At 36.8% G+C, this 223,199-nt stretch overlaps 4 protein-coding genes across 8 annotated transcripts; 3 read left to right on the top strand and 1 right to left on the bottom strand.

Moving 5' to 3' along the window:
* Nucleotides 1–8,230: 8,230 nt before the first annotated feature.
* Nucleotides 8,231–9,287, top strand: LOC5565720 (elongation of very long chain fatty acids protein 4). Its single transcript, XM_001650049.2, has 3 exons — nucleotides 8,231–8,384; nucleotides 8,449–8,642; nucleotides 8,710–9,287. Exons 1-3 carry the CDS (start codon nucleotides 8,324–8,326, stop codon nucleotides 9,280–9,282), a joined length of 828 nt encoding a protein of 275 aa, XP_001650099.2. The 5' UTR covers nucleotides 8,231–8,323; the 3' UTR covers nucleotides 9,283–9,287.
* A 22,498-nt stretch (nucleotides 9,288–31,785) lies between these two features.
* On the top strand, nucleotides 31,786–33,181 carry LOC5565724 (elongation of very long chain fatty acids protein AAEL008004-like). The gene is made up of 3 exons (XM_001650048.2): nucleotides 31,786–32,051; nucleotides 32,207–32,644; nucleotides 32,707–33,181. Exons 1-3 carry the CDS (start codon nucleotides 31,991–31,993, stop codon nucleotides 33,009–33,011), a joined length of 804 nt encoding a protein of 267 aa, XP_001650098.1. The 5' UTR covers nucleotides 31,786–31,990; the 3' UTR covers nucleotides 33,012–33,181.
* A 59,034-nt stretch (nucleotides 33,182–92,215) lies between these two features.
* LOC5565723 (elongation of very long chain fatty acids protein 4) lies at nucleotides 92,216–126,499 on the top strand. Its single transcript, XM_001650047.2, has 4 exons — nucleotides 92,216–92,621; nucleotides 92,872–93,065; nucleotides 125,617–125,860; nucleotides 125,921–126,499. The coding sequence occupies exons 1-4, from the start codon at nucleotides 92,561–92,563 to the stop codon at nucleotides 126,220–126,222; spliced, it is 801 nt and encodes a 266-aa protein (XP_001650097.1). The 5' UTR covers nucleotides 92,216–92,560; the 3' UTR covers nucleotides 126,223–126,499.
* Nucleotides 126,500–127,241: 742 nt separating this feature from the next.
* Nucleotides 127,242–202,300, bottom strand: LOC5565721. Of its 5 annotated transcripts, none has more exons than XM_021849472.1 (6): nucleotides 202,172–202,300; nucleotides 180,287–180,818; nucleotides 156,729–156,931; nucleotides 156,387–156,664; nucleotides 127,976–128,148; nucleotides 127,242–127,912 (listed from the first exon to the last, which is right to left on the bottom strand). In XM_021849472.1, exons 2-6 carry the CDS (start codon nucleotides 180,363–180,365, stop codon nucleotides 127,824–127,826), a joined length of 822 nt encoding a protein of 273 aa, XP_021705164.1. In that variant the 5' UTR covers nucleotides 180,366–180,818; nucleotides 202,172–202,300; the 3' UTR covers nucleotides 127,242–127,823. The 5 variants fall into 5 exon arrangements, with proteins under 5 accessions (XP_021705164.1, XP_021705162.1, XP_021705160.1 ...); XM_021849470.1 differs by having other exon boundaries at nucleotides 202,068–202,295; XM_021849468.1 differs by having other exon boundaries at nucleotides 202,072–202,295.
* Nucleotides 202,301–223,199: the final 20,899 nt, after the last annotated feature.

The raw sequence follows: 223,199 nt of genomic DNA, 5'->3' as shown, positions 1-223,199 counted from the left end.
TTTGTGAAATGTTGAGCACTCACCCCGACGGCACAGCAGCAGCGTCCAAGAATAATCTCACATTGTCGTGCCATCAATTATTCATGACAAATTAAATTTTGTACGAATCTGTGAGATTGATTGAGGAATATAAGATGTAATAAGGTCGGAAATATTATTCTTTCAACTCTTTTCCACAAATTTGATGGCCCTGACAAGGGCCGATGGCTTTCTTAGCCTCGATGCGGTCACAGATAAATAGCACTGCGGGATTGATCAGTTGATTGCCATGGTCCGTGGATGGCGCACAACAGCAACGGGTAGTGGATCACCGGGCACAAGGCGAAATCTGGAAACGATGCTCACTCTTGAAATCTTGAGCGATTTCCACCGATCACCAGACGCTGGATCGCTAGCTTCAAATTAGCAGGTGCGGACGTCGCTGCGCAGGATCGCAGCAGCTCTTGCCAGCTCGGAAGTCGAAACGGAATGAAACCGAATCCAACAAAGGAAGCATGCTATATACCCTTAGATTAGCAGATTATGCTCCTCCCTTTCGTGCTCTTCTCTTTCTAATCGACCAATCTGGAAAATGGGTATGTGCCAATAATGTGTTGGGCGAAGAATTACTTGAAAATTGCGGAAAATGATAATGCGTGAGAAATTGATCGAACATGAATTGTTGAAAGGGTTGACATTTACTAAATATTCTATAGTTAGCTATTGATAATCAATAGTTTTCTTTAGTATGAAGGTGAATTTCTGATTAATGCGTGCCAAAATGATGAAAATTGTTCTATCAAAATTTCTGTTCAAAACCATTCTAAACATGTCGCAATTTTGTTACATGTGGTAATTTTTATAATCGAAGTGCTCCCATAAAATATGGCAAATCAAAGACACTGTTGGATGTGCCACTCTAGTTTAAATTCGTTGTGAAATGTTGAGCACTCACCCCGACGGCACTGCAGCAGCGTCCACGAATAGTCTCAAATTGTCGAGCCATCAATTATTCATGACAAATTAAATTTTGTGCGAAATTGTGAGATTGATTGAGGAATATAAGATGTAATAAGGTCGGAAATATTATTCTTTCAACTCTTTTCCACAAATTTGATGGCCCTGACAAGGGCCGATAAAATTCTTAGCCTCGATGCGGTCACAGATAAATAGCACTGCGGGATTGATCAGTTGATTGCCATGGTCCGTGGATGGCGCACAACAGCAACGGGTAGTGGATCACCGGGCACAAGGCGAAATCTGGAAACGATGCTCACTCTTGAAATCTTGAGCGATTTCCACCGATCACCAGACGCTGGATCGCTAGCTTCAAATTAGCAGGTGCGGACGTCGCTGCGCAGGATCGCAGCAGCTCTTGCCAGCTCGGAAGTCGAAACGGAATGAAACCGAATCCAACAAAGGAAGCATGCTATATACCCTTAGATTAGCAGATTATGCTCCTCCCTTTCGTGCTCTTCTCTTTCTAATCGACCAATCTGGAAAATGGGTATGTGCCAATAATGTGTTGGGCGAAGAATTACTTGAAAATTGCGGAAAATGATAATGCGTGAGAAATTGATCGAACATGAATTGTTGAAAGGGTTGACATTTACTAAATATTCTATAGTTAGCTATTGATAATCAATAGTTTTCTTTAGTATGAAGGTGAATTTCTGATTAATGCGTGCCAAAATGATGAAAATTGTTCTATCAAAATTTCTGTTCAAAACCATTCTAAACATGTCGCAATTTTGTTACATGTGGTAATTTTCATAATCGAAGTGCTCCCATAAAATATGGCAAATCAAAGACACTGTTGGATGTGCCACTCTAGTTTAAATTCGTTGTGAAATGTTGAGCACTCACCCCGACGGCACTGCAGCAGCGTCCACGAATAGTTAATTATTCATAACAAATTAAATTTTGTATGAAGCTGCTAGATTGATTGAGAAATATAAGATCTAATAAGGTCGGAAATATTATTCCTTCAACTCTTTTCCACAAATTTGATGGTCCTGACAAGGTCCGATGGCAGATAAATAGCACTGCGGGAAGTTATCACTTGATTGCCACGGTCAAACGGGAAATCCTCAACGCAAACAGCCACAGCAACGGGTAGTGGATCCACGGGCACATGTCGAAATCTGGAAACGATGCTCACTTTTGGAATCTCGAGCGATTCCGACGCTCGATTAGCAGCAACTCTGGGGGCTTCTAGTAATTGGCTCTTCCTAACGGGCTTGCTTCTTGACCGCCGATGCTGAATTTATCACGGGTTGAAATCTGGGAGCGCGGATAAATTTGCGGCGGCGACGACGATGGCTTGGACGCTTCTCCGAGCAGCAGTAGTTTGCCGCTCGGAGAAGCGCCCAAGCCATCGTCATCGCCACCGCAAATCAATCTTGCGTCTTCCTCTTCCGACGGCACAAATTGGACTGTGACGCGGGTGCAAAAGCAAAGCGAGAATGACTCGCCCGACCGTGTTCACAGTCCGACCGCAAAAAGAAGACTGAGGGAAGAAGCAGGGACCCGTTTGCTTTTATAGTGGGAAGCGACACCGTCGAAAAGTGCTCGAACGTGATTGGTTGGATAAGAAAGGGGTCAACATTTATCAAATTTTCAATAGTTTAACAACAAAATTCATTTATCGGATATATTACTAACGATGCGTAGATACATTTCTGATCAAATGATACTAAAATCGTAATAATTGGTTCATAAACAACTGAGTTATTAACGTTCAAAATCTCCCCTAATTTCGTTACATGTCTCATTTTCCGTACTTTTAAAGTGCACCCCAATATAGAAAACAAAGACGTAGTCCTACGTCAAAAAATGGAATTTCTGTGGTGCCAACGAAACTTTTAGCATCCTTGGGAGTTTGTTGGTACCGATCTGATCAAATTCGCTCCAATGATCAATTTACCCCCAGATTACGTTAGCTCAAAAAGTAAATAACTCGTAAGAGTTTGGTCTTTATACTCGGTTTCAGGGGCTATGATTTAAGGTAAGTAACGACATTTTCAATATTGCCGAACATGGTTTACTTGGGTGAATGTTACTCCATGTCAGCTTAATAAAAAAATCACTTAAAACATGTAGTTAAACATGCTTAAATCTTCTGAAAAACAAAATAAAGTAAATAGTTACGAGTGGTGGGTGCCAGTACTTATTCTAAAAATATAAAATTTATAACATTTGTATTGTGAAATGAAAAAAATGTAGATATACCTAGAAAAATGATCAATGATACTCCGGATTACGGTAAAAATTGTTGCAAAATATGAGCCCTGTAGCGTTCAAGAAATCTTCAGAAAGATAAGATATTTTCAGAAATTAAAGGTTGTCTCGTGATTCACAAGATTGTCTGAAAAGTTTCACAAGATTTAACCAAGGACTTCATCAGAAACTAAGAAAAAACTCATAAAACATGGTATCTATTGATGTTTTAAGAGATTTTCTGATTGGCTTCTCATTATCTCATTTGCCGTGTGATGAAATTGTTGAAAATTTCTCCAAGAACTGTCTGAAAACATTGTCACATATTCGACAAGCAACTTCGCAGAAATCTTCCAATTATCACTATTACAAATATCAGTTGAATCAAGTTTGAATGGAAACAGTGTCGTTTTTTTTTTAATGGTGTCGATAACCACGGAACAATGCAAATTTTCGAAGATCTCACCAGTAAACTTGCAAAATCGTAATTGATAAGGAATAAGCAGCAAATATTTCAAAAATTTCTATAAAAAACTTTAACCACGATCTCACACGCTATGTCTGAACCAAGAGAATTTAAAAATCAAATGTGCATCGGATTTTTTCTCGTTAGAGATTAGTATTTGACCCATAGTTTCGTACTTAGTAAGTTTCAAAATATTCTATCGGTGAAATTATGATTGTTCTCACTTTTAGCTAGGGTTCATTCATAAATTTCAGAACGTTGAAAATGGCCATTTTCGATACCCACCCACCCCCTCGTAACACTTTTTGTATGAAGTTCTACAAATGTTCTATGAACCGTAACACCAGCAGGACACCCACCCACCCCCTTCAGCGTTATGAAATTTGTGAAGCCCCAATTGAGCATACTAAAAATTTTTTGAAATCCTGTTTTTGTCTCAAGCACCAAAATACCGCTATTCACTCAATTAAGGGTTGCTGAATCCATTGCTGTTTTCAAAAATATCATAGCACATCTAGTTTTTGAGATATTTACTGTTGAAAATGCAAAAATTGACTATTTTAGCCAACTTGCATGCAAGTTTGCCAGCTTGTAAGGCAATTTATTTGCTTAAGGACTTTTGGTGCGTCATCACAAAATGGCTTCTTCCAAAATCATTAACATATTGTTATGATAGTATTGGTATTTGCAGCATCGATGAAATATAACTGCTTATCACCTGATTTAATGGATAATTTATGCGAAGAAAAATGCTTCAGGTGGTATTTCAATATATAAACAACACTTTCAGATACAGCATTATCAATTTAGCGACAATATACATGAGATTTATATTCTCGAAAAAAATCTCCGATTTTATGCCGCATTTCATTGCCTCACACAACTACACTTGTAAATAGAAGGTGCTTACCTTTTCCATTGTAATTCTGCAGCAAACATTTGTATTTTGGATTTTATTCACTTTCCTTAAAGGATTCATTCACTTTCCTTAAAGGAACACATTTCAAACGGGAATCAAATATTTATAAAGTTTTATCAACCGCAACACTCAAAACTATTATGGCGGTTGTTTTCACTTGCTGCGAATCGACGCCGCCACCGCACACTGAGGCATGCCTGTGTTTATAGTCTAAAATATTCAACTTTTTTCCTGTTGTATTAATTTTCAGTACGGAAAGGTTGGGCAAAGCATAGAAACTTGAAACTCATACGTTGTTTGTTTTTCGATTCTCTCAAATTACGGAAACCATCTCTACGAAGCATAAAATCATACCAAGAGTTTATCAATTTGGACCACCCAAAATAATTGAAAAGCTCCACAGTGCGATGCGTCGGGATGCGTCGGGACGCGTCTTTCGTGTGTGCACAATCATCGCGATCGTTGAGCGCAGTGATGTCAGAGTTGCTATCTGTAAAATCATAGCATTTAATGTGAATTGATCACAAAAATCATTGAAATTTTATTAAATCAGTGATATTGTGATGGAAAACTATTTGCAAAATGATAAGTTTTTATAATATGCAGCAAATGTTCCGAAAACAAGCATATAACAATTGCTAGAAAAATCTGTCACCAATCACCTGGCAACACCGTCATCCCTTGCAAACATAAACCGAACCGATGCATAACAAAAATATGTGATAAATTCAATTAAAAACAGAGAAATTCCGTTGCCCTTCATTAAATTGTAATGTTTTCTTTTGATATGTACGATTGAAGAGTTGATTTTGATTTCCAATACTCGTCAATCTACTAAATTTACCATGTGTTTACATAAAAATATGCTAAACACAAATGTTATATTTTTTGTTTGTTTGTTTTGAAAATGTACTTGGAAAGGCGACACTACTACTATTACATCAATGATGATTCTAATGATTCTTTGAGTTACACGCCGCTTCACCTTAATTTGCCACAGAATTCAAACTTTATATGTATAACAATACTTATTGGCAAAGTTTATAATACTTTCGATGCGGAAAATTCATTTTTTATGGTTTTAAAAAGTATTGTATTTTCCCATATAAGAGAAACGAAAAATTTTGTATGGAGACAGCCAACATGTTGAAAAAATCGGTTTAATTTAAATTTAATCACGCAATTTCAACCAAATTAACCCATGGATTAGATCACAAAAAAAATTGATAAATTATACTTTAAATTTCATGTAAACATCAATAAAACCAATGTTTTATACAACTTTGGCGACCTGTAGCCAAAAATTGTGACGTGCTGGAACATTTCTGAAAACGCAAAAATGTCATTTTTGTTACGCTGTGTTATGGAAACTGTACATTGAATTTCAATAATCTCTTGGTTCAGACATATTGTGTCCCATTTTCACTTTGAAGATCGAACTGCAGAAACATTGTGCAACGTCGATTATAACGACTGCATGCAGAATAATAAATTCTCGTGTGCAATCTTTTATTTAGAGAATGACATCAAAAAGCGTAATGATTACAAAACCTTTCATGTAACAAACTTAGTATGAGATATCTTACATTTATTCATCAATCAAGAAAAATGGCACTTATTCTAAATGGCATCGCGGACGCCCTGAAAAGTCATCACCGGTGTCCGCGGACACTGGTTAGAAAACCCTGCTCTAAGACATCATTACAAAGAGTATCGAGAGTGAATCTCTGCTAGGGTCCATTAGTAACAACAGAACCATTCCTTTAGCAAACAAATGGATGATAAATATTGTCTTCAAATGATTCCTGAAGAAGCCAAAAATAATTTGCAGAAACATTCTGGCGTTGATTCCTAGCTGACACTTAGAAGGAATGCATGAACAGGTTATATGAATAATATTAAAATAATTCCTAGAGGGGGCATTCACGGAATTCTTTGAAAATACTTGATGGAATCCTTGAAGATACTAATAAACGTTTGAGTAACCTTAACAAAATCCGAGAACAATTTATAAAATAATTCCTTGTGGTTCATGAATTTTTGATAAAATTTTGAATGATAAAAATTCTTGGAGGGTTCAATAAATTATTTTCTGGAAGAGCTCTAAAATGTATTCCCGAAAAAAAAATCTGAAAGAAACACTGAGAGCGCTATATTGAAACAAGATTTACATCTCTGAAGTAATTATTGGGGTGTTTCCTAGAAAAATCTTAGAATTCTCCTAAAGGAATACTTGGGGAAATTTCCTGAACGAATCATTAGATGAATTCCTGGATCGATTAATTTGGAAATAGTCAGTAGTTGGCTGAAATCTTTGAAGTTGATAAACGGATTATGATTCCTTGCAAGATCCGTAGCAAATCTATTAAATCATTCCTGGTAAGATTTTTATCTAAGAAGTTCATTATGATGCCATTTTCTGTTAATACTGGAAACATCTTTAAAAATACAATTATAATGTTATTTTTCGTAACAGAGCAGTAGATTTTGATCAACACGGGGAAGGTGGCAAAAGTCTTCCTGACCCGTCTGGCTATGCTCAGGACAAGAATCGTTTTGAAAAACAGTATCACGTGGTTTTCTGTTGTATCAAAAACTCATGATTTCATGGAAATTCCAGATTTTTAATGATATTATTATATCTTCTGCGAATCCATCCTGCGCCATTCATCCCATTGCAAATGGTCAAACACTAACTCCATCTGGGAAAACACATACTTAATATCAAACAAGATTGACAACAACAGGTGTGTTTATCACATTTGCTCTCACCTACGAGTAATATAAGAAGAATTTCGCGACCCCCATTCATGGATATTATCGAAAACCACCAAAGCCATTTAAAGCAAAGCGGCAATTTTAGCAAATCAATGACTAATTACTGCATTGGATACTAGTTAGAATGATTCTCACTGTGGAAAGAGAAAAAGACGTAAATTGTTTTGTTCGTTACCCCCCAAGGTGTAACTTTTTCGACATGCAGTCAGGTTTCCTGTTAGACGCTGCCACCCACTTTGACCCACCGCAATTTGTCAGCATTTTCTGTTGGATTGAAAAAGGTTGTTATTTGTGACTGCCACAATTTAACTTTTTAGGCACGAAAAATCGAAAGACATTAGGTTAAAAATTCGAACATAACTTGCTCAGAGAGATATTTTTGCTTCTCTGAAAAAAGGATTGGGTGACAAAACGTCGAAAGGAGATAATTGGAAGAGAACAAACATTTCTTGGAGGAACAAATCTCTTCCGAAAAAAATAAATAATTCGACATTTTGTCCTTTCGACGTTTTATCCCTTTCGTTTTCCGACGTTTTGTTTTTCGACCTTCTGTTCTTTCGACTTTTTGTCATAGATTTGGTAAACGTAAAGTGGGTGGCAGCATATTACAGGATACCTGAATGTATAGAGCAAACACGCTGCCCGTCGTCTAGAATTGGGTACTTTTTTTCATCACACGAAATTGCACGCGCCAAATTGCCACGCTAAACTGCACGCTTTTAGAGGTACTGCCTACCTACTTACCCACATGTCCAGTCCATTCACCGGGAAAAAATCACGAGACGTAAACATGCTGACGACAAACGCGGGACACACCGGTTAAAATTACGATCTTGGGGATTCCACAAATTCGGCATATAAAAATGAGGAAGTTCAGTGCGTTCGGGTTACATTAGCGTGAGTTGTTTGTTGGCAAAGTTTGGATAACATATTCCCGCTGTAAAGGCTGTAAGGCAGAAATCATGGAGATCGTCCTGGCGAAAATGGTCGGCAGTTACAATCAGTTTATGTGGAAGAATAGAGGTTTGGTTCGAAGTGAAATGTGATTTAGTGAGACCATTATGAAAGTGAAAATTGAAATTTTCAGATCTTCGAAGTGCCGATTTCCCGTTGTTGAGCTCGAACTGGCAGGTTCCGGCAATAATTGTGGTGTATATGCTAACGGTTCTCAAGTTTGGACCCAGATTTATGGCTACACGAAAGGCTTACGATTTAACTAAATACATTCGGATGTACAATATAGTTCAAATTGTGACTAATGGTGTGCTCTTCTCGTTTCTGGTAAGTTACGACGTGAGAAAATAATATAATCTGTGATTTTGATCAAATTAACTTGTTAAACTTGCAGGTCTATCATCTTCTGAAGCGACCCACCATGTCCTACGTCTGTCAGTCGGTTGACTTTTCCAAAACAACCTCGGGCTACGAAGAGCTTTACATCTTATACGCCTATTTCGTCCTGAAGATCTTGGATCTCTCCGACACGGTATTTTTCGTGCTCCGCAAGAAGCAATCACAGGTGACATTCCTTCACGTGTATCATCATTCGATAATGGTGTTGATCAGCTACTATGGAACGCTATTCGTGCCAGGAGGTCACAACTTCGTGCTAGTGCTGTGGAACTCCATCGGACATTCGTTGCTCTACTTGTACTACAACCTTACCACGTACAAATCTCCGTTGGCGGCTCGGTACAAAATATACCTTACAAGGATGCAGTTGGCGCAGTTCGTATATCTAGTGGTGCACTATGGAAGGCCAGCTTTGACCGGGATGGATTGCGGTTTTCCGAAACTGTGGCACTGGACCGGATTTACGCAGACGCTTTTCTTTTTGGGCATGTTTCTGGATTTCTACGTCAAATCGTACATTAAGAGAAATGTAGAAAAGGATGGAAAAATAGATCGCAAAGCGGACTGAATATATTTTGCTTCAAATGTTTATCTCTACATTAGAGATGTATTGGGTAAACTTGACCTTGTGTACATGAAGCTGTTGTACGATTTTTTTTTTAATAAGCTGACATATGTGTTTGATTTCCCCGTTTCGTTGATCTACTTGTCCGCCTTGTATCTTTTCGAAAACCGTCTTGTTATGTCGTTACAGATACGTACGACTAGCAGCAAAGCAAACATAATGCAACTGAATGCTGCTGAACGTCAACGGAAAGATCCTATTATCCTAACTCTACCTTCAAAAATATTGTTACCCCCAACCTCGACTAAACCGCGAGTTTAACGGTTCGCCATAGCTAACATAGTATATTAAGAAGACATTATGAATGTTGAAGCAATCAAAAGAAATCGGCTGCGTAACGCCTAATGGCTCATGAGCCTTATAAATAAATGATTAGGTAAAAAAATAAATGTTTATCTGCATCTAATGCAGAAGAAAATGATGAATGGTGTTTCATAGGAAAATTTGTAAATTCAATGTAAGGGGCCGTCCATTAATTAGTTAAGGGATTACGGAGGGAGAGGCTCTGAGGTTTCTTATGCGCCATACAATTTATTTTTGATTTTCATACAAAAAATCTTACCATGGGAAGTAGCATGGTAGTCCAAATAGTGTTATTGAAAATTTTGAACTTAAAGTATAGAGTAAGACGGGGAAAAAGATTTATTATTTAAGATTTCATGCTCAAAACAAATTTTATAAATGTCATAATAAGGGACAATGGAAAATCGCGGCAAAATTTTTAAAATTCCGCGGATGTCAATCCGCAAAATTAGAAATTTCGCGGCAATTTTGCGGCACCATATTTTTATTGGAAAATCCCCAATAAAACAATATTTATGCAGCTTTAAAACAAAATCAACGATTTATTAAAACAGATCCTGTTACTCGATCGTATAGTTTACGATTTCCTAGCATTACTGGTCAAAATTACTTGATTCGATAAATTTTGTGCCGTAAAATTCTGACGCTGATGAGTGTTAACCAAGTTGTATTGGCTTACGCTACGCTCTGCGTCAACTGAGTTTCCAGGAACAGAAAGATGTTTCACCGCAATTTTGTACAGCTGAGGTAAACGGCTACGGTTTGCAAACCAAAACGTCAATGGATCCACGTTGTCTGGTACCGTTTTGAATCATATTACGGACAGCTTCAAATTCCGGACACTCTAGTTTGTATGGGAAACATTTCAGACGAAATGTTTCAATTTTTGCTGTGCAAAAGTTCTCACATTCAAGGCTTGTTTCAATAAGCTTTTTCCATAGAAAGCTTTTTCCAAATCTATGCAAACTGATAGTATCTGACTGCCTTAGACGTCTCTTTAGCGGCTTGACGACTTAAACTGATGGCTTGACTTTTCTAATACCGTAATCCGGGGTAACATTGATCATTTTTTTTAGTTTTTCTTAAATTTTTCATTTCACAATACAAATGTTACAAGTTTCACATTTTTAAAACAAGTACTGGCACCCACCGCACCTAGCTTTGTACTTTATTTTGTTTTTCGAAAGATATAAACATGATTAAATAAATGTTTTAAGTGATTTTTTGATTCAGCTGATATGGGGTAACATTGATCACCCAAGTAAACAACGTTCGCTAATATTGGAAATGTCGTTACTTACTAAAATCAGGGACCCTGAAGCCGAATATGAAGAACAAACTCTTACAAGTCATTTACTTTTTGAGTTATTTCAAAATTAAAAACACCTTGAACCGCGTAATACGCCTAAAAGTAGGCAATTTCCTCAGGAAATTCTACATTCGTAATAGTATTTAGTTAATGTTGCCTAAATGAATAAACTTATGAAAGATTTGACAACGGAATCGTTTTCGGCGATGCCATTTTTAGTAACACCCGCATTTTCCTTGATCACATCGTCTGCAGAACTCATGTGAGACATGAATTTTCGGTAGTGACAGTGAAGATGATAGAAATCATTGTTTCAAAAAGTTGACAAATTTGCGCATGAACTAAACGCAATTTTGGCAAAAACCTTAATTATCATTAGCTTATGAATATACGAAAGAGAGGCACCATTCATGGTTCGAAAATGCTTCATCAATAAATCTTTATTTGAACGTTTAACAAGATGAGTCATCCCGATCAATGTTACCCCGCTGATCAATGTTACCCCGGATTACGGTAATGATTTCCATGAGCTGTCCGGAATTCGAATCAAAGTGTCCGGAATATGATGCAAAAGTGAGGAAGCGTCCGGAATAAGAATCACGAGAAAGCCACACATTTAGATTTATTTAAAATTATTGAAGTTGCAGAAGCGTATTCTTTACCCACCATTCGGAAGTTAAAGGTTTCCGACGCTCGATAGCGCTGAGAAATCATACAGAATGATTTATTTTGTATGCTCTATGCTGAGTTATACTTCATTAAGGCCTTAAGTGTCCGTATTATGAATCAAAACGGTACTTCCGAAACAGCATGTTTGAAAGCCGATAGTTCGTCTTGTAACGTCGATCTATTCATTGCGCATTCCGGAATACCATCAAAAAGGTCATCAACAGACCAAAACTTTGCTTGTTGGGGATCCAGTAAACGAACCGATTGTAGAAATATCAGACCAGGTTGACAAAAACGCGTAGTCGGAGAGGTGTAGTATTGTTTCATCTTATTCGACGCATCTTCGAAGGCTTCCCGTTTCCATCTGGGCAGTTCGTTTCCCTTGGATTTGTCTGAAAATACTGTTTTTGATACATTGAAAAATAAGCCTAATTTCGAACTAACCCATACTACATCTGCAAGCAAATCCATTATCTTGTTGTACGCCAAATAAATCCTTACATGACGACTTTCAAACCAAGTAAAAAGCTCGATGAGCTTAGCTGTACTTTCAGTGATAAACTGTATTTTGTCCTTAAGCCTCTCGTCCTGAAGCAAATCTTTAAACGTTCTAAAAGTGAAAAATCAAGTTGAGTATGAGCGGAACGTGTGGAGTTTCGTCTGCGAAACACGTAGGATCGATAAAGTAAGTTTGTTCTATTTTCTGACTTGAGACTATTTGAATAAGTTTTCGAGAATTGATTGTTTACATTTTTGTAATTATCAAAATTAACTATTAGGGTAGATTGCCAATTATTGCATTCCACCCAATTGTTGCACACTTGTCAATATTCGGAAAATATTACACTGATGGAAATGAATTAAAACTCTAATATTTATGCTACATAATAATGAGTATTGCACTCCAGCTACCAGCAATTTGTTTCTCATTGAAAAGTTTAAAATCATGCACTTAAGGCTCAAGAATCCATCATTCAATCATCAGCAATCATCAAAAATGATAAGCCAGTTTTTTCGTTCAAATTTAAAGAAATCCTTATGGAAATCTATCATTGCATTACAGATAGCCAGTACAATCCAATGATAGATTTTCTTGAACATTGCTTCAACTTTGAGCGAAAAAACTGGTTTTGAAAATTTGTAAAACGATGATGGTTATTTTCCTCTCAATTAAACCATCGTGTGCAGCGCTATTCAATTGGCACCCAAATTGTTACGTATTGAATCAAATATTTCCCGCAAAGATATAGCTTCTACCGAAGTCAAACCTAAATGAATTTCTTTTAAATTTCAACGAGAATTGAGATTAATGTTATGGTTACATAATGCGAGGAGAACTAATTAGAAAAACAATGTTTTTCTTCGTAAAAATTAAAGCGTTCAATAATTGGCACACCGCCAGCAGCTGTAGCCTAATTTATTGGCTATGAACTAATTTATAATGACGTCACGCTGCTTCTTCCACCGGGAAGAAAACCTTTTACTGCGGGCCGTGTTTACAAAAAATGAACGATTTCGTTGTGCATTCATCCACTTCATGTTCATCCGGTGAACATTCGTTGTCCGGATGTTGGTCCGGATGTCATTTTATGTAAACATTGCCCGCATTTAGAGCAGAAAAGAAAAAGAAAGTTGAGGATAAAAGAAGACCGTGGATAAGTCCATGGAGTAAACGCCGCGAGGTATGCAATGAGCTTCTGTACTTGCCATAAATTATTTTGTTCTCATGACTTTTACTGTGCGCCGTGTATTGGTGTTGTCTTGCTCGGGCAACTTGAAAACAGGGCGCACAGTAAAAGTCTAACGTTTTATAGCATGCATAGGCTCATGCCCATTGTTACAGAATATAAACAAAACTGACAGAAAAAAATGCAGTTTTGCACTCCTACGGGCTTTTTCTTTGATAGAATCATTATTTCATCGAATTATCATGCAAACTCATCGTAATTCGTTAAATTTATTGTTTAGAATGTTAAATAACGCCGTCTTCAATTGCACTAGCGAGTCAACTCCACGCAAAAAGCAAAATTTAAGATGTGTGCAATAATTGGACTCAAAGTGTGCAACAATAGGACGCGGATGTTTTCGAAGTGTGCAACAATTGGGTTTTGGCAAGGTTTTGAGAATGTGGAAAAAAGTCAATCAAATCAATTAAAGAGTATAAAATGTGAGATGAAATCTGATTGCCGAATATGTTTTCTGGTTTTGAGCGAAATTCAGTTTAAGTTTAAGGGATTCTCGGTTCACCTCGGGTCAGCTCTGACCCTACACGGAGAAAATGAAGTACTCAAAAGTGAGTTCATTCCCCTCAACTCGAGGGTCTCGTGCGTTAACTTAATTTTGAGTTGATTGGGTAGAAGCTGTTTTCATTTGCAGCCATGCAAAAATACCTACTGGCCAAGTTCTTTTCACTCAACCGACAGAGCAAATAACTTAACTTCCAGTACTAGGCCACTTATTCAAATTTAAGGTAACGCACAATGGTTCGATTTTTTTTTGCTTTTTGCTCTCTGACTTTTTCTTAAATGTTTAGAAATCATATTTTGAATTTTATGCAAATAGCAAGGTAACCAGTGTTTTATACAACTTTGGCGACCTCTAGCTAAAAATTGTGACGTTCTGGAATATTTTTATTTCAGATTCACCAACCCCAAATCTGCTAGAGACACATTATTTGTTCCTTGAGGCACGCAAAAATTTTATTTTTGCAATTCCGTTGCAAATCAGTCTACTTTTTGTAAAGAGAATGGATTGCATAACTGCCTACTTTGCCTACCGATAAAACAGTGCTATCCGTATGTCGAACCGAATTGAGTTAGATTCTAATTGTAGATTCAGATTTAGAATCAGAAGCTGAGGGGCATTTTGTGTTGAAATAGGATGTAGGGGAAGTGGTGGCAAAATGAACACCGTGACTTTTACCGAGAAAAAAATAAATTTCAATGAATATTTATCACGCACGGACGATTTAGCGCATAAATTGGATTGTTCGAGTTGATGCGGAGGTCAATTACAGTGAAAATATCAAAGAAAACTAAGATTTTAGAAACCCACGTTTGAAAATTAGATCTGACTTAATTTTTAGCTCGGAGGTCTTGAGGATTTTCAGTGAGGTGAATCGTTATGATATGATATCAATTTTGAAAGCTTTAGATTTCTTTTTGAATGCATTACAATCATTAATAGATATATGTGTAAATGCAGTGAATTTTTTTTAAATATTTGTTTTGCTCACGTTTTTTGCAATAGTCATTTTACCTCGCACAGCTGTTCATTTTACCCACATAGTGCAGGTAAAATGAACATTTGCATCCTTTTTTACTAGCGATAAAAATATGTGATAATTTTCCTATTTTTGATATTGTGCGAAAGAACTATACAAATTCCTTGTTTTTCTATTAGAAACAAGATGATATCCTTAAGGTGTTCATTTTACCACCCGTTCCCTAACCTATAGGAGGCAGTACAATCAAGGTTTGTTTAAAGACAGATTTACCGATCTAAGCAGTCAATGGGTGCGCGGTGTGGTTGGCTGCGGGGAAGATGGAAGTGACAGCTGGCGAGTTGGCTAGCTGGCGGGTTTGTGTACACTGCTTTTCTCTCTACCGTTTCTATGGGGTTGTTAGGGAATGTTTACTCCAACAAACATAAATACAGTGAAGTGAAAATTCTCGCGTATCAAATTTTCGTCGCTGATGTGGTATTCCGGTGTTCTGAATCGCAGAAAAGTGGATTACAAACTTAAAAACTTGGTTAATAGTTGAAATACGCATCTATTGAAGAAATTCCAAATAGTTCTTCGGGTGAGAGCCACCCAACACCGACGGTCCACCGATGAAAGAGAGGATGTGCCACGGTGTTGCCGTCTGATGGTGACGGTTGTATTCGACGATGATGATATGAAATGATGAAATGAAATTAAATTCAGGTACTTTGCCGCGTATACTACACATATACGGGTGTGAAAGAAACATTTTATACTTCTATACCTACTTTGTCACGCCATGCACCTGATATCCAAACAACATAAACAAACTAGCCAGCTGTCACTTGGCATTTCAAAATGGCGGAATGGGAAATCTGATATATTGGACTACCTCCTTTCTAAATACCTTGAGTACAATATTTAAATTCTCTACAAGAAACACGAAACAAGAAACAAGAAAGACGGCAACTCTATGGGGCGATTCTTCAAGTGAACGTAGGGCAGTAGTAGTGAGTAGTTGCATGAAATATGCAGCGCCTTACCTTGTCCGTTCACGAATTTAGAATATAAGTAGATTTGATTTCGGATGATGCGTAAAAATTTGTGGCTGCCATGTCTATGATCATACTACTGCATCACGGCCTACCTGATTGAAAAATATCGAGTCACTTCAACGGATGGATGCCAAGTGAATGCTCTTGAAATAAGATTGTGTTTCTAAAAATGATCTAACTCATCCGGCATTTTTTGTAATTGCAAAAAAGGTTGTACGTAATGCCTTGCAAAACTGTATTTTTTCTGCACTTGTCGTATTTATCCAACTCGGCTAGCCTCGTCGGATACGGATGTCGGAATGTACGACTCGTGCTGAAAAAATCATCATTTTGCAACTTGTTGCATAAATAACTGCTTTGTTACGCTGTGTAATTCAAAAAACTATGATATTTTTTTTAATTATTATAATAGGAAAATATAATGCGCCACCATCATAGAGGGTTCTGGGGAAGAATGAAATAAATTTCACTGAAAATGTTTGTTTACGTCCAAAATTCAAATTTTCAACCCAAAAATTAGGACATATTAAATCGATTATTGAACTATTTTCCATTGGCATAAATATTTGGAATCATTATTCTTGCAATACGCGTGATTTCACAACAAATTTAATCACTAACAAAGAATTCGAAAGTTTATAACCTATGTTGCCAAACACCAATTTTCCAAATTTATCTCACTAATCATACATCAGCATGGACCGGATCTGTACATTTTCGAGGGAAAAATAATAAACTATGTTTTTCAATGCGCTATGATCGTCTACAAAATAACTATTCCGAAAAGAAGTGTAAATTGTGTGTTACTTCCTATGCGGACACGGACACCATCTTTAGCTGCATAGACTGTAAGTTAACACTAGACAACAGACAAGGATGCTTCAATGGCACAGCCGAGGAACACTCCTGTCGAAAAGTTTCGATGGCTGCTGCGGGAATCAAACTAACACCCCATGACACCATTCACTCCACTATCTGACGATACTAATAGGCAAATATAATGCACCACCGTTATAGAGTTCGCTAGGGGAGAACGAGAGAAATGTCACTGAAAATGTTTGTTTACGTTCGAAATTAAATTTTTCAACCCAATCTTTCCAATTTTTCCATTGGCATAATCATTTTGAACCATTATTCTTGCGATACACATGATCTCACAACAGATTTAACCACTAACAAAAAATCCGAAAAAATAATTTAAAAAAATTGCAGGAGGACACTCAGAATTTTATTTAGAATTTAGTGATTTTTTGTACCACCCTCACAGCTAAAAATATGTTGTAAATTTCAGATTATTTTCATGCATATATTAGGAGCATCAAAATAAACCGAAATATCAACGACAAATAGTTTATTTTTCAATCGATTACACTTTAAATTTACACGATCATGTAACATTCAAGCATCTTCAGTTGAAAATTAAACGTAATGCTGTAACATTTAGTTTACTTTTACTATCTTCTTCTGTTTACGCTACATTGAAATTTAAATATTTTTATCTATATACTACTTATATCTCTCAGTTATTTTTGAGGGACAGACCTACGTAAGCACGAATCGAAACAAAACACTACTTGCGCTGATCGTCGTAAGTAAAACGGTGTACACCCGATTCTGTTTTTGCACGGATTTTTTTTACACGGCCGTGCAAAAAAAGTTTGCATATATTTTTTTACCGCCCAAACCTTATTTTTGCATGAAACGTCGAGAAATGGTGTTACTTTTTTTGCACGGTTTTCGAAATTTTGAACTGAAAACTTTTTTTGCACGGTACGCATCCCCCGTGCAAAAACAGAATCGGGTGTATCATTTTGTCATCAAATTTTCAATGTAAAAAAATGGAAAACCCGAATGTTTGATCGTGAACTGATTGCACGCGAGGTCAAAATGAAGTACACAACGAAAAAATGTTTGTTGACGCATAGTATGAAAACGATAAGTTCGAGTTTGTTAAAACTTACTGTTATGATATCTTATCCACAATGGCTATACCCTCATGCACTCAATATTACGCACCACACTTGGCGCCAAATTGTATGGGCGCACTAAGAGTAGCAGAAGATTGTTAAGAACAATTATTCTTTTGTCAGTGCGCATCGTACCTTCGTGCTGTGCGTACACGAATTCTCTCTGCTCTTGGAAGTTTTCTTAAAAACTACCTAAAGCAATAAAACAGTACTTTTCAGTGCTAGACAAACAGTACTTTTCAGTGCTAAAATTAAAAACGGTACTTTTCAGTGCTACTTAAACAGTACTTTTCAGTACTATTTTTTCTACTATTGATCCCTTTACGATCCTTGTTTGGACCCGTGCCTTCGATTTTTCGTTGGACCCGTTGGTGAAAGCTAGCGGTGGTAATCCTTCTTGGACACCGTCTAGGGAAAAAACCTCTCGAAGGTCACGTCTTTCTCGTTTATTAACTAAACATGGTATCAACAACTAACAAAAGGAAGGGTGAATCTCTGAATTCACTACTTCCTTCCAAAAAAGTGGGTTTTAAAACTGTCACTACACGTGGCAAGAATGGAAGAAAGGACGCTTCCCCGGAATGCGAAGTTTCTTCCAAGGGTGAAATGAATAATTGTATTGAAATGAGCAATCAGTTCGATGCTCTAGACAAATTTTCCGAACACCAAATCGAAGCAGCCTCTAGCCCAGGCTCTTTGATTCAAGTGAGGAAGCAAAGAGTGCCGCCTATCGTGGTCAGTTGTTCCGAATTTGGGGGATTTAGGCAGGAGATCTTGAACTCCATTAGGGGAATCAAGGTTTCCTTCCAAATCGCAAAGAAAGGAGACTGTCGCGTTTTGCCGGAAACTCTTAAAGATCGCGAACTTCTTCTCAGATATCTTGAAGAGAAGAAGCACAAATTTTTTACTTATGACGACAAAACTGAACGTTTGTTCAAAGTCGTCTTGAAAGGTCTCTCAAGTGACTATAAGTCACCTGAAGAGATCAAAAATGGAATAAATGATTTACTTGGATTTTCACCAGTCCAAGTAATCATTATGAAAAAGAGAACCCAATCTGGCATTGTTCGGAAAGGGCTTTCTCAAGAATATTATTTAGTTCACTTTAACAAAAAAGAACTAAATAATATTAAAGCTTTAGAAAAAGCTAAACTTATGTTCGATGTCCGTGTGACGTGGGAACATTTCCAGAAACCTGGAGGAAATTACCAGAACCCCACTCAGTGCCGTCGGTGCCAAAAGTGGGGTCATGGTACAAAAAATTGTCGCATGGATGCTAAATGCATGATTTGCGGAGGTTCTTCTCACGCTAAGGACGACTGTCCTGTAAAAGAAGATACCAGAAAATTTCAATGCGCCAATTGCAAGGGCCCTCACAAAGCTAACTTTTGGGAATGCATTTCACGCAAAAGAGTCGTTGAGGCTCGTGCCAAGCAGATGAAGGATAATATCCGTTACGATAACGGTCGTTTCCGGAATTTGCCTGGTAGAGTATCGAACAATGCTCATTTTTCAGTTAACGATCGCTTGATTAGGAATCATACCCACCAGGAAGATCATAATCATGCTCATTCACAAACAAATTTTAATCCGTCGGGTAGCCGTTCGAATCTTTCAATTTCGAATGTATCTACCCACGGTAAATCCTTTGCCGATATCCTAGCAGGTAATTTGAACTCTTCCCCTGTTCGTTCCATGAGTACCCATTCTACTTGTTTCAAATCAAATGGAAAAAACCCTACCGCCACAGGTAACTCCTACCCCGCTTCTTCGTCTACCGAAAATTCCAATGGGAAATCATCAGATGATATGCCTCTGATTTTAATTTTCTAACTGAACAATTGAATCTAATGATTGATGCAATGTTCAAAGCCACCACTATGACTGAAGCAGTCCAAGTAGGTGTAAAATTTACAAATAAAATTGTTATTGGATTACGTTTTTCTAATGGATCCAAATAATAATTTAAATATTTTAAATTGGAATGCTCGTTCTCTGAATGGTAAAGAGGACGAGCTGTTTAATTTTCTTACAGCTAATAAAGTGCATATAGCAGTTATTACCGAAACTCATTTAAAACCTGGATCCAAATTTAAAAAAGATCCTAACTTTTTTGTTTATCGTAATGATCGACTTGATGGGGCATGTGGGGGAGTTGCAATCATCATTCATAGGCGTATAAAACATCAACTGTTTTCGTCATTTGAAACTAAAGTTTTTGAAACTTTAGGTGTTTCTGTTGAAACACAGTTTGGTAAATATACTTTCATAGCTGCCTATTTGCCTTTTCAATGCTCTGGACAGCAAGTTAATTGGCTTCAAACTGACTTGCGAAAATTGACTCGCAATAAGTCAAAATTTTTTGTCATTGGTGACTTTAATGCCAAACATCGGTCATGGAATAATTCTCAAAGTAATTCCAACGGCAGAATTTTATTTGATGAGTGCTCTTCAGGATATTTCTCAATTCAATACCCTGATAGCCCTACATGTTTTTCCTCTTCTAGAAATCCATCTACGATTGACTTGGTCTTAACCGACTCTAGTCATCTTTGTAGCCAATTAGTTACTCATGCTGATTTTGATTCTGATCATGTCCCTGTTACATTTCAAATATCGCATGAAGCGATTCTCAATCCTATCAGCTCCACTTTCAATTATTTACGAGCCGACTGGAATATATATGAAACGTATGTTGACTCTAATCTTGATGTTAACATTTCTTTAGAAACTAAAATTGATATTGACAATGCTCTTGAAACTTTAACAAATTCCATTGTTGAAGCCAGGAACATTGCAATTCCAAAATGTGAAGTAAAATTTGAATCCGTGATTATAGACGATGATCTTAAACTCTTGATCCGTCTTAAAAACGTGAGGAGAAGGCAATTTCAACGCACTCGTGATCCTGCTATGAAAATTATATGGCAGGATTTGCAGAAAGAAATCAAGAAACGTTTTGCAGATTTAAGAAACAAAAATTTTGAAAATAAAATTTCTCAATTGGACCCCGGCTCTAAGCCCTTTTGGAAATTATCTAAAATCTTGAAAAAACCTCAGAAGCCTATACCGGCATTGAAAGAGGAAAACAAATTATTACTAACTAATTGCGAAAAAGCTCAGAAACTTGCTATGCAGTTTGAAAGTGCTCACAATTTTAATTTAGGACTTACTAGTCCAATTGGAAATTGAAGTTACTCAGGAGTTCGAAAATATTCTCAATCAAGAGAACGTTTTCGAAAATGCCTGGGAGACTGATTTGGAAGAAGTGAGAACTATTATTAAAAAATTCAAAAATATGAAAGCTCCTGGTGATGATGGAATTTTCTACATCCTCATCAAGAAACTTCCAGAAAGTAGCTTATCATTTTTAGTTGATATATTTAACAAATGTTTTCAATTAGCATATTTTCCTGACAAATGGAAAAATGCTAAGGTTGTTCCAATTTTAAAACCAGACAAAAATCCTGCAGAAGCTTCTAGCTATCGTCCAATCAGTTTGCTTTCCTCCATCAGTAAACTTTTTGAAAAGGTTATTTTGAACAGAATGATGGCCCACATCAACGAAAATTCAATTTTTGCCAATGAACAGTTCGGATTCCGCCATGGACATTCGACCACTCATCAACTTTTACGTGTAACAAATTTGATCCGTTCCAACAAATCTGAAGGCTATTCTACTGGTCTTGCTCTTCTAGACATAGAAAAAGCATTCGACAGTGTTTGGCATGAAGGTTTGATTGTAAAATTGAAAAACTTTAATTTTCCAACATACATTGTTAGAATAATTCAAAGTTATCTGTCAAATCGTACACTTCAGGTTAATTATCAGAACTCCAGATCTGAAAGACTTCCTGTAAGAGCTGGTGTTCCCCAAGGCAGCATCTTGGGACCAATATTATACAATATTTTCACATCTGACTTACCTGAGTTACCTCAGGGATGTCAAAAATCTTTGTTTGCGGATGACACAGGCCTCTCCGCCAAAGGACGAAGCCTGCGTGTCATCTGTAGTCGATTGCAAAAAAGTTTGGATATTTTTTCTTCATACTTGCAAAAATGGAAGATTTCTCCTAATGCTTCCAAAACTCAACTAATAATATTCCCACATAAACCAAAAGCTCTTTATTTGAAACCTTCAAGTAGACATGTTGTCACGATGAGAGGGGTTCCAATAAATTGGTCAGATGAAGTTAAGTATCTAGGACTCATGCTAGATAAGAATTTAACTTTCAAAAATCACATTGAGGGCATTCAAGCCAAATGTAATAAATATGTAAAATGTCTCTATCCCCTTATTAATAGAAAATCAAAACTTTGTCTTAAGAACAAGCTTTTGATATTCAAACAAATTTTCAGGCCAGCCATGTTGTATGCTGTACCAATATGGACTAGCTGTTGTAATACCAGGAAGAAAGCTCTGCAGAGAATTCAAAATAAAATTTTGAAAATGATTCTGAGGCTTCCTCCCTGGTATAGTACCAATGAGTTACATAGGATATCCAATGTTGAAACATTGGAACAAATGTCAAATAAAATAATCAATAATTTCAGGCAAAAATCGTTACAATCTTCTATTGCCACGATTAATGCGTTATATGATTAGGTTAAGTTAGGTTAAGTATATTAAAAACTTTTTTTTCTCTTATAAGCAGGTGAAATCAACTCACCTGTAAAAAATCTGAACTGCTACGGCAAATGAAATGTAATATGTTGTTAACAAAATGTTAATAAAATCTTAGATTTGTTTTACCAAATTAGGATGATAGTGTTGTCTAATAACACAGAACACCTAGATATAAGAAATAATGAATGTAATGTTTGGAATGATACTAATAAAGAAATTAAAAAAAAAAAAAAAAAAAAAAAAAAAAAAAAAAAAAAAAAAAAAAAAAAAAAATATTCTTTTGAAAAGACCGCTGTTCGGATTTACCTTAGAAATACACCACTTTCTTTGAGCAGCCTATTGTAGCAGCTAAAACTGTAATTAAATATTTTGTTCGTATTAGTGTTTCACAATAAGTTTAATGAATTTCACTTACAATAGATAGTTTGACTCTAGGACCTCGTGCTACGAAGTGGTCAGCAGGGCTTGCTAGATACCTGTTCAGTCTGTACATAATTCGTATTTAGGATTTTACAAATGTTGTTTAGATGTATAATTTATGTTTACTTACGTAGATTATGTATAAACCAAGTTTTAACTTTAGTTTTAATCTTCTAGGTGAATTCACTGGATTTTAACCAAAACCTAGTCCCTATGATAAGTAGATAGATAACATGTTATTTCCAATTTAAATATATAATTCAATAGCCAGTTTACCACAATTTCACTTTAGGACTTAAGAAAACTTTAAATTTCAATTTTAGATAATAATTTTCAATTAGTTAGCGTGCTTTGGGAATTTCCGAATACTTTAGCGATCGTATGCATGACATACTCTATCCTTGTTTTTGTTTTTATCTCTCCTATTCCTTATCCACTGTCACCTTAATCAACGATCTGTAATACAGACTAGACCGTTAAATGATTGCCCTGTGGTTTTCTGTACACCCCAGCCCGTAACTCCGGTTCCGGTTTCCTATCGGAGTCTCCGGATTTACCAGGAATTTCAATAACGGCTAGGTTGGCAACAGCTCTTTTAGTTACACCTTTTGTTGTCCGAACATTTACCTGGCGAACACGACCATCATTACCTTTGAACACTTCTTCGATGATACCGCGGGTCCAGGTCTTACGCTGTCCATCGTTAACGATAAAAACTAGATCTCCTACAGATACTTGCCTATGATCTTCAACCCATTTGGATCTCATGTTTATTGTCGGCAGATACTCCTTGCACCAACGTTGCCACATTTGATCAGCTAAGTATTGTGACCGTTTGTAGGTGTCCCTCAAAGCCTTCGCGAAGTCTGCAGTATTGTCGACCGTTAGATCAGCATTTCTAACTGTCCCACGGAGAAAATGATTTGGTGTAATTGCCTCCGTTGTCGCTGAATCCTGAGGAAGATAGACCAACGGGCGGGTGTTGATAGCATCCTCTGCTTCTGATAACGTAGTGAGCAGAATTTCATCCGTAAGTTTTCGGCCGTCATTAAGTGCTTTCAGTGCTTCCTTTACCGCTCGAACCATACGTTCCCAGATGCCACCCATGTGCGGTGTACCTGGGGGTATGAAAGTCCACTTTAGAGTGGTACCCGTCACGCTCTCGGCACATTCTTGGTTGAGCTGTTTCAGCCTAGCCAACTCGCCACATGCACCCTTGAAATTAGTCCCATTGTCAGAAAAAAACTCTTCGGGTGCTCCGCGTTTGCACATGAACCGTCGAATTGCCATTAAACATGCCTGAGTGGTCAAGCCGTGTACAACTTCTAGGTGTATTGCTCGTACTGCTAAGCAGGTAAAGAGTGCTACCCATCTTTTCTCCTTCTTTCTGCCAACCAACACTTCGATAGGACCCAAGTAGTCTACGCCTACAGAGCTGAACGGGCGAAGCTGTGGAGTTACTCGTTGTACCGGTAGAGGCGCCATCATCGGAGTTTGTGGCAGGCAGCGATTGACTCGACACCACATACAATCCTTCACAGCTTGTCGAATCGCTTGTCGTAATTTGGGGATATGGAATCGTTGGCGAAGTTCATTACAAACTGTTTCTCTATTTGCATGAGCAAATTTTTCGTGGTACTGGAGAATCAACATTTTGGTTATCGCATGTTCTTTGGGTAGAATAATGGGATGCTTCATATCGAAAGGAGCAAACTCGGCTTGTTGTAACCTTCCTCTTACGCGCATTACTCCTTCGGTGTCCATAACAGGGGTCATCTTGTACAGGGTGCTTGACTTTTTGATTCGCTCCTTAGATGCATTACGCCTCAGATTTTTCTCCAATATTCTGACTTCTTCCGGGAATCCCTCACGTTGAGCTTGCCTCCACAGGACTAATTCGGCTGCACGTAATTCTTCCTGCTGCAGGGGTTGCTGGATTGATATTGTTTCTGCTTTCAGTAGACGTATTTGACCAGCAGTAGCCCTAGACACTACTATTGGATTGCCTGCGACCTTGCGGCGACAATTGGCAATGAACCGGATCACATTAGCAGTACTTCGGAGCAAACATCCTAAGCGATTCGTCGAGTCAAAATTAATTACTGACACGGACTGTATTGCTTCATGATGTAGAACGCAAGCACGCATCTCTTCGCTTGTATCAACGGCCGGAAAAGGTCCTATTGGCCATTGATCTTCGGGGTTCGAAAGAAATTGTGGTCCGCTGAACCACTCGCTACTAGACTCTAGAGGAGGCCCTTGACCCCATTTGGTTAAAACGTCAGCGATGTTCGTTTTCGTTGGAATCCAACGCCAGTCAGAAATGTTTGTGTGTTCTCGAATTTCACCGATGCGGAATGCCACAAATTGTTTATACTTCAGCTGATCGGAGCGGATCCAGCTGAGAACCGTCTGCGAGTCTGACCAGAGGAAATATTTATTAATTGGAAGGGAATGTTGAGATTGAACAGTGCGTAGCATTCGAGACCCTAATACCGCAGCCATCAATTCTAGACGAGGAATCGATTGCCGTTTCAACGGCGCCACCTTTGTGCGAGATGTGACTAGAGATGTCTTCACCTGGTCATTTACAACTGCCCTGAAGTAAGCGACGCAGCCATACGCATGCTCACTCGCATCCATGAAAATATGCAGCTGAAGAGAATCGATTTCAGACGAGTGGGAATCGCCAAAATAACAGCGTGGGATTCGGATGGCAGCCACCTGTTTCAACAAACTTGTCCAGCGAGTCCATTTCTGCAGTGCTTCGTCGTCGATTTCTTCATCCCAATCGCATCCGGAGCGCCACAGATCTTGGACAAGTGTTTTACCGTGGATCGTGAATGGCGCCAAGAGACCAAGTGGGTCGAAAAACCCCATTACGCAGCTTAACACCAACCGTTTCGTTGGTCGTTGAATACCGTCAACGAAAGGCTGCAAATCCGGCCGATGATCGGTGGCGAAAGAAAATGAGTCTTGGTTTGGGCTCCAAATTATTCCAAGAACTCGTTCATTTTCCGTTGTCTTATCAATGTTGAAGTGGACGTCTTTAGTCGGATTTGATTCTCCTAGGCTGTGCAGCACTTCAGCAGAATTTGAAACCCAGTTTCTTATCTCGAACCCTGCTTTGGAGTGTATGAAACGTACTTCTTTGGCACGACGAATAGCTTCCTCGATGGTGTCGACGCTATCGTAATAGTCGTCGACATAATGCTTCTGAACGATAGCGGCCGCTGCCTCTGGATAAGTTGCTGAATACTCCGATGCATTGCGGTTTTTCACGTACTGCGCTGAACACGGTGAGCTGGCGGATCCAAATGTGGCTACGTCCATTACATACACGCTCGGTTCAACGTCTCCGGGGTTCTGCCTGAATAAGAACCGTTGTGCGTGCTTATCCGCCTCTCTAATGCGTAGTTGGTGATACATCTCGCGTATGTCCCCTCCAAAGGCGACACGGCGCTCACGAAATAGACTAAGCACGGATGTCAACGGTGTGAGCATGTCAGGGCCTTTGAGCAATTGGCTGTTGAGTGACACACCTCTTACCGTAGCTGCAGCGTCCCAAACCAGACGAAGTTTAGAGGGCTTCTTCGGGTTCTGAACGTAATTTAGCGGAAGATACCATGTTTTATGCGGAACGGTTTCCGCTAGCTCCTTTTCCGTTGCCAAATGAGCATAGCCTTTAAATTGATAATCTTTGATTTGTTGTCTAATCTTCTCGTACAGTTCGGGATACCTTTCCAGTCTCTGTTCTAACTGCTTCAACCTTCGACGGGCCATCGGGAGGCTGTCTGGAAAAATCCAATCATCCGTTTTCCACAACAAACCGGTTTCGAAGTGGCTGCCGACACGGATGGTAGTTCGTTCTAAGATTTCTCTTGCCCTTTTTTCATCCTTCGTTTCATGAACTACTTTTACAACGGACTCTTCTAAGGCGTAATGCTCTTTCAGCAAATTGTACAGGTCGTTATTGCTAATGGCGTCGTGATGACCAACAATGACAGTGTCATTGGTTTTTCGTGAGGTAGGACCGTAAACTGACCAACCTAGTTTCGACCGTACAGCTATCGGTTCTCCAATTTTCCGGACCTTGGCATCAATTGGTGCGATGGTATGCAGATTATTCAAACCAATAAGCAGGCCAGGATGTTGGTCCGAATACGAAGTTAAAGGCAGATCTCGTAGATGGCTATACTCAGCAGCAAGTGTACCGGCGTTGAGCGATTGTTTCGGGAGAAGCAGCTTTTCCACCGTTTGCGCTGCCTGTAGCGGCAACCTCTCTTCATTACCCAGAGCGGAGATCCATAAATTCATCATTTTGGAATTAGGTTCTTCTCTGGTAATATCAGCAGTCCATTTGATAGTTAGTGGCCATTTAACCCCTTCGACGCTTAATCGATCCGTGAGCGAGCGTTCGACCAAGGTGATCGACGAACCCTCATCAAGGAATGCTAGCGTCGTGACTTGCTTCTCTCCGTAGTGCAATGTTACGGGAATCATGCGGAACATAATAGAACTAGATGAGCGGATATGCGTGTTGATTACAACCAAATTATCAACTGGATGGAGCAACGAATGATGCCTATCCCGATCTCGACAATCTTCAACATTGCATCGAATTTTAAACTTACATGGAGCATTACCATGGTCGTTCAGGCAAATTTTGCAGAGTTTGCCTTTCTCTACAATTTTCATGCGGTCGACGAAATTCATTGCTTTAAAATCCTGGCAAAAACGAAGACGATGGTCTGTTCTCTTACAGGCTCTGCATGGTTTTAATTTCTGCTCTTCGCCGGCCGCGAAAGCTTCATTCGCACCGTGCATGTAAACTGCACCTTTATCCATACCTCTTCCTTTTCCAGCGGGCGCAGGTTTAGTTTTGAATTCTTGTTGGTTTTCGAGATTTACATTTGCTGCACATGCCTCCGCAACGATTTTGGAGAGAAATTTAGAAAAGGTTCTCAAAGTGACTGTTTTCTTCTTGCTGCGAAATCGAACCCACTCTCGCTTATCACCGGCCGGAAGTTTGTCTACCAGATCCTGTATGAGGATCGGATTGATTAAATGTTCTTTCAATCCGGCAGCCTCCAAGTGGTCACACATTTGTTCCACAACGTTTCCAAAAGGTACATAAGACTCTAGTTTGTCTGCCTTTGGGGGATCTAGGCGCTTTACCCTTTCTAGATGGCAGTATAATAACTGCTCCGGACGACCGTAAAGTTGACGTAATTTGTTTATGACTTTCGGCACGGACTTGGGTAATAATAATTGTCCCCGAACACTCTCTAGAGCATTACCTTTTAAACTTTCTTGCAAACGAACCAGGTTTTCTACATCGTTGAACCCACAGGCTGTATTAGAAGCTTCGTAGCTGCCAATAAAAAGCGGCCATTCCTCGGGCTTTCCAGTGAAAATAGGGAGTTTCTTGGAGAGTCCATTACGCGCGGCTAACTGCGCCTTTGATGGTCCTGCCAGTTGCCGCCCCAGCCCGTGTGATACTGGCTTCTTCTTTTTATGTTGGTATCCGAGTGACTTTGGGACCTCTATCTCGCACTCCGATGCCTCTTCCCGTTCTTCTGATGATATCTCCGAGTTGCTGCAGTCTTCCTCAGATTCTTCGTCACTGGTTTCGTTAACCGAATCGTTATCGTCCTCTGAACTGTTCTCGAACTCTGTTTTCTGTGCGTATTTATCAACAGACTTCCGTTGCTTTTCCGGAATCGTTCGTTGCGAAACGTTTGGATTACGCAACGGCGTATCCAACATTTTCTTGTGGTGCCATGAAGAACCTTCGCCTTCGCGTGGGATGGTTTCTTCCACAATTCCCTTCTCAAACTTGGTGTCAGGGTCGACGGAGTTGCGTGACTTCATCGCCATATTTTTCACGCCCATGATCGCATTTTGGTATGACTCTCGCATCCGTTGCATACGATCGGCGTGAGCTTTCTCATCACGGAGCGCTTTCTCCAGCATCTCCTTTTCAACCTGCATTTCCTTCTCTCTTAGCTCGTTCTCAATTTTCAGTTGCTTCTCTTTCAGGACTCGATCCATTTCGATCCGCTTTTCCCTTAAGATTCGCTCAATCTCCATCTCTTGTTCCTTGGCCTTTTGCTCTCTCTCTAACGCTTGGAGTCTTTTCTCCAATGACGAGCCTGACTGGTTATCGGATTTTACGCTAGACTTATCCGATTCTTCGGTAGCCAGCGTCTTTGCTCCTTTCGACTTGCCTTTTTTCTTACGGTCATCTGGTTTTCTGAGCATTCCCTCTGCAACCTTTTGGCAAAGCTCAGATGGGCAGAACCATTTCTCCAGGCCGTCAAGAGATTCTTCCGTCACTTCCACGCATCGAAAGTGGAACCAAAGATCACATGCGTCACATCCAACCATGCCCTCATTGGTTTCCGACGTCTCCGAGCAAACACCACAGGGGGTTAATGTGAAGTTTCCTGCCTTCACCATCGTGTTTGAGGTTAGCTCCGATTATCTATTTTTTAGATTGTTCGGATTTACCTTAGAAATACACCACTTTCTTTGAGCAGCCTATTGTAGCAGCTAAAACTGTAATTAAATATTTTGTTCGTATTAGTGTTTCACAATAAGTTTAATGAATTTCACTTACAATAGATAGTTTGACTCTAGGACCTCGTGCTACGAAGTGGTCAGCAGGGCTTGCTAGATACCTGTTCAGTCTGTACATAATTCGTATTTAGGATTTTACAAATGTTGTTTAGATGTATAATTTATGTTTACTTACGTAGATTATGTATAAACCAAGTTTTAACTTTAGTTTTAATCTTCTAGGTGAATTCACTGGATTTTAACCAAAACCTAGTCCCTATGATAAGTAGATAGATAACATGTTATTTCCAATTTAAATATATAATTCAATAGCCAGTTTACCACAATTTCACTTTAGGACTTAAGAAAACTTTAAATTTCAATTTTAGATAATAATTTTCAATTAGTTAGCGTGCTTTGGGAATTTCCGAATACTTTAGCGATCGTATGCATGACATACTCTATCCTTGTTTTTGTTTTTATCTCTCCTATTCCTTATCCACTGTCACCTTAATCAACGATCTGTAATACAGACTAGACCGTTAAATGATTGCCCTGTGGTTTTCTGTACAACCGCTATATAATACATGGCTGTTCAATGCTACGAATAATATACGATAAGATATTAATGTAACTAGTTCGTATTCTGTTTAGGTGTCCAGTTTCCACAGTCCATTCGTCATTCAGTTGAGTTCAAGTTCAATTTGTGTAGTAAAATAAACGTTTTGTACAAGTTCACAAGTGCCGTAATAAAGAATAGTTTGTGTCTCAAAAATTACTAAAATTATGGAACAACATCACCAAAGAAACTCCAGGGAGGCGTAAACAATGTTAAAAACAGTTTTGGACGCAAGATTTGTATCGTTATCAATTTATTATGTCAACCCTGTACGCAAGTTACTTACGTCAATATGAAAAAGTAATCAAAAATTGTTAAGAAAGTCATCGATTTGTCCAACTCTTACTATCAGTTTCAGTAATGCACCTTATTACTTTTCAGATTATTTTTTTATTGTAAGGTTGAAAGTCTCGTAAATTAACTAAATATAATTATTATTCTTACCATAATTATCATATGTCTGATATAAGATGATGACAGCGATTAACTGTTGAAAAAATAAAAATAAATCACTTTGCTTTACATTCACGACTATCGCAATCACTCTTAAGACTGCTATTCCTTCAAAGTTGAGACATCGTGAGACATCAAGAAATGTAATGCATCTAACCGACATAGCTCGTTCCAGTCTTGAATAAGAGGAGATTTAATACATTACCAGCAAAGCAATTGTCTCACCTCACTTATTAACTTTTTGTCACAAATACAACACCAATATTAACTAAATCTCACAAAAGTGTAGAAATAAGAACTTTTCTATAAGGCAACGTCCATTTATTACGTAACGCTAAAATTGGAAAACTTCAAATCCCCACCTCTCCAACCGCTACATTTTTTGAATGAGAAATTTAAAATTTGTGTAATAGCCATAAAAATTTGACTAACCAACTCCCCTCCCTTTGAACGTTAAGTACTTTGCGCCCGACGCCCTAAAGTCTCATGAGAGATGCAAACCGCAAAGGAAAATAACCACATCTGAAGCGAGAGAGCTAAATCTACAATTCCAATTATTGCGCAATGCATCGGATGGGAAGAGTTTTAATTCTTTTAATACAATGGGAAAGATTTTCGAATGAACATGATCTTTATAGTCGCCATCACAAAAGGACTGCTTTTACTTCTTCTTCTTCTTCTTCTTCTTCTTCCTTTTTCTTGGCATTACGTTCCTACTGGGACAGACCCTACTTCCCAATTCAGCAGAGCACTTACACAGTTATCAACTGAGAATTCGTATATCGTGCAGCAGGTCCGAAAATGCCTTATGCCCAGCAAAGTCAATACAATTTCCATTACAAAAAGATTCTTAACTGATCGGGAATTGAACCCAGATACCATCAGCATGGCTTTGCTCTGTAGTCACGTTCATTACCATCAAGCTAAGGAAGATCCACATCTTAAATCACCACTGTTCAATACAAAGCATTAATGTGATACCTAGAGCACCATCTTAGAGCCTTGTTGAACAGTAATTTTCTCGACTAAAAACGATATTGATAGTATCTGGTTTAAAATTCCGAATGGAAATAATCTCTACTTATACGTTATGAAAATGGTAGGTAGTGATAAGTTCTTCCTTCAGACCAAGAAGAAGGGAATCATCGCATTATGGGGAATCAACTGTTACAGTTCGGGTTTTCATGATTTAATTTTTGACCACCTAAAATGCCACTGTGCACTATTGCCACCAACTTACCGCAGATCATGAGACACGCGTACAAATCGATTCTTATTCAGTTCAACCACAGAGTGAGTTTGACTAAAAAAAACGGTTTATAAGCTACTGTTCATCGTGGACTCTGGCTCACTAGTTTACCGGTCATCCGTCCAATCGGTCCCGTCGCGGTTTTTTCGGAGTTTTTACCTTTTGTTTTGAAACGCCACAAACCGCCAATTGTGATTCGTGCTACCCGGTCATAATGGCCTACGTGCTCCAGAAGTGGATCGATGGATACAATGGGTTTCTTCAGGACCACAGAGGTGCGTTTGGATATGTTTTCTGAATACCAAATTCAAGGACATATTGTGCGGTGTAGTTTTGCCCTTGTGACACAGTGAAAGTGATCGTGATAATAATGCGAAATAATTGAATGTGATTATACAATACATAATTTTATGGAATTGATTACTTACAGATGATCGCAGTGCTGACCTTCCCCTGCTCAACACTAACTGGCAGGTGCCGTTGATAGTCGGAGTATACTTGCTGATAGTTCTCCAGATTGGACCGCGGATGATGGCGAATCGGAAACCGTTTGAGCTGAAAGGTCTGATCCGGGCATACAACCTTTTGCAAGTTGCCATCAACTGGATGCTGTTCATGGTCATCGGCTTCATACTCTTCAACCGACCTGATTTCTCTTATGTGTGCCAACCAGTTGACTTCTCCCGAACTACACGAGGATACGAAGAATTGTTCGTTTCGTATGCGTATTTTGTACTGAAAGTACTGGATTTGGCAGATACCCTGCTATTCATATTACGAAAAAAGCAATCCCAAGTGTCATTCTTACATGTGTACCATCACTCAATGATGGTTCTCGTTTCCTATTACGGAGTTCTATTCGTACCAGGTTAGTGTCCATATTAGTCTACTCAAAAATGCTTTTTAATTCAGCCAATGCACAACTTTCAGGAGGTCACAACTTCATCCTGGGCGTATGGAACACATTAGGACACGCAGGCATCTATCTCTACTACTTTTTCGCCACTTACAACTCTAAAGTAGCCGCACGATGCAAGATACACCTAACTAGGTTGCAACTGGTGCAGTTTGTCTACTTGACGGTTCACTTCGGGCGACCAGCTTTGACGGGAATGCAGTGCGGTTTTTCTCAACTCTGGCACTGGATCGGGCTCGTCCAGACGGTGTTCTTCTTGGGAATGTTCCTGGATTTTTATATCAAATCCTACGTTAAGAAACCAAAAAAGGTGGAATAGTAGTTAGTAGCTTTAGGAGATTTTTTTAGTAGCATTTGTAGAAAACAATGCAAAGAAATGAAATGGTTTAAAATATGATTACCAAAGAACTATGATTCAAACACATTTTGGTGTGTGAAAAGTACAAAACTTTAATAAACCCGTAATACTCCTAGAGTTGTGAGAATAGAGACAATTTGCACCGTCATCATACACCGTCTTGAACATTCCATAGATCTACATTTACGAATAGTTCGCGTTGGATGATGCCTCCATGAATGCAACGCTGAACATGAACATGATTCGGAAAAGTGAGAAAAGGAGTTCTATCTGTGAATTTTTAGCGTTAGCGTTAGCGTAGTTACGGTATACTTCGTAGATTGGATACTAGCAACATTCATGTTTTTTTCTTTTGATAATCTCATCTAGAATGCCTTCAAGACCAAAGCTAGGGAATAAGCCTTGATCCAATCTTAAATAAGAATACCAAAACCATGAATATTGCTATTCCCGGCCACGCCCATCTTTACCGTAACTTGGAATTGGGGAAGGAAATGTTGATGTAGCATTTACTTAATGAGAGGCCTCCGACTCAACGACACCCTCTACTGCGTTGGGGGTTGAGAGGGGTCATCAGGATTCGCCTGAAAAGCTAGCGATAGACCCAAAGTAGTTTCTGTTTAATTGTTTTTAATTTAATCTCTTGAATGCCGGCAATCAAAAGAGGACAAATGTTTGATTTACAGTATAAAGAATGTTGTTTCACGTCAAAATAGTCGATCACGCGTTCAACGGTAATAACGATCCGCTTTCTACCTAGTAATAAGCAGAATAGATCCCTCCAGGGTCATCTAAATAAGAAAAAAACTTAGTTATGATTCACATGGAACTGTCATTTACATGAACATACAACCGACCAAAATGCACTCACAATGCATAGCCTATTCCACGATAAGCGACCGGTTGAAACGAGTAAATTGCCGCACTTCAAATAAGCGAGAGAAAAAAAAAACACCCGGGACAACCGCAGAAACATGCTGCACTTCGAATCGCGAAAATCTGATCACGAAACCGTTACATCTAACACAAATTCGGGTATTCTGTTTAAAAGGAACGGACTCACCAAATACTTGCAGTCTCCGGAAAAAAGTTACTTATTCCCCCGCCGCGGCGCCGTTCAACGTCCACCCTTCTCTTAATCCAGGTTGAAAGTATTTGTTTTCCCAGGTTCAGAAACTGAATGCACTTGATTTTTTTTTCAACGCGAAACTGAACAACATTTAAAACGCGGAAGAGCAACAATTTCACACCGAAAGAAGATTTCCACTTTTTCACTGTCACGAAGAACAATTCGACAAATTTGAAACGATTGCGGCCAAAAAATGTCAAATGTCAAAAAATGAAAACGTCTTGAACGTAACGTCTCACATGAAACCAATCAAAACAAAATTTCTCTCCCCATAACCTCACACTCTCCTCTCCCCCCTACTATATTCATTTTCATCACATTCTTACAGCTAGTCTCTGTTCGTATCACATCTCTCTTGTATGTTGTTGTTGATATGCTGTGGCTCACGCGTTGTTGTCAACCCACCGGGATTTGATCCTGCCACCCTTAGCTTGTTGAGCGCATCGCGCTGCAGTATAGTCTAAAGATGGATTCTTAAAGTGAATTGATTGTTTGCTCTATTTAAACTTTGCTTCTACAGGATTTGTGTTTTGATGAGTAAATTAAATAGAACATAGAAAAGGCATTGACTCTGGCAGCATCTCTCTCGTGTTGGTGTAATGCATCCAAAGTACATTGCCCATTGCACGATGACGTCATCAGAAAATCGTTCTCATTGCTTCCTTCGGGAATTCTGAAAACAATAGTGCCAGTACCTGTCAAAGTTGACAGGTACTGGCACTATTGTTTTCAAGTTTTTTTGAAGAGAGAAAGATAGAATTTCGCCGTGGAATGCCTAATGGTTGGAAAAGTGAGAAGGAATTTGTCGTCGTTGGCGTTGAGTATGAACGTGACCCTAGTGTAGATCACTGGCATATCCTTTCCTGGCATTCAACATAATCGTAAACATTGAACATGGTTATATTATTTTGCACGCTTTAGGCACAATGTTTAACTAATTACTCGCTAGGGTTTCAATGTGATTTTACTGTCTTGGTCTCGTGTTTGTTGTCCCAGTGTTCTTATTTTCTACTCCCATGGTTCCTCTTATGTCATTACAAAACAATGAAAACAGTATCGACAATTTCATCACCGTTCATGTAATCACATCTATCACATTAAAACTGGATCCTGTGTTTCAGTTTTATTTGTTACTAAAACAGTACTGATTGGTTATACTACTAAAATTATGCCTTGGTGATACCTTTTGGAAGACAGGGATACCCTCTTGGAAGGCAGTAAGTGTCCTGCAGGTAAGTGAGAAATTTTACATTTTGGTAGCTTACGAAAATATTCGCTTCTCTTAGCGGTTTCGGGGCAGTATAAAGGCAGTTGAGATGGTCTGGAACCAAAACAAGTTGCGCATTTGAAATGCTGAATAACAGTTGAAAACATTTGAATAGCAGTTCTTTTGCTAGTTTGAGGCACCTAAGTTATCAGTATGCTACATTAGGGCAGTGTGCATATGAAATGCACTTAGAAGACTGATTTACGGCTTATTCATATGCTTATTGGTTATCTGGGTGGTTGTGAAGAACGACAAATTAGCTGTTGCACCCATTCCTGGATGCCAGAGGAAGCATTGCCATCAAAGCCTTTGCATGATGACAACGCTTTTCTGCATAATGGACCCATGCTCGAGTTCACTAATTTGACGTTTGAGCGGTGCCGAATTCACTCGTTGCCATGGTCACGTAAATAACACGGCACCGCTCAAACGTCAGATAGTGAATCCGTGCATAGGTCCATGGAACGATGCATGAATTCACTATAAGACGTTTGAGCGGTGCCGTCTTATTTATGTGACCATGGCAACGGGTGAATTTGGCACCGCTCAAACGTCAAATTAGTGAACTCTTGCTTTGGTCCATGGACCAATTGTCTATGGTCTATGGCTACAAAGCAAAGCCATGCTGAAGGTGTGTGGGATCGATTCCCGGTCGATCCAGTATATTTTCGATATGGAAATTTCCTTGACTTCCCTGAGCATAGAGTACCGTAATTTCGGGTGAAATTGATCACTTTTCACTGTTTTCCATGTCTGTTTTCTATGATGATCCCAATTCCAAACAACTTAATGCAGGAAAACAAGTACGACAGTGAGCCTCATTGATTTATAAACTCAAATTTTCATACAGTTGTGATTTTAGTGCTGAAAATCGTCTCTAAAATAAAAAATCAAGGAATTCCATTTCGGGGTGAAATTGATCACCTGTCAAAACCATTATTGTTAGTTTTGAAAACAACTTTACTTATTTAATTTGAGCCTCCTGAATCCAAATATGCTTGCCAAATTCTTAACAATGCATAATTTATGGAAATAATAAACAATTAATTTTCAACAATACCGCAGAAAACGCCTAAATGTAGGCAATTTCTGAAGGAATCTTCTGATATCAATAAAAAAATCAATTATTACAAGAAAATGAACAAATTGGTACGAATTTTGATGATAAAATTCGTTTTGGGGATATATTTCAAGCATCCTTACAAATTTTCAAGTTGACACCATGTCCAAGTCCTTGTTTAAAACTATAAGTTTATTGATGTCTGCTAATACCACACAGAACACGATTATGGAATTTTCAATTATTTTCATAGAAATAAATATTCCTTAACACAAAAAGCTTCACAACATGCAATTCGACCATAGTTAAGACAAACAACGTTCATTTACATAGGCTGCATTGATTTCTGTGCTCTATTAGAGGGAAATAAAATCGTGTGACACAGTGATCAATTTCACCCTACTGATCAATTTCACCCGAATTTACGGTATCATTGTACCTGCCAAGCGAAATGCAAAAATAGCAATTTTGTCAAAGAATGCTCTCAGTTAATAACTGTGACAGTGCTTATAAGAACACTACATATGCTGAGAAGCAGGCTCTGTCCCAGTGAGGACGTTATGCCAAGAAGAATAAGCTGTTCGGCAACGAAAGGTCTTTTCGCAGAAACTCGAATACGAGGAAAAGGACTATGTCTATAAAATCACGCGAGAGGAGATCCTCCACTATGATCCCAAGAGAATATGATACTTGCCCTAGGGGATAGTTGTGCAACCCAAGAAACCCGGGAAAATGCGAATTGTATGGGACGCTGCTGCGGTAGTACGGGGCCAGTCACTTAACTCTGCTCTGTTGCCCGGATCGGAACTTCTGACATCGCTCCCGTCGGTTCTCTCCAGGTATCAACAACGCCAAGTTGCGATCAGTGGTTATATACGGGAAACGTTTCGGCGGTACAACCAGGTCCGTCCCACTCGGGCTCAGATTGGGTACCACTTCTAGTACTGCATTTGGTCCCTCGGTAGTGCAAAAGGTACCCAAGTTTGAAAGATCGCAGTACTCCTTCACGGCATTCAGATTACTTTATCAGCCATAAAATGTTGGGCAACTGCAAGGGACATGGAGGTTTTTAATATGTCTTTGGTACAACCACGTACAACCATTGCAATGAAGAGACAGCGGTGAACGAAAAGCGGTAGAGATTCCATTTTTCGGAGATGAGAGACGCTTTTCAGATGATTTTTTTTTCTGGTGCCGGGTTTACAAGGCAAATCTATCCGTTCCAAGAATGACGCCGCTACCGGAAGCACGGGTAGCACCTTATGTAAAGCCGTTCACTTTCGTAGGGTTGGATTACTTAGGTCCCCTTCTGATCATCCAGGGTCGACACGAAGTAACTTGTTTAACCATCAGGGCAATCCATCTCAAGCTAGCGTCCAGCCTATCTACGGAGTGCTGCAAGATGGCTATAAGACGCTTCATAGCACGGAGGGGGGCACCTTCTGAGATCTACTTTGTCGGAGTCAGCGGCGAATTGTGAGAGCAGATAAAAGGCATCAACAGTGATCTGGCTTCCACGTTTACAAATACTATCACCCAATGGCGCTTAAACCCACCAGCTTCACCACATATGGGGGGAGGCTTGGCATCGTATGGTTCGTTCGGTGAAGTGGTGATTCTTCTTGTTGAAGCAGAGTCTGTGATAATTTCGAGGCCGTTGACCTACATGGCGCTAGAAATGGCAGAGCACGAGGCGCTTACGCCAAACTGTTTTCTGCTGCTGAGCACTATACCAACGTCTACTGGACCAATTCTGGGTTCGCTGGGTGAAAGAATACCTGCCCACCATCACTAAGCGAACCAAATGGTTTGTTGAGAGCAAACCAGTCTCGGTCGGTGACCTAGTTATGATTGTAGAAGACCGACTGCGGAATATATGGATCAGGGAACGAGTTCTGCGTGTGTTCCCTGGACGAATGGGAGATGTCGTACACAGCAAAAAAAATCTTAGATTTACATGTCACGTATTTTTGGATTCAACCATGTAAAGCCATTTGTAATGTATTATTCAATGGTGAATCCTACAAACACCGCTATCGAACATTGCTAGCAAAATTCTAAAAATTGTACGCAAAACAACTTCTCTCAAAGAATGTTGCAAACCAAACCGCTCGGTTTACATGATTTAACGATTAAAAATTAAATCGTAAATAATGCACATGGAATGACCAAGCCGCCGATCCATTCATGTGCATTATTTTTGACAGATTGTTCAGCGTATAATCATGTGAACCGAGCATTCTCGTTTGCAATTTCACTTTCAAGATGCAAGAAAGCATGCAATATTGGCGAATGTTGGATATAATATCGTGAAATGTTTCATTTTCACTCAAGATTGCAAGCATTCCTGAATGCAATGAGGCAGTCTACATTATTTATCGTTGAACATTCAGTTATAACTTGTTTTACAAAACAATCATAAAAGTTTACGTGTAATGTAAATTTGAGATTTTATTGCTGTGTAGCGCAAATGCCCAAACTGCAACGCCATCCAGTAGCCAAGTTAGCCTTTTTCGAAGTGGCAGATACCAAGGGTAGAGGGCGGCTGTCAACTGGGAGTAAGATTGAAAAGCCACCAACCTAAGTCCAGAACTAGTTTAAAGGCTTAACGCGGAAAAGTAAAAATAATTAATCGCAAAATTACAGATAATCAATGCGCTTGAAAGGTATTGCATGCAAGCAGCTATTTGCTGCTTACTACTGCAGTGCGCTGTTGGAAATTTTATCAGCAAATTCTGCTAAATTCCCAAAATAGATGTTTTCGAAAAAAAATGATTACGCCTTAACTATTGTTTGATCGTAAGGGGTCGTCCATTAAATAGGTAAGGGTTTATGGGGGGAGGGGGGGTTTGAGATTTCTTACGCGCCGTACAAATTATTTTTAATTTTAATACAAAAAATCTTACTATGGGGGGAGGGGGGGTCTAAAAACCGCCAAAATTATCTTACGTAATTAATGGATCGCCCCTAAGTTTGTATGGTTGTTTACTTTTTAGAACCAGCGACACGTTGGGGTAGCAGTAAAGAGCCGCCAGTACCTCCCTTGGCGGATACTGCTCGTGATGACACGGACCAATACGGGTCGGGGGATATTCAGGATGGCACCCAGTCGTCCAACGAAAGCAACAGATTCTGCACATCACACCTATCACACTCAGTATAATTCGAGACAGCACAGCTATCCCACACACGCTAGTTGGACGAGAATACAAGTCAAACATAAATTAAAAATTCTTAGACAGAAGTTGTACACGAAAAGGACTGAAAATGTTAGACAAAACAATCATGCAAATACCGTGGTGCATCGAATTGCCGGACGCTTCGAAAGCTGGACACTGGCTAAACTAAACCCACCAAATGTAAACTTGAATCTAATTACAGTTAACTCGTTAGAGAACCATAGTATAGTATAGGTTTTCATGGCTACCTCGATGGTCCCTTGGATCACAGTTGCACTGGTTTAGTGTTCTGTAACTCGATACCTCCTTAACTCGATGGTCCCTTGAATATCGAGTTATGGAGAGTTAACTGTAATTTAAATGAAAATTCGGCTAAAAGCGAGCTCTACAACAAAATCCGAGTTTTACTCAACGGATGGTCTGAAATCCCATCACTCGTGCCAACACTACGGCTTTTGATTATTTTGTTGTCATCTAAATAAGCCACACGCAAACAAATTTTGTTGTATAATCCACCGAATCCATGGTAGAATTAAGAACTGCACCAACGATTTTCAACCGACTACAAAAATCTGTTAAATTTACTATAATCTGGTGAAAATCACTGAGCAGTGCAGTAAATTTGACTATGTCCATAGTAGCATCCACTATAAAGCATTGTATTTCAAACCGTGACACCCACCGAACAACACAGTGTGGTCAAAAGTATGATGCTAAACTTCTCAAATCAAGAATGTTTCTAGTCAAAAATACTACAACTCTGGTTAAATCAACCGAAGAAATTTTCTTGTATAGTGATGTTGACTATGTTTCGGTAGAGTTAACAGATTAATGTAGTCGGTTGAAAATCGTTGGTGCAGTTCTTAATTTTACCATGGATTCAGTAGTTTCTACAATAAAATTAATTTCAGTGCAGGAGAAGTGGATGAACTTGTTATTGATTTTCCTGTCAATTTTCATACAAAATCTACTTTTTCTCTGCTATAAAGTCACTCTAGGTGAACCACTCCCCTGGCCTATTGAGGTGAATGCATTCTTTAGTGGAAATCTTCTTTTATAAAATTAATAAATGAATTAATATTGTTGGCATAATTATAATGATTATGTCTTCCGTTCTCTATGTCTGAAATATTTACTAGAAATATAAAATAACATCACTAGAAAACGAAGAACAAGAACATCTGAATAACAACTTTTAGAAAATATGCTCAGGAAAACAGGGTACAATAGAATCATTAGTTGCCGCAGCCGTTCCCTATTTCTTATAAAAAAAACTATACTCTTTAATAATAATATAATAATAATAAACTATGAAAATTCCCTGTCCATAGGTGATGGGATTGACGGTGATTCATCAAGTGATTACATATTGTTGATATTGTGAAAAATTACTCTAATGCTAATATATTGATCGCGAAAATTTATCGTAACTATAACTTATAAAATGTAAGCTAGTCTAATAGTTTTAAGTTAAATAATGACATGTGTTTCAATGTTTAAATATATTTTACACTTGATTTATCACATCTTCAGCATGAGTTTAGTTACTGTCGCATGATCTAACACCAGATAACTACGCGTAATGCTGGAGGGACCGGCAGGGCCTACTACCAGTCTCTACTAACACTCAAATCACTAACAAGACTGGGAAACCAACGATCACCTTCATCAGTAGCACTATTTCTAATAGTAGTATTAGTTCAATATACATAGATCTTTTTCAGTAGACCACGGGGCGCAAGAGTGGGTGCGGGTGGTCTCTGCGTCTCACAGGTCATTGAAAATAGACATTTATGTTAGGTTTACTAACAATGTAGTAATTATTACCTTAGTAATACCGTAAGGTGCCGTAATTCAGCGCATCGCCTAAATCCGCGTAATTGGTCCAAAATTTGCCGAAATTTAAGAAAAATTTTGAAATTTGCCCATACTGCTATTTGTATATGCTGGTAATGCATCATAATTCCAATTATAATTATCATTAACAATAATTTACGATTTTTGAGAAATATTCCAAAATGTTCTGAATTACGGCATTTTACGGTATTGCGTTATTTAGTAAGGTAGGTTATAGCGGTATTTGAGATGGTTTAGTGGGGTTGCTAAGCATTTTTGCACTACTTTGTATTTATCACACCAACACTGACGACATTAGCGTTCTTTGAGTGGTATTTCTGTTATGTAGTAGTGACCTCTATCGTTTTTATTCTAACCTTCATAACATAATTACCGTGAGCGTAGTATTGGAAATAACATAGAAGTAGCTTTTGTATTTGTAGTTAAGGTATCATGGTATTGGTTCCCCGCCCTTTGGTTCAGAAAGGGGTATGGGCGCGTTCTGCCATCTCGGTCGAGGCAGATTTCTTGTGTGAACAGGTTACAGCATGGACGTTCTAGGGTTCCAGAATGAAGTGTTGTGCATTTGAAGATGGGATGGGTTCGCGTTCGTGCTTTACTTCTGCTTATCTATAAAGTTATATACAATAACCGACTCTTAGCTTAACTATTTGAATTAACAGTTGCAAATACAATAATCGTTTTGAGCTTACTAACATGTCAACGCGTTAATTTTATCATAATGATCTTTTATTTGCATCCATCGAACCATTCTGAATGGCCGCTGTGAGAATATCACCAAGAACTTCTCACATGCAATAGGGCTGGATTGTCATACATTGAAACATCAAGGTTCTCGCTCTTTCGGATTCATTTTTTGTTGTTTGTCATTAGTTTCAGGGATTGTTATCGTGGGAATCCAAAGAGCGAATTTTGTATGACTTCAATGTACGCCAATGCTGCCATAAGGCATGTAGCAATCACTAACGTTCCTTCTCTCTTTATCCTTGTTTTCATATCTAACCCGCTTCGAGGATTAATTCATCGAAGAGGAAAGGCATCTCTTATCATGGCAGCGTAATGGCCGAGAAAACGTCGGTTTGCGGTCGCATCTCTGCATCCTCGGTTCTGCCCCACGCTCGCCAAATCGATACGCACTTGATTCGCCCACCTAGCTTGCTGCACACGACGCCTTTATTAAGTATAAAGTTTCTGTAATCATTGAATACTAATTGAAAGGTAAATCAAATGAACTTATTATTTAACTAATAACAAATTTGTTCCACAGAGCGATTTACAAAATACCACACAAAATCCATGCTTTCACATATCCTTAGGCAAAACACTTCACTACCGTTATATGTATGACTGATTCATGTTCTTTCGACCTTGCATCATTCATACGTGTAGGGGAAGTCTAGAGTAAAAGCAAAACTTAAAGAACCTTCTGGTCAAAGATGTTGCGTTGCCTACTTCCAAAACTCCAAATCCCCCGGTGTATTATGGACGGTATGAGTTTTCAAACTTATGCTGGAGACTTGGCCCCTGACCCCCTTGTACATCAATAAAATAAAAAAAAAATAATAATAATAAACTATGAAAATTAAAAAAAAAGAGAGAAAATCGAGTAGTTGTCCAGTGCCTGTAATTTTCAGTATTTCTGTGTCCAATTGTATAGAAATTGATGAAAACTGTTTGCTTGACGATTTTTACAGACAATGTAAGTATTTTTCTAACCCTTGGAAAAGATGGCATAGCCCACTGAATCAATTTATAATTCGTTTACATCGAGACTCACCGTCAATCTACTACTGCACTGAACTAATGGACATCTGAACTTTCCATTAATTAAGCTCCGCTTCTAAAGCTTGACGCTCTAGTACTACTTCACACTGCTGTTCGGCGTGAATGTATCGAAGCGTCAACGCTGACTCATGACGATTATGAATATGGAACCGAACAACTAAACAAGTGTTAGCGAAATGTAATGAAATGACAAAAAAACAGAAACATTTTAAAACAAATCTTTGAACTGTTTAGTAGTTAGTACCATATCATTTAATTCCAACTTGAATGTGTATACTTTGATAGTTATGCGTTTTTCAACTTCAAATGTAGTCTTTTAGTGCCAAAAGCTGTATAATGTAGAACCGGTATCCGGGGTTCAAAGGATCCGTTTCAGGAGTCAATATTTGTAGATGGGCCTGCCTTATCCGAGTGGTTCGTCCGCGACTGCTGAAGATGTCTGGCTTCGATTCCCGGTCTATCCAGGATCTTTTCGTAATGTAAATTTCCTTGACTTCCCTGGGCATAGAGTATCATCGATGATGAATTCGATATATGAATTCGATAATGAAAAAAAAAATGGCAAAAGAAGCCCTTAGGAAGCGCTCATTGTTAGGAATTCTAAATTACATTTGGTGGCAGTGTTGTATAATCTAGATTCCATCTGACCACATTGAAATCGATATCAAGATTTATATGGATCTATTTCGGGATCACTTTTAGTAGATTCTAAGACATATCCACGAATTAAATTACCCCGAATGTCACTAGTCCGAATTCCATTTCCCCCCACAGACCCAATTACCCGAATCCCATCACCCCAAATAACCCATTATCCCGAATAACATTACCCTCAATGATTCATTACCCAAAAATAGTCGTCACTTCGGGTCACCGGAGAAACAAAAGCGTGTACAGAAGCGTTAAAACATCGTTGAATATAGTTACAGTATCACTCTGAAAAGCCGCTTGAGATAAAATAACCATCTATGTCTATAACATCGTGATTCTTATGTTGTTTTCGAATGCCGACGTTTTCCATCGTCGATACTGATATGTTTGCAAGCAACCTTCGATAAAAATGTAAACAAAATAAACTCCCAGGCCAATCGCAATTACATATCCGAAACTGCTCTTACTTAAATCGCACGATAATGAATATGCTGAGTAAAACAAAAAGAAACTAAAACTCTGAATTCAAAACCAACACTTCGCACCCCAGCCCAACCATGATTCAGCATGATCCGCGCCTTCAAAAGTTATGATTTCTGCGCATCATTTCTGTGGGTCAGTTACAATCGCTGGGGTCAATGTGACCAAGCAGAAACCATCGATCGGTGGAACGTTTCTTCAAGCATGCTCGAATCGTTGTTGTGAGGTTTTCCCTCAACTCCACCTCTCAATAATTAGGCGAATGATTCGCTGTAATGTGCACGTGCCGACTTACACCATGCCCACATATTTATGGATTACTTGAGTGTTTCAACCCGAATACCATGCTGAAAACATATACATTTGGTATAAAACGTCTATTTGTCTAATCCAATTTGTCATTCACGAGACGCGACGGAGACAAGACATAACACTTATCGTTCTTACGAATCGTCAAAAAGTTTTAAAAATTACCTTTTCGTCGACCGGTTTCGGGCGCGATATAGCCCATCATCAAATGTCGAAGAACCGGTCGACGAAAAGGTTATTTTTAAAAAATTTTGACAATTTGTAAGAATGATAATTGTTATGTCTTGTCTCCGTCGCGTCTCGTGAATGTACCCAGACAACCAGAAGTCGCATAACAATTTACGAACAAAGTCGTTTACTCCTACAAATTGCATCACATCCGCACTAAATCGTTTCATCGATGAGTTTTCTCGCATGAATTGCAATTTTATGAGTTCACTAGTTGTCCCGGCAAACTTCGTCTTGCCATCAAGTAGGCTGTTCAAACATGTCATGGAACCTCCTATACAAAATTACTCATTAGTACTCTCCCGTTTAACAAAATTTTCCGAAAACTTCCCAAAACTTTTTGCATCCTTTTCATAGACTTTTATTTTATTATATATTTTTTTTGCTGAAATTGTGTTTATTCCATAAGAATGTAACTATTGATCACAATTTCGGGACTTAACCACAATTTAGCGAAAACTTGAGCGTTAACGGGTTAAACAAACATGAATAGTGGAAAAGTACAAGGTATATCGCAAACCAGTTCACAAAAGCAACTTCCAAAGAACATAAAAGCGGAGTAGCAACTTATTTTGAGATCATGAAATAAAATATACTTGAATACAAAGATCATTCTCAACAAACGGTTGAAGCAGGTTTTCTAGAAGGGGCCGTCCAAAAATCACTTAGTCTTATAAGGGGGGAGGGTCTGGCCAATGCCCACAATCCATTCAAATTTAAAAATCGATTTTTAAATAAGAGTTTAATTTCAGAAACAACAAACTACATCGTTTAGTGCTACACGTTAGCGTAACTTATTTAAAAACTAGTATCAGAAATTATGTATTGATCCATTCCTAATTCCTTTCTCGACACATTCATAAAAGGTGAGTTATCCCTTTAAGGTGAAGATAAATCGAAGCCAAAGTACATATTTTCAAGAGCACGGATCTGGAGAACCAAACATCCATTTGAGCTGAAAACCTAATCGATTGGTCACCACCAGCTGGTGACCAATCGATTCAGTTTTCAGCTTAAACGGTTGTTTGGTTATTCAGATCGGTGCTCTTGAAAATTTGAACTTTGGCTTCGATTCATCTTCACCTTAATCTGCAGTGATCGATTGCTCTTCGTAGATTTTGTTTTTGACTTTGTGCACTTAATCTATTTTCTGAACATTTAACAATGCTTCATGAAGAAGGACGGTGACTTCTTTCAACTTTGACGAAAATAGCACTCGATAACAATCGCCCGGCCAGGCAATTTGAAAAAGATCACTGCAGATACGCTCTTATAAAACCGAACGCCAGAAATTACTACACTTAAAAATTCTTGATTTTGCCCACTGATCCGTACTATGTCACAATTCGATCCATGATGTGAAAAGTGATCAACAATAGTGATTTCAGCAACTGTTATAATTTTCAATTGTTGTGCATTCCTGGGTAAATATTATGCATAAGGTACCCCGGGGCAAGTGAGAATCCGGGGTAAGTGGAGCGTTTCGTCATCGCTCACTTGGGAAAAGTTTTTCATAGGGGTATTCTTCTAGAAAGTTGAAAATACAATGACAAGGAATGTATTAAGTACAAAACATTTTGTTATTTTGATTACCATGTGGTTCATGTAACAGTTGTCAATTCAGCACCATTTTCAACTTGCATGATAAATTGCGACACGTGTCACGTCTAGCAAAAAATAAATGTGTTATAAATCAAATTTCCATCAAGTATTATTACAAGCTGCTAACGATAAACCGGTATTTTGATTTCATTTCATATAACATTTTCGATGGTCTAGCTTACCCCAAAATATCTTTGTCCCCGGGGTAAGTGGGACCTATCAAAACAAAAACCAGAATCAAAACTTTCATACATTTTCCTAGAGAGTAGCACTAAAACGTTCAAACAAATGATTTTTATCAAAAAAGACCAATCTCAAATTACGTAATTGCATAAGAGGGAGAAGAAATGTGTAATTATTCTATATTTTTTTTTATTTCTTATTTTTGAAATACGACTTCAAAATTGAACAAACACAGCTATGAAATTTTAAATGCATCGTGAAAACAATTACTTTTATGTTTTATTTGAACTGTATTTGTTATTTCTACCAAATTTAGTAATGACGGAAAATAATTCCACCCCATTAAGTGGTTTTCTGCCATGCATATAGAAAATAACAAAACATATTTATAATTTCGTCAATTATTGATTGTTTATGAGCTACTTTTAAATCAACAACTAATAAATGATATATTTTAAACATGTTTAATTTCTCTACGTTTTTTTTTTAGAAATTTTCAGTTAATATTCAATGCCAGGTAACATACTATTAAATAAACGTTTTCTTCCTAAAACGTTGCGTATTTTATGGTTGATCCCTTATGTATTGCTGTGTGCATTTGAAATGCAAATATCAAATGCGGGAACACCAAATGCGGTTAGATTTTTCACAAGAAATGCGATGTCAAAGATAGATTTTTCTTGCTAGGGCGGCGGTGATTTACGTAATCGTTGCTAGGTGTCCTTTGATTATTTTGTGTTACCGCATTTGGAGGAGATTTACTTAACATTTGCATCTCAAATGCAAACAGCAATACATCGAATATGTACTTAAAATTAAAAATCTATGATTTATCATCCCTATTATTGAATGGTTGACTTACTGATATAGATTAACGCATGAAACTGGATGTGTCCCACTTGCCCCGTTTAGTGAGGTAACTGCGTATAATAACTCATTCTAAAACTTTCTTCCAAGGTTTTCACAATTTCGAAATAATCCGATCAGTTTCATGCACTCACCAGCAAATATGTTGCTAAAATGTGATTGTGTTGTAGGATTTGAAAAATATTGACATTTGAAAATTTTATTGAACAATTTGTTTGTTTTGTTTTTTAGTTCCCACTTGCCCCTTGTACCTTATTTAATGAAACGAAGTATATAATTTGTAGCAAAATTTGATGTTTTTTATACTATTTTAAACTTAATATTTGACACTATTTGATCCATAACTGTGGGGTAACGTGTACTGCTAGCTAAAAAGTGAATTAGCTGCAAGCCATAGACCGAAAACCCGATCGACTGTGGTTTATGGATAGGTAGGTAAATGCCTCAGCTGATCGTATCACGCTCATCACTTTTCTGGGTCTAGTTCAACGATCGAGCTGAACCTACACCAACAACGTGTCGTCATCTCTGCTGCTATGACCCAGTCAACTAATGGCCTGCGTTTAATTGAATGTGCCCCGGTATCGATCACTCGAATTGAGCTTTTCGGTTCTGAATTCTAGAATCTCCCTTCATCACCGGAAGGGAAATCATCACGTTCTAGGTTGTGGCATTCTTCGACAACTGCATGGTGGACAGCACGTGACAAAAAACCGGTCCCAACTAAATCCAAAATAAAAACAATCGAAATGCTTAAAGGCTCTCCTCAAGGCTTCGAATGGTAACTGCAAGCACTCCAGGAAACTATTTTGTACAGTTTATGTGACATGCGATAACAAATGAAATAATTTGAACCATTAACATAATATTGAAAGCAAATTGCTGTATTATATTGACAGTTCTCGTAGCTTTCAATAGATTTCACACCCATTAAAGGTATAGAACTCTGTAATTATCCATATTTTTCCACTATGCATTCAATGATCACCCACCGAGAATACTGTAATATTCTACCATGGCAGACAAGATCAACTGTTTGTCAGAACAACTTCAGCAGCATCAAGACTTGCACTTCCTGCTTGGGGGTAAGGGTATGCGATATTACGAAACATTTGGTTTGCGGAAATCCTCAGAATGTAATGGGGTTCATTTTTTTTCGTTTATATTTTACGGAAACAAACGAAATATTACGAAATGTTTTAATAAAAGTTAAGAAAATGTCAATACATTCTTTCAATTCTTGAACAGAATTTAAAAAAAAATGTAATTGCGAGATTGAGTTACCTGCAATAATTTTATGACAAGAGGTAAATGTTCTATCAGTGAGTTTTTGTTCCGTGTTTTAAACAATTGAAAAAATCCATCGATTTCAAACCATTTTAGATATTTTATGATGATAATTAAAATGAATAATTTTCCTTAATGTATCAAATGAATTGAGAAAAAACTTAAATTAAAATTTGGAAGGTGTTTTAAAACACCTAAACAGATAATTATCTATATAAATAAAAATGGAATGGTGTTTGTATGTCACAAAATAGCTTACGAACGGGTCAGCGGATTTGGATGATTCTTTCTCCATTTTGTTCGTCAAGGGTTCCGACGTGTTTGTGTGTATAAAAGTTCCATGATATTCACCGGGAATGTCGAAAAAACGAGAGTGAACGGAACTGTCATTTTGTATGGAACGATTCGTAGCGGTTTTCAACAGCCTACTTGATGGCAAGACGAAGTTTGCCGGGACTACTAGTTTAAAATAATATTCTTCTACCAAAGACACCTTCTATCAAGGGACTGGATTGTGTGTTAAGTTCAAGAATGAAGTTCTCACAACAAAAATTTTAATAATCTTTTCTTGTATTTCCAGCGGTTTTGAGTGATTTCCAATTTTTTTTGGATAGAGCCTTTCTCATGGGGCAGGACACTAGATCCAGTATTAAAATATTAATATTTATCAATGATATTAATATTGATATTGAGAAGATTATCAAGTATGCATGGAGTTTTGCTGTTTGCCTGTTGCCGGAGTTGCCAAGGCAAATTGATTATTTATATGAAAAAACAAGTTGTGATTATCGTCAGATCGTCTGAGTAAAATATATGAGAAATCCGTCCGATGCAACAGAGTGATTCCAAGCAACAGCACCAAAATTTGGTAAATTTTTTAATTCATTTTTTTCTATTGAGCTGAAACTTTGCACAGTTTTCCAGTTCCATCTAAATCGTGATTTTCCGATATCAAATCTTCAAGTTGAGTCACGACTAACTTTTCAAAAGGGTGTATGTAAAAATGGTTCAAAAATATTCAAAAAGCTGCACAGCAAAAACGGTTCGTTCGATTGTTAGACAACTAAAGAAACAAAGTTAGACAACTAAATAAAGATTCTAAAAAAAATACACACAGTAAATTTTTTTTTTTTTTTGCATTAAATAACATTATTTTTGACACAAAAACTCAAACATCTCAAAACCCTATCGGAATACCAACGTAATTTTTTTAGGGAAAACGGTCCATTATATTAGCTATCTACCATAAAAATTTGGTGATGGTAAACCAATAAACAAAAAAGTTATGACATTTCAAACATGTCACAATTTTCACATTTATTAGAAAAAAAAAATTTTTTTCGGTGTAAATTATTACGGGAACCGCAGTTTGTTGCTGATTTTATTGTTAAGGGCCTTGCGTGAATTAAACAAGTCGTTTTCATGTATTCATTAGTATTATGTATATTATATGTATAAATATTATGTATATGTATAATTATTATATGTATATGTATATATGTATAAATTAAAATGAATTAACAGATTACACGAAAATATTTTTTTTTTTACCAGGATATTTTTTTTAGAGTATGATCGATGAGTTTCTTAATGTTATATATAAACTTTAAAAGTTTTGGATTTGGGTATGCGTTATGAGATCATGAAAACATTTTATTAATACTTATTTATTTATTTATTGTTATTCAATTTTTTTACAATATAGAACACATTTGCATCTTTATCAGTACAGTTCGAGTATAGTTTTGCTTTAATTTTATTTTCTGACAATGGAATGAAACAGTGAAATTGTTGGGTTCCTTGGATCGTTTTCGCGTTATTATATTGCTCGCTGAGCTCTGATGCCGTTAATTCGTACTCTTCAGTAGTAGTAAAACAAAATGATAATTTTCTTAAATCTTCTTCTTTTCTGCGATTCGCCCAATCAAATAGTTCTTTTGCAATTTTAATTGGATGCTCACGTTCTTTGGCTAAACTTGCTCTTGTGGCCATGCGCTTTATGGTTCCTCCAATAGCATCACAAGGACCTTTGCCATTTGACGTAGCAAAGAAATGCCATTCTGCATCAATTCCGTACTTTGATTTAAATTGACATAGGCTCGAAAAATTCTTACGGTTTTTGTACTGCGATGCTGCTCCATCAGACATGAAATATATCTTTCTGATTTCTTTATCCTTATCAACGCGTAAAAAGTTAATCATTTTGGCAATGAACAAATTTACAGATACTGAGTCGTGTCTTAAATCTTCGGAAATTACAATAAAACTAAAATGTTCAATTTGCGTACTTCCATTGAAATAAATAACGAATGGATGAATTGTAGCTTGTTGTACGTTCCAGTGATGGGACTGCACTTCATCTTGCAATACAAAGCTATAGTTTTCAGAAAAATCACAAATCACTAAAAATTCACCATCTTGTAATGTATTTTTCGTATTTTTTAAAAAGCGGGATTGCTCTGTTTTAATAAAGTCGTGAGGAATTAAACTTTCTAATTTCAAGCAAAAAAATGACACAAACTCATCTACAGGTTTTACAATAGTTTCTAGGTCACACCTATCCGTGGTCACCCATTGCTCAAATGATAACTGATCAATATAATTTTCTTCAAACTCAGCGAATAAAGTATTTTCCAATGATGAAGAATCTGGACAATCCGAACAAGATCGTAGATAGCAATTTGATGTTGTATTTTCACACAAAAGACTACCAGTTAACATTTTAATATCCTTTGATAAATTGATTCTTTTCAAACTATGTAAGATTAGGTTAATATTTTTGTGTGTTGTGCACACACAAACATTATGTGTTCCTGAATTGGATAGAAGCTTGCATTGCCTTGGACGAAAGCTTGCAAATGAGGAAAAACCTACCTCAATATTTTCGTTAATTTCCTTGAAGCGTGTATACGCTTCTTTCAAAGTAGTCATCATTAATCGTTTTTGGATTGCTTGACGCTTTCCATCTTTTTTTACAGATACCGTCAAACGGGGCTTCTTTTGACATTAGTTCCACATTCTTCAACTTTGAGGATTTGTAACTCTTAGAATTTTGGATAGATATTGATAATTCTTGCATATATTTAAGTTGTATATGTACGTAACAAATATGCAAAATATGAGGCAAATCCATCAAGAAATAACAAAAATGCTTGAATAGCGAAAAAAGTGTGTCCTTCAAGACAAAAAAGGGGCTACTTTGGACATTTGATAATGAAATGTTTTTTTTTCTTATAAATTTCAAACTGATTCTGTAGATTATGGTCCATTGTAATGTTTTTGAACGTTTTTCATTGATACACATAATTTAAAAAATTGCAAAGCTCGAAACAATTACTCATATATAACAAATTTCTGCGAAACATGCTATTCACTATTTTTAGTTTGTGGTATGAAACTTAAACTTTCAATCTCCTCTTAAATGGAACTATCAGTTACGAATGCTTGATTTTCAAGTTGACATAAACGAACGATGTAACTACTAGGTACTGCTATGATAAATGAGCTTTGTACAAAAACTGTCTTTTCTATTCTTACTGTTATATGACCGATTTATAGAAGTATCACATTAATACTTGTAACTAAAAAGTAATTTTCATCAACAACGCAATCTATGAAGTAAAGTTTTGCAAGGTCATACAGAAGTAAAAGTTTGCTTTTGTAATATGGTTTTAGCTTCTTAGCAGTTTAGAGCTGGCTTAAGAGTAGTTTATTTTAGGAATTATAGGATGCAATTGTTTTGTACTGCAAATTCATGTAAAATATGACGGATAATTTTTTTTAGAGATGATTTTGTGAACTTGTCATTGATACGTACTGATACATGTGTGTTTCATGTCTATTCACTATCCCAAATATTTATTTCAATTTTTTTATGTTCTAAAATATACAAACCAAAACATTATAATAAAATAAAAGTCTTAAAAATAAGACATTTGATCAATTATTTTAATAAAACAACAATTTTAAGCAAAACAAACCACAAAATTTTTATGAAACTTGGCCATTTGATAGTTTTGTGATGCTCCCAATAACTTTCCACGACATGGGAAAAATTCCAACAATGTTTGCATAGCCAATGTTTTATACCTTGAGAATATTTATTCTGACTTTCTTGAAATATTTTCTTGTTTATCTTGTTATTGTTGATATTGTTCCAAAAACAAATACTGCCTAGTAGTAGAGCATACATTGGTTAATAAAAGTGCTGAAGACACAAAATTGCTCAGATTAATATTTACGCTGCAAATAAATACCAAAGGTGAGTGTCCAAAGTAGCCCCCGGAATCAAAAGTAGCCCCGTCTGACGGTACATAATCTTTTTGGCCAGGCATAGCTCTACTTACTTCATCGTCTTCAAAATATTGAATTATTTTTTCTTTTGTCTCATCTGTTAATGAAGTACTCGACCTAGCATTTTTGGTTGCAAGACAGTTATTTTTGAATTGTTTTGCCTCTTTTGCTGTATTTCTATTGGTTTTGAACTCATCAATGGCGTCTTGAATAGACCACGAGCTTGGCAGCATCGACAAAATCAATAATTTTTCTTTCCTTGTCGTGGCTAGATTCGAGAACCTTTCCTTCATATTCATAATTACCTCATTGTAGTCTGTATTTTCCACATCCTCAGGTCCTAATTTGAAGAGGTTTCTTCGTACAGCTTCGTTGATTTCACGGTATTTTTTCTCGGGATAATTGACGGAACCCATCTTCGTCCATTTAATCGGAGTCACTTTTATTCCAGCTATCCCTTCGTTGAAGCGTTCGATGTTGACCTTCTGGATGCACTCATCTTCTGATTGATTTGTTGAAACAGAGGTCGCTGATGGTACTGTGGCAAGACTATCTGCACTTGGTACTTCTGGTAACTCCTCAGTTGTTGTCGGTGCATCTAGTAATTCCTCAGTTGTTGTTGTTTTCGAACTTCCTGCAACCTGATCCACCGATGATGTACAGATTGCCCGTTTGTCAACGTTTAAACGGCAGGACGTACAAATGCGTAAATTTGTATTCAATGTAGACATTGGAGCATAACCAGCCGCTTTCAGTTTATCTATGGTGCTTTCGGTGAGATTTCGTAGCTCTTTCGAACACTTTTTTCTGCAAACGGCCTGCAACAGTTGAGAAAGCGACTACTCATGTTGCTCGTTAGATTTTAATAAACAAAATCACTTTTAAGTTTTTACTGACTAGTTTGGTGTCGTTTGCTTGACTGAAGAAAAATTTCACAATTAAATCTTTTATAACCATAGTGGTAGTATATTTTTAGCTTTTTCGTGAGTATGTTCATGGTATGTACCTATCATGTTTTTGATGTTGTTGAAGTTACTTGCTTTCTCCCAAATATGATTAACAAAGTCTATTCTCTACCAAGGCGGGTCTATACCCAGGTGTAATCAGATTTTAACTTTCTGGAGAAAACCAGCGCCGAGAAAACCGACCTGCTTTACGTATACTAGATCACCTGGGTATAGACCCGCCTTGTTCTCTACGAGGTAAACTTTTTGCAGGTAAACTAGTCGTATACCTGTATAGAAAACTTTTTTTGTAGCTTTTGTCTTCAATATTAGATTTCTTATAGGATTCTTTTATCAAAAGGTTTCAACACTATTGAGAGAATTTTTCTTCAGTTACGTACAATAAAAAATATGACACTATCAAGACTTTAGATCACAACACTGGATCGCGTCTAACTTTCTAATAGATGCTATAATAGTTATGAATAATTAAATAAAATATCATGAAAACAACTTGTTAACCTCATGTGGTACCCTTAATAAAAAATTCAGCAACAAACTGCGGTCCTAAAAAAAATTAACAATGAAAAAAAAAATTTTTTTTTTCACTAAGTGTCAAATTTGTGAAATATTTGAAATGTCATAACTTTTTTGTTTATTGGCTTACCATCACCAAATTTTTATGGTAGATAGCTAATATAATGGACCGTTTTCCCTCAAAAAATTACGCTGGTATTCCGATAGGGTTTTGAGATTTTGTGACAAAAATGATGTTTTTTAATGCAAAAAAAAAATTTTTACTGTGTGTATTTTTTTTGGAATCTTTATTTAGTTGTCTAACTTTGTTTCTTTAGTTGTCTAACAATCGAACGAACCGTTTTTGCTGTGCAGCTTTTTGAATATTTTTGAACCATTTTCACATACACCCTTTTGAAAAGTTAGTCGTGACTCAACTTGAAGATTTGATATCGGAAAATGACGATTTAGATGGAACTGAAAAACTGTGCAAAGTTTCAGATATTTTTGAAATGGTCGATCAGAATCGACTTGCATGCCTCCGTGAAATCCCTCAACATAGACCACACTGTTTTATGGCAACATCCATCTGGTAGTCTGGCTAGAAGGAGACTGGCACCTGTACGAAGCATCACATTCAGTGAAGCTCCATTGTCATAAATGCCCCACATCTTTCTTGGATTTCCGGGCCATTCCGCAACTCGATTCCGATGCAATTTGTCTCCTATGGTATGTCAGATCGGCAAGACATACAATCCACAATCCCTTACTTTTTTTGTTGATTTAAATATTACTGTGGTCACAATGCTGCCCACCGATTCAAGCACTCTCTACCTGTCATATTTGATTTGCTCCAATCCGATTGGCTCCGATAGTTCTATCCGCCAAACTGTGAATAGTGATGTCAAAAAATATTCTAATGCGGTGTCAAAAATTATTCTAATGCGTTCGCATCTGCGCGTAGTGTACTCTACTTTTATCTCTCTTTTTAACTATTTCGTCCGCACTATTGTCAGCACGGATAGTTTCAGTTTCATCATTATCCAGGCCAGGCAGTAATGATTGTAATCAAAACGGCCAGCAAGTTTTAGATGACCTCCTGGTCATTTTCGCCAAGTGATGATATCACCTTACTCTGGCTACAAGTACAATGAACACACCATGGTATATACTACTTTTTGGTGTATACGTCAAGTTTTCCACTTAGTATTGTCCTCAGCAGTTTACTTGAAAATGATCATATTTTATATTCACAGCCACAAAAACATGTCAACTTCGCAGGAAACATGATTGTCACATGTCACAAGTGCTCCAAGATTAACAAAGGCTTCAAGAACTTCAAACAAATCCCCAATGGACCAATGCACGAGTTCACTTTTTGACGTTTGAGCGGTGCCGTGTTATTTATGTCACCATGGAAACTAGTGAATTCGGCACCGCTAAAACGTCAAATTAGTGAACCCGTGCATAAGTCCATGGACCAATGCACGAGTTCACTATCTGACGTTTGAGCGGTGCCGTGTTATTTACGTGACCATGGCAACGAGTGAATTCGGCACCGCTCAAACGTCAAATTAGTGAACTCGTGGATTGGTCCATAAGTACTATCCATTTTTCAACATCACTAGGACTACCACTCTCTATGCTTGCTATCATGAACTTTGTTTGTTGACTTCATCGGCCCTTCCATTCGTTAATAAATAACTTCGCCATAATAAAAACCTCCGAAATGCTTCCATCTTACAACATCGCGATCCTTAATCGTACAGAACGGGAGCGAAGACAATTAGCGGTCATGCGAATGCAAATATCGGTGGAGGTCAGCGGCCTTGAGGAAGACCTTCGCGTATGTTCATTCTGATATTGATGTGAGCGTATCAGAGCAACCAAATCATCCAATTTGAATTGATTTGAAACAAACGGTTGATACGTGTTGTAATTGACTATAACAGTAATCACATGCTTTATCTTCTAACTATTATTGTGCTACATTTACTCTCATATGCTTCATCAAAAAAAAATACAACACTAACAATAAGTTGATTTTTGTTTCCTTATTTGTAATCGGTTCGGCATAAAAAACTACATTAAGTACAACTTGAACCAGTATAATATACAAAAACCATACTAAAGCCACTCTAGTAAGTTAAGTCAGTTCAAAATGTTGTACCGAGTTGCACTAAACAATTAAGTACAGGGACTCAATTTCATTATCGTACGGGGCATTGTTTTCATATCAAGTTGGTATAAAATTATTAAATGATGCATGGACTTCGATATACTTTATCAATAACGAAGGTCATAGGTGTCATCTATTGTTTGGAAATGACACACTGTATTCATTTGCTTAAGTCGTTGGAATAATGAAAAAGTATTAAGTTTATGTCTATAATTGACCCAATTCCATATTCTTACACCTAACAAAAAAGAAATATACAACATTAAAAACTAATTTTTAATGGTCTAGATGATTGCTAATTTCTACATGGTGTTGTTTAGATGTAGTAGCGTACATTTGAAAAATATATAGAGTAAAGTGGGGCAAAAGTTCGAGTGGGGTAAGAGTTTCTTTTTAAGATTTCTAGCTCAATTCAAAACAAATCTTATAAATGTCATGGTGGTTCGAATGCTATTCAAGTAAGAGACTTTCACTCCAAATATCATAAAAATCGATTGAGATTTGGAAAAGTTATGGCTATTTGTTGCTTTTCGACGTGAATATTGTAATTTTTGGTCAAACTTTCGTTGCATGGAACCAATTGAAGATAAAATCTTTTTCAATATTTTATGTAAGGGCGTTTCTAGGCCTATCATAAGGTTGCTTTGAGGTGTATTTGTTTTTGTATAAATGCTTGAAAACAATTTTTGGCCCATAGTGGGGCAAAAGTTCGAATCAGCGGGGTAAAAGTTCGACCCATGTATAAAATTATGGAAAAATTTGCAAATTGCCTAAAATCCACATATTATCTTCAAATTTAGTTAAATTTGTCTCATCGTGTGAAAATTGTCACCAAAATTTACATTTCCACTTAGTTTTGCGAAAAACCGCTATTTTTGAGTATATTACAATCAACTCGGTTTTGGGCAATTTTTTGATGAAAATTTGGTGTGTATTTTTCGTTAAACTTAAGTTTACGACTGGTTTAAGGCATGCCTGCCATAAAAGGATCGATATTTTTTGTTTTAGCCAGCGAACTTTCGCCCCACACTAGATTCGAACTCTTGCCCCACCGGTGGGGCAAAAGTTCGAATAAGACAATCAATTTTGAAACTTTTATAACTAAAAATGGGTAAATATTTTGACACAAGTTTTTTCAGCAAAATTATAGCCAATATGTTGAAGGTTCACTGTATGGTATTTGTTTTGTTTTAACTGCTATTGTTTTCCTGGAAACTTTGATTATACCACTAAGGTCGAACTTTTGCCCCACCTTACTCTAAGCGGACATATTTCAAACTTAAGAAAAAAATACGACTTTTCCTATGTTTTTTTCGAGTAGTCGAACAATAGCTTACATTTTTTTCAACATCATTTACTTAAAAATGATTACTGCGAATATCGCACAAGATTCAAAAGAATATAATAAGTTTAAAACAACATATACTTTTGGATCTTAGGTAATATAACATTTATAACAAATCCAAAACCAAAAATTTTAGTCGATTTCTCTCGGTTTGGCTCCTAGTGGGCCTCGTGGCCGTGTGGTTAGTGTCACCAAGCATTTAAGCGCATCGTGTCATGAGGTGTGGGTTCGATTCCCGCTGCAGCCATTGAATCTTTTCGTTAGGAATGTTTCTCTGCTGTGCCACTGGAGCATGCTTGTCCGTTGTCTAGTGTTAAGTTAGAGTCTGTGCAGCTAAATGGCTGAAGACGGTGTCCGTGTCTTTTTTTAAATGGATAAACATACCATTCGTATCAAAATATTATTTTTAATTTACATTTTACTACCAACCATGTATATAGAGATTTATAAAATAAATATTATGGCCGTAACCGCAACACAAACGTTTTTTTAAAATGATGAAAACAATAGGATACATTCTAGAAAAAAGTATATCAATTCTCCCTGCTCATTCAAGTTATTTTGTATTTTTCTTATAAAATCAATAAATTGCAAAATAGGGTGCTATTTTGAATTTTTATTTGAATGTTAATTCAAAGATAATTGAATATTGTGATAACATCAATTATGTGGAGATATGTACAGCGTAGTTTAGGATACTTTATTATAAAACGAAGTTTTTTTTTAAGGCACTCCGTGCTCGTGGCCACTACTGTGCCGGAATCAGGTGATCTGTAGCTTCTTTACCGATACAGATCTATTTTTAACTTATTTATATTTACATCATCTTTCACTCTCTCCTACTCTTTTTACTCTCACACCGAGCAGGTAGGAGAGAGCTCTGTTGTTAGTGAGGCTAGCTGCCTGCGAAGAGGGTCAGTTTGTCTCAGTCACCATCTGATACTGACGGAGGATGGATGTGCTCCCCAAAGCACGGTCCTCCGTGAGGCGTCTTCTGGTGGCTGGACGGGTTTTTTGTGGAGGGGCTGGGAATCGAACCCATGACCTTCCGCTTATGAAGCGAAAGCGTAACCTCAAGGCTACAGACCCCCCTATAAAACGAAGTTCGAAGTTAAATTTTTTTCCGCGGACAAGTTCAAAAGGAACTTTTACCTGTTGTTAAGAATGAAAATTTGGCTCACATTGATTAAAAATATAATTTTAGAGGAGTTTTGACACCTATTACCTTCAAAACGTGGATGAAGTATTTCAAGCTCAATGCATCATTTAATAGTTTTTTTACTAACTTGATGTGAGAACAGTATCCTGTATGAATATGAAATAGGGCCACTGTATTTCGTTTTGTTTAGTCATTGTCAATACTATGGATTGCGTGTATCGGAAAAAATGCATATCGCACACCCTTAGCTTGTAGTAGACCCCAATAAAACCCAAAAGTCGACAGTTGCTGCACTTCTCACATCGGCACAACGTAAAGTGCATTGCACCTTATTTTCTTACGCGCGCTGCTCGATACGATCATGCGTCGACCTTGGCAATGTACAGGTAAACTACCAAGGCACCTACCACCAGTCGTCTGGTGTAGTCGATCATGAATGGAAACGCTTGTGACAAACGCTGATTTGCTTGTTTCCAGTACCTACCGATATAAACTTCAGCGAGGCATTTCTGTTTGTTTTGATAGATCGGTCACCGAACGATTTGGTAAATAAACATTGAAAGCCAATTTATTGGGGATTGCTCCACGCGTTAGAACTCGAACTGGTTCCATGAAAGTGAGTTTTTCCATAAGTTGAAGTGTTGCTTTCTTCCACCTTAGAGTGATCTCACTGGCGCCAATTCTGCGCCAATTCACCACCAATTGGCTCGGGTTTCAAACAGTTAGGTGTTATGAATTCCAATCCTACTGTTGATTTCCAGTCCATTAAAAACCACGTGGCTGTCTGTTTGCACGTTATCGGTAATTTGCGGTCGGTTTGATTCGAGGCAAATATTTGTAAAGCTCCGGCAGTTAGGCAGAAGCTTTAACTGAAGGATATCATTGTGGATAAGCCTGGCAGATAATGATCTATTTTTTTTTATTCTAGAATAATCATTTTCAATTGCCAGTTCATATTAGAAACTCTACCAGAAAACGAACATTAGACTAGCCTTCAATAGAGTAAGAGAGTCTGAATGGATTCGTTCATTCTTTGTTATCTTTAAAATACCAGCCAGTCCTTGTTGGAAAGGTTGGTTTATCTCTCAACCAACACGTGCGATAGATTAATTTCTGAGTGGACACAAAACACAAATATAACGCTTCAAACTATTTCCTGTATACTTGAACAGCACAATTTTACTTATTGTCTACTCAAATTTCACAAGGAATCTTCCTTGAATCCAAAGCACGTTGAATTATGCGATATTTTTAATGCATGTATTACTTGTCCCCCAGCCAGGCTTGCCGGTTTTGATAATTAAGGCCTTTTTTAACCTAGTGGTAACGCACGCGGTTACAAAGCTAAGCAGCCCATGCTTAAGTTGACTAAGTTTGACTCTTGATCAGTCCAGAACCTAACTTAAGGACTGTTCATTTTATAAAGTGGACACTTTGGACATGCAATATCTTTTTAATTTATCAATGAAATCGAAATCGGTTTTCTGTACATCGTTCGACTAATATTGTACAATGCTGTGGTAATAAAAAAGTTACCAAAATAATATGATTTCACACTAATAAGGCACAACGTTTAGAACGGTCGATTTTTGGAGGTTATCAAAATCAAGGATTATTAAAAATCGTCAGGAAAATTCGACAATTTATATTTTTTATTTTCAAAAAATGGTTGTACTTAGAAAGCATCATCAATTAGAAGCTTGCTAAAAAATATCAAGTTATTTTTGGAGAAGCAATTTTGCAGATATCATAAAATCATTTTTTATCAATTTTTTTTAAAGAAAAATATCTTAAATTTAAATGGAACTGATATGAGTAGAATTTTAAGGTTTAAAGTACGTCCAGACGGAAGTAATAATATAGTATTTATAATAAAAATAACTTACGCCTTCATAGAGTTGCTGATTTAGTCCCCACGTCATATTTTAAGCACAATAGAAAAACAAATAATTTATTTTCAGAAGACCACTCAAAGCACAATGACAATCATCAAGATTGGGAACACTGCTTGAATTAAATCAAATTTATTTTGCATGTATTATTTTCAGAATATGTTATTCTGAGACTACCTATCAAAATATTTTCAAATATTACAGTTTGCTCTAGATCGATAAACATGCGTATATAATTTTAAAAGTATGGGATTTTTCAATAAAACGACCATAAAGAGTAAATTTGGTACCCAAGAATGTGGTTAAAACTCAAGATTTTGCTTTTTTTATACATATATAGTTTCTTTAGTAATCTAAACCAGTTTTGAACACGCTTATTACTTTACTTTTTTGCTGGTAGTAAAAAGATGGTGTATCAGCAAATTTGACCATAAGGAATAGATCACTAAAGTGACTCAGCGTCAGGAACTGATGGAATATTATTGATGTTTTTAAAAGCTCTACCTTAAGTTGAACAGTAAAGGATACCAACATACAATTTGTTCATTAAATTTAGGATTTTTTTCATGCGAAAAATAATGCTTAAACTTGACGAACAGTTTTTCTTAGGAGTTTTTGCAAAAACTATTTAGTTCTTCAACCGAAAGCGTTTTGTAAGTTTCTGTATTTTCATAACATTGTAGAATAATAGTTGAACGATACACAGAAAACCGTTTACGATTTCAACAATAAATAAAAAATATATAGCATAAACAAAGTGTCCACTTTATAAAATGAACAGTCCTTACGTCGAAAAAAAAACATTCCAAAAAGATCCTCAACCAGGTCGAGATTTGAACTCACCACCCTCAGAATCGTCACGTTGAACAGCTGCACATTTGTTCCTTTAAGGTTTTAAGCAACGTCCAAACCTAAAAATTATCCGTCATTAATATTTTCTGTATCTGTTGTTCTGTATTACCAAATACAAAATGCTGAATGATAGCAGACAATGTGAACGCATTTATTTTTTTTGACGATGAGCTTACGCTCGAGTTCATTTAGTTAGCAAAAACAATGAACGTAGCTAGAAACTGGAACTATGAAGATAAAGTTCAAAACGAGACAAATAGAAAACCGACTTCGGGAGTGTTGTTCCATATGTATACTAATTAGTTAATATCTTCGATACACATCGAGGTGCTCATGAGTATTTTATACACAAAAATTTCTGACACATCAAGATAACAACGTGAATTGGTAGTTTTTTATCTGTTTCTCAAGTTTTGATGTTCTACTGTGACCTTATACAATATATTTATTTAAAGAGTAGCGCATCGAAGATTTCTTGGCGTTCGAAAATTTCTGTGATAAAACTCTGGGCTCTGGATATATTGGATAATTGATATGACTATTTGAACACCAAGCATATACCTTACTAAATTTCTGGTAAACTTGGTGAACCAGGCAAATTGCAAAAATAAAATGAGAATTAAACAACTTCTCATCTTTCCTATAATTGCAAACGTGTGACCTTTGATCAATTTTGTGACGATTTGCAAAGTTTCAAAACTAGATTCAATACCCCGAAGATGCAAGCAAAGTTTGAAATCGTGCAAAGCACAATCATACACAACAAATCACATCATGTCTGCCTCTGATAAGGCAAATATTTTTTTTTTTCATCTCATGTCACAAGGGTGACGCCAGATTATGATCCGGGACCGGGACCGGTTCAAGACTGAGACCGAAGCTGCAGATTGATTTCTTCTGCGCAATATCGATAATAGTTTAGGAAGGAGAACGACCGCAAGACGATGATACTTACAGAGCGTATAACTCGACATTGAGGTGAAGATGAATCGAAGCCAAACCTCCAAATCCATAGTTAAATTTCAATAGCACAAATCTGAAGAACCACATAACCATTCATGCTGAAAATTTGATCGATGGGTGACACCAGCAAGTTACCAATCGATCAAGCCTCTAGATTTGTGCTCTTGAAGATTTGAAGTTTGGGTTCGATTTATCTTCACCTTAAGTGTGGCATTTTTCTACCACATACTTTTATACAGTCAACTCTCCACATCTCGAAATTAACGTTCAACGCTCCGTCATCGTAATCATCGTCATCATTGAAATTTCAAAAGCAGTTTTTCTGTTCGAAACCAAAAATTATTCGATGAAAATGTGTTCACTGTGTTTTTGTTGCAGAATAAAATACAGTGAACACATTTTCCTGTTAATTTTCTTGCTTTTTGACAAAAAACTGCTTTTGAAAATTCCGAAATCGATTAGGGATCCTGCCCCCTTAAAAGGATCATCGAGATAGGGGAAGATCGAGACAAAGAACGCACTTTTAATGAATACTAGATTAAAACCATACCAGTAAAATAATAAACAAGCAGACGTCACTACGTGTTTTCGAACTGTTTTGAATAAATGAAATCGGGTTTAGTAACCTTTGATAATTGGCATATCGACATACAGAGAGGAAATAGGGAACGAAAATCAATAAGAAATACATCGAGATAGAGGATGGCGAGATATAGAGGATATCGAGATATGGAGAGTGAAAATGTATGCAGAATCGAAGATTTAAATCATCGACATAGGGAGAGATATCGATGTATAGAACATCGAGATGTGGAGAGTCGACTGCATATGCGATCAATAATTGGGTAACATCAACTACACGACTCCAAGAGCCATAAAATAATACGTTTCCCCATTCTACGTAACTTGCCCAGTTACAGGGTGTCCGCAAATTATCCGAACAGCAAAATATTGGAAAGATGATCTCGCATTGAAAACAATGAAAAATCAATGTCCATGTACCTTTTACAATACATCTATATGTTAACACAAAATACAACTTTAAAAAATTTTGAAATGTTTGCTTGTTACTGGGATAAGCAAATTAATTTTTTTCGGAGACGTTTTTCCTGAGGGCCGCTAGTCATACTGGAGATGTTTTATCCCTAAAACCTAGAAGAGATGAATCCATATGTCCAATTATTATTTGAAGTAACTTACAGGTTAATGGCTTCAAGTTAAACTGGAAATAGCAAATTGTACGGTTCAAATCCAGTGAGCTCTATGGACATTTCTCTTCCGTCATAAAGCTCGGAAAACAGCTCCCTTTAAGACACCTCAATACATTTGGATTGGTCTTGCAATTATTTGAAATCAGAAATGAGTCAAACTTACTTCTTAAGAATATAATAAGCCAATGTTTAAAACCATGCAAGAATATTGAATTTATTATGCTTGATTGTATAGAGCCATGTCTACAAAGTTTGTACGGATAATTTGCGGACACCCTGTACATACAGTATGCAATTTTACAATTATTTGCAACATTTTCAATTTTCCATTCAAAATTATCAATTTTGATAGGCTAGATCCCCACGAAATTTTGGCGGAAAAATCTAGAAAGTATTCAAAATCAATGAAACAGTCAGTCAAGTTATCGTGCAAAAGTTTGGGTTCACCCCTCAGTATGATGCAAATCGTGCAAAAGTTTGGGTTCACCTGAGCTGCACGCACATCATTTTTGTCAATATCTCTGCCATTTTCCAACCGATTTTAATAGTTTGAAGCTTTTTTGAGCGCAAAAAACGGCGCGTACATGATTGGTTTGAGATTTCACAGATTTAAGTAAGTTCAGGTGAACCCAAACTTTTGCACGATGACTTGACTGACTGTATCATTGATTTTGAATACTTTTCAGATTCTTCCGCAAAAATTTCATGAGTACTCTTCAAAGAATATAAGATTACGATTCTAATGACACCTTGTTTTAAAATTTTGGTCGATCCAATGCTGAGGAAATTAGCTCTGTTTTTTCAGTGTGTTTTTTGAAAAATGTCACAACTTTAAGAATAAATTTAGTATACAAAGTTCAAAGAATGTTTTTGGAAAAATACATACGAAGTGAGAATAACTCTTTGCCTTTCGAATGCGGCTTAGAGAGTTTCAATTTGACGTGTATTCACAGAGATATGGACTGAACACTTTTGCATGTTTTTTAAGGGGTGAACCCAAACTTATGCACGGGAGTGTACATCACCTAAATAGGGAAGGTATACCGGTATTCACCATGTATCAGTTATTCGCCACCCCGGATTATATACTTTTAACGACGGTTTCCAATTGTTTAGTGTTCGCAAAATTGCTTTAGGATAATTCGGGAACATTCTTAAAAATCTCAAAATTTGCTTTGAAAATAATAGAAAAAAATCATTTTCGTTGAAATTTTTACTCCTTAGCATCCTGTTTCGCCAAGGCGTTCCTCACCACCCCCCATAAGAAATCAACGTTGGTGGTAATTCAGGAACCGTAATTAAAAACTTGGCGAATACTGGTGCAAGTGGTCCAGCATTCGTCACCCCAATTTTCAATGCAAAACCCAAGTTTCTGATTAGCTTTTATATTTTTCCTGCTGAGCATGGATTGAAAGCTTTTGTTGACAGTAATCAAAAGTCTTTTGATTAATGTATAAACAATATTTTTCCTTAGGGTGCCCAAAAACTGGAACACCTCCCCTACATGGTTATAAAATCTCGATTATTATCGAACCCTCATGTACCTCCGATATTTTACGAAAACGTTTAGCATTTCGACTAAGAATTTGTAATTGAAATGTTGAAAAATGTTCAGACGGCGAAAATTTCTTCACATCTTTTAGTATTTTTCCCCGACAGAATATTTTTTAAACTTTTAGAATATGATTTTTTGTCGGGATAGTGAACCAACCGAACAATGGAAAAAAAAATTACGTTCTCAATTAGATGCGGTCATTAAGAGATTTTTTTTTAAATTTCGTAAATTGTAGGAGTTTTCCAAGATGAAATTGTAATCAAATCCTTCAGTGAAGATGTACGAAGGTTTCCCATAGTGTAAATAAGTGCCCGGTGAAGTTAATAACACAGAGGGGCGTGAAGAAACATGTATCAGATTTCACTCGGTACGTCTTCGTCAATGCGATTTCGATAGAAAAGTCAAAGCGGATAATTGAACTGAAGTTATTTATCGAAATACAGTACTTGTACAGTGGACGAACCATTACAGCTTCCAAAAAAATATTCATAGAAAATGAATCTATATTTTAGTTTAAGTTTGTATATCCGCCATATTGAAACATTTAAAGGTTGATACGACGAATATTAGCGCTTGCAACGAAGTAGATCAAATCCCAGCAATCATTTTGAAATAATTACAAAATATACTTTCTGTTAGCATAGAGATGAATTAAAAAAAGATACATTGACATTGATTTTGTTTTTGTTTTAATGAGTGAGATAGTCCTTCGCATTCGGGTGTTCGAAAAATTTGCCAGCTCCTTTTTCAAAACGTTTTTCAGCTCTCCTTCAAAAACGAACTTTAACTGGATTTAATTAGATTTGGAGAAAATTTGATAATGAAACCACATACAAACAGAATAACAGCTAAAACAATTATCAATTAAAAACAAAGTCACGTGACCATTTACGCCCAATGCTAAAAATACTTCATTTCTCGCATAACTTATGATCTCGCCCTAAAAGCCATTGGTAACCATGTGTGTAGTTCGTTGTTTCTGATAATTTTAATGGATTTGCACGTTATTTAACAACTCTATGGTAAAGAAAGGATCGTTCCCTACCTGCCAGTGGTATTTGTTTGTATGCTTATTCATTCAATTGCTCAGAAACAACGAGCTACACACATGGTTACCAATGGCTTTTAGGGCGTTATCTCAGATTATGCGAGATTTGGTCAACTGCGAACTAGGTGGTGGCAGTGAGCAAACGTCAAACTCGAACAAAAGCTATGTAAGTGCCACGAGTGGCCCGTCGGCCAACTACCAAATATTATAATTGGGCGCAATTCTGTTGTGCGATGAAAATAAAATGTCACGGGGTGTGGGTTCGATTCCCGCTCCGGTCGGTGGGAATTTTTGGTCAAACGAAAAATTCATCACTGGGCTACTGGGTGTTCCGTGTTGTCCGTTGCCTAAGGACTGTTCATTTTATAAAGTGGGCACTTTGTTTATGCTATATCTTTTTTATTTATTGATAAAATCGTAATCGGTTTTCTGTGTATCGTTGACCTATTATTCTAAAATGCTATGAAAATATAAAATCTTTGAAAATGCTTTTGGTTGAAGAGCTAAATAGTTTTTCCAAAAACTCTTAAAAAAAGCTGTCCGTCAAAGTTTAACATTATTTTTCGCAAAACAAAAATCCTCATTTTTATGAACAAATTGTATGTTTGTATCCTTTCACCATCCTTTCACTCCCAGCAAAAGAGAAAAGTAAAAAGCGTGTTCAAAACTAGTTTGGATTACTAAAGAAACTATATTAGTATAAACGAAAGCTAAATCGTGAGATTGAACTACAGTCTTAAGTATAAATTTTACTGTTTATGGTAGTTTTACTAAAAAGTCTCATACTTTGAAAAACATGTACGCATATTTATCGACCTACAGCAAATTGTAAACAGTTTACTCCGAATTTTTCAATTGGTAATCTCAGAATAACATATTATGAAAATAATATATGGAAAATAAAATCGATTTTATTACAGCAGTGTTGCCAATTTTGATGATTGTCAATGTACTTTGATAGGTCTTCTAAGAATAAAACAATTGTGTTTCTGTTGTGCTTTTAATGTGACGTGGGGACTTACTAAGTAACTCTATGAAGGCGTAAGTTATTTTTCATATTAATACTATATTAGGACTTCCGTCAGGACGTACTTTTACACAAAAAATTCTACTCATATCAATTCCCATCAAATTTAAAAAAAATTTCTTTAAAAATATACGGGAAAATTGATTTTATTATATCTGTAAAATTGTTGCTCCAAAAATAACTTGATTTTTTCCATCAGGCTTCTGATTGATGATGCTTTCGAAAAACAAGCCATTTTTGAAAATAGAAAATATAAATTATCGAATTTTCCAGCCAATTTTGATAACCTCAAAAAATCGACCGATCTAATCGTTGTTCCATATTCGTGTGAAATTTAATTATTTTGGAGAATTTTTATTATCACAACATTGTACAATACTAGTCGAACGATGTGCAAAAAAAACGATTGAAATTTCATTGATTAATAAGAAAGATACAGCATGCACAAGGTGTCCACTTTATAAAACGAACAGTCCTTAATGTTAGTGATCGTTCAGTCTGTGGCTTCCTCGATGGTCCCTTGGAACGCATTTGTATTGGTTTGGTGCCCTGTAACTCGATACCTTTCTAATCCGATGCTCCCTTCAATATCGAGTTATGGAGAGTTGATTGTATTTTCTTGGGATTGTTGAATAGAGCATCATTGAGATTCGTACCAATTAATGCCAAAATAAGTCTGATGTCGTTAGTGGCATTCAAAAGACGCTTTTACGTTTCTTTAAGAAATCCTTGGTTTCAGACTCATTATGCCAAACGACTATTATGCCAATCGACCGTTATGTCAAATGACATAACTTTATACTTTATACCCAACGGCTTCATGCCAAATGACCTACCACCGCTTAACACAATGTTTCAGAGCATCGAATATCCCACGAAATAACGTCTGTTAAAGCCAACATATACCAAACAAATCTTTGCACACTGTAGCCGTCGCTGAAAAAACGTGATCGAAATTGTTTTGACCTTGAAAACATGATTTTAGTACTATAGTGTCTTCGGGAAAGTTTTTCCATAAAATAATCGCTATTTTTTGAAAGTGTCAGTTTGGTGATTAGTCCACCTATAAGTGAGAACGAAATTTTATTTTTCGTATTTATGAATTTAAAAATAAACTTTATTCGGGAAAGTTGTAGGTAATATTAGAAGAAACAACTTTGCTGAAGACACCGTATGCATATTTTTTTGATTTTCATGTACATTTGTGGATTTTTTGTGGAACGCCCCTAAAAATCACTTTTTTCATCATAATTTGGTTGGATGATTTTGTACAATTTTCAATTGTTCTAGTGTTATTTGTTACTTGCAAAAACACATAACTTTCTCCAAAAAAGCATATTTTTATCTCTCATACTTTTCGAGTTATTGAAGGTTTTATATAAAATTTTGCACCTTTTTGACACTAAAAATCATTTGGACGCGCACATTTCCGCAGTCTGAAACATGTTCATCCAATGGTTTGAAACTAATACTATGAAATGCAGAGAATGCCGCTTTTAGCCTGCTTTAGCCTGACGGTCAAAAGAAAGTCTGAAAAAATGTTTACTTACATGCAGATATAATTTACACTTATTCACTACACCCTATATTGGCTTAACTTGAATATCTGGCATCACTGTATCGAATTTTATGCAATAAAGTCAACAATATAATCAATCAACAAATGGTCGGAATAATCTATTCAGACAAGTTTATCACAGACAAACAGGCAACATATCCAACACACTTTTCGTCGTTCACCTTTCCAACGTTAGCTGTTTATTTTGTGCAGAAAAACACTTATTGCTATTTTTTCTGCAGGAAGTCTCAGTCCTTTCTTGAGAATTTTTCGGAGCTCGCAGCAAAAACTAAAATGTATAATATAACTATGAAACATTTATTTTTTCCTTTAAAATTCATATGCAATCCATAAATCAGTAAATATTGATGTTTAAGATTATCATCATTATTTTTAGCTCCGCTATCACTGGTTTGTTCGTTATCTTTTTTAACCAAAAGATTTTCCCATCCTGATAAGGAAACGGGAATGCTCTAATAGATGTAATCACAGGATTTGATGTCGCCAACAAACAGTGTAATAATTCTTAGTCAGTATCAATTCTGGAGTACCTCCCTGCAATTCTTAATATCCTTGTTACATCCTCTTGAGCCTCTACGGTCAACTGTCTGTCATGTCCACCTATCTCAAGCAATATTAATTATTTTACCTTTCGAGTCTGGTACCTTTTATTGGTTCGTACCTACGGTATTTCTGAGCTATAAATACCAGCTGCTGTAGGATCATTGGGGAGAGACTTCCCGGACTGTGGACTAGATTAACATATTATTTTATTCTTTATTTACAGGATATAAAACTGTCCAATAGAGACCAAGAAAGAAATTACCTCACTAGTATTAAAGGGACGAATGACCTTCGGGTTAAAGTCCCTATCAAACAACAACAATTACCTCACATCCTCGTATAAGGATTCAGTGTGCAAAGCGTTGAGCAAATTTCTCCATAGCATCGATGTTACTGAATCGGTTCACATTTGAACTGTCGAATCTATTTATCGATTTAATCGAATCCTTTGCATCTATATATTTGAATTGAAATTTATGAAGTTTGGGATGGGATCAAATGAATTAGCAGTCGACACCAACATCTTTCAATAAAATCAGTTTTCATATTCGATACAACAAATTCACTAATTAAAAATTTGGTTTCTCTCCCATCAATTCATTAAGAAACATTTATCGATTTCTACAAAATAAATCGAATCAAAAACTCGAATTAAGAAAATCAATTCATTCGATTCTAGATGCTCCAAACATCGATTCAAAATATCGATTAATCGTAATGACTTAAATATTCGAAATATCAATTTAAACTCAGCCAAAGCTAGTACGGATGCTGATATTGGGTGCCACTCATATAAAGCAAAAAGCAATTAAACAGTTTGAAATGCATACTTACCGATTTTCTCGCATTAAAACAGATTTACACAATTATGAAGAAACAATTCACAATCGCCTTCGTGTACTGCCGTTCTACGCATATTTGGCTCGCAGCTCATAAGGTTTACATAGAAAATGGGACAAGTAGGTGTAGATGAGCAGTGTAAGTGTAAGCAGGTTGTAATTTATTAATGGTCCCTTTTATACATGAGTTCGATCACCACAAGTGAACAAATTCAACAAAATGTTATCATAGAAAAATTTATGAACAAATTTTGTTACATGATCTTTAATATGATCATCTTAAGATTTCAGTAATTCCGCTGTTTTATTTTGTATGATGCTGATAAATAACCTTCGCCAATCGTATCATCAATCAAGCGGTTCTGGTGATCGCAAATCACATGACACGATAACTATTACTAATATTCTAAAATATTTCAACAAATGTATATTTTTTCATTCTCCACAAATTATCAACTATTTATTGTAAAATGCATAAATGTTATAATTGTGAATAAAACTAAAATATAGGGATTTCTTATGAACAAACGAAAACTATAACATTTTTTATTGGTTTAGTGGGAAAAAATTTCATTATCGGTATTTTACTAGTACTACCGATGAATCTATGACAAAAGGTCGAAAGACAAAAGGTCGAAAGGACAAAAGGTCAAAGAACAAAAAAGAAGGGACAAAAGGTCGAAAATCTTTTTTCAAAGAAGGAAAAATTTCTCATCAAGCAAATCATTTTCGACCTTTTGTCCTTTCGACTTTTTGTCTTTCGACCTTTTGTCCTTTCGACGTTTTGTCTTTCGACCTTTTGTCCATGAACCCTACCGATTCTGATCGATGTAGTACCGTTGAATCGATATTCAGCAAAAGTAGTCGGAGCCGGAATCCCTAATTGACCACCTACTTCATAAATGAAACTAACGTTAGAAAAGTGAACGATGAAAAGAGTGTATGATATTTAGTCTGTTTGTCTGTGGTAAACCTGTCTGAACAGATTATTCCGATCTGTTGTTGATTGATGTCATTGTTGATTTGATTGCATAAAATTCGATATAGTGATGCCAGATATTCAAGTAAAGCCAATAAGGTACAGTGGGGGAAGTGTATCAGTGGGGTAAGTGGATCATTTGTCAATATAAAGCCTAAATACTTTGATATGTTGAATGTTTTCGCACCATTGCTTCGTTTTAGGTTATATTCTTACGCCCACACTGATACTATTGCAAAACTGCTACTACACGTACACTAACACAAGCAAACTTGTTAGCTGCAAAAAGTAATTAATTTGAAAATTGTTTTCCATCAATCAAAAATCCATTGTATCTCTGTCTAAAATCAAATTCTATTATTTTTTTCGACACATGGTGAGCATTTCAGTTCTAATTGAATGAATCACAATGAAAAATATGTCATTTTTATGAATAAATACAAATATATTGGACATGGTACACTTACCCCTACTTTTTAGTGGGGTGGGGTAAGTGGATCAAGAATAATTATCATTTATTGGCAGACTGCTTAGGAGAATTTTAATAAGCTTCAATACCCGCAAATGTTGTTTTCCTTTATTTTGTTCCATTCCCAGCTTGAATTTGTTAAATTGACCAAAGAAAATTTGAATTAATCCACCTAAAAGTTTTTTTTAACCTTTCTGGTATAAAAAAATATATAAAAAGAATAATAATTTCAAAATTAACACGAAACTTTTCGTGGTTTATCTAAGCTGAGTTGCAAAAGAGCAAAATATACTAATTTTCCAATCGAAAGCATAGTCTCGTACATGATTTGACCATATAAATTGTTCTAGACAGATGATACACATATATTCATAAATAAAACAGAAGGATTTCAGTTTGTTATTCAAATGTAAATGTTACTAATATTTTTAAACAAAGAGTGCTTTTCGAAAATATCATTAGGAATAATCCTACAATACTTCTGTATAACTTATGCGTATAAATGGATGAATTTTCTCCAATTTTTTCAAGTTACAATGTTTTTTTTGTTCTAATTAGTATGAACTAATATATACATACTTATTATTATATTTTGATTAAATAAAGATACTTTTTAATTTTAAAGTAATAAAATGTAACATTACTAGCAATAATAACAAGTGCGAGGGTAATATCATTCTTATTAAACATAATCATACTACATATGTTTCGAGAACAGATTTTTTTTAATGGTGATCCACTTACCCCACCATGGTGCGGCAAGTGGATCATTTGGCGCAAATTTTCAAGTCTCTCATTCTCAATACATAACAATCAGAAAAACCGAAATAAATGACGATTTAAAGTATAATAGTCCCTCATTTGTTATCCACAGAAAAAAGTTTGAATTACATTATTCACGTTAGCTATACATAACAATGAAGTTAACTATTGATTTTTCTGTATCCACTTACCCCACGGTACCTTATAGGGTGTAGTGAATAAGTGTAAATTATATCTGCATGTAAGTAAACATTTTTTCAGACTTTCTTTTGACCGTCAGGCTAAAGCAGGCTAAAAACGGCATTCTCTGCATTTCATAGTATTAGTTTCAAACCATTGGATGAACATGTTTCAGACTGCGGAAATGTGCGCGTCCAAATGATTATTAGTGTCAAAAAGGTGCAAAATTTTATATAAAACCTTCAATAACTCGAAAAGTATGAGCGATAAAAATATGATCTTTTGGAGAAAGTTATGCGTTTTTGCAAGTAACAAATAACACTAGAACAATTGAAAATTGTACAAAATCATCCAACCAAGTTATGATGAAAAAAGTGATTTTTAGGGGTGTTCCACAAAAAACTCCACAAATGTACATGAAAATCAAAAAATATGCATACGGTGTCTTCAGCAAAGTTGTTTCTTCTAATATTACCTAAAACTTTCCCGAATAAAGTTTATTTTTAAATTCATAAATACGAAAAATAAAATTTCGTTCTCACTTATAGGTGGATTAATCACCAAACTGACACTTTCAAAAAATAGCGATTATTTTATGGAAAAACTTTCCCGAAGACACTATAGTACTAAAATCATGTTTTCAAGGTCAAAACAATTTCGATCACGTTTTTTCAGCGACGGCTACAGTGTGCTTTGGGGAAAATAGTTTACGTTTATTGAGACCAGTGAATAAAATAACTTAAATAACACTTTCTAGATAGAAGAGCTTTATAGAAAATCATGCTTTAAGACGAATGATTACTATTTCAAAGTCTCACGTTCAAGTCCATATTATATATTGTTGATTTTAGGAATTATCAACTTTAAATAGAAAAAGATCAATCAACCAAATAAAAGGCAATTCGGTTTTCATACACATATTACATAGACGAATTCAAACATCAAATTGGCCAGTCACCAGGGCTGGAAAGCGTCAATGTAAATACAGGGTGTCGTACGACTTTTACATAGTTGCTTACATCACTGTCATCGGACGGCGAGACAATGACAGAGATTTTCTCTAAATTCTCTTTCATATTTCCGTCACTACGGCCTGTGACGGAATCGCAAACTTGACTAATTTTAGTTAATTATCTGGTATATTTGATGTTTATAGCGTTGGAATCAAGGAAGGTATCAGGTATCAGAAGGCCGGCTCCAAAGGCACGTTCCCCACCAGTTGGGAGATTTGTGCCATCGCCATATTTGAGCCTATTTCATCATCTACCCGATGGGAGAGGAAAGGGAAGGGAAAGATGGGAGGAAATAGGAGTGGGGTCCCTTGAAGAGGGAAGATCGCATAAGCGAAATGAGAGCATGTAGCTCCATACCACAATGGGTTCGAACAGCGCCCTAAAAAGGGCACTGCAAAACGCATGAGCGTAAAGAGAGCCTATAGCTCATTACCACAGCGGGTTAAGAATAACAGGATGTCCTGAAGATTCAGGCTTCTGTATTCAGTTTCACTTAATAAGTGTTTACCAAGTAATTGGAATCGCATTTGCGCAAAAACTGGACAGTTACATATCAGGTGATACGAAGTTCCATAATCGGAGTCACAACTATCACACACAAATGAGTCAGCACGCTGAATATTTGCCATGTGATAGTTGAGTCGGCAGTGGCCTGTCAACGCTCTGACCAAGAGACTGCAATTCTGCTTTGACAGATTTGTTAAATACTTCGCCACCTTTGGAGATGGCTCAGTAATATACAATTTTGTTTGACGACACGACTCCAAACTATTCCAATGTTGCTTGTGCTGAGTTGCCGCCCAAGAGTTTATCTGAAGCTTCACCCAGCACTTCGAAATTGGAATAGCCGGCTCAGGGCCAATGAAGTCATGCGATGCTCCATCGCGAGCTAGCTCATCAGCCAATTCATTTCCAGCGATGGAAGAATGGCCAGGTACCCATACAAGGTTTACAGAGTTGACTGAATTCAGTTCCTCAATTTGAGTTCGACATGCGATAACAAGCTTCGACCTTGAGTTGGCCGAAGCGAGAGCTTTTATAGCAGCCTGACTATCTGAACAGAAGTATATGACTTTACCCATTACGCGCTGTTGAAGTGCTGATTGCACTCCACACATAAGAGCAAATATTTCCGCCTGAAAAACGGTGCAGTTTCTACCAAGTGAGTAAAACTGATTCAGCCTTAGCTCACGAGAATATACTCCTGCACCAGCTCTACCTTCAAGAAGGGAGCCATCAGTGTAACATACTATATTGTTTGATATACTTCTTTCCAAATAGCCAGACGTCCACTCTTCCCGTGAAGGGAATTGTGTGATAAATGTCCTGTAAGGAAAGTTACAAGCAATTGTGAGATCACTTGGAGCAAGGACAATTTTGTCCCAATTCACCAAAAGTGGAAACAACGAAGTGTGTGTAGATCTACGATTCACTGGATTTTTCTCCAGTAGATCCAGTACCCATAAACGGTAAGAGCAAGAAAGTGCTTCTTGTTTAAGATATATGTGTAGTGGCGCAACGTCGAAAAGGGCCTCGAGCGCTGCTGTGGGAGTTGTAGAGAACGCACCAGACATCGCCATCAAGCACATCCTTTGGAGATGGCCCAATTTTGATTGGATTGTTCTCACTTCGCCCTTTTGCCACCACACAAGACATCCATATGCCAATATTGGTCGAACAACTGTTGTGTAAATCCATTTGATATATTTGGGTTTGAGGCCCCAAGTTTTACCAAAGGTTCGCCGGCATTGACCGAAGGCCATGCAAGCTTTTTTGACTCTGAAATCAATGTGAGGTGTCCATGAAAGTTTGGAATCTAGAATGACTCCGACATACTTTACTTGATCAGTCACATTAATCTCAGTGCCAAAAAGACGTAAAGGTCGAATTCCATCGCGGTTTCGTCTTTCCGTAAAAAGAACAATAGATGTTTTATTCGGGTTAACCGAAAGGCCATATTGGCGACACCAACTCTCGACTACCTGAAGAGCACTTTGCATCAGGTCGAATAGGGTGCTTATGCACATACCAACTATCAGAGCTAGATAGTCGTCGGCAAATCCATAAGTTGGAAAACCGCAATTATTGAGTTGCCTCAATAGCGTATCTGCTACGAGATTCCACAAAAGTGGTGACAAGACTCCCCCTTGGGGGCATCCGCAAACACTCAATTTTCGAATCGCTGCTTGACGCAATGTTGAGAAGAGATGTCGGTTTTTGAGCATTTGATGAATCCAATTGGTAATCATTGTAGGTAGCCCATGGTTTCGTGCGGCTTCCAATATGGCATCGAAAGACACGTTATCAAAGGCACCCTCAATATCCAAGAAAACACCCAAGCACGATTGCTTCTGAGCGAATGCTTTCTCGATATCGTATACAACTTTGTGTAAAAGAGTCACAGTGGACTTTCCAGATTGGTAAGCATGTTGATTCACATGAAGAGGCATGTTTGCCAAATAAACATCACGGATGTGATGATCGATAATCCGTTCCAGACATTTCAGAAGAAAAGAGGTCAGACTGATTGGTCTAAAACTCTTCGCTTCCTCATACGACGCACGTCCTCCTTTTGGGATAAACTTTACAGTAATATCACGCCAGGATTTGGGAATGTACCCGGTAGCAAAACTGCTTACAAGTAGCTTTTTCAAAACATGTTTGATAAACTCAAATCCCTTTTGGAGCAGAACAGGATAAATCCCATCCGCTCCTGGAGATTTGAAAGGAGCAAAACTATTAAGTGCCCATTGAATCGATTCAGTAGTTACGATACTGCGAGCCGAGGCCAGAGACTCGTAACTACATGAAAAGACATTTGGTTCATCCGTAGATGCTATGTCCACACATCCGGGGAAGTGTGTATTGAATAAACATTCTAAAACTTCTTCATCGGAAGAAGTAAAGTCACCATTAGGTAAGCGAATTTCGTTCACTTGGAAATCCTTAGATTTTGCAAGAATTTTGTTCAACCGACTGACTTCACTCAAACTGGAAACATTTGTACAAAGGTTTTTCCAGCCGGATCGTTCAGCAGAACGAAGAGCCTTCTTGTAAGCCTTGCGAGCCGACTTGAACGACTCCGATCCAGCTGAACGGCGTCTGTTCCAACTCTTTCTACATTGTTTCCTGAGTCTAGTCAGATCGGAATTCCACCATGGGGTCCCTCTTGTAGTCTTTACAGACCGCAGAGGACATGCTTCTTCAAAAGCTTCCATAATGTAGGATGTTGTAGTATCAACGGCATCATCCAGATCACTTGGATTTTCAATGGACGGAGAATATCCATGAAATTTGGTCGCAACCAATTCAATGTAGAGTTCCCAGTTTGTTGACCGGGGATTCCTAAAACGCAAAGTCTGCGCAGTTACATTTGAATGTTCAAAGAAGATGTAGCGATGATCAGATAATGATTCCTCATCTGATACATGCCAATTCGTCAACTCGTGACTGATTCTATTCGAGCAGAGCGTTATGTCTAACACTTCTTCTCTATTAGAAACCATGAAGGTTGGGCGATTGCCTATGTTAAGTAATCCAAGGTCTGTACTACTTAAGTATTCCATCAGACTGGAGCCTCTCAAATTGATATCCGAGCTGCCCCAGATGATGTGATGAGCATTGGCATCACTGCCCACAATCAGCGGAAGGCCTTTTGTTACGCAGTGTACGACAACTCGTTTGAAGTCATCCGTTGGGGATGGTTCATCATGTGGTAAATATACCGAACAATAGACGTATTTCCTGTTGAGGTCACCAACAGAAACATCGATTGTGACAGCACATACATCTCTGGTAGTTAACTCAGAAATGAGTGTAGCAACGATTGCTTTATTAACGAGCACGCATGCGCGGGGCATGGAGCGCGAGTTTGCCATTTCAAGCTTGCTAAAAGTAGCAAAAACTGGGTCCACAAGGTTACCTAGATAGAAGTTCCCTCTACGAAAGTAGGGTTCTTGAACTAGCGCCACTTGGGCTGCACCATTTTGCATGAGTCTGCAAAGATTGATCGTTGCTGTTCTTTTATGCTGAAGATTGATCTGAGCTAACCTAACCGTAGCCACTACCCAAACTAGGCAGGATTAAGCTTTTTGCAATCTCAGCACGAAAAAGACCAGCAACGAAAAAACCAGATCGGTATCTATTTAAAGTCGCCAAAGGCGAAAGAGCACAGAATACACTGTGTAAAACGCATAATGCGAATCCATATAGGTGATAATTTAAATTAAATGTCAACATATTCATAATCCCACCCTTATTAAGCCTCAAGATAGAGACTGAAGAAGGGCAGCCGATTATCTCGGAGAAACACAAGGTCACCTGCACCATTGCTCCGGGTAGCACAGGAAGGACTCAATACTGTGGAGGGCGCCCTGGTACCCCACAGGCTCCGTTAGCGGTTAGGTTTTATTTAGACCCCCCTAACCATTCATTCTTAGGCACGGTACGCATCACACCATAAATTAGGGGTCACCTGTGAGGTGGACTTTTACCACCGGAACAGGCACTCCGTAGTGTTAATTCTTAGCCAGTTGAAACAACCGCTACCGACACTACGCGGCTATCTAGGCTGCTCGGGAAAAGGAGGTTAATATTGATGATTAACTCCTGACGGCCTGTGACGGAATCGCAAACTTGACTAATTTTAGTTAATTATCTGGTATATTTGATGTTTATAGCGTTGGAATCAAGGAAGGATATCCACTTAACGTTTCAAACACATTTACTTCCCGAAATTCTTCAAATTGAGGTACAAATTTTAATAGTAAAACAACATTAAAATTGCTCTCGTGAGAGCTCTGTCATTGCGACTTGACGAAGTGAGCACATGAAATATAGTTCCGACTTGCGACAGTGAGAAGACTCGTTTCGTCAGTGTCGCAAGCCGGTCATGATACCTAACAGCCCTGGTCACAGAACTCGACCGCCTTCGATTTTCTGTAAATTTTGTACATGTTTTCAAAATGGTAGAATACGTGTTATCCATAGACAAATCGATCACTTTCGCCCAAGAATAACTTCTAAAAATAACCTATGAGCTTTTTTATGCCATTTATTCGAAGAATCCTAGCTCCGAAACAGTTGATTTTAGCGGAAAACGTTCTATGGAGAATTTACAGGGATCCGTTTGAACTTTAAAAAATAATACATTGTAAAAATATTTTATTCGCTATCATGATTAATTCAGAAATAAAACTTACATTTTAAATGACTAAAAACCCCAATTTTTATCAGATTTTAATTTTTTTAATAGAATCTTGATAGGAAACAGATATTGAAGATCATGATCTTTGACTTTTAAAGAAGAGTGGACACTTTAAGAGTTATTACAAGGTTAATGCAAAAATGCATTAACTAAATAATAAAATATGCAATTTTAATTAGTCATTCGTGAATCGTGTTTCGTCAAAAACAATAAGTTTTCGAGAGTAAAGGTAATATTTCCATCTACAGACTTCTTATTCTTGATGAAGATTCGCGATTATCGTTTGGAAATGAAATGTTTTATTGGTCAAATAATAAATGTTTGCATCAAACTTGCAATAACTTAAAAATGTCTAATTATAGAGAAACAGTTATAATGATAATATTGATTGAGAATAATTTCAATATTCATATTGTATCATCAAAACGTATTTATTTTAACGAATAAAAAAAAAAACAAAAATTTAAAAATCAATCAGTTGTTTTTAAAAAAACAGCCTCACGGAAACACGGAATTTTGTCCCAAACATCTAAATCTATCAACATTTTTAAAAATTGAAAAATAATGTAAAATAAGGTTTTTGTGTAATTTAAAATTTAGGTTTCATTTTTTAACTTTTCAAAGTAATGAATAATTTATTTCTTCAGTACATATTTTCCATTAAATTAAACAAATTTTTAACCATATTTCAACTTTTACAAATTTATAATCTTCCGTTCTACTCAAACGTGACAGATTATTTCAAATTGAATCGCGATAGCTGTCCTACAATGAACTTGGACATATATGACAATATCAACTTTGACGATGGTCGTAATTCATCAAATGTCTTGTGTTGGTTTATTCAACAAAATAGTGGTGTTCTCATTCGCATGGTCATTTCTTCCTACGATTTTCTCCATCTTCATTTTGTACTGTCGCGTCATCAAGTTTTGCGTAGAAGATGATTCAAAACTAGACTTTAGCCTTCCTTGATGGTATTGAAGTTAATGTTATGCATCGTTGCCAGCTAAAAATGGAATCAAACATTTTTGAGGAAAACTAGTTTCAAGCATGAGTTGATAGAGATGATTCTATTTTTTGCTGATCCTAACACGTTAACTAGGTACGCTAGCGTTTTTGCTTTCTCACCAAGGTTGCAGCGTGAGATATGGACGTTTTTATCGTTTCGACGTTTTTCGGTGATTTTATGCTCTTGGGGTATTGCAATATTGAAAATTGATTTTGCAACACTCGAATATGCGATTCCACACTTCAGGCGGGTAGAGAGAGTCATCGAATGGTCCTCATTGAGTACCTTTAAAACTTACTGAAAACACATTGTCCAACGTTCAAATAATTAAAAAAACGCGGATATTCTTTGCACAATAAAACTCTAGGAAATTTTTGAAAATCTAAAGGTGGTAATGATTAGAACTTGAATGCAAATGAACTAAAGCTATTCTGAATGATGCTATAAATGAACCTTAAGTGAGTATTATAAGGTAAAGGGACATCTCTGTTGTGAGACGAAAAAATCCCCTTCAACAATTAACAACTCATGTGGGAACGAACATACCACAACACATTCCTCATCATAATAAACGTAAACATGACGGCGATCTAGACCCGGCAGTAGTGGATTTTTTCGCTGTTTGCAGTGCATCGACATCTGGTGTAAATGAAAACGACCAAAAAACAGTCTAATTTTATCACCTACTTTTGCCCATCCGCATGACCTTCATGTTTCATTACGAAAACGATTCTACGACAGCCTATGAATGAGCCACCGATGACGATGACAGTAATGTGATAATGATTAGCATGGTCGGGTGTTTTGCTTTCCAGCACATATCCGACCGACTAACCAGCACCCAACGATTGTGCGGCATTTCTCCGAAAACCGTTTCCTCGACTGAACTACTTCCCAGAAATTTATTTACTCGAATGTACCTAAGAAAATCGTAATGTATCAAGTTATTCATTCATATAATAATTATGCTGCCAAAAAGTGTTCAACGTGCTAACTGGTGTACATTTTCATTAAATTGGTTAAATTAATTACAATATCCGTGAGTACAGAGTAGTTGATATTAAATAAGATGTTCCAAGTGCTCTAAACTCGAAACTCAGAGTGTCGTATTTCTCATGTATACCTGAATGAGCTAGTGTGCCATGCGATATTCCATATCGCAGCTCACAGGTTATTTGAGACACGAGATGCAGATACGTACAAAATATATCCTAGTGAGCGAGTCTCATGAGACATCTCGTGAGGCTCGTCACATGCGCTTACTAGGAGTACTTTCATGCAGTTATGTTTGCCTAGTACAATGACCCCACGGAAGCATACGAATTCGGTCTATGCCTATGCTTCTTCGGTGGCCAGCCCAAGTTTTTCAATTCAGATTCTAGAATCTTAACCGCGTTAAATCACGTCAGTCCTTTGAAACTGCCTACGGGCAGTTTGATCCATAGTTTAATCCCTTTTCCTTGCTTCTGAAACCTTCTCCTGCGAGGCTCAAATGCACTGTCACATTGAGATTTTCTCATGAGACGGCGCATGAGCCAGTGCAGATGTGATCGTTTGACCTAGTACATTGCTACATGAGATCTAAAAAAATGTGTCTCACCATAGCACGTGCTCAAGCGCGCGGTTATTTTTGTGCGCTCATGGCAAGCTGATCTCAAGCTCTCGATGTGAAGCGCGTATACATGATGTCTGCTCGAAACAGCTTAAGAACCGTTTAACGTGAAACAGTTTGGATTCAACTTCTAAGATTGCACTAAAACTTCAAAGGCGCAAATCTCGCGAAAAAAGCATCCAACAACAGCGCATTTTTTATTTTGGCTTTTTACACTAGCAGAAAGCTTAAAATAAGAAGATCAGGAACATTTGCCAACTATTCCTCCAGTTTAGTGCCTTTGAAAACGTGAATAGGGGCACAAGTCGGTTATTGTGGCGGCCATCTTTAGATTCCGAGGTGTTTCACTTTAAGCTTGATATGAAAAAGTGGTCTGCAGATAAATATCTTTTCGCTAAGAACCCGTTTTAACGAACATCTATCAACTAAATGGATTATCTAGACGGAAAAGTCAAATAAAGTGAGCATGTCAGTAAAAAGTACAAAAGTAAAATTCATTCAAGGAAACACTTTTCGGGCAATTGTCGAACGACAATCGCACCCAACAACTCAATCGTTCTCGTTCGCACCCATGTCTTGAATGCTCGGGTGCGACATAGTTTTGAAGGCTTGCTTTCTACTAAATATTTCCCTGCTTAGCTACAGCCGGTAGAAGAGTGCGAGCAAAAGTGTTCCGGATTAGGCAAGCGACGACCGACTTTGGTTTACAAATTCCAAGAACTTTTGCCACAGGTTCTGACCAAAGTTCGCTATCACCAAAAAGTGCTAATTAACCTTTCAATCTGCTAATGACCGTGCAAATTTCTGTCGATCAAACCTTGAACCATCGGTGGTGATCATTGCGAGCTATAAAGCGAACTATCGATCACCGAAATGATCTATCGTAAAACGTTTCACAATTTTCCGTCACGTATCCAGTGTCGGGCTCCCAAATTCGATCGCAACCCAATATGACCAATTTCCGGAACAACGCCCAAGGATGCCTAGTGCAGATGTCCCACAGACAGATCGGCTTACAATGGCTAAGGTGCGATTACTATTTTTACAACAACACCTCCCGCTAGGAGGTCAAACTTTTATCGCCTCTTTCCACCGTCTGCGTTTGATCGATCGCGTGTTTGTGGAGCTTAGGGGCAGAGGTCCTTCTAGCTTGTTGCACGTAGCGTTCGAAGCTGAAAAAGTAAGTTTAACAACTTTAACAATTTCTCGCACATGGAATAGATGTTAGTCGTACTTCAGAATATGATTTGAAAATATGTAGACCGTGGTAAGCAAGGATCGCAACTCCCAACACAAGCTCTTCGAAATATGGTACCGAAATCCGGGGTAACATTCATCAGTTTTTTTTAATATATCTTAAATGTTTCATTTCAAAATGCAAATGCTGCAAGTTTTATACTCCACTGCACTGTGACGTCACGCATCAATTTTGACAGGTACTGGCCCTGTTGTTTACAGTTTGGACTTAGTACTTTTTTCGAATCATTCTTAATTTCGTGAAAGTTTGCTGCGAGGAGAGGTCAAATCCACTGCAGATACCCACGGATCGTATTATTCTATCTTCCTACCGTGGAAAATCGTCACCATCAGCATGCTGGGCGTAAATAGCAATCAGTCTTGAGGGGGGCCACGGCCCCTTCTCATTAAAGGTAATTGATCATATAGGACTTACATAACTTTACAATGGTTGTTTCAATAATAGTTATGAACCGATTATTGTGGCGTACTTTCATACCTTTCCAATTCGGTTCAAATTAGAATTTAGCAGAATCGTGAAATAGAAACCAGTTTTAAATTTTGGATAAAGGCTCAAAATGAATGTGAATTTCTAACTTCTTGAAGCTAAAACGGATAAATTCACGTTTGAAATTTAGGATTTTCTGTTGTTCAGCTTTTGGGCAGCGAGTGATTAATTGCTCCAAACTTCAACAGGACAAATAAAATTTTGAAATTTCCTGATTTTCTAACATAAAATTGAATAAAGGCTCCCCCAGATCTAAGCGACTTTTAACGGCGACAGCAACAGAAAATCGCCGCGGTTTCGCAGATATTTCGCTGCATGCACTGTTTGATGAGCGCGTCTAAGCCACAGCGATCAATGCATTGGTAAAGCCATTGCAATGACTGTTTCATCGAACTTGGTAAAATATACAATGTAAATCAAGTGAAATTTAAAGAATATTTCTAGTTAGTCTTTCAAGATTTTCTCGAACTTGTTTTAGAACACAGATAATAAACAAGCGCTTGCTTGCTTGCACAGATAAGGAGCAGCGTTGTCATCACAACTTGAGGTATTTAAAAATAATTCCATATTGTTACGAAGCTATACATCATCGATTTATAGGGTTTCCAGAAAGTATGGGCACGACTTTACCATACTGCCATTTCGAGACTAATGCAGATAAAAATCTGATTTTCACACATCTTACTTTTTTAGTTATCAAGAGTAGATATAGAATTTTAAACGATTTTTTTTCACTTCCTGTTTGTTGATGGTGCTACATTTCTGGAAACACTTCTTATCAGCTTAATGAAAATCGCCAAGAACATCGCAAACTTGATTGCGCATGTTGCTATGGTAAGTATGGTAACTATAGAATTCTCCATAAACAATTATTTTCATACTGTATAATAGCTCCGCAGCTAACGCATCAGGATTTGATTTTCATTCGTAAAGTAACCTTCGAAGATGGACGACCAAATTAAGAAGCTCATCGCGGATTGGAGCAGCTCGGTTGGACTGCCAGGACGAGGACGGTAAGTGTTGTAAAAGCATTGCAAAGAAACCATTCGAAATAATAAAAACAACGGAACGGAACAAAATTGAAGACATGAAGACAGAGTAAGATGCAAACAATAAGATTGATGACGATTTGTAGAAAAATATAGAGGATATTCCAGAAGAAGAAGTTACCGGTGGTTTAATTGAGAACGCTGCGAAATCCACCACTGAAGCCCACCATGAAGTGGTGCATTCCATACAGGGAAGACCAATGATGATGTTTGGCGGCTACGTTTATCACCTGAACAAGAAGGTAAGCTGTCCAAATATTGTATAAGTAAATCTATATACACTTATTATTTGTCATGTTTTTAGATGGAAGATGTCCACTATTGGAGCTGTGTAAAGAAAAGGTGCACGGATAAGCAGAGTCGGTGTGGCGCAACACTGATTTCGCGGTTTTCGGCAGGACAGCATCAATTAGAGGCGCCAAGTGATCATACCCACCCTCCTAATGTATTGGAAAATCATTGTCTGCGCTACAAGCAATCCCTGAAAAGGCGATCAAAGGAAATTTATGAAGCTCCTGTCGTCACGATCAGTGCTTGTGCTTCGAGTGCACCGCTTGAGGTAAGTTAACCTATTTTTTTAAGTCAGTAAACGTGTCATTATTCTAATTAAATCACATAGGTCCAGACGATGCTTTCAAAACCTGCTCAGAAGAAAATATGCCAGAGAAGCCGAGAAAAAAAAGAAATATTTCCCCCAGCTCCGAAGACACCAGATGATTACTTCAAAATCGACGACAAGTATGTTAAAACCTTGGACGGCACACCGTTTTTAGTAGGTCAGAAGACAATAGAAAGTGGTGTGATATTGATGTTTTGCACGGCAGGTGCAGTATTCCATCAAATTAAATAATTGAGAAAACATATTAATGAAAAATAAAATTTTAGACAACGTCAATCGTTTGGCTTCGTCTAAACTTTGGATGCTTGATGGTACTTTTGCCACAGCGCCGCAAAACTTTCGGCAAATGTATTCCATCCTGGCACACATCGGCAACGGAGAGTCTGCAAGATTTCTTCCCCTGGTTTTTTTCCTAATTAAATCAAAATCTGAAGAAACATATACCGAAGCGCTCCAGATGCTAAGCGATTTCGCAGCACAGCATGGTATCGAGCTGGATCCGGATGTAATAGTTACGGATTTCGATAGAGCAGCCATAAACGCGGCGCAAGCAATATTTCCGGACAGCCGAATGCATGGGTGTTTCTTCCATTTGACCCAGAATTTCTACAAGAGAATTCAATGTAATGGCCTGGTGTCATCATACGCACGAAATAAGGATGTTTTTATGGCATTCAAAATGACAGAAGCTCTTGCGTTCGTACCTCCAGAGTATGTGCCCGAAGCATTTCAAGTTTTGCGGAAGTATGCGCCAGCCGAAATGCATAGTTTTTTCCAGTAAGTACAAAACTAAATTCTTATATGCAATATACTTTTATAAACTTTCATTACATAGATATGTGGAAAATAACTACGTTCTTGGTTGTGTGAGGCGAACGAAACAGGACGGTAGCGTTGTTAGAAGCAAACCGTGTTTTGATCCAAAAATTTGGAATATGCGTCAAAATGTATTGGATGATCTACCGCGTACTGCCAACCGGTTAGAAGGATGGCACAACCGGTGGCGTATACTGTCCAAACCTAACCCTAGCTTCTATGAAACAATTGTAAATTTGCAGAAAGAGCAAAATATTACCGACCAAATGTCATTCGACGAAATGTCATTCGACCAAATGTCATAGATTCGCACAATTTGGCTCTCAGTGAAAGTTTCAAAAATTTAGTTATTTATCGACCTAAAAAATGTCCTTGAAAATCGCACAAAATACCAATGAAAACAGCAAAAGACGTTTTTATATGTTTTAACGATTTTTTTGAGAGAAGCATTTTTATCCATTTTATATGATCTTGGGTGAAAATTCATTCTAAAACGCATTGTTCGTCCAAATCGAGGGTGGCACGTTTTGCCCCCTATGGGCAAATTACCCCCAGTTCCCCTACAGTTTATTTTATTTCTCTTCCATGATGTTACATGACATGTTTTTTGCATACTATAATATAGCTCGTACATAACGCAAGATGTTATATATTACACAATTTAAGCTTCAATATAACAAAATCGGCCCAGATAGCCGTAGCGGTAAACGCGCAGCTATTCAGCATGACCATGCTGAGGGTCGTGGGCTCGAATCCAACCGGTCGAGGATCTTTTCGGGTTGGAAATTTTCTCGACACGACATACGCATGCAAAAAATGGTCATTGGCTTAGTAAGCTCTCAGTTAATAACTGTGGAAGTGCTCATAAGAACACTAAGCTGAGAAGTTTTTGTGTCGATATGTTCTCTAACTCGATTATTCTATAATTCGATGGTTTCTCGAATATCGTGTTATGGACTGTAATCTCTGTTACATATATTAATTCAAGTTTTCCTACAGCTTAGCTTAGCTTAGCTTAGACTGACTGCACATATCAATGGTTGCTATTCCGTGATTGACCGAAGTCAGTGAAAATGCACAAAGAATCAACTAGAAGTTCGGCTGGGATTGGCCATAATCTTCTTTAGTGTGCATAATTCAGTGCCTCTATTTATACATGGTCAATAACGGCGCCGGTCACGTCCTTACAGTCAGGTGGGATTGGGGGAAGGACTGTTAGTGTGTAATCTTTGCTATTTGGAGACCGTGTTTGCCTCTGCATCTCCACAAAGGTTACTGGGAGGGATGTTTGTTAATGGGAAGGATCGTTGGGTCACAGGATTCACTTTGATAAGCGATTAGACCATGATAAATAATTATTTGTGAGATATAAACATGCTTATATGTAAATATAATATTTTCATTTGATATGAACAATATCTATGTAGAGAAAAAATATGCCGACACTTGAGGTGACGAACCTTTCAAAGTTTGTTGAATAAAGTGAACCTTTTGGAAGTCTACACTTGAAGTGTCGAACCATTCAAAGTTTGTTTTGATTACAAAAATAAAAGTAAAAAGAAGAAGGTGTTTTTAATAAACAAAAAATTAGGCAGAAATAATTTGTGAATCAGAGTTTATGTCGACACTCACAGTGACGAACCATTCATATATTTTGAAAAATCATATTTACGTCTCACCGTTTTAACGATTAAAGGTGCAGTCATACATATTTTATAGATTAGAAACAATAGCATGAAACGAGCTCACCAATTGATCCGTCATCCTTGAGCAGCAACAATCCTCTTTCAGCTTCACTCGTTTGCTCAGCTATATAAAAGCACTCAGAGAAAATAGGCGCGCAACCCGTGAGGGAAAACAACTGACGACTGCTGGGGCTTTCTTGACGCACTCCCAGGAGCAAGCGTCAACGTCGGAAGATCAAAAAGAACTAATCGAAAGCGGCACTTTTTCACTTTACTCGATCGACGCGCGACATGTTTGATCCTGTCCTCATCGCCGGCCACCGTAGGAGCAAGCGTCAAGGTCGAAGGATGAAACACAACTAACGGATCACGCCACTTTTTCACTCTCACTCGACCGACGCGCGACATGTTTGATCCTGCCCTCATCGCCGGCCCTCGCAAGAGCAAGCGTCAAGGTCGGAAGATCAAACACAACTCCACTTTTTTTTTACGTGCACTCCTTTTCATTAACATTTTAAATAATCTATATTAATTCAAGTTTTCCTACACAATTAAAACAAAATATTGTTATAAGCATTTTTTATGAGTCGGTGCGAGTGGCTCACACTGCGAGTACATACGAAAAAAATGAGTAATGATTAAATACACGTCAATCATTTGAGTAAGTTTCTTAACTCTTTCAAAACGTTATTTTTATTTTTCCTCTTCTTCTTTACATCAAATTTTTGAAATATTTGGTTGTTTTGTTTTCCTTTTCTATTTGTTTTTTTTTTTTTTTTTACTTTCGACCAAACGTCATTCGACTAAATGTCATTCGACCAGATGTCTTTCGACCAGATGTCTTTCGACCAAATGTCATTGATTCCTTTACAGGCGTGGACGACTTTGTTGCACCCTTTTGCTCATATCTTTTAACTTAATAGACCAACTCCCAACATTTTATCGCTTTTGTGCAGGGGATTGGTTGCACATCTCCTATTCCACGAGAGATTCTTTGTAAAATTTCAATATATTTCGAATGTATTTATGTGAAGGTATATGAATATAGTATTTATTTATTACGTCTAACGAACTTATGTGGAACATTTCGGAAGCACAATAATCACTTGATATTTGATATGGAAGCTTGTGATTCCTGATGATAATCCTGGAAGGATTTCGATGAGACTCTTGGAAGAATGCTGATGAGAATTCTTGAAGAATTTGGATGAAAACCCTGGAAAGAATGCTGGTGATAATTCTTAAGGGATTCTGATTCTGACAATTTTGGAAGGATTCTGAGGAGAAACTAGAATTTACTCTAAGGAAAATCCTGAATGCTCTCTGAGGATTTACCGAAGAGAAATTTGTTGAGAATTCCGAGAGTACGCTGTTGAGAGTTTTGCATGTTAATCCGGAAATGAGTCTGTGAAATATTCCTAGGACAGAATTGTTGAAAATCCTGGTGAGATTCTGTTGAGAAATTTAAAATGATTCCGATGAGAATACTGGGACGATTCTATTGGGAATTCCAGGAGAATTCAGATGAGAAATCTGAAGAAAAATTCAAATGAGAATTTAAAGAAGTTTTGATGAGAATTGTGTAGTGAAGAGAACACCGAAAAAATTCTGACAAGAATACCGAGAGGATTTTTATGTGTACCGTGCTGAATCAAAATCCAGACGGTATCAATATCCGGACACTTATTTAATTATAATTAATTAGAATCTAAACTTATTGTTAAAATGTTTCAATTCATAACTTCTACTAATAATCTACTAATAATTATTATTTATTTATAATCTAGTAACAATTACCGAATAAATCAATAACAACGAAAACAAGAAAAGTTGCTTCTTCGTGGCACTGGCGAATTTGTTAATAACATTATCGAATGTTCATACAGTGTTTAGTGATCTATAATGCATTAAAACTATACTATTCGTGTAGTATTCCTGAAACATATTTACGAAGTTCAATGACACTATATTAAAAAAATGGAATAAAAGTAAGTTTTAAACAATGAAAAGAACAATGCAGTGCATCGATTGATGTAGATAAATAGAACGAATCACTGATTATTGCAGATCAGGTAATCAAATCAAAATCATACATTTTAAAGCTAAAATTATTATATGGCATGTGCATTGCACAAGTTCTTGAATGTGTTTTAATTTCCATTAGTTTCAAAACATTAAAAAGTTTTATTTTCTTCTGATTTATATTTATATTGTCAATAAATTACCATAATTTTCATCGGTAAATTCATCATTTTCACAAAGTTTCACCATAAAACTGTTGGTTACCTAAAACACTTCAAACAATTCAGAAAGAAATTTAATTAAAACTGGCTAAACATTCGTGACTGCTGAAGTATCAGGTTTTTAGTTTAAGAATCTGCTTCTGATAAGCAAGCCTCAGGGTGAATGAAGCCTGTTTTTTACTTTTATACTTATTTCAAAAACTTTTACCGGAAGACCTTTTAAACTTTTTTCTGCTCGGAACATAAGCAACTGCGACCAATATTTGATCTATTATCCTTTGTATAGTGCATGTCGTGTTACTTTATCACTATTGAGACTATTCTTACAGTTATAATTTCTAACTTGATTGCAGGAAAGGATTCTAATTCAAAGGCTCCGCTATTTATACCCTTCGAAGAGTGTGGTGGGAACACTCCCCAAAGGCGCGCCCTTCATCGATCATAATCGGATCCCATAATAAAGTCAATAAATGACTCCGATAGTGTCCATGCATCAGAATCCTACTCCTCACTCCTTGGAACTTCTTCTTCTTCTTCTTGGCATTAACGTCCTCACTAGGACAGAGCCCGCTTCTCAGCGTAGTGTTCTTATGAGCACTTCCACAGTTATTAACTGAGAGCTTTCCTTGCCAAAGTTGCCATTTTCGCATTCGTATATCGTGTGGCAGGTACGACTATATGCTATGCCCAGAGAAGTCAAGGAAAGTTCCATTACGAAAAGATCATGGGCAGGAATCGAACCCAGGTACCTTCAGCATGGCGTAGCCGCGGACTCTAACCACTCGACTAAGGAAGGCCCCATAACAGCAAATCCTGTGCCATGAATGAACAAACTTTCCGATAATTATGCAATTCCTTATAGAGATTCAGTGGACTCCACTGTCTGCAGTGGACAAGGTTCAATGCAACCTCAATTTCTCCCCCTTCCCCTCATTGGTTTGCATTTTGATGTGGCAGGCGCCATTGTTGGCTAAATATAGTTGAGCACTAGCACTTATACACTGAGGGCCCCAAGCAATCGTCTGGTTGGTTCATTGTGTTAGTATAGCTGATCTGGTGATACTAGCGTATCAACAACGGGAGGTCAGTTAAGCTCAAAGACCAACGGCATCACTTCCCTTTGGAAAAAAGACGTCAGTATAACCCTTAAATCATGAGTGTCAATTACGGGGATGGGATTCGATCCCAGCCCTCAGCGTGAGAGGCGAGTGTTCTCTTCACTACACCAGATTCACACCCTATATTTCTTTGCTAGTTGAAATTCTGCTAGTTTCTAAACCAAGAATTCTGCCAAAATTACCACAAAAGTTTTAGCAGAAAAAAAAATAACTAATTATCCAAGAATTTTCTTAAAGGGTACTTCTGGTTATTTTTGTAGATGTAGATTCCACTACATTCTACGAAAATACCTTTACGAAATGTCCAAGAATACTTACACAACTTCAAGATAAAGACAAGTCTGAGTCTACAAACCCGTGTAAAATTGGATAACAACTACACTTTAAAAGTAATAAGAACCAAGTTAAGCATGATAATTATGATTATATTTCGTATACAAGCATATTTTGGGGCGCCAGATTGACAATTCAATTGTGATTGAATCAAGTCAGATGTTTGTGATCATTAATTTATAATATTATCTGATTTATAACATACAGAGTCGAACATGAACACGTGGTCCTATAGTGGGAAGAGGGTGCGTTAAATCTACATTGTGGTGCATTTCAGTCATCTCCTTATCAATCACCGAATCATATCCCACACGCAATGCATGCATTACTATTTTCTCACTCTCTCTCTATCTTCCGAATTGCGGAAGGTTAGTCCATCCAGTGTGCACCGTCACGCATGGAGTGATCGAACCCCTAGCTCTCTTGCCTACAAAGTCTGCATCGGAAAGCCGCGCGCGCAATAGTCGCGAAGCGCCACGCGAAAGGAACTTGATAATCATGTTCTTCTTCCGCCGATCGATATAAGCTATGGGTGTGCAGCGAGCCTGACTTAGTACCACTTCGGTAGCCTAGCCGTTCTGTTCTGAACAGTTCAGTTCTCCTCGTTGGGAGTATCCCAGTCGAAAGTCTCTGGAAAATCACATCCACTACCTGGATAGTTTCTGCCAGAAGATAGTGCGCGCCCTGCGTTTACGCCTCGCGGAAAGTGAATAAACTTGCAAACAGAGGTTCAATATTTATCGAATCGGGATTCAAGTGTCTCAGTGCAAATAGTTAAACATACTTAATCGTTTCTGGTTAGGCGTGATTATCGGACGGTTGGTGACAGTTTCGCACAAAAATGTCTTTCATATTGGAGAAATTGTTCAACAGCTACAATCAGTTCATTCTGGAAAATCGAGGTATGGCGAATCGATACAATCGGATAAAAGCCTAGTTCAAGAACAGTCCAGCTCAAGAGCGTTGCCCTTTTCTGAACTCAAGTTCAAAGTCATTGGCTGCATTCAACTAGAGTGTAATCCAATCAAGGAGTGAAGACCAGAAAAGTGAATGTAGTTCTGTTGGTTACCTTCGGGGCCATTACAACGCTCCCAGACTCCCCTAGCTTTGTGCAGAGTGTGTGATGTTTTGTGCTTGTTTGCCTGATTGCAGATGATCGGAGTAGTCACCTACCGCTGATGGATGGTACCTGGCAGGTGCCGACGATCATTGCGGTATACCTGATGGCAGTACTCAAGTTCGGACCCCGCTTCATGGAGAACCGCAAGCCGTACGATCTCAAGAACTGGATCCGGCTGTACAACGTGGTGCAGATCGCCGCCAACAGTGCTTTCTTCCTGTATGAGGTGAGTGGGGGGTAATCAGTGTTTATGTTAAGTAGATCATGATTTGAAGATCTATGTTTTAAATTCAAGCTTGGAATGTAATACTTGCTCAATTAGATTTATTTGAAAATTGAACGTTTCAGCATATTTCAATTTGTTGATGTAGCTCTTTACGTTATGTTTGAAAAATTGTGATTTCAAGTCAGATTAGTATCAAAAATGAGATTCGAAAATTCTGGACATTTTTTGTTGACAGTGCACAAAAATATAACAATTTCTTTTCTACAATACATTCATGAAATTCAGATCCAACATTTCCTAGAAACGAAACCAACATGTTTTTCAAAATCAGACTGTTCATTTCCTGCCTGTCTATTGCATACAACTTTCTCAATTATTAATGGACTTCCGCAGTTTAAAGGATTAAATGGAAACAGATACTATGCTCACACAGTTACGAATTACACACAGTTATGGATTACTTTGTCGATCAACACCGAATAACTCGCTTAAAACATACACGTCGACGTTGAACATATTTTTGCAAACTCATACTTTTTGTCTTCTATAATTTGTGGAACTTATCGAAAATCCGATCTGAAGAAGCAGAGAGATAGAAAGACTAGAGCAAACAGAAAAGTAGAAATTCTCACTTTTTATTCTGTGTGCGGTGATTATTATTTGATTTTTCAATCCAATTTTATATTAAAAGCCTGTTGTTTGTGAATTATTTGTTACAATTGTTTGTTGACCGTCTGTTACGCGTATTACTTAATCCATCGGACTGGGTTAGAATCCGGAAAAGTGAAATTTTTGTCGCGACTTTCATCCTCTGCATCCATCATCTTTTACCTACCAAAATCATCAGTGGTTTCGAGCTAAAAGGGGAAAAAAGCATTAGATTATCGAGTTTGCCATTAGCAGAGTACAAAATGAGTTTCTTGTTAAAAGTATAATTCTTCATTTTAAAACAAATGCCTTAAGTCCAAACAATTATCTTGAAATGGGTTAAACCTGAACGAAAATTACAAATTATACATGTTTTTGGGTCACAACAAAACATTAGGTCAATGTAAAGAGTTCCAGATTTTTCGATATATACCAACTTTCTTCCATTGCAGAATTTACAAACTTTCCCGATCACGCTTTTTCAAACGCAGTTTCAAACGAGTTTGATTAAATCATTAATTCACTTGTTCCATCACTATAAAACCACATTTTTCTTCCTTCCCAAAATACATCAACAAACTGATTCATCTTTTCCTTTCGAAAACCTGTGTCTACTTTGATTTTATTTTCAGTATTGCCTAAACTGATCGTTGGCTCACAAATATATTTTGTTTCCACTACAGTTGACTCCTCCTAACTCGATGATATATGCGATCCATTCAATCTAGCCCTCCATAAGTTCGTATAGGGTGGCCCACAAAGTATAGGGGGCACGACTTTGATAACGAAAAATCAACAAATAAATATTCTTATATTTTTGTATTTTTTCTTGGGGCATTTCAAACGCTTCCTGTGAAAATTTTGTTTTATAAAATAACCTTTAACAATGAAATCTTTGAATATTTTCCCTTGTAATTTGTAATTTATTCATTCATTCAACAAAATCCTGTTAGTTAAAAACTTTTGATCAGGTCAAGGAAAAGAAAAAAATAAATTAAAATAAAAAAAAATCGTTTCTTATCCAGGCATCACAGACCCTACTTTTGTGTTTCGTTGGAACTTAACTAGTAATGAATGTTTTTATCAAAATTCTTCGATGTGGTGGGTTCAAGTACATTGTATCTAAGATTTTCCACAAGAATTTTTGTTTGAATTTTTGATTTATTTACTTTGCTATAAAACATGTAACAAAATAGCAAAATTCTGAAAAATAACTAGTTTCTTTATCCACATAAGATAGCTTCACGAAATCATAGCTCTAGGTACTTTCAATATAAATAAAAATAATTCATTTCAGATTTACATATCTCTATTTTTTAGAAAGGATACACAAATTTTAGATTTTTGTATGTGTTAACGTAAATATATGGACTTGGTTTTGACTCTTCCAGAAATCAACCACAGCTGAAATCGGATTTTCAAATACTTGAAGCTATCTGTTTCAGTTTCCTATGCCAGTTTACCTTTCCAACTCGATATTTTCATGAATTTCTTAAAATTAAGTATTGAGCTAAGCATGCTGTTCCGCTCAAGAAAAGTAAAAATTTATTTGCAAGAAATGGCCAAGAAATGTTATAATAAATTTTCCTGCTGCATTTGAAATGACATTTATTTTCAACTGCGTTCTGCGAACGAAGAAAAGTGCTTTATTTTTATGTTGAAGTGCATAATTCCCATTACAACCCACTTGAGGGTGATACAATTTAAAATTTTGAAGACTGTGACGTAGGATGTGTTAAAATGTTACTATTTTTCTCGTTAAAATTAATATTTTGAATGTATTTCGACGAAATAATATCTCATCACTCAAACTCGATGGTCCCTTCAATATCGAGTTAGGAAGAGTCGACTTATACTCTGCTTCTATGGCTTTTCATAATCCTATATGGAAATATAGGAATATTGCTGAATTAGTAGTATATTTTTTACTCTGCCTATCTGTATCAAGTAGGCATTGAGAAAATGGGTTGAGAAGTTTGCAAACTCGATTTCCATAAGAATATTTTAAAAAGTTGCAGAAGATTTAAACATGTTTCAATCCAAAATATCTGACCAATAGGGGAATTCCGGCGAACAATTTGTTTGAAGAGAAACAAGAACTTTTTTTTTCGTATAAAATACGCGCCGGAACTCGCCTTCTTATATTTTTTTCCTGCCAAACATGGATTGACAGATTTCTTTTGTCAAATTGACAGTATGTATTCAAAAGTATTTTAATTATAAAAAACAAAGTTATTCTAGGGTTGCGAATACTCGTACATCTACCCTAAAGTTGGAGAAAGTGGGCATGATTATTAATGATATTTAACTATTCCAGTTTTCTTCATTTTGACAGTTTACCTTTAACAGTCCTTATAAAGTGGACACTTTCTTTATGCTAAATCTTTTTTATTTATTGGTAGAATCGTAATCGGTTTTCAATGCGAGTGTTTGATCCTTCAACCTTGTTGCTTGCTCCTGCGGGGGCGGGCGATGAGGGCAGGATCGAACATGCCGCGCGTCGTTCGCGTAGGGAAATGAAAAAGCGCCGCGGATCGTTAGTAGTGTTTGATCTATTGATCGTGTCGCTTGCTCTTGCGGGGGCGAGTGATGAACACTTGTTTGGCGTATATGCGAATTGCGAGTATCGAATAATATCGCGAATCCGGTTAGACGTGATTATATCATGGATCGCATCACCACACATTGGTGACTCCCAAATCTCTACCTTATCCCAGATTGTACCCCGTTTGGCATAAAGTCGTTTGGCATAAGGTCGTTTGGCATAAAGCCGTTTGGCATAAAGTCGTTTGGCATAATGGTCGTTTGGCATAATGGCCGTTTGGCATAATGGTCATTTGGCATAATGGCCGTTTGGCATAATGATTGACTTGAAATAAATATCGGCATTTTTTAAGCTTTTACCAAGATCAACACCACCGAGCCCACAGCAAAAAATTTTGGTAGGTTCTAAACAAGCGTGGTGTTCGTTCAGAGATTATCCGAGCTAAGAATTTCAAAAATTGTTGTGAAATTATAGAGCATTACTAAATAAAACTCGTGACGGGTCTCTACATCTCAGAACATAGAGTACCCTTGAGCTTGTTGCGATATACATATTTGAAAACAGTAAATTGGCAAGGAAAGTTCGCAGTTATTCATCAAGGGAACGCTCATAGAATATTTCGCTGCATATCAAGCTCTGTCCCAGTTTGGACGTAACACTCGCTGAAAATTACTTGATAAAAGAATGATTTTTTTTGCAAAATATCAAAAGCTCTAATCAAAAGATCTATTAATGCGACTTTATGCAAAAATAGCCTTTATACGAGAGCAGATTATTTTTCGTTTAAAATGTTTCAGACTCTAACGCAAAAAAAATCTTTTCACAGCACAGCTCAAATGAACAACACATCTTTAAAAGAAAATATTTGGGACAAAACTTTTCAACGGTTCAATATAAATTCTAATTTTAAAAGTGTACATCAAAAACACCGTCTATTATCGAGAAAAGGGAACAATTGTGATTGAAATAATATATTTTCCAGCATATCTCTTAAGGAGATCACGCGTTTGCCCCAAAATAAGTATATATTGAATATTGGTAGGTTCTGAAATAATTATAATTCTAACAACACATCTGGCAACAATTGATAACAAAAATGGTTCACAATTAGCTTAACTAAATAATAAAATTTATAACAGTATAAACATAAAGAACAGCCTATTTTTAAAAGAAGGCAAAATTTACAATTAAACCAATACAAGAATTGACGCCAAAAATTATTGCGGCAATGACTGGTTCCCCCGAAAAGTGGTGACGAGAAAGAACGATAAACAGTCAAAAGAAGGAAGTATTCTGTCATTCTTGGCTATACACATGTTGGCAAAAATGCTGAAGACGGTAAAACTCGAAAGAACCACCAATTAAATAAAGAAGGGTGCATATTAGATGGTCAGTTCGTTCACCCCCCTGAAATGTATATAGTTACGACAATTATGGGTGCTAAAAATTTTCCGGGGGAGTGGGCTAGTCGAGGAAACGGGATATTCGGGAAATGGCATTCGGGGAAACAACATTCGGGGAAAAGTAGCACAACCCATCAAAGTAACTGCAGTAATCGATTTCTCTTTTCGCTGATAATTTGAGCAGATCAATGTTCCGCCTTTTGTCAGTTGTATACAAAAATACTTAAAAAATATAGCTCCAAAGGACAGCCTATGCATAAAAGAAGGAGAAATTTATTGAAATTTAAAATCAACAGTTTTCATACCTATAATAATGGTTACATCATTATTAGGAAAAAAATAGAACAATTAATAGAAGGATAAATTTGTGCTAAATATATACAAATCTTCAGTGCAAAAATTTGTTCAAATAGCGAAACTCAAAAGAAGAACTAATATATGAAAGAAGGGTAATTTCTGGATAAATAATAAAATACTATTGGCAATAACTTTCCTAATATGCTTAAATTTATTCAAGAGTGAATGATTGTTGAATAGAGTGCCACTTTGTATCAATTGACTCCAAAACAAGCCTTGTGTCATCAGAAAGATTCAATAGAAACGTAAAAATGAAAATTGAGAAATTCTTGGTTTCAGACTCATTATGCCAAATGACCATTATGCCAAACGACTTTATGCCAAACGGCTTTATGCCAAACGACTTTATGCCAAATGACCATTATGCCAAACGACTTTATGCCAAACGGCTTTATGCCAAACGACTTTATGCCAAACGACTTTATGCCAAATGACCTACCACCCTTATCCCACTAAACCAATATCCTTTCCATGACAACCGTGGAGATGCAGAGGTGATCTCGGTCTCTAGTAACAACGGTAGCCACACTAACATTCCTTCCCATCCCCGATCACCGTAAGGACGTGGCCGGTGCCGTTATTGACTTTTAAATTTCTCGATTTGTGCACATTGAGAGTGGTAAGCTAATCCCGAGCCCCATTCACTAAATCTCTGTTCAACTTCGATTGCTCTGGTCAATCACGGAGTAGCAACTACGAATTGTACGGTCATCTATGCTCATGCTCATGCTCATGCTCATGCTCTATAATTTGTGGAACTTATCATGTTGAATGTTAATCAGTGAAATTATGGTGTTTTTGTTGACAAATGTTGAGTTAAAGTAGAGGGTGGATTGTCATCAGCATCGATGAGCTACCACAGATAATATTTTTCGAATATTATGATATAGAAATTGCTCATTCGCTTAGATTCAATAAAAATTTATCTATGAACAACATTTTTCGCGATTTTTGAATCGAAATAGTGAATATTATCAATTCAACTAGTAAACTTATTGTTAGCCACAATTATGAATCACCATGAAAACAAATTTCTGTTAATTTCGGCATTGGATTGGACATTTTCAGGCAAAAGCACTAAGTATAGAATACTTCGAACATCAAGAGCTTTGAAAATCACTTTTAAACAAACACAATGGTTGAAACAATGCAAGTCTCAATCAATACAGTGCAATATCACAAAATAACATTTAAAACTCAAAGCAGCAACTTAGATTTTTTGTTCTAGAACATTCATCTAGAACAGGTGATCTCAAAATAGTTACCATTAATGCTATTTTGTTTTATTTGTGTGGCATAAATATGTACTTCATAGCTTTTTTCAGAGTGGACCGTGGTTTTATGGGCGTCTATTTATAGCAGCCTGGAAGTAATTCGTAAAACTGAAATTGTTACTTGGGATGCTTGAAACAAGGACTATTCTCATGACCGAATGGTCGAAACGGTGTTTTCTGTAAGTGTACACTATTAGAAAAGCGCTTCGAGGGATTGTTCATTTATTAGGAATTAGGAATGATTCCTTTCCTAACTGTTCATAAAATGACGATTTGTCCTGGTTTAAAGTTCCGACTCTGTTATTCTTTGCTAACGCATGATTAATTTTCGCCAAATCACTGCAATACAAGTGATTTGGGTTGAAATGTATTTTTTCTTTAATTTCTTCCTATGTCATTCCATAATTTGAATTGAAAGCCTTCATTTGGCGTATTTGCAGTACATGTCGGGCTTTCCATATATTATAAAAAACATGTTTTCACTTTGGCTGGCCAAAACCGGTGCTTCTACTATATATGTTTTCTATGTCGTTTTATTGAAACTAATAGGTTGTATTCGACACTAATTAGTTGATAACTATGCGGTAATGGATACCTGGATGTAAAATAAGTTTGATATTCAAATCATTTTTTCTGTTTTTTTTTTTCATAATTAACCCTATTAGTTTAATAATCATATTAGGCTCTTTTAGTGGAGGTAGCGCCAATAGTGAGAGGTAGTGTGCTTTGACACTTAAAAAAACGACTATTTGATATGTTTTATTATGTACGATGCAAAAATGATTCAAGCAACTGAATATTATGCTTTAAATTCAATCTTAACCCTCTAATATCCAAATTTTTATTTTCGATCTAAATATCATTTTCAGTTATCTAAAATCGTTTTAAACACGTTTTGGGCAACGATTTATTTTTATTCGCAAACCTATGAATTTTGGTTTATGATTTTTATAATTTTTATTTTTGAACATCCCTATCTTTTTTATTTTTTCTTGAAGCTTCTTCTAGTTACTGATTTTTAGCAATAATAACAATTCAAGTTTTAACGGTACTTTAAAAATTATAAAATATATATATATATTTTTTTAATTTTCCGTGTAATTATCGGAAAAACAGGTTTGAAATTATTTTAATGCCACCAAGCTCTTTTTCTGTGATAGGTTGATCGTAGAAAAATATAAAAGGTACGATTTTTTGTATAACACGTTAAATGAACCCCAGGCATTTGTAGGTTATATAAGAATACAATTTTTCAAACAATTTTCAAATATACAAAAAGTTTCAAAAGTCATAAAAAACTTTTCTTATATGCGTGTTATGAGTTAAAGTTTAGGCCAAAAATAAAACCATTTTGATTTCCGAGCTACGAAAATTTACACAAAATTCCAAAGTGTACCCCGTCTAAAGGCGGGGTTGGGTATTAGAGGGTTAAAGCTTTTAAAGAACTAGGATAGAAGGTCCAATTTTAGCTATAGTACCAATTATGGCAATAGTGGGAACGAAACCAGAGTTTTTTTTGTTCCTCTAGAATTTAACGGCTAATATACACAGGAATGATAAATCGATTTGTTTTTGATGATAACTAAACTAAAGCTTCGAAAAATGAAAAAAAAAATCACCTCTCACATATGTCACCTTGTTAGCGTTTTGCTTAAGGACACCCGTTACGAAATTGATGTTTTCATCCGGTAAAATTACTTCAACCGATAAATGTGAGTTCCTTAGTGAGAACAAATTAACAAATTTATCTGATGAGCAATGAAATTTATCGTTTCAAGTTTAAGTTGGAAATCGTGTCGTTTTTATTATGGCGATAATTGGTACAAAGAGTGTATGAGAGTCCAATTATGGCAATACTCTGGATCAGGGACGAAAATACCTAATCTACCCTCGCCTATATTGACACTTGCTGGGTAGAATCTTCGTTGATTTTTATTTGTTTTTATCCTCACTGTGACAACACAACAAAGATCGGCAAAGCGCTTACTGCAAGATTGTCAGTTTCCTTTTAACCTGCTGATACTCAACCATTCTGTGATAATCAGAAACAAAAAATGATTTTCATTCGAACCAGCTTGACTTTTTTACATGAATTTGATTAATTTTCAACGCGAACTGTTGTCAGATTCTCCAGTCTTATGCACTTGAAAATTCAAAATTTGGCTTCGTTTTAATTAGTGAAATAACAGAAGTAAAGCTGTTCTACGGGTGACTTCCACAACGGCACGGATCGGTAATGCGTTATCTTAAAGTTTTGTGCTCAATCACTAGGATTTTTCAATCACACGTTCGAAAACGTTCGCAAGCGGCAGTCGCTAATTTCATGGTAGAGAGGGTTGTTTGAGTGTTATTCGATTTTTGAGTTTTCGCTCTTTTTACCCCAAAATAGGGCACTCGAATGAAAATGTGAGTTAATTTATCATCATATTTAGAATTCGCTACAGTTCGACTCCTTTAAGGAAAATTCATTTGCTACCATGAACACAATGCGATTAATTGATTTAATGTACATATAACACTATTGTGTTGCTGTAAAATTTCATTAGCAATCACTTCATTACTAATTAACGTTACATTATTATTAGCTCTGGATGGCATTTGAGTCCATTTCGTGCAAATGTTCGGTAGTCCATAATTGGAACACCTTTATGTCAAATTCTAGGAACACTATTGCTCTAATTGACACAAAGACAACGCTTTTTAGAACCAGATTTAGAAGCTTTAAGTTCATTTAGTACTGAAACTGCTAAATCCAACTGTTTTGCAAGGCTTCAAACTAATAATAAACATCAACAAGTCATGCTTACGATATAGAAACGCGGTAGAAATCTGATTTTTACTCATACTGTTGACCTATTGTATTCATAATTGGTACACATACCCTATTCTCATTAAATAAAATGTTCCTTCGCACCTACACTAGTGCATCAGTACATTTAAACGATAGAAGGATTTGAAATCTACCGCCTAATATGGTTGAATCCCATATTTTATGATTTTATCAGCATATCTTAGCTGTTTGCCCAAGGTGCTCCACTAATGAGACATTTACCCTCCTCTGGTTCCTGTATAATAGTATTCTTCATTTACGGAATAAACGCATTGAGTCAATGCTAACGCCTCGCATATCAAAAATATTTATCATCATTTCATTATTTGAAATTTCTGATCGATAGTGTATCGAAATAAGATGGACACTTCAAAATGCCTAAAAATGTCAGATCGACATCGACAACGATTCGACAAAAATAAGATTCAATTTACCAACGACTATGAAATAGTTCAAAAGTTTCTGTCAAATCATAAACTTCAGGTTTTCAGAGCTTCAAATCTGATTACTGACTTCCTGTAAGAGCTGGTGTTTCACAAAGCAGGATGTGTCAAATAATGTAGAATATGTTCATATCTGACTTGCCCGAACTTCAGGGGATAGGCAAAATGATTCAGATAGGCAAAATTTTGCCGAAATTCAAATGCTTATAACTTTATAAAAAACTAATAAAATTGCATACGGAAGCAGTGGACAGCAAATTTGGTCTAGTTTCAGAAACTTGCTTGGCCATGCATATTGGCCACCGGACACCGGAAATGTTCCGAATATTCCGAGGTCATGTCCAAATGGCATTTTTTTTTCTGTCGCTTGTATTTTTGTGCGGTGTGAAGTTATATACCTAGATGTTAAAATTTTTCCAATAAACATGAACTAATAGGAAGTTGAATGCCGGCGGACACATTAAGATTCGTTGAAAATCTTCAGAAATATGACCATTTCCGTAAAACTAATTCCGGAAAATATGAAAGCCTTGACTTTAATGTGATTGGAGATATTTGAATTCATATCGGTGCTCCTATTCATGATCCTAAAAGTAGCTCAACAAATGTCAACAAATACATTTTTTATGTGAAATTTCCTTACAGTTTACTTTCAGATCAGAACTACATAAACATGCTCATTTTGTTGCGGCTTATTTTTCGAAAGTTCTCTAAACCAAAAATTCGTACGCTATTCTGAATTCATATCATATAGAAAACCTCAAAGTTTGAGCCAAAAATCTAGAGATTGAGGCGGGGGCGCAAGCGTAATTTGCCTAACAGTTTCTCACTTTACCAAACTAAATCATCTATGTTTGATCATACCTTTGTTAATACTAAACCTATTCTAAATCTATTTACATGTTTTGAATACAATTAAGATGTTTTCAAACTGTGTATACAACACATTTAATTAAAAATTGTTTTGACTTAGTTGTTCAATAAAATTTAAGTTAGTTAATCAATAAAATTTAAACATAACATGACAGTTGTAGTAAAAAAAAAAAATTCGACTTTATATGCTATTTATACTTCAGAAAAAATAACCAAATTATCTTTACAGGTATGTAAGGGGCCTTCCTCAGCCGCGTGGTTAGAGTCCGCTGCTTTAAAGCAAAGCCATGCTGAAGGTGACTGGGTTCGATTCCCGGTCGTTCCACGATCTTTTCGTAATGGATATTTCCTCGACTTACCCGGGCATAGAGTATTTTTTATTTGAAACCGGTTAAAGATTCATCAAATAAAATTAAATTTTGTTACAAAATATATAAAAAAAACCTCTCTAAATCTTAATTTTGTGACTCAAATTTTGAGGTTTCTCTTTTTATATGATTAAGATTCAGAAGAGCACTTTTATGTTTAGATTAGAGAACTTTTAAAAAAATAAGCCGTTCCCTAATGCATACCCAATTATATTTGATAAAGTTAAAAGTGTCCATCCCGGGATTTGAGAAATTTCTGGATTTCCCGTTTCCTGAGATACCAATTATGCCGTCCCGAGAGTTCCGAGATTCCCAAGATGACTATAACTTTGATGAAAACCAGTAAATTAAAATGCAAATCAATTCTCAGAATCTTAGAACTTTACTCGATAAAATCGAGACACATAATAAAGAAAAGAGAATAAATGGGTAATTGTTTTCATAAAAAGGCCAAATTATGAAAAAAAAGTACCAATTGTTTTATTAATCTAGTTACAACGATCTTTTATGGCGTTTCTTTACAACATCAGCCGCTTTCATAATCCAAGACTGAGAAAGCTAATGTGAAAGTACACCTGAATTCCTAATTTTAAATAATCAACTTTTACTATGATCCACTGCAGTACATTGAATGGTTTCATATAATTCTCTTTTACTAAGAAAGTGATTATGACTAATTTTCAAATTCTCTGGATCAAATTGTCTTCATATTATGATTAAAATGATTAAAATTGTTTCATTCATAACTGAGAATGTTCAAACATCCTCAACATAGCCGTAATTTGTCGAAGTAAGCTTCGATTTTTGTTCAGTAAGAAATGCCTCATCAAAATAAATTCGCTGTAATTGATTTATTTATTTCAACTGTTTATATTAAAACAAAAACCATGTAAAAACATTGTTAAATTGAAATTTCACTTCCATTTTAATGAATATACTAGTTTTGTTGAAAATCCTGAAAATCCCGGGAGCCCGGGATTTCCCGGGGTAAGCATCAATGTTTGTCCCGAATACCGGGACGAGCAAAATTGACGGGAAATGGACACTCTAATAAAATTATTATAAAACGAATTAAAAATGAACCATAGGCGCCAAATACGTCAGCCTCATGGATGTCTGACATCTTTATTTGCGAATGGTATAGGCTTCTTAAGCAAGGGACGAAATTTGCGAATCATCCGTACCGCTCATAAAAACATAACGGTGCTATATGGGTTTTCAAACCAACACCTTTTTTCTTCGCAACATGTACCATCGTGATGAATCAATACCCGGCCGCTTAGGTAGAGGCACATCTTCGAGCACAATTTTTAGCAAGTATTTTCGAATAAAATTGAAGTGCGATATTGTCACAACTAATTATATGTTGGATCTTGCTATAAACGATAAATCGTTTGTTAAAAGTTATGGAAATATCAAGAAAAACATTGAAACATTTAAGCGTGTCTTGTCCTCAAATCCGGACAGCTGACGCAGACCTTGGTTTTAAATCCGGACGAAATGAAAATCCGGACATCTGTATTGTAACATGAATTATTGGCATTAAAGTGTATTAAAATTCACTATTACGCCAATTTATGATCATTTGATCAAAGATTTAGTGCATGCGCTTGGTTTTGGTTCTAATTACCTCTACTGGCTCAGGACTCATGCAATTGGGCTCTTGGTGTTTATTCAGTATACAAAATAAGTCACACTGATTTTATTAGCACTTGTAATCTCTCGATACATTTCAATGATAGTATTTGCTGCTTTTATAATTAATTTGCTCTTCAATTATTGGTTTACAAAAATAAAACACAACACTTTCAAATGATGTCCGAATTTGAAGGCACTGGTTTCTTATCCCGGACAGTCTCTTCTTCACAATTTATAGATTATTTTCACGTTCTACCACAAGTGTAGTGCTTCACAATATCTAAACGTATGTTTCGTACACTGTTCTTACTAAAACACTTCGAAAAAATGTAATTTAACCATAGAACTGTTAACTTTATATTGTGGTGTGTTTGTCGAGATTCTTTCAAAATTATATTAAATTAAGAATCAAATCAAAATTATATTACCGTTTTGATTCAAATTCCGGACAGCTTCTAATTCCGGACACTCTACTTTGTATGGGAAAGGTTTCAATTGAAATGTTTCAAAATTTCCTGTTTGAAAGTTCCCAAAGTTCAGGCGCATTTTAATATGAATTTCAAATAGCAATCCATGAAAATTTATAATGCGCAACTTGTTTTGACGTTGCTTTTACGAATGCGAGAGTTTATTTATAATTTAACTATTGAAGTTCTTCTTTCCGTGAGTTGTCCGGAATTTGAAACAAGGTGTCCGTAAAATGAAGCAAAAGTGAGGTTGTGTCCGGAATAAGAATCATGGAAAGATCATTAATTTTTATTTATTTTAGGTAATTCAAGCTTTGGAATCCGAATCTTCGCCCATCGTTCGGAAGTTGAGTGTTTCAAAAGTCTGATAACGCACAGGTATCATACAATATGTTTCAATTTATATGCTTTTCAATCGGTTATACTTCACAGGGGCCTTAAGTGTCCGTAATATGAATCAAAACGGTAAATCACGTGGAACTGGAGCATCGATTTTATTTTTATTTTTATGATTTAAAAGGCAATGCTAACTAGATTACGAATGAATCTAAAACTATTAGAAGCATTAAAAGAAGAAATTATGTATGAAATTTTATTAATTATTTTATAATTTTTACATTTGATTACTGATAATAATCAGAGTGTCCGGATATTGATACCGTTTGGATTTCGATTCACCATGTTCAATATATACTTTACTATCCTTCTATTCGCTAATGAAAACCATCAACCATTTTATCAAAAATCTTAAAACTCTTCTTAGTACAGCAAACTGTCACAGCTTTCTGTAAAGATACTATCAAAATTACAGTGCTTTATGTACAAGGATGATCTTGAAAAGACGAAGATACTCTTCTTCCGGTCGCGATAGGATCATTTTTTGTAACAATAAATTAGATAAATAGATATCCGATAACTGCAGAATTTGGCTCTTGCTATGAGCGTGCTGCAAACAATTTTGCTAAAGTCTTGAGTTAATGAAATAAGTTTATCGTTTCCACTTTATTGGTATTTTTCGGTGACGGGTAATGATTTCCGATAAAGAAATTTTACGTTTCAACCTACTTTTTTATTTCGGTCATCTTCAGAAAAAAAAATACGCCGGCCGTTCGTCCGTCTCGGCGGTATACTTAATTCTATAATAATACCGCCGAGACGGACGAACGGCCGGCGGATTTTTTTCTAGAGATGACCGAAATAAAAAAGTAGATTGAAACGTAAAATTTCTATATCGGAAATCATTACCCATCACCGAAAAATACCAATAAAGTGGAAACGATTAAGGGAACGGTGATCAAAAACCACAGCAAGATGAAATAAGATTATAATTGAAATATTTCCGAAATATGTCCTGTAGTGTATCAGTATTGGAACGTCTTTCAAAAAATATAATCACCATTGATGTCAGTTAGACAAGTTCGATTGGGTAGAAGCACCGGGTTTGGCCAACCTAAGAGAAAATGTAAAAATATATACACTCCCGTACATAAGTTTGGGTTCACCCCCTAAAAAACATACAAAAGTGTTCAGTCCATATCTCTGGGATTACACGTCTAATTGAAACTCTATAAGCCGCATTTGAAAGGAAAAGAGTGATTCTTACTTCGTATGTATTTTTCCAAAAACATTTTTTGAATTTTGTATACTAAATTTTTACTTAAAATTGTGACATTTTTCAAAAAACACACTGAAAAAACATAGTTAATTTCTTCAGCATTGGATCGACCAAAATTTTTAAACAAGGTGTCATTAGAATCGTAATCTTATATTCTTTAACGGGCGCTCACGATATTTTTGCGGAAAAATCTGAAAACTACTCAAAATCAATGAAACGGTCATTCAAGTCATCGTGCAAAAGTTTGGATTCACCCCTCAGTATGATGCAAATCGTGCAAAAGTTTGGGTTCACCTGAGCCGCACGCAAATCATTTTTGTCTATACCTCTGCCATTTTTCAACCGATTTTAATAATTCATAGCTTTTTCAAACGCAAATAATGGCGCGTACATGATTGATTTGAGATTTCACAGATTTTTCGTGTTTCAAGTAAGTTCAGGTGAATTCAAACTTTTGCACGATGACTTGAATGACTGTTCCATTGATTTTGAATAGTTTTCAGATTTTTCCACAAAAATTTCGTGTGCGTCCTTCAAAGAAAATAAGATTACGATTCTAATGACACCTTGTTTTAGAATTTTGGTCAACCCAATGCTGAGGAAATTAGCTATGTTTTTTCAGCGTATTTTTTGAAAAATGTCACAACATTAATATAAAAAATTCAAAAAATGTCTTTCGAAAACTACATACGAAGTAAGAATAACTCTTTGCCTTTCGAATGCGGCTTACAGAGTTTCAATTGGACGTGTAATCCCAGAGATATTGACTGAACACTTTTGTATGTTTTCAGGGGGTGAACCCAAACTTATGCACGGGAATGTACATGGGTAGCCATGTATGTATTACAAATACGTCGAATGAAAGATTTTAATCTATATTATGTATGAAATATATTGCATTGTTCAATTTAGGCTACCACCCTAGTAGCACACATATTATAATTGAGGCAGATCATTTCCAGGTAATAATGCATTGATAGTTTTCAAATAGAATTGATAATTATGAATTGATTTAGCAGTTAAAATAAAACGGTTCGTGTTTGCAGGAGTTCCAAGTTCAATAATATTGATGTATAATCTGATTAAGGTTGAACATAACTTATGAAATTGAATGAATGCATCAAAGAGATTATTGTTTGTTGCTAGCAAAATATGGTTTAATTTACGAAACTCAAATTCCTTAATACCCCATTTTGCATTTCCGTCAAAAATCACACATTTTCATGATTATCTCAGAAATATGTTATAGGATCCTCATAATTGTATTTGGCTTATGATATACACGACGAGACAATGGTAGGGCTGTCCTTTGGTCAATTATTGACATACTAGAAGTTGCTTGAAATTCGAGTCGTTTTTTTTCATCCCATTTTACGGTAATGCCAGGAAAAAGAGGAAGTAGTAAATTATGAGACTGAGAAGCGTCTTTTATGCATTTGAAATGTGGCAACGAAAAAAAATATTTGAACTTTAAACGGGTAAGGTCATACAGGAAGTCAATACAATGTTCATACATTGTTTAGTAAGGGTATAAAAATGGTCAAACATACAATTCAAGCATGATCCAGGCCATCAAAAACACGACTCGCAGTCATCATTGGGACAATCAAACGTCATGGAATTCTTAAAAGATGCAAAACTACTGATTTCTCTTGAGCCCGCAGCAGCGCAATGTATACAAATACATATTTTTTGTCAACTTGTTCTTCCACAATTTGCCTAACGGCATCAAGCTATGCTTTCGTCAGATAAATCTGAGTATACTAGAGATGCACCAGAATTAAAGATGCACATCTTTGATTTCGCAACACCCTTGAGATTTTTAGTGAAGCCAGGGCTAAGATTATTAGCGTTTGTGGATAAAACGAATGTTCAACATACAGGAAGACAAGTTTTTTTTTTTCTAGCATCAGTCGATAAGTACGAGATAAGCTTCATACACATACAGAAGTATAATGGAAAATTTCAAAGAATAGATAGAACTAACAACGATCAATTGGTCACATTGCTTATGTGCGGTTCTAATCATATTGAAAAATCAAGCCATTTAACTGCAACAGACTTGGGGCTTTCCTTAGCCGAGTGGTTAGAGTCCGCGACTACAAAGCAAAGCCATGCTGAAGGTGTCTGGGTTCGATTCCCGGTCGGTCAAGGATCTTTTCGTAATGTAAATTTCCTTGACTTCCCTGGGCATAAAGTATCATCATACCTGCCACACAATATACGTATGCGAGAATGGCAACGTTGGCAAAGAAAGCTCTCAGATAATAATTGTGCAAGTGCGCATAAGAACACTAAGCTGAGCTTTGTCCCAGTGAGGACGTGATGCCATGAAAAAGACTTGTCAATATAAAATATGGAGATAGACAATAAAAGCTAACTAGTTTTCCTCTTTATCATTGTCCCATGACAAGACACCCTTTACAAAACAAACACTGCTTTCCAATGTTCACCAAAACACCGACAAAACAAGACTTTTTCTAATACAGGTTCTTAGTTCCGGTTGAGACAAGCCCCCAAAATATATTTTCTTTTGTTCTGACCTGCTCAGCGATGATTTATCTTTTGCCGATCAACGAATTCCATGTTGTTCCCTAAATTGCCCACCCGATACCTAACTTGATTCCCACATTATCAGCGCTTCTTCTTTGGCGTTCCTATTCACAACAAATCATTCCCGAAAACGTTTCGATGCTTCTATCAGGAAAATTAACGAGGATTCATCAATTTGATGAGTCTTATTAATGTCTGGCAATTGTATTCCCAATTTGGTATCGGTATTCAGCATTTACCTTTATATAAGAGGGCGTAAATCTGTAGAAAAAAAGCAATGTCACGTTCATTTAGCCACTCCGACGCATTGAATATCCAAATTAATCCGCTTTGAGAAGAGTTCCCAGGAATCACATGCTCATAAATATTTTGAGATTCTCCTGAGATATGACAATGGGTCGTCCACGTGCGTCCTATGACATTTCGGAATATAGACAACAAACTGACAATGACTTAGCGCATATGGTTCCAATAGAAAAGGATAGGCTTCGACCCGATCGCAAAACATTTAGCGCGGTTTGACCGTTCGGTTCAAATTTATTCATGCATTCATGAACAAATCCAACCGGTCAGTCAGCCTTAGCACGATATCGTAGCCTCTAGCGTTGACTTAATTTATTTTTGTGTTTTGAATATCAGACATTAGGTAGCTTCTTTTTTCGCAATATGGAACTTTCGTCGCGATCGATGACCCTGTCATACACGATGGAAGTAACTGGGCTCTGCAATGGTGCCATTGTTGATTGCATCATCGGGTGAATTCTTTTTCCTACGCTTACCGAAATCGAAAGGAAGATTTTCCCTTATCGTTGAAGATGATTATCACAAAATTCTTCTAATGACCCTAACTCCAAATCTGAAAAAAAAGAAAAGAAGCTGTTATGTTTCTCAATCCATTCAGAAGTTACAGTATTTAATGTCATAATTCATTGTAATCAATCCTTCTGAATGTGAGCTACCATTTCACAGTGAATCTCAATATATCGATCAATACTTGCAAGACAGTGAACACCAAACTCCCCTGGAGAACATTATGAGCAACACGCGAACGGATTATGAATAGTAATGTTTTGTAGCCCAATGTAGACTACTGCTTTCTGCCTAGGAATGCTATTGTTGTAACCTAGAAGGGAGGCACTGATACTACACACGAAATATGCAACATATTTTTTCCAAACTACAAGTTAGCTTTAGCTCGTCAACTACAATCAAGGCAGACTTTGCGAAATCACTACAGTCAAATCTACATAACTCGACATTGAAAGAACCACCGAGTTAAGGAGGTATCGAGTTACAGAACACAAAACCAATAAAAATGCTACCAAGGGATCATCGGGGTAGCCATGCAAATCAACTTTTACTATAGAACATCGAGTAAAGAAGATTTGACTGTAGTTTTTTTGTGAAAATTCGATCTTTCCGGACAAACTTTGAAAAAGGCCGTATTTCTCTATACATTTACTTAATTTTAATTTTTGTCTAAAAAGAGTGAAAAATGCATATTTCACTGCTGTTCTTTAAACTAAATCAAAAGTTCTATTGTGACATTGTTTAGGGATGTATAGAAACTTAATCTTATCTGTTTTTTATCATTTTTAATAAAACGCGAAAATATGATTTAGTCAATTACGCGCTTTTATCATGTAAGTCGATTATATTACAGGGTGGCTCGCACTGACAGTTCATGACAGCAAAATCTTGGCTTGCCTTGACGTACACAAATTTCGTATCGGTTTCTCCCTTTTTTGGTCACAGGTTGCGATCGTTCATGCGACCCACATTTAGTTTGCCACGATGTGTCAGTTTGAGTACATACCGGGTCTAAGTGTCAACAAAATTTTGATAATCAAAATAAATAACTCCCTGTAACATGACGCCAACAATGAAAAATAATAGTTAAAAGAAATAATATAATAAGGCCGGAATACAGCTGAATTTTCTTCTTTGTCACACCTCATCAGAATGTGTAGAGGAAGGAGGAGACCATAGAAAAAACTGAAATTTAGTTTCATTTTTTCATTTTTGTTCAAAGTTTAGTTCAATATTTCGTGTTTGACAAAAATACCGTAGAATTTATTTACCAATGCTTCATTGAGATCGGTTTGTATGTCTTAATTTGAGCTTTGATGAGGAACAATTTGAATCCATATTTATATTATAACACTCAAATTTTTCTCACCGGTATTGCACTTCCGAAGTTTGGAAGGATTTCACATTTAACACATTTTAACAAAGAATATACTATGAATACAAGATATACTTGTCTAAACATTTTAATGCATTTTAAGCACATGAATTTTAGTGATAATAAATTATTTTTATTTTTTCAAAGGATTTCACAACTCTTTTCAGTGAAATTGTTAAACTCACTAGGGATAATTCACACTATTAATCATTGTTTCTTGTTTTTTCGGAAACGAACTATAAAACTAGTCAAAATACATTAAAAACTAAACTGAAAATAAGGCGCCGTCCACAAGTTACGTAATGCTTGAACGAAAAAGGGTTAGGCTAAAGCAGTGATCCTCAGCCTAACTGATTACACGGGCCATCTCAACGCATTCAAAATAAGTCACGGGTCGCAAGATTTATAAGGATTAATTTTAACAGCTTTCAATGGGATTGTAAAAAATGGCCATTTCTGAAAACGGATAATACATTTCTGGGAACTTTATGATCAAAGCAGAGGGATTTGGAAGCAAAGATATAAGTGACAGATAACAAACAAAGTTCAAAATTTACACAAACCAAAAAAATGACGAAATAGATTGATAGTATCCTCAGCGAAGTTGTACATTTAGATAAGATTAACAATTATGCTGAAGATACTTTTGTAGGTCTCCTATATTTTGAGATAAATCGTTTAAAATTTGTTCGCGAAATTCACTTCAATCGGATCGATATTATATTTGATCTCTTTATATTCAATTGATGAATACTTAAAAATATATGTGGACACTTAAATAATGTCCGACATGCTGCATAAATTTAAATCATCGGGCTATAAATAACTGAGATTTACCCCCAAAAGTTGACCATTTTTTATGGAAGATCCAAAAAGTTGCAAATGAATTGTCCAATACTGTACATATCTTTGCGTTTGGGCTCCTCAACCATTCAAAAAGCAATCCAAATTCAAATATTTCGATTAACACAACTTTCAAAGATTTACAGATATATGAGATATTTTTTAAGTCATAATAAAAAAACAGCATTCTGCGAACACTTCTGCAGGACCAAGATGCTGGTTCAATTTTGTAAACCAAAATATGATTAGCAGAGAGATTTTTAGAGATTTGAAGATTTTTAGTAGGCCCTTAGCCTTTTTTTTAAGATTCTAAAAAAATCAGGTTTTTCAGAAACTTTGAACCTTTGAATGAGTTTTGAAAAATGACGATGATTCTATACTACATTTTAATGACTGACTTTTCAAGAACATAGTTGCAAGAGCAAAAGATTAAACACCAGCATGAATAAAAATTATAACATGCGGACCGCATCACATTAATATTCAAAATTCATTCGCGGGCCGCACAAAACCTTCTCAAGGGCCGCATGCGGCCCGCGGGTCGCACTTTGATGACCACTGGACTAAAGCGTTACGGTTCATACAAATATTTATTTTTTTCATTCAAAAGGCGTTGCGAAGGGAGGAGGAGATCGAAATTTTTGAATTCTAGCGTTACGTACTCAATGGACAGACACTTTCTTTATTTTTAAACAAATTTTAGAAACATAGTCTGGACCAGTGCACACTGGTCCGGAAAGCCGTTTTACATGGAAAAATAAGCTTAAGAATGGAACATTACACGAAAACGGTCGTCTACAAAGTGCTTTGTATTAGTTAGGCATTAGTTTGTTTGGTGTTAGAAAAAATCAGGGTGATCCCCATTTTCTTAGAAATGGTATAACTAACTTTCTCATTTGTAGAAGTTATACCGTACATGCTTCAGCAAAGTTGTAGACAGAACATTCAATTTCCAGAAACTTTGCCAAAAAAAGTTTTTTTGTAGGTCCCAAATTGACTGATTTAGAGCTTATTTGTTTCAACATCCAACGAATCTGATTTTCTGGCTCCAACGTTTTCAATTCTAACATCTCAGTCTGTGCAACACTTTTAGAGCATTGAAAAATGCGTAATTTGATGAGCTCGCTATCTCTTTCCGTTTGGGAGTTATTGTTGTAAAACACGCCTACTTTGATTGTGGATTTCTGTAATTGGGGCAAACATAAAAAAATATCTTTTGATGGAATTTCAAAAAGAAAATTTTATATTAGTTTTGTAAGTAACATAAAAATCCTTGACAATCAAAGGATTTTTATCAGAAAAACTTCAAGAACTTTTGAGCTGAAACAGATATCATAATTCTTTTTGCCTGAAAATTTGCGTTTTTTCAAGTTAGAAGAGTCGTTCATAGACTGCTTTGACAAGAAGTTAATACAGTAATATATCGGTATAACGTAACTCGATTTTTATTATCGTTACGTTATATCGAAGCACAAAAAATGTTTTCTAAATACTGTTTAAAATGTATTGTTTGATGAGAAAATTGATCTAAATTGGTGAAAAAATGGATCTAAATTGGTGTAATGGCAGGCATTTTCAGTCGTTTTTACATTGTTTTGTGTTTATTTGTTTATATATTTCTTTTTATTATATATTTTTTTCTTTTCACGTCTCTATTGCAGTAATTTTTAAAAATGTATTTCGGCATTTTTTTTTTAGCTGATGGAGAAATTTAAAATCTTTGAAACAGAATTCCTTGGAAACAGTTCTTGGACACATTCTGGAGAAATTCCTGAATTAATATTTGAACCATTCTTTGGTGAAATTCAATGAGAATTTTATGATGAAATTCCCCAAGAAATCCTTTGGAAAAAATCCCTGGAATCATATCTGAAGAAAATCTCAAAAATGGTTTTACATAAATATCAGAAGGGTCAACTAGTGAAATTTCTGGGAGATCCCTGTGGGAAGTATTTACATAATATGATTATCAGTTTTATACATGAACATCAGGAAAGCTGAGGATAAATTAGAGAAATTAATGGAATAATTTTAGTTAAAATCCATAGAGAAATTTCAGGAGAAATATGAAATTCTTGTCAAAATCATTTGAAGAATAACAGTAGGAATTGGAGTAATAGCATTTCCGTTAGCATTTTTATTAAAAAAAAATTGAATATACGTCAAATGGATCGGCGATGGCAGCGTGGCCCGGTGACTCACAAGTCTCATATGAGATTGATTTAGTTTTTTTAATGCAAAGTCTGAATCAATAATTATTAAGGCTTTCATAGGAATTCAAAATCTCCTACCTCAATCCTCCAAATTCGGAACAACTGACCACGATAGGTGGCAATCTTTGTTTCCTAACTTGATTCAAAGAGCTTGGAATAGAGGCTGCTTCGATTTGGTCGGCGTTAAGTCAGAGGGGACCAAGTGCAAAACTTAGGAAAATTGGATTATTCTCTCATTAGATGCGAAATTACCTTACCTTCGTTTAACTTTGACCATATTTAATGCATGCTGTATACTGCGAGGGATATGGAACAAATTTACTTTGGATGATCAATATAAATCGATAAAAGTGTGCAGTCAGAGTGGACCAAGTGCTTATTTCCATGATAGCGAAAATGATCAGCGCGCTGAGGAATGCGAGGAAATGAAAAACATTTCAAGAGATTTGTCAACTAACTGAACGGTGGTCTTTAGTTCAGTCAGACTGTCAGAGTTGTTCTATACGAGGTTTGGATTATGATCTTTCATGATTATCACTTATAACTTGATGTGTATTATTTAAAAGTAACACAAAGACGTGTAGAAATATTGAACCAAAATTTTTACTTTTAGTTTAAAATTACAGAGCGTTAGACTTTAAACCCATTTTTTTTCAAAATATGAAAAATGTCACTTGGTCCATCCTGACTTAAGGCCGACCATTTCTTCTCAACTACGTACTGAGATCAGAAAAATGGGATTTTCTAGATCATTTCTGCGCAAAAAATTTCCACGCATTGAGATAGGCGATTTTTTTTTCTTGTCAGTAGCACATCAGCCATTAGAATTGATTGGTGTTTGAATCTTGAAGAAAGTTTATTGTAGTTCATAAAACATGTTTTTAATAAAAATTAGATAAATGAATGGAAGCCAAAAACAAATTTTCGTTATATCGAGGAAAAAAATGCGTTATTTCGAGGTAACGTTATAAGGAAGTATGACTGTATTAGAAAAACTAAAGTTAAAAAATACAGAAAAACTTTTTTTGTATAGATAAGTAAAATTTGACATTTCACAACTATGCATAAGAGTATGTATCATTATTTTTGCAAATAATTAAATTGATTATATAATTTATGTAAAATTGGGGACTACCCTACACAGCTAAAAATATGTTGTAAATTTAAGTTTATTTTCATGCACATATTTGGAGCATCAAAATAAGCGTAAACTTCACCGACCAATCTATTATTTTTCAATTGAATTCACTTTAAATATACACCATCATGAAACATTCAAGTATTCTGAGTTGAAAACTAAATGTTTATGCATATCGGTTTACATAATGCTGTAACAATATATGGATTTGGTTTATTTCTACAGTACTCTCTAGTTTACACTACATTGACATTTAAATATTTATATCTGTGTAGTTTTTCTATATCTTTATTAACGAGATTTTTAGCCCTGGGCTAGATTATCTCGGGACCAGCGGCATTACTTCCCTTCCGAAGAAAGTCGTCACTATAACCTTTGCGTCATATGCCACGTCAGATCCTCAGGCGTATGTTCTAACCACTACACCGGGTCCGCCCCCCCACCCTAATTTAAGATAACACTGAATAAAAGACTTCATTTCAAAAAACAATTTTGTAGAAAATTGTTCTTGTCTAAAATTTTGTTTTCATGGAAAATAACACTGCGTAACAAAAATAACATTTTTGCGTGTCTCAAGGATCAAAATATGTGTCTCGAGTAGATTTGAGGTTGCTGAATCTGATGCCATTTTCAGAAATGTTCCAGCACGTCACAATTTTTAGCTACAGGTCGCCAAAGTTGTATAAAACATTGATTTTATTGATGTTTATATGAAATATAAAGTATAATATATCGTAAATTTTTGTGATCAAATCCACTGAGCATGCTATTTTGCACTTAAACTTTCATTTTGGAATAAATTTGCTTGAAATTGCGCGATTAAATTTAAATTAAACCGATTTTTTCAACATGTTGGCTGTCTCCATATAAAAACCTTTGTTCTTCTTATATTGAAAAATACAATACTTTACAAAACCATCAAAAAATATTTTTTCCGCATCGAACGTATTATAAAGTTTGCCGATAAGTATTGTTATAAAGATAAAGTTTGAATTCTATGGCAAATTAAGCGAATAAATTGCCATACAAGCTGGCAAACTTGCATGCAAGTTGGCTAAAATAGTCATTTTTTGCATTTTCAACAGACAATATCTCAAAAACTAGACCTGCTATAATATTTCTGGAAACGGCAATGGATTCAACAACCCTTAATTGAGTGAATAGCGGTATTTTGGTGCTTGAGACAAAAATGTGTTCCGCAAAGTAATAGAAAATACATGCAATAATAATCTTCTATATAGTTTTCTTGTCATATCTCATTTATTCCAGATTTTTCAGTCTATCAGTCTATGAAAGACTTTCCGAAATTGAGAAAACGCAAATTTCCATGCAAAAGGATTGTTGATATCTATTTCCATTTAGAAGTTCTTGAAGTTTTTCTGATGAAAACCCTTTGTTTTTCAATGCATTTAATTTCAGTTACAAAAATAAAACATCTAATTTTTTTGCTATAAAATATAATTTAATTTTTCATCTCTTGAATGCCGTCAAAAGATATTTTTTTATGTTTGCCCAATCAGAGATATCCACAATCAAAGTAGGCGTGTTTTTACAATAAAAACAACAATAACTCCCAAACGGAGAGAGATAGCAAGTTCCTCCTCACAAAAATACGAATTTTAAAATTTTCTAAAAGCGCTTCATAGACTACTTTGATGAGATATATGAATTGAAAACGCTGGAATCAGAAAATCGTTTGTCGTCGGAACACTCTATGTCACTATAGGAAAAAAAAGCTCTAAATCGGTTAATTTAAGAGCTACAAAATTTTGTTTTTGCCAGAATTGCTAATAATAAGAACAACGTAACAAGTTAAATGTCTACACTTCCAAAAATTTAATAAGGAGTCGTCCATAGATTACGTATGGAATTAGGAGGGGGGTCTTAGACTTAGTAGCTCTAGTTTTTACGTAATAAATGGACAGCCCCTAAACATGTGCATATATGTAAGATCACCGTAGTATTTTCATTTTTTTTCCTTTACAAATCAAGACACTTGAACACCAAATATTGTAAACGTGTTATTAAATTAAGAAGATGTGTGTGTGTGTTTTGTGTGTTAATCTTATATCGCACAGTAGCCAAAATCTATACAAATGCTGGTCAAATTTACAATTCTCACTCAAAACATTAAAAATGTTAATTAATAATGCATTCCAGACACTTCAGGAGAGAAAAGTTGAATTGGTCCAAAACTCTTTGCAGCTTCAAACAACACAAGTATTTTTTTCGGGATAAGCTTTACAGTGATATCACGCCAAGATCTGGGAATATATATATTATATATATATATATATATATATATATATATATATATATATATATATATATATATATATATATATATATATATATATATATATATATATAGTATATATAGTATACTCCGCAGCGTTGTTCAGGCAGACCGTTAAGCAGACTGAAGAGCCTTATTGTATGTTTTAGTCGAATAAACGACTCTGATCCATCGGAATGCCACCATGGGGTTCCTCTTGTAGTGTTCACAGACCGCAAAGAACAAGCTTCGTCAACAGCATCCATAATGAAGGTTGTTGAACAGCATCATCTAAATATTATGGAATATCCATGAAATTTGGTTTAAATCAATTCAATATACATCTCACAGTTTATCAAATGGGGATTCCTAAAACGCAAAGTATGCGAAGTTACAATCAAGTGTTTAAAGAAGATGTAGCAATGATCAGCTAAAGTTCTTCATCTGACATGCCAATTTGTTTGTTTTGGATTAATTCTGTTAGAACAGACTCTCTCGTAGTTAACTCAGAAATTAGTGTAGAAACGATTGCATAATTAACGAGCACGCATGCACGAGGCATAGCTAAGTAACTAAAACAGGCTCCTCGTGATTATCTAGATAGAATATCCCTTTATAAAAGCTTAAACGTAACGCCAGAAGAAGAGGGGTAGAACCAAATAAATCATCAAATTAATGTTGATTGAGGATTTCTGCATTTCTGGTTTTAGACCCATAAATCATCAGAAAAAGTCGCTGGTCATTCACATACTTTTCATAATTATTATCCTGTCCTTGTATGGAATGCTGATGCCAATTGATTCGTCATTACTAAACAATCAACTCATCAGTCAAATTTCCCTCTGCCCATTCAGTTTGGTAAAAACCCAGTTTAAAGCTGATACCGGCGGAACCTGTCCAAGCATTTCATCACACATCAGTCCTTACTGGGAAATAACAATTTTGTTATTCCGATAATTTTCGCAACTGGCATCGCGCGTCCCGTACAAAAAATAATAACAAATCCGATACCATAAACATATCATTCGGTACGATTGTGGGTCACTAAAGCGATGACAGAGTGCGAAAGTCGACAAAACCAGCGGCGACTGCGTGTTTGGTATCCGTTTTATGGGAATCGAATGGGTACGCGTGTTTGCGATTTATTCTAGTGACCGTGCATTTTTGATTTGGGTGGCGGTTAAGCTGAGCTTGCGCCTACGGGACTTGGGGTATGTATTGCCAGGAAAAAAAATGTAAACAAATATTTTTTCTTTGAGAAATGACTTGACAATGTTTCTTATGCATGGGTAGTAGGGTGGCGCGATTTTGCTGAAATCCTCACTCGCCGTCAGGACCAGGTTCTTTCAGCTTGTATATGGAGTATTCAATAAACACTGTCACCGTTTATTTCGTGAATCAATTGAAAATTTGAATCTGCCATACATGTTCCAGAATTCGATAAACGATTATTCCATCGAGGAGGAATTTCTTTAGCAATTCTTCATAAAAAACATCCAAATATTTTTTCAAATGTTCTCTCGTTTTTTTTTTTCGATATCTTGGTGAAAAATTGAAAAATTCTCCTGATATTTCTCAGAAATTCTTCTAGCATACTTTCTTTGATTCTTTCAAAACTAACCCAAACAATTACTCCAAAATTCAAGAAATACTATCAAATTACCAAAGTTCCTACAAGGATTCTCTGCGGATATCTTTAGAAACTGCAAACAGTTATTTTCTCAGGAGCTCTCCTTAGCACCATAGTTTAGAAGATTCTTCCAGAATTTTATCTAGAGATCCAAACAGAAGTTTCTTCAGGAATTTCTTCTAAAAATACTTCAGAAATTCTTTCAGGAAGCCTTCCACGGATCTTCCCAATGTTTTTTTTTTTCTAAAGATATGCTTTGAAATCTTAAGAAATTTGCTTTTGATCTACAGATTATAATGTTTGGTAATGTTTATAGAGATATTCATAGATAATTTATAGATAATCATAATCATAAATAATTTCCGAAAAAAAAATCCTGAAGGGTTTGACCCATTTCACATTAAGACGTTTCGCATAATGGCGTTTCGCATGATGCAGTTTGATACAAGCACAGGTAGTATTTTAAACAAGGCATATAATTCTCTTTATTCCAAACGTCCATTACGAGAAACGTCTACCCATATAATTATGCGAAACGTCTTTATCTCACCTCCATTCCTGAAGCATTAAATAAATTAATTTAAAAATATCTGAACCAGCGTAGCTTGCTATCGTTACAAACGCTTGGAATTTGCCAATTTGTACAAGCTGATAAAGATACAATTAGAGTGTCCATTTCCCAGCCATTTTGCTTGTCCCGGGATCTCGGGATTTCTCGAATTTACAGTAAAACCAGTATTTTGATTGAAATGGAAGTACAAATTCAACAACGCAATGTTTTTTCAAAGAAGTAAAGAGATAATGTAACTTCCCAAGATAATATTTTAGTTAAACAAATCACATTTCATATATCGTCCCCTTAATGCTACAACTAAATAACTCGAAAATTAAAATTTTGAGATCTGCAACTTTGAAAATATGATCGTTTTACAAGGTGATGGTTAATTGCAGAGAATATGATTGAAGAATAAACTTTAACGTATGTATTTTGAATCATGCCTTTGTGGGCTATGGATATATTGAAGATCTAATTGAGAATAATGCTTTGATATATTGAACTCAAACATTTCAAATTTCGTGTTATCTAGTTGTAGAATCAATCTTATTCTCATGAAGTAACTTACAAAAATCAAAACTTAGCTTAACTATTTACGGGTTCGCTAGGGTTTTTTATTTCAAATTCTCTATAACACTTATGAATGAAAGTATGGTGAAAAAATTAAGTCACAATATTAAAGCCATTTGCTTCAGACACTTGAGAAGTCATCAAAACCTTAGAACAAAAGAAACGATTAGAAATCGCAGTCTAGGCTTATAAAAACGGCTAATGTTGAAAAAAGAAAAGCATACAAAGATTGAGTTTCCTACTTGGTAAATGGGTCTTTTTATGAAAATGATTACTCTTTATTCTCTATTTCATGATGCTTTTCTAATTTATCAAATGAGGTTTGATAGTGAGGAAAAATGTCATTGTTTTTCATTGAAATTTATTGGTTTTCATCAAATTCTATGTACATTTTGGAAATCCCGGGATTCTCGGGATGTCAAAACTAATATCCCGGGAAACGGGAAATCCCGAAATTTGTCAAATCCCGGGATTTTTTGTCCCGGGATGTCCCGGGATGGACACTCTAATTTTAACACATGGTTTCCGCCTAGTTGCGTGATTACAAGCTAGGTATTGGGCACTTTATTTTGGTAGTGACCTGAAGATGAGGAACATCTAGTTTGGAAGTGCCATAGAAAGAATACTATCTGTGTTGTGCAACACACCAAAATGTTGTGGTATTCCTGTCAAAAACTGCTCAATTATCGAAATGTATGTAGTTCACTGATTTACAGATTAATTGAAAGATTTTTGTTGGCAGCCCGAGAGAGATTGTTGCAGTAGGGGAAAAGCACTAACTTTCGACCTGCAAGAATTATGTGCCATTTTTCGAATTTACATACAAAGTACGCCGAATGAGTCGAAAACTGGTGCTCTTCTTCTAGTTCTTTCAAGGTGAAGATACATCGAAGCCAAACCTCAAATTTTCAAGAGCACAAATCTAGAGAACCAGACAGCGGTTTGAGCTGAAAACTTAATCGATTGGTCATACGCTGGTGGTGACCAATCGATTAAGTTTTCAGCTTGAACGGATGTTTAGTTGTGCTTTTGAAAATTTGAGTTTTGGCTTCGGTACATCTTCACGTTAAGATCTTTTTATGTGCTACCAGGCGTAATTCCTTGAACAATTCGAAGAGGGATAATTGCAAAATTCAACAGGAAAAATCCTACTTAAATTTCAATTATCTGAAGAACTCTGCAATCTTCTTTAAAGAAGTCCAATCAGCATTCTTGTAAAAATTTCTAAGATAATTAAAACATAATCTAGGATAATAAAAATTACTGGAAAAACTTTGAAGCAATTTCTGGAAATCCCTTTCTAAGGCAATGCTTGAAGATGTTCTCAGTGAAATTCCGAGTTAGGTGTAAATTCTCTCGGATTCCAGATGGGAAATTAAATTTCTGGAAGAATAATTAATGCAGGAGTTCTCAGAAGTTTCTATGAACAAATTATGATTAATCGCAGGTTGCATTCCATCAAGGATTTAAAGAGAAATTTTTAAGATAATTGATTGAATATATGGAGTCATTTAAGGCAAAATTCCTAAAGAGTTATATTTTTTTTTTACGGAACAAAAGAAAATATTCTTGAAGTGATTCTTAAAAAATAATTCCTAAAGCGTAATAATAGATGTCATTTCAAATCAAGTTCAAGAAACAAAACGTGAAAGAATTCCTGAAAAATATTTTAAAGATTATCCAAACATGGCCTTTTAGACTAACACTAAGAGGAATTTAAACAAACTTTCCAGTTCATTAATTGAAAGAATAACTGATACAATTCATGACGCAAACCTTGTACATCGATACAATTTTTTAACAAAGTTCCATAGAAGGAATTCACCAAAAAATCTCTTGGTCGTGTCTTGAGAGAAACTCTTTGTAAAATTTTTATAGCGGTTTCATAGAAATTTTCGTACGAAATCATTACCGTAATTTCGGGTGAAATTGATCGATTTTCACTATTTTTAATGGCTGTTTATATAATGTTGCCAACTGAATGCAGAAAACCAAGTACGGCGATTAGCCTCATTGACTCATGTACCAAAACGTTCATAAAGGTTTGATTTTAAAGCTGAAAAACGTCTCTGAAATAAGAAATCAAGGGATCCCATTTCGGGATGAAATCACTTGCCAAATCCCCTATTGTTAGTTTTGAAAACAACTTTACTTATATAGTTTAGGCTCCCTAAAATCGAATATGTTTGCTAAATTCTTAACAATTCAAGATTTATGGAAATAATAAGCAGTTAAATTTCAGGAATACCATTGAAAACGCCTAAATGTAGCCAGAAATTTTCTGATATCTAGCAAATTAGTACGAATTTCGATAATAAAATCTGTATTTGGGATACATTTTAAGGAAACTAACAAACGTTTAGGTTGACACCATGTCCAAATCTTTGTCAAAAGCAAGAAGTTTGTAGACGTCTGCCATAGCACACCGAACACGATTATGGAATTTCACATTATTTTCATAATAATAAACATTATTTAACACAAAAAACTTCACAACATACAATTCGACAATAGTTTAGACAAACGATGTTCATTTACTATAGGTGGCCTTGATATTTGTGTAAGTAAGAAATAAAACCGTATGACACTGTGATCAATTTCACCCGAATTTACGGTATTAACTTCATAAAAAAAAATGAGAAGCAGATTAGTATCTTGAGGACTGATGGAGAGATTCGAACTACTCCCATAGTGGGGGTTCTTCTTCTTTCTGGTGTTACGTCCCAACTGGGACAAAGCCTGCTTCTCAGCTTAGTGTTCTTATAAGCACTTCCACAGTTATTAACTAAGAGCTTTCTATGCCAATTGACCATTTTTGCATGTGTATATCGTGTGGCAGGTACGAAGATACTCTATGCCCTGGGGAGTCGAGAAAATTTCCAACCCGAAAAGTTCCTCGACCGGTGGGATTCGAACCCACGACCCTCAGCTTGGTCTTGCTGAATAGCTGCGCGTTTACCGCTACGGCTATCTGGGCCCATAGTGGGGGTTACATTACTGGTTAAAATACAGATGTTTCCTGAATGAATTCCTGGTGAATATGTGGTGAATTATTCCTGTCGGATTCCTTGGCGAACTCTTAGAAGAGTTCCTGTATGAATTCATTTCAATGTAACATAAAATATGCTTGGCATAACTTTTTAGTGTTCCATAACAGATTTTTTGATGTATTCAGGGGGTGGCACATATCGCAATATCTCTGCGGTCACTAGAATTGATTCTAGTGATTTTTGGTAGGTAATAAGCTCTTAGTACGCCTCAGTCGCAAACGAGAAATCAGATACATCAGATTAAAAACAGGTGAGAAATTGCGGTGGGAAGAAAGTGGGTGATAGTGTCTTATTGGAGACCTGACTGTATCATTATTTTCTTTACAAGACTTTCAGCCCACGACTTACGGTGCGGTAGAGAAATAATCTTTGAGTTAATTTCAAAGTGTCAAAACAAATCTAGAAAAAGGGCTCTCAAAAGGCTTTGAAAATTTAGCCCTAAGTCAAGGACACTAACACTATATACAATTTTGGCATGACGACGCTGTTAGTCTAGTATTCCTTCAAAATCTAATTTGAGGATTTTGTCGTGTGGTCAGATCTTCTAGTTATTATAGGGTAGGTGTACCAGTTATGGACATAGTGGTTCCCTATTTCGTCATACGTGATTACTTGAATGCACATTTTAAAATATTTTGTGTGTTGTAGTAGTGAGATTTAAGATATTTCTAGATGGCTAAACATTCAAAAAGATTAAAAATGTGAAAGTTATCAAAATTTCACATATGTCCAAATGGGGAGCCACTATAGCCATAATTGGTATACTTTCCCAATTCCGATTCTGAATGATTTCTTTTTTTATACGGTTTGAGTCAATATTATACTTATCATATCAGATAAAATCAGACAAGAGTATACGTCAATGCAAACAGTCTTAAATTTAGAGATGGCTGTAATTAATGTATAATTTACAAACAACGTTCTTGTTTAACTGGGTTCGCTATAAAAAGTTCTATGCCATTTCACCTATAGCAATGAATTATAAACACATAATCGCAGAGTTCCGTGAAATCGTCTCTAAATCGTAATTTTCTTTGGTAACATAAAACACTGACATACTTCGTCACTCTTCACCAGATCTACCTACTCGCCAAACGACCCAACTTCTCCTACGTATGTCAACCGGTGGACTTCTCCCGAACGACCAGTGGCTACGAAGAACTATACATCTCCTATGCGTACTTCCTGCTCAAGGTGTTGGACCTGGCGGACACCATGTTCTTCGTGTTGCGCAAGAAGCAATCGCACGTGTCCTTCCTGCACGTCTATCATCACGCCATCATGGTCACCATGACCTACCTCGGAGTGCTTTTCGTGCCTGGTAAGTTATAGCGATCCAGAAATGGTAAAAGTTAGGCTGATTCGATAACTGTCTTCGCAGGTGGCCACATCTATCTGCTGGGACTGTGGAACACGCTGGTGCACGCTATCATGTACGCTTACTACTACTTGGCCTCGTACGGATCTCCGCTGGCCGCTCGATTCAAGAAGTACATGACTCGTATGCAGCTGGTGCAGTTCATCCATCTGGGAATTCACTTCGGGCGCCCGGCCTTGACCATGTTGGACTGTGGGTTCCCTCAGCTGTGGCACTGGATCGGGTTCGGACAGGCCATCTTCATTCTGGGTATGTTCATGGACTTCTACATCAAATCGTACGTGAAGAAACCGAAGATGCAGTGAGAGGTGCATTCTCTGCACCAATTAGGAGCTAATGATGGGATATACAAATTCGGAAACCGTGCTTGGGTTGTTCGTGTGATATCGAAAAATTTCGGCAATGCACTGGTGGTTTCCGATGGTGATTCAACGAAGTTGATAATCGATCGGTTCTGTGAACCGGTCTCCGCTTATATTACGTAGTACTGGGGTAAGTCATATTGTGATGTGAGTACTCGCTAGACTTAAGACAACGAAATGTGTGTGAAACAGTAATAAATCTTAACGAATAGTGAAAATATTTGGGGGAGTTTTCTGGAGATGGAATTGAGAATGATCCGTCCGCGAAGAGCAGTGTTTGTCAGACTTTTTGACTTTTGACTTTACTTTCTAATTTTCGATTTGGACCTGTTTAAAACTTTATGGCAATTGTATAAAAAAGTTAAATCAAACAGAAGTTTAAAATTCTCGTTAATCTTAGTCTCCGCCAAAATGACGTGTCATTCAGAGCCCCTCCTTATCCATAATTCGCATCTCCGACCAAAGGTAACACCCAGATGTTATTCATCCCTCGCTAATCAACGCCCTTCCCGTGGTGATTGTGGAGATGCAGAGGTATTCTCGTTCTCTAGAAGCAACAATCATAACACACTAACACTCCTTCCATATTCCTAATTACTGTAAAAACTTGGCCGGCTCGCTCATTGATCAATAATAAGAGATCTGCTAAAATGTGCACTTCGAGAATAAGCGGAAAGTCGCATCCGTCATTCATTTTGATCGAAGTGCATTTCTTACCAGTTCCGATTCAATCACAAAGAAGCAACCATTGTCATGTACAGTCAGTCTATGCTGTATTAAAATTTATCTCTAACTAGCAAATTCGCTCCCACTAAAGGTTTTCGAATCCCAATTCAAATTTTACAAATCTTTGACCCCTGAGAAGTAAAAATCATCCCCAAATCGTAGAGGAATGTTATGTTAACTATATGTTCATTTTTCATACATGGAATTGTCATCAAACAATAAATGAAACCCAACTGTTCCGATCTTCGTACGAAATATGTTTTACCTAATATAATAGTAATCGTATCTGCTTTGGCGTACACTTTGTTGGTTAATAAACTTTGTTATAAATAGACAGCGATGAGATTTACTGCGCTTGGACTAAAAAAAACTGAAGAAATAGTGCAGGAAGTTGTCAGGTAAATGGGAAATGTACAAATAACTATTTACATCAATTTATTTAATAAATTAACAGCTTATAACACATCTTAAAACAAAGCACAAAATATTTCATATGTGCAAGTGAAATAGTGGTTTCATTAACTTGTGATATTACTTGTCCGACGTAAATAACTCATTACCTTGCGAATTAACAGTTCAACAGTTGGAAGACTCGAAATAAAGCTTAACACAACTAAGTCGATTTAGGCTACAAGCATACAAGCGCGTCAATTTTTGGTTCGATTTCCTAAGCCTAAAAAATCGTTGTTTGGTGTGGTGAAATCTTCGACAGCAGTATTAACACGAAAATGTAGCTAATAAGACACTGTTACAAGGTGTGATGCGATCACTCTTCGATTTCATCGAATACCGGCTCCACTGACCGCCTTTTCTTCGCGTTACAATCTAAACGTGCTGGAGAATACTGCTGCGGCCAGTGCGAAGAGTAGCGCCTGCAGGGTTGATATGTTTGCTCGGACAGCCGCTCCTGAAGGTTTGAGGAAAATTTGATGAATGATCGGTGTTAACGTGAAAATAATTCTGTACTCACCATGGTACATCTTTTCGCGTCGCTTAGTATAATTGGTCCCAGGTATCGACAGCTGACAGCTGATTGCAGCATCCTTGGAGTCATCGCTGAGAATGTGCTGTAACGTTACATCGTACGTGCCTTGCAGTTGCTCCTCGGATAGGACTACTTCTTTGGTCTGAGATTCATCGATGCTATTGAAAAAAGGTAAGATTCATGAATTTATTGGTCACCATTTTATTTTCAATTTTATTGATCACATTTATAAGCATATAAGATTCACAGTAGTAGTTCCCTAGTGAACTTTACTATAAACAGTGTTCAGAACCAAGGGCGTAGTTAGATTTTCCATAAGGGGCTGTCCATTAATTACGTAAGACTATTTTTGGGCTTTTTCAACCCCCCCTCCCCCTATGATAAGATTTTTTGTATGAAAACCAAAACTAATTTGTATGGCGCGTAAGTTATCTCAAATACCCCTCCCATAAGCCCTCATGTAATTAATGGACGGCCCCTAAGGAGGAAGCAAGGAGTATTGAACGGCCTCAAAGGAATTGTTCACAATTTTCAAATGACTATTTTTAAAAGCATTCGCAACAACCAACCAAAAGAAAAGTTGTATGATTATATCAAATTCTTGTAGAAAGTTCAAATAGGTTAAATTGTTTGTCTTGGCTAAGATCATGTATGTTTGTATCTCTATGTAGATGTCGAGATCAATCTGAGTTCCTTGAAGTATACATATCAGAAAATCGTCATTACAGAGATCGTTGCGCGTCCCCAGAGCAATTCATGTCCAGCTGTATCGTTCACAGCAAACACGAAAATTCTACGAGTAGCTCAAATGCATTCCAAATAGTCTTCCTTCAATGAGCCGAAATGTGTAGGGATGAAGATGGAAGCAACTTAATGGACCTGAACTCTAGCTGGTGCAGTAGCGTAGCTAGGGGGGTGCGGTGGGTGCGGTCCGCACCGGGCCCCGAGCTCTTAGGGGCCCCCAAATCAGGGTAAGGATTTTCCATAGCTTTACAAGTTCAACATAGATCGCATAAAACTGACAATTTGTAAGACCCCAATATGAATATGAACTTGACAAGAATAAGTTACTGGAGTAGACATAAGTCAGCGATGTATAGGGGCCCCTAGATTATCCCTAATTTATGATTATTCAATGTCAAATCTGAAGTGGGCCATGGTTAAGGCTCCCAAATTCTATGGTCTTTCACAAAACATAGTTTTGTACGTTTTTCTCATTTAAACGGTTTTGTTCATTCAACTTTAAGCACCCAACAAACATTTATGCCGAATAAGAGTTGTACAAATCGCTCTACAGTAAATTTCAACTGAATAAACTTAAACAGCTACTGATGTTACTTGGGCATGATATGGTCCTAAGCCTTCTTATAGCTTAATGCGGCCCTGAGGTACATACTTAAGTAGACTCAGGTTCATATTGAAAAAAAAAAACACAGAATTGGAATAACGACTTTTGATTCATAAATGTTTTAGCTTAGCTTAGCTTAGCTTAGACTGACTACACATATCAATGGTTGCTATTCCGTGATTGACCGAAGTCAGTGAAAATGCACAAAGAATCAACTAGAAGTTCGGCTGGGATTGGCCATAATATTCTTCAGTGTGCATTATTCAGTTCTATTTATACATGGTCAATAATGGCGCCGGCCACGTCCTTGCAGTCAGGTGGGATTGGGGGAAGGAATGTTAGTGTGTAACCTTTGCTATTTGGAGACCGTGTTTGCCTCTGCATCTCCACAAAGGTTACTGGGAGGGATGTTTGTTAATGGGGAGGATCGTTGGGTCACAGGATTCACTTTGATAAGCGATTAGACCATGATAAATAATTATTTGTGAGATATAAACATGCTCATATGTAGATATAATATTTTCATTTGATATGAACAATATCTATGTAGCGAAAAATTATGCCGACACTTGAGGTGACGAACCTTTCAAAGTTTGTTGAATAAAGTGAACCTTTGGCAAGTCTACACTTGTAGTGTCGAACCATTCAAAGCTTTTTTTTTAATTACAAAAATAAAGGTAAAAAGAAAAAGGAGTTTTGTAAAAATAAATTAGATATAAATAATTTATGAATCAGAGTTTATGTCGACACTCACAGTGACGAACCTTTCAAAGTTTTTTGAAAAATCATATTTACGTCTCACCGTTGTAACGATTAAAGGTGCAGTCATACATATTTTATAGATTAGAAATAGTAGCATGAAACGAGCTCACCAATATATCCATCATCATTGAGCAGCAACAATCCACTTTCAGCTTCACTCGTTTGCTCGGGTATATTAAAGCACTCAGAGAAAATAGGCGCGCGACCCGAGAGGGAAAACAACTGACGACTGCTCGGGCTTTCTTGACGCACTGCCCAGGAGCAAGCGTCAACGTCGAATGATCAAAAAGGATTAATCGAACGCGGCGCTTTTTCACTTTACTCGACCGATGCGCGACATGTTTGATCCTGCCCTCATCGCCAGCCCCCGTTGGAGCAAGCGTCAAGGTCGAAGGATCAAACACAACTCGACTTGTGATTCATAAATGTTTTCCTCAAAAATTATTCTCAACAATTTGCTCGAGTTTGTACGACATAAAAAATTGTCGGATGTGGGGGCTTCGATCCATTTTTACGATCTAAATCAAGCAGGTCTCACTCATGTTAGTAACCTTCGAGCAGTTGAAGCATAGGTATGATTTTGTACAAATCATTCCCGAATATAACTGAGATATTTTCAAAACTGTGAATTTTGACAAAATACTAAGTCAAAGATTTTGGTTATTTGTTTAACATTTATCTTAATATTGATCCTTAATCCTGCGTTTCTGCTATTGTAACAATGATTCCTACAGGTACTTCTCCTAATAAATTACACTGCAGAGCACGTTTTTGTCTCTAGCACCAAAATACCGCTATTTACTAAATGAAGGGTTGCTGCATCCATTATCGTTTGCTAAAATATCATAGCACGTCTAGTTTTTGACAGATCAGATATATTGAAAATGCAAAATTCGACTATTTCAACCAACTTGCATGCAAGTTTACCAGCTTGTATGTCAATTTATTTGCTTAATTTGCTATAGAATTCAAATTTCATGTGTATAACAATTATTATCGACAAAGTTCATAATACTTTCGATGCTCAAAAGTTGTTTTTTGATGGTTTCGGAAAGCGTTGTATTTTGCCATATAAGAGAAACGAAGAATTTCGTTTGGAGACTGCAAGCATATTGAAAAAATCGATTTGATCTAAGTTTTATCGTGCAATTTCATCAAAATTATATCTGATATGAATGTTAAAATCGTATCCTGCATGCTTGATGGACTAGATCACAGAAAAATATGAAAAACCATACTTTAAATTTCATGTAAACATTAATAAAACAGTTTTTTATACAATTTGGCGACCTGTAGCTAAATACTGTGACGTGCTGGAACATTTCTGAGAACGGCATCAAATTCAGCAACCCCAAATCTACTAGAGACACATAATTGGATCCTTGAGACACGCACCATGCTGAAGGTGTCTGGGTTCGATTCCCGGTCAGTCCAAGATCTTTTCGTAAAGGAAATTTCCATGATTTCCCTGGGCATAGAGTATTATCCTGAGAGAGAGGAGACAGCTCACTGACAACTGGCTTGTTTTCTCGGCTTCTTTGATTTCTTCTTCTCATGTTTGGGTTGTGCACAATGGTTCAGAGAGTACAAGCTAGGTCAAAACTATTTTCACATCCCATTTGTTATCAAAAAGATCACAAAATTCATAAATATTAATAGCAATTTGAGTCCAATTAACAATAATTAAATAATCATCGATTTTGTATACGAGAGCACAGGAAAACAACCTGAATTTTCAATCTCATCCACCTTTAATTTGGCCAAATTTTGACGGTTTTCACGCTCTGCTCTTCGAATGTGCGGTTTTCCAGTGACAGTTGATGACAGGTTCCCTTGACTTTTGGGAGCTCGCAATCTAAGCCAGCTGTCTCCTCTCTCTCAGGTATTATCGTACCTGTCACACGATATACGAATGCGGAAATGGCAACATTGGCTAAGAAAGCTCGCAGTTAATAACTGTGGAAGCGCCAACACGGTGCTAGGCAACCATGTTTTCGTGGTCAGCATCAAACTCAAGAGCAACAACGTACATTGGCCTAATCATATAAGGCAATTTTTCCTCCAATACTAAAATATGTTCCAAGCTAATCTCATCAACCCTAATTGACTTGTTGTACTACAGTCCAATAGTTTGCAACCGTTTATTTGTCCGAATAACTGTTTTTAAGGCCGCACGGGACGTCATCATAATCACCCTATCCATTTCAAAAAGCAAATCTCAAGAACCACTTCATATATCGATGCGAAAAATGTATCACTATGATTCTACATATGTAGTGCACAACCCAATAAATTTTCAGCTTCATCGGTTCACTAAAACTCGAGATTTGCTTCCACAAAGTTTTGATGATAATTGTTAGAGTGAGACGAAAGATACGAAAAATAACACGGTCTCCCGTGCCCCCTTAAGCTGAGATGCAGGTTTTGTCCCAGTGGGGACGATATGCCAAGAAGAAAAAGAACGCTGCAGAATATTCTGAGATATGTCATCGATATTTTTCCTAGTTATTCTTGAAAGTCATGCTTTTGGTTGGAAATCACTCCAATATAGTTAGTAGGCGTTCCTATACAAACATCTCTACCATTAAATGAGGTGTTTTTTTTTCAAGAATTTGCAGATTTCGGAAAAATCGGCAAAACTTCACCCAGATGTTTCAACAAATCGTATAGGAATTATTCTAGAATTTTTTATTCAATCAAGATTTTTTCTGAGGACACCTTTAATAATGGTACTGAGGAAACCTTTAAGCAGTTTTCCCCAAAAGTACGCCGAGAAATTTCTCAAGTGTTCCTTTGCTAATAGTTTGAGGATTTCTTAAACAACCTATTTTAGATAATTTAAGTATTCGGCATGAGATTTCTCTGAATATTTCTTTCTGGTATTCATCTTAGAAGTTCTCGAAAATTCCTTAGATAAATGGCAATCTTTTTGGAACCATCATTGAGTTTTTTCAGGCAGTCCTTTTTGGGCTCGTCCAGGACTTACTCCAAGAACTACTGCAATGAGTTTTTCAAGCGGCACATTTCTCTAGACACTTCTCAGCGATTCCACTAGATTTTTTTAAGTTTCTAAGAAGCATTACAAGGAGTTTCTCTAGAAAATCTTCCAAGAATTTTAGGAATATCAACAGAATAATTTAACTTCTCGGCAAGTTTTTTTTTTAAATTTGTCTTGAAACTTAAGAAAAAATTGACTAAAACGCTGATAATATCTCTCAAGATTTTTTTAGTGATTCGCGCAACTAGAATTTCTGGACTTTGTCCAGCAATTCACCACATATTTTTGTAGATTTATTTTACGAGTCTTCAAAGAGTAACTGAATGTTTTCGACAAAATATTGAAGTTACATGAAAAATCGTTAAAAATAGGCATACTTCTATTTATAAGTTCTGCCACTTCATTATTAGTTTGACAAAAATCTAGTTGATCCTATTATGTAGCTAATTTTTACGTAGCGGTGCAAACTGCTGTTTTGGGGGCCTCCAAATTCGCCTCCGCACCGGGCCTCGAAAACTCTAGCTACGCCACTGAGCTGGTGGTGACCTATCGATTAGGTTTTCAGCTCAAACGGGTGTTTGATTCTCCAGATCCGTGCTCTTGAAAATTTGAACTTTGGCTTCGATTCATCCTCACCTTAAAGGTGTCATGCGGAGAGGCGGACTTAACTGTCGAGGTGCGATTTTTACGAGACACGGACAATTTGTTTGCTTCGCGGACGACATGGATATTATTGGGTTCGATTCATCTTCATCTTAAGCGCAATATTGAACAACAGGCACGAAAGTTCACGCAGTTTTGCACACCGTCCATCGTTGCTCTAAGCAATCTTGTGAACTTCCCGGAAAAGATGTTCTCGTCCATGATCTTCCCTGATTCTACACGGTCAATACTGTTATATGCTGCCTTGAAATCGATGAACAGATGGTGCGTAGGGGCCCGGTACTCACGGAATTTCTGGAGGATTTGCCACACGGAAAAGATATGGTTCGTTGTCGAGCGGCCGTCGATGAAACCTACTTGATAACTTCCCACGATCTCGTTTGCTATAGGTGATAGACGAAGGAAGATAATCTGATTCCCAGACTATCAGCCGATGCAGACAAGCGGTCAACCTTTCCGGGCCCATCTTGATGAGTTCGGCTTCATTACTATCGTTGCCAGCAGCCTTGTTGTTCTTGAGCTGCTGAACGGCATCCTTGACTTCCCCTGTCGTGGGAGCTGGTGGTTTTCCACTGTTCGGTGTGCTTCGACTTCGCTTCGCTGTCCTGATCTTCTGTGCCTGTGTTCTCTGCGCCATTCAGTTGTTCGTCGTAGTGCTGCTTCTACCTTTCGATCACCTCGCGTACGTCCACCAAGATGCTCCCATTCTTATCCTTGCACATTTCGGCTCGCGGCACGAAGCCGTTGCGGGATGCGTTGAGGTTTTGATAGAACTTCTGCGTTTCTTGAGCCGGGTACAGCAACTCCATCTCTTGGTAAAACGACTCTTCCAGATGACGCTTTTTGTCCCGGAATAGGCGGGTTTGCTATTTCCGCTTCAGTCTGTATTGCTCCATGTTCTCCATGCTGCAGCTTTGCTGCCCGCGCTGCATTCTTCTCCTCCAAAACCTCCTGGTAGTCTTCGTCGAACCAATCGATTCTTGAACTTTGTTCCACATATCCGACAATGCTTTAAGCAGCGTCGTTAATGGCTGCTTTGACTGTCCTCTAGCAGTCCTCAGAGGCGCTCCATCGAGCTCGCCCTCATCCGGCAACGCTGCTTTAAGATGCTGCGCGTACGCATTGGCGACGTCTGGTTGTTTCAGCCACGCTATATTGTACTGGGGCGGGCGTCGGTACCATACATCGTTGATGACGGTAGTGGTCAGAATCAATGTTAGCACCACGATAGGTTCTGAAGTCAGTTGAGTTGATCTCCAGGTGTACCGATACGGGAGACTGTGCTGGAAATAGGTGCTACGATTGGCCATATTCTTAGAGGCGGCGAAATCTATCATTCGTAGCCCGTTCTCGTTCGTCAGCGCTGAACTTTCCAATCGTCGGTCTGAACTTCTCATCCAGACCAACCTGAGCGTTCAAAACTCATATGCTGATCTTGACGTCGTGGCTTTGGCATCGGTCGTACTCGCGTTCGAGCGTTCCTTGGGGAACACCTACGTTAGTTCTTCCAGAAATTTGCACACAGAATGGTATCAAAAATCTTTCGGATTATACTTTTTGTTAATTTTTACCTTGTTCCTAAGTAAGTTCCATTTCTATTACTGCAATTGGTCCCTTGGTACTTCAAAAGGTACCCAAGTTTGACAGATCGTACTAGCCTTATGTGCCATAAAATTTTCAACAAATGCAAACAAAATGGAGGTCTTTATTTAGTCTCCAGGAAATCTTTCAAATATTCCTACAGAAGTTCCACTATAAAAACACACAAAGGATTCTTCCTGGGTTTTTGAAGATTTTTTTTTGTCAAGTATTTCTTTGGAAGTTCCACCAGGGATCCTACATTGAACTTCTAAGGGGGCTAAGGGGGATTCTCCTGTAATAAATCTAGAAAGTTCAATTAGAATTCCTTCGGGATTTTAGCTAAAAATAACTTTAGCAGTTCCTGGCAGGTTTTTTTTAATGATTCTTCCAGCTTTTTCTATAAAACTCCCGAAAGGACATTTTCGAATGATTCTTTCGATATTTCTTCACCACGATTGTTCGAATCAGCGAGAATACTGAACCGACGATCTCTACAATTGACAGCAACAAAAGGGAGTACAATGTACCTCTGCTAATTTGCACGATATCTGCATACTATCAGGGTTCATTTTTAATATGAACGTCAAGTAACAAGAATTCCCACGAAATTTTTTAACGGTACCTCGAAAGTTCTTAATTGAGCACTCTTTGATTTTTTTTAAAGAAATTACATAAGGAGCTTTTACGGCTATACCTTCAATAAATAGTAAGAGGATTCCTTCAGAGATTCCTCCAATGGTTTCTCCATAATCTTCTATTGAGTTTCCTTATGACATTTACCTCCACAGATTTAAAAATTGATAGCAGAGATGAACCAGCCTCTGGGCTTCATCAATCTCTTCAATAAAGATGAATATATAATAAACAAAATAATTCCTTCAAAATTTTCTCTGTTTATTTTTCCTGGGATTCATTTAGAAATTATGTCAGCAGTTCCTAGGGATTAGTCGAGTAAACCTACCACTAGCTAATGCAGGGTTTACTCGAGGAAATTATTTAATAGAGGAAAAGCACTAATTTTCGACCTACAATAATTCTGTGCTAATTTTCGGATTCTCATACTAAAGCTAAGTATGCTGTTCCGCTCAAGAAAAGTAAAAATTTCTGCCCAAGAAATGGTCAAGAAATTTCGTACAGTGAGCTCCATTTGAATTGACATTTCTTTTCAACTGCGTACTGCGATCAAAGAAAAATGCTTTTCTTGAGCATTTCTTGCAAGAAATTTCCCACGCATCGAGATAGGCGATTACTTTTCTGTTGAAGTGCATACTTCGCTTAAGTAGGCCAAAATCGTATGAATGGGTCGAAAACTAGTGCTGGGTCGAAAATTGGTGCTATTCCCCTATGTTTAACGATTCCTCAAGAAATTACTCCAATTATAAATTTAAGGTTTCCTGCCCAAATTGAGCTTGAGCGTGAGTCGACTGATTGTCCGTGGTAGCTGCTCCAGTATTGCCAGATCAGCTGTACTTACACAAGGAACCAACCAGATGATTCGGAACTAACATACCGTTTTGATTCATATTACGGACAGCTTCAAATTCCGGACACTCTCGTTTGTATGGGAAACATTTCACACGAAATGTTTCAATTTTCGCCGTCCAAAAGTTCTCGTTTTCGAGGCTCGATTTATCAGGTTTTTTCCATAAATATCATTGCAAATTTATAATGCCCAACTACCTTAGACGTCTCTTAGGTGGTTGAACGATTTCAATTGATGATTTGACTGTTGCATTAATGATTATCATGAGCTGTCCGTAATTCGAATCAAAGCGTCCGGAAAATGAGGCAAAAATGAGGGAGCGTCCGGAATAAGAATCATGAAAAGGCCACACGTTTTGATTTATTTAAAAATATTCAAGTTGCGGACGCGTATTCTTTACCCACCATTCGAAAGTTAAGGGCTTCCGACGCTCGATAACGCTAAAAAATCATACAGAATGAATTATTTTGTATGGTCCAAGCTGGGTTATACTTCACTGAGGCCTTAAGTGTCCGTAATATAAATCAAAACGGTACACTCTCAATGTATAAGCGCTCATAATATTCTATGATTAGGCAACAATGGCGTCTGCGGTTTAGGGACAAAATGTCGATACCGTAATCCGGGGTATCATTGATCAGCGGGGTAACATTGATCGGAATGGCTCATCTCGTAAAAAGTTCGTATCATCATTTATTGATGGAACATATCCAAACCATGAATGGCGCTTCTCTTTCTCATATTAATTAGCTAATGAAAGTGAGGGTTTTTGCGAAAATTGCGTTTACCTTATGTGTAAATTTGTCAACTTTTCGAAACAATGTTTTCAATGGGTAAGGATGACACTACCAAAGATTCATGTCTCACATAAGCTCTGCAAACGATATGAGTAAGGAAAATGCGATTCTTACTAAAAATGGCATCGCCAAAAACGATTCCGTTGTCAAAATTTTCATAAATATTCTCAATCAGGAAACATTAACGAATTACTGTTAAGAATATAGAATTTCTTTAGGTAATTGCCTACCTTTAGGCGTTTTCCGTGGTTCCAAGTGTTTTTAATTTTAAAATAACTCAAAAAGTAAATGACTTGTAAGCGTTTAGCCTTCATATTCGGCTTCGGGGGCTATGATTTAAGTAAGTAACGACATTTTCAATATTACCGAACGTTGTTTACATAGGTGACCAATGTTACCCCATATCAGCTAAATCAACAAATTGCTTTAAACATTTTTTTAAACATTCTTAAATCTTTCAAAAAAACAAATTACAGTACATAGGCACGAGCTATGGGTGGCAGTACTTGTTTTAAAAATATAAAATTTGCAACATTTGCATTTTCAAACTAAATATTAAAGAAATATTAAAAAAAAATGATCAATGTTACCCCGGATTACGGTACTCAAAATGTTGATTGACAAAACGTCGAATTCCAAAACGTCGGAAGGGAAAAAACGTCGTAAACAGTCTTTTTCAAGCAAAGGTTGTCAAGAAAAAGAATGGTTGCGATGCGAATGGCAATGGACCGATGCAGGTGTCCACCAATTTGACGTTTGAGGGTGCCGAATTCACTGGTTTCCATGATTACATAAATAACACGGCACCGCGAAAACGTCAAATAGTGAACCCGTGCAAAGGTCCATGGAAACAGCCAAATTTACAATTTTCATCAAAGTAAGTACAGAATTTTTTTTCAGAAAAATGTCAATCTTCCTTCCATTTCTGACCAGAAAAGAACCTCTTCGAAACTTCAAAGAGAAGATTGAAAATGAATCCTGAGGTTATTGAAAAAATATAAAAGTACCGTAACCCGGGGTAACATTGATCAGTTTTTAGGATATTTCTTAAATATTTAATTCAAAAATGCAAATGTTCTGAGTTTTATATTTTTAAAACAAGTACTGCCACCCATAGCTCGTGACTACATACTGTATTTTGTTTTTTGAAAGATTTAAGCATGTTTACAAAAATGTTTTATGTGATTTTTTCATTTAGCTGATATGGGGTAACATTGATCATCCATGTAAACAACGTTCGGTAATATTGAAAATGTCGTTACTTACTTAAGTCATGGCCCCTGAAGCCGAATATGATGTCCAAACGCTTACATCTCATTTACTTTTTGAGTTAATTTAAAATTAAAAACACCTCAAACTGCGAAATACGCCTAAAGGTAGGCAATTTCCTAAGGGAATTTTACATTCTTAAAAGTAATTCGTTGATGTTGCCTAATTGAACACACTTATAAATGTTTTGACACCGGAATTGTTTTGGGCGATGCCATGTTTAGTGAGAACCGCATTTTCCTTGCTCATATCGCTTGCAGAACCTATGTGAGACATGAATCTTCGGTAGTGTCATCCTTAACCATTGAAATCATTGTTTCGCAAACTTGACAAATTTACGCATAAAGTTAACGCAATTTTTGCAAAAATCTCAATTTTTAATAGCTCATTAATATAAGAAAGAGAAGCAAAATTCATGCTTTGGAAATGTTTCATCAATAAATGATGATACCAACTTTTTACGAGATGAGTCATTCCGATCAATGTTACCCCGCTGATCAATGATACCCCGGATTACGGTATGAAAAAGACGTTTAGCTTCATTTCGCCGCACTTCTGGACTTACATAATGGCATGTGTGTTTTCTATTCTTCGTGGGCGAACAAAATCTTTTTTTTTTTTCACCAGATGCATAAAAATGTGGGAACTCCAACAATTTTGTATTTATAGAGCTTTTTTCATTTTAAAAAAGATGGTTTTATCTGAAGAAACTTAAATCAACAATGTTTCAATTTGAAATGAGAATTCAATCGATGCAACAATCGTTTAAGGCTAAGTAGCCTGTCATTCGTTTTGGCAGTCTTGATTGCTTTGCAGCTTGCAATTTCGAAGTGATAAAACTCAGTCTTCATAGTTTATATTGACTTGAAAAAAGTATCACAGTATGCGCTAACATGCATTAAAAATATGCTGATACTTTTTCAGCTGTGTTGGTGCTAAACCAACTGATTATCTTTGATTCGACAACAACGCGTACAAATTGCAACGACGGCCTACTTCACCTTAAAGGTGAATTGGATTTCTATTTGTTGATAAATAGTGTATTATTTATTCTTTTAAAACATACTCATTCTTTCAACAAATTAGTGACATAACTGGATTTTTGACAACTAGTAAATTCTACAATCTTAAAAAAAAATCATACTTCTATCGAATAGCATCAATTGAATCATTTTTTTTTATTTTGCTATTCGGAAACAGAAACCCTTCATAAGCTGGATATACAATACTCAATTAATATGTACAATTGAATAGACTTCTATTCTCTTGACAGCATTCTTTTTTTGGTTTGAAGATAATTTCATAATGTATAAACACCAAATAGTATGAAGAATACAATCCCAATTGATAGTTTTATTTCTAAACATGCCCCTCGCATCCCTCTTACAATGTTTTACTAAAAGTGGCATTTTGATGGGAGACTCCAATTATTATTTTAAAATACAAAAAGTATTTAAAAAGAACTTAAGCAATTTCGACAAGGTTTTGTTCTTCCAGGAGCAGCCAAAAATTTGCAATATCACGATGGTAACATTGAAAACGAAGCAGAAGTACTGATCAGAATAAAGTACGCAATGACCATTTTCAACATAGATGCTCAGATTGATCTCAAATTTTCACCGCAGATTAAAAGCAACTACAAATTTGCTAAACAAGAAATTTAGAGCTTTTCATAAACAAGCTTTCAAGTTATCGCAAATTCGCATTTTTTAAGGCCGCAATGAAGTATAACGCATCAGGAAGCATATAAAATAAAATAAATCAATCTGTTTAAATCCTCAGTGCTATAGAGCCTTCAAAACACTTAACTTTTGAATGGTGGATGAAGATTTTGTTTCTGATACATGAATAATTTTAAATAAATGGAAATGTGTGGACTTTTCATGGTTCTTATTCCAGACGCTTCCTTACTTTTGCCCCATATTCCGGACACTTTGATAAAATCATAAAACGACAAGTCAAATCATTATTTGAAATTGACGAACCACTAAAGAGGCATCTAAGGCAATTGAGTACAGTGAAACCTCCATGAGTCGATATTGAAGAAACCATCGGCTCATGGAAATATCGAGTCATGTAACAGCAATCCATTGGAAACCTGCTTCTAGGGACCATCATAGTAACCATGAAATTTTGTTTTTAGTATGGTTCCATGAGTCGATATCGAGTCATGGAACATCGACTCATGGAGGTATCACTGTATTATAAATTTTCATAAATATCTATAGATAATTTTGATTAAAATGGGCCTGGAAAGTGTGAACTTTTGAACGACAAAAATTGAAATGTGTAATGTTTCCCATACAAAGTAGAGTGTCCGGAATAAGAAGCTGCCCGTAATATGAATCAACACGGTATACCCTTCTCCAAAAATGTTTTATTTAATAAGGCACACAATTTTGTCGAATTATTTTTTAGTAAAACGTATTGTTTTAAAAATATTTCCAAAATAAATTAATGTAAGATTATTGATTATTCAGAATTTTGTGTTTCAAATGTTGTAATTTTGTAAGTAATGTTATTTCTGAAAATTTCAAGCCAAACGGACTACTAGAAACCGAGAACCAGACCTCCAAGCTAGACTATTTTGTATGAAAAACGGCCAATGAGTACTTAATTCTGTCCCATACTGTATTTTCATTGTTCTAACTGCTTAAAACATTGTTTAGTATTTGGCTGCTATTTTACATTTTTATCGATTTTATTCGTGTTCCTTATCAATCAAATGAGTCGACGTAATGTATAGTAATGTCTACGAAAACATTGCTTGTATTTTTTTTCTTTTCAATTTTGTGTCCCATCGGTGATTTGGTGTTTCGACGTTTTGTTGATACGACGTTTTGTTCTTTCGACGTTTTGACATTCGACGTTTTGACATTCGACATTTTGGTATTCGGCATATTGTGTTTCGACATTTTGTCTTTCGACATTCTGTCCTATCCATGTTTTGTCCCTTCGACGTTTTGTCCTTTTGACGTTTTGGCATTCGACATTTTGTTTTTCGACGATTTGTCTCCCAACCAACTAAGTGATAGATAGATACTGTTAGGATTAATCATCAGAATAGACCCCTCGATCGTTCGTCTAACGGATGGATCGCAGGCAGCTTCACACTAGGCTAAAAAAAAACCCAATACACATACAACATGAAATAGAGCTCATCGTCATTGTTTACAATCATGTCGGATACAATTAATATCAGCTAAAGTAGTAAAAGACAGAATCTGTTTCCAATTGTTAAAATCTATTTTCTACACCATTAGTTTCCTTAAGCTAACTTACCTAGAAGCATATTTGTTCGCTGAAAAATACTTAATGAGGAGATTAAATCTTCGAGCTAACTTTCGAGCAAAAATCGAGTTTGCTTCGGAGAATCCGAATACTTCAGCAACAAATTCTCGAAGATTTATCCTTGAGGAGTCATGTCCAGGAGGTCAAACGTTCGCCAAACGAGATCCCAGGCCAAAGCTTTGCAAGACCAGCAAGCTAACCTCCATGATGACATTGAACGAGCGGTACTTTCATCTATAGATAATCGCAATATGGCTCCATCCACTGAGCGCGCAGAAGCTTGCGACTGCGGTGGATGTGAACGGCCAAACAATGCCGAGCCAATGGTATTATGTCGCGATTGCCAGTGCTATTATCACTATTCGTGTGCCAGTGTAACGTCTGAGACGGTACGTACGAAACCATTCGTTTGCTCTTCTTGTGTCCGGCTAACTCGTCTCCCCCCGGCACGCTCCACGTCTGGTCGTTTGAGTACGTCCAGTTCACGACAAGCACAAATAGCACGAGAGCTACAGCGACTAGAGGAGGAAAGACAACTGGAGGAAGAATTCCATCGGGAACAGATAGAGCAGGAGAGATTGCTGCAAGAAAGATCTAGACGGGAAAAGCTAGAACGGCAGCGAAAATACGAGCTTCTGAGCCAGGGGGACTTAGAAGAAGATGATGCTAGTAACAACGCCAGCGACAATAACCGAGTCGAGAACTGGATCCGCGAGCAGCAAGTGGCTACCAGCGCTGTTCCTTCCGATGCCGTGATACACGGAGTAAAGACCCCAGAACAGGCTCCAACCGGGGACCGCCACACGCCTTCGCGGGAAATATTCCCAAATGTGCAATCGACACCGCTAACCCCAAAGGAAACGACCGGTGTTGAATCGAACCGTATGCCATGTTTAGCGGAACAGCTTGCTTTGGCAGTCGATATCGACACCACTGGCAGCATTACTATTGGGGATACAGCCGACGATGAAGATGAACGTGGCGCTATAGGTACAGAAGTGAGATCATCCCAACGCTTCACCTCTATATCACCAGTAGATGTACGGATATATAGCCAGTTCTTGAAGGAACCCAACATCACCAAGCCGATCACTGGGACAGTGCCAAAAATATTGAAGAACACAACGTTATTCGAGAAGTGGCGCTCTGAAACCGAAAACCTCAGAAAGTGCAAGGAATTGGAATCGGAGCGTAAGAAGGAGAACGAAATACGACGAAAACGGGAACTGCAGCTGGCGAACCAATTAAAGCAGCTAGAGATCCAGAACCGTGACGATTTGCAAGTTCAACGAGCACGAGAAGCAGATTTGAAAGCACAACTTCAACAACTGGAGCGTAACCAAGCACTAATCGAAGAGCAGAAGCATCAAGAGTTGACTGCGCTTCAGGACGAACTACAGCGGCTCCGAGCAGTGGAACAGCAGTTTCTGAAGTATTCTCAACAGCAGCATACTGGTGGATATATCGGTGTGCTTAAATCCGACCCGATCGAACTGCTTCAGGGAAATCACCAACAACCTACGAGCGACGAGCAACCAGAGCGAACGGTCTACGAGCAACTAGCGCAGATGATCCACGAGCAGCCAACGTCGCAACATGCAGCAAATGTAAGTAACTACCCCGCCCCCCATTGTACCATCATGCCACCTATGAGTTTCATAAATGTAATTCCCAATAATTTACAAAACGCATCAATAAATACTAGCCCCTCGTATCCGCGCTACAGTTTTAATGAAAATTATTCCCCATCGCCGATCCCTGTGGGTGGTCGAAGTCATTACAATGTACCACCAATAGTTCCCCCCCATGTTGTGTCTGGTGTACAAAGCCAACGTCCGATTCCAAATCCGTTTGTGATGAACACAGCAGTGCCAAACATTGGATTCCAGTCAGCTGAACTTGGTCCATCACCCCAGCAGTTGGCTACTAGGCAAGTAGTGTCAAAAGATTTGCCTGTTTTTTCGGGGGATCCAGTGGATTGGCCACTATTCTGCAGCAGCTATCAACACTCGACTCAAGCGTGTGGTTATTCCAATTCGGAGAATTTGCTTCGTTTACAACGAAGTCTCAAGGGTCGAGCTAGGGAAGCAGTCAGCAGCTTTTTGCTTCATCCCTCTACGGTTCCACAGGTGTTGTCTACGTTGCAAATTTTGTTTGGGAGGCCAGAACACATCATCCACAATATGATTTCCAAAATCCGCGAAATTCCAGCACCAAGGGCGGACAAACTGGAAACACTTGTGGGTTTCGGTCTTGCAGTGCAGAACCTTTGTGGACATCTCAAGGCGATTGGGTTGGAGCAGCACCTTTCAAACCCTATGCTACTGCAAGAACTCGTCGACAAGTTGCCGGCCAACGTCAAGCTTAGTTGGGCACTTCACCAACAGCTATTACCAGCGGTAAACCTCACTGAGCTCGGAGAATACATGGGCAACATCGTATCCGCCACCAGCAGCGTGACCTGTTTCAACGCACTTCCGCCCAAATCATCGAAGGAACCTCGGTCCAAGGAGAAGGTATATGTGAACGCACACACAACGTCGAACGAAGGTAGAAGCGAAGGCTATAGAAATACGTCTGGCGAATGGAGAGGTTCGAACAATCGAGCCAAGTCACCCGATAAGCAAATCGCTGTCAGCAAAATGTGTCCAGCATGTGGAGCTAGAAGTCATCAAACAGCCGCATGTCCGTCTTTCAAGAGACTATCCATCGACGATCGGTGGAAGCTAGTGAAGGAAAATAAACTATGCCGTCGCTGTCTAACACCGCACACACGGTGGCCTTGCAAGGGAGAAGTCTGCGGGATAGACGGTTGCCAAAAGAAACACCATCGGCTGCTACACTCCAACAATTCGTCGTCAGAAGTATCAACTCAAAATCCAACTAATGCAACAGTAGCAGTTCACCGTCAAATCAGCTCGTCAACGTTGTTTAGAGTCCTTCCGGTAACCCTCTATGGTAAAAACGGTCAGGTGAACTCACCGGCATTCCTCGATGACGGTTCGTCAGTCACTTTGGTTGAACGGTCATTGATTGATGGACTTGGAGTAAACGGTTCTGCAGAATCCCTATGCATCCACTGGACAGGAGGTGTGAAGAAACAAATTACCGACACAAATCTCGTGCAGCTACAAATATCAGCATTGGGCAGTAATCAGCGGTTCAAACTAAACGAGGTCTACACAGTAGAACACCTCGGATTACCAGAGCAGTCGCTGAATTTCAACGAGATGTCTGCACGTTTTCAGCACTTGGAAGGTTTACCTGTACAGAGTTATGATGCTGCAGTACCAGGACTGCTAATAGGACTAACCAATATTTACTTGTTGGCTACCTTGAAACTTCGAGAAGGTCGACAAAATGAGCCGATTGCGACAAAAACCCGTATCGGTTGGTCAATCTACGGATGTCAGCGAGGAAATGTAGAAGTTATGCCACACCGACAACTGCATATCTGTGCGAAACCAGCCGACGAAGATCTGCATGATTACGTACAGAGCTTCTTTTCCATAGAAAGCCTTGGAATTGCGATGGTTCCCCAGGTCGAAGGTGCCGACGATCGACGAGCACGCAAGATTCTGCAAGAAACAACTATACGGACAAATAGTGGGATATTCCAAACTGGTCTCTTATGGAAACACGACGGGATAGAGTTTCCGGATAGCCGTCCGTTGGCAGAAAAGCGGTTGAGGTGTCTAGAGAAACGGCTGTCGAAAGACCCGCAACTTTACGATAACGTTCGACGACAAATGCTGAACTTCTTAGAGAAGGGCTATGCACACAAAGCTACCGCAGAAGAGTTGCGCAGTTTCGATCCACGTCGAACCTGGTATCTTCCTCTCGGTGTAGTTCTCAACCCCAGAAAACCGGGTAAAGTGAGAATTATCTGGGACGCTGCCGCAAAAGTTGAAGGCGTTTCACTCAATTCGATGCTGTTAAAAGGACCAGATCAGTTGACTTCACTTTTATCCGTGCTGTTCAAGTATCGCGAGCGGGAGGTGGCTATTTCAGGAGACATCAGAGAAATGTTCCACCAGCTTTTGATACAAGAGGAAGACCGTAGTGCACTACTTTTTCTATGGAGAAACTGCCCAAACAGCCCGATCGACATAATGGTGATGAACGTTGCAACATTTGGTGCATCGTGCTCCCCAGCGCAATCGCTATTTGCCATGAACTTGAACGCTACTGAGAACGAAGCTGATTATCCGAGAGCGGCCGCTGCAATCAAACATCGGCACTATGTAGACGACTATTTGGACAGTGTCGACACAGAGGAAGAAGCAGCGGAATTAGCACTGGAAGTAGCAGAGGTCCATTCCAAAGCCGGGTTTGAAATAAGGAATTGGCTGTCAAATAGAACAACGGTACTTGATAAAATCGGTGAAGTAAAACCCGGTTCCGTTAAATGTTTCGGTGCAGACAAAGAAACAGGCACGGAGAGGCTTCTCGGGATGGTTTGGAGGCCAGACGAAGACTTCTTTTCATTTTCATTGAGCTTCCGTGAAGATCTGCAACAGCTAATCGAAGGAGAAATAGTTCCGAGCAAGAGGGAAATGTTGAAGATTACAATGAGTATCTATGATCCTCTGGGTATCGTGGCAGCCTTCGTTATTCATGGGAAGGTTCTTGTTCAGGAAGTCTGGAGGGCCAAAATCGATTGGGACGAAAAGATTCCCTGGGAAATTTTCTGCCGTTGGCAACAGTGGCTTGCCGTACTCCGTAAGATGAATACGGTGAAAGTCTCTCGTTGTTACTTCCCGGGATACAGCATCCAATGTTACAACTCCTTAGATTTGCACATCTTCGTTGATGCAAGCGAGGAAGCCTACGCAGCAGTCGCTTATTTTCGCGTAGTCGACAATGGTCGTGTTAGATGTTCTTTGGTTTCTTCGAAGACGAAGGTAGCTCCAATCCAGCCCCTTTCGATACCGCGCCTCGAACTTTTGGCAGCGGTACTTGGCGCTCGTCTGCGGCAGACAATCGAAGAAAAACATTCTTTGGAAATACGCCGAACATTTTTCTGGAGCGACTCATCCACTGTTATCGCCTGGATAAGTTCGGATTCTCGGCGGTATCGGCAATTTGTAGCATTCCAAGTCAATGAAATCCTTAACCTATCATCGATTAACGAATGGCGATGGGTGCCCACAAAACTCAATGTGGCTGACGAAGCCACAAAGTGGGGGAAAGGCCCTTTCTTTGACTCAAAAAGCCATGAACCTGGTTTTCTGTACGACAACGAAGAAGAATGGCCGAAAGACTGTCGATACGAAGTCAACAATACAGTGGAAGAACTTCGACCAGCCTTTGTCTGTAATCACCACGTTACCGAACCGGCAGTTGACTTAGAACGATTCTCTCGGTGGGAGCGATTGCTTCGGAGCGTAGCGTACGTTTTGCGGTTCATCGACAACAGAATGTGGCAGCACAGGAAAACTTCCTCAAAGATAGGCGCGCTGTCCAGAGATGAACTACAAAAAGCAGAAAGGTGCTTGTGGCGAATAGCACAATTCGACGGTTTTCCGGACGAGGTGACGGTGTTCAAATACAATCTGCGGTCAAATTCCTCGCATCGTCGGAGACTAGAACGAAACAGCCCCCTTATCAAGTTAACTCCAGCGATCGACGAGTACAACGTATTGCGCATAGACGTACCAATTTCGTTGGTGCGAGCGGAGAATTGGCCTCAGAAATACGGATGATCAATAGAGAAATCAGTAGCACGTTCACTGACATCCAGACACAGTGGCAGTTCAACCCTCCATCGGCACCACACATGGGGGGATGCTGGGAAAGGATGGTGCGTTCCTTCAAAACTGCTTTAGGAGCCCTTCCGACCGTTCGTCTGTTAGATGAAGAAGCGTTCGCTACGGTACTCGTCGAGGCGGAATCTATGATCAATTCCAGACCATTGACCTTCATCCCACTAGAGACCGCTGCACACGAGTCTTTGACGCCAAACCATTTCCTTCTCCTCAGTTCTACTGGTGTACGACAACCTATCAAAACCCCTGTAGACGATAAGGCTGCAATACGTAATAGCTGGAATATGATTCAAAACACACTTGATGAATTTTGGCGGCGATGGGTTGAAGAATACCTTCCGACCTTAACCCGGAGAACAAAATGGTTCGAAGACGTCCAGCCGATACGAGAGGGTGCGCTAGTAGTGGTAGTTGATGGGAATGTTAGGAATCGGTGGCAAAGGGGGCGAGTAGTACGAACATATCCGGGTAAAGATGGCACTGTACGTAGGGCCGATGTGCAGACATCCTGCGGCATCCTACGACGACCAGTCGTCAAACTAGCTTTGATCGATGTGGATAAGGAAAGTGACACCGAAGCAACAGTTCTGGTGACACGAAGGGCGGAATGTTAGGATTAATCATCAGAATAGACCCCTCGATCGTTCGTCTAACGGATGGATCGCAGGCAGCTTCACACTAGGCTAAAAAAAACCCCAATACACATACAACATGAAATAGAGCTCATCGTCATTGTTTACCATCATGTCGGATACAATTAATATCAGCTAAAGTAGTAAAAGACAGAATCTGTTTCCAATTGTTAAAATCTATTTTCTACACCATTAGTTTCCTTAAGCTAACTTACCTAGAAGCATATTTGTTCGCTGAAAAATACTTAATGAGGAGATTAAATCTTCGAGCTAACTTTCGAGCAAAAATCGAGTTTGCTTCGGAGAATCCGAATACTTCAGCAACAGATACAGTATCGGACGAATCTATGACATTTGGTCGAATGACATTTAGTCGAATGACGTTTGGTCGAAAGTACATTTGGTCGAACGGATATTTCGTCGAATGTACATTTGGTCGAAAAGGTTTAGTTGAAACAGAAAGCAAATGAAATTTGGTCGAACCGACATTTTGTGGAAAGAATAGTGCTTGAGTCTAAATAGTATGTAGCATTTTGTCGCTAATGCAAGAGTGATTGAATAATTGAAAAATTATCAGCCATTTTACAAACAATCTATATGATTAGTAAAACTTTGATAACCAATTTGAAGGATCCAATCCAAGGTATCAATCTACCTCTTGCGGTTTTTTATGTTTCATGCTGCTTTTTCGCTCAGGCATGTTCTGAGATTCGAGATAAGCTGATCTTAAATGGGAACAAGCCAACTTTTTTCATCTTAAGGTGACTAAGTAGTCAACTCGTCTTCTCTTACCCGATACATAGAATTAGCACAGTTTTCATTTTTAATAATCCAAACTTCTACTGCAAACAACTGTTATTCACCCGAAATCATCAACACTGTCAGCAAGGCCATATATTTGCTTGAGGATTATTATTAAGCTGGAAGTCACAATAAGCCAACTGGCCATAAGTAGAGTTCTGATTTCCGCATTCAAAATTATTACCCACAACCGTGATCTGCAATTCAAAGAGAGATCCCGAGCACTCTCTCCGACTGCTTCCATCAGATGAGCTAATCTTCATTACGAAGAACGATGATAATTCGAAAGAATAATAAATAAAGAAAACATTATGTTCACATCGTTGAGTAATAACATAACTTGTTGAGCAGTATTTCAAAGAATGATGATATTTGAAAAGAATAATAAATTCACTAGAGCAAAATATTTCAGTCAATGTACAAAAAAACTACTAAAATACATAACTTCAAATTTCAAATAAAAAGGTGTATTGAATTTTAAAATAAGACTACATAAAATGTCCCATTATTTATTCAACAACAGTTAATGATTCAGATTATTCAAAGCAATACGTTATCCCATCAACTTTGCAAAACTTAGGAAACAATAATCACTTTTACCAAATAATTCCGTTCAACTAATCATCATTCGATCGAAGCCATTCGACCAAATGCCCATTCGACAAAATGTCATTTCGACCAAATGTACTTTCGACCAAATGTCATTCGACCAAACGTCATTCGACCAAATTTCATTCGACGAAATGTCCTAAAGCCGTATCGGACATATAAACTGCACCAAAGCCGTTTTCCCATACAAAATGGTCAACTTCAGACAGCTCTATCTCCGCCGTTTCTCAACCGATTCTTTTCATTTTTTCCTATGACGAACTACAAATTTCCTCAATTCTCGAAAACTACAGTATCTTACCGATTTTGGCAAATCTATGACATTTGGTCGAATGACATTTGGTCGAATGACGTTTGGTCGAATGACATTTAGTCGAAAGTACATTTGGTCGAATGTACATTTCGTCGAATGAACATTTGGTCGAACAGAATTTAATTCCTTTAAGAAGAATATGACATTTGGTCGAACGGACATTTAGTCGAATATTTTGTCGAATAGGAATTTGTCAGATTACTTTACAGAGTGATATTTTGATTTGAAACACAGCGTGTTTTAAATTGAAAGCGTGTATGGTAGGTGCTATTACTGGGATTTGTATATGCTAGAACAACATGATAAAGTGCAAGGAATCTACATTGGTATACTGGTATTTCTTGAAGAAATTTCAAGCCTTCAGTAAGTGACGAGCAATATTTCGGGATTCAGTTGATCACCCATTCTCACCCACAAAAACGATTGACCCCTTGCGTTGTAGACGTTACATGACGTCATTTATTTTATTCCAGCTGATTCTACGAATTGGATGAATCGCAATAAACAGATCTGAAATGGAAGCAAGTCAAGTTTTGTCACCTAAGACTTAAATATAATATAAACATAATTCGTCTTTGATTTATTTCGATTGAAATAATTATCAACTTATTATCCATCGGAATCATCGATTATGCCATCAAAGCTACATATTTTCTCAAAGAATTTCATTTGGCTTGAAGTCACAATCACTACAATAATTCATCATGAGTAGGAAAACGTTTCCTACATACAAAGCTTTTGATGCACTTCGTCAAAATCTTTATTTAAAGCCATTCTAATTTGCCTCTTTATTCTACGTGTAAAAGTGAATTATTTGCAGACCAGGTGACCAATTTATTCTTTGCCTATCAGGTTTGTTCTGACGAATGGTCGTAGGCAGCAAAACTTTATACCTAATAAAGAATCCGAGCACTCACACTGGAAGTTGTTATAGGATAAAGATCAACAGTATTATATGAAGAACGATGGCATTTTGAAAGAATAATAAACTCAACAATGTTTAAAATTCCAATAACTGAGCGACAAAAATATTTTGGGAGATTTCTTCAAAAGAATGATGATATTCTGAAAGAATAATAAATTCGACAGTCCTTGATTATCTTTACCTTCGACCCGCTTTCAAATAAAAAATATTGATGAATTAGAAAATTTACAAGAATAATGTATCCTATATAGACACTAGAACATATATTAATCACGTTGTAGAGCGTAGGTACTAATAATCATGTAAATAAATTCGTTTTTGTAAAAAATAATGTTTGCCCAAAATAACCGTAAAATAAATCATTGCGCAACAAATCTAGTTCGGTTAAATATCAGTTGAACCAAACGATGTTTCGATCAATCATTTCTAAATAATCTTTCGACAAAAAAGTTTTAAAGCCATTCGACCAAATGTTCATTCGACCAAATGTCCTTTCGACCAAATGTACTTTCGACCAAATGTCATTCGACCAAACGTCATTCGACCAAATGTCTTTCGACCAAATGTCCTAAAGCCGATTTTGGCAACAAGGCGTGATTTTTATGTTGCCAAATTGGGGATGTTGCCAAAATCGGGAAATTTGAATTGCTTATGTTTTTATCATTTTAATTTTTAAGGTATCAGAAAAGGCATGGAAACTATTACGAATGATGTGAACAATGTATAGGAGCCTTCTTCAGTTTAGCTGTTGACCTAAAATCATAGACATCATCCACTAATTATATGCATCATCTGAAAAGCACATTTGTAGTACACAGTACAAGCGTGGTATTACTTTCAGTGACCATATGCGACTGTTCTAAAGTGCAAATGTGCAACTTTAAAGCAAGACCATATCGAAAGTAGTGAATACAGGATCCTTTTGAGTGAACAAAGAGTGCAATTTTGGTTACCACACGTTTTATGTAGTGAACAAGGTTCTAAGTTGAAAAAAGTAGAAGTGCATATAAATAAAAATGTTAAAATCAATGTTATCAAAGTTGAAATGTAATGTCAGGAATGAAAAGAATTTGAAAAAAAAACCGAGAGATATCCATCAAATATTTACAGTAGCAAGGCCCGTAGAAAACTACACGCCTTTTTTGGATCATGTCAACGTCACCTTTTCAATGCTTTTTATCGAATCCGCAATGCGCCCAGAAAAGATTAACGGCGAGATCTCATCTAGCGTTATGTTCGTTTGCTGATACCGTTTTGATTCATATTACGGACAGCTTCAAATTCCGGACACAGTACTTTGTATGGGAAACATTTTACACGAAATGTTTCAATTTTCGCCGTTCAAAAGTTCCCACTTTCGAGACTCGTTTTAATCAGCATTTTCGATAGATAGCACTGAAAATTTATAATGCTCAGCTGCCTTAGACGCCTCTTTAGTGGTTTGCCGATCTCAATCAATTCAATGTCTTTTCTATCTATGATTTGCATAAGCTATCCGGAATTCGAATCAAAATGTCCGGAAAATGAGACAAAAGTAAGGAAGCGTCCGGAATAAAAATCATGAAAAGTTCACACATTTCTAATTATTTAAAATTATTCATGTTGCGGAATCAAAATCTTCATCCACCATTCAAAAGTTCATTGTTTTGAAGGCTCGATAACACGGAAGAATAATACAGAATGATTAATTTTCTATGCTTTCTGATGAGTTATACTACTGAGGCCTTAAATGTCCGTAATATGAATCAAAACAATACATGTTGGACTCGATTATCCGGAGTGTCGATTTTTTTAATGATGCGGTGGTATAGCCAGAAATTATTTCTAGAAACAGTAGGGGTCTTTACAAGAAAAAAAAATGACCAGCATACACAAAAAAACACTTTTCCAAATCCCCGCTTTTCTTAAATATTTTCAAAACTGCAAAACCATTCATGTTGTATATTGCAATACCAAATTATCTCAGATTTATGCATAAGAATTGAAAAACAAGAACATCAAAAAACAAATTCCGGATAATCGAGTCTCAAATTCCGGAAAATCGAATCCCGGAAAATCGAGTCTCAAATTCCGGATAATCGAATCCCGGATAATCGAGTCCCCGAAAATTTATTGTTTATTTTATCTTTATTAAGGAGACTTTCAGCCATTGGCTGGTTCGTCTCCGGAGTCCCCGAATAATCGAGTCTCCGGATAATCGAATCCGACCTGTATTCAAGAAATTGTTTGCCGATAGTAGCAAAATGAATGATCAGAGGATTGGACCCCTTGAAAAAAAATCATATTAGAGAAATAATTTATGCTAACATTTTTGAAGCAACATGAGTAGTAATTTTCAAATTAAATATTAGGAACATTGTTGAATGTTGCTGCTGAAATTTCAAATTTAGTTCATTCTATGGAGTTTCTTTTTTAACCAAATTACCATTAGATTTTTTTGAACGAAATCTCTTTGGCACATATGAATTTTCTCAAAGATTGCACCAATTGATGCTTCTGATAAAAATACAATACAATTTTCTTTTTTTTCTATTAGATATCTGTAATATCCGTAACAGAAAAATTGATGATGGAAAAAATGTAGCTTGAATTTTGCGGAATCAATGGAAAAAATTGTAATAATCATTACTTCTGTCTTCTTCTTGCTGAATAATGTGTGAAATTGAACGTTTATTTTTGACAACTGTATTTTTTATGATATTTTTTAAATGTAGAGGCGCCTGCAAATGTCTACAGTAAGCATCCAAATATTCTCCTATACTACCTTCAAGCTGTCACTAGAATGTGGTCAGAAAAACTCTTGACTGTTGAAGAAGCGTAGAAGATAATTTCCAAATGTTTAATCGTGTGACGGGCAGAAGGAAATAACATTTTTTTTAGGATTGCGAAGATTAAATTTTTTTTAAGATTTACATCCAAAGAATTTTGAACATGGGCTCTTCTTTTTTTTTCGCTCTTTTTCAATGACTACGTCAAAGGCCATGCTTATCATTTAGAGTATGAACAATGGTTCTCAATGTTTTCCTTAACAATTGTTATTGAAATGCTGACACAAATACCTAAAACAGATCACTCACCAATTATGCAATAAATTTGTTTACGTATTAACTAATCAATAATCACGAGATAACTTGAAAACAATTTCAGGCTCATCGGACCGCCACATCCGATTGATATGTTAACCCGTATAGGCTTGAGAGAAAGAAAAATTACTAAAACTCTCACCGTTCAGCGAATACTTAACGGATTTCAATCATTTTTTATCAGTATACTCGTACACATATCTAGTTTCTAAAAGTGGACAAAGAATCGCGGGAATGTTCCTGTGGCCGGAGTTATTGTGGTGGATCACTGGGTCAGGCAAATTTCAAGTCACAGATAATTTCCAGAATTGGCTATAATGTGGCCACTATATTAAAGAGTTTTAAGAAAAACGCATTAGCTTAAACCTTCTGATAATCGATTAAATTGAATAATTATGTCAACTGCACTTGATTGGTCCTACAAATGACCATTTTCGGGTCCCCAGGATGCCTCAAATTTATGATAAAGTGCACAATATGTATCTTAACATCTGTGTCAAGCTTATGGAAATGCATTTTAGTGAACTATTATGCTCGATCTATACTTTTAAAGATTTGAAACGGTTTAATACCTAACAAATATATAGCCGATTCTTCAGGACATCAAGCCCGAGTGACCGCATCTGGTACACTCTAAATGGTGCTAAACTATTCATTTATAATGTTAAATATCGGATCTTAATGATTTATGAAAATTAAAGTGAATGCCATTGGAAATAAATAAAGATAACTTGGCATGTCCCGAAAAATCGCCTTTTTCTCTCCGACTTGACCCAGTGACCCACTGCAATATCTCCGGGTACAGGAGTATTCCCGAGTTCCTCCGGCCATTTCTAGAAACTAGATATGTGGGCCAGTATACTGACAAAAAAATATTTCAATCCTTAAAGTATTCGCTGAGAGGTAAAGGTTTTAGTATTTTTTCTTTCACTCAGGCCTACACGGGTTAAAAAATACAAGCGCAATAACAACAAAACATTTGCGATCAAACAGTATAGCTTGTCATCTTAACATTTCGTTGCTTTTATTATACTAACATTTGAAGCTTTTATTATACTTTCTTTTACTGTCGATTACTATACTATTCCACCAATTTATGATGCTTATTGAACTATGTAGCAATAATTTGAACAGCTTGCCTATTTTATAAGACTTCTCCTATGCGTACAATAATATTAAATTATGCGAGTCCTACTCATAAGTACGTTCCACATTACGTTTATTAGCTCGCAATTGTCACCACCATTTTCATTTTGACTTACTTCCACTTTGTTTACCCCAAAATGTTAGGTTTCAGTACTTAATAATACATTGAAAATAATTTTTAATGTGTTGCCAAATTCGGGAAGAAATTGTTGCCAAAAACGGGTGTTGCCAAAATCGGGGGTAGACAAAAGCGGGTGTTGCCAAAATCGGGAAGGCACTGTATTGTAAAATTTTTGTGAACACTATTGATTCAAAAGTTAATTCTTCTTCTTTCTGGCGTTACGTCCCTACTGGGACAGAGCCTGCTTCTCAGCTTAGTGTTCTTATGAGCACTTCCACAGTTATTAACTGAGAGCTTACTATGCCAATGACCATTTTTGCATGTGTGTATCGTTTGGCAGGTACGAAGATACTCTATGCCCTGGGAAGTCGAGAAAATTTCCAACCCGAAAAGATCCTCGACCGGTGGGATTCGAACCCACGACCCTCAGCTTGGTCTTGCTGAATAGCTGCGCGTTTACCGCTACGGCTATCTGGGCCCCAAAAAAGTTAAAGGAATTATGACTTTTCATCTAGTTTAAATTTTAAATGTGGCGCAGGTACATGAATCACAAGCTATAACAATGAGCTGGGCACTTAGAGCAAATGTCGGAAGAAATAATTGTAACAATAATGTTCTATTCAACAAGGAACCTGAACGATCAGCGACTCCGTGGAAGGCCACGAATACGCGAGATGTACACAGTCTGGAAACTTCGTAGCAACTTCTCCAGTTGCCTCAACAACCTACATTAACCCGTAAGATTGCCTGTTGCTGCTGTAGCTCACGAGCTACGAACTAGTTAGATATCAAATAGGTATACTCACAACAACGCCAGCTCCGGCTTTGGATAAATATCGCTCACTCCACAGGACACCACCACGCTCCCGTTGTTCCCCCGCGTATACGTCAGGTTGAAATCCACCTCCGGCACGATGACCTGCAGATGTCCCGTCTTGGTTTCATTCTCCTCGAACGTCTGCACCGAGCAACTGTAGTTGCCGGTAAAGTTTGCCGCCGGATTGATCAACTTTAAGGCACGGTACTTCTGAAACCGATCGTCCGACACCTGGTAGTCCAGATCGATGTGACCCTTGAAGGACGCCTGGAATTCGCAGGAGAAAGTTAATTTGATGGATTCATCGGCAACGTGAGGAGAAGTGACTTACGAATGCCACCGGTTTGGACGTAACGGGAATCCACTGGTAGATCTGCAAACTATTGTGCTTCCACTTGAGGACGAATCCCTTGGATTTGGCTTCATCCATTTCGAATTCACAGTCCAAGACAAGGTCTTCCGAAGGCTCGTCGCCTCTTTGAATGATGTACGATTGTGGCACGTCTAGGTTCGTAATTTGCAGACATTGTGATGCTGAAAACAACAAGAAGAAAATCACAATCAATTTTAATGCAGATATTAGTAGGAAAAACCGTCATTTCTATCAATCGAGAATTGAACGCCATCCAAGCACAAGTATATTTCCAATCCGTTGCCAAGGGCAAAATTCGTTGACTTTGCCAATTTCTCGATGGCCTAAACTGCACGCTCTTACATGAGAACATTTATGCGATTCTGTTTCACCAGAATAATTTAAAACAGCTCTTGTTCCTACATAGTAATTCGTTTGAATAGAGCATAACGATGATGGACTACATGAATTTTCACGCATTGGTTAAACCGCAGTAAATAACAAGAAACATATGGTTTGCAAAAAAATGAAATGGGATTGAGTTTCCGTTGTGCACCTATCAATCCATTCTATTAATATTTTCACAAGGAAAACCTTGTTTTGGTATAAAGCGAAATTTACATACACCATGTTGCAGTGTGACACATGAATATGCATTTTATGTAGACAGCATAGTGATCAATAACAATTCATTACAGACGACATGACTATCTGATAAAAATTTCCATTTGATAATATAATGCACATGTCCAATCGATACAATACAGATTTTTTTGCAAATTGATGATGATTGATTTGACAATCCATTCGAAACCATCTAAAAGTTAGAGAGATACGCGATATCCGCTTCATGCCCTACTTCAACGGAAAAAAGTCGAATCGTGACGTATATCATGTACTCAAAACTCGCCTTCGGGCAATGTATGGATACACAAGTTTACAGAAACCCGGTACTGAAGCATTTGGAAGTGGCAGACAACGAAACAATTTATCATTTTTGCTGCTGCCCGATGGACACTGATGTTGACTAATTGCTACAATTGAAGCTCGTGGCGTTCTTCCCGAGCCATCCCGGGTGTGTTTTGTTCAAGCGCGAAGATGTAGGGTAGTTGCGCCCAGATAGCTTGACTATGATCCAAAATTGTATGTTGGAGTCGATAATTTGTTTTAATCATCGATGCATCTGATAGCTCAACACCGGAAACTCTGCTCTGTCGCATCAAACTAGTCAAATCGAAAACGAGGCAAACCGGTCCCACGAAGAGCAACGACATTGACACCTATTGTATCTATAATCAAAACGGCATCTTTTGCATTCGCAGATTTCCAAGGCCTTAGTGCTCTTCGAATGATCATCTTCTATTTATAGACGACGTGAAGATGCTAGCGCCGGGACTTGAGGCTCCAAATCGGCTAATCAGTGTAGAGTAAGTTGATCATTGACGCATTTCGCGCCAATTCGAACAGATATTGGTAGCACTCTCTCGGATTTCGATGGAATTTTCTGGATGTGTAAACCTAGACTAAGTAAGTAACTTTGCATACTTAGTTTTTCCAAAATTTACCTGGACTATTATTTGAAAGGGCCAAACTTTTTATCCATGTTTTGTTTTTAAACATAATGCAATTATAAAACGACAACTCCTACGAAAACGTGTTGTATGGATGACTTGCAGATAATTATTTAAATTTTTGAATTAAAATACTGTATGAAAATATTATTGTAGGTCACAAATGAACTGAAAAAAAAGATTTTGAAAACTTGAAGGCGATTTAAAAAATATGACCATTTTTTATTTTGCATGAAATTTTGTCTCAATATAGGTAATAACTTTATTGTGAATTTGTTTTTATCGGCATATCGGTCCATTTTGCTCGAAGTAAGAGGGAGCATGGAGAAGAAAGCAATGAATACTAGATGGATAGGTACCGTAAGGGAACGGCGAGAGAAATTGGATTAGATGTTGAAGAGGGCATACCATATTAAACAGTATTACTTGAAACGTAAAACAAATTCACAATAAAATTATCACGGTCGATATCTTTGTATGTATAGGTAATAACTACTAACTGTCCATGCATCTCGAGATGGGCACTTTTAAGGAAAAAAAGTTTTTCCAAAAATAGCTTTTGTACTAAAACTATTTTTTAGCGTGTCATTTTCAATCAAACCTGAACAAGTGAAAGTCATAATCATTTCTGATTTCAATGATGCTCATGAAGCAATTAAATTTTGTGTAATCAGTTTACTATAAAATTATTTAAATTAACATTAGAAAAAAAAATTACTCTGTATTATCGAGAGTTCCATATGAAAAGGGCCTATTGCACGTTTGTCGCCAAATTATATTCGTATTTGGCAGCACTCATATTTTCTCTCTCACATGTTTTTTTTTTATCAAAAGATCGATATCAAATATCGATATCGAACAGGTATCCAGTAATTGAAACATGAAAAATCATATTTTCTCTCTCACATGTTATCACATTATTCCTCGATACTAAAGAAAACAATAAAGGTACAATATTTTCGATAACATATATTCTAAGAAAGTGTTGCCAACGTCAGTTGCCAACTTGGAATATAATGTGGCGAGAAACGCGTGATTGGCCCTTTTTAGATGGGTTTCTCGATAATTTCAAGAAAACTGATTAGACAAAATTTACTTGCTGTTCTCGGATCCTATTCTTGGCACTTTTGATTCACAGTGGGGTTTTTCGAAAGCTACTGAGCTCATATTAGGTTACAATATGCGTCGTATTGAAGTGCTTCTTATTTCAAAGTTTCAGACAATTCGGCTGAGAAAAACCCCCCATGCAAAAGTGAATCATGGAAGTGACCAAGTAGCGCGTCACCCTATTACATGGAATTTTCGATAAATTGAAGTAAACTGATTAGTAACCAATTGACTCGCTTATCGCACTTCATTGAATTCTGAGATAATTGTGATTTTCACATGTTCAGTTTTGTTTGGAAAGGACACTCTAAAAATTGGTATGTATTTAAGACAAGAAAAAGGTTTTTTTTCCTTAGAACTGCCCATCTCAAGATGTGTGGAAGGTTAATAGTAAACATAATTACCTATCTTGAGACAAAATGTAATTAAATTGAAAATGGCCATATTTTGTACAGTAAAACCTCGATATAACGTAACTCGATTTTTTGTTTCGTTACGTTATATCGAGGTTACGTTATATCGAAGCAAATTTTTTCCTAAGATTTATTACTGGATTGTTCTTTAAAAGGGAAGAACTCATGCAAAACTTCTGAAATAATCAATGATTATCTAGGCTCCAAAAACATCGAAGTATTGTAGGCGAAATGGTTTGAAAAATTCATATTTGAATCTACTCCTTAAGAAATTACTTGGTAAAGTTCTTGATAAAAAGCACAGTAGAATTCATATATATGTTTTGTTTAAAAAAAAACAATTGAAGAAATTCAAAATCAATTGAATTTAAAATTCCTATAATCTAGAAATCTAGGAAACAGTTCTTGGAAATATTCAGGAGACATTTTTTGGAGGAATATTTCAATTTTTTCTTGGTAGAATTAAATAAGAGTTTTCTGATGAAATTCTTCAAGAAATCGTTAAGACGGGAATCCGTTAAGTCAATACCGATCAAATGTTCTTAGAAACTGTTGGAGAATTCTTTGAAATCGCTTTGAAAAAAATCTGGTGTAATCCCTGGAATCATTTCTGAAGAAAATCTCAGAAGTTTTTTTGCATGAATATCAGGAGAGTTAACTAATGGAATTTCTGGGATTTTTTTTTGAATTATGTTTCAAGTTATATACATGAATATTGAGGATAAGTCCATGGTGAAATTATTGGAGGAATTTCTGGATTCTAGTTGAAATCCGAGAAGAAGTTCCTAGAGAAACATTAAATTCTAGGAGAAATCATTTGAAACACATCTGTTGGAATCCCTAATGCAATAGTTGCATATTTCCTAAAGCATTTTTAGAAAAAAAATATTATTAAATATACTTTTAATAGTTCGATGATGGCAGCGAGGCCTATCGACACACAAGTCCAATCTGAGTTTGATCTAGTCTTTTGAAGGTAAAGTCTAAATAAAAAAATATTTAAGTTTTAATATAAAATTGAAGTGAGTAGTGGGATTGGTTCCAGTGGGAGCGTAAATTCAACAAAAATAAAGAAGCATGATGTATATAAATTTACAGCAATGACAAAATGTTGGTTTCAGCATTGAGCTTATAGTTCACTCGATATTAGTGACTGTATTTAGTGATAGTAAACGCTTGCAATGCTCTAATTTAGTATTGGTTGCTGTTTGAATCTTGAAGACTGTTTATTGTAGTTAATATATCATTTTTGAATAAAAATTGGAAAAATAAATGAGACCCAAAAAAAGTTACGTTATATCGAGGTAATAGTTACGTTATGTCGAGTTACGTTATATCGAGGTTACGTTATATCGAGGTATGACTGTAGTTAGACTTCATGTTTTGAAAACCATTTTTTTTTTTCAGTGTAGACCACATATGTTTTATTTTTCAATACAGTAAGGACCCGATTTTGTCAGCCCCTCGATGAATTTTAGGCTGACAAAATGGGGAACCTGACAAAATCGGGTCATTTAATTTTGTTCCTGTTTTTCAAATTTTGACGTGTTTCATGATTACATGGACTTTTAAGAGGGCAATGGACATGGGCGTAGCCAGTTTTTTCTTGTCAGGGGCTCCCTTCTCCCTTATATTGGTCATATCGATTTTTTTCACTTTTAATAAAAGGCATTGCCATTGCCTCCTCTGGCTACGCCCATGCGTGCATGACATCAAACATCATCATAAACTTTTATGTGAACGTGGTAAAACATAACGATTACAACTTTTTGACAAATTTAAAATAGGCTGACAAAATCGGGGATAGACAAAATCGGGGGCAGACAAAATCGGGGGCTGACAAAATCGGGTCAGTACTGTATTATTATTTAAAAAAATAGACAATTATCTGCAAGTCATTATTTTCAAAAATAAAATCGGGTAAACATGTTTGGTTTTTTTCAAACTGTGTATGGGACTCTGCACTGTTTTGATTTTGTATGAGATTTTGACGTTTACCAGCCTTGTTGTTTACAAATTTTACGTTAGAGTGAAAGAGAGAGGATAATTTTTGTGCAGTGACCCATAGGTCAGATAAATTTTGGAAATGAAAAATCTAAGTACATAATGCAAAGTTACAAGCATACTTAGTCAAGGTTCGCACACCTAGAAAATTTAATTTATTAGTGAGAGGGTGTAAATTGTAAAATCGAAAATCAAAACTCAAAAGTCGAATTGAAAATTGAAAATTGAAAATTGAAAATTGAAAATTGAAAATTGAAAATTGAAAATTGAAAATTGAAAATTGAAAATTGAAAATTGAAAATTGAAAATTGAAAATTGAAAATTGAAAATTGAAAATTGAAAATTGAAAATTGAAAATTGAAAATTGAAAATTGAAAATTGAATTGAAAATTGAAAATTGAAAATTGAAAATTGAAAATTGAAAATTGAAAATTGAAATTGAAAATTGAAAATTGAAAATTGAAAATTGAAAATTGAAAATTGAAATTGAAAATTGAAAATTGAAATGAAATTGAAAATTGAAAATTGAAAATTGAAAATTGAAAATTGAAAATTGAAAATTGAAAATTGAAAATTGAAAATTGAAAATTGAAAATTGAAAATTGAAAATTGAAAATTGAAAATTGAAAATTGAAATTGAAAATTGAAAATTGAAAATTGAAAATTGAAAATTGAAAATTGAAAATTGAAAATTGAAAATTGAAAATTGAAAATTGAAAATTGAAATTGAAAATTGAAAATTGAAAATTGAAAATTGAAAATTGAAAATTGAAAATTGAAAATTGAAAATTGAAAATTGAAAATTGAAAATTGAAATTGAAAATTGAAAATTGAAATGAAAATTGAAAATTGAAAATTGAAAATTGAAAATTGAAAATTGAAAATTGAAAATTGAAAATTGAAAATTGAAAATTGAAAATTGAAAATTGAAAATTGAAAATTGAATGAAATTGAAAATTGAAAATTGAAAATTGAAAATTGAAAATTGAAAATTGAAAATTGAAAATTGAAAATTGAAAATTGAAAATTGAAAATTGAAAATTGAAAATTGAAAATTGAAAATTGAAAATTGAAAATTGAAAATTGAAAATTGAAAATTGAAAATTGAAAATTGAAAATTGAAAATTGAAAATTGAAAATTGAAAATTGAAAATTGAAAATTGAAAATTGAAAATTGAAAATTGAAAATTGAAAATTGAAAATTGAAAATTGAAAATTGAAAATTGAAAATTGAAAATTGAAAATTGAAAATTGAAAATTGAAAATTGAAAATTGAAAATTGAAAATTGAAAATTGAAAATTGAAAATTGAAAATTGAAAATTGAAAATTGAAAATTGAAAATTGAAAATTGAAAATTGAAAATTGAAATTGAAATTGAAAATTGAAAATTGAAAATTGAAAATTGAAAATTGAAAATTGAAAATTGAAAATTGAAAATTGAAAATTGAAAATTGAAAATTGAAAATTGAAAATTGAAAATTGAAAATTGAAAATTGAAAATTGAAAATTGAAAATTGAAAATTGAAAATTGAAAATTGAAATTGAAAATTGAAAATTGAAAATTGAAAATTGAAAATTGAAAATTGAAAATTGAAATTGAAAATTGAAAATTGAAAATTGAAAATTGAAAATTGAAAATTGAAAATTGAAAATTGAAAATTGAAAATTGAAAATTGAAAATTGAAAATTGAAAATTGAAAATTGAAAATTGAAAATTGAAAATTGAAAATTGAAAATTGAAAATTGAAAATTGAAAATTGAAAATTGAAAATTGAAAATTGAAAATTGAAAATTGAAAATTGAAAATTGAAAATTGAAAATTGAAAATTGAAAATTGAAAATTGAAAATTGAAAATTGAAAATTGAAAATTGAAAATTGAAAATTGAAAATTGAAAATTGAAAATTGAAAATTGAAATTGAAAATTGAAAATTGAAAATTGAAAATTGAAAATTGAAAATTGAAAATTGAAAATTGAAAATTGAAAATTGAAAATTGAAAATTGAAAACTGAAAATTGAAACTGTAAATCTGCATCTCCAATCAATTCAGAGTGCTTCGTGAAGCCCAAGCAGGACAGTTCGGTTTTGCGTCGTCCGATAGATTTGGCTCACTGTAACTGTAAATCTGCATCTCCACAGTTTGGGATTGGGATTGGGATTGGGTTTAAGAGTGGGATTAGGATTGGAATTGGGATTGGGATTGAAATTGGGATTGGAAATGGGAAATGCGAAATGAGAAATTGGAAACTGGAAACTGATAACTGAAATCTGGAGTTAGGGGCGGTCCATTAATTACGTAAGACAAATTTCGGGGTTTTTCAACCCCCCCCCTCCCTCCATGGTAAGATTTTTTGTATGAAAATCAAAAATAAATTGTATGGCGCGTAAGAATTCTCAGACCCCCCCCTCCCCCCATAAACCCTTACGTAATTAATGGACAGCCCCTTATAAGATTCCGAATGGAATTTTGATTGCAATTTCGATTAAGATTATTATGGTGGTTTCGATTGGAATTTCGATTGAGACGTTGATAAGGACTGGAATTGAGATTTAGATTAGGATTTCAACTGGGACTTCGGGTGGCATTTCGGTTGAGACATGTTTGGAATTTTGATTGGGGTTTCGATTGGAATTTCGATATGATTTTCGAATAAGATTTCGGTTGAATTTTGATTGGTATTTCTACTGGCATTTCGATTAAGATGTCGATTGGGACTTTGACTGGGATTTCGATTGGAATTCCGTTTGAAATCTCGATTGATTTCGATTTCGATTCAGAATTTGATTGAACTACGATTGGAATTTTGGTTGAGATTTTGATTAGGGCATCGATTGAAATTTCGATTGAGATTTCCATCGGGTTTTCTATTGGGAATTCGATTGGAGTTTCTATTTGAGTTTCGATTGGGTATTCGATTATTATTTGGATTGGGATTTGGATTGGAACATTGATTGTTATTTCGATTGTGGCGTCGATTGAGATTATAATTTCGATTGAGATTTCGGTTAGAATTTTGATAAGAGATTTCGATTGGAATTTCGATTGAGACTTTGCCAAGGATTTTGATTCGGTTTTTAATTCGGGTTTCAATTGGAATTTCGGTTGGGTTTTCGTTTGAGTTTTCGATTAGGATTTCCAATCGGGATTTGGATTGAGATTCGGATTGAAATTTCGATTGAGATGTCGATTGAGATTTCGATGGGGATTTTCATCGGAATTTCGAGTTAGGTTTCGACTGGAATTACGCTTGAGAGTTCAATTGGGAAAATGATTAGAATTTCTATTGAAATTTTGATTCAGACTTCGATTGTTTTTTTATGGCATATTGGCTATCATGTTTGTACTTCTGAAACTACGGTCTTAAGGTGTCTGTGAAAATCAAACTTGTTATTTATAGGATTAAATAAAAATAAATTATAATAATTTAATTTGTAAAACTACAGGTTGGACTCGATTATCCGGAGACTCGCTTATCCGGGGACTCCATTATCCTGAATTAGATTATCCGGAATTTTAGACTCGATTATCCGAAATTTGATTTATGTTTTTGTTTTTCAATTTTTATGCATAAATCTGAGATAATTGGGTATTGCAATATACAATATGAATGGTTTTGCAGTTTTGAGCGTATTTATGAAAAGGGGGTTTGGAAAAGTGATTTTTTGTGTAAGCAGGTCAATTTTTTTTTCTTGTAAAGACCCCTACTGTTCCTAGAAATATTTTCTGGATACGCCACCGCATCATATAAAGAACGCAACAAAAACAGATAATGTTTAAGTTCTTTTATCAAAGATTTCAATTTTTTTCTTAGTGATTCGATTATCCGGAGTGAAAAAAAAAATTGATACATACTCCGGATAATCGAGTTCGACCTGTATCTAGTGTATACATTTCTTATCATCATTCAAAAATTTTATTGTTCAAATTAGAAAGGGTAATATCAAATATTCATTCATTATTGCTAAACGGAGTGGAAATTCGACAAAAAATCTCATTTTCAAACATATTCATTATATGCATATCGAAACATCCGGGCAGCAACAATTCCATCACAATCGATCATCATTGGCACAGTTTATTTGATGATTTCGTGAGTTGGTTTGAAAAAGAAAAACGAGAACACACCATCCCACAGGAAGGAAGCGTGAACTTGCCCAGCACATAATAAACATTCGGGATTTTCGTTTCGCTTCACGCTCTGATCTACTAACGTAAATAAACATTGGCAAACCATTCCACCAGCCGACCACTAAACTGTCGGCCTGCCTTACGTAATGAATTTAATTTTAGGTGCGGCCAGTGACAGCCCGGACCTAGCGAACAGTCATCAGTGGACAACTCTCAAACAAATCCATCAAATTGGTCCCGTCGCATTTATATGCATAAAGACACCGAGGGGGATGGAAAACGCACACGTGTTTCTGTTTTTCCAACACTGGCAGGCAATTTGCCAAAAATGATCACGAAGGTGAAAAACTGTCGGAAATGCTATGAAATTTTTGGCTTTTCCATCGCCCTTCATGAAGGGACAGGGTCGGGACTCGTTTTTTAATAATTAGATATGGTTTTCGCTAAAACGCTCTAAGGACAAAATCATTTTGACCCCTAGCTCTAATCGGTGCTGTTAAATGTCATGAAATCACGTGACTTTGACAATAAATTATTGTGAATGCCTTCCTTCCCAGTGGAAAAAGTAATCGGAAAAGGGTTTTCCCTGGTGACCATTTCTGAATGACTATCGGTTGGCAGTATTAGCAGATGCTATATTGCGTATCGAAAAGTGCTATGAGCATTTTTCAAAAAATTTCAAAATTTAACAGCACTGGTTCCAATAGATGTCCGTTCAACCTTCTTAGCATAAACACAGTGCAATGATGACAACGTTAAACCGTAGGCACTTGGAGTACATTTTCGGTTCTGTTTGACTTTCGCCTTGTTGAAAGTAAACATGTTCGGTGTACTTTGGGGATAATGTTGTTTGTGGGGATTCACTTGAGACTCGGCTCTGCACACCACTCTACGCGCCGAGAGGAGCGAAAATTCCGTCAGACAAGACCGAGTAACTGGTGGAACGGATCAGCCCGCCGGAAACTCCACTAATGGTTGGGTAAATATGCCGCCCTGTGTGGTGCGGTTTCCACAACAGTGGGTCAATCCTGCAAGAGGGATAGTACGCAATATCAACCGACGCAACGTAACGAACGTCATACTTGGCTACAACGGACGGCAGGATCAAACCACAGCTACGATACTCGTCGGCAGTGTGATAAATCAGCCCTGATAGGACGAACAAGAGGGGTTCAAATAGTCGTAGCAGTTAACGTGCAGCTATTCAGCAAGAGCATACTGAGAGTCGTGGGTTCGAATCCCGCCGGTCACAAATCATCTTTTAGTAATGGAAATTTTCTTGACTTCCCAGTGCATAGGTCCAGTCACTCATAGTCACTCATGAGAACAGAAGCTGACAAGCAGGTTTTGTCCCAGTTGGGGCGTAACTCCAGAAAGAAGAAGAAACCAAAGGCTGCAAAAGCTGTGTTGATGTTGTCATGCTATAATAAAGGGTCTGCAATTTTTCACTTGACCGTTAACGACAACACTCGATGGCAATGCGATGTATTAAAGGTGTTCTCGGTCGATGGGTTGGCCATTCCCATAAAATAATTACTTCGTAAGCGTTGATGATATCACAGTTGATGTGCTTGACGGAAATCAGGGAAAGGTAGATTAGTCATCAGAGGTTAATTCCCATATTTAACGAGCCATGAATGGGGGAATCCTTGAAAGTAGCTTCGAGTGTATCGTTACGTGTTGTATTCAAAAGACGTTTGGAATCATCCAAGAACTTTCTGGAATATAGATCTTAAGATCTGTATAATCGTACATAGAGAGGAAAAAGCTGAAAAAGGCCATGATTAGCTCGCGAGTATGGGAAGATATAGAGCAATTCTCGCTGAAACCTGGCCGCCATCGGCATCCATCGTTAGAATTCCAATTTTATGTCATTTATCGATAAAACTTAAGGGTGGTCTTTTCTGTTTTCTCAAATTGGTGGACCCCTCGTACGCCAGCTGGCTAAACAGTTTGCGAAAAAGCCCATTTTTTGATAAATATAGTGTATTTCTTCACGTGATATGTCTCATATTTCGCTTGGAACACATAGCAAACTTAGTGGCATCGTATAGAAAAAGGATATAGCTTTCATTTAAAGTTAAAAAAAATTTGGCGGCCATTTTGAATTTGGCCGCCATCTTGAATTTTGTTAGAAAAATCGTTTTTTCACCATTAGCGCACCGCTTGTTTTGAATTCTGAGTGCACCATTAGAAAGCTTGCGTAAGATAGGCTACAGAAACTAGGTGAGCAGTGGTATTTACCCTATGAAATGAACGATTTTCTAAATCATGTTCTACGATTTTGACGAATATGACTAGTGCAATCAATGAAAACATTATGTTTTGTACAACAAAGAAACAAGTTTTCAATCATTGGTGTTTCATTCGAGTCGAGTGAAGAATAAGAGTTTTATTTTGAGTGAAAAAATCTAGCGGCCATCTTGGATATTGACGCCATCTTGGTTTTAATTAGTAGAATTGATTTTTCATAGGGTAAATACCATTGCTCACCTAGTTTCTGTAGCCTATCTTACGCAATTTTCCTCAGCTTTCTAATGGTGATCTCAGAATTCAAAACGAGCGGTGCGCTAATGGTGAAAAAACGATTTTTCTAACAAAATTCAAGATGGCGGCCAAATTCAAAATGGCCGCCAAAATTTTTTTTAACTTTAAATGAAAGCTATATCCTTTCTCTATACGATGCCACTAAGTTTGCTATGTGTTCCAAGCGAAATATGAGACATATCACGTGAAGAAATACACTATATTTATCAAAAAATGGGCTTTTTCGCAAACTGTTTAGCTAGCTGGCGTACGAGGGGTCCACCAATTTGAGAAAACAGAAAGGACCACCCTTAAGTTTTATCGAAAACTAGCGATCAGTGACATAAAATTGGAATTCTAACGATGGTTGTCGATGGCGGCCAGGTTTCAGCGAGAATTGCTCATACTGAAAACATGTGAGGGACCTGAAGTAGAGTTTTGTGCTGAACATGATTACACCCTATTGCCTAATCCTCCAACAAATGGTGAGATTAAAAATATTCTGTTCGCAGCATGTAATGGAAAATCTCCAGGATCAGATAGAGTGGTAGCCGAATAAATTAAAGCTGTTAATTAAAAATCATCGCACTAAATTTACACTATCATTTATCTGGAGTATAGCAAGGTAAAATAGTAAATTGTAAAATAAAACTTACATTTTTATAGCAAAAATATGAAGCTCTTCCTTTTTCCTATTATTGCGGAATATTGTCTTATTATTGCAGAAGTGCCGTCCTATTATTGCGGTTTACCATAAAAAAAAACATATATTGTGTTGCATTCTGTATACAATTTTCGAGCACTAAAACTATCCTCTCTCCATGTTAATGACACTGCACGGTACTGTCAGTGTATGAACACAAAACAGTATTTTAATAACATTGAAAATGTTTCTGGCAATTACGTTTAGTATGACTATGGAAATTTGAAATTTTTGAATGTGGTATTCAGATACCGCAATGATAGACAAAAAGCTATTTTTATTGTACTATTATTGTGGTTATATGCTTTTTCTGAAGAGTAAGAACATTTTCTTCTAATCTCAACATCAATCATGTAACTCCATCCGTCATGAAATGATTGTTCTGGTTCCAAACTTAAAAATTCACGCTTATGAAATTCGTTCCGTAGAGAGAGGGACCGGTTAAAAATGTAGACTGGTTTTGATGCATCATTTAAAACTGTTCGTCCAACGATCAAAATTGTTTAATTTTTAAAATATTTTTTTTAGTTCATCTTGAATACTATGAACCTTCATCGTCTCCAATAATACCCATAGAAAATAGAGTTTTCCATGAATAATAAGCATTCATTTCTTATACCGCAATAGTAGGGAATACAGAGGCAAATTACTCTATAACATATCCCGAAAACCATTCGGTTTCCCGGGATATATACACAGGCGCTGGGCTTAGAGAAAATGCTCTGATTCCGATTTCAGACAGGGATTTGAAAATATACTTTGCAAACATACAAAAACAAAAGAATACATTTAGGATGATTTTGAAGATATTACAGAGGAATAGGGTAGGTGTACCGGTATTTATCATTGTACCAGTCTTGCCCCCCCCCAAATTATATACCGTTTCACGACACAAATAGGCACAAAACGATTTGTGTTCGTAGGGTAGACAATCGTCGCCTTCAAATGGAAAAAGTCGACGACGAAACTAAAAAAAAATGGTCATCGTCACTAGACTGTTTAAAACGCCATAAGAAATCAATATAGGTGGCGGATGCAGGAACCAAAATTAAAAACATGGCGAATACTAATACAAGTGGTTCAGTATTGGCCAATTTTCAATACGAAAACAAAGTTTCTGACTAGTTCTTATATTTTTCTTGCCAAACATGGATCGGAAGCTTTCGTATAACGTATTAACAGTAATGAAAGGTCTTTCGATTTATTTATTAAAAAATATGTTTTCTTAGGGTGGCGAAAAAAATCACTATCCTTTTAAAATCGTCATCTTTGTCCTAAAATAATTACCAAAAAGCTAGCTTTTTTTCTGAAAAATTGCGCCAGTGCGTGGAACGGTAGACCAAATTTCGATTGCTTAAAAATAAAACTGTTTCCGGGTAGTAAAATAACCGTGAACACTCAATAACATCAATGACGATTAATTGAACAAACAAATTTCGAGTCCTTGATAAAGGTTCAATTAGGACCGAAACGTTTGAGAAAGAAACAATACAGTTGTTTTAAATTGTTAAAATAGACTGAAAAGCCAGAAAATTTTTCCAAAGTGCTAGCTTTCGTCCAAAATCTCTACTTTCGTTCAAAAATTATCAGCTTCCTATTGTTAGATCCTACACTTATCGAAAATCCTAAACTTTTCAAACGAATTTTCCAAGAAGGAGATAAATATTCTAGAGAACAAAATTGAAAGTAGACGCTGAAGTTTTCGAAATACAATGTCGATTGGTAGGGGAACTTACGTATTCTCGGCAATCTAAGCTGATGCCGCGATTCTTTTGTAATTTTCTTGGACATCAACAGACAAATTCCGTGTTTGTCTGTTTACATTAATGCGTTGCTGAATCCTCTATCGATTCACACCGACAGACTTGTCAAAATGCTTTTGGAAAGTTTCCAATGGAAACATTTTTACAACGCTGCGAACATCTCTTGTCAGTGTGACTATTGTCGGCAGCCTCTTTCTCTACGGCAATTTTTCCATAAGAACTGCTGGCGAACCTCTTCGGCAGCTCCAAATCAGTCGCATTTTTAAGCGTGTCCATTTGAATTGATGACATCTCTGGCGATATTGTTTGTTCAGTCTCGGAAAGTTGGAAGCGGGCAGAACAAAGAACCATCTGAATGTATTCTTTGACGTGTTTTGATAGCAAAATACTGTGTATTTGGCGTTTAAAACTTGGTTGCCAATAATAGTCGAATGGTGCCGAAGCCGTAAGTCTCCCTGGAACTCCAGCAGAAAGTAACAGATTTTAGAAAAAAAATCGAGGAATCGGTGAGAATGAAATTAAATTGTGCTCCAAAAATTTCTTAATGGATTCAGGCAAGAATTTCTCCACAGGTTCGTGTTTTTGCTTCTCTTCGTCTAGAATCATTTTCATATTCGTTTCGAGATTCATCGATAAATATTTCCAGGACTTCATCGTAAGATTGTTTCCAAGACCCCTTTCGAGAATTATTTCTGTAATTTCAAAGTTATCCATATTTTTATATTTTTATATTCCAAATGATAGTAATTGTAATGTGGATTCGTCCCTTAAACTCTTGTCCTCCCTCATGTTCATGAATATCTCAGGGATCTGAGAAGGAACTTCCGATTCAATATTAATAGGCAAATACGAATACTAATATTTGGTGTTTAGTTTGTACATACATACACATAGCTTATTCCTCGGACGTCATTGAACATCAATATTCGCCTCTTATTTTCCTACTAAAACAGAGCAATTCCTGTAATGAAATGTTTCACTCCAAACACTTAAAATCATCCATCAAATGAATAGAAATGAATAAAATCCACTTATCTCCTGAAAGGAATTCAACGTGGGAGCACCGTAAGATTGACACGGAATTCAACTTCTTCTAAAACACCCTTCTGCCTCCGATTAACCTTACCCCGGTAATCGCCCAAACATCCACTCGAACGGATGGATTATGAGGGGATGGCACAGCATGTTCTCGCCGTTCACCATGGTCATTTATTGTGCTATATTTAGTTTCATCTCATCTGCCGTCTCTGTTTTTCATCGGAGCGACGTGAGTGGGTCGCCGTGTCGTGCTGGTGCTGGTCAGGGAAAAACTTTCCGCCAAAACAAAAGTTTCAAACACCATCCGTCTCCACGACCATTTGGTTCCTTCACTAATCATGAACAAGCGGTCGTTGCAAATAGGAGTAACTTTGCCAAATTCCTGGTCATAAGTTAAAACAAAAATTTGAGTATTATTTCGTTCTTTTCATTTTTTGGGATACTTTTATGTACACTAGAGCGATATAAGCAAACCAATAAACTTTCTGACCTTTATTTATCAAATTTTTGACATGAAAGATTTTGTGCGGTTACGCTAGTACTTAGATCTGAAGGCCTGATGAACTCAAAGAAGTGCTTGTATATCCTTAAACGGTCGTTGAATTAAAAATTTGACGGAATATATTTCCATGAGTCAATATGCGTATATACGTTGTTCATAAACCTTCGAGAGATCACTAGTTACGCTTGTAGATCCGAAGGCCTGGTACCCATTTATTACGTAGTTGACTTAGATCACCAAAGTAAATTAGTTTATAGCTGCCATAGCTTTGAACATGATTTGTCAAACATGTCTTGTTTGTAATAAATTTGATAGTTATTTAACAAATTTCATACATAATTAAATTCGCGGGCTTGAACCTTACAAAAATTATTTTTTACGTTATAATTCAATTTACGTGAAATTATTTCTAAGTACCCGATCCATTATGTAAAAATAAGTTTGGCTGTATAACAGGGGCACATTTTTAGGAATTTTGGCCATGAAATTGGTCCTGTTACTCCTATGTGCCTCACTAGTCTAGAAGCAGCAACAGATCGGGAGGTATAACACTTTTCGCATTAACACCGGCATCCGCCACTGCTGTCAATGACCGTGACAGTTTGAAAAGTTTAGTCACTCTCTTTTGGTTCCCGTTGCACCGCACCCACCCCAAAAATCAGTATACGTCTTAATGATCCGGGGGAATTCTTAAGGTCATCTTTCCATCTGGTACGGTCACGAGCAAATGCGGAGGTGGTATCGACACCAGTGTGATGGGTGGGTGGCATTTTTCTTTTGATGACGCACGTATAGATTTCTCGATAGAACCAATTTACTCGGTATGACAGAAGAAGTGCGGAAACATTGATTGGGATCAGAACTAACTAAAGGCTGAGTCGCAACAGTATACCGACTATATTGACAATATAAAGAATGCCAGATATATCTGTATAAACGACGAGTCACCCACACAAGATATCCGAAGCGGATTTCTAGTTCGGGATTGATCAAAACAAGACACATGCCCCGGTGTGATGAACTAAAAATAAATTCGAAGTTAGTTGTGCATAAGCCGCCAGATGCAATTATTGCAAAAGCGGAGTGGAATACAGCGGTTTCTTCAACGATTATTGAAGAAACGTGATGAAATTCAGGTCAAAGATTTACACAAGCATTCGAAGTCTAAATGATCTGATGATTTTTAGGTTGAGCGATAACCACACTTTTAATTCAAAATAATTCAAATGATCAAGTAAGAAGGCTTGGATTTCGGCTTCTGATATAACGATTAACCTGATATGTCAACCTTATATGCTTTTAAATGTCTAGGAGCAGATGGGATTTATTCTGTTCTGCTCCAGAAGGGATTTGACTTTATCAAACATGTTTTGAAAAAAGCGACTTGTAAGTTTTGCTTCCGGGTATATACCCAGATCCAGGCGTGAAGTTATTGTGAAGTTTATCTTGAAAGCAGGACGTGAGTTCTGTTTGATCTTTCGACCTTGACACTTGCTTTTGCCGGGGCGAGCGACGAGGGCAGGATCAAACATGTCGCGCGTTGGTCTAGTAAGTGAAAAAGTGGCGTGATCGGTGAGTTCGGTTGGAGTAACTGAAAAAGTGCCGCGATCGGTTAGTTCTGTTTGATCCTTCGACCTTGACGCTTGCTCCTGGGCAGTGCGTCAAGAAAGCCCGAACAGTTTTTTTTTTATTCTTTTTGGGTCGCGCGCTTATTTTTTTTTTCCTGAGTGCTTTTTTATAGCCGAGCAAACGAGTGAAGCCGAAAGTGGATTGTGGCTGCTCAGTCAAGGATAACGGATTAATTGGTGAGCTCGTTTCATGCTACTATTTCTAATCTATAAAATATGTATGACTGCACATTCAATCGTTACAATGGTGGGATGTAAATATGATTTTTCAACAAACTATGGATGGTTCGTCACTGTGAGTGTCGACACAAACTCTGATTCATGATTTATTTATGTTTAACATTTTTTTTTTCAGAACACCTCTTATATACCTTTATTTTTGTAACTAAAAAAAACTTTGAATGGTTCGACACTACAAGTGTAGACTTGCGAAAGGTTCACTATATTCAACAAACTTTGGATGGTTCGCCACTGTAAGTGTCGGCATAAGAATGAGAGTGTTCTATGATGTCCCAACCAATCGAGTTTTTTGTTTCTTTTCAAATGAGTAAAATATAATAACACATGCTTCCGTCCTGACAGCTGTAGGAATGTTACATTTAGGTATTTGTTCAACAAACTTTGAATGGTTCGTCACCTCAAGTGTCGGCATAATTTTCCTCTACATAGAAATTGTTCATATCAAATGAAAATATTATATTTACGTATAAGCATGTATATATCTCACAAATCATTGTTTATCATGGTCTAATCGCTTATCAAAGTGAATCCTATGACCCAACGATCCTCCCCATCAACAAACATCCCTCCCAGTAACCTTTGTGGAGATGCAGAGGCAAACACGGTCTCCAAAAAGCAAAGGTTACACACTAACATTCCTTCCCCCAATCCCACCTGACTGCAAGGACGTGGCCGGCGCCGTTATTGACCCTGTATAAATAGAGGCACTGAATTATGCACACTGAAGAAGATTATGGCCAATCCCAGCCGAACTTCTAGTTGATTCTTTGTGCATTTTCACTGACTTCGGTCAATCACGGAATAGCAACCATTGATATGTGTAGTCAGTCTAAGCTAAGTTTATCTTGAAAGCAGGACGTGCGTTGTATGAAGAAGCGAACAGTTTTAGACCAATCAGTCTGACCTCTTTTCTTCTGAAATGTCTGGAACGCATTATCAATCACCAAATCTGTGGTGTCTATTTGGCAAACATGCCTCTTTATATAAATCAACATGCTTACCTTTTGTGACTCTTTCACACAAAGTTCTATACGATATCGAGAAAGCATTCGCTCAAAAGCAATCCTGTTTTAGTGTCTTCTAGTGGATATTGAAGCTGCCTTTGATAACGTGTTTTTCGATGCCATATTGGAAGCTGCACGAAGCCATGGGCCGCCTACACTGATCACCAATTGGAATTATCAAATGCTCAAAAACCGACATCCATTCTCGATATTGCGTCAAGCTTCTTCTTCTTGGCATTAACGTCATCACTGGGGCAAAGCCTGCTTCTTAGCTTAGTGTTCAATGAGCACTTCCACAGTTATCAACTGAGTGCTTTCTTTGCCAATGTTCCCATTTTCGCATTCGTATATCGTGTGGCAGGTACGATGATACTCTATGCCCAGGAAAGCCAAGGAAATTTCGTCAAGCTACGATTCAGGCATCCGCAACTCATGCCTCCAAGGGGGAGTCTTATCATCACTTTTGTGGAATCTCTGTGGAATGTTCGGAACTGATCAGAGTCAATTGTGCTTTTGGGAAAAAGCTGCTTCCTCTCCAAGATTTATGGTTTCCAAGGTTTTATTGACTACAAACTGGTAGTTCACTGTCGATTTAATGGTTATACTATAAATTTGTCTGTCAAAACCATAATAAATCACACCATGCTCGGTTACTCGCAAGTAATCGTTCCAGAGCTTGTTGCTACGTCCTTTGGCATGTTCTCCCGAGCAAACGGGTGCGGACTTACTCACACCTAGCCAGTTCGCGAGTCTGTCATGTTTGTTATGCGTTGGTGTACACTCGTGAGCTGCTTTGTGATGCAAACTTTTCCACCACTGCTAGGTGGCGCTAGTGAGCATGTAAAATGTCAAGAACATCTCGAAGACAGGTAATTTAATTCAAAATTTTGCCGCTAGGTTGCGCTAGTGAGCAGATAAAAATCATCTATCTCGTTATCAGATAAGATATAAAGTTAGAGTCTTTGACAAAGTTAGTTATAACGTTAAGGACTTCGAAAATGCAAACAGTTTGATTCCTTATTTTCCCGCATGGTGGCGCTAGTGAGCTTGTGAAACTGAACATCTTGAACTTGAAATTAAAGGGATGATCCCGTAATAAAACACATAATCAGTGTTACTGAGGTCCGAGGTTGCCACGAAACCCAACTTCTACTCTGGTTCTTCAATTCTTTGTCGAGATATGGAACATCAAGTTATAAGCGATTGACTGTTATTAAATCTCATGATATAATAAGATAGAATATCCAGAATGTGGAGAAAGCTTTTGAAATTTGACCAGGGAATCATATTATATTCAAGTGATTCAGGTCTGATCTGTTAATAATAAATAAATCACATCAGATTCACTCCGTGTTCAAGTGTCTCAAGACTGATTCACTTCATATTCAAGTGATTTAGGTTTCGTTCGCTCCATATTCAAATGATTCCCGTCATATTCCCTTCATTTTCAAGTGATTTATGATTGATTCACTTAATATATAAATGATTAATTCCCGAGTGATTAAATTCGCTCCATATCCAAGTGATTCATAGCTGATTCACTTCATATTCAACTGTTTCAGGTTTGATTCACTCAATGTTCTAATGATTTCAAGTGATTCATGTCTGTTTCACTTCTTTTTGAAGTGTTTCATGAATTCCTACGTATATTTCCTCGGCAATCCCACTAAAGGTTCCTACAAGAACTTCTCCAGGGATTCTTTCACGATACTAATTCCTCTAAGATCCACTAGAGATTTTTTCTAGAGGTTCCTCCAGGGATTGCTCCAGGAATGCCTCCATGAACTTTTCCAAGGATTTCTCAAAACACTTCTAAATCTCTAAAAAAAAACATTCGCGGAAGAAACCCTGGAGGAATTCTTATTATTTTTCTGAAATCCCTTGAGGATCCCTGTAGGAATTTCTAGAGAAATTCTTAAAAGATTCCTGAAATACACTTGAGAAATCCCTACAGGAATTCATGGAGTTATTTTTTTTAAGAATCTCTAGATAAAAATAGGGTGGATTTTCCGGAAGAACTCCCTGTAGAATTCCTGGAGCGATCTTTGAAGGAAATCTCAGGAATAATAAATCCTAGAGAACTCTCGAGGACTTGAGGAATTTGTGGAAATATTACTGGAGAAATATTTGAAGTAATCCCAGAAGAAATTGTCGTAGTATAAACTAGAGAAAGCCTTGAGAACGTAACTGCAAACATCCCTGAAGAGATTTCCTGGAGGAATCTTCAGACGAGTCTCGATAAGAATTTTTCGAGGAATATCAGGAGAAATCGCTTGAAGAATCTTTGGAGGAATCTCTGGAGGAGTCCTTGAAGTAATCTCTACAATAATTTGTGGAAAAGTTCCCCGAGGAATCCTTAGAGAAATTCCTGGTGAAATCCATGTAAAAATTTTACTAGAGGAATCTATGGAGGATTCACAAGAGGCATTCCGACAGAAACTCCTGGCGAAATTCGTGTAAAAATATCACTGCAAAACTTCCTGGAATATTCCTTGGAGGAATCGCTGGAGAAACTTCTGATAAAACTCCTGAACGAATGGCTGAAGATATTTGCCCTATCGGAACCAGTCGAAAAAACAGAAGTTTTTTTCTGGAGGAGTATATGACAAAACCGCTTTTGGAATTCTAAGACAAATCAGTGTATGGATTACGGTAGAGATTATCTTGGAGGAATTTCTGGTAAAATCCCTGGAGGAATCTTCGAAAGAATTCCTGGGGAAATCTGGAGAAGTCTCTGGAGATATCTCGTATGGAATCAATATATTCTTGCAAATAAAAAAAATGCTTGTGTTAGTGCACGTTTAGTACCAGTGTTGCAATAGTATCAGTGTAAACGTGAGAATATAACTTTAAACGAAGCAATGGTACGTAAATATTCAAAATATTTTAGTATCCATACTTAACCCGTATAGGCCTGAGTGAAAGCAAAAATATTGAAACCCTCACCGCTCAGCGAATTCCTAACGGATTCAAATGATTTTTTGTCAGTATACTAGACCACATATCTAGTTTCTAGCAGTAGTCAGAGGAACTCTGAAATATTCTTGTGGCGGGAGTTATTCCGGTGGGTCACTGGGTCAAGTCGGGTAAAAAAGGGCTATTTTTGGGACATGCCAAGTTACCTTTTTTATTTGCAATGACAATCATTTTAATTTGCATAAGTCATTAAGCATTAAGATCTGATATTCAACATTATAAATGAAGAGTTTTGCACCGTTTAAAATATACCGGATGTGGCCATTCGGACGTACAGGCTATAGGTTTGTTGGATACTAAACCGTTTCAATTCTTGAACAGTTGAAATTGAAATTAAACATAACACACATGTTCAGATACAAATTGGACTTCATCATAAGTTTGAGGCGCCCCGGGACCCGAAAATGGTCATTTGTAGAATTCATCAAATGCAAAACTCATAGTAATCCAACTCAATTGTTTCTCGAAAGGTTTACACTGATACAATTTTCTTAAAATTCCGTCATGTAGTGGCCACATTATAGCCGATTCCGGAAATTATCTGTGACTTGAAATTTGCCTATCACCAAGGACACAAACGCACAGTACCCTTCTCACACGACCTGACCCAGTGATCCACTGGAATAACTCAGGCCACAGGAATATTTCCACACGACCTGACCCAGTGATCCACTGGAATAACTCAGGCCACAGGAATATTTCCACGTTTTTCTGTCCACATCTAGAAACTAGATATGTATGCCAGTACACTGACAAAAAATTATTTGAATCCATTAAGAATTCGCTGAGCGGTGAGGGTTTTAGAATTTTTGCTTTCACTCAGGCCTTGGTTAATATGGACCAAATGACCCACTTACCCCGCAGGTCCAGTTCCCCACTGTACCTTATTAGGACTGGGAAAAATCTAAGAAAAACTTTTTTTACTTTTGATCTTTTTTAGAGTTATGTATTTATCATCACTTGAGAAACATTTCAAGACGATCTCGTCGCACCTTTGAATTTCGTCGTCATAAATTAAATTTTATTTCCTTTTCTCTTCAAGATATTTGAGAAGTAGTTCGCGATCTTTAATAGTTTACGGTAAAACGCGTCAGTCTCCTTTCTGTGCGATTTGGAAGAAGTTCAAGATCTCTTGCCGAAATCTACTAAATTGGAACATACTGACCAAGATTGATAATTCCCTTTGCTTCCTTATTTGAATTGAAGAGTCTGGGCTAGAGGCCTCATCGATTTGCTGCTCGGAAAAAAATATCTCAGACATCGAACTGATTACCAATTTCAAGGCGATTGGCAACACATTTGCATGCATTTCATCCTTGAAAAGAAACACGCATTCCGAAAAAACACTATTTTTACATGTTTGCCACGTTCAGCAACAATTTTAAAGCCCACATTTTCGGAAGCAAGTTGTGAATTCAAAGATTCACCATTTCTTTTATTTGTGCTAGGATTCATAGTCAGTTATTATTCTCACGTGTCCTTATAAAAGTTTTTCCCAAAAACAATTACTTTCACTAACAAAATTTAACTGACAACAACAAGTCCGACGGAGAATCGGAGTCTCAAAACATCCGTCAGCAGAAATAATTTACTTCAAGTTCACGTTTTATTTACTATTTGAAAAAAAAGTCTAAACATAACCTACTGCACCAATGCAAATGCAAAAATCTCTTATTCACCCTCGAGTAAGAATTCCACCTGCCGAAAACTTTCAATTTCATGGTTTAATTTTAAATCTCACCCGCGCTCCGCACCATCTCAGTCTGCACTAAAAGCTTTCATTTCCTGCCCGAAGCATACTAAATAATGAAAACGAAAACGGTGTCCCCTAATCCGATCGCTCACCTTAATACCGTGGGGAAAAATAAAATCCTTTTTACGACCCTTTTTTCTGGTCCCGAGTAAAAACGTTCGCACTGCAGCGTTAATTACCTTCCACGAGCAGCAAGAATAATCCAATCTTGTACACCAGCCGGCTACAGCTTCCGCTTCTCAACCGTTGGATATCCATTTTGTGTCAACTACACCGGCTACTTTTCCGTTTTTCCTCGATTTATTCCGCAGAGCACTTTTCTTGGAACGGGTTTCGAGTTCACCACACAGCTTTAACTAGAATTTCGTAGTTTTATTCAAGAACTTTTCAACCTTACCGCCCGAATGCACGTGATTGCTACTTTGTGTAAATCTGATAGTAATCTTCTTTACTCACTCACTCAACACCAATTGCCATCAACGCACTAATTGATCTGTTTACGGTCCCCCATAAAACTACACCACGTGCCAACCCGAGCAAAGATGTCAGAACACCTCTTTCACACTTTTCCAATCATCACAGTTATTCACATCGTTGTTGGTTTGGTTCTAGCTCTTTGATCGATCACATCCCCCGCGATCTGCCATCTATCACATCTGATTTAACGCGTCGTGTTGTCGATTGGGATTCGGGAACCCCCAAAGGAGAATTCTATAAGGAAAGTGATAAATTAGAGCACTTTTTGCCACCGAGGAATGCTTTTTGATCTGTGATGAGCTGATTCTGGCTGATGCGCGGCTCTAATGGGATTTCTTCGTCATCATCTACATAAGATCGCGCTCTCGCAGTCCGCTTTTGAATTAGACGTGAAAATGCTGATCCATCGGTGTTTTTCCTCCACATACATGTCGGTTCTTTCATTTTTGGGGTGTGCTTATTCAGCGTTAGCGAGGCAGAGTGGTTCATAATAGATTTTTTTTTTTCGAGTGATTCCATGACGGAAATTGATAAGAACTGTTATTACTTGTTTGAATAAATCCTTAGAAAAAATCCAAAACGACTTCGAGCATGCATCTGATGAGAAGCTTGATACTTTTTCAAGAACTTGTCATACAACTGTCCCTAAAATAGCCAATAATCACTTACAGAAACATAATAAACGAATCTTCTAGCAATGGTTTTTATTTCTAAATCTTGTGTCTATTCTATGACTGAACTAGGGGAACTTACGTATTCTCGGCAGTCTAAGCCGGTGCCGAGTTTCTTTTGTAAGTTTCTCGGGCATCAGCACCCAAATGCGCTGCTCAATCCTCTATCGATTCTCACTGATAGTCTTGTTAAAAACTTTTTGGAAACGTTTTTACAACGTTTCGAACATCTCTTGTCAGTGTGTCTATTGTCGGCAGCCTCATTCTCTTCGGCAGTTTTCCCATATTTATACTTTCATTGGCCACATTGGAACTGGTTCAGGATTGTGGTTCCATGATGCCATGTTTGATATTTTAGAAACCATACTTCAATGGCTACGTTCTAGAATATGGTTCCACGGGGTCATATGTGATATAACTTCAAAACTATATTATGTAACACACGCAATGACATGAGTTTATTGGAACGCCTGAACAATTTTTACTTTTAATGGTCACAGTGGAACAGGTTCCGGGTTATGGTTCCATGGTGTCGAAACCGGTTCCAATGTGGCCATTGAAAGTATAAAGTGTTATTTGGCGTTCCAATGAACATATTTCAATGCGTAGATGTGTCGCATGGTATAGTTTCTGCGTAACATCTAACATGACACCATGGAATCATAATCCGGAACATCCGGAACCGGTTCCAATGTGGCCAATGAAAGTATAAAATGTTATTTGGCATGTATCTAAGATAAACAATTGAAATCCAAAAAAAATACCCTCGTGTCCACGCTTTTTGCGTTACCCAGAAATTAGGGAGGGGTCAGCGGGGATGTCCCACCCAAGGATTGTGAGACCAACTAACCGCAATAACTTTAAAATTTGTTTCAAAATAATTGGTCTAGCGTCTTCAATTTGAGGCCATTTGAAAATTGAAGGTACGTCCCAGAATTTTAAGGGTTAGAGAAGAGTAATTTACCGATAAGACCATTTCAGGGCAGATAGCGGTTAAGTGTCTAAAAAGGAACTTTATAGACCTCATTCCTAAAAAATGAAACCAAAATAAGGCTGAACGGGAACCACATTTCGATAAGGATTCCTCAAGAAATCTGAACAGATAACTCTCAAATCGTCTTTCGAAAAGTTCATGTGGTATTGCTTCAACTATTAAATCGAAGATTTCTTCAGGAGTACATTGTACGGTTCCTTCAACAACTTCCAGAAGAATTCCTTAAAAATGTCCATTCGAGGCAGCTTGAAAAGCTCAACCAGAACTTTTTCCAATGATTTTTTTTATTATTATGACCTCAGAAATTTTTCAAAAAGGCTTCTCAACGAATTGTAACAATATTTCACTAGGAGTTTGTCCAAGCAGATGTTAGGGTCAGATTTTATTGATGGGGAAGGGGACAAATGAAATACATGATAAATTCATACAAGAGAGAAGTTTTTCAAATATTTTCGAATCATTTGTGGAATCTTGAGAAAGTCTTAGGTGAGTCCTTAGAGAATCTAATAATGAAATAATTGAAAAATAACTCAATAAAAATTTTCTAGAGGAAATCCCTGGAAAACCTCAACTCTTTGAGGGACTACAAGAATAAGGCTGTAGAATTTTGTGGATTTTATGATTAAACCAAATAAATTACTGCAAAAATAATTCAAAAAATCTTTGAAAGCAATCCTCATTTATGGAGAAATTTGTAAGGAATCCTTGGTTGGATTTTTCATGGGATTCTTGGAAAAAATATTTGAAGATTTTGTGGAATAATCCCTGGAAGATTTTTTGGAGCAAATGTTGGAATATTCAGTGGGTTAATTATTGAAGGATTGGTTTTGAAAACGGCTAAAAGTATTTCTGAAAAATTGCCATGCTAGATGTTCAAAGAGTTCTTGAAATAATTTAACCTACTTCTTTTGAAATAAACCTTTGTAATTTTTCTGTTCATTTCTGTAGAAATATTTTTCGATATCTCAACGTGATACCTATTAAATCAAACAAGAATTTCTTAAACCATTTTCGTTGTAATTCCGTTGTTGGACTGCCGAAGGATTTTCTTGAGCAAATTTTGAAGGAATCCCTCTAAGTATATCTTTAAAAAATAATTTAAAATATTTCAAGGCAAGTTCCTGGGAGAATTGCTAGAGGAATCTCCATAAGAATTCTTGTGAAGAACCCTGAAGAAGTCTCTGTAAGTATAACTCTGAATGGATCTCTAGAAGAATTCCTGTAGATGAAAATCTATGAACCTATGGAGTGGTCGCGTAGTAATCTCTGGAGCTTCAAGGATTTACATAAAAATCATTGCAATGCGAGAAAAGAAAAAGGAGACTTTAGATAGATAAGTTGATTTGAGTAAAAATAGACTTCAGAGACCTTTGTTCACATTTGTTCGCGTTATCGAAGTATGCTTTGATACTTTTCAGAACGTATAAAAAAATATGCACATAATTCATTTCGGCTTGGTTCAGGATATGGCTCATCATTGTGAAGCTTCGTGGCCGTGCGATTAGCGGCGGTGCGGACCGCACCCATCGCACCCCCCTAGTTACGCTACTGACGCCGACCAAAAAATCAGTCAGAGATTTTACAAAAACCCGTCAAAGATGTTTTTTCGTAGATCCGTAAAAGGTTCTCCAGCAGTTCCAGGAAATTCTCCAGATATCCAGACAGAGCGATTTCTCCAATTTCAGAGATTCGTCAAGAAGCTCTTCCAGAGATTCTTCTAGGGATTCCGCCAGTAAATATTTAAAGGGCATCATCCAGAGATTACTCCAGAAAAATCTCTCTAGGGGTTCTTCTAGAGATTCCTCCAGAAACAACTCCAAAAAAAACCTGAACATGGATTTCTCCAGGAATTTTGCCAGATATTCTTTCAGGGATTGCTCTAAAATTTTTTCCAGGAATTTCCCGCCCAAAATTCGTTTAGGGAAACCACTACAGTAATTAAGACATTTCAGCAGTTGTTGAACGGTGAAAATGGAAATGTAGCGGCATTCTAGATTTTACTCTATTACCTTATGTGTCATAAAGTTTTGAGCAACTGCAAGGGACATGAAGATCTTTATTTCGTCGTTGGCTTTACCCATCGATCCACCCGCATCTTCTGAAGGTATGGGAGGAAGAAGAAATGTCTATCAGTTGGTTGGATGGCTTCATGCGACCAATCTACAAAAAAGGGCATATACTGGAGTGCGCCAATTACAGATGGATTACCCTACTGAATTCAGCGTACAAAATACTGTCACGCATCTAGTTTAACAGACTGAGACCGCGCGAGGAGTCCTTCGTTACTAGGCTGGTTTTCGAAAGGACCAGATGTTTACCTAGCGAATCTTAGATAAATTCCGGGAGTATGACTTGCAGACCCACCATCTGTTTATTAATTTCAAGTCGGTGTACGATTCAATGATAAGAAATATGCTGTTGCAGATAATAATGTCTGAACATGGTTTTCCGACGAATCAAATGAGGCTGATGGTACGAAATCAAGTGTTCGGATTGCAGAAGAAGTATCAACCTCATCTGTAACTTTAGACGGATTGAAGCAAGAAGACGCACTTTTGTAGGGTAATTTGGGCAGGCTAGTCGTTGTATGCTCATTTCCAATGAAATGGTGAGGAATATATGTACGGGAAATCATGTATTGCATTATTAATACACTATGCTGCTTATTAATGATGACCATTCCCATAACAATTACAAATTGGCTTCATAAATATTAAAATTGTAAATTGTATCAACAGAACATCTGTGAAACCTACGAATGCAAGAGGATGTACATATCATGAACATACATTAAATGCAATAATAGTGCTCAGAATTGGCATTCATAAAAAGTTTAAAAGTGGCAACATGATAAAATATGTCTAAAATTTAAGCTAAGTTCATTTAAAATCTTAACATGAGTATATAAGGCATAAATCAGGTGATGTCCAAAATACATTATGGTTTTTGTTCAGTTGATATAATTTAGCCATCTGATGAAACACACTGGAATGTTACATGCATGCATACTTGCAGGCGTTTTTCGTGGATCTGATGATATTTGCTTGCATTACATGAAATTATTGATTATCACTAATATACACATCCGATAAGCGAAAAAATGCATAAGTCACATGTAAACTCCAAAAATTTTATGATATGATCGTCTTTTTAAGAAACCATTGCATGGATATTGAGATAACGCCCCTGTCCAAATTATATTCACATGAGGGTGTCCAAAATGTATATTTTGTGTCCGAAATGTATAACAGACAGGTTGCCAAAAAACGCTATTTTGGAAGCTAATACTACAGTTTGTAAGCTTTTGCTCCCCAGAAACTCAAAGTACATTAAGCATGTAAGTAACATTAGGTAATAAAATATTAGTATATAATGCAGTTAATCAATCGCCGTTTCCAGACATATCCTTAGCCTGTCCAAAATACATAATTTACCCTATTTCCTGATCAAGATTGCACTCGAGTGCGCTATCAGGAGAGCTGGCGTGCAGAGAAACAACACAATCATCACACAGTCGCTCGGATAATTTGGAGTCATTTCTAATGAAATCCCAAGTAGAATTGATGGATGACTTCCAGGAGAATTTCATGGAGGAATACCTCCCAGATCTCCCTGCAGGAATTCCTAGAGAATTCCTGTAGAAATTTACCCTCTTATGAGGTGTTCTAAGAAAAACCTTTGGAGGAATCCCAGAAAGAATATTCTAGAAGAATACCTGGAGAAATCGCTGGATGAATTTCTGGAGTAATCTCTGGAGTAATTCCTGAACGATTTTACCACATTATTCGATTACCATCAGTCTGAATACCATCACCTCGTATTCCATAACCTCGCATACTGTTCCTGGAGTCTCTTTAGAAATTTTTGGTTGGATCCCTCTAAATTCCCCTGAAGGAATCCTTAGTAACACTTCTGGAGGAACTCCTAGAGTATTTCAGGACGTATATCTGCAGCTCTATCGGAACTGTTCAGTCCAGAAGAATTGATCAAGCATACCTGGAGGGTAACTCCTCTGGTAAAATCGCTGAAGGGATTACTGTAGAGATTATGCTGAATGACAAGTATGTAGAAGGCTACAAGTGGTAGTAAAAATACGCGTATCTGTCAAAAGATAATACAATTAGGGCGGAAATAAAAAATAAAATACTCAATCTACTTTTAGATTTTATTAGGATTCTGCTGAGAGGGTTTGAATTCGTTAAAGAATCTCTCAGTTAAAGCTAAACAAAAATGAAAATCGGTTTGACGAAAACCTTTCTGACCCAATGACCCTTACTACATAATGTGTCACTTTTTTGTAGCACCACTTCTACAGATTGCTCAAAGCATTTTTTAGTACGAATATGTTCGTTTTTAAGTGCTCATAAGAACACTACGCTGAGTAGCCGGCTATGTCCCAGTGGGGACGTTAAGAATAGTCAGAACATTTCAGAACTATATGTTTTTTTATACAAAGAGCACTATTTTTTAAGGTTGAAGAAGCCTTAAATATCTATCACAACAAATCCATTCCGAACCACTGCGCACCGCCGGCCGAGAAGAAACGAAACTTTTATTTTTAAAACAACAACTCTAGGCCACCACAGCACCGCCAGCCGGCCGCGTCATCTTCGAGCGGCGCGTGTGTATTGGCCCATCAAAAAAATTTGCATTCCGGATCCTGGTTTGATGCAGTTTTTCGTTGGTCAGCACTCAGCAGCAGATGCATATCATCCACTGCATGCACAAACACATACAGCAAACTCTTTGATGCCAAAGTAATAAATAGTTGGGCAGCTGCACTAAGAGAAAATTCGGAAACATTTCAATCGTGAACCGCCAGGGAACGAAATCTTTGATGGCATGTACAGGAGGAAGGAAGCGTGAATGCGACATAAAATAGTGAAAGAAAATTCGTCGTTCAAAGTAGGTTTTATAAAGTATGAGTCATGTTCACAGATTGAGGCAAAATTATTAATATCTACATCGAGGCGTTTTAAAAAGTTTCAAAAATCCTTCGTCCCATATCTTTCTTACCATCCTTACCATACAAATATTGTTTTGTGGAATTTTAGGCCTTCTAGGTGAACAATTGAAGGTGGCCCAAAGACGATGTAGGTTTATATGGAAATTACTATGGAGAAATTTTGAAAAATGTTCCAGACACGTAAGTACTGGAATGTAAGTACAAAATTATCATCCCTTAGTAAAAACTCATTTTTCAAACCATAATTAAGAAATTTTTAACATGTATAGCATAAACCAACATCCATATTTGAAATAATTTGATTCAAAGTTAGTAAAAGAATGATTTTACCTTTATTCCGTTAAAAAATAAGGTCATTAGCAATAATTGGTCAATAATTTGGGGCAAAATTATAAATTCTCGCTCCAGTCCACTTTTTTGGATTCCTTGGGTCTCATAACAACTGTGTGAAATTCTAGCTCGATTGGTGAAATTATGATTTAGCGCCAGCCAGGGATTTATTATAAGAATACTTTTACACAGAAAGATCGCCAGAGGTCACATATTGACCTACATTAAAAAATCCAATCACAGGCCTTGAGAGGATCTCAAAAAAATTCATCACTTCTGGAAAAAAAGGTATACAATGAAAACCGATTGGCAAGGTGACGAAGATTAGAACGAATAACAATAAAAATAAAATGGCGCAAAATTTCCGGATAATTAAGGCTTAATAACTTTGTTCACAAGTTCGGATTACTTTGCGGTCTTCTGGTATGTTCTTCATTTTAAGACTACCTATCGAGCTCTGCACACTTAAAAAAAATTACGGATTACGGTGAAATTTCACCGTAATCTCAACAGCTGAAGCTTCGGTGGAAAATCACCGAAGAATCTGTAAAATCTTTGAACGAGATCATAAAGAAAAATAAGAAAATGGCTCAGACCGGGGATCGAACTCCCGACCTACCGATAAGGAAGTAGGCTTGCTACTACTAAGCCATCTTACACTGCTTGTTAATGATGTGCAAAAACTGCAACAAAAGGAAGCTCATGCCTGCCAGAGCGACTGTCACACGATTTCACAGAAGTTCGGTGAAAATAATGCTGTTACCGAACTGTTCGTTAGTATTTCACAGGGTTACAGTAAAATTGTTTGTTTCACGGATTTTTTCCGGTAAAATAATAGATTTCTCGGATTTTCTCCGGTAAAATAGTTGATTTCACGGATTTTGTCGGTAAAATAGTAGATTTCACAGGAAAATCTGTAATTTTGTTGTTTACAGTTCAATTTCGGTGATTTATTTCACAGGATACTGCGATATATTTTAAGTGTGTGTGATTAGATTTTTGTAGAGGTCAATGAATGAAGTAAGTTTTCCCATATTATAGACATTTAAACTATTTCACCGACCTCAGCAAAACGATTCACCGAGAACCCAACAGCTGAGATTTGGTATTTTTTTACCGAATCTATGTGCTTATTCTTCCGATATGTCGACGAATCAAATTTTTACTGAGATCTAGCGAACGTTACCAAGATTCAGTAAACATTTACTGAAATCTCGATTGAAAAGATGGCATTAAATCTTAGTTTCACCGAAGGAGCTTAAATTTTGCAAGCACACTCATAGTTTTAACTTAATTGTTAAAATTATCTCTTGTTTACATTTTACAGCACTATTAAAGTTACTCAACTAGGGTTGTCATGTCTATTACGGCTTAAACCAGCCGACGGTGTTTTTAAAATACCTGAAGGTCGTAGACACAAAAGTCAATTTGGACAAATTTAGTAAAATTGTTAAAAAAAATAGAATCGTTGAGGTGGGCTTCGATCCCACGATACCCAATACGATTCTGCAGCTAAATCGGCCAACCTGAAACCAAAGTCCGTCACGACCCCATGTTCTCCTTCACAAACCTACACCTCTTTCGGCTATCTGAGATGCCTAATTCGACTCTCCTAAGCGTGCCTACGAACAACAGTGAGAGATTTTATTTTTAGCGTCGCACTGTTGTCTTGTTTGTACCAATAAGATGGTTGAGAAAAATTGAGCGGCGATCTCTCTCTCTCGATATGATGAGATACGACCACGTCGAAAGCCAAACCCATACTTACCATCTTATTGAGCCAACGTTGGCTTATGAATAGTGTAGTTGACTTGTAATCGGGAGATACAAACGCGAGCGTTTTGGGGGTTTGGCATCTAAGTCCGAAAGATACATGGATTTGCGAAAAGAGACGTGTTAATAGTTAGTACCGTCGTTGGGGGTGACAATGGGTCAAAAAGGAATGTGTACGAATTATTTATTGAATAACTATCGCAATTTAACTCCAATAAACTTCAAATTTGGTGTGTATGTACTTTGATGATACATTAACAACTGTTCAAAGCATTAAAAAAAAATATTTATTCCCCATAGAGGGGGTGACATTGGGTCACTGTAATTGAAATAGCTTGTTTTTGATAATATGATTGCAAAACCATTCACAGCTGAAGAATATTGATGGAATACGATGCAAACAAGATGAAAAGATATCTAAGATGTTTCACAAGTATGGTAAACCCACTTAAAAGAACGATTATACCAAAACATTGAAGAGCTATGAGAAAAAATATGTAAACACAACATTCATCGTCAAGTTTACATAAATTTTCTATTTTTTCCCTCAAATTGTCTTCAAAGTCTCATCCCCATTGCCATGAAGCCTATTCAGTTTCCTCAAAGGTGTACTGAAACAGTGATTATTTTAATTCTTCGCAAATAGTTAAATTTCGGAGCGACATTCCACGATCAATACATTTCACGCAGATGTTGACGTCATTATCACGATATTTCAGTGTTCCTACTCATATGTACTTCCAGGAGATGTTTCTGTAATATGAAAACACTGATAAATAATGAAACTAGAAAAAAAAACAATCCATTTGATAAAATTTTACGATGTTGCTGCGCATGAAACACAGTTGCTGGATTGAGAAGTTGTCAAAATGCGTTGCATTGTTATTCAATGTACGGAATCCTCAAGTAGTCTAGTTTGATGTTTCAGAGATGCTGTATTTAAAAAGAATAAACACATCTTAATGAAAAAGAGAACTACCGGCACCGTAAAATGTCAAAAAAGTGGACTTGCAATTTCATTTACTGTCGTTCTTGCTTGACCCAATCTCACCCCCATTTTTGATGTTTTAGACACCGTACCGAAAAAAATAAAATTTTTGTTGAAAAATCAAATAGATTCCGGAAAATACGTGTGAAGTGTAATGAAAAGACTTTAAACCTTCTACTAATATAACGGTAGAGGTTAAAGTTCATGCGTGATACTTTGCACAGGAGAAATTTAATGTTGTAAATTTTATCTAATTTCAACATACAAGTTTATTGATATAGTAACCAAAAACTACTATTTCTAAAAATGTATATTGTGATGAATTATGTGTAATAATATGCTCCCTAACATATGAATTATTATTTTAGTAATATCACCGTTATTAGCTGAAATATTTCATAAATCATATTTTTCCGTTTTGACCCAATCTCACCCCCCAGACCCATTGTCACCCCCATCGACGGTACACCCGATTCTGTTTTTGCACGCATTTTTTTACACGGCCGTGCAAAATAAGTTTCCATGTATTTTTTTTTTTTTTCACCAAAACCTTATTTTTGCATGAAACGTCGAGAAATGGTGTTACTTTTTTTGCACGGTTTTCGAATTTTTTAACTGATAACTTTTTTTTGCACGGTACGCATCCCCCGTGCAAAAACAGAATCGGGTGTACTCGGATTCAGTTTGGCTTTCAATTCCGCAAAACCATAAGGTGGACGAGAACAGCTTTCCCGGGAAGCTCACAAGAGCAACGATGGACGGTGTGCAAAACTGCGTGAAGATCTCGGGCGAACACTCCAGTTCGTTCGAGTCTCGGCGGGGACTACGACAGGGCGATGGACTTTCGTGCCAGTCGAGGCACGATTTTCACGAGATCCGGACAATTTGTTTGATTCACGGACGACATGGATATTATTAGGAGAAAATTTGAAACGGTGGCAGATTTGTTCACCCGCCTAAAACGCGAAGCAACAAGAGTCGGGCTAATGGTGAATGCGTCGAAAACAAAGTACATGCTGGTTGGCGGAACTGAGCGCGACAGGACCCGCCTAGGAAGCAGTGTTACGATAGACGAGGTGGTGGACGAGTTCGTCTACCTCGGATCCTTGTTGACGGCTGACAACAATGTTAGTCGGGAAATACGAAGGCGCATCATCAGCGGATGTCGAGCCTACTATGGGCTCCAGAAGAAACTGCGGTCAAGAAAGATTCACCCCCGCACCAAATGTACGATGTACAAAACGCTCATAAGACCGGTAGTCCTCTATGGGCATGAGGCGTGGACTATGCTCGAGGAGGACTTGCAAGCTCTTGGGGTTTTCGAACGCCGAGTGCTAAGGACGATCTTCGGCGGCGTACAGGAGAATGGCGTGTGGCGGCGAAGGATGAACCACGAGCTCGCTCAACTCTACGGCGAACCCAGTATCGTGAAGGTAGTTAAAGCTGGAAGGATACGCTGGGCAGGGCATGTTGCAAGAATGCCGGACAACAACCCTGTAAAGATGGTGTTCGCTACGAATCCGGTCGGAAAAAGAAGGCGTGGAGCGCAGCGAGCTAGGTGGATTGACCAGGTGCACCAGGACCTGGAGAGCGTGGGTCACAGTCGAGGATGGAGAGAAGCGGCCATGAACCGAGTGAATTGGCGAATTATTGTTGGCGAGGCTTTATCAACATAATTGATGTAAAGCCAAATAAGTAAGTATAAGGTGTTCTGTAGTTTAGTTTTTTTTTTCCCTCGTCTGTAGAGCCTTTTTTTGTAATCGAGAGATACAAACCCGAGCGTGTTGGGGGTAGACCTGTGCGTCGCCGCCGATCCATTTCACGTCACGCTGACGCCGATTGATACATCGGCGGCGCGCTATACGCCGATCAATGTCATGCCACCGATTTTGCATTTTCACGCCGATAAATAATGAATATTAAAATAAATACTCCAGATAATATCCAGAAAAAATATGTAAACACAACATTCATCGTCAAGTTTACATAAATTTTCTATTTTTTCCCTCAAATTGTCTTCAAAGTCTCATCCCCATTGCCATGAAGCCTATTCAGTTTCCTCAAAGGTGTACTGAAACAGTGATTATTTTAATTCTTCGCAAATAGTTAAATTTCGGAGCGACATTCCACGATCAATACATTTCACGCAGATGTTGACGTCATTATCACGATATTTCAGTGTTCCTACTCATATGTACTTCCAGGAGATGTTTCTGTAATATGAAAACACTGATAAATAATGAAACTAGAAAAAAAAACAATCCATTTGATAAAATTTTACGATGTTGCTGCGCATGAAACACAGTTGCTGGATTGAGAAGTTGTCAAAATGCGTTGCATTGTTATTCAATGTACGGAATCCTCAAGTAGTCTAGTTTGATGTTTCAGAGATGCTGTATTTAAAAAGAATAAACACATCTTAATGAAAAAGAGAACTACCGGCACCGTAAAATGTCAAAAAAGTGGACTTGCAATTTCATTTACTGTCGTTCTTGCTTGACCCAATCTCACCCCCATTTTTGATGTTTTAGACACCGTACCGAAAAAAATAAAATTTTTGTTGAAAAATCAAATAGATTCCGGAAAATACGTGTGAAGTGTAATGAAAAGACTTTAAACCTTCTACTAATATAACGGTAGAGGTTAAAGTTCATGCGTGATACTTTGCACAGGAGAAATTTAATGTTGTAAATTTTATCTAATTTCAACATACAAGTTTATTGATATAGTAACCAAAAACTACTATTTCTAAAAATGTATATTGTGATGAATTATGTGTAATAATATGCTCCCTAACATATGAATTATTATTTTAGTAATATCACCGTTATTAGCTGAAATATTTCATAAATCATATTTTTCCGTTTTGACCCAATCTCACCCCCCAGACCCATTGTCACCCCCATCGACGGTACACCCGATTCTGTTTTTGCACGCATTTTTTTACACGGCCGTGCAAAATAAGTTTCCATGTATTTTTTTTTTTTTTCACCAAAACCTTATTTTTGCATGAAACGTCGAGAAATGGTGTTACTTTTTTTGCACGGTTTTCGAATTTTTTAACTGATAACTTTTTTTTGCACGGTACGCATCCCCCGTGCAAAAACAGAATCGGGTGTACTCGGATTCAGTTTGGCTTTCAATTCCGCAAAACCATAAGGTGGACGAGAACAGCTTTCCCGGGAAGCTCACAAGAGCAACGATGGACGGTGTGCAAAACTGCGTGAAGATCTCGGGCGAACACTCCAGTTCGTTCGAGTCTCGGCGGGGACTACGACAGGGCGATGGACTTTCGTGCCAGTCGAGGCACGATTTTCACGAGATCCGGACAATTTGTTTGATTCACGGACGACATGGATATTATTAGGAGAAAATTTGAAACGGTGGCAGATTTGTTCACCCGCCTAAAACGCGAAGCAACAAGAGTCGGGCTAATGGTGAATGCGTCGAAAACAAAGTACATGCTGGTTGGCGGAACTGAGCGCGACAGGACCCGCCTAGGAAGCAGTGTTACGATAGACGAGGTGGTGGACGAGTTCGTCTACCTCGGATCCTTGTTGACGGCTGACAACAATGTTAGTCGGGAAATACGAAGGCGCATCATCAGCGGATGTCGAGCCTACTATGGGCTCCAGAAGAAACTGCGGTCAAGAAAGATTCACCCCCGCACCAAATGTACGATGTACAAAACGCTCATAAGACCGGTAGTCCTCTATGGGCATGAGGCGTGGACTATGCTCGAGGAGGACTTGCAAGCTCTTGGGGTTTTCGAACGCCGAGTGCTAAGGACGATCTTCGGCGGCGTACAGGAGAATGGCGTGTGGCGGCGAAGGATGAACCACGAGCTCGCTCAACTCTACGGCGAACCCAGTATCGTGAAGGTAGTTAAAGCTGGAAGGATACGCTGGGCAGGGCATGTTGCAAGAATGCCGGACAACAACCCTGTAAAGATGGTGTTCGCTACGAATCCGGTCGGAAAAAGAAGGCGTGGAGCGCAGCGAGCTAGGTGGATTGACCAGGTGCACCAGGACCTGGAGAGCGTGGGTCACAGTCGAGGATGGAGAGAAGCGGCCATGAACCGAGTGAATTGGCGAATTATTGTTGGCGAGGCTTTATCAACATAATTGATGTAAAGCCAAATAAGTAAGTATAAGGTGTTCTGTAGTTTAGTTTTTTTTTTCCCTCGTCTGTAGAGCCTTTTTTTGTAATCGAGAGATACAAACCCGAGCGTGTTGGGGGTAGACCTGTGCGTCGCCGCCGATCCATTTCACGTCACGCTGACGCCGATTGATACATCGGCGGCGCGCTATACGCCGATCAATGTCATGCCACCGATTTTGCATTTTCACGCCGATAAATAATGAATATTAAAATAAATACTCCAGATAATATTTAAGTATTGCCTCAGGGTAAAAACTATCAAGTTGTTTGTCCAAGAAGTGTTCCCGAAATCATCCAGTAAATCCTCCAGGAATTCTTCTACGGATCCCATCGAAAATCATTTCAAATATTCTTTTAAGGCTAAGTAGCCCGTCATTAGTTTTGGCAACAATGATGACCTTTCAGCTTGCATTTCAAAGTGCTAAAACTCAGCCTTGATAGATTATATTGACTTGAAAAAGTATCACTGTACGCGCCAACATGCATAAAGTATGCTGATACTTTTTCAGGTGTGTCAGTGAAGACCCAACTGATTTTCTTTGATTCGAAATCGTGAGATGAATTAGCAAAATTCATCCACGACGCGTACAAATTTCAATGACGGCCTACTTCGCTTTAAGAATACCTTCTGGCGTGTGAAATCATTGAGAAAAAATTCATGGGATTCCTCCAGGATTTTATTTTCAAAGATTTAGTCCTTCAAGCATTCCTCGTGGAATTTCATTCAAGCCATTCTGGTGATTCTACCAAGATTTCCCTCAGCGTTTCCTTCAATGTTTCCCCAAGAATTCCTCAAAGTTTACATTCAGGATTACATCAAGAAATTCTTTTCAATGATTTCTCCTATATGTTACTGTATTGATTCCTTCAGAGATTCTTCATGAATTTCTACAAAAATATTTTCAAGAATTCCTCAGAGCGTTTCTCTATTAACTCAAGGAGTTTCATCAGGTTTTTGGAGGATTCCACAATGCATTCTTTGAGGTATTCATCGTGTGATCGCTTAAGAATTTTTCCGGGCTTCATGATGTCTTTTATCGATTTCTTTAAATGAATTATGCATTGCTTCATGATTATACAATAATTGTTGCCAGAATTTATCCATGCACTTTCGAATGCAAATTTTTCAGGAATTGTTTTAAAACATGAAAGAAAATTTTCCAGGGATTTTTTTTTTTTAATTTCTCTGAGTTTTCTTGTATGCAATTATCCTAGAACTCCTACAGAAATTATTCCATACAGATTCATCCATAATATGCCCAAAGTAAACTTCAATTAATCCATCAAGGGATGCCTTTAGAAACCTCTAAGTGATTTTGTCAAGAGTATTCCATGGATTGTTTTTTTTTTATTCGTTAAGAGAATTTTCTGAAGGGATATGTTCAGGATACTTGATTTTAGGATTTTAGATATATGGACGGAATTTATCCAGATACGCGAATAGGAATTATCAGAAAATTACCATTAGATTCTTTAAGAAGTTTCTTTATTAATCCTAACAACTATTTGTTCGCATCCCTGAACAATATATTGTTCAAGTATACATCTTCAAGAATTCTACCTAGGATTCTTCCTCGATTTTTATCATGAATTCGCCCTTCAAAGATTATTTCAGATTTTTTTAATGGAGTTTTCTTGGATTTTCTTTGAAAAGTGTTTTTGAGACACCTACCTCTTGGATTTCTCATGGTATTTTCTTTAGAGGTCTTTCAAGAAAATTTCTTGAAGAGTTTTTCTAAGAACTGCTCAAAAAATTCTTGTAGAAGTTCTATCTAACGCTTTTTCAAAATGGTTCTTTTTCACCTTCCTAATGTAATGTACCACCTTAAAATGATTAAAATGAACTAGACGAAATAATAACTTACTACACATTGATTCTGTCAAAGGGTCTTATGAGATTTCCTCTAGAAGCACCTAAACAAAATATTCCTACATGTTATTTCTCAATGAATCCTACTTTAGATTATTTCAAGAGTATTTAAAAATAATGTTCAGTGATCCAATTAGGATTTTGTTTGATATTTGTACAAGAATTCCTACAAAGCTTCATAAAATGTTTTTCCATAATTTTTTTCCGAAAATTCTTCCAGTATTTCCTTAAAAATTGTTTTTCACTAAGTCCTCTACGAATGCCTGAGAAGAGTTTTCTATATGATAGTTGTCTGATTTCTCCAGGTTTTTCCATGACTTTTAAAGAATCTTTCTAGAAACTAAGGCTATCCAGAGATTGTTAAAGGAATTTTCCAAACAAAAATTCACAAGTAATTTCTGAAAGGATCCATGCAAGAATACCTCAAATATATTTGGCATGTATTCAACCAGTGAAAACTTCAGGAATGTCAGTGTTCCTTTGGTTTTTATCAAGAGTATTTCCATGAGTTAGTGATTTGCTACCCTCTATGTAAAAGGGTGTCATGCCATTAATATTCATGAAAACTTTTCAAGAAAAATATTTAACTATCAATTTTCCAAATATTTTTTCAGGGTTTGATACAAAAATTCCTTCGGATGAAAACATTCAAGAAACCCTGAAAAATTGAGAATTCTTACACGGATTTTTCTTCGAATACGTATGTTACGTTAGTATAACAGGAACAACTAGGGTAGGTGTACCAATTATGGATGCAATATGTCAACAGTAGTGATAAAAATCAAGTTTTTACCACGTTTCTAAAACGTAAGCATGACTTGTTGGTGTCTAGTTTAAAACCTTGCGAATCTGTTGATTTAAACAGTTTTAGTACTAAATTGACTTTGAGCTGCTAAAAATTGATTTTAAAAAGCGTTGTCTTTGTACCAATTATGGCAATAGCGTTCCTAGCATTCGACATAAAAGTGTACCAATTATGGACTATCGAATATTTGCACGAAATGAATTCAAACGCCATCCAGAGCGAATGATAATACAACGCTAATATGTAATGAAGTGATTGCTCATAAAACTTTCCAAAAATTTAGTGTTAAATAGATTTTATATCAATTTATTGCAATGGGTTCATGGGAGAAAATTAATTTTCGAAAAGGAGTCGAAATGTAGTGTAAATGCAAATTATGATACAAAACAGCATTAATGATCTCACATTACCTTTCCAGTGCCTAATTTTAACAAAAAAAGAGGGAAAATTCAAAAATCGAGTGTCGCTGAAAACCCTTCTATACCATGAAATTAGCATCTTCCGCTTGCGAACGTTTTCGAACGTGTGATTGAAAAATCTTAGTAATTGGGTACAAAACACGCAGATAATGCTTTACCAAACCGTCCCGTCGTGGAAGTAACCTGTGAAATAGCTTTCCTTTTTTTATTTCACTGATCAAAAAATGTAAACAAACCGCCTCCAGAGTATTGCCATAATTGGGCTCTCATACACTCTTTGTACCATTTATCGACATAGTGGAAATAACACGATTTCCCACTTAAAACAGAAGATTTGTTTGCACACCAGCTACATTTATTCATTTGTTCTCACTAGGCATCATACAATCATCGGTTGAAGCAGTTTTTCCGGATGAAAACATACATTTCGTAACGGGTGTCCCTTAGCAAACTGCTAAGAAGGTGACATGAATGTGAGGTAAAATTTTCAAATGTTCATTTTCCGAAGCTTATTGCACACATATTTTTTTCAAGGTTTAGTTACCATCAAAAACAAATAGTTTTATCATTTCTGTGAATATTAGCCGTTACATTCTAGTGAAAGATTAATAAAAATCTCTTTTTGTTCCCACTATTGCCATAATTGGTGCTATAGCCATAATTGGTACTTCTACCCTACATGACAACAATTTCAATTGTTTAAGCACAGTCGTCTCGCCGCTATGGATCAATGTTTAATGAAACACAGAATTATTTATCATATAGTTTTAGAATAAAGATTCTGTTGTTGTTTTTTTTCGGAGAGCTTATTGTTCTCACAGCTACATCAATGAATTTTATCATAATGTTTTTTAAGTCATGTTAAAGCTACTATGAATTTACATCTTCTTCTTCTTGGCATAACGTCCACACTGGAACAGAGTCTATTTCTCAGCTTAGTGTTCAAAGAACACTTCCACAGTTATTAACTGAGAGCGATCTTTGCCAAAGTTGCCATTTTTGCATTCATATAACGTGTGGTAGGTACGATGATACTCTATGCCCAGGGAAGTCAAAGAAATTTTCATTAAGAAAAGATCCTGGACCGACCGGGAAACGAACCTAGACACCGTCAGCATGGCTATGCTTTGTAGCCGTGGACTCCTACCCCTCTGCTAAGGAAGTGTCCTTAATGTTGTATTATTTCAATCCGATAGAACAGGCAAACAGATACAACTTTATTGTCCATCTCACGCCTTAACAGCCCTTCAAAATAAACGTGGCATTGACTGAAATAGCATGTGCAAATAGGTAGCAATCAGCAAATAGATAATTCCAGATATAGAATATATAAATTATAACTTGTAAGTGTACTATTACACTTTTTTCCATTTCCATTTCAATAAATAATTGTAATCAATTGAAAAATTGGAGTGTTTCTTTATTCTGTAAAATAACGATATCTTCAAGTTTTACTCTGAATTCAACAGCTAAATCTGGATTCAACAGTTGAATCACATTTGATGCTAGGCGACACCAGATCAAGCACGGTATGTTGTTTTGTATCACATATTTGCAAATTACCACTATTGCTTTCGAAAAATGATTATGGCAAAACTAAGCAATTATGTGTAATCTTTCGCTGCAAACAGGAAGAACAATTATTAACTCTGACTAATACTCTTGAATCAGTTTCTTCAAACATTATTCCATACAAGCGTTTATTTTGGCAGTCCAGAATCTTTCCGACAACCTTTCTTTAACTTGCTGTACTACTAGCTAATTTCATAAGTGATCACCATTGGGAATTACCCTTGTGATACTGAAGATTTTTACGACGGAACATACAACTGGCATTAAAACAATGAATACTCAAGAATTTCAGTGCAAGTTAAGAAGCTGAGAAGCAGGTCCTGTCTCAATTGGGACGTAACGCCAGAAAGAAGAAAACTCATCCGTATCAAATCAGCTTTGCAGATACTCTTAGACATTCTTCGATAGCAGATGTTGAAAACAAGTGAGAAACAGTACCAGTAGAACCAGTAGATATTGTAAATATTATCATCAGAGTAATTTCAAATTCATAGTGCAACCAATAAGCTTGGAAACATTTATTTGTAACTATAACGGAGATGTGTGATCAAGTATCTTCTTCTTCTTTGTGGCGTTACGTCCCAACTGGGACAAAGCCTGCTTCTCAGATTAGTGTTCTTATGAGCACTCCCACAGTTATTAACTGAGAGCTTTCTTTGCCGATTAACCATTTTTGCATGTGTATATCGTATGGCAGGTAAGAATATACTCTATGCCCTGGGAATCGAGAAAAAATCTATTACGAAAAGATCCTCGACCAGCGGGATTCGAACCCACGACCCTCAGCATGGTCATGCTAAATAGCTGCGCGTTTACCGCTACCGCTAGTATGGATATATTAAAAACATTTTATTTGAATAATAAGTTAATCCACGCATAGAAATTGATGCCCACGACTTCAGTATGTTGTGATTATCAATATGCATTACAGTACACTCTTCGAGCCATATGAGGCTTTATGGAAAGGAAATGTGAAAGTTTCAAAAGTATTGGGTTAGTATAGACTGTAGTATATTTGGTAGATCATAAGGACCTGAATTCCAGGACGATTTGGATGACTTTCAATATTCAATTTCGTGTCAAAATATGTGAACATGTCTTTCAAGGCTTAGTGAGTGCTGTAAACTAACAAACGTAGACATTGATTGCTAAAAATTAACTTTGTTGATTATGGCAAAATTCCAGAATATTTTGGAGGCCTTAGTCTTGCTCTAGGTTATTTTTTTTAATATCCTGAGCCTTCCTTAACTTATTACAAATAACGGGTCTGTTCACATTTTGTATGACAACATTTCGTTTCCATATGATAAAAGGAAGTTTATGTGATTTTTGCCCTACCCGACCCAGAGATGTTATGGAATAACTTCATCCATAATAATTGCTTATGAAACTACAACTAATAGTGAAGCAATCCTCAAAATTTTATTGAAAAATGTGGAGTTATGCTCAAATACGAGCAATTTGATTTTTGTATGTCAGCCCTGTAGCCTATGGGTTGAAGGACAATTACAGCAGAAAAAAATCTTTTATACCGTAAAACAAATCATATATATGAACTGATTCCATAGAGCGTATGAAATTTTGATGAAATATGCATATTCTCAGTGAATATGGTGTCCATATCGCCACGTATATTCAGTATGCCCTCAATCTCCATGAATGAGGTTTGAAAGAGCCCTGCATAAGAGGTAATATACCACAAATAATATCTCACGCGTATTCTAAAAACAACAAACTGATAATTAGATCAGGTATTGTAATTCCTCAATAATACATCATGTATTTTCATCATTTTTCAATAGTAGTTCAATACCTCAGGCAGTCCTCAATAACTTTCGAATACCTCAATAATTGTTTCAAATAATAATTTCAATACCACAATAATACCAAATTGAGATATCGACTTCTAAACAATAATATGGTATTCATAGATACGTGCCAGTTATTTGTTCCTGCTCGGGTTGTGTTAGCACATGAAATTAGATGCCTTTGGATTTCAAGCACTGAAAACCGGATATACATTAAATAATTGCGGCATTTACAATAACACATATTATAATAAAAATTGTTTAACCTGGTCTTAAACGAGTTAACAAGAGACAAATTTTTTAAAATACCTGTATCTTTGTATTGTTTATATCCTAAATAAAATAAATAAATCCGATTGGTCGTTGCGCTAATGCACAGGTTGAATTAACGACCCACGTCGAACTTATGACGTGCAAGAGAAGTTATGGTGGAAAAGCAACAAGTGTGTGTTTTTTTTTGCATTGGATGCGGTACACGGATTACTGAAATAAGAAATCCGTTAGATGATGGGTGTTGCTATGAATTCAGCTCAAAATCATTCCACTTTTAAATTAGATAACTCGAAACTGATTATTCTGAATTAGATGATAGAGACGGAATGACTGAGCGAAACGTTTTCCAAATGCATATTTCCATCTTCGTGAAAACAGTAAAGAATTATGAAACTTCTAAAATAAGATTATCCATTATGAATCAGGTTACATTAATTCATTTCTATTACAAACAACGACTTAAAGTCCAAAAATACAAAATTGCGTCATCGTTGACTAACGTCCTTATTTTTACACTTCATTGCTAGAGCACAACGCTTGCTGCTCACATGCGGCCTGTCAATACAATTCTCCACGAAAATTTATCTCAACGAAAGCAAAAAAAACGTGGCTTGCACTTTATATCTTGTTTGCGATCGCAGCACAGTAAAGTAAGTAATCTCAAAGACACTCTTCCTTGCGCTGAACGTTGCAAGTGCCCACCCCCACAGTCCGTTTCTTCCGAACACAAATAAGCAGAGCCACGCTTTAATTTTCCACGCTCCGCTGAGCGCCACAAGTAGTTGTCCAGCTGAACTCAGCCAGACAGAAAACACAGATCATAAAGCGATATCCTCCAGTGAAGAAAGCGCACACACAAACACACGTGTTCCAGCGGCAAAGCACGCGCCAAAAATTCGGAACTACAGGAACTAAAGGTACGCGCCGACGGGTCTCACTTCCAGCAAGCCAACCAACCAAAGTCAGGTAACTATCGAGCAAAACGAGCGCGCGCGGAAAAAAACGTTGCCGCTTCAATCGGACTCGAACGGAGGAAAACGACTGGCCCAAACGGGTCCCAACTGGGAGATGGAAACACTCGAACTGAACGACGGAGAAACGGTTTCCGTCACCCACCGCTGCCGTTGCCGCCATCCAGCCCTAGTGCCATATGGTTTTCCGAGGCGAGTTTTCGTTCTCTCGCTAACCGAGAAGGGTTCGTCCGCTTCTCACGCGATAGACCGGTTCGATGTTTTTTTTACTATGAGTAAAAATATCACATTCATCGCCCTTTTTTGCAATTTCTCTGGTATCCGTTCAAATAAACAATTGAATTTGAATTCTACAGAAACTCTCACTAGGATTTTTATTTTAATTATCGGACAATTTATGCCAAAGTTCCTCTGATTTGTATTTATTTTTAACCACAAATATTTTTTGTCAATAGACGCCAATGGTTTCCGTTTATTTGATACACTTCAATCTCTTTTTACGACCGTTCCTTTTTATTTATTTATTTATTTATTTATTTATTTATTTATTTATTTATTTATTTATTTATTGGTCAACAGGTAAAACATTACCCCAATGACCCTTGTTTCTTAAACAAAATACAAACACTAAAATATTCAAACCAAGATTACAAAAATTAGCACAAAACTCGACGGTAACTAGACTTATTTGTTTACGACGGTTGTTTACAACCGAAATTCAGAACAACTCACGCATAACTTACGATCTCGCCCTAAAAACCATTAAAAACCGTGTAAGGAGTGTATCGAAAAATAGTCGCAAACATTCAAAACAGTCTCAAAAATATTAGGTTGAATCTACAAACATTTTTTTTTTTTTGATAAGAAATACTTAACAATGTATTTAAAAATTATGATGCAGTGATATTGTTTCAATTAAGTGGCATTTTGTATGATAATTTTTCAAATTACTAACAGATGACGATGAAAATCTTGCAAACCTCTAAAAAATTGATATGTTAAAAATGTGTAAAAATTTTAAGAAAAAAATGTTTTTGTTTATGCTAATATATTATGTGCCACAACTCTCATGACATAGTGTAAAAAATATATAGAAAAATACATTATCAAGCATTTGAGAGCAAATACAAAAATCAATTAAAAGTCAAAAAAGTTTTTTAAGGACATCGTTTTTTTATATTTTTCTTTCTACACGATAATGGTAATATCGAACGATTGGAACGAAAAACATTTTTTTATTGGAAACGTTTCTTTGCATATTTATGATGCAACGTAAGCAAAAAATGGTACTCTATATTATCACCGCTGAATATGACAAGTATCAAAAGTTTATTATAAAAAAGTGATTTTCTAAAACCGACCTTATTCGAATTATTGAGTTTTCTTAGAGCAATAATTTATTTTTTTGAAATCCCTTTTACGTACTGTATGAAGTAATCATATTTTCCGATAGAATAAGCTTTTCATCCTATTTTGTTTGATATAATTTTTGTTCAATGCAAATCATCGAATCTTCAGAAGACACTCAAAAAATGTAATTTTGTGCAAGATTTTATTTTCTATGCTTAATAAACCTTGTTGTATTTATATTAAAACTGCATATTATTCATTTTTTTTAATTGCTTCAATATTTTATGACATGATGAACATTTGCGAGAAAAAAGCTTTAAAAAGACAAACTGTGCTCTGAGATATACCGTTTTGAATGTTTGCGACTACTTTTAGATACACGCGTTATGTAGCACGTTGTTTTTGAGCAAGTAAAGGGACAAAGATAAAAACTATCACCACTGGAAAATAGACGACGGTCTTCTCTTCATCGTAGTATTGATAAATTACGCGTAAATCCATTCCTTTGCTCAGTAACAACACGCTATACTCTTGGTTACCAATGGCTTTAGGGCGAGATTATAAATTAAGCGAGAACTGTTTTAATAGTTGATCAAAACTTAGCAAGTTAACATATTAGACGGTCAAATTTCTCCACTAGGCAGCGCTAGTGGGCTTCAAAACTTTGTTCATCTGATATCTTAGGATCCTGACTACTTAGAAAGATTGCGTCTTCGGCAAAGTTGTTCAGTAGCTAAAGATATATCATTATTTTAGCCAAGAGATTCGAGATTACGCCACCAAGCAGCATTTCTGAGCATAACACTTTTGTTTTGCGAATATGTCAGTATCCTGACTACTTAGAAAGGTGACACCTTCGGCAAACTAGTTCAGAAAGTCAACAGTCATCATTGTTCGAGCCATGAAATTCAAAATTTTGCTAGCGGCGCACACCAGTGAGTAAGAATCTTTTGTTTTGCAGATTTCTCCAATTTCTTTCTTGACCATTTAGAAACATGGGTTTTTTGGTAAAGTTGTTCAGTAGCTCATTTTTTGTCATTATTTTGGGCATGTAATTTGAAATGTTGCCATTAGATGGCACTACCCAACTAACAATTTTAGCGCTATAAGCCAAATTAATTTGCTTTCTGCTGTATAACAGTTTTATTGAAGCATCGAACGCTGCAAAAAACGAAACCTGTCAAAAATAGAACGATTAGCGTTAATACAGCTATAACGTAAACCTTTCGCAGCTACCAATCTTAGCTGACTATATTTCGTCTTTTATCGTTTTTGTTGCTTTTACAAAGTTGTAACTCAACACCTTAACCCTTTGGGGCCTGATTTTTTCCAAGAACTATTATACAGTTTTTTGAACGCCTTTCAATAGTTTTGGTGCTCAAAATTCTAAACATAACAAGAAATGATGACAAATATTTTTTTTGGGAGGTGCTAGGTCTTCCAAACTGCTTTTGAGTTCATAACTTGAAGTCTATGCTTGTAATAACAACCTTGTTCATCAGACAAGGTGATGAACTGTAATCTACCGTATATTCTGAACCTTCTGAACGTTCAGCAAATATTATCAGATCATTTCGAATGTTCTAGATTATCTAACTTGTCGGGATGTTCAGTACATAAGATCTACAACGCGATGAGAGTCAGGATTTAGTGGTAATAAATGAATAACCACGAAACGAAGCACTTCCGAAACATGGTGTATTCGACAAAGTTTCCAGTCATAATTAGCGACATCTATTGGGAAGCATCCATAAATTATGTCACGTAAAAATATACTATTATCAACCCCCCTGCTTTTCACATTTTGTTTGAGAAAAATTTGTGAAAACGTCAGTAGAGTCTTAATGCGTAAACGAGTAGAAACACGTTTTGAATATATGTGTTTGTCGACGAATCTTCTTCTTTTTTCTTGGCATATCGTTCCCACTGGGAGGAAGCTGGCTTCTCAGCTTAGTGTTAGTTTAGCACTTCCACATTTATTACCTGAGATCTTTCTCAGCTAATGACCTTTTTGCATGGATATATCGTGTGGCAGGCATGCGCCCATACTCTGTGCCCAAGGAAGTCAAGACTCTTTCCTTTACGAAAAGATCCGGTAATCGTCATACAAATCTCGAGCTCTACTTCTTTTTTGCAATCGTGCAACACGACTATCCGTGTAGAGGCGTCACTACTGTACTGTCACAGACAAGCAGACGTAACACTCTTGAGAAGCTCATGGTACATGCGTTTAACGATGAATTTGAACTTCATTTGACCGACGCGATCGTTCCACCAGAGGCCAGTGTTGTGAAAAACTCAATTTCTCACAACTCACGCTTGAGATTGTTCATGCGTGAGTTGTCAAGCATGCAACTCAGCAGTCAAAAAATCATGGATGAGTTGGCTCACCTTTTTAACTCATTGTCTCGTATTTCCACAGTTTACACACACACGGCAATAATTTCTTGTTAGTCTGGTAAAATTATAGTAATCCTTTCTAACGTAAACCACAACATTCGGTTTTCACGAGTTTTTGCCGGGTTTTACGACTGAATCATTTTTTACGGTTTGAGTTGATTGAGTTGATTTTGCATCAAAATCTCAAGCGTGAGATTTGCGAAACAGATCTCTAATGAGTTTGCTCTCACAGGAGAGCGTATTGATTGAGATTTTGAGTGTGAGTCTATCAACACTGCCAGAGGCGCTAGTGTTCGACCGCTTTGACTATGATAATGTACATGTTGCTGAATGATGCGAACAAAACTTACAGGCAATTCGTGTAGTAGTGTGCGTGTTAGGTAAACGTCAACTAAAAATCCATCATGGCAGACAGTGCTTCGCGCGGTTCTCGCAACAGATGGCAGTGTGGACTATAAGACTATCCATGAGGACACTTTGCGATTGGGTTGACAGCTCAAAGTGCAAGCACAGTAAACACTAAACTTACCGAAATTTCGTTAAGCGTCATCAGTGCTTACCAATCTCCTTTGTTCCCCAAGCGATGATTGTCAAAAATTCATGGTAAACAAAAAAATTTAGCTGATCACAGCTGTCTAATGGATTGCCTTATTGTCAGTTAAGCACTTGGTACACTCTTTGCCAAGGGTGCAAATTTTTCCGCACGTATAAGCTAACACTTCAATGGAAGCTTGCGCAGTGACGACATTATTTATCTCCACCTCTTTCTCTCATTCGGCGTCGCTCCGTATAGCCGAGAGGCTTTAGAAGTTTCACGACACTCTCACCCAAATCTAGTTGAGAATCTTCCATAGGGCACTTGGTGGCTTTGTTTGGGTGCTAAACGGCTCCATTTTATTTGGCTGGAAAATGCATCGTAGTGCGTTTTTCGTTTCAAACCGTTTCCCAGCCGAATCAAATGAGGCCGTATGGCATGTCACTAATGCACTAATGTTTACACGCGTGGAAAAAGTCAGTCAGAAAGAAAGAAGTAAACAGTTGGGATTTGTACACTGAGAACAGCGTTGCGGTTGAAAATACTATATCAGAGGGTTACATTAAATACACAACGCCACTTGATTTGTGCAGACTAAATTCGCATTTATTTAGAATATTTTGTGCATTCAATTTTACCATGGCACCATTTGTATAGTAAAAATTACTATATCATGGTTAAAAACTTGCAGCATACCAGAATCGAACCGAGGATCTGGTGATTGCCAAGCGCGAACGCTAGCCGCTCGGCTATCGACGCGGTTGGATTGAGAGGGAACGAAACGCAAATAAAAAGCCTTCATGATAGCTCAATCGTGGTTGGAATAGTAAATTTAAAAACACGTTCATGGTTCTCATTACTGCAACGCTTGTTTCAGTGTATGGCTGTGCAGTAAATTTTCTGTAACTGCAAAGCATCCGTAAATACGAGTAGATAAACATGTTTTTGTTTCTTATGTTTTCATGTCTTTTTGAAGACAGTCGAGGAACTGAAGAAAGTATAGGTTCACATGCAAAAAAGGTTGATTCACAGGTTGTGCAGAATCTCATGGCCGGGGTTGAGGCCAAGGTGCGGGCATTTACGTATGGACTGTAAATAAAATACGAGTAAAATGGTAAAATGAAGTTTAATAGTTATTTCTCAATCCCTGAAGTTTTGATGGCAATCGGATGAAAACTCGAATTTTGCGAATCAATTTTGTGTGTGGCAATTTCATCGTGGACAGCCTTTACTCTATGCCCAAGGCTGTCAAGAATATTTTCGTTACGAAAAGATCCGGGACCGACCGGGAATCGAACCCGGAACCCTCAGCATGGTCATGATGAATACCCGCGTCTTTACAGCTTCGGCTATGGGGGCCCTATATAACCTGGTAGATAATATAACTGAACTCTATTTAGCGAAAAAAACACTGCCACAAGGGCAGATTTGAAGTTCTGAGCTCCAGGATAGTTTGGAAAAGCTTTTGAGATTCTCAGAGGTCAATAGATTCCGTTTGAGTTGAAAATATTATTATTTGCAGTGTTGCCAGATCTACGGAAATTTCCGTAGATCTACGGAATTGAGCACTTTCTACGGATCCGTAAGATAATTCTACGGAAAATGTATATTTTCTACAGAAAGCTACGGAAATTCTCATTATTCTACGGTAATTTACGGGTTTTTCCAACGGAAATCTACGGAATTGCAATGCCGGGGATCTCTCCCCCCGCTTATCACTTTTCGTCTACGGAATGATTTCCAAAGAAATCTGGCATCGCTGATTATTTCTAGCGCAAGCAACTACTGCTGTAAATTTCGAGAATTGAGCTGCGGGATAGTCTGAACGTCGTAGAATATCCCAGGACATGAAAAGGCATGTGAAGCAGCGTTTTTCTTGACATAATAGGTATGTATTACCAAGTACGAACATCAATTGTATTTACAAAAGGCATTTTAAGCTACTTTTATACTAATTATTCTATTTGTCAGACTTCTGCATGTTCAGGATGTTCTAGGTTGCCAAGTAGGACATTAAGGCATACACCTAATTTTATTCCCTGACAGGGAAGTGTATTTGCAAGGACTTTTCCGAAGACAGTAAATTTTATTCATTGGTTCTTTTTATACAGCCATTTTCCGACTGCGGTCATAAATGACCGTGCCGGCCCCAAAGGGAAAACTTTGATCATTTTAGCGAGAATAACTACTGGAACAAGGGTAGACCTGAAGTTCTGAACTCCAGGGTAAATTGGAGGGCCTGGAATATCACCAACGTTCTTTGAAATAGCCAATTGGTAGATTATATAACTTCACTCAGTTCAGAAGGAAATATTACTGGAAAAATAGTAGACCTGAAGTGCTGAAGTCCTGGGGAAATTTTGAAGGATCTGCAATACCTCAATCGTTCCTTGAAACAGCATATTGATCCATGAGAAGGTTCAGTCAACATAGTAGATTATATAACTTCACTCAGTTTAGAAAGAAAAATTACTGGAACAAGGGAAGACCTGTAGTTCTGAACTCCAGGGTAATTTGGAGGGCCTGGAATATCCCAAACGTTCCTTGAAAGAGCTTATTGATCCATGAGATGGTTTAGTAAGCATGTTAGATTATATAACTTCACTCAGTTTAGTGAGATAAATTACTGAAACAAATGTAAACCTGAAGTTACGAACACTAGGGTAATTTGGAGGGCCTAGAATACCCCAAACGTTCCTTGAATTAGCCTATTGATCCGTGAAAAGGTTCAGTAAACTTGGTAAGTTATATATCTTTACTCAGTTTAGCAAGAAAAAATACTGGAATAAGTGTAGACCTGAAGTTCTGAACTCCAGGGTAATTTGGAGCACCTATAATATCCCAAAGTTTCTTGAAACAGCCTATTGATGCATGAAAAGGTTTAGTGAACAGGAAAGATTTTATAAATTCACTCAGTTTAGCGAGATAAATTTCTGGAATAAGTGTAGCCCTGAAGTTCTGAACTCCAGGGTAATTTGGAGGGCCCGGAATACTCCAAACGTTCTTTAAAACATTCTATTGATACATGCGAAAGTTCAGTGAACATGGTAGATTATATAACTTCACCAAGTTTAGCAAGAAATACTACTGGAATAAAAGTAGACATGAAATTCAGATTTCCAGGGTAATTTGGAGGGCCTGGAATACATCCATCGTTTCTTGAAGTAGCCTTTTGATCCGCGATTAGGTTCAGTAAACATTGTAGATTTTATAACTTCACTCAGTTTAGCGAGAATAACTACTGGAACAAGTGTAGACCTGAAGTTCTGAACTCCAGGGTAATTAGGAGGGCCTGGAATATCCCAAACGTTCCTTGAAATAGCTCTTGAGATTCTCAGAGGTTGGTAGATTCTATTTGAATTTGTAATGTTATTGTTTTTAACCCAAACAATTACTGTTACGGTTGTAGATTTCAAAGAGTGTGCATCAAGACAGTTTGGACGTCCTAGAACATCCCAGGACATAGCAAAGCAAGTGAAATAGTGTTTTCGTTAAAAAAGTAATTCTGTATTATCTAGCCTGAACATCATTTATGTTCACAAACAGCATTTCACGCTTCGTATGTACTTATAGTTCAATTTCCCAAACTTCAGGATGTTCAGGATGTTCTAGGTTGTCAATTAGGTCATAAAGGCATATATTTCATATTTTTCTCTGATAAAAGAGTATATTTGGGACAACGTTGTCGAAGACAGTATATACATTTGTTCATTGGTTCTTTTTTTACAGCCTTTTTTGTACTGCGGTCATATATGACCGCGCCGGCCCCAAAGGGTTAAACAGTAGCAATCTAATGTTGTGGAATAAAAGTGCCTATTATTCCATCCGGCTGCTTCTATGCAATATGTTATGTTATGCTGCTTAATATTGTATGAATAAGAAGCGCTGTGTCGTATATTATACAGCGTACATACAGCAAAAAGCTATATAATAACAAAATGTTGCGCAACTACACAGCCTGTTGGATGTAAACATTGCGTTTGCCGTTTCTCACACTTTTACAGTCTGATGAAGTGGTATAAGCATGGATAAAACATCATTATACAATATTACGTAAACCGTTTTCGATGTAGAAGACAACGATGTTTTATCTTTGCTTTTGATATATACTGTGGTGGCAACAAGGACAGCGTCGAGACTTGTGGATGCAGAGATCGTGAGTTCGATCCCAAGCGGTGGCGGGTACTTTAGATTTGTTACGTTGGGAACATTATATTCAAATACATAAGAATTGAGTTTCGGAAGCTACGGAAAACAGCTAGAAAATAATATTTAATCGATAATACAGTAAAGCTGTATAAAAATTATTCAAAAGTTACGAAATGGTTGAAAAAGCGCCTTTCGAAGATGTAATACAGCTACTTGTCCTATAAACAGTCGAGACTAAGCAATGATCGGTATGCATAAGTGCTGCCAACACAGCTTAAAAATAGCTGAGTAGATTTGTCAGTAAAAGGATCGCATGAAAGTTTTCGTTCGTATGTACAGCGCATTTCCTGAGCATAAATCCGTATAAAGAAAGCTTCGACAATGTCTACATCTGCACTAATTGTTAGTTGGGTAGTCAGCATGAAAATATTTTTTATGGATCTTTCGGCATCGGAGTGATGGCGTCTTCAGCGAAGCTGTCCCACCAGGTGGACAAAGTCTCAAATCTTTTGGCTCAGATAATGAGAGCCCTTGAGCTACTGGACAACTTTGTTGAAGTCGCGATCAAAGAAATGTGATTTCCTTTACCATTTCTGGGAAGAAGTTTTCCAAATATAAGTTGAAAACTCAAGCACAAAATAACGATGGACAATCGCTAGCTCTGTATTGCATAAGTGGAACTCAGAAATCAAAGCGAGTTAAAAAGTTTACATACCCACTTCCAGCTGCTGGAAAATGGTATATCAAGCGTGTGCTAGAATAAGCGCGTAAGTCGCACGATCGATTTCTCTTCATCGACCCTCTCTTCTGTGACTTAAGGTGACAAGAAGCAGGTTTGTCAGTATTTTTTCATCTCAGAGCGCAAGATTGCATCGCTGCCTAGCGTCATTAATTGAAAAATGCTAATAAACCCGCTTCTTGCCACTTTTATTCACAGAAGAGAGGATTGGTGAAGAGAAATCGATCGTGCGACTTACGCCCTTATTCTAGCACACGCTTGATATAAAGTATAGAAGACATCAAACTGTAATTGCCAATGATAAACAAAAATCATATGTTTCGAGCAGTAGACCAGATGCTGCAAAGAATACATACATTAAGATCGTACATACATTAAAACGTTCAACAACGTTGGAAAGCAATGTCTGAAGATAAAACACTTTTATATTCCATAAATTTCTGTCATACTCTCCAATACTCATGTTTTATAACCACAGAATGTGATCTTTTCGAAAATACAAGGTGATTACTAATTCCTGTCAGTAAAGTAAATGTTCGTAGATAAAAGATGTATGTATGAATTTTAATTTCCGGTGTACATCCTGTTTTGCACATCTATGAAGTTTGTTTTGACAAAATAAAGATTAAATCTTTTTTCATTTACCTTAGTTTTTAGTCGTATGTGTTGTTTTAAAGGCATTGCACCTGGCCCGCACGTTTTCCACAAATATGTATTTTTGACTAAACTTCGCTAAAAAAATTGCCTGATTGAAACAGCATGTTCCACAATCTTTTAGACTTACTAGGGAATAGAATGAGACTGATTATGGAAAATTTTAGCGAAAAAAATATGTATATTTTGGTTAAAATATATGCTTCTGAATAACGTGCGTGTTAACTGTAATGCTTCTGAAACAATGCTTGTGGCTGGAAATTGAGGTAAAAAAAATAATTAGTCATTCATGTATAGCAAAGACAAATGTTATAGATGTCCTAAACTGGATATGCACTGGTAATTAAAATTCATTTAACCATTTTTTCTATGATTACTTATTTTACTGACAGGATATAGTAATCACCCTGTATTATTTCGTATCAAAACAGTTCCGCTGAAAAAGCTTTTATTTTCCAAAATCCTTCCATTCATTCACCTTAAAATTCCTTATTCTAGAAACAACATGGATACCTTATACATTGACTCAATTATCTCGAATACGAGTGAAGTAAATCTAATTCCAAGCTGTACCAAAAACAGTTATTTCCATTCCCTTTGTCGTCACTCTGCATATATATTATCTTTGGTTCATTTCAATGCAATGCCAATTGCCGTTGGTGGTATAACTTTTTTTGACATTTAAATGTCCTTATACCAGTATGTAAATATTGAAGTAGGTACCACTTTTTGAGCTCGAGTTTCACTTATGTAATGTGTCTGTATATTTTTTGATATAGAACCAGTCTCAGAAATAAGTAAATATAAAGTTCCTCAATTATGGGAACACCGGTCTACAATCTATAATTTTGAACGGTAATAATGAAACAAAAATTATTGCCATCCGAGACTTCTCATCTAATTAGTTTTACTTCTAGTAGCAATCTTTGAAGGAGTCAACGTGAAAAAATGATTCTGAATTTGATTATTTGGTGGAGTTTTCGGAGCAATTCCTGCACGAATACTTGAAAAACTTCTTTGAAGTATCTCGGATAATTTTTCGGAAGAATCTAAGTAGAAATTATTTTATGTAATATTTTGAATAATTTATGGAGGAATTCTTGATGGATTCTTAGAACTATCCAAAGAGAAACGCATGAAAAGACTATTCGTGGAGAAGCCCTGGACATATAGTTAACATATAGACATATGTTAATACATAGACATTAGAGTGGTTCAAAAAATCGTTTTTGTTCCACACCGCTCATTCGATTCTAGATCTAATTCTGAGTGTTTTCCCAAAATTTGAGCTCATTCGGATGAAAACTGAGACTGCACAAGCCCTTTAAAGTTATATGGGAATTACTATGAAAAAAGCAAGCAATTAATTCAATCGGTCATAGTGTTTAGCCATGTGTTCTTGGGGATTAGAGCTACGTTGATACTGTGAGATACATTCATCAGCTAGAACCTTGCCGAAAACCGTTTTCAAATCGGACGCCTCAGTAATTAGTTATTAATTTATATCCAGTCACAAATTCTTCAACACTATGCCCACATAATTCAAGGAAAATTACATTACGAAAAGATCCTGGACCGACCGGAAATTGAACCCAGACACCTTCAGCATGGCTTTGCTTTGTAGCCGCGGACTCTAACCATTCGGCTAAGGAAGGTTATAAAAACGATAGTATATGATATTCATAGTATTTTACAAGGTTTTACCAGACACTTGAAACGGCCGATTGACAAAAGTTGAAGAACGATTTACTTTTCTCTTTTCATGGATGACATGGGTTTGAAAGGTTAGAATAATACCGTAAAACGGATATAATGCGGGTAACTTTGAAAGTGTGGGACCCGCAACATACTAAGTCCCTTAGTCTAAGGGATACAATAAAAACTCTGTAAAGGGATGATTCAAATATTACGTTACGCAACATTTGTCAATTTTAGGACCCCCACCCTCCACCCACGTAACAGCTTTTGTATAGAAACCTTTAAATTTTTGTATGGGCTGTAACACTACGGTGGACCCCTCCCTCCCCCTATTGAGTTACGTAATATTTGAACGATCCCAAATCAGTTAAGTAAAACGAATTAGAAGGTAAAGAGTATTAGAATGACACTTTAAGTCAGTTCTGTTTGCGTTCGAATCGAGAGCATTTGTGGCTTTAAATTAGAATATTAAAAATTATTGAGATTTTAGCAATTTTGAAACGTTTACAAACAATCTGTTCTATGATCATTACTAGATGAAGTTATCATGAGTTCGTCACTTAATAGCTGGTTAAAGAAGAACTTGAATTGCATCTCAAATCTCTACGCCTAGATGTATCCAACATACAACAAAAAAGATTGGTATAAGTTCGAATTTAATGTCAAAACATAATCTTCAATAGATATCAATTCAAATGTATAATTTTATACAAATTATTATCCACTAATAATACCCATTACCGAAATATCTGCTGGCTGGAGGAACCGAGCGCGATAGAGCTCGCATTGGCAGACGCGTGATGATCGACGGGGATGAGTTCGAGGTGGTGGACGAATTTGTCTACCTCGGATCATTGCTAACGTCGGATAACAACTGCAGCAGAGAAATCCGAAGACGTATCATTGCCGGAAGTCGTGCTTACTACGGACTTGCGGTCTGGTATGCTTCACTTCCGTACTAAGTGTACCATGTACAAGACGCTGATAAGACCGGTAGTCCTCTACGGGCATGAGACGTGGACAATGCTCGAAGAAGACCTGCAAGCGCTAGGAGTTTTCGCACGAGCTTGCGCAACTCTACGGTGAACCCAGTATCCAGAAAGTCGCCAAAGCTGGAAGGGTACGATGGGCGGGACATGTTGTGAGAATGCCGGACAACAATCCCACAAAAGTGGTGTTCACCTCAAATCCGGCCGGTACAAGACGAAGGGGAGCACAACGAGCTAGGTGGTTTGACCAAGTGGAGCAGGATCTTGGAAGTGTGAGGCGATCGAGAAATTCCCAACTAACAATTCAGAGCCACAAACAAGCGTGCATGTTTAATTATTGTTCAATAATGATAATGGCAGCTGAATAAAAAATTTGCTCTATAAAGAGCTGAGAAGGTGCTTTTTTAACACAAACTTAGATCAATGTTCAACGTTATGCATTAGAATGAACAAAAGTTGAATCGCCACTTTTTAAACGTTTCCAAAGATTCTCATTCGACTAGTCAAGATTGTTCTACAAATGAGCTGAACAAGACATGTTTCCCCCAATTAAAAAGCCAATATTCCACTAAACAAATGTATATGTATAAAAGGATATTCAGAAGACGAACTAACGTTTACTTGCGTCGCACTTCAGCTATTCCCACATGTTTAACATAAGCATGAATAAGAGTTGAATAAGTATCTTATAAAATCCTAATTCAGCTTCAGTATATTATAAGAACAGTTGATCCAATAGCGGCCAAAATGACGATTAACAAACACATTGTTCAGCAATAAATAAGCCTTGTAAAAGCGATCACACTATAGCTAAATTTCATAAAATGGACAAAATTTCCGAAATTCATGTTGAGTTCCGAATGCATTTCAAAGCTCATAAATTATGCTTTCTTAACCTTTCGATCGTCGCGCGAATTTTTGTAACACGAGTAGTCGCGCGTTGTACTTTGTACAACACCCTTGGTTTTGCGAATATCTCAGGAGTCTGACCACTTAGATAAATGACGTCTTCGGCAAAATTGATCAGTAGCTTATGGGCTATCATTATCATAGCCAAGAAATTCGGGATTTTGCCACTAGGCGGCGCCAGTGAGCATTAAGCTTTTGTTCCCCAGATCTCATGATCCTGACCACTTAGAAAGATGGCGTCTTCGGCAAAGTTGTTCGGTAACTCAAGGACTATCATTGTTTGAGCTAGTTGATTCAAAATGTTGCCTTTAGGCGGAGCTAGTGAGCATAAAACATTTTTTTCGCAAATATCTCAGGAGCCTGATCACTTAGAACTATAGTGTCTTCGGCAGAGTTGTTCAGTAGCTTAAATTCTTTCTTTGTCTAATCCTTAAATTTAGAGATTTATTAAAATAATGATAGTCCCTGAGCTTCTGAACAACTTTGCCAAAAGTGCCTGTATAAAAAGTCAAGATCCTGCAGTATGCGCAAAACAAAAATTTCATGCTCACTCGCCGCCTGATGGCAAAATATCGTATTTCTTGGCTCAAATAATGATAGCCCTTGAGCTACCAAACTACTTTGCCGAAGACACCATCTTTCTAAGTGGTCAGGCTCCTGAGATATCTGCAAACAAAAGTTTCATACTCACTAGCGCCGCCTAGTGGCAACATTTTGAATCAACTAGCTCGAAAAATGATAGTCCTTAACTTACTAAACAACTTTGCCGAAGACGACATCCTTCTAAATGGTCAGGATCCTGAAAAATCTGCAAAACAAAAGTAAAACTTTCATGCCCACTAGTGCCACCTAGCGGTCAAATTCCGAATTAAATGAGGTACCATCAGATAGCGCTTCACCTCCAGAACATTTTTACTAAAGACCCCAAGTTTCTATATTATCTGGATTTCGAGATATGACGATTTCAAACTGTGGTTTCCTCGAACCGTATATAGTGCGTTCATTATTATGCGACTTCCATGTACATTTATTGATTTTACCGTATTATAAAGGGTCATACTGTAAATAAAAACTGTCGAGTATTGTTCTTAAGAAGATTATTGAGGAATACATTTTGGTTTGGTGTCGATAGATATCTTTGTTGCAATAGCATATAAATCACAACTGTTGTACAAAGTACAACAGCGCGACAGCCCGAAGGTTAAAACTTTTGAAATAGCTGTTTAGGAAATAAACATGGTCAGTCTCCAGAAATGCAGAATACTGACAAACAAAGCGTGATATTGACTTGATTGACATAAGAGATAAAATATCTGAAGACAATATCAAAATTTTGTTCTTGGAACTTCTAAACCTATAAAAAATTTGATTTGAGCTATCCATATTATATTTTCTATTGCTAAGCTATTTTCGCCAGCTCGGGATGTTTTTCCGTACAAGAAGAAAGGAAATTTCTTTGACAGAATTGATTAAATAAATTTCTATAGCCAGCTACATTTGAAATGACATTTCTTCACAACTGAATAAAAACTGATAATTAATCAGTTTTGAACAAACTAAAACTTATTAGGGGGGTCTGTAGCCTTGAGGTTACGCTTCCGCTTCATAAGCGGAAGGTCATGGGTTCGATTCCCAGCCCCTCCACAAAAAAAAACCCGTCCAGCCACCAGAAGACGCCTTACGGAGCACATCCATCCTCCGTCAGTATCAGATGGTGACTGAGACAAACTGACTCTCTTCGCAGGCAGCTAGCCTCACTAATAGCAGAGCTCTCTCCTACCTGCTCGGTGTGAGAGTAAAAGAGTAGGAGAGAGTGAAACTAGATGTAAATATAGATAAGTTTAAAAATAGATCTGTATCGATAAAGCAGCTACAGATCAACTGAGTCCGGCACAGTAGTGGCCACGAGCACGGAGTGCCTAATAAATATATAAATAAAAAAACTAAAACTTATTATGAAATTAGATTAATCATTTCAGACTGTTTTTACTTTGTGTAAATAAACATTATTTTGACCAACATCGACATAATTTTTTTCACTGTGCGCTAAAAATAGCCGACTGAACTCAGCTTGGATCAGCACTAAACAGCAGCTGAATAATATGCTTGTTCAGTTGTAGATTAGCGTACCATGTGTTGATTAGACGTTGTCGAATAGAAGCTCGAACATGGTCAATGTTCAGCTATGAGAAGTTTATATTTTGCACTGGACGGTTTAATCATCAATTCTAGGATGGCGCAGATGGCAAGGCATACCGCTGACGATTGGAAGGTCTCGAGTTCGAATCCAGTATACAGGCGATTTTTAAATAAGATTGTTATACTATCATAATAATAGTGCACACTACATTTATAAAGTGCCTAGAATTTTTTTTTTGTTTTTATTAGTCTTTAATTATTTTTAGACCAGCCGTATAAAAGCTGAACTAGATGCTTGTAAAACGTTTTTAAAGCTGAAAAATAAAGTTGGTATTCAACGACATGCTTTAAATTTTCGCCAAATTTGTGTGAACAATGCTTTAACAAAGGTTGGCCATGGAAATTATTAAAATGTTATAAAACATTAGAGTAAAGTGGGGCAAAAGTTCGAGTGGGGTAAGAGTTTCTTTTAAAGATTTCTAGCTCAACTCAAAACAAATTCTATAAATGTCATGGTGGTTCGAATGCTATTCAAGTAAGAGACTTTAAGTCTAAATATCATAAAAATCGATTGAGATTTGGAAAAGTTATGGCTACTTGTTGTTTTTCGACGTGAATATTGTAAATTTTGGTCAAATTTTCGTTGCATGGAACCAATTGAAGATAAAATCTTTTTCAAAATTTTATGTAAGGGCGTTTCTAGGCCTATCATAAGGTTGCTTTGAGGTGTATTAGTTTTTGCATAAATGCTTGAAAACAATTTTTGGCCCATAGTGGGGCAAAAGTTCGAATCAGCGGGGCAAAAGTTCGACCCATATATAAAATCACGGAAAAAAAAAATGCAAATTGCCTAAAATCCACAAATTATCTTCAAATTTAGTTAAATTTGTCTGATCGTGTGAAAACTGTCACTAAAATTTTACATTTCCACTAAGTTTTGCGAAAAACTGCTTTTTTTGGGTATATTACAATTAACCCAGTTTTGGGCAATTTTTTGATGAAAATTTAGAGTGTATTTTTCGTCAAACTTAAGTTAACGGCTGGTGTAAAGTATGCCTGTCATAAAATGATCGATATTTTGTGTTTTAGCCAGCGAACTTTTGCCCCACACTAGATTCGAACTCTTGCCCCACCGGTGGGGCAAAAGTTCGAATAAGACAATCAATTTTGAAACTGTTATAACTAAAAATGGGTATATATTTTGACATAAGTTTGTTCAGCAATATTATAGCCAATATGTTGAAGGTTCACTGTATGGTATTTGTTTTGTTTTAACTGCTATTGTTTTCCTGGAAACTTTGATTATACCACTAAGGTCGAACTTTTGCCCCACCTTACTCTATGCTGGATAAAACTGCCATAATGGTGTTTGTTAAATGAGTGAATGTTAGTTGAGTTGGAGGTTAGCAGCCATGGACCGAGTTAGTTGGCGTAACATTGTGGCGCAGGTCATGTCTTGAAGGACGTAGAGCCAGCAAAAGTAAGTAAAGTAAAGTACCCATTATCAAAGTTACCTCAATACCGAAAATCAACTTTCGATTTTTTGAAAAATTAAAGATGCATTCAAAACGAATCGTTATGCAATCTTTCAACTGCAATCGATAACTAAGATATCGATACTTGTATAAAAAAATAAAAATCAGGAAATTAGAATCAAAGATACCCCGTTTTATAGTACATCCATTTTCTACGCTGCTGATTTGGGAACATATCCCAATCATGAGTAAAGAGAGTGTGCCGTATGCCTTCGGTCTCGAGTTGCACTACTATACTATCAACAGCCTCGGTTATGTGGGGATAAACCTACCTACGGCAGAAAATCCGTTCAATAATAAGTAATTCAATTCAATTCAGCCTCGGTTATAGGCATAGGGAAGTAGGGAAGTACATATAAGAGGAACCTGTTTTAAAAAAAAAAAACAAATATTAATCAAAGTTTAAATTAGAAACGAATATTTTGAGGGCTCTGTGTACTATACGGGGACCAGTCTAACGTAGCTCTGCTCTCTAATTTTAACGTAGCCATAGTAGCATCTCGGAGGTGCACCTTCATTTCTAAATCAACATCAGCAGCGAGAGCACACGTGCGTCAAAGCGAGGATACACTACACAGAATATGAAAATACACTGCTTCTTCAATCGCCATCAAAACATCATACTAATTTAATGAAAGTAAAGGAAAATAGTGAATAAAAACACAAACAACGTCGACGTCCGACGGGTGAACAATATAATCGGACTCTCTTCGGATAGCATTTTCTGACCACACTAGTCTATATGAATGTAGGTTGCACACAGTCCACAGGCGAAGGCAAAAGTTGCTCCTCACGTACTCATACGACGTTGTTGTCAGTCGTCAGGCTCACTGGGCCGAGAAGGAGTTTTACGGTCGGCTAAAGGCTGAGGGAACACACACAGTCCCCTGGGGAGGTGATATATACTTTAAATAATCGCGCTGATAAGCCGGTACTGGCAGCAGCTACGAAACTAGCGAAACAAGTATCGAACATCTACTTTTTGGGGGTTCGACTACGGGTAAAGTTTTTCGGCATTTCATCAAATTACGGCGAGGCTAGAATTTCAAATTAATTATAATAAAAATCTGGGTCCCAGATAGCCATAGCTTTAAAAGCGCAGCTATTCAGCAGGACCAAGCTGAGGGGCCTTCCTTAACCGAGTGGATAGAGTCCGCGGCTACAGAGCAAAGCCATGCTGAAGGTGTCTGGGTTCGATTCCCGATCGGTCCAGGATCTTTTCCTAATGGAAATTTCCTTGACGTACCTGCCACACGATGCGAAAATGGCAACTTTGGCAAAGAAAGCTCTCAGTTAATACCTGTGGAAGTGCTCATTGAACACTAAGCTGAGAAGCAGGCTCTGACCCGGTGAGGACGTTAATGCCAAGAAGAAGAAGCTGAGGGTCGTGGGTTCGAATTGTATTCGAATAAAGAGCAAAACATATGTAAAACATAAATAATTTATGAATAAAAGTTTATGCCGACACTCACAGTGACGAACCATTCATAGTTTGTTGAAAAACTCATATTTACGTCCCACCGTTGTATCGATTAAATGTGCAGTCATACATATTTTACAGATTTGAAATAAAAGCATGAAACGAGCTCACCACCCATCCAGCAGCCACCGTAATCCACTTTCAGCTTCACTTAAGGCCCAAGTAAAAATGAAGCAAATGTCGAAACTGAAAAAGCAGTTTTCTCCGTATAAATTGACAAATCGAAAAAAAAATAACCCACAGCTGTTTATTTTGGCGAACAAAAAGACTGTGTGTTTTTATTTTTTCGATTATAGTGTCGAGCACTCGACACTGAAGAAGTCTGCAAGTGGCAGACGAAATAGGCCTATCTGTCAAGATAAGCAACACATATTAGAGTTTAAAGGTATTTGCTCGCCTTGCTAGTGATTTTAGTATTTTATTTTTTTTGCAAAAAGTGAAGTGTTATAGTTCAATTTGTAGTTTTAAACATACTCTAATAATCCCTCCCCTAAATTTAATATAAAAAGTGTGATGATGATATGTTGTTTTTTCGACATTAATTTGCTTGTTTAAGTGCAGTGAACATGTTTGAGCAGAAATTTTTGATTACACTCAAAATTTCTTTCTCTCAAAGTATTACGAAAAAAACATTTTTTTGGGCCCCTTTACCTGTAACTTAAATTTTAAAGCGATGACATATAGTTTTTTCGACATGAAATTGATAGTGAAAGTCAAGTGAAAATGTTTGATTAAAAAAATGAGTTCCCGTTAACACTCAAAATTTATTATACCCAGAAAGCCACACAAAAAAACGTATTTCCTGTGCTTTTTTGTCTGTAAATCAAAATTAAAGGCTATGACATGTAGTTCCTTCGGCATGAATTTTCTTGTAGAGATTAAGTGAATATACAGTCGCCTCTCCACATCTCGATATCGAAGACAAAGAACATTAATTCAATGAACACTAGATTGAAAATCACTCCGTTACCAGGAAAATAATAAACAAACAAACTTCATTTCGAGTTTCCAAATTGTTCTGAATAGCTTAAATCTGGTCTAGTAACCTTTGATAATGTTCATATCAACATATGAAGGGAAAATTGGGAACAAAAAATCAACAGGAACACATCGAGAAAGGGAGATATCGAGATAAGGAGATACGGAGATACGGAGGGGAAATCGTATGCAGAATGAAGAGACCGAAGGAATTATCGACATAGGGAGAGATATCGAGATGTAGAACATCGAGATGTAGAGAGTCGACTGTAGTAGTGAAGAAAAATATCTTTTTGACTACACTCAAAATCGTGTTTACCTAAAAACAACTGATGTCCCCAGTTTGCTGGCCTGTAAATAAAAAATCAAGGCCATGACATGTAGTTTCTTCGGCATGAATGGACTTTTAGAAGTCAAGAGAACATGTTCGAGCAGAAATAAAAATTTTCGAAAACGCTCAAAATTTCATTTACCTAAAATACTAGGAAAACCTCTATTTTTTGGACGCGTTTGCCTGTAACTCAAAATTCAATGCGTTGAAATACAGTTTTAAGTGAATTTGCATTATTACGCAAACCAAACACAACTCGTAATTTGTCAAGTGAAACCTTTTTGATTTCCTTGATAGAAGAGTACTTTTCGTAAATTTTGGATGAAATTAGTAAAACATTAATAGGAATTTGTTTTTTTTTTCGAAAAAATACCACAAATGGATCCGTAAAAGAAATAGGATATATTTTTATACAAAATGTTTTAGCAGTAGAAGATGATGGTCCCGATGGAGGATCACCATTTTTTAAAACAGAATTATGCACATCAACATCCATAATTGGGGTGCAAAATATCAAATTTTGAAAGAAAATCAAAACTTGTAATGAAAACAATAAATAAAAATAATAATAAAAAGATGCTTAGGAATTCCAAACTTAAATTTCCTCGCAAACATGAGATTTTAAGCTTCAAACTTGATGTAACGTCCTCTTGATAAATTTCTCCTCGCGCACCACACTGGCAAAAACTTCCTCCGCACCACACAGGAGAGATGATCCAAAATCGAACAATCCTTTGAATCTTGTTCAGGAGATCACGATCTTGAAATACCGACGAATAACGTCCGCTTGTCTTACCGCACCACACAGGAATTAGTAGTTTACGGAACAAGTTGCAGAATAATGATGTTTACAGCACGAGTCGTTAATTTATTATTTAGGATAATTACGACGAGTGCTGTAAAAATCGAGTTCTGCAACGAGTTACGTACAACATTTTTTGCAATTTCGTAGAAGACCACTTGAGAATATCAGAAATTATATCGGAATGCATTCACCATTATTTGACAATTTCTGAAAAATTGTTATGTTATGATTCATTACACAACTCAAAACAGCTGAGTAATGAGAAAGCATTGCGTAATGAATCATTACAGCACTGGTTTCAGTTGCGTAATGACTATTCCCGC

Source organism: Aedes aegypti, chromosome 3 (assembly GCF_002204515.2).
Source record: "Aedes aegypti strain LVP_AGWG chromosome 3, AaegL5.0 Primary Assembly, whole genome shotgun sequence".
Taxonomy (NCBI): Eukaryota; Metazoa; Arthropoda; class Insecta; order Diptera; family Culicidae; genus Aedes; species Aedes aegypti.
The sequence above is the reverse complement of the archived record's forward strand: the minus strand, read 5'-3'. Positions and strand labels throughout refer to the sequence as shown.

What these genes read in the sequence shown, in the direction of transcription:
- LOC5565723 (XM_001650047.2), top strand. Translation starts at nt 92,561, where the DNA reads ATGTCTTTCATATTGGAGAAATTGTTCAACAGCTACAATCAGTTCATT. An exon ending in GTGCTTTCTTCCTGTATGAG is followed by an intron (nt 93,066 to 125,616) that starts GTGAGTGGGGGG and finishes ACTCTTCACCAG; the next exon opens with ATCTACCTACTCGCCAAACG. An exon ending in CGGAGTGCTTTTCGTGCCTG is followed by an intron (nt 125,861 to 125,920) that starts GTAAGTTATAGC and finishes CTGTCTTCGCAG; the next exon opens with GTGGCCACATCTATCTGCTG.
- LOC5565721 (XM_021849472.1), bottom strand. Translation starts at nt 180,365, where the DNA reads ATGGATATCCAACGGTTGAGAAGCGGAAGCTGTAGCCGGCTGGTGTAC. An exon ending in CGTCCAAACCGGTGGCATTC is followed by an intron (nt 156,665 to 156,728) that starts GTAAGTCACTTC and finishes TGCGAATTCCAG; the next exon opens with GCGTCCTTCAAGGGTCACAT. An exon ending in ACGCGAAAAGATGTACCATG is followed by an intron (nt 127,913 to 127,975) that starts GTGAGTACAGAA and finishes TCAAACCTTCAG; the next exon opens with GAGCGGCTGTCCGAGCAAAC.
- LOC5565720 (XM_001650049.2), top strand. Translation starts at nt 8,324, where the DNA reads ATGGAGATCGTCCTGGCGAAAATGGTCGGCAGTTACAATCAGTTTATG. An exon ending in GTTTATGTGGAAGAATAGAG is followed by an intron (nt 8,385 to 8,448) that starts GTTTGGTTCGAA and finishes TGAAATTTTCAG; the next exon opens with ATCTTCGAAGTGCCGATTTC. An exon ending in GTGTGCTCTTCTCGTTTCTG is followed by an intron (nt 8,643 to 8,709) that starts GTAAGTTACGAC and finishes TTAAACTTGCAG; the next exon opens with GTCTATCATCTTCTGAAGCG.
- LOC5565724 (XM_001650048.2), top strand. Translation starts at nt 31,991, where the DNA reads ATGGCCTACGTGCTCCAGAAGTGGATCGATGGATACAATGGGTTTCTT. An exon ending in GTTTCTTCAGGACCACAGAG is followed by an intron (nt 32,052 to 32,206) that starts GTGCGTTTGGAT and finishes GATTACTTACAG; the next exon opens with ATGATCGCAGTGCTGACCTT. An exon ending in CGGAGTTCTATTCGTACCAG is followed by an intron (nt 32,645 to 32,706) that starts GTTAGTGTCCAT and finishes CACAACTTTCAG; the next exon opens with GAGGTCACAACTTCATCCTG.